The 288,358-nt window shown below is 37.8% G+C and overlaps 3 protein-coding genes across 4 annotated transcripts; 1 reads left to right on the top strand and 2 right to left on the bottom strand.

Moving 5' to 3' along the window:
* Positions 1-40,067: 40,067 nt before the first annotated feature.
* Positions 40,068-226,255, bottom strand: LOC139727316 (F-actin-capping protein subunit beta-like). 2 transcript variants are annotated; one of them, XM_071638272.1, is made up of 9 exons: positions 226,143-226,255; positions 213,578-213,667; positions 204,285-204,406; positions 200,070-200,183; positions 192,229-192,376; positions 54,299-54,361; positions 43,900-44,019; positions 42,792-42,868; positions 40,068-41,866 (listed from the first exon to the last, which is right to left on the bottom strand). In XM_071638272.1, the coding sequence occupies exons 1-9, from the start codon at positions 226,143-226,145 to the stop codon at positions 41,782-41,784; spliced, it is 822 nt and encodes a 273-aa protein (XP_071494373.1). In that variant the 5' UTR covers positions 226,146-226,255; the 3' UTR covers positions 40,068-41,781. The 2 variants fall into 2 exon arrangements, with proteins under 2 accessions (XP_071494373.1, XP_071494374.1); XM_071638273.1 differs by lacking the exons at positions 40,068-41,866; positions 42,792-42,868; positions 43,900-44,019; positions 54,299-54,361 and adding exons at positions 97,994-102,508; positions 103,434-103,510; positions 104,547-104,666; positions 105,105-105,167 and having other exon boundaries at positions 226,143-226,248.
* Positions 226,256-233,453: 7,198 nt separating this feature from the next.
* On the top strand, positions 233,454-254,634 carry LOC139727300 (uncharacterized). Its single transcript, XM_071638254.1, has 18 exons — positions 233,454-233,675; positions 235,703-235,873; positions 237,313-237,515; positions 238,357-238,504; positions 239,117-239,437; positions 240,125-240,388; positions 241,540-241,791; positions 242,212-242,380; positions 243,052-243,191; positions 244,038-244,325; positions 245,297-245,578; positions 246,458-246,646; positions 248,662-248,946; positions 249,560-249,745; positions 250,727-250,843; positions 251,330-251,521; positions 252,135-252,370; positions 252,988-254,634. The coding sequence occupies exons 1-18, from the start codon at positions 233,454-233,456 to the stop codon at positions 254,387-254,389; spliced, it is 5,067 nt and encodes a 1,688-aa protein (XP_071494355.1). The 3' UTR covers positions 254,390-254,634.
* A 480-nt stretch (positions 254,635-255,114) lies between these two features.
* Positions 255,115-276,814, bottom strand: LOC139727301 (cationic amino acid transporter 2-like). The gene is made up of 13 exons (XM_071638255.1): positions 276,571-276,814; positions 271,191-271,319; positions 269,314-269,469; positions 268,054-268,398; positions 266,610-266,832; positions 265,956-266,095; positions 264,316-264,418; positions 262,718-262,911; positions 261,852-262,018; positions 260,698-260,806; positions 259,580-259,822; positions 255,682-255,810; positions 255,115-255,119 (listed from the first exon to the last, which is right to left on the bottom strand). The coding sequence occupies exons 1-13, from the start codon at positions 276,812-276,814 to the stop codon at positions 255,115-255,117; spliced, it is 2,187 nt and encodes a 728-aa protein (XP_071494356.1).
* Between the last annotated feature and the right edge of the window lie 11,544 nt (positions 276,815-288,358).

Raw genomic sequence — 288,358 nt, forward strand, 5'->3', positions numbered from 1 at the left:
TTACTTGAATATGAGACTGCTCTGAAGCAAATAATTTTCACACAACAATAGGTATATAATGTACTCTTAAATTAATCCTACAAGGACTGGAACAATCATCCCCAGCATTCCCATGGATTCCCACTGATCACTTACTAGCCATCCCCTTTAAATAGTAACTGAAATATCAAGTAAACATACAGCACAAAGAACTGGCAATCAATTTCTAAATGAAAATGTGCTATTGTATTATATAAAATCCTGTGAATATGTCTACATTGTGAAAATATTTCTTATATACTTCTTTTACATTTGTGTATAAACATGTACAGTATACATTACAGTACTATATGTATAAATATTCTGAAATATTTTCATCATCTACCATCCCTCATTTGTGATGACAGATTTTGTCCTTTAATAGTAACTGAAATATCAAGTAAATGTAGGACAAAAAGAACTACCAATCATTTTCTAAATCAAAATATGTTACTGTATCCTATTGTCATCTATAAAATCCTGTGAATATTTATCATGTTGTGGAAGTCTTTCCGATTGTTATATACACAATTTCTTGTGACATTTGTGTATAACAAATTGTGTATGGTGTATACATTACAGAATTATAATTATTCTGAAATATTTTCATCACTTTCTTCTCTCATTTTGGATGGGGTTGAGTGACTTTGAACCTAGTTACTGAAATATCATATTACCATCTAGTACAAGCAGGACACAAAGAACTGCCAATCATTTTCCAAATGAATGGTGCTCCTGAATCATACTGTGTTGTATAATTGTATAGCATTCTGTGAATACATTCATTTGTGTTTGAAAGCATTGTAAATTGCATGTACACAAATTTTGTGGTATCTTTGTGTGTGTTAATATACAGTACTACAATCTTACTAGTGCTTTTGAAAATTCCTTTGATTTTCTTCTATCATTTAGTTGTGTACAATTTGCATCTTCTGTCTGAAATATGGTAGAATCATGGTGGTAGATCTGTTTATGCAATGGTGATCACCTTCATTTCACACACTTTGCTTTCACCTGCTTGTTTGATAAAATGTTTCTGAATTTACAAATGGACTTTAAAGTGTGATTGCCACATGACATTAGTAGTGAGACATTTTGAGTACTAGTAGCATGAAGCATCCCATAAAAATACCATGTTCATATTTAAAAGTCCTATGTGTACAAATTCAAAGGAGTTGACACAAAATTACCAGGTGTGTCTTTGTAAACCATTGGCACATGGGAACTCTGACAGGTGTATTGTACCACAACTTCACACATACAAAAAAGAGGTGGTTTTGCTTTTCAATACCATGATAGAAATTTATGCAACATTTAAGAACTTTTGACAGCATCAAATGAAGCACATAAATTTCACCACTCGTTTTACTCATTTCATGTGTATCTACGTATAATTGAGAATAAAGGCATTTATATGTGAGTCACTTTTGAAAAAAAAAAGTGGATGTCAGTCTTCATCAATGTATCTTGCTGTAACCTCATTTTACTAAGTTTTTACCAAATCTATGTTTGTGGATATTACGGGGGATTCATAGTTTGTTATGCAGCTAAATTCTTTCACAATCAATGCAAACTATGACCTTTTCTCAATTTTCATAGATTCAAATGTCATTTCTATGGCAAATCATCCCTGCCAAGCCCTGTATTGAATGTGAAACTTGTTACTTCTTGAGTGCCAAAGTACAAATAACTATTACCACTATCACCCACAACTTGCAAAATTCTGAAAATAAAATATCTTTAGATCTGCATTTTTTACAGTGTTGAACTTCAAAGTGACCTAGTTGAATGGCCTCTGGATCTGGGGAAGATCTTTGAAATCTGTAGTGTGGGGGTGAGGCCCAGCATCTGGGACTATATAGGGACTGCATTTTATCCTCTGGTCCTAAGAATGATTTCTGCTAAGTTTGATGAAAATATCATTATGAGTTGGAAAGAAGAAGAAGGGAAAAAATGACTGAATGAATGAAAGTTGAATGAATTTTGAATGAATGGATAAATGAATGAAGATATCCACACATGCATGTATCCATACATACACACACACAAGAGTACCTTGGTATGCACATTGGATATTTGGAACTCAGTATGGACATACATTGTACTACCACAAGCCACCAAAGAAAAATGTGAAAACTAACACTGTTTTAGAGGCTCGATTTTCTATTTTGGAGGCTAAGTTTCAATGCTATTCTCTCAGGTTTGTCTTCAATAAAACCCCAAAATAACTAACATCGTCAGCTAGAGAATAGTTTCTCTTTTAATTTGCTTTATAGATTTAATAATTTGATGACTTCTGAGGCGAGATATTGTGATTGTCCTGCAACACTTCCCCAGTGGTTTTGTGTACACAAGCTGGATGCTGTTTACTTTTAATATGCAAATGAGGCTTTGAGGTCATGTTTTTGTGGGGGGGTTAATTGCACCGATCGCCGTGCCTGATTGGAGAGTTCCCTACAAGCTGAGGGGTTTCCCCCAACTACACAAAGGACGCGGGAACCATCTGAACGCTGGGGAAACAAAGAAATGAGAGCATGTGGAGGTAAATCTTACAGAGGGGGAAAGCTACACTGTCACATAGCTCTGCTCAGTGGCATAATCAGAGTGACTCCTTCAGCCCATTGCATAATAAGTTCATGCACACTGTCAAGAGCATTTGAAAGTATTGTCACAAAAAAAAAGTATCGAAAGAGTTGGACTTTGGACTACAGCATACTGCTGGACTAAACTGGATGTCAAGAATGGGTATGTATAGTCTGTTTTTGTTTGCTTTTTTACATGTATTTGCTGCTAAATACTTGTCATGAACATGCTGAGGTTTGAACTCATCTTCATTAGTATATTTTTCTTCAGAAATAAAATACAATAACATTCAGGAGACCTAGGGGTCATGCACTCACATGAATATCGCAAGCTCATCTCTCACACATTCTAGCTGAACAAAATTGGGGGGGGGGAGGAACAGTTTTGAGGGCCTAAAGGGAGGCATGGTTATTAAGCCAATATGATATACACTCAGCAAAAGAAAAAGAAAAAGAAAGTAAACGCTTTTTCAAGTTTAGATTTCTCATATTATATTTGGCTGAAAGCTAAGGCATTATCAAATTGAAGGTAATTAGATTGGCTATCAACCTGCTTGGTCAACAGAAAGGGAAAAACTTCACACATGAGTGAACACCATTGTTTTTCTCTTCCAGGGCACGAAAGTAAAAATTGCAAAACTGAACAAGTTGTCATTCATGCGTATGTGCTCTTCCATGTAACAATAGGAACAAACAACAAATTTCAGTCAAAAAGAAACATGAATTAAGTTGCACAAATAAACCTTTGATCTCTACATCTTTAAAGCCCAAAAGACCAATGAAGGCTAAAAATAATGAAGGCTAAAAATAATGGAGGAAAATAAAGCATCTTACATACATGTATGTATGTCAAATCTAAATTCAAATGAAATAAGAGAAGTAATGATTAACAAAAATGGCAGAAATTTGACGGGTTTTTTTTTTCAAATTAGATTATTGTAAATAATGTTTGGTTCTTGAAACTGCCACATGGATTTTATATCACAAGATTAAAAGAAGTAAATAAAGAAATTCTACTCATTTAATCACCTCTATGATTATCATTCCCTACAGGTATGTTATTTGAAGTTTGACTTGACAGAAAATTTTTATTTTCCCCCTTTAGTTTCCCACTTTGTTTTTCGTAGAGGTTATAAAGAGATAAAGAGAACAAAAACTTTATTTTTCCTATTTCATTCATGTCTCTCATTGTGTTAAACTGGTCTTTTGTTGTCAATGTTATCGTAAAGGGCATTTGCAAATGAAAGAGGACATGTCAATTTTTGCAATTTTTAATTTTGTGCCTTGGAGGACAGAAACGAATGTGCTCACTCATGCGTAAAATGTTCTTTTTAATTAACCTATTAGCTTCATAGCCAATTAAATTACCTTTAATATGGTATATAATACATTGATTTTCATAAAAAAATCTTCTACGAAAAAATATAACCTCAAAAAAGTATTTACTTTCTTTTTTTGCTGAGTGTATAACCATGCATTTTTGAAAACAAGATCAAAATATAAGAACTGGCTCCTAATTCTAAAAAGGCGCCAGTCCTTTAATATGGGGCAACCCCTGGATATCACAGAAAGAACATAACATTTACTAAGATTGCATTGACTCAATATATTTCTGGTTTAGAGAATTGTTTGCAATTTTTTTTAGGTGATACGCTATCAGCGTATCACCTATTGTGATTGTCAAAATCTCTCTTTATTTTTAGGTGATACGCTATCAGCGTATCACCTATTGTGATTGTCAAAATCTCTCTTTATTAGGTGATACGCTTTTAGCGTATCACCTATTGTGTTTGTCAAAATCTTCCTTTCTTTCTTTTTATTCTTCTTTCTTTCTGGCACATTTTGTGTCGTGAATATCTCAACATTGACATGACGGAATAACATGACATTTTCAGTCAACATGTCTCATGACAATATCTAGCCACAATAAGGTTTTCATGACAGTAACATATCTATGACGTCATCTAGGCGCCATTTTGTGATTTTCGGACCATGTTACATGATCGATCATAACTTCATAACTAAAGGTCATTTCTGTATCATTTTCGTTGGACATAAAGTTCAGGTCACGCTCTATCATACTTTTTAATGCTAATTACCCAGGACATCATTACGCGCGCATTAGCGCGCGTCAAAGTTTTTAAATGCTTAAAACGACTTCCCAATGGGAAATCTCGAAGTTTCAGACAATTTTAAGCGTTCCGCGCGTTCGCGTCCGTCCGCGCATTTCCGCGCGCAGTGCGCGTAAGCAACATGAAAATGCACATTTTTTGACAGATTTGGATTCCTGATATATTAAGTAACAATATCCATTGATTTCCGATCAATTTCGACCTATAACAAAGGAATGCGCTGGCGTCAAAGTTGAAATTTCGTGTGCGCGTCTATGTGGAAATATAGCGAAAAACATGTCTTTGTTTATTTCGCCATAGCTCTTTAAAACGTCAGGTGACCCTATGTTTTTATTGCATATTACAAAAGCATATGAATTGAAAATAACGTTTCAAGTATCAATATTTCCCTAAATACATTATGACGTCATCATATCATCATCTGAAATCAAAAAAGTGGAATTAATTTTTTTAATTTACTGTTTCTGACATTCATTTGCTCGTATCTCTCTTGTTTAAGCTCAATATTATCCCAAATTCAGATATATTGTACTTTGAACATTTGCCTTTTAAGTCCAAGTCATGGTTTTGAAATTTGATGACGTCATCATACCTGAAATTGTGATTAAATGTAAAGATGCAAAATCGGACAAGTTTACGTGTTATGTCTATGGGAGGTGATTTTTTTTAAAACCATGCATTGACTTGACAACGTTTAAGCACCTTTATCTCAGCTGATTTTGCTTCATTTCCTCTGAAACTTAAGTATGTTGTAGCTGCGACAATAAGCTTCAGTAATCATGCATTTTATTTTTTGAAATCTCATCATCAGGTTGACAATTTTGCAGTTTAAAACTGAAAATGAGAATGGAATGTGGACAAAACGATTCCCGATTCAGCTTTCACATACATAAGTTTACGTTCCTCATATTTTCTCGCCGAGACGTATGGCCGAGTGGTTAAAGGCGACGTCTCAGAGACGTGAGGTTGCGGGTTCGAACCCCACAAGATCACGAAACAAAATACTTAGCTATTTTACTTTTTTTCTTCAATTTTGTATTACATATTCGTCCATGTAGAAATCACGTTCGTATATGAACGCACCTAAACACACACACAGACACACAGACACACACCATATCCCTCTTTTTTGTGTTGGAGACCACATTGCTTCGACTGCTGCAAAATTTTGCAGGCTCACTTTGTCAAACCGATCATAGTATGTAATGACGACGACGGAGGTGTTGTACTTTGAACAATTGTCTTTCAAGACCATGTCATTGTTTTGTACTTTGATGACGTCATCACACTGAAAATTGTGATTAAAGGCAAGGTATCAAAACCAGCGGATTATAGGCTTTATGTCTACGGCGCGTATTTTTCCCAAGTTGCCAGAAATGGCATAGCGACATCAGTCGTTACAAGGCCGCATTTCCGTCTAGCAATGCAATACATGTTCACGCGGCCACGATTGTTGAGTGGGCATTGACTTTTTCCCCCTGTAATATCCATACATTTCTTTTTTGCCTTACCATTTCCGGGGATGTCCCGTGGCCGATTGGTTAGAGAAACGGTTTTGCATGCACGCTCAATATAACTTCAAGGTGCCTATATCACATTCTTTTCTTTGTCGATCACAGATGACCGACACCTGATGACCCCAAGCGTATCACCTAACTCGTCAGCGTGACGAGTTTCATATCTCGTTCTTCTTTCTTTCTGGACAATTTTGTGTCATCAATATCTCAAGAATGACATTACGGAATAACATGACATTTTCAGGGAACATGTCTCATGACAAAATCTAGCCACAATAAGGTTTTCATGACAGTAACATATCTATGACGTCATCTAGGCGCCATTTTGTGATTTTCGGACCATGTTACATGATCGATCATAACTTCATATCTAAAGGTCATGTCTGTATCATTTTCGGCGGACATTAAGTTCAGGTCACGCTCTATCATACATTTTAATGCTAATTACCTAAGACATTATTACGCGCGCGTACGCGCGCGTCAAACTTTTAAAAGGCTCAAAACAACTTACCAATGGGAAATCTCGAAGTTTCAGACAATTTTAAGCGTTTCGCGCGTTCGCGTCCGTCCGCACATTTTCGCGCGTAGTGCGCGTAAGCAAACTGAAAATGCACATTTTTTGACAGATTTGGATTCCTGATACATTAAGTAACAATATCCATTGATTTCCGATCAATTTTGACCTATAACAAAGGAATGCGTTGGCGTCAAAGTTGAAATTTCGTGTGCGCGTCTTTGTGCAAATATAGCGAAAAACATGTCTTTGTTTATTTCGCCATAGCTCTTTAAAACGTCTGGTTACCCTATGTTTTTATTGCATATTACAAAAACATATGAATTGGAAATAACGTTTCAAGTATTAATATTTCCATAATTACATTATGACGTCATCATATCATCATCTGAAATCAAAAAAGTGGAATTAATTTTTTTGAGGTACTGTTTCTGACATTCATTTGCTCGTATCTCTGTTGTTTAAGCTCAATATTATCCCAAATTCAGATATGTTGTACTTTGAACATTTGCCTTTCAGGTCCATGTCATGGTTTTGAAATTTAATGACGTCATCATACTTTAAATTGTGATTAAAGGTAGAGATGCAAAATCGGACGAGTTTACGTGTTATGTCTATGGGAGGTGATCTTTTTTAAAACCATGCATTGACTTGACAACGTTTAAGCACCTTTATCTCAGCTGATTTTGCTTCATTTCCTCTGAAACTTTAGTATGTTGTAGCTGAGACAATAAGCTGCAGTAATCATGCATTTTATTTTTTGAAATCTCATCATCAGGTTGACAATTTTGCAGTTTAAAACTGAAAATGAGAATGGAATGTGGACAAAACGATTCCCAATTCAGCTTTCACATACATAAGTTTACGTTCCTCATATTTTCTCGCCGAGACGTATGGCCGAGTGGTTAAAGGCGACGTCTCAGAGACGTGAGGTTGCGGGTTCGAACCCCACAAGATCACGAAACAAAATACTTTGCTATTTTACTTTTTTTCTTCAATTTTGTATTACATATTCGTCCATGTAGAAATCACGTTCGTATATAAACGCACCTATACACACACACAGACACACAGACACACACCATATCCCTCTTTTTTGTGTTGGAGACCACATTGCTTCGACTGCTGCAAAATTTTGCAGGCTGACTTTGTCAAACCGATCATAGTATGTAATGACGACGACGGAGGTGTTGTACTTTGAACAATTGTCTTTCAAGACCATGTCATTGTTTTGTACTTTGATGACGTCATCACACTGAAAATTGTGATTAAAGGCAAGGTATCAAAACCAGCCGATTATTGGCTTTATGTCTACGGCGCGTATTTTTCCCAAGTTGCCAGAAATGGCATAGCGACATCAGTCGTTACAAGGCCGCATTTCCGTCTAGCAATGCAATACATGTTCACGCGGCCACGATTATTGAGTGGGCATTGACTTTTCCCCCCTGTAATATCTATACATTTCTTTTTTGCCTTACCATTTCCGGGGATGTCCCGTGGCCGAGTGGTTAGAGAAACGGTTTTGCATGGAAGCTCAATATAACTTCAAGGTGCCTATATCACATTCTTTTCTTTGTCGATAACAGATGACCGACACCTGATGACCCCAAGCGTATCACCTAACTCGTCAGCGTGACGAGTTTCATGTCTCGTTTCTTTTTATTCTTCTTTCTTTCTGGACAATTTTGTGTCATCAATATCTCAAGAATGACATTACGGAATAACATGACATTTTCAGGGAACATGTCTCATGACAAAATCTAGCCACAATAAGGTTTTCATGACAGTAACATATCTATGACGTCATCTAGGCGCCATTTTGTGATTTTCGGACCATGTTACATGATCGATCATAACTTCATATCTAAAGGTCATGTCTGTATCATTTTCGGCGGACATTAAGTTCAGGTCACGCTCTATCATACATTTTAATGCTAATTACCTAAGACATTATTACGCGCGCGTACGCGCGCGTCAAACTTTTAAAAGGCTCAAAACAACTTACCAATGGGAAATCTCGAAGTTTCAGACAATTTTAAGCGTTTCGCGCGTTCGCGTCCGTCCGCACATTTTCGCGCGTAGTGCGCGTAAGCAAACTGAAAATGCACATTTTTTGACAGATTTGGATTCCTGATACATTAAGTAACAATATCCATTGATTTCCGATCAATTTTGACCTATAACAAAGGAATGCGTTGGCGTCAAAGTTGAAATTTCGTGTGCGCGTCTTTGTGCAAATATAGCGAAAAACATGTCTTTGTTTATTTCGCCATAGCTCTTTAAAACGTCTGGTTACCCTATGTTTTTATTGCATATTACAAAAACATATGAATTGGAAATAACGTTTCAAGTATTAATATTTCCATAATTACATTATGACGTCATCATATCATCATCTGAAATCAAAAAAGTGGAATTAATTTTTTTGAGGTACTGTTTCTGACATTCATTTGCTCGTATCTCTGTTGTTTAAGCTCAATATTATCCCAAATTCAGATATGTTGTACTTTGAACAATTGCCTTTCAAGTCCAAGTCATGGTTTTGAAATTTGATGACGTCATCATACCTTAAATTGTGATTAAAGGTAAAGATGCAAAATCGGACAAGTTTACGTGTAATGTCTATGGGAGGTGATTTTTTTTAAACCATGCATTGACTTGACAACGTTTAAGCACATTTATCTCAGCTGATTTTGCTTCATTTCCTCTGAAACTTAAGTATGTTGTAGCTGAGACAATAAGCTTCAGTAATCATGCATTTTATTTTTTGAAATCTCATCATCAGGTTGACAATTTTGCAGTTTAAAACTGAAAATGAGAATGGAATGTGGACAAAACGATTCCCGATTCAGCTTTCACATACATAAGTTTACGTTCCTCATATTTTCTCGCCGAGACGTATGGCCGAGTGGTTAAAGGCGACGTCTCAGAGACGTGAAGTTGCGGGTTCGAACCCCACAAGATCACGAAACAAAATACTTAGCTATTTTACTTTTTTTTTCAATTTTGTATTACATATTCGTCCATGTAGAAATCACGTTCGTATATAAACGCACCTATACACACACACAGACACACAGACACACACCATATCCCTCTTTTTTGTGTTGGAGACCACATTGCTTCGACTGCTGCAAAATTTTGCAGGCTGACTTTGTCAAACCGATCATAGTATGTAATGACGACGACTGAGGTGTTGTACTTTGAACAATTGTCTTTCAAGACCATGTCATTGTTTTGTACTTTGATGACGTCATCACATTGAAAATTGTGATTAAAGGCAAGGTATCAAAACCAGCCGATTATAGGCTTTATGTCTACGGCGCGTATTTTTCCCAAGTTGCCAGAAATGGCATAGCGACATCAGTCGTTACAAGGCCGCATTTCCGTCTAGCAATGCAATACATGTTCACGCGGCCACGATTGTTGAGTGGGCATTGACTTTTCCCCCTGTAATATCTATACATTTCTTTTTTCCCTTACCATTTCCGGGGATGTCCCGTGGCCGAGTGGTTAGAGAAACGGTTTTGCATGCACGCTCAATATAACTTCAAGGTGCCTATATCACATTCTTTTCTTTGTCGATCACAGATGACCGACACCTGATGACCCCAAGCGTATCACCTAACTCGTCAGCGTGACGAGTTTCATATCTCGTTTTTTATTCTTCTTTCTTTCTGGACAATTTTGTGTCGTCAATATCTCAACAATGACATTACGGAATGACATGAAATTTTCAGTCAAGATGTCTCATAACAATATCTAGCCACAATAAGGTTTTCATGACAGTAACATATCTATGACGTCATCTAGGCGCCATTTTGTGATTTTCGGACCTTGTCACATGATCGATCATAACTTCATAACTAGATGTCATTTCTGCATCATTTTCGGTGGACATAAAGTTCAGGTCACGCTCTATCTTACTTTTTAACGCTAGTTACCCAGGTCTTCATTACGCGCGCCTACGCGCGCGTCAAAATTTTAAAAGGCTCAAAACGACTTCCCAATGGGAAATCTCGAAGTTTCAGACAATTTTAAGCGTTTCAAACATTTTCTCGCGTGCGTGTCCGTCCGCGCAATTTCACGCGCAGAGGGCGTAACCAACATGAAAATGCAATTTTTTTGACTGATTTGGATTCCTGATACTTTGAGTAACAATATCCACTGATTTCCGATCGATGTTGACCTATAACAAAGGAATGCACTGGCGTCAAAGTTGAAATTCCGCGCGCGCGTCTTTCTGCAAATATAGTGAAAAAACATGTCTTTGTTTATTTCGCCATAGCTCTTTAAATCGTCCGTTGACCCGATATTTCTATTGCATATTACAAAAGCATATGAATTGTAAATAACATTCCTAGTATCAATATTGCCAGGAAAACGCGATGAAGTGATCATATCGTCATTTTGAATAAAAAAAGTGGAATTGATTTTTTTGAGGTACTGTTTCTGACATTCATTTGCTCGTATCTCTGTTGTTTAAGCTCAATATTATCCCAAATTCACATATGTTGTCCTTTAAACATTTGCCTTTCAAGTCCATGTCATGGTTTTGAAATTTGATGACGTCATCATACTTTAAATTGTGATTAAAAGTAAAGATGCAAAATCGGACAAGTTTACGTGTTATGTCTATGGGAGGTGATTTTTTTTAAAAGCATGCATTGACTTAACAACGTTTAAGCACCTTTATCTCAGCTGATTTTGCTTCATTTCCTCTGAAACTTTAGTATGTTGTAGCTGAGACAATAAGCTGCAGTAATCATGCATTTTATTCTTTGAAATCTCCTCATCAGATTGACAATTTTGCAGTTTAAAACTGAAAATGAAAATGGAATGTGGACAAAACGATTCCTCATGTATCTTTCATATACATAAGTTTACGTTCCCCATATTTTCTCGTCGAGACGTATGGCCGAGTGGTTAAAGGCGCCGTCTCAGAGACGTGAGGTTGCGGGTTCGAACCCCACAAGATCACGAAACAATTTTTTTTTATTTTACTTTTTTTTCTTCAATTTGTATTATATATTCGTCCATGTAGAAATCACGTTCGTATATAAACGCACCTATACACACACACAGACACACACACACGCCATATCCCTCTTTTTTGTGTGTTGGAGACCACATTGCTTCGACTGCAGCAACATTTTGCAGGTTGACTTTGTCAAACCGATCATAGTATGTAATGACGACGACTGAGGTGTTGTACTTTGAACAATTGTCTTTCAAGACGATGTCATTGTTTTGTAATTTGATGACGTCATTACACTGAAAATTGTGATTAAAGGCAAGGTATCAAAACCAGCCGATTATAGGTTTTATGTCTGCGGGACGTATTTTTCCCAAGTTGCCAGAAATGGCATAGCGACCTCAGTCGTTACATGGCCGCTTTTCCGTCTAGCAATGCAATAGATGTTCACACGGCCACGTTAGTTGAGTGGGCATTGACTTTCCCCCTGTTATATCTATACATTGTTTTTTTTTTTTGTCTTACCATTTCCGTGGATGACCCGTGGCCGAGTGGTTACAGAAACGGTTTCGCATGCACGCTCAATATAACTTCAAGGTGCCTATATCACATTCTTTTCTTTGTCGATCACAGATGACTGTCATCTGATGACCACAAGCGTATCACCTAACTCGTCCTCAATGTGACGAGTTTTCATGTCTCGTTTCAATTTGATTTTCTTTAAGATGCTTGAAGTTGAATTTGGTCGATTCTGGGTTATGGTGTGTGTAGGGGGGCATGGTGCTTATTCATATCTATCTGTCACCTCATCATCCTGGTGATAATGCCTGCCAAACTTAACATGTATTTCCATGAAGGTAAAAATATGAAAATTTGGCCAAATTTGGTTCCCCCTCCCTCAACATTGTACACAGTAGGTAGGGGGAGACTACATCACTTGAAATTACAGTAACTATACTCATACCACCAACACATCTCTCCTTCTAGAGAGATTATTCTGTAAAGATTCCTTGATTTAGAGGACAGTGTCCATTTCTACGGAATGATGACACAAGCTGGTGATGATTCCTGCCAAGTTTTGTGAAAATCTAGCAATGTGTTTTCAAGAAGAAAATGAAAATTTGAAAATTGGGCCTAGATTTGTTCTCACCTCTCCTTTCAAGGCATATTCCCTGATCTGTCATTTTACACTAACTTGAAACTACAGCAACAAATTTACTTGCTCCTGACAGTAATTCAGCTTACACTAAATTTCAGGTTTGGGAGAATATTTGTAAGAATTCTTGATTTGAGGGTTTGTGTCCCCCCGGGGGGGAAATGAAGCCCCTGGGGGCTCCAAGCAAGACTAGTGTCCAATTGTACAAGTACGCATGTACTAGGTGTTTAAAAAAATCCCACTTTTGATGCTTAATAGCTCAAAAATTATATATCAGATAAAACTGTCATTAATATGAGTGATAGCTAAATGATGTACAATTTAGTTGGTGGTGATTTGAATATGAAAACAATACCATTTTCATGAAATCCACAATCAATTTCAAAGTTAGGTTCCAGATTTTGGTCAAATTTGAACCCTCTGCACAAAACCTGAACTTTACACAGGAACTAATGATGTGTACATGAGTGTGTACTTACAATGACACTGAACAATGGACCTAGATACCACCTGTTCAGAGCTCTGCTCCAAGGCACATGAAAGTTTTGTATTCATGTTGGCTTGCCCTGGGCACTGCTAGTCTGAATTCCTAGCAAAGGGTGAAATGCATGCACATGAAAAAAGTAAGTACATGTTTCCATGTGCTCGCATGCTACACCAGATTTCAGAATGAATAAAGACTAGCTGTGCCAGTGAAATTCCTCATGAATAAATAATGGGCATTCAAATCCTGGTCATTGTCCAGGACCATTGTCTGGGTGTCAACTTGAACTACACACTCCCATACACACCAATTGACTTCTGTGCAAAGTTAAAGTTTTGTACAGAGGGTTGAAAATATAGCAAAATCTCAAACCTCACTGAAAAATAAATATCTAATTTCATGAAATTGAATTATGCTGTCATTTTTAAATTGCCTCCAACAAAATTGTACACTATTCAGCTATTGCTCATATCAGTCAGTGTTATGTGATGTATAGTTTTTGAACTATTCAGGATCAAAAGTGGGAAATGTTTTTTGTAACACCTAGTATACATGTACATTATTCTATTAATCTTGCAAGGATAGCTGCCAAGTATGATGAAAAATAATTTGACAATGCATTTTCAAGAGGAAGATGGAAATGTAAAATCTGCGCCCCCATATGATATCCCCTGAGGACCCCAAGTCTGAAATTGTAGTCATCAATGTACTTTTAATATATTCATAGTACATCCTACACAGTGTAGCTCTATCACTTTCAGTTCTACTTCTATAGAAGACTTTTAAAAATTCTGAAAGATTCCTTAATCCCCCCCCCCCCCACTTAATTGACCGTACATGCCAAAATATTGAAATCCTTCATAAAATCCATACAAATTCCCAGCGCAGCACCAAAATGTAATAATCTGTTCCTTGTGTCATTCTTAACATTTACTGTAAGTTTCATCAAAATCGGTTCACAACTTTTTGAGTTATTAGCCGGGTTCACACGTACAAAATAGCGGGATGACGATCGCGATGCACATCCCGAGTTTTTTTGCGAGCGTCCACACGTACCAAATTAGCGGGATAGCGATCGCTAATTTGGCGAGCGTCCACACGTACCGAATTATCCCGCTAATTGCCGATAGAGATAACAGCAAAGCCTGCAAACTGGGTCACACAGCGCCCTTCTCTATCACTGCCTGCGCGCACTTTCCTTTGTCCATTGTCTTTTATGCGTCAGTGGTGTGGTTCGCGCGCTGTTGTTGTTGTGCTCCACAGAGGTGAAGGACCTCTTCGCAGAGGCCTCGCTGCTGTGATGTGCGCATTGCATGATGGGATATAAAAACTCGAGATTCTAATCCCGACTGTTCACACGTACCAGCGCGGGGCCAATTATCCCACTAATTGACAAACCAGCGCAAGATTTCTTGGGGTTAGCATCGCGATGCTTATCCCGCTAATTTTCGGGTTTTTTCTGTCCACACGTGCAAAAAACTCAGGATGACGATCGCGATGCAAATCTCGAGATTTGTATCACGCTAATTAGTGTACTTGTGAACCCGGCTTTTTTGCACACAGACTAAAAAACAAACCTTGTTGAAAACATAGCATCCTTCCTTGGCGTGAGTACAAATATGTAACTTGTCCAAATGCAAACATAAAAGTAGTTTCTTGTCCTCATGTGCATCTAATTTTGGCAATTTTTACTATTTTTTTACTTTTAAAAATGCTGATGAAAATATCAAAAATTTCTGTTTTTCAACTGTACATCCTCGTACACACCTTTTTTAAGTTGCCACATCGATTCTTGAGACTCTAGAGACTCAGATGCAAATATAGGTTGTGAAAGGTCTAGGGATAGTTTATGCATGATTACAAATCATGACTGGTATACAAGGTGATGCAAAACTACGCAGGAGCCTTGTGCTGTGCAGCAACTTCACAGCAAAGAGACAAAAATAGTAAAATATCAAATACTAAGGACCTCTCATATCACCTCTCTCCAAAAATCCAAACACATTTTGCTTTTTACTGGGTCTCATATATTCTACTACATCTAAGCTTTCAATAAAAATCAAGTGTATAAATAGGATTGGTAAAATTGCAAGCTAAAGTGAGAGTGACCTTTGATAAATAAGTTCTCATACATGTTGGCTTGACTATTCCTTTCTGTGAACGCACAAAGTGAAGCAGTAAGCTGCAGCAACAAGAGAATTACTCCTCATGAAGTACCTAGACATTAAAAGACACTGACAGGCTTCCCTGTATGTCTGTTGGACAAAATAATCATGAAAGTTTCTTTTTTTTTTCTTTCTTTCTTTCTTCTTCATTGGCAGCACTATTCCTTATTCTTTACATTAATCACAATATAAAACTGCAAAACATTCCCTTTAGAAGCACGTTGGCACAATTGAAAGCTTGCTGATTTTCAGGGCTCTACTTCCCTAAGAAATGTACCGGTACTAATCTGCACTTCTAGAGTTCTAGCAATATCAAACTATATTCCTTGTGAGCACACCAGTTGCCAAGCATTACATCATACTGCATAAACTTGCCTGAAAATTCTGTCTTCTGCAGGACAATTTTTGGTTCACAAAATGGATGACAGCAAAAAGCATTTTCTACTTCCAGCTGTGATAGTACTGATGATGTACCTCAGCATCAGTCAGGCTTTGGAAGTCTACCAGTTCTACGAAGGGAGAGATGTGTCGCTGGAGTTCAATCAACCTCTGTCCATTGGCTCCACCTTTGAATATGAGATTTACTCAATTGACGCCTCATGCTACTTCTGTAAGAATGGAGCCATGGTTCCCGGCTGCCTCACACCTCAGCAATTCAGACGTTTCTCCATTCACAGCGAAAGATCACCAACTTACTTGAGAGTGACTCTCAGCATAGACACTATAAATTCTGAGGACAGTCAATTCTACCTATTTGCTCTGAGGGAAGACAATAATGGTACAAGCACCCAAACCCCTCAAGATGTCCACCTTGAAGTTCTGCGTCCACCAAGTCCAGCAGCATGTACTGTGAAACTATCCGAGTATTCGCCTGCATGGAATGAGGTAAATTGCATGTCTACGCTTGCCAGTGACGGTGAAGGATCTCTCTACTGCTTTCAAGATTCAGAGAAGGCTCCCTACAAAGAATCACTTGTGCGACATAATGATTATGTGACTAGGGTGTTCTGGATGAATGTCAGTCTTCCCATCAATTGCTGTTCATACGAAGCATCATTTCCACTGACATCTGCATTTTGTTCTCAGTTTGTATATCCCATTCCAACACACTCCACTGTGTCAGAAAATTCTAAAAACCCTTCCAGCAGCCAAACAGCTCTAATTACTGCTGTGCCAAACACACATGCACAAATTACTTCATCAGAAAAACTCAGCACTAAAAGCAAAAGCACAGAGGTGACGACACAAACGACTTCAAAGTCTACGCATAGTGCAATTGCACTGGTGATATTACTCCCTCTATTTCTGGTAGCCTTGTTCTTGTGGTGGTATATATATAAAAAAAAAAAGAATTACAGTCAACCTCGTATAAGTCTACATAATCGGGACTGATCAAAACACTTCGACTTTGTACGCAAAAGTCAACTTAAGCGGAAGTCGACATTTTGTTGACTTATAAATGAAAAGTAATTTCCCCTGTACACAGGAAGATTTGAATGGTGATGCAGATTGCTATCCAAATCTCACTCCTTTTTGCCGTTGAAACATGCCTCCTACAACATTAGCAACGATAATGTTTCAGTTCATGTATAAATCTCACATGGAGGAGTACCGACAACGTACAATTGCCAAATCTCTCAGAAAAATTTTGAGAGAGTCTTTCAGCAACGAATTTCCGTTGATTTTCTAGGGATGCGTTTAAATGCAGTTTCTAGTTTGGTTTTAAAAAATGCACGTTTTTTTTTTCTGCAACGCTCTCGCATTTAAATACAGCGCCGTGTGTGATTTGATGGACCTGCATTTGATTTTTAGATTCGTACTTAAACAGAAATGAGTTTCAGTTTCATGCAATTTTCTACTTAAATCGTTATGATTACCAAATGAAAGTATTTTTTTTTCAGTAACACACTTGCCTTTAAATGCAAAATTGCGTGTGATTTGATACACCAGAGTTTGATTTTTTTTAGTTGCATTTCAACGCAAAATTTCTAGAAATGGGGCCAGGTTTCTAACCCACTTTGGAATAATATATGTTAGAATATTCAGATTAACGATAAGGCCTAGTTCATGTTCCGATAACGAATATCTACTATAGGACTTATAGCTGTTTAAAATTTGTGTGTTTTGAGAATAGGCATACCTAATCTTCAGAATAAAGATCGAACCTCATTGTGTTTCAGATGAACAAAATCATACGTAACAAACACATCCCTGCAAGCTGCGTGAACAAGATGAGTGTGCAGAGAGAAGGTTTGATTGAAGCATATCTGACAAAACTGTTATACATTGCTGACTGTCATCATACAAAATACGTTTTTGACTTTATCTCTTTATAAGGCAAGTGTACATCCCTCGGTAAAATGCATGCAATTTTAAACACTACACAAAGCGCGAAAAAAACTGTTCAAAACCAATTTCCCGCTGCACTCTCATTGGACCATGCTCACAGCTTTAGCTCCATGTTTGCACCCAAGTTGCATCACGCTGATATTCCTGCACCAAACAATACACAAAGACACGAGCACTCATACAGAGAGAGGAAGAAATGGGGAGAAAGTGAACTACCTTGGGTACTAGTACTCAAGTGTAAATGAGTGTATGCCTATTATATTCAGGCATACAAGACAATGGATCCATGGCGCGAACGATACCGCGCTGTACACTATTGAATTACCTAGTGGTAATGCTGCAAATCAGAGTGGGAAAACAATTCTGTTTCAGAGTATGGCGATAAGAATCTGAGTGAAAAATTATGTTGACTTTAATAGGTGAGGGAATTAACACGTATTCAAGCTCAGTTGGCACTGAAAATCATGTCGACTTGTAAATGCAAGTTGTCAACTCAGATGAAGAAATTTTAATGGAATAACAAAGGGAAAAATCAGGACTTCTCTACCATGTCAACTTCGGCAAGTAATCGACTTGTGCGATGTCGACTTAAGCAAGGTTTACTGTATTGATTCATGGTTTAATGGCGAAATCTATAACCTACCCAACACATGACAAATATCTCGTGAATACACTGACAGTGCCTTCATTAAAGACCATGTCTCAGAATGATAACTTTTTATTCATAGTGCCACTGGCTTGTACATTTGCATGACTAACATAGTTATGATTGAACTAATCTTTTTGTTTGTATCTTTATGTTTTGTCTCAGGACCTTCATGAAAAACAGCTCATGGTGATCAAGCCATTGTGAATAGATATGTTTCAATAAAGTAAAAATAAAATGAGAGGACATTTTGACTTTAACCTGTTGAGGATGGACTGATTTTGCTTTATTAACACGTATTTCCCATAGATACTTGCCCGAGTATACTCAGGACTCGTCCTCAACGGGTTAATACTGGAGGACATCAGTGGCTTTATATAATATTTGTGTTTATGTTTGCTGATTGCAGAATGACTTGGTAATACTAGTATTACATCTACTGGAGTACTCCATTTCCAATTAATTTGTTCTACAATCACTATGGAAAACTGCCTTAGCTTTCTAGTTGTGACCACTACATTTGAGTAAAATGATGATATTTTTCAATTGTGACCTCTGAACTCTGACCTCTCTAGAACTGAAGAATTACATTCCAATTCAATACTGTCCTTCTTGCCAAATTATACACCATTAGACATTACCATCTGAAGCTATGGTTGTAATACTATATTCCATTGATGTAAAGTTAAGTGATATTTGAACATTTGAACTGTCACACTATTGTTCAATCAATCAATCAATCAATCAATCATAGTTTATTTCCAATCAACGAAAATCAAAAACATAGTACAATGTATACATGTCATTAACTGATATTGTTCAAACGCTTGCAAAAGATTCATGTAAAATACGAGACAAATTATAGAACAACATATATGTACAATAATAAAGAGGAACACTGTACAAATACTACGTGGGCGAGCGGAAAATAAATTCGATCATGGAAAATAGTGATCCACTAAAAAGCAAAGCTTGTCGGACGTGGATCGCTAGATAAATAATGAGTGAATGATATACTATTCTATAACAATATACATGTAGTTATTTTGAGATACACAGGTCGGGAAAAAAATATAGAATACCAATGCTATAGTGCCCGGACACTGTTCATTGAACCACATGTACCGGGAAAATAAGACAAGGACAATACATTCGTACACACATTCAATTACCCACACGCATATACACTGTTGGACGCGAGACAGTACCGAGAGGAGAGGAGACGGTAACAATACAAGTCTACGAAGAACAATAGACAGGAAAGGAAAAGGAGAGAAGAAAGAAGAGAGGTCTGCACACAGAACACGCCAAGTGCTGCGACATCAGGACAGGTGAAAGCTCAAGCATAAATTATAGCAATTTAAATTATCTAAGATTATAAATAGAAAGTAAATGTTTTCTGAGTTTATATTTAAATGTGACAAATTTGGGGGAATCTTTTAAACTATTATCTAAATTATTCCAAAGTCTGGGTCCGGTATAAAGAAATGTATTTTGGGCATGTGCGGTTCTCATTAACGGAAGATGGAATTCGTCGGATCGTCGCGTGGGATAGTTATGAACATGACTGTTTCGATGAAATAAATCGTGGAATATTTTAGGTAAAAAGGTACTGTTGTAATTAAACATAAACTGACCAAGTTGAAACACATACAAATCATTTACTTTTAATATTTTATGGTCAGAAAACAAAGCATCTGTATGTTCTCGGGTATGTAAATTAAAAACAATTCTAAGAGCTTTCTTTTGCAATAAAAGAAGTTTATCAAGTAACATCTGATATGTATTACCCCAAGCAAGAATCCCGTAGTTTAAATAAGGGAGTATCAAACTAGAATAAAGAGTTAATAATGCAGATGAAGGAAGATAATATTTTAATCTATTCATTACGCCAATGTTACGTGAAATAATTTTACATATGTTATCAATATGATTCCTCCATGAAAGCTTGTTATCAACGCAAACACCAAGAAATTTAAAAGAAGAAACTTCTTCTAAGGGAGTAGTATCAAATGTTATATTGCCTGGGAGGCTATCTAAAGAATTACTAAAAAGCATAACTTTTGTTTTTTGAATATTTAATGACAATTTGTTTGCGTATATCCATTGTATGACCTTTATCAATTCTTCACTGACTGTTCTTATTAAGATATTTGGGTCAGGGTGGGAAAAAAAAAAGATTAGAGTCATCCGCGAATAATATGAATGATAGTTTCTCCGAGGATCTATGAAAATCATTAATATAAATAATGAATAACAATGGGCCTAATAAACTCCCTTGTGGAACACCACATGCAATTGTTTTACTTTGAGAGTCAAAGCCGTTGACATGTACAAATTGGGATCTTTCTGATAGGTAACTCGTGAACCACTCCAAGGCCTTTCCACGTATTCCATAATGAGACAGTTTGGCGAGAAGTATTCCGTGGTTAATCGTGTCAAAGGCCTTGGAGAAGTCCAAGAAGATACCTATTGTGTGTGAAAGTGTGTCGAGTGCGTGTGTGACTTTGTCGATTAGGGCAAGTAGTGCGTGTGTTGTGCTGTGATTTTCCCTGAATCCAAATTGAAAGTTTGAAAATATGTCGCAGGTTTTAAGAAAACGTACTGTCCTGGTGTAGACTATTCTTTCAAGAATCTTAGAAATAGAGGATAATAAAGATATGGGTCTATAGTTATTGACATCATCCTTCTCCCCTTTCTTATAAATAGGAATTACTTTCGCAATTTTCATGCTATTTGGCACATGGCCAGTTGCAAGCGATGAGTTGATAATATGTACTAAGGGATCCACTATTTGAGGAATTATGTTTTTTATCAAATAGTTGTCAATTCCGTCGTGGCCAGGACTTTTACCTTCTTTCAAATTGGCAACAATCTTTATTATTTCTTCTTTATATGTTGGGTCAAAAAATATAGTTTTAGAGTTAGGTGTATCTAAAAAATCACTAAAAGATTTACTAGAAATAGGAATATTTTGAGAAAGATTTTTTCCAATTGAAGAAAAGAAGTCATTAAAAATTTCAGCCATGCCAGCGGGAGTGTTGCTGGAGGCATTGCCCCACCGAACTTCAGAAATATTAGATGAATTGTTAGGTGTATTCATAGCATTCTTTAATGTTTTCCATGTGTTTTTAATGTCATTTTTATATTTGCTTATCTGATTAACATAAAAAAATTTCTTCTGCGTACGCAATAATTTGGTGAGTGTGTTTTTGTATGAAACATATTTTTTCTTATTTTTTTCAGTGGGATTACATCTATATTTATAAAACAAATTATTTTTCCTATTTATAGATCGTAATATAGAATGGGTTATCCACGGGAGTCTTGGAATTTGCTTATATCTATTTTTTATGTTACGCAGGGGAATATGGTTATCGATTTCGGAGGTAAGAGTAGATATGAAATAATCATAAGACAAATTGACATCGGTAGTGTTGTATACAGAAGACCAATCGAGTTCTTTTAAACTGTTTTGGAGACTTGTAAGATTATCTGCAGTAATCTTACGACGCTTATGATAATTATTTTGTTTATTCAGTTTAATTGGAACCTGAGCAAATATAGGAAAATGGTCAGTGATGTCTGAGAGGACGATACCAGACTCAGGAAGTGGAAGAACATTACAAAAAATGTTGTCTATGAGGGTAGCCGATTGGCTGGTGACACGGGTACACTGTAAAAACATCGGTGTCAGATTTAACACCACGGGTGTTAAATCTAACACCGATCAAACTTCAATAAAGGACCACACCCACAGGTGTTAAAAATGCACTGTTATGGTGTTGAAAAGTGTTCACCTGACACTTCGTGGTGTTAATTTGACACTGTACCTGGTGTTATTTTGACACTGTACTGGTGTTAATTCAAAAATGCCACCACATGGTGTTGATTTGATATTTGTTGGTGTTAATATCAATGGTTTAACACCCGTCCAGCTTCAATAAGAGACCACACCAGCTGGTGTTACTTTGGTGTAAATTTATTTTCACATTTTTTCAAAAATCTAGTATTTTAATGTAAAATTCTTGATCGTCTTGCTTAAATTAAAAATCAACAAGAAGTGCAGTTACTAAGAAACTCTTCAAAAAACAGTTTAAAATTTGGAAATGACACCCGGAGGTGTTAATTTAACACCATAAATGAGCACCGAAAATTTAACACCAGCTCGGTGTTCACTATTTAACACCGGACTTTTTGCAGTGTAGGCTTGGAAATTAATGGTAAAAACGAAGCAGACATTAATGTTTCTATAAATTCTTTTGAACTGTTTTGGGAGTTACATTTCATGAGATCGATATTAAAATCGCCCATCAGAAATGTATCTTTAATAGATATCATGGGATTTTGTACTAAATCCTGCAAAACTGTCAAAAAATCATTCAAATTCGACCGAGGGGGTCTGTAAATTACACCAATCATAATGTTTTTTCCATGTGGATTTATCAATTCAATAAAAAGGGATTCGAGTACATCGCTCATAACACTAATCTCCTCATGTATAATATATTTAAATTTTTTCGAGATGTACAAACCAACTCCTCCACCAACTCTCTCATTTCTATTTCTAAATACAAATTCGAATCCGGGTAAAGAAAATAAATGACTGATATTAGAGTTCAACCATGTTTCTGTTAGCCCTATGATGGAGCAAGATTTATGATCTGGGTTTTCTAAGAGTAAGCGCAACTTATCAAAATTTTTATTGATACTGCGTATGTTAAAGTGAGCTAACAAAAATGTTTCATCAACTGTATTCGTGATCCGATTTTTATACTGATTTTCAGTCAAATAAACACACGATGGACTCTGGACTGGATCATTTGAGTCAAAGTTATATTCAAATTCTTGTGCTGAGGTATTGTATTTATCGGATATGTAATCTTCATATAAACTGGAGATCATATTTGCATGATCAGATTCAGAGTGCCTTACTGTGTTATAGAATTCATCATTATTCAAGGAATTAAAAGCAAAATTTATTGTGTCAGCCATGGGTTAGAATATAAAACATTCGGGAATTAATAACTGGCCTCCCGCCTGGTCCTAACTCAGCAGCTACGTGGGGGTATGCAGACCTAAAAGAAGAAAGGAAACCGAAATGCGTACAGAGAAACATGAAACACAGACAAAACAAGGAAACGAACATGAACACAGATGACACAGAATCAACATCGTTGCGGATGGTACACAAGGCCATGGGCTCGTATACAATACCTAACATAAACTTATTTAACAAACAAAGACGTGTGCTACACGTACTAGGCAGCGTCCACGAGCATATTAAACTTCTCGACCACTTAATGACAAAATAAGGAACCAGTTATTGTTGTGGGTTTTTTTGGTAGTCGGATCGCCTATCCAAAATAACTAATTCTTATACCATTGGGATTTATAATCAGTACGAACAATTATATCAAAGTAATGCAAAAACACATACACACAAAAATGCAATTCCATTGTTATTGTTAAAATTTTCATCAAACTGATATGCAAATACAAACAAAATTGCCCAAAATACGAGTACACAATGTGTAAATACATAAAATAATAGATAGCCCAATCTGTCTCACTGAGTGAGTACCCTAGATAAAAGAGCGAGGGAGGGAGGGAGAGAGAGAGGGAGAGAGAGAAAGAAAAAAGTGAGTGAGAGGGGGAATGAAAAGAGAATCTAGACAACAAATCTTGACGAACTGAACAAAACGGCTATGCAATTAACTTATAACATTCGTGGGTATACATGTGTCTACAGGTGTGTGTGTGCATAAGAAGGGAAAAGCAAAGCCGAGAATAGATGAAAAAATAAAGGCGTGTTGTCACCTGGGAAAAATGTTTGCACAATTATTACGTCATTACACTCTTGCATAAAAATAACGTTCTGACAACAGAACGCCTCCCAATCTCCAGTTATTTTAAATATGTTATGGCTTTGAATTTTAAATAACTAATACATTAAGACAACCAACGGCAGTCAAGGGGCCAACATCACCTGATATGATACAATAAATTGCCATAACTATCCATGAGTATAAACAGCACCTATAAACAAGCCCAAGTAGTACAGCAACGAAGGTTGCTGGGCGACGGTGTCCCAAAACAGGTGATCCGTGTCCCTTCCCCCCCCCCCCCCCTCCAGCTACCGCAAAGTTCATAATAACAACATTCCAGAATCATAACAAATTTTGTCAAACATTACTTCTTTAGAGTTAAACGGATGAATATTTTCCGGCGGTGTACAAGACTAGTAACAAACACAACATAAGACAAATTACTGAGACAGCTTCGTGTAGCACAGCTTTAAATCAATCTTATCGTATTACATTATACTAACAAACATTTTATCTTTGTTAAGTATAATTATATACAAAAATGATTATATGAGTTAACTTTCCCCGGAACTTTAACCAAAACAAAACATAAAATGATAATTCTGATTACCGAGAAACTATTACAAATACAAACATGTATTTAATCCTGGTTGGTACTGGAAAAGGGGGGCTCGTACAACAAATACATATATATCTTAATTTGTGATCAACTTTATCCATTACACAAACAAACAAATGGGGTTTATGTAGATCGTTTTCCTATTCCCTTTCTTCCTTATCATCTGATTATTTTTTTGTCAATACTGGGTTTGATCTGAAGGTTATACATGAGAATCAGCATTCCACACAAAAAATAAAGAACTTGATGTCAACATGGACATACATTGTGGAATAGATATTATGAATAAATGCGTACTGTATGTATTACTTTGTCTTGACTAGAAAATGGAAATGAAAAGGGAAAAAGAAAAAAAACTTCATATTATGCGTATTATTATTGTTTAGAGTGTTTTGCCTACCTATTCTTGTCCCTCCTACTAATCCATTACTATGCATTCTCACATGACACTAAGACTGTAAAAGGACATATTTAGCTATCAAAAAGGACATATATGTATTTTACTAGCTTAAATTTCTCTAAACTTTGACCCATTTGCTCAGTCTCATTATTTCATCTATCTACTGCTTACTCTTATTATATTTTTATATCTTTCCCCTGCCATTGCAAATTCCTTGCCAAAGGTTATGTTGGAATATGCCATTTTTCATTAAAGTGCCTTGATATTTGACATTACCTTGAACCTTGACCATACAAATTTATGACAGTAATGTCAATCTTGTGGAAACACCACTGCAGTATTCTAACAGTTGAAGACATAAATGTCGTTTGTTTGTTTTGTATTCAGAAATTTAACAATTTATCTTCTGTGCCATAAACATGTATAGTACTTTTTGGGGGGTTTAAACTTAAAAAACTTTAAATATTGGGGGGAATAAAAGTTAGCATATCTGCTATGTCCCGGATTATAAATAACTATTTTTTATACTTCTTTCATTCCTATCAGGACTACAAAATGTATGTGGTGCACTGCCCATTAGACGTCTCAAATCTGTATGTTTTAAAACTTTATACGAGAATGCCAATAAATGTCTCGATGCATGAGAATAGGTTCCACTTCTATGTCTAAACAATATAGGAATGCAAGTAACACTGCTCATGATTGTCTTGCAGATATAAGACAATACTTTTCAGTTGGATTAAAATCTAAATAGGGTACCACAAATATATGTCTCTATCAGCTGCTAGCCCTTGTCTGTTCTAAAATGACTTTGAGGCAGCACCCAGGTTTCACTTTCCTATAACATGCGAGGTGCACCCCTCTCAAAAAAACAGTCTAGAAAGATGAGAATTATATTGCGAAAGTCTTTCACTGAGGCAATCATGACAGGAGAAGGAAAAATGTAATGGTATCTGGAAGTGATATATTGTTTTAATACAATCAAAATTCACTCTGGAAGTAGTAGAAATTTGACATGATCTCCAGAATTTATGTACATATGTGACTCAGTGAGAGGAATGACTTCAGACTTTTTGTACCGTATATTAGCCAGTCACAAAACAATAATTATAATAAAATAAAAGCATAGTAACCAAGGGTTGTCTTGCATTTCAATATGTAGGAAAATGTTTGAATAACTTTCTGATCCTTTAAATTGCATCTAGACATATGTGATCATTTTGCTAGTCTTTCAACTTAGGTTGGTTTCTAGGAATTTATCTTCCTGCTTGATATTGCTGCATTTGCCGTGTTTGTCATTTGTGTTCTTAGATAGTGTACATACTTGCAGCCAGTAGAACCATCATTTCTTTTATGTCTAGACTGTAGCTGCTCAATTTTGTTTTTTGATTTTGTTCTAATTGAAAAAATACAATAAACAAACAAGGATTGACTTGCCATAACCTCATGAGGTAAAATATTTACCTTCAATTTATGATGCTAAAATTTACATGTACATATATTTTATAATTTCAATAACTTATTTTTTGTATATGGAGGTAATCAATATCTATCATGAAGATGTGTTCATCAAATCATTTTGAAGATTTATATGTAGTTTGAGTAATATTAGAATTCCTGTTTTGTAACATTTGTCTAGTACTCGCATTCTTTCTTCTCTCTATACTCAGATGCTGCACAACTCTGTCTTTTGCTACACAAATTAATTTGTGATTGTAGTCTCTGCACAACTGTAGAGTTTAATTAGGCAATTATTGCAATAAACAATCATGATGCAGCCAAGCAAATAACATGATGATTGTTCTTATTGAAAAAGACAAAACAAATGAACAAGGACTGTCTTCCCTTTAACCACATGAAGTAAAGTGTTTACATTCAATTTATGATGGTAAAAATTGCATGTACATATTTATGTTTTATCATTCAAGTTACATAGTCAGTTTTTTACATGAAACTAATTGATACCTTTGATGACGATGCTTTTGTCAAGTTTTGTCTCAGATTCATAAGTAGTTTGAGTTACATTTGAATTCCTGTCTTGTAACATTAGTTTTGTACTCACATTCTTTCCATTAATATACTCAGATGCTGCTCTAGCTGTACTCTGTCTTTTGCTACAAAAATTAATTTGTGATTGTAGTCTGCACAACTGTAGAGTTAAGGCAATTATTGAAATAAACAACCATGATGCATAAAAACAAAAAATGACATGATGACAGTGATTGTTATATTGATGTTGTCAAAGATGAATAGTTACTACGTGGTACTGATGATACTGCTGGCAGTGAGGTAATGTTCAAGTAAAGCTTTGTGTTGTAGGAGAATAAAATTAACAAAAGAAAAACCAATACAAACAAACCAGTCTCATTCCCTCACAAATACACATATCTGCATCACAAGATTACATACACTGTACAATGTACCTTGTCATCAAGGTAGCAATCACTGTGATGTTGAAGGATTTTTCTTTAGTACGATTAATCATATAGCAAGTGAATTAGGAAGTGAAGGAGTTTGCATAATGATGACGGTATCCATCAAACCTATAATATGTGATGATGAAAGTCTTGTGAGAGAACTATAAAGAACACAATTTATTTTGCAGTGTCATGAATCTCACATACTGCAGCTGTTTGAGGTAAGAACAGACATATACTGTACATGTGTGTTGCTCCAGTATATAGTAGAGTGACAAAATCAACAGTTTCTCCTTTAATTTTCATCCCTTTTTAAATGCATGAGACCCAGTTTCCAAGGAGGATGTCATGATGACAGCAATGATGATAGTGATCAAGGTGATTAGGATTTATGATGATGACAGTTATGACAGATATGATGATGGTTGATGTGATTGTCTCGGAAAGTTTTGAAAATTTGGCATCTTGCTATAAAGTGGGACATCCATTCTAATTTGTCGCATATGCTGTTATCACTGCAACGCATAGTTCAACAATAACAAAAAATTAAGTTTGCACATCTACGCACCATAGCAGTCACATGTGCCAAATTTCAAGCTAAATGCTTGAAGGCAGAGGGGATAAGATGAATCCACAATATTTTTGTATACTTTTTAGTGCTCAATTTCAAGTAAATTTCAACGGAATCCACCTAGATTACACACAATGGCAAAACCATCTCACCCTCTATAGTTTTGCAATTCATAACTTTTAAAGTGTCCATTTTTTTTTCCGAATGTTTCACTCATCTACTTCTCTGATTTTTTTTTTTGGGGGGGGAGGGGGAGGTGGGGTTTCATAGACAGAAAAAGAATCAACACTGAAAAAATGTTCAAATAGAGGCATGCGCACGCACACGCAAAGAACTTTTAATCAGGAAAGGATGATTCATTCACCAAATTCAGTTCATTTACTACAAGTATGTCAAAAGCATACCTGGTCCTGGGGAGAAAGAGCTGGACTTTGTGGACCCTTTGAACTTGCCAACTCCATGCAAAGAGAATGTATGTAGTGCATGGTTTTGCTCATTTAGCACCATGTGAAGATATGACTTGCCTCAACTTGGGACATCAAATATGTCAAATACAACATTTTGCTCATAAACTGGCCTTGGACTAAACTTGGATATATCACAACTAAGTATGCACTCTGGTTTTATGATTTTTTGCTGGGTCTCTTTAATTAAAGTAGCCTATTGCCCATAAACAAAATGAGAAGTGAATTTGTCTTTTCTGTTTATTTTCAATCCTAACAAAAATACACTCACCAATTCAAAATGATATATTTAGGGAAGAACACTGTAAGATATCTACAGTACCACCAATTTTACTTTTCTACTTCAGTGTACATAAATCGGGTGTATTTTAAGGAGTGTTATTGCAAGGTACACTAGAAGTGATTTCTAATGATCAATTTTCCATACGGTACAAATTGTTTAAATCTAAAAGTGTGACTGTTTCTTCATTAGAATGCAGAGAGAGAGAGAGATGGTAGAAACAGTGAGTGCATAAAAGGCATTACTCCTCATGGGGTACGTGGACAAAGCAATGAAAGCCTTACTCCCCTATGCATGTTTTGGACACAATAATTAATAAAAAGAGGAAACTCCTTCTGACAAGTACTATTAAGTATCTATAAATAGTTGTATTGTATTAAACACAAGCTATAAAGTCATTACAAAGAACAATTTTCTTCCATTGTTACTACTCAGTCAATAATAATCACAAGATACAATGTAAAATGACAAAATAGTTACTTTTATTGATGTACATGTAATTTTAGGCTTGCTGAATTGCTATTTTCTGACTGTAAAGATTTTAAACAAAACATAGCTGAACATAGTAATGCAGCAACAAGCAGCTACAATGATCCTTCATATACTACTATTGAGTCAAGGAAATAATTAAACCTGATGCAAACAAACGCATGTGCACACACACACACACACACATTCAGTGTACATTACCAGGTAGATTACATCACTGTATGCACAAACAAACAAACAAAACATGCAGTACAGTTCAACACCGATATTGTTCATCAAGAAGGTGAGACGAAACATCCTGCCACCTCCCTGGCTCATCACATTGGGTGACAGAGATGTACTGTGGACTGCAGTTACAATGTAGGCTACTTTGCAATAATGTGCATGCTCCCTGACACGATGTGACTGCGAGTGTGAGCGTGGAATGTGTGGGAATCCTTTGCAGGCAAGCAAGAAAGGGGGCAGTAGAAGAAAGGGAAGATAGTTGGGAAAATAATTTTAACCCTAAAGAAATTGAAGATTCCGTAAAAAATGGCATATTTGTTCCTTAGAATGTACAGTAATATTATTCTAATTTTCACAGCTTTTTAAATTTTGCAAAATAGATTATATGTTTATTTTTGTTTATTCAAATTGTGTTAATTCAAAAGCCTATTAAAACTTTACCAAGAGACTTGTGTGTCACAGAGGTAATTCCGACATACTTTTGTTGACCTCTGACCTCTTTAAAATTACGTAATGATATATTCTATATTTAAGCAATCAAAATGATAAAGCACAAAAATATTTCTAAAAAATATATATTAAGCGGACGGACTTAATAAGACGGGCGATTTCGGGCGGTTTAGTTACTAATGGGTTAAAGCAAGAAGGGAGAGTCAGTTGGGAAGAAAAAGGAAATTCAATAAAAGGGGAAAGCTGGTTGAAACCAAACAGTGTAAAGGGTGGAGTTACACTAAGGGCGTTAAGGAAAGTAGATTTGGAGGGAAAAATCAGTTGGATCTAAACATCTGTCAGATGCAGACGTTTGTTCGTTATAGCAAAAGATCGCCAGCTTACTTGTATGACAGTAACTCTCAGTATAGACATTATCGGTTCCAAAGGCAATAAATTCTACTTATTCTCTGAGGGAAGAATATACTGTATATGGATTTCCTTTCTTAAATTAAAAAGTTGACACAAACTCTGCCCCCTATCATATCCACACGCACACACACACACACACACACACACACACAGACAGATATATATATATATATATATATATATATATATATACATATATACATATATATATATATATATATATATATGTGTGTGTGTGTGTGTGTATGTGTGTATATGTATGTATAGATAGATAGATATATGAAACGTATAGCTAATGCATATCTAAGTGTAAATTAAAGCAAAACATACACCTCCATAACCTTATAATTTCTCATGTGCATTCATGCTTGGATTATTTCATGCCACTGATATACAAAGTAAAAGAAAGCGATGATTATCAAAAACAACAACAGCAAAATCACCCCGAACTATCAATAGGCTAATCACTGTAGCTCGCTTTTTGATGCGACCTCTTATGATAAACATATAGGTATATGTACGTATGTATATATAACTTTGGGTAATACAGAATTCACCTTACACTCTTATTATTTCTATTGTTTACATTTTCAACACTAACAACTTTCAATTATCATATTCAGTTAGAATCATGCTTTACTGCTGACAACGCTCAATGCACATATTCCATACACTGGCTTCCTTGAGCTGGATCCAGCATTTTATCACTTTCATTATACGTATAAAAATTATAATGTATAATATATATATCATATATATATATATATATATATATATATATATATATATATATATAACGAGAGTAAGGAGGCGGTAGACGTTGCTTTATTGAATCCTCACAAGTGATTTTACTTCAAGCTTTAGGGCTTTCTGCCCTTTGTCAAGACTGAGGACAAATCGGACAAAATACAAAGCATGGATATCATATACAAAAAAAAATCAAAACAATAGTGAAAATAATAACGACAGTGAAAGAGGCAGAGACGGCAGAGGATAATTACACAGATGGGAGTGTATAAATATACATCAATCTTGCATAATATAACTTGCATACATACAATCACAAACAAGCATACATAATAAAAGCATTTACAAATACATATGACTAAACATCTGCGCACACACAATGGATACGGATGTGTACGCACAAACACACATGTGAAATTCCTCGCGTTAAAATCACTTGTGAAGATTCAATTAAGCAACGTCTACCGCCTCCTTACTCTCGTTATACACACTCCAAAAACATGCGACGACTCAGGGGTTCAGTAGCTGAAGACACACGACTCACACTTATATATTATATACATATACATATATATGTAATTTATACCGTCCTGCACTGACAAGCAACTGTACAATTTCTATATACAATACAGACGAAAATCAAGAAGAAGACAATACGCAGACGGTGAAAGGAAATGTTGAGATTCTCTTTAATTCAATAAAAATGGCAACTTTCTACTACAAGCCTAACCTGGATTTCCTTTAGGGCACAGACACAAACTTTTGATTCAATACTACTTTCTAATAAGTACCACACTTGTATGCGATTTAACGTATTGATATGTGGGGTAATATAGGGCCTATAATAATATAAGGTGTTCTACTATCCATCAATCCTCTCTTGAACCGTGGTGTTATAGACGGATCACACAGGCCCTGTGTTCTGTATGCCCAAAATCGAAGTAGTCAGCGTTAATTCTCTTGATTATATATGAGACTGTTTTGAGAAAACGTAAGCATTAAAGCAACAACTAAATATTGTACCTAGTTTCATGATGTATTAGACGTTCATCCACAACACATGACAAGATAGTGGTACGATATACATATTATACTTCTTTGCACCAGCAACGCTAACACGAAATTGGTCCACATGGAGGATAGACCAAAGAAGTATCATAATGACGTGTCTGATACCCCTTGGATAGACTGTGACAGATTACTTATTATACGCCATTTCTTCTGAGTGCACAGAAGTTAATAATTATGAAAGCGTAAGACTTCCTTGACAAAACCTTATGTAATAAACTTATTGTAAAATGCTGTTTGTTAGTGTGGAGAGTGAGATTTTGGTTTTGGATAGTTCGGGTTATATTATTGTATTGTGGCTTGAACCTGTTCGAGAATACAGAGGTAATCTGTTTTACCTAACAGAGACTGACAAATGTCCAGAAGAATGTTCAGACAGACACATGATACTTCAAAACAAAACCTGTTCATTTTACAGGTCTTAATATCTTTTTAAATCTCTCTGGGTTTTCATAATGAAATTATTGAAAATGAAAAAAAAATTAAAATGGCATATCTTCCTTATTTCTTGTCCTATTTTTGTCATTTCTGTGTCGTTCTGTAGGAAATAATTTTCTCTCTCTGCATGTTGAAGTTTGTTTATCTTTGGGGTGGATTTCCTCTTTTAAAATCCAGGGCTTTAGGGTTAGTGTTTATATTATGTGCATTGAGTCAACCTTCGTGTGTGCAATGGAACAAAAAGGAAATATAAATCATTGCTGTTCACCCATTAAATGGAAACATTCATCATATGCTTTTACATTGTAGATCAAATCAAGCTCTGCGTTATGTAGGTCTATAGGAAAAATATGGTCCCCTGCATTTCCAGTTTTATGCAAATATATTTTCTCTCTCAAAACTTCATTCGAGGTATTCTTTAAGGTATAGTGTGCGTTCAATTTTAACTTTGCTTGATGTTTTTACACATTATCAATTATGTTTTCCTGTATACGACTGCCCTATATAATGTGCATTAATGCGTAGGAACAACTCATACAATCTATAACATTTTGTTAAATTCTATAATTGTATTGAAAACGAAAAGCAGAAATAAATTTGACTTAGCTGAACCGAACTATGAAGGGGTTGTAAGATAAACCTAAAATGCGGTACACTCATTGATAGGATTTCATTCATGATTGCATCAAAATAGTAAAGCTGCTTCAGTCTTTCAAGAGTTTAATGAATATTCATGTAAGTCTACACTTCCACATTGCATATGGGTGAAAATGAAGAAACTTCCATCAGAACAAAGGAATTAATTTTGCAAAAACTTTCTTTGAATACTTATGTTTTATAAATTCAAGCTTAGATTTAGATTTTAAACTTAAAACTTTGTTACAAGAGAGGCAATTTGGTTTTGAAAATAAACTAAATATAATAGAATTTGAAATCGGCCAACCTTGCCTAATTTGCACCTTAAAGGCCTGCTCGAAAATTTCCCTTGCTGTGCTACTGTTTGGGGAACATATCAAGCACGGGTTATACAGCTGATTGCCAAGCTACAACGATGAAAATCGCCAAATATTGATCTTAGTTGCATCTTATCTTGTACATACACCAAAACTCTACATTTACCAGGAAAAACAGATTTTCATGGAAGTGGGCAGTTTTCTCTTTCGTTGAATTTGTACTTGAAACTTTCCTCCACAGTATCTCAGCATCACAACTACATGACCGTGAACGGAAAAAATCAATGTCCTCCGTCACAGGACGTTAATTAATTCAATAGACGGATCTCTCTGCAAGAGTCAATGCAAACTGAAATATGACAATGGCTATAAAACACTGAAAAGGAATGAATTTTGATGATTCGATTTTATACAGAAAAGGGAAATTCTACTGTTAACAGTTTTTGACTTGATTACCTAATGATGTTTGCATCCAGAAATTGTGCTATAATAGGCTATAAGGGAAGACGCCTTGAACCAACGTGATTGATTTTGTTAATACAGTTGTACTTAGACGACAGGAGATTCCTCAAAAAGCAAACACGTCAATTTTGACCTTCAGCTTTAAAGTTTATTTTTCATTGTGATGTGGAAAATTCTGGTTGAAAGGACAAGATTTGGCTTCGATTTTTTAATGTTTAGTTGGTGGATGACATCGGATGATATCCGATTTCATTTCACAGCCATCTCTTCACGTGACATGAAACATGTCAAAAAGCGAAATCAATTGAATGAGAGTTCACAAAATTCGAATATGAAATTAGATTAAAGGTGAAAAAATAAAAGAATCAATATATTCAGTAATTGATGCGTATGTCAATAAATATGAATCATAACATACATATCACTTTTTCTTGCCACAGAGAAAACAGCAAAGTTACAATTCCATTCAGTAGATTAAGAAAAAAAAGAAGAAATGATTATAAAGCAAGGAACTGTTCCTCAAACGCGAATAGCACGTAAAACCTCGGGGATTTGGCTCTGCTCTTCATACAGCTATGAGGAAAACACTTTTCATCAAACCTCGGCAAGGATGAGAGAAACATTTATCAAAGTGTGTGGGAAAGAAGGCAAAAAAAAAAAATTCTGGAAGTTATCACGATCTAGCTCGAACTGGCCGAAGCCATCATCTTCTTTTGGATGGCTATGATTTCCTCCTGTTCTTGCAACGTCCGGACACACCTGGAGAGATTGGAAGAAATATCAAAGAATCGTAAAGAAGGCATAGAAGGGTACCGAGAAGTACTGAATTCGAGAGTAGCCATACCTCATAAATGTGTACATCTGCATATGGGAATGGGGAATGGATTATATTCCCCATTAGGTTTAGATATGTTATATCTAAATAATTACTGTACTGTGATATGATTTTAGATTGTTTGGGTTGTCATCACGTGACGGTCATTATTTTTGCCTTAGATGAATTAATGTTGCACGGTGGTGCATTATAATCAGGAATTCTCCCGTGAGGAATCAGCGTTATGAAAGATCTTTATTTGCTATAACTTTTGGGCCGATGTGTTACGCAATACTCTAAACTACTACTCACAAAAAAGAGGGCTTTAGGCCCTATAATCAGCACTGAAACAGAGCAATGTTAATTCACGGAGCCATAGCCAGTGGAAGACACTATAATCTAAATATTTGCTGTGCGTATACATTTAACTTTATGCAATGTATTCTACCTCACAAATTGGTAGTACATTAAATAGTGAAATGTTTTTTCTAGGACGGCTTACAGTTTGAGTATAATGATCCTGTTACTTGTGTTTGTCAGTTTACGTGTTAGCTTTCTATATTGTTTATGTATCTGATTACTAGTATAATACACGATATATATATATATATATATATATAGGCCTATATATATATATATATATATATATATATATATATATATATAATGTATCGAAAAATGTATGTGATGAAGACAGGCTCGGAAATAGATTTTAAGTTACGTTTAGGTAGACCCAAGTAGCAACAGCTTTTATAGCAAGTTATCTTCGCTCAACGATTTTCTCAGTATAAATCTTAGTACATGTACCATCAATGCGGCAACATGCAACTTCACGTGAAGAATATTCTACTAATGAGCTTCAGTTGTCGACAATGTACATGCAAGAGGAACTGCTGAAATGTACACGTTTTTATTGTCCTAAAGAAAAATTATTACTGAATTTCGATGTTCATTTTGTGAAAAGTGGACCGGTCTGTCTGGCTGAAGCCCAGGCAAATGGTCTTCACATACATGTAATGGCGCCAAGAAACAAGAGCGCCCTCAGGGTGACATATCATACTGTATTAAAGTATGATACATGTACGTGTACCGACATTCGAAATTACCTGGTTATGCACCACACTGGAACACCGTGAACATATTGATTAGTGGCAAGATGGAGGTTGTGGGCTCCATTGCTCCAAACTCGAGTATTGTTGATGACGACACACACAGACACACACACACACAAACACACACTAACACACAAACACACACATATAAACACAAACAAGACATATAATAAAATTAAAACTGTTATGCTACTATACAAAGTACTTCCCAAATATGATACACTTGTAGGCGCGGTCAGACTGGCAAAAGATCGAGAAGTTTAAGATCGCGAAATTTGGGCCATTCGTACGCGCTAGTGATTGTGATGTAACAATGCACATCTGTACATGACAATGGCCTCGCGCTTCGGAGACACCGCCCGCAAACAGATCGAGAAGTTTCGCGGGAAGTTTGCGGTCACACTGGCAAAACTTCGAGATCTTAAAGATCGCGATCTTAAACTTCGCGATCTTTTGCCAGTCTGACCGCGCCTACAGTCATTCTCTTGCGCGACTTTCAAACAAGAATTAATTGTGAAACACACATTCGTTCCAAAAACACGAGCACTGTTATTACTTATTATCAGTTCATGCAATGCATTCCCTGTGGAAAACTCACTCACTCACACACATAAACATTCCAATACACAATGACAAATGATGAGATTAGATGAGATTTGAAACCACACAGTGCCATGCCAATAAAACGTGCCCGTCTGCATTCACGGCCTAATTTCAACTCATCTCACTCACTCAAACTTAAACTCACATCTATGACCTACAAATTATGTTTTTTATTGTAGGTTTTTTTAGTGATTTTTTTTCTTTTTTAGCATCAGACTTTCTTGCACTGGAAATTGGCTGTCAATTCAAATTTCACATTAAAATCTGATCTTGAGAGTAGCCCTACATAGCTAATCCACTGAATTGTTGCCATGTGATTTGAGGTGATACTTTCAGCAGCAAAAACCTACATAATGATTTGAAACTTTTGCCTTTAACCCTTGATCTACAGCAAGTAAAGAAAAAACTTCACCCATCAGTCTATAACGTTTCAAATCAAAACTTTGTAAATAAGATTATACAAAAGTAGAAAGTTACATGGATAGTTCTTGGCTTTTGACCCGTTGCAAATCCGACATTGGAAAATCATTAAGCACAGCTGATTAAAAATTCTGACATCGACATGCATAACTTAGGCATACTGCTGCAGAAGGTTACAAGTTTCAACACACAAAAGACCACACATAGTTAATCCATTCACACATGACCTGTGATTACTAACTGTAATACCTTTATTATCATTATCATAACTGTCATACTGAGAATGAAGGTGACAGATCAACTTTTGATCAGTTTTTAAAAAATAATTTCCGACAAAATTAACAAAGTAAAATGTAGAGCTGAGCATTTAAAGGATATTTGTATAAAAGAAGCTATGGAGATAATACACAATATATTTACAACCACTGTATATCAAGACAGAAAAAAGACTGCATTTGCTGGTGATTTTGTTATTTTGGAGGCGCAAACAATAAACAAAAATACTTCACTGAATGTTTCTCTCAAACAGACATTTTTTCAACAATTTAATTCTACTCCACTTAATACCTAGCATATTGACTTACTCATAATTTCAAGCATATCCCATCCCATTTGCATCTTTGAAAGTTTGCTGCTATAAATGGTATTGTATATGGCAAGCCGCTTGTGCACAGTATGTGGGAGGGAAAGGGAATAACTTGCAAGCAACAAATTAGCATTAGTGAAGGTTTATCAGGGATGTAGGAAATACAACCCTATATATACTCAATATTCCTGCACTGTGTTTGCAGTCTTTAAGTATGCTGTATACACATTCATGGCATTTCTTGTCAAACTGTCAAGCCTTATACTGAATGAATAATTCAAAAAATTGACATTTCTGACAGTTACATGCAGATGAAAAGAGCACACTATAACTTTTGATGCACTATTACGCATGATCTCTCCATTGAATGTATGTAAGTATAAGCTCAAGCAAGTGATTTCTTCATGTATTTCACAGTGCTGACTGAAAGTCACTAGAAAACTTTCTTAGACAGCAAGTTTGACACTCTTTCCCCTACAATGAACGTTCCTGGAATCTTTATTTTGTCAATTTGGAATGCGGAAATGGCAATCAGCCAGCACACGGATAATGACAATGACATTTAAATCTGTGCTAATCTTATAACAATTGATGGCTCTATCATTATCAATAGGTAGATGGTTAGGGCCTAAATCACTCAAAAATATGACATTTCATGCAAATTACCCAAATGGAATACACAAAATTATACCACTGACTCGATGCATGAACAGAATTAGTTATTCAAAGTAGCAGTGGTTAACAAGGACTCATGTGTGATACAATGACAATTACAATGGTTCAAACACCAGTTTAGCAACTGCATAATATAGTTATTGGTTCCTATTACAACCATCTTCTCTAGAATATCAACACAGGGGCATACAGTATGTGCTGAGTGGAGATTGGCAACATACAATCATTGAACATGTGTTGGTCACATATCATTTAAAATTTGCCTTGTGTGTGTATCTGTGTATACACACAAGTGCACTTATGTATGGGAGTGATTTTCTTCATAGCTCTCAGGCATGGCAACGACACGTTTACCGTATAGTTATGTGTCTAACATTTCTCACACTACCATGTGTTTTACACATCATGATCTTAAGAATATCTGTGATCCGGAAGTTGAGGAACATCACTCCATCACAAATCAGCCTCCTGACTCACAGTAGCACATGCCTTCAAGCATCTCTTTATACCGACATTGAAATTTCGTGCCATGCCAAGAGGACATGAATTCAATTTTAATAGTCAGATCAGCCAAAGAGCAACTGAGGGCCAAGAGTTGTCTGCATGGATAGTGACATCTGTTGAGTCCCGCTCAATTTCAATGAGGTAACTGCGAAATCTAGTGTTACTTTTCCCTTACACAGTGTGAGTTCTGCACATGACACATATCTATTATTCGGTAGCACATCAGTAGAGTGCTTTTGGGTAAGTGATAATTAGATGGGCACACAACATAATGTGTTAATCAATCTGATTTGATCCTTACAAATGCGTGCAAAGCATGCTACATGGATTGTTCATTACAATTCCCACAATCAGCTAACATACGATTCTCTTTCACTTACATGGATGAACACTTTGCAATGCACAGATCACATCAACATATTGATAACTCTTCTGCACAGGAATGTGTGCATGCAGCTCACCAAACCAGACTTGAAAAATCTGAACACTCAGTCAAACACATCTTAACGTTTTTTTCTAGTTAGATTTGACTTATGTATCATGGGGGGAATGTACATTTGCATGGTGACATACAGACATGCAAGTATCGAATGTTAGGAATGTTTCGACCACAAAACATATCACATTATGAGTGTAGTGAATTCCATTCCATAAATTGGAGACATTATACAGTAGACAGCAATCTTATTATAGTATGTCATTTCAAAAATCAAGTATATAAAGTGGAGAGAATATGTGTCTGAGTGTGCCCTCACAAAACACATGAGAAAATTAATCTAATGCTACATCATCTTTTATCAAAATAACTGTAAGCTTTAAATCTACAATGTACGCATTTTTGAGAACATTCAAAAAGTTCCCGGGACTTAAATGCTTCACTCTGGAATCCTCATAATTTGTACTACAATGTCAGTAAAGATTTACATCAATATTCTTACAAACCCATACACCTTTGGAATATGAAATTTAAATACTCTTAAGTTCAACCAGGATATCAGCGTATCACATTTGTAAATGCAGAAATCCTACTTACACATATATATACACAGTGCTTGTGTATATGCTGTATGCATGTGTGCAATCAATGAAATTTTCTGAGTTTCATAGACATACGACATTTATCAAAGTTCTTTTCTATCATATGTCCCATCTATGCATCGACATCACATGGGTATATTTGTGTTTTTGTTGTGACATCAAAAACAAACACTAAAAAAAAAACTTCCAGTCATATAACATAACACACATGTCCTAACGAGGCTATTTCTGTTCTCTGTTTCATAGTATAAGACAGAAAACTATAAATGGAGGTGACTGCCCTACGGTGTATCAATAGAATGAATTTATCAATAAAATGGAATTTAGTATACATATGTCAACACTACCTACAATAGTTAGAAATATCGTTTTCTCTTTCTTGGAATGAAATATTCACAAACCAATACAACCTCGCAAACGTACTTCTCTCTTTTCAATCATCTTTGCAATGCAAAGCAATAAGAAAATCTGTCTCCTTTTTTGTGTGTGTTTTAAAAAAAGCAATATGATCTCCAGCCACCATGGCCACATGGCAAAAAAAAAGGAATGAATTCGGTAAACCAAACAGAAATGTTACGTAAAGCAGAATATCTGCTCATGTACAGACACAAATCCAGATGACATAAAGAACACATAGGGCATTCCCACTCCAAGTCAGTAGATGTCGGTTAAAAACACCACCATTTCCATGTGAGTGACATGCACAATGCTACGTAATATCCACCAGTTAGGGCAATCGGCCCATGCATTTCTCTCAAACGTAACACGGGGAATGGAGAACAATGTCGGTGTACTGAGTTAACAATCTTGAATTAATCATGGAAGCACATTTAAAGTCATCGTTGATTTTATACAAGCATTAGGTAGTTCTCATCAAGAATGCAGGGACTAGATAAATTATATAAACCTTGATGGTTAAAAAGAAAGATCTACTGCTTTGAACCTCTGGTAGTGCAGCAGCAAAAACCAGTTCAGAAATGAACGTGTTACTGCTCTCTTCATTAGATGTTTGCTTACAAATCAAAAAGGCACCCATATCAAATAAATTTGGGTTGAACTACAATGTACTGAAAAAGCCAAAAGAGAAAGCGAATGATTCCTCCCATCCCAAACCAATGTTTTCCAGTCTTCCAGCTTGGCTCATCAATGCTGAGCTGACCTGGCGAGATAAACGCCTCAGGGCCTTAAAGAGCGCCATCTCTTGGCTGCCTCTCTGCTAACTACGTAACAGACACCTTCACGCGTGCAGTCGCACTTGTTAGTAGACACTGCAAAACATGCTTGGCGTCGGCCAGAATTACAGATGGGGGGCCACAGGCATCGCTCGGGTAGGCATCCAGACGACCCTCAAGTAACTCCGGACGACTTTGGATGACTGGAGATGACACCGGTAGGGCTCGGGGTGGGAGGAGCAGGGGGTAGGGATGGTGTGAAAAGGCAATGGAAGCCGATCTCTTTGTGTATGTATGTATATGTGTGCATCGGGGTGGTGTGGGAGGGTGCATGTTTGTAGAAGGGGAAGGGAGGGGATAGGGGCTGGATTGGAGTGAACTGGAGGATGGAGGCGGGCGGGGCGGGGGGAGGTGGATGGGAGATCTGTTGTCATGGTGAAGATCATGCTGATGGAGACGAGAGGACAAACAGACAAGAGGACAGACAGACACACGGACTAGTGTCCCTTATTTTTGAGGGCTTTGAATAGTTCAGCGTTTAGCTCTCTCTGCTTGCCGGCCATCTCTAATGACTGCACTGACCTGCACAGCATTCAAATGAACAGAGGTGGGAAAGAAACATAAGTTTATATATGTGATTAATGTATAACACTTTTCTCACTCTCAAAAGCTCACAAACTAATGAGATTATATGAATATATTTATTCATCATATAAACTCTCTAATACACACCCATATTACACACTGAAATACAAGGATAACTCCTGGGTTTCAATATGTACAGATTGCCAATTACTTTTTGGCCTATACAACTTATCAAAGATTTATGGCAGAATGACTTTAAAAGAAGTTGCCTGCCTCATGAAGTTGTATTCTTTGTCATAAATGAATTTTAATCACCTAACATTCTCAAATATATTCTTACAACGCAGGCTTACAATTCTCATTTTTTTGTAGTATGACACCATCACAGAATGAACTACACGAATGCTTGAATGTAGGAATTTTTATACGATATCCAACGAATCTGGTAATCAGAAAACTATGTATCTTTTTTCTTCAATAAATTCTCCTTTCTTTAAAACCTGATAAACAACGGATTCTCCTGTTTTTACAAATCCAGTGCATTCATCATCACTTTGCATGACAACTCCTATGAACAGAGGAACACTTTGCAAATGTAGAAATAACACATATCCCAGTGTGATACAGCCACAATTCCAATATGTTCCAATATATTGTTTACCAGATTTTGTTGAAATTAGATTTCTCCATTACTTGTATTAAATGTTTTAGTAGTCAATGATACTAAAACACATAGATTTAATCTCACATGATCGAGTATGAAAACTACCCACATGAAAAATTTGAAAATTTACCAGAGGTTCAAAAAGGTTAAGAACTCACATTGCACTTTTCTAATACTTCTTCCACCAGTGGGTCTATTGAGTACATTGTTTTCAACAAAGACATAATTGCAGCTGCAAGTCACCCCTTCTGTGCTTACCTTAAACTATTGACGATGTCCTTCGTCTTGCCAAAGTAGATCTGGTTCAAGGTATTCCTGATCTTGTTTTCCATGTCCTTTTGACACAAAATCAATGACAGAGTAGAAAATGGAATGAGAGGATACTTGTATAAAGCATGACATTCTTCACTAACTCTCTGTGTAAAGTGCCGATGGACACAGCAAACCCCATGGTATTGAATACACTGTCAAAAGTCCCTGGCACAAAGAGGATTAAAGTGAAAATGAAAATTAAAGGGATGGTACAGTATTGGTGGAGATGAGAATTGGGCCCTAACTTTTTGCGAGATACCAAGAAAACACTTATGAACTAGTACAGAGCATACCATTTTAAGAGGAATTCGAAGTTTATTTGATGAAAATCGGGTTTGGAATGACTGAAACATCAAAAAAAAATAAATAAAACAAAGCGACCGTAATAAAGCGTGGGTCCCACACTCATTAGAATCGCTCTGTTTTGGATTATCTCAGCCATTTCTAATCCAATTTTCATCAAAGAAACGTTGAATTCCTCATGGAATTACATGCTCTTTCCCATTTCATAAGAAGTTTCTCATTATCTCACCAAAAATGTTAGAAACCTGAAATTAGGTCTCAACCAAAACTATACAACTCATTTAATTGGTAGAATAGTACATTTTGGGAGAATGGTCACAGATCTACCAAAGAACAAAATACATACAATAGAATATTTTAGAAGTGAAAGGTATCTCTTGACCATATGATACAAAAAAATCAAACATTTCACCTTCAGCAGTAGCAAAAATATAAAAAAAGTTGAGACCATAGTCACATTCTTGTTATCAATATGGTTGTATTAGATGGCATCACATCTGCCAAGTGTTTTATCTTGGCAATGTGTTCCACAACAATATGATACACGGCAAAAAAAAAAAATGCTAAAAAAAGGGACAAAAATCTAGGTTTTATTCAGATTACCATGTGGGTACATGAAATGACCCTACCTCTACGTGATGTTGGTAATTTGTTCTCACATATTGTTTCTTCTTTGTTCTTTGTTCAATGAAAATACAGGAAAGGATATTTTTTTTGCTCCTGAAGTACAGGTGCATAGGATGGCCCTTACCTCTACCAAGGTACCAATGTTGGATATGTGTGTGTTGCCGCTGCCGATTGGCATGTCACTCTCCACTTGCCTCGTCAGGCTGCCTCCCAGGTTCACGGTCCCTGAGCCACTCCTGGTAGTCTGTTGGTGATAGGTAACATTAACATGCCAATCATGTATCAATGTCATGGTTAACCCTAACTTACCTGGGGGGGGGGGGGCATAATGGCCCCCCCCCTCGACGAATTCCGCGACCATTCCGCCGCGCAAAATTTTTTGACCGCGCCGCTCGCTGACTTTTTACTTTCAAGTCTCGCGCAACTTTTGAGACCAAATTTGTCGCACCCTGGCATACCGTTCCGAAGCCACGCCCCTTCAAAAAATTTTTGTCAACCCCAAATTGCTCAAAAACGTGATTTTGTGTACAAAGTCAATACAAATTGTGTTTTTTTCAATTAATTCATATAAATATTCATATTTTTAATTTTAATGTCTGAGAATAAATTTATTTTAGTATAATAAGGTTTCTAAAGATGTGCATGACAAAGTCTGCTAAAAAAACAACAAAAACAAAAGTTAGAAAAAACAAAGAAATACATAAAAGATGATAAAACAATAAAAAACATTAAAAAATGATAAAACAATAAAAAACATTAGAAATTAATTTTGATACTGAATTTTTTTGGCGCACAAATGTTCAGAATGTCACTAGGAATATTTACAACAAAAATCAGCATTTTATAAGCTTTTTTAAGCCAATTACAGACAAAAATGAGGTTTTTTGCATATATTTGCATAATTAATTAATTTAAAATAAAAAAATGCAAATTTTTTTAATATTCAACTTGACAGTCTTGTAGATTACATCCGGCTTTATGTTCATGCAAAATTTTGCGGCGATCATGCGATCAACGGCCGAGATCTGACGGGAGGGCCATAATGCCCCCCCCCCCCCCCAGGAATTCAAGCTTGCTAAATAGCCCAGGTAACTTTTATAGGACTACATTTATCAGATTAATGACATGCACATTTGATAGCTCTTTTGAGATTTATTTATAACACCATGGTGTTGTTATGTCTCTGCATGTGCTTTGCCTCTCTTTTTTTTTTTTTGGGGGGGGGGGGGGGGTTTGGAGTTGATTTGACCAAGCTTTTGACGACCAGCCAGAAAGATGATTGGAGTGTGATGCATTAAGGGCCGTTCACATTGGAGCGGTTTTGCGGCAGCGGCAGCGGCGGCGGCGTGCCGCAAAAATCCCTCGCGTGTTGTTCATGTACAACCGTTCACACTGGAGCGGTAGCGGTGACTTTTCAGAGCGGCAACCGCAAGCGGTTTTCTCGAATCGCTCCGCAGAGCGATTTTTCTAGTCTGCCGCTGCGGCGAGGTTGCTATTGACCAATCATAATAGAGTTCAGTTCGTGACGTTATTATGGGGGTGGGGTCATAAACTTTAGCTTGAAAAAGAGTCTCGCGAAGGTGCAACACGTCGGTCGAAGAGCGGAACGAAGACGTCCAGAAAAGACAACTTTTGTACAATAAACTCAATTATGTTCACAAAAACACTCCTAAGGAAAATATCGAATTGGAGACCATTGGTGATGAAATCGGGCTAAATGGTAAGTTGCTCATTTGGTTTTCTCAAGGTTTTGCCATTTGTTTCGACCCTTGACAGCGGTCACTCTCTTGCAGAGGCTACATTGCAGATTGTAACTTTCCACGTATTTTGCCATAGACGCAGACTCGCCAGCGAAAGAAAGCAGTCTATCAATATCACAGTCCCATATACGCGTATCTATGTCTAGAGTATTCTGCCAACGTGGTACTGAAGCCTTGAAGTCTAGAGTAGATCTAGAACTACTTGGTCCAGTAGGAGCACTCCTACTATCTGACTAGTCCCACACCTACTAATGACCAGTAATGTATGGGTCCATAGATGGGAAGGGCTTCTCATATGATAAATGGACCACAATATGGTCGATTGTATACCGGTAGGCAGGCGGTAGGGCCTGGCCCTATTACATCCTCATTAAAAAAAAAAAGTTACGTAGGCAGGTGTAATATATTCAACGTCACAATGCTTCTTATTACGCTAGTAGACTAGACACTCTACGTGAGATATATTTGATATCATAGAGTATTTTTGAATTATTTCTAACAACGGTTGATAGAATTAAAATAATGTAGGCCCTGCCTAACAATCTTGTTAGAGGGAAATTTTTTTTTAATTAGAAGGTAATTCATAAGTAAAAATTTGGCGTTGATTAGAGCTAATACGGGGAAAAAATGGTCAATAAACGGCAAATAAATTCAAATAAAAACAACAACAGAAACACCTAGCCTCTAGGCCTGATACTGTTATTGTTAACGTTAGACACAGTTCTAGACTCTAGTCTAAAGTTTCTAGACCTAATGTGCATTAGGCCCTTTAGGTATGTTCTGGGCATTGACTCTGCCTCTATACAGGCCTAGATCTAGGTCATGTACTACGTAGGTGTTTTTGTGCTGCCATACTGCAACCGCACTGGTATAAATGCATACACATAACCACAACTTTGTCCATCGGCATTGGCATGACAAAGACAATCTACGGTACTTGAATTTACTTGCGTTCAGTCTCGCATCATCAGACAGGCAGTGAAGTAGGACTGATTTGTCTTGTTAGAAAGTGAATCAAATCCTCTCATGAGTCTCAGGCTGAGTCTGACCAAGTTAAGGGTAATGTTTTAAAATCACTTTAACTGTAACTGTACTGTAGGTGGTAAGCATACGTTAGACAGAAAGATCCGTCTGTCCGGAGGACTCTTTTGTATTTTACCATTAACGCCGTCCTCCGTAGACAGACGGAAGGTTGTAGTACCCATTGCTGTGTGGATGTTCTTAACCACTGTCTCTATGGAAAATTGGGTGAGGTACCTCACCCTTCTCGATTGCGTCTAATTCACGGCCCTAGGTCGGCAAATTTAAGCTTGAATAGTTAAATCAACTATTCAAGAATAGACTACACTCACCAGATTAATGAATAATCCAATATTTCGGTCGAATTTTCAACGCAAAACACACATCAACCAGCCCGTCGCGTCGTCACGTTCAAACTGCAGAAACATACTGTATGAATCTATTAGCCAATCACATGCGAGGTAGTTTCTACGTGTTATTTTTACTTAATAAAGTACCTCGCATGTGATTGGTTTACAGATTCAAAATGGCGACCTACAGCTAGCGAACGGCGATGTTGCGATATGAATAACATTTCTGCATTATAACCGCGTTACTGTGAGTATTTCGATTGCAAAATGTGAGAAATTAACCCCAAATATTGCTGCATAATGTGTCATATCATGTCAAACTTGTTTGAATGTAAAAAAGCTGCCTGTAATTTGGTTTATCGTAACGTTTTATCTGTGCGCTACTGCCACACAGTAGCTGGCATCATTGACTTCGGTCTGTATACGGAGGGGATCCGTGAAGCCAGACGAAGTCTCCGCGGAACATTCCCCGACGGACAGATACAGACCGATCTTTCGGTCAAAGCATACGTGTGCATTATCTTGTCTTGCCTTTCCAAAGATGCCCACATTTCCCACAATCAATAGGCTTGGACGGTTTCTTCAATGTATGGTAAGGGTACCAGCTATCGGCAGGGTACATCGACACCCTGCGTATCATGGCTGTTTGCGTATAGAACAAAAATGTATGCGTGGGATTAAGTGCCATTTTATAGCTATGAAAACAGTAACAAAGAAATGAAAATCAAGCCAACAAAACAAACTAAACACGTTTCAATTACACATCCACACAGTAACAACACATGACCATGAAATTCACATGTATTACCTGTGGAGGGAAGGGGTGCAGATCGTGAGGTACCCTTTTTCAGCCACGCGAAGAAAATGCATCGCACATACTAAAATTGCATAATTTTACAACAGAGATTTGGATATCAACAGAACGGTCACAGGATTTGAAACTGCAGTATTTACAGCTTATTTGAGGAAAAACTTTGGTGAATTTGTTTTATACTTTTGGAATAAATGAGCTGCAAATTCATAGGGTGCCGATAGGTGGTACCCTCATTCATACAATTTAAATGCTAGTGATGCAGCGGTTGGTTAATTGCTGACCCTTGACATATTGTATCAAGGGTTGAAGCAGCCATTACTTCTTCTGGGAGGCTGTGCCAGTCCTTTGTGTTCCTTGGTAGGAAAGATGAACCTCTGTATTGTGTTCTGCAGGTAATTCAGTGCGTTAATTCATGTTGTTAGCAATACCAAATGTCTATTTTCATGAATAGTTTCATGAAGCACTTGGCATTTTAGTAGCACTTACACTGTACTGCAAAATGAGCAATTTAAGAGCAAAAAACAGATATCAAAAGTTCAGGCAATCAATTCCTGCATGTGGTGTTGGTTATGGGAGTGAAGGGCTAAGGTGCTTTTTAAAAGAGACCTGTTTATATTACATTTTCTTTGTGCTGAGTAAAAAGTTCCCCCATTCATGTAAGGAAATAACATTATAATGCATTGTACATGTATAACACATCATTTGTGTAACACCTCACTTGCATGAATATTATTTACCCTCAGGTAAACAGTGATTGAATCTGCTTCCCTCCTATTCAGCGAATGCAGAAAGACCATGCAAAGGTGGCTGCATCCCTGACCAGGCTTTGATGGAAACTCACTCATTGACTGGAAAGCTGTGAGTTTCAGCTTTCAGGATTTACTGAAAGTGCATTATTCAAAAGATTGACATTCTAGGTACATTTATACCATAACCATCATTCAGAACTTGACCTTACTCCTGTGGGAGGAAAAAACAACAACTTTATTTTGGAAGTGATGGTACATGTATTGTACCGTACCTGATAATTCTAATGACAACACAGGTACATTATTTTGTATGTCACCTAGAACTAAAGAGTGAACTTAAATTAAGAGTGAAATTTCTGTGAAGGCACATCTTTTAATCTTTACCCTGCCCCTTCATTCAAGGAAATGTACATGTATGTAGATTCTTCTCTTTCTTTATAATGTATATGGCAACATCCCATACATTTGACAGGTATGACAATATGCAGCATGCACCAATCAATCATTTTAATAGTGTATATTATAGTGTGCCATAGGTGCCTAGGTCTAGTAATTGGCCCATACCAATTTAATCAGTTTCGGAGGACATGAAAATGCATGTCAAATATAACTTTGAATGTAAAATTGTCTGTCACTTTTATTTTCATTTTTATTTTATTTTTTTTTTGGGGGGGGGGGGAGGGGGTTGGTCCAAAAAAAAAAATTGACTTAAGACAAAGTTACACTTCTTTGCAAAGACAGTTCTGGTTTGTAATTAAGCTAGACATGGGAAAAAACAAACAAACAAACAAACAAATAGCACCATGAAGGCCAGAATTGTGTGAATTGTTCTGTTGTGATCTGTAGCTTTCTTACAGGCCTGTACTACCTCCCCATTTCCTTCTGAAACAATTTTGTCCCCTGTTTTCAGATATCATGTTTGACTCACTCCTGCATGTGCATAGTAGATCTTCAGCTTTAAAGAATGACCTTCTGATCTTGGTCACTTTTGCTCCTAGTTCTTGCTCCTAGTTTGCTGGAGTTGCTAGTAAATATATGGTACAAAATTACTGGAAATATCATGTGTATAAAGGCATAAGAAAATAGTGCACATCAATATGTCTTAAATTTTTTTACACTGTTTCCATATATGCCTGCCTTTTTTGTTCTTCCAGGAAGGACTGTTTTAACTACTCATATGTGGTCGACACAGAACATCCGCAGTCACAGCCCTTCATCCTTCTTATTGGAGAAAGCAAATTATACACTCTTCAGGTACATGTATCTGCAGTTGTGGAGCACAGGGCATAGTCCTCAAGGCATTGTGGGTGCAGCTGATCTTGTCTTCAAGTTGATCTTTGTTCTAAATCGCAACTACTGGCCACATTGCATGGCGGTGAGACCATTTTAAAAGGGACTCCTGTACAAACAAGGAGGATTTGAAACTTTGGCATCCATCCCTTATTTTCTAAATTTGCCGAGTCAACCATAATGCAACCATTTATTTATCATCTCCACCCTTCCCGTATCAAGTCTGCATAATAAAACAGCATTTGCTTGAGAAGTACATACAATGTTATAGGGAAATAGGCACTGACCCTTTAATTGTGATCTCCTCATAACAGTGACCATGTTATTTCACAAGCCATTTGCCATTTGGATATTGTTGTATTTTGACTATACACCTGTACCATAAGGTACCTTTATATTGATATTATTAGTGCTTAATGTTTCTTAGAAACATGTACATGTATTCACTTTTCAAGGAGTTAGTTTAACTTATGATAATGTAGACAAGTATCGAATATGTGAAAAGCTGCTAATTCCATTATTACACACCACGCCCACACATAGTGTGTACAAGTTGACAAGGGATGTATAGAGCACCAAACTGTGACATTGCCATGGAGACTACCATAGACCTCACCTGGCCTAAATATCTGTCAACAGTATTGTTGCTAACCATGCATGCTTGCACCTGGTTCCAACCCAAGTTACAACAACTCTCTTGCTTTTTCAGGAGTTGACCTAGAACTTGGCATATGTGGCCACTATTACAGGTAAATGTGGTATGTAATTAATGTGTTGCCATGGTAATGTAAAAAATCTATAGAAAATCTAACCAAGATATTGTGGATCAAACTACTTTCAGTCTTTATAGTGTGAATGGTAATTTGAAAACACAAGATATAATTGTCTTCAACTGGCATCCTTCATGTATCACTTGAGTAGTGAAGATGTACCCCACGCAATTTCATCTATGTTCGTAAGAAGTGATCAAGTTCTTCATGATTATCATACAAGGCAGGCTAGTGTGTATCACTTCGCAGTTAGAAGTCGACTCAGGAGAAATGTGATAGCATAATACATGTACAGGTCCACAACACAAGAATTCTTTGCATAGCTCCCAGGTAGGCCAGTAGCCAACATACTATTAAAAAATGTGATGAAATTCCACCTTTTCACTATGTACCTACATAGTACCTGTCACTCATGTGTGTATTTGACTTTGGAGTATGGATGTAATATTGTATTATGCTGCATGGCAATGAGTAAAATGATTAGCAGTAGACCAAGCACTTTATAGTGTACCTAAAGCATGTTACTACAGATTTTTGAAAGCTTCAAGTTTATCTTGAAACCCAAATCTATTAATGTTGACATAGCATCGAATATTATTTTCATTACATGTATAATCTTGAATACTCAGTTCTACCTTCCTTGCATTAAATTAGTATTTGATGTCAGACAACTCATAGCAGGTCATTGCATTGGATATGCGTAATATGTTGCTATTCTGTTTGCTACTTGATTTTGTGATCTGACTAGCTAAATTGAACCATGTAAGCACCTAGGTGCCCATTTTTGTTGTATTCCTTTGCTTATCCTGATTTTCTTGTGTTTGTAACTTCAATACATGTCCATATCATTGTAAATCTCAAGCCTCATCCATCCCTATGTATCCGCTCTTTCTTGCTCACTTCATTTGATGAACTCTGTACTGCTCTTTTCTCTCAATCCTATTCTCTCCTATATTTTTCCTGTCCTACATGTATGTACATGCGCATCCGAGCAATTGCCCCAGAGGGCAATTACCCGTTGGCTAAATACTGGTTAGTGGTAAGGTTAGAGTAAAGATTAGGGTTAGGATTAGGTCAAGGGTTAGGAGTTTGGGTTAGGGTTAGGATTAGGTTCAGGATTAGGATTAGAACCACGGGAAGGGTCCGGGGTAATTGCCCAGTTGGTAATTGCCCTAGACCCATGTACATGTAATACAAGTACATATTTGTACTTTTTGTTTCTTATTATACTTAGAAAGATTGGTCCTTATGAGGTTTGAAAGTGAAATGTAAACAACTGATTTGTTTTATGTTGTTAAGTATGCATTTCTGCTAGGAATTTGCACTGTATTAATTCTTCTTCTTTTTTCAGATGTAGGAGATGAGAATAATATGCTTATAGAAAATTGGTCCAAGATACAAATTACATTGGTGTTAATTATCATACATGTACTTCAATCATTCATAAAATCCAGTACCATACTACCGTTACTGTATTGTTTTGACAACTCATGTCTGTCCATTCAGATTTACAAAGTTGCTCATACAGTGTCAGATCTTGTGAATTTTCATTTTACATGTGAATGTGTTATATTACTTCCCTTCGCAAATGTTAACAGTATATGTATACACTGTACTTTATTTCTGCAACAGACTGCCATATTAGATCACATCAAATGAGATTGTATGTTGGAACAATTGTCCTGAATTAGTGTCTCAAGTGCTAAATTTGACATGTGTGGTTTGTATTAGTGTATGTACATTGTTTGATGTGTATTTCGAGTGATGTTTGTCATTTACCGACATAAGTTGGTTAAAATTCCTGTTAACTAATGTTTTCATTCGGTGGTTAAATTTCGAAGAAAAGATTTAGTGTAATTCCTCAAAACTTGCTTAAGATAAAACCGACCTCAGTTGGCTTTTGGTAATCACTTTACCCAACAGTTGTGTGGTTCACTTGGAAATCGACTGTCTGTTAAAATGCTATCCAGATTTCTGAAAGCGTAGATTTGATGGTGTAATGCAGATGTATGAATATGACATCCAAACTGACATCGTGTGTGTGTGTGTGTGTGTGTGTGTGTGTGTGTAGTTTTTGTTTTTGTTTGTGTGCTTGTTTTTTCTAAGAGGATGCAAAACTGCCATTAATTTCTTCCCATGCATAATATAATAACACATGTTGTGGAGAGTGAAAATGCTACTCTTGTTTTTCCATAGCTGGGAGTACAGTATGTGGGTGAGTTTATTATGGGCCGTTTGTTGATTACATTATACTCTACATACGTAGATCTAGTAGGTGTGAGTAGGAGAGTGAATGGTAGGCATATTCTCTAAAACATCCCCTCACCTTTGTAACTACACTTCCAAAAAGAGCATGAACTGACATAAATCAAATCAAACGTTAACATTTCATCCATATAGAGTTCATCGGTAATAATGATAATAATAATACAGTATACATTTAATGTGCCAATTCCACATGACTAACGTGCTCAAGGCGCAGTAGGAAAAGTGAGTTATGAAGTACAAAAATCATTACACAAACATGCACATGAAAATGAATGACACAATCATGATGATCTAAATATATATATATATATATATATATATAGCAATAATAAAGTCACAACAGAGGAATGCAGGGAATGCATTAATAGCCAATCTTGATTTAATGAATAATCTGAATTTTCGAGGATTGGCTATTAATGCATTCCCTGCATTCCTCTGTTGTGACTTTATTATTGCTATTTCTAGTACTGCCAATACGCGGAACAACTACAATATATATGTATATATATATATATATATATATATATATATATATATATATATCATAATACCGGTATACTATTCTATGGTAAAAGATTGGAATGACAAGTAAAGAAGTATGTTGCTGGGTTTTTTTTAAGAGCTCATCTTTCATACAGTTGACTACTTTACCGACACCAGAAAAAAAGAAATACTAGTCATTTTCTCGTTAACATGAAACAAGATAAGATATCATTACTTTGGATGCTGACTAATTTTGTAGAAAGAAAAAACAAACAAACAATAAAACAAGAACAAGGAAAATGTGACATTCGCAGATCATAAGATTTGAGATATTGAGGTGTTGGATGTACACATTTTATGAACCGCCTTCTCAGTATATGTAGCAGTGGTCCGATGCAATAATTTCTACGTGCATACCAATATCAGTAACACAAGGAATATTTTGCAGTTTCATTGAACAGTCTGTGTTGAAAGTGTTCTTTTTTTTTAAGCAAAAAGTTGAAAAGCTGAGATTCCAGTACTGATTGTCCAATAGTCTTCTTGCATGTTACTCATCCTTGATTTCCTTTATTGTTTGTTTCGTTTTGGAAAAGTGATTTTGTAAATTCTCAGATCCATGGGGAATGTATTCACGGTATACATGTGCGTATGATAATTATGTAATTGATTACTAGGCCTAGTAAACTGCAGGTGCCCAAGGGCAACAATCTAATTTGCATATTACGCGCGGCAAACCGCTCCAGTGTGCACAGCGTGCCGCTGCGGCAGAGTTTAGCGGCAAACCGCCGCCGCTGCCGCTGCCGCAAAACCGCTCCAATGTGAACGGCCCTTTATGCCTTTTAGTGGCAGCATTATACCAGGTACACAAATACACTGCTTGAAGTTAAACAAGAATGATTTCATAACTCACAAATGATTGTCTTGTCTGTTGACAACAAAAAGGACACTAGTCCAGTCAACCCGTGGTATTATTAATGCCCATTTGGTTCTGAACCAAAGTTTTCATAATTCTTACTAACCTGTAGCCACAGCATGGCGGTTGATGTGAGCTTGTAGTGTGCATTCCTACCCTGGGACTTATCCTGTAGGAACATAAGAAAGAAGAGAGAGAGAAAAAAATCACTTTAATGAAGAAACTATAAGGCATACAAGATGTATAATGAAAACCAGCAACACCCCTCCCCTCTCCCCCACCCCACATACACATGCACATATGCATGCACACACACACACACACACACACACACACACATACACACATACATACATACACATACAAATTATGATCACTGATCACTGCAACAACCACCACCATCTCAGGGAGAGTAGGGTATAAAAAAAAATACCTCAAAAACTTATTGCACACTAAATCAGCCACAAACAAACTTGAAACTACAGTCTCCAATGTACTAAAGTAATAACAATTATTGAAGTATCAAGCTCTATCCCTTTTTGGTTCTACTAATTCTACAGTAGGACATTTGTAAAGATTCCTTAATCATATAAATGTTGGGGTGTAGTGCCCATTTGAACAAAAAAAAAAACCAGATCCTGGCAGACTAGTGATTTGGTTAAAATCTGTCAGAGGGTTTTCAGAGAATCTGAAAATGTAAAAAAGTTTATGCACGAAAAAAAAAACCACACACAATGGACTATTATTCATAATAGACAATGTAAAACTGATTACAAATCTTGAATTATCAGTGACATAAATAATGGGAAAATTTTGAACATAAATGTGCAGATACAATCCTCCCCATACCACTACTCAGTCAATAGAGTGGTGATATGGCTCAGTCAGTAGTGCACTGCCTACAGATCCAAGGCACCACGTTTGATTTCCAGGTCACACTGAGCAACGTTGTGTGTACTCATACCGTCCCATCTAGGGAGAGGCAAAGCACTCTGTCACTCAGCTGGGAGTCACACGTGTGAGAGAGTCACAACTAACACATGTAGCAGATCCCACTTCATTCATTCATCGCAAAGCGCTGGGTGCCAACCCACTGAAGTGGTCCCCCTACCCACCCACACAAGAAAACGGTGAATGATGTCTACTCCTTCTAGCAATACTCAGCAAATAATATCAACCAGGCACACTGTATCGTAGCTTGAATGAATGAAGTCAGTCGAATGCATTCTGTCCCCTTTTATACTGATATGAATATATCAATAATTGCCATTGATACAAATGTGCACACATACAATGCCCATTCAGTGTACATTATGTACACACAGAAATGTCATCCATCGAATCAACAGTGTAGGATAAGATAAGATGGACTTTGGACCGCACTTGTAATACAGATTTGCAATACTACTAGTAAGTAATGCGCATGCTCCTTCGTTGGCTCCACGCTGGTGGGCAATGCACTACCCGCTATTTTCAAATGAACTGCCATCTTGGGTACTGTTCTGCCACTGGGACTGCTTCGGATGTCAATGTGTGCTGTTATGTTTTATGAATTTCTGCCTCAGATTTCCACTACATGTCATCAGAGTCCATTCCTCAGTATTGGCAGGTATACAAATGGCCTTTTTGAAGGCCATACTGGATTTTTCTAAATTCATTTTCAAGGTTTCAACCCAATGAGTAATGTTGGAAAAAGTTGGTACTGGTATTTGTGCTAGCACACCTTACATCCCAACTGTAATATACTGTAGTATAAAGATGGAATATTTTTGCAATGATGAAATAAGACCACCAAATACTTGGGGAGGTATCAAGATTTGTTTGTGCAGAAATACTCCTACTTGTGTATCTTGAAAATTATAAACATGTATAAACATTCACTAAATTATGCCTCTAAGAGATTAAAAACAGGTATACAAAAATTGTCCACTTTTATGATGAAGTGAATTCATCTGAGTTTTGACATCACACCAAACATGAACATGGTAAACCAGTAACTTGGTACAATGTAATCCTTGCAATGCAGAGTAGCATACCCCATGTACATACAGTAGACCTCGCCTAAGTCGACATCGCATAAGTCGACAACTCGCTTAAGTCGACACAATAAAAAAGTCCCGATTTTTGCCTTTGTTATTCCTTGAAAATTTCCTCGTCTTAGTCGACATTTATAAGTCGACAACTCGCGTAAGTTGACCTGATTTTTCAGTGCCAACTGAGCTGAAATACGTGTTAATTCCCTCGTCTAAGTCGACATAATTTTTCGCTCAAAGTCTTATCGCCATCCTCTGAAAAAGAATTGTTTTCCCGCTCCGATTCGCCGCATTTCTACTCGGTAATTCGCTAGTGTACGGCGCGGCAGCGTTCGCGCCATGCGTCCATTGTCTTGTATGCCAGAATAGAAAGGGCATACACTCATTTACACTGGAGTATTTAGTACCCAAGGCAGTTCACTTTACCCCTTTTCTCCCTCTCGTTTTTCTCAAAACGCAAAAATTTTGTACACTTAACTATGTCCCAGTAGGTATTCATTATCCGAACATGAAATATTTTTGTAAATCCGAATATTCTGACGTTAATTATTCCGAAGCGGTATTAAAACCTGGGCCCTTTCTAGAAAATTAATAGTGCAACTAAAAAAAAAAAATCAAATGCAGGTGTATCAAATCACACGCAACTTTTGCATTTAAGCGCAAGTGCGCTGCTGAAAAGACTTGCGTCTGATAATCATATGAAACTAGAAAATAATACACGAACCTGAAACTCAATTGCGTTTAAACGCAACTCTAAAAATCAAATGCAAGTCAATCAAATCACACGCAACGATGTATTTAAACGCAAGAGCGTTGCAGAGAAGACTTGCGGTTTTGTACGAAACTAGAAACTGCGTTTAAAAACCTCTCTATACATCTACGGAAGTGCGTTATTGTTGAAAAGACTTGCATTACCTTTTTATTTCGTAAGCAAAATTAGATTTTAAACGCAACTCTCAAAATCCAATGCAAGTCCATCAAATCACACGGAAAGCTGAAAGACGTGCGTTTGATAATCAAACGAAACTAGAAAATTGTAGGAAACTTTTTTTTAACTCAATTGCGTTTAAACGCAACTCTAAAAAACAAATGCAAGTCCATCAAATCACACGTAACGCTGTATTTAAACGCAAGAGCAGTGCAGAGAAGACTTGCGGTTTTTGTACGGAACTATAAGAAACTGCGTTTAAACGCATCTCTAAACATCTAGCTGGTTACGGAGATGTATTATTGTCTAAAAGACTTGCATTTTTTTTTTATTTCGTAAGCAATATAAGAAATCAAACGCAAGTCCATCAAATCACACGGAAAGCTGAAAAGACTTGCGTTTGATGATCATACGAAACTAGAAAATTGTAGGAAAATTAAACTCAACTGCGTTTAAACGCAACTCTAAAAACCAAATGCAAGTCCATCAAATCACACGGAACGCTGAAAAGACTTGCGTTTGATAATCATACGAAACTAGAAAATTGCACGGAACTTTTTAAAACTCAATTGCGTTTAAACGCAACTCTAAAAATCAAATGCAAGTCCATCAAATCACACGTAACCCTGTATTCAAACGCAAGAGCGTTGCAGAAAAGACTTGCGGTTTTTGTACGAAACTATAAGAAACTGCATTTAAACGCATCTCTAAACATCTGCGGACGTGTGTTATTGTTTAAAAGACTTGCATTATTTTTCATTTCGTAAGCAAAATTAAAAATCAAACGCAATTCTGAAAATCAAATTCAAGTCCATCAAATCACAAGGAAAGCTGAAAAGACTTGCGTTTGATAATCATACAAAACTAGAAAATTGTATGAAATTTAAACTCAATTGCGTTTAAACGCAACTCTAAAAATCAAATGCAAGTCCGTCAAATCACAAGCAACGCTGTATTTAAAAAGCAAGAGCGTTGCAGAAAAGACTTGCAGGTTTTGTCCGAAACCAGAAACTGCGTTTAAGCGCATAAACATTTACGGAAGTGCGTTATCGTAGAAAAGGCTCGCATTATTTTTTATTTCGTAACGGAACTTTCGCCGAGACCGAACTTAGTCTGCACTTGCAGGGAAAAGACATCGCAACATTCACACGTTTCAAACTGCCGAAACGCACGCTGCTTCACAAAATGTCAATGAAAAAATGACAACGAATTATTGTTAAAGTTCGCTATGCCGAAGGTTTAAATCTCAGTCCAAAGTTAAATTAGTCCGACATAGGAAAGAGGTTTGTTTTTACGAAGGTTATAGTAGTCCGATAGATGTCGTTTTCAAACAAACTTTTCTTCTTTTTATTTCAGACGGGCCCGCGCCGTACAGAGCGGTAATGTTGCGAATCGGAGCACGAGAACAATTCATTTTCAGAGTATGGCAATACAAATTTAAACAGAACAAATATGGCGACACATATTTCAACTCAGTCGGCACTGAAAAATTATCTCGACAGAATCATGCGAAATCACACGCACATCTTCGGAGCAACGCACTTGAACTTAATTCGCAAAGTTTAATGCAATTTGGGGGAATTTGCGTTTGATATTTAAAATCAAGTTTAAAACGTAAAGTGTCTAGAAACGGGCTTAGGTTTCCGATCCCCTTCTCTCAAAATCTCTCTAGAGATTTGGGAATTGTGCGTTGTCGTTACTAACCCGCGCGAGATTTATGCGTGAACTAAAACATTATTGTTGCTGATGTCAGTAGGCATGTTATGGCGGCAAAAGGAGTAAGATTTGGGTAGCGATCCGCATCGTGATCAAAATCTTACTCTGTACAGGGGAAATTAGTTTTCATTTATAAGTCGACAAAATGTCGACTTACGCGTAAGTCGACATTCGCGTAAGTCGACGTGTTTTGCTCAGTCCCAATTATGTCGACTTACGCGAGGTTGACTGTACATATTTACGCATGTACACTGCTATATGATAAGCCAATTTCATGCTTGCTGATAAATTACCTTAGTTGTTCACATCAATTGGTAATTTTTTTAGACAATTTAACTTGATACATTTGGGCATATCTACAGTAAAAGGGTCGGTACACGTAACATGTGTTCACCACTAAGTCTAGAAATGATATGAAATACAGTGTTCAATGGAAATTTAAGGGCTGTTATCATCTTTTTCTAATCAATACCATGACTTTCAGTTGAAAAAGAAGAAATTTTAAATGAACATCTTACTTGATCTTCATATGTTAGTACACAGATGTCAGTCCAGCATTGGTGTCACACATCCGAAAAAAAAAAGGAAAAAATCTTTTTACATAAATTTTAATAGATTGCTTTTTTAGAAGCAAGTTGGGGCAAAGTTATAATTTATTAAATTGCTCTATAGGATCACTTTCTTAATACTACGGGTAATCAACATTAGAATAGAATATAACCATAAATCCCTTATTTTATGGACCTTACTTTTACTCAGGAAATACCCATTTCTCTTCATTAGTTGAAAACTACACTGTCAAACAGCACTAGCATCAATACATTGCACAAATATCACTTGAAGACGAAAAAAAAAACTGACGCATATGTATGTGTTATTAAGCATTTTAGGTGAGAAAGATAGAGTAAAGAAGTAAAGTTGGTGGACAAATTTCAGTTTAAATGTTTTATATTTTGAATTATCAAGTTCTTTGTAGTTTGTAAGTCATTTCACTGTTAAATTCCCACCAATGAATACAAAAAGAAAGGATTCAGTACATGATAAATAATACTCTTTTTTAATGATGTTCATGAATGTCTGATGGTAAGGCTCCTCTCTCCTGTTTCTCAACAGAATATCAAAGCATCTGGTTCACAAAATGGGGAGCATCAAAAGACCTTTTGTACTACCACTTGCGACAGCGCTGATGTGCCTTAACAGCTACAGTCTTGCTGTGGAAGTCTACAAGTTCTACGAAGGGAGAAATGTGTCGCTGGAGTTCAATCAACCTCTGTCCAGTGACTCTAGCTTTGAATATGAGATTCACTTGATTTACTCCTCCTGCTTCTTCTGCAGGAATGTAACCATGGTTCCTGGCTGCCTCACACCTCAGCAAAGCAGACGTTTCTCTGTTCATAGCAAAAGATCACAAACTTATTTAACAGTGACTCTCAGCATAAACGCTACCAATGCCGAAGACAGCCAATTTTACCTACTCTCTCTAAGGGAAGATAGACGTGGTGAAAGCCACTTTTTCACTCAAGATGCCTACATTGAAGTTTTGCGTCCACCAAGTCCAGCACATTGTATCATGAAACGCACTGAGTATTCAGCTGCATGGAACGAGATTAACTGCACATGTCTGCTTGGCAGTGACGGAGAAGGTTCTCTCTACTGCTTCCAAAATGCAAGGAAAATTCCATACAAGGGGGCACCAGCGCGGCTAAATGATCATGTAACATGGGTCTTCTGGATGGATGCACTTCTGCCCGTCAAGTGCTGTTCATACGAACCAACATTTCCAATAACATCAGAATCTTGCTCCCAGTTTGTGCATCATCCCTCAACACACATTGGCAATGCAGAAAATTCTATAACCCCTTCTAGCGGCCACATGACAACAATAACTGCTGATCCAGAAACAACTGATGAAATAAACTTTTCACAAAAATTCAGAGAAGAAAGCAACAGCGCAACCACCAAAGCATATGAAGCCTTCACCAAGAACACTTTGATTGCATTAATATTATTTTCACTGTCTTTGTGACTGCATTATACTTGCATTGTCCATAAAGCAAACTAAATGTATAGCATAGACTGCTGGTGTTCAACATAATGCATTTTTTAAACCCTTACAATGCTGTGCATACAATCATGACAAGTAAGAAAAACATTTATTCTGTGTATAAAATGTACAACTGATATGAAACAAAAAGACATTTCTAACTAAAGATGTCAGCACCTCTGGATATCCATTTAGTTTGCTTATTACAGATATTTTTTTGTGAGAATACAATATTTTCCTTCTATAAAATCAGGAAACATCATCCCGCTTTATATCTAAATAAAAGATGATAATTATAATGAGTGCTAATACACCTAGGACATCTATAGTGCGTTCAACCATATGAATGGGTGCCGTAAGATTATACATCATGTACGTTCATGACAGAGTTTTACTGTACATGTATCTCCCTTATCAGTCAATTTTACGTTTAATTACATACCTCCTCCCAAACCATCCAATTATTGGTCTTATCAATACAATGTACATGAGCATTGTTGTACTGAAATACACAAGACATCACATGGCTAAAGTAGAACATGACTGTAAATCACGGTCTGAATGATCGATGTGTCCCGCATCATATTCTTTTGTATGCCACTCAGTAAATATGTCCATATCTGTTCGACATCTTTAATATATCCTGTGACTAAGCAATAATTCCTTTCCTCCCTAATTTGGTATTAAAATAGATTTTGCATTTACCATCTGAAATATTACATTATCATCTGCCATCATTTTATAGTATAAGTAGAACAAAAAAAAACAACAACTGGCAATCATCTTCTAAGTGAAAATGTGCTAAGGTACTGTATCATGTTGTTGTTTTACACAATTACGTCAAATTGTACATATCTGTCTAAAACCTTTTAAGATTTTTAATAAAATTTTGTTTGATATTGTATTCTATAAAATCTTGTGAATATGTTTACATTGTGAAAGTGTTTCTGATACACTTTTTTTTACAGACTTTGTGTATTAACATGTACAGTGTACATTACAGTACTATAGATATTCTGAAATATTTTCATCATCTACCATCCCTCATTTGGGTTGATAGATTTTGTCCTTAATACATTGTAACTGAAACATCTAGTATCATCTACAACTGTAGTATACGTAGGACAAAAAGAACTGCAAGTCTTCATCTAAACGGAAACATGGTACTGTATCATATCGTCATTTATAAAATCCTGTGAATAAGTTTATGCTGTGAAAGATTTTTTTATTTTTCTGATTGTAATATGCAATGTCTTGTGACAATTGTGTATTACATGATAAATTGCGTACAGTGTACATTACAGGACTCTAATTAATCTGAAATATTTCAATCACTTTCTTCCCTCATTTGGGTTAAGGGATTTTGAACCTAGTTACTGAAATATCATATCGCCATCTTGTACAAGCAGGACACAAAGAACTGCCAATCATTTTCCAAATGAATGGTGCTCCTGAATCATACTGTGTTGTATAATTGTATAGCATTCCGTGAATACATTCATTTGTGTCTGAAAGCTCTGTAAATTGTAGGTACACAAATTTTGTGGTATCTTCATGTGTGTTAATATCATACAGCAATCCTAGTGCTTTTGAAAATTTCCTTTGATTTTCTTCTACCATTTGGTTGTGTGCATTCTGCATTCTACCGTCTGAAATATGGTAGAATCATGGTGGTAGAGTTGTTTATGCAATGGTGAAACATCAATATAATTATCATCACGCCTATTTCAACTGCTTGTTTGACAAAATGTTTCTGAATTTACAAATGGACGTTTAAGTGTGATTGCCTCATGAAATTAGTAGGGAGACATTTTTAATAGCATGAAGCATCCCATAAAAATATCATGTTCATATTTAAAAGTCCCATGTGTACAAGTTCAAAGGAGTTGACACAAAACCACCAGTAGGTGTGTCTTTGTAAACCATTGGCATATGGGAGCGTTGACAGAGTGTGTATTGTAGCCTACCACTACTTCACCAAGAAGGAGAGGTTTTGCTTTTCATTGCCATGATAGAAATTTATGCAATGTTCAAGAACTTTTGACAGCACCAAATGGAGCACATACATTTTGCCATACTCATTTCATGTGTATCTATATTATGATTGAGAATAAAAGCATCATATGTGAGTTACCTTTGAAAAAAAAATGGATGTCAGTCTTTATCAATGTATCTTGCTGTAACCTCATTTTACTAAATTTTTGCCAAATCTTCACCGTGGGTATTATGGGGATTCATAGTTTGTTATGCAACTAAATTCCATTCACAGTCAATGTAAAGTATTTTTTTTTTCTCAATTCTTATAGATTCAAATGTCACTTACATGGCAAACCACTGCTTCCAAGCCCTGTATTGAATGTGAAAATTGTTAACCCCTGAAGTGCCAAAGTTATGGCCATTGTCACCCACAATTTGCAAAATTCACTATCTTTAGATCTGTTTATATATGGACCGGAAGGGGGGTGTTATTTCGGGGGCATCCCACGAGACCGACACCCACGAGTCATACGGTCCACGAGACCGACACAAATAATAGGTCCATGAGTCATACAGCCCACGAGTTATACGGCTCAGGAGTCATACAGCCCATGAGTTCGACGCTAAGCACAAAAGGCTCATGAGACCGACACTTAAGCAAACATAGCCCACGAGACCGACACTAAGCAATAAAGGCTCATGAGACCGACACTAAGCAAAGAAAGTCCACGAGACCGACAGTAGGCAAAAAAGGCCCACGAGACCAACAGTAAGCTAAAAAGGCTCACGAGACCGACACTAAGCAAAGAAAGCCCACGAGACCGACAGTAGGCAAAGAAGGCCCACGAGACCGACAGGATAATCAGCGCCATCTACATGTCAATCACCTATACAGGGTGTTCCATGAACGGAGAAATAACATACTGGCGGGTGTAATTTCGTAACGCTATCAATTGAAAGATGGTGACCATCTACATAATTATGAACGTCATCAAATATGTATTTCTACATACTTCTGGGGAGGGGGAGGGAGGCAAGTGTGTCAGGGAGCGACATTGTTATCAAGTAGAAAAATTGAATTGTATTCTTCATGCCCCCGCCCCCCCCCCCCAAAAAAAAAAAATAGAAGAATTAGTATTCTTCATCCCCCCCAAAAAAGAGACAAAAACTCAAATGAATTTACCAGAGGACAATAACGATGTATGAATTAATTTTAGAGCATTGATAATGCCATCGTGCTATTTTTAATAGGCTCTCCCAGATTTTAGCTAGAAAATGGACAAGATATAAATTTTACCTCTTCTCTTTCCTGATTCACAAGTTACTTTATTCTATTTTAGATATTCTACCCTCCTGCTTTGACGTTTTGCAGTAAGATCTATTTGTAATTTTCTCTGTAACTATGATGTAATTCTACTGATTGAAACGTTTTATGTCGCGGGGATTCACCTCAGTTTTGTGGCTTGTGTTATTCTCCTCCGAACAGTACATTTCATCGTGAAATACAATAGTTACGTTCAGACGGGAGCCCTTAACCTCGAAGTTAGGAAACTTCGAGGTTAGAGCTTGTAGTTAGGGACCGTGAAGACGCACTCGTAGTTAGCAAACCTCGAGGTTTGCTCGATGTTTCGAGCCACGAGAAATCTTATGGTTAGCGCTCTAACCACGAGCCGCGGGGGGTCCCCACTCGTAGTTAAGCACCGTGTGGACACAAAAAACAACGAACTCGAAGTTAAGAGTGACCTCGCCGTAAACTCCAGCCCCCCCACAATTTCCCTCTGCTTCCGGGTCAACCTCCCAAACGTACACCACAAATACACTACACGTGAAAAACCTATGACGCACGACACAACAACATCATCTTTTCTTCCCATGCGCTTGATCTCTGAAACTGAACATGTCGAACTCGCTACTGTATTCTATATTCTTCTCCGACGCTAAAAAAGAAATGTTTTCGACAAATATCTTCATAAAGGCATACTTAGTCATCAGTGCAGTGCTATCTCTGCATATCATGACAGAGAAAAAGAGTACCTGTAAGCGAGTCCGACAGGGTTGGACTAAAGAATAAATAGACGCCTTGTTAGCAATGTGGGCTTAAACTTCCGGTTTTGTGGTTTTAACATCGAGTGGGACCCACTCGTAGTTACGGGGGGCAGAAGCTTAACCTCGAAGTTTCGTAACCTCGAGGTTACGATTCGTCGTGTGGACACACGTCGTAGTTAGGGGGCAAGAGCTAAACCTCGAGGTTTCCTAACCTCGAGGTTAGGGCCTACCGTCTGAACGTAACTACTAGCTGTTTTCATGGATGCATCTGTTTTTTTCCGAATCCCTAATGCTACCTTAACCCATCCACGTACGGGCCTCTGTGTAATCTGTAATATCGTGCCTGCCTAGTAAGTTGGCCATGAACTTGGGCGCCGTCTTCCCTACGGCGCGATCTACACGCGAAGAGCATTCATACGTCATCGAAAAAACTGCCTGTGTCATTCCCACTAGGCAGGAGGGATGATGCGTGTACACTCGTGCTAATATGCACTTAGTTGACTCAATACAGCACTAGTTTATGTGAATTTTATGAAAAGAAATAATAAATTGTGCAGGAATTATGAAAAAAATATTGTTTCTGTGTATTTCATCGATAAATCCTCTTCATTTCAAGCCATCTGTAATCACATCTTACCCACTTGCGAATCGACGTGTCCATAATGTCCTCGAGCCCCCCCGAGATAGCTCTGGAACATTCCATTCAATGACGGGGTTTTTATTTTGCAACGTTATCTAATAACTCTCATGTAAGCAAGTTCTTGCTATGGCTAATCTATTTTGTAATGTATCATAATCTATCTATGCTGAGATAGCCTAATTCAAATTTGCAGAGACATAGAAAAAGATTTGTTTTACAATCGTGATACGTTCAACTACTCATTTACCCTGTGCTGAAATCCGCATGTCTGCTCCGCACATGTTATCGCTATCGCTCAAACTTCGATCGCGATGGCTTGTGTGTGTACAGGTACAGGTACACAGTGCTAGTGTGACGTGTGTGGAGAAGCATGGGGCTGAAAAAATACGAACTCCACGTGGTGTAGTAGAAAACAAATCGGACGTTCGAAGTCGTACATTCAAGAGCTAAAACAGACAAATAGCGAATTCAAAGTCCACTGAAAAGGTCTTGACATTGTAATGTATGTTCCAAAATCATGTCTGGCTTAGTTTTGAGAGAATTTTCTACACGCACGAGATCAGGAATGAGATCGGTGAACTGGCTAACAACGTGTGTACTGTGAACATGTGACTGGCTTGTGCAAATGGCCTAGCTAGGTGATCGTGAGAGTGCGGCAAGAACGCTAGGAATGCACCCGAGATGCGGTGTGTTGCAAATTCTTGGGGTGAAATTAGACTTCCTTCTTCAGCCCGTCTAGTATCTATATTTTTTTCAATAATTCTAATTCTTCATAAAATCACGATAAAAAGACTTCATATATTCATTTTATATTTTAGAAGCGTAATATGAAATATTTTGGGGGTTTTTTTCAGTCCAAGAAAAAAAATAGTTTGAATAAAAAAATAACAATAAATAGTCGTTCTTGACTCAAGTCTAATTTCCTGCGCCTTCTTGCAGTTACCCCGCAGTTGCCCATGGATACGATGCATAAATAATCAGCTGTTTACTGAGTCGTACTAGTGTACCACCCTACTGTTCTTGTTCAAATTGAGAGGATTGTTATTTTATCGGCGGCACTTAGTTTTATAACCTCATCCAATAAAAAGACAAATTCAAACATCAAATGGTGTGACAGTTTTTGTCAGAATTCCCTATCAATTTCACCTTGTTGCCAGGATAGTTTTCAGATTTCACTTGCTTCATTATCGAAGCTGTTTGACATTTGAAAGAACTGCTCCATAAGAAATCACCTTTCATTTGTTATTTATTTTCACAAACAAGTATTTCGGTTACTTGAATATTTCTTATTATTATTTCAATGTCATGATATTTCATGATGGTTATGTATTCTGTCTTTACATGGCAAGATGGGATTTTTTTTTTCCATCCAGGGTCAAAGAAGAAAGTGACGGGAAGGAAAACAAAAGGATAGGGAGGAAATGAAAAGGATACAATGACACATCTGATCAGCAGGCTCTTTTTTATTACAATGGTGAATGCAGTACATCAGAATTTAAGTACAGTTCTAAATAATTTATCAGTTGAAAAATGAGCAAAGAAAATGGATTTCATCGAGTTCTAAATGAAAACTAAATTAGCATCGCCATTATGATTTAGATCTAGAACCTAGTGCTAGTACTACAGAATAGACCTGATGCAAACTTGTTTTCAAGCTTTTGGTTGAGTTTCTTCAGAGACACGAATTTTGGTAGCACAATACCCGAGTGAATAAGAAAAAGGAAAAAAAAAATAAATACACAACTGTAATGCAGGTCTCTAGACCACTCCCGTGCACGAGCGAGCATCAGCCCCCGTTTCGTCAGTGTCACTCTCGTCATTGGCCTAGGCTAGGCTACTCGTGTCGTAGTTTTACTCGCCATCATCAATGTCATACATGGTTACACAAAATAAATTACATCTTGCCATCACCTCAACCACAGCAAAACCCTGAATATCACTCCCATCATAGTCACTCTCAGCTCACAAAACATATCAGCAAACGATACAGACATCGCAGACCTAGCTAACTAGCTCTAAACATAGTTGTAACTACGCCACGTTAGACATTAGTTGTACACAAAAATGAAACGGAGGTGAAAAACTAGTAATGAATACACGAAGATCATCAACGATGGCATATTACCGTAGAAAAAAAATACACAGAACATCTTGCACCCAAAAAAAAATCGAGGTAAAAAACTACGATGAGAAAAACTAGGGTGAAAACACGATGCTTGGAAGACGAACGATGAAGACACTACGGCAAAAATGCTTACACGGAAAACAAACGAGTGAGTACCACACAAACTACGATGTTTTCGCACATACGTAGATAAGCTACATCGTGTTCAATCAAAAAACTCAACAAACACTAGGACAAAAACTCACCTCTAAATTGTTGCAAACGAGATAATCACTTAGAAAAACTGAACAAAACACTCTCAGAAGTACGATTGTACTCTGAGAATGAAAGATATACAAATATACGAAAGCAAAAGAGAGAAAAGAGAGAGAGAAATGGACGGGAAACCTAGAGAAGGTACCCACACTCACTAACGTAAATGAAATTCAACACACACACCCCCGTGCCCCAGCATTAGCAGTACACGTACACACACAAGGAGATATCGTCAAGCACTCTATGAGGAGATCGATATCACGATACCGCGCGTAAGAAATCACTGCAGTTGCTGGGGCAACAAAGATACATGCGCGCTGTAAACATGAATATTGATTAGTTTCTCAGCAGGCTCGAACCCCTGGCAGATGTTTTGGCCAATAAGAGACATTCTAAAATATGTTTCTTTGCATAAATTATTTTTCTGAGTCCCAGTAAGGATCTCTGTGATTGGCTAAAATTATTCTACAGCTCCTGGCCAAGCCTGAGGTCCTAGGACGCCCTCTTTTGGTCATAAATAATAAAAACCACGTTTTTTGTGGGAGGTGACGGGGATGGGGAATAGACAATTACGTTACTTTTTTTTTTATTGATACTAAATCAACACCCTCGCAGGTTTATTGCAGAAAGATCTGTTACACACTTTTACCGTACTTTGTTCATTTTTTTTTCACAAACACACACCCATGCAAACACAATTAAAGATCCTGATCATTTCGGGGGGAGGGGGGCAACTGATGGGGTAACACCCTGCCGGAGATGGCAACTCTTCTCTTCCATCTCTCATATCTTCCTATGCTATTATCAGGACACCCTATACAATTTATTGCTCTATAGGTGGCGCTGTTCATCCTGTCGGTCTCGTGGGCCTTCTTTGCTTAGTGTGGGTCTCGTGAACCTCTTTTGCGTAATGTCGGTCTCGTGGACCTTTTAAGTGTAGTGTCAGTCTCGTGGGCTTTGTTTGCTTACTGTCGGTCTCATGAGCCTTTTGTGCGTAGTGTCAGTCTCGTGAGCCGTATAACTCCTGGGCTTATTTTACTTGATGTCGAACTCATGGGCTTTATTTACTCAGTGTCGAACTCGTGGGCTGTATAACTGGTGGGCTGTATGACTTGTGAGCTGCATGACTCGTGGGCTGTATGACTTGTGAACTGTATAACTTGTGGGCTGTATGACTCGAGGGTGTCGGTCTCGTGACGTGCACCCGTTATTTCCACTTCCACATATATGAGGAAGCTACAATTTTGCACTTTATAGGCTTTAATTCAACAATCTGGCACACACTTTTAGGGAAATATTAAAAAAATAAATTCTGATCAAGTACATAAGAAATAAAATACTCCAAATAATACATACGAGTGGCTAAATGGTGTTTTTCTCCATATATGTGTCATTCATTGTACACTGAGGTAAAAAGGGCAGGGAGAGTGTGCACAAGGAGTTCTTTTCCCACACAAGGAAGCTTTTGCATGTCAAAATTGTAATTCTAGGATCTGGTGCACACTTTTATTGGAATTCTGAGAAAAATTCTCAATAAAAAAAAAGAAAAAAAATACTGAGGGAAAATTCGATAGGCTGTTGTGGAATCTGTCATGTCTTGTTCCATGTGTGTGTCTTTCCTGTAATCTACAGAGGTACTGTACATATAGTGCCCGCTCACTGGTTATAACAAAAGACACAGCAGTAACTAGAGTGATACATGTATATCACGATATGATAATGTCACGATGTGTCACACTAAGATAATGAGATGCAAGAAATGTAATTAACAAAAACAAGAATACAAGAAACATGTGCGACTTCACAATTACTGATCAAATCATAAATTTCTGTATCAATAGTTACGTTCAGACGGCAGGCCCTAACCTCGAGGTTAGGAAACCTCCAGGTTTAGCTCTTGCCCCCTAACTCGCCCCATGACGAATCTTAACCTCGTGGTTACGAAACCTTGAGGTTAAGCTTCTGCCCCCCCCCCCCCCCCCCTAACTACGAGTGGGTCCCACTCGATGTTGAAACAACAAAACCGGAAGTTTCAGCCCACACTGCTAACAAGGCGTCCATATTTCTTCTTTAGTCCAACCCTGTCGGACTCGCTTACCGCGCACGCGGTACTCTTTTTCCAACCAACGGCACCAGCTTCCTCTGTCATGGTATGCAGAGACAGCACTGCACTGATGACTTTATGCCTTTATTAAGATATTCGTCGAAAACAATTTTTTAGCGTCGGAGAAGAAAACAGAATACAGTAGCGAGTTCGACGTGTTCAGTTTCAAGCGAATGGGAGGAAAAGATGATGGTGTTGTGATGTGCGTCAAAGGTTTTTCACCTCGCGCGCAAGTGTAGTGTATTTGTGGTGTATTTACGTTTGGGAGGTTGACCCGGAAGCAGAGGAAAATTGTGGGGGCTGGAGTTCACGGCGAGGCCACTCTTAACTTCGAGTTCGTTGTTTTTTGTGTCCACACGGTGCTTAACTATGAGTGGGGACCCCCCGCGGCTCGTGGTTAGAGTGCTAACCATAAGATTTCTCGTGGCTCGAAACATCGAGCAAACCTCGAGGTTTGCTAACTACGAGTGGCTCGAAACATCGAGCAAACCTCGAGGTTTGCTAACTACGAGTGCGTCTTCACGGTCCCTAACTACAAGCTCTAACCTCGAGGTTTCCTAACCTCGAGGTTTCCTAACCTCGAGGTTAAGGTCTCCCGTCTGAACGTAACTATTCATCCAAGTAGAAAGAAACAGGTAAAGGTCCGATTTTCTCGGGGGGGGGGGGGGCAACTTCCTCCCCTGCCCTCCTGCTGTGTGTATGGCTATGACAGAGACTTACATTGTAGCTGAAATCTAAGGCAATCAATGTACAAAAATACAATTGTGAAAATTGAGGGAAGGCCTTTTATAGACAATGTCATCAGTACATTTTTACAGCAATACATTTAGAATTTGTGCAAACAGATTAAATTGAGAAATTAATGCAATGAGGATGTTTGTTCATTGTATGCATACTATTAAGAGAGACAACGAAATATCAAACTCTTCGAAGTCAACAATGAAGTTTGCAAAGTAAATGGGGCCAATAACATGCATACTAACCAATCATAAGTTTAAATGGCAGTACTGAACCAACTGGTGTGCAGTTCAACTGTCCTTGATGTTTCTTAAACTGAAAGACAGCAGGCCTAGTGCATATAGACTATTAATTAGCAAATGGCAGCTCACACAAGCAACAGACATGCTTGCCCCAGCAAACAATTGGCACAGAGTGAGGGGCAAGTAATAGGCCTACACTCAGCCACTTGCGATCAGAAATTGCTGGGAGACAGAAAAATCAACTACAGCGCTGCTTGAACAGGCTCAGTTTCAGAATGGTTAGAATTGGGTTGGAATTATGTCACACAAATGCAAAGGTTTTTGAATTCATTGCTAGTACTTAACATTTATTTCATCGCAGAAAGAATCTAAACTAGAACCGGAATTTGTCAACACTGACAAATTAGGTGATCCGATCTCTTCGAAAATCAATGATTTGAGTCCTGATCCCAATAGGCATGACCACACCGGTTTCATTTGTGTCGAGGAGACATTGGCCGTGTGATGTTTGGATTCTCATTTAGAAAAGGAAGTCAGACTTGCCATCTTTGGTACCGAATTCCGTATCCACTAACGAAGATACAGAATGAAGTATATTTGACCTTTGACCCCACTTTGCACACCCAAGATGGCATCTGAGCAAAAAGTGGTTATTTATTGAAGTGATTATTGTAACATGCCCTTTGCGTGTGCAAAATATGGGAAAGACAGGACATGTATTCACCAAGATACAGGATGAACAATTTGTGACCTTTGACCCTAATTTACCTACCCAAGATGGTGTCCGATCAAGTAGTTGTTATTCTATGAAATAATGTACGTGATATGAACTAAACATGTGCAAAATATGGGGGTGATAAAGGCTGTTTTTCTTGAGTTATTGCAAAGAAAGTTTCAGAAAAAAATATCATTAAAACATCGAAGATAAGCTTTAATTTCAACCAAGTTTTTTGAAATGATGGCGACGTTGTATGAAGAAACGAATTGCACATTACGATAGCCCAAAGTCTCAGCTACAACATATTAAAATCTGGGAGAAATTCACCAAAGGATAAGTGAGCTACTTCTCAATTAAGACAACCATGTCAATTTTCACATCTAGAAAAATTCCCTCCCATAGAGATAACACGTCATAACGAAGATAGAGAAAAGAAGTACATATGACCTTTGACCCCACTTTGCACAGACAAGATGGCATCTGAGCAAAAAGTGGTTATTTTGTGAAATGATCCTTGTAACATGGTCTTTACGTGTACAAAATATGGGAAAGATAAGACATGTATTCACCAAGATACAGGATGAAACATTTATGACCTTTGACCCTAATTTACATACCCAAGATGGCGTCTGATTAAGTAATTGTTATTTTATGAAATAATGTCCGTGACATGAACTAAACATGTGCAAAATATGGTGGTGATAGGGTATGTTTTTCTTGAGTTATTGCAAAGAAAGTTGCAGAAAGAAAGACATATTTCAATACATCGAAGATAAGCTTTAATTTCAACCAAGTTTTTGGACGTGATCCCGACATCGTATGAAAAAACGAACGGCACAATTACGATAGCCCAAAGTCTCAGCTACAACATATTAAAATATGGGAGAAATTCACCAAAGCATAAGTGAGCTAGTTCTCGATAAAGATAGTCATGTCAATTTTCATTTCCAGAAAAACTGCACTCCCATAGAGATAACACGTAAACTGGCCAAATTTGACAAGGTTACTTTCAATCCATTTTTTGGGTTAGGAGGTGATGCCGTCATCCAATCAAACTGTTGTTATTACAATAATGAAAGAACATTTAATAAGCTATAACATACTGAAATCTGGGTGAGAATTGGCAAAGGATAAGTGAGATACGCTCGAGTGAACTTGAAATTTGATGACGTCATTTTGAAAATTTACTCTTTTTATTTCATCAAGATATTTGATATCTTTTAGTCATTTTTCCAGCATTGCCGACCCATGAAATAGCATGTACAACTCATCAGCTTTCAGAATATGTAAAGAAAATGGGAGGTCACCGTCCATCCTGACGAGTAAAATCGGATTTAAAATTGGCATTTTTTTGGCACAGTTGCACTGTATATCGCCATTGACGCACGCGCGGAATTTCAACTTTGACGGGCCCGTATGACGTCATATTGAGTTGGATTGACTTGAAACTTGGTAGAAATATTCCTTGACATTTCAGGCATCCGATAAGTGTGAAAAAATAGGAAATTTCTATTGCATAAGAGCTGTGAGTGCGTATATGTGCGCGCGCGTACGCGTCCGTCCAATTTTTTCAATTTTTCAAAAAACGCTCCAAATGGTCTGAAACGTGTGCAAAAAAATTTTGAGCTCGATTTGAGCATACAAATATTTCAACGCGGGCATACGCGCACGTTTTATGGGTATAGATGAATTCTGAGAACATGAGTAGAACCAGCTTAACTTGAAATATATGTGACGTAAATTTCATTGAAAAATTCCATTCCATTAATGAGATATGAATGAGAATGTGTTTTCATATAATGAAGTCATAGTGACGTCATGGTCGACTAATCACTATGATTTTATTTCGATTGTCGTCTTTAGGACACGATACATATATGGTATAATTTTGACATTGATAGGAGGAGCACTTTCTGAGCTAATCGATACACAACTTTTGAGGAGAAATAAAGAAGAAGAAAAACAAAGAATCAGTACAGATACAGAAGGTGATCCGAGAGGATACTCGGATCACCTACAAATGAACCTTTTGATAATTTTTTTTTTTTTTTTTTTGGGGGGGGGGGTTGTTCCAATCCCCCCCCCCCTTGCATTTGCACCCATGAACCAATAAGAACACGATGAGTGAGCACATAGAACCCATGGGGCAAAAGCAGCAGTATGCTCACTCATGGTCTCTCTTCCTATCGTACCTCTTTGGAGGAGAGTCAGAGATAGTGGCTATCTGAAAGAAATATTGTGTAAACACATTTTATAGGCAGGTGCAAGGGCAGGCACACAAAGAAATCTCATATTAGGCGGGAACGCAAGCTCAGCTTGGACAAAAGTGTCTCTTTCAGCCCACTGCGTAATAATTCATGTACACTGTCAATACCAATTGAAAGTATTGTTACAAAGAAGTATCACAAGAGTTGGACTTTGGATTAAAGCACACTGCCGGACTAAATTGGAGATCAAGAGTGGGTATGTACATGATGTAGTCTGTTTTTGTGTGCCTTTTTATTTGCTGCTGAATACTTGTCATGAACATCCTTACAGGTACAAATTTATCTTCATTCTATTTTTCTTCAGAAATAAAATGCAATAACAAGCAAGAGACCTGGGGGTCTCGCACTCACAAGAGAATCGCAAGTCTTGATTTGATTGTTTTGAATTCTTTTAACCATAAGTGAGACAGAGAGATCACAGCTGTGGTATCATGCTTTATTAGTAAGTATGCTATAGGGCCTACAGTATATATGCATAACATAGGTTCAAATTGGCTATGGCAGATGAAGAGATGCCTAAATGGGGAGGGGGGTAGGAAGGAGGCTTAATTTTCACATTTTAATTCTGTTTTTCTTGAAAACTCAAAAAGCATCACTCGGGTAATAAAATCCCATTTCAGCTTTAAAAAAAAATAGCAATCCTACACAAAAGTGATGGAGCTAATAGAGTAATATAGTACAACTGTAAGTTAATTCGCATTATAAGGGCGGGGAGGCTGAATTTTCACATATTGAGCTTCTTCTTGAAACCCATATACAGTAGATATTCACCGAGCTAGGCACATAGCATATTTATCAGGTGATATGACCTCAATTTGTTTAAATGAGCACGGCCCAACCCCTAAGGTGGAAGGAGGTGGAGTTCTCCCTCCCCCCCCCCCCCCCAATCTCAGCTCCTTGCAAGGGGCCAAGAGGAAGGGGTGGGGACGTTCAGGTGGAATTCAGAATTTCAGGTATTTTTTTAAAACCCTACACACGACAACAAGGATACATATTTGAAGAAATTTTCTGTTTAACCAAGAGTAATAGAACACAACTTTGTCACAGTTCAAAATCATTGTCAAATTTCAGTCATTAATGTTTTCATCTATAGCACTAACTAAATAGCTCTATCTTTTTTTTTTTTTTGGTTCGACAGAAGAAGAAAATAAAATCCAGAGTTAAGGGTCTCTGAGGCTTCAAGCCCCCCCCCCCCCTTCGGCTGGGGGGGGGGCTCATTTTATCAACTTAAGATCATATCACCATTAAGATGCCATCTGCCAAATCTGGTGAAAATCCATTGTGGGGCATACAAGAAAATGCTAAAAATGGTTTTAAAAAAAAAAGACTGGTGGTCGCTATAAGACAGGTGGTAAAGATGGTAATGGTTCATGCGCAACTTTGATTGAGAGTTTCTCTTTCATCTATACATTACATAGGTGAAATTAACTGTTTGCATATTTCCAGCTTGCTTTTGCACATTTCCCTACAAAATTGAACATTTCCACATTTCCAGGCATCATGTTTGCATATCTGGCATCATGTTTGCACATTTCCTGGCTCCACAAGGGATTCCTGACATGCTGTACAAAAATCCTCATTTTTCTTTGACGACTAAAGCAAATCGAATGGGGTTTTCTATAAAATGTGGGTAATAAGTTAGTTTTACACCCTGAAAGCATATTTGAAATGATTCACTATTTTTAAAGTTATTGGTGCAAAAGAGTCCTGTGTAATTTTTTTCTTTTCTTTTCTTTTTTTTTTTTGGGGGGGGGGGGACATACAGTGTACGGTACAACTGCAAAACATTCCCTTTAGAAGCATGTTGGCACAATATTGAAGGCTCACTGATTTACAGAGCTCTATATTTCCCTAAAAAGAAATACACTAAACTGCACTTTTAGCAATATCAAATCCTTTTCCCTGTAATATACTAGCTGCCAAACATTTAAGATTATACTGCATAAACTTGTCTGAAAATTCTGTCTTCTACAGGACAATTTCTGGTCTACAAAATGGATGACAGCAAAAAGCATTTTCTACTAGCACTGGTGACAGTACTGATGATGTGCCTTAGCAGCAGTCAGGCTTTGGAAGTCTACACATTCTATGAAGGGAGAAATGTGTCACTGGAGTTCCATCAACCTCTGTCAGGTGACTCCACCTTTGAATATGAGATTTACTCAATCGACGCATCATGCTGCTTCTGTAAGAATGGAACCATGGTTCCTGGCTGCCTCACACCTCAGCAATACAGACGTTTCTCCGTTCATAGCAAAAGATCACCAACTTACTTGAGAGTGACTCTCAGCATAGACACTACAAATTCTGAGGACAGTCAATTCTACCTATTTGCTCTGAGGGAAGACAATAATGGTAAAAGCACCCAATTCACTCAAGACATCCATGTTGAAGTTCTGCGTCCACCAAGTCCAGCAGCATGTACTGTAAAACTATCAGATTATTCACCTGCATGGAATGAGGTAAGTTGCATGTCTGTGCTTGCAAGCGATGGTGAAGGATCTCTCTACTGCTTTCAAGATGCAGAGAAGGCTCCCTACAAAGAATCACTTGTGCGACATAATGATCATGTGACATGGGTGTTCTGGATGAATGTCAGTCTTCCAATCAATTGCTGTTCCTACGAAGCATCATTTCCACTGACATCTGCATTTTGTTCTCAGTTTGTGTATCCTATTCCAACACATACCACTGTGTCAGATAATTCTAAAAACCCTTCCAGCAGCCAAACAACTCCAGGAACCACTGTACCACAAACAAATGCACAAATTACTTCATCAGAAAAAATCAGCACTGAAAGCAAGAGCTCACAGGTCACGACACAAACGACTTCAAATTCTGTGCATGGTGCAATTGCACTGGTGATATTAATTCCTCTGTTTTTGGTAGGCTTGTTCTTGGGGTGGTATATTAAAAAAAGAATGAACTATTGATTCATGGTTACAACTGATTGACAAAAGTGTCTTCCATCGGCATAAATAAGTACTGCTTCTGTGACGCTTTTATTAGAAACAGGTGCACGAATTAATTAACCAGAAATGAATGTCCATGTGTAGAAGGTCCATGGTTCCACAATCACACTGGAAAACTGCCTTGTCGTTCCAGTTTTAACCACTACATTTGCATGAAAAAAAAAAGGCCTTCCATTTCATATCTTGATAATTTTCTATTGTGACCTGTGAACTCTGACCTCTCTTGAACTGAGGAATAACATTCCAATCCAATACTATCCTTCTTGCCAAATTATACACCCATTAGACATTCGCACCTGAAGCTACATTATGGCTGTTATATTTATTAATACATACAATTGTAACATTGGTGTAAAGTTACAAATGTAAGTGATGTTTCATCATATCCTTTAACTGTCACACTATTGTTTCATTGGAGTATTTTGCCTACTTACTTTCATCCTTCTTTATAAATTCATTACTGTACATTCCCAGATGAGGTAAAAGGACATATTTAGCTATCTAAAAGGATTTCGATAAAGTTTTTCTAAGCTTTTGACCTATTGGCTAATAGCATTCCATCTATCCACTGCCTACCCTATTGTCCTTTTTTTTTGTATCTTTCCACTGCTACTGCAAATTCCTTGTCAAAAGTTATTATAAGAAAATGCCATTCATCATTAAAGTGCCTTGACATTTGACATCACCTTGAAACTTGACCCTATGACAGTAATGCCAACATTGTGGAAACACCACTGCAGTATTATAACAGTTGAAGACATACATGTATGTTTCTTCAGAAAAAAAAAAAAAAAAACCTTGTGTGCCGTAGACATGTGCAGTAGTACAATGGGTTTGGGGTGGTACCTTTCAAAATAGTGAAAAAAGGTAAAGGTTAGCACATCTGCTATGTTCATAATAAATGAATAACTATTTTTTATACTTCATTCCTACCAGCAGTGAACTGCCCTTAAAATGTCTAAAGCCATGTGTTTTAAAACTTACTAGCATAAATGTCTCGATGCATCAGAATAGGTTCAAGTTCTATAATAAATTAGGAATGCAAATATAAAAATGTCGCTACAGCGACTGGTTATACCCCCGCCAAACAACATTTCATAAGCTTTGGTCAAAAAACTGAGGAAGTAGTTAAATCCGCAAGATCTTTCCTTGATCTTCTGCTATTAATATGCCGTTATCATGGCAACGTACTTTCGGGTACTGTCGAAAAATGCGTCTTGCACATCTACAACCAAAGGCACACATCTGTACCAAGTTTAATGGAAATTGGGCAAAAATTGAGGAAGTAGTTTGCAACACAAAATTTTCCATCATTTTGGCTCATAATATGTGAGCTGTTACCATGGCAACATACTTTTTGTCACTGTCAAGAAATGTGTCATGCTGACCTATATTCTAAGACAAACATTCAATATGAATTCCATGAGAATTGGAAGAACACTGATGAAGCAGTTTTGCCATGAAGCATTTTGCCCTATATTTTACCAATAACATGCCGTTACCATGGCAACGCACTTTTTGCCACTGCGGAAATATGTGTCTTGCACATTAACATATTCAGATGAACATCTGTACCTAATTTCATAAAAATTGATCAAAAACTGTGGGAGGAGTTCGCGACGCAAGATTTGTACCCATTTTTGCCCATAATATGCCGTTACCATGGCAACGTACTTTTGGGTACTGTCAAAAAATACGTCTTGCACATCTACAACCCAAGGCACACATCTGTGCCAAGTTTTATGGGAATCGGTTGAAAACTGAGGAAGTAGTTCGCGACGCAAGATTTGCAACGGACCGACCGCCCGACCGACCGCCCGACCGCCCGACCGCCCGACCGCCCGACCGACCGCCCGACCGTCCGCTGATTCCTATATACCCCCTTCAAACTTCGTTTGGCGGGGGTATAAAAACATAGAAATGCAAGTAAAACTACTCAGTACTACTGTTTTGCAGATATCAAACAGTACTGTAATTGAACACGATACATGTATATTCATGGCATGAAAATTTAGCGAATTGGAGCCAACGGTTCTTCTGGTGGCATGAAATTTTCACGAAGTGCCAGTAGCATAAAATGCATATAGTGCAGGAAAGAACTTTCACATGCATTTTAATTTCTCGAATATTGCCACTCACGAAATTAAAATGCATGCAAACATTCCTCGTTTTACAGTAATATTCAGTTCGAATAAATTGCAATAGGGGACCACAAATAAATGCCTGTATCAGCCTCTGGCCCCTGTCAGTGCTATAATGACTTTGAGGCAACACCCAGGTTTCACTTTCTCTACGCGAGGTGTACCCCTCTCGACAGAACAGTCTGGGAAGCTGAGAGTTACACTGTGAAAGTCTTCCACTGAGGCAGCCATTATGACAGGAGAACAAGTAGATTTCAGGAGAAGGAAAAATGTAATACCATCTGGAAGTGATATCTTGTTGAGTACAATCAAAATTCACACTGGAAGTAGTAGAAATTTGACATGATCTCCATTATGAATACAGACCTCCCAACCTTTCTGACTGAAAAGTAGGGATGATTTAGCTCAGAAGTAGAAAAGAAAGAGCAGTTCCCATAGGAGTGCAGTAAAATTATTTAAAAAAAAATAGGAGACTAATGTTAAAACAAGAGCTGGGAATGGTCAAAATTCAAATTTTTTTCCTCCAAATTCAGTATGGTTGGAGGTCTGTGTACGTGACTCAGTGGGAAGAATGACTTCAAAGACTTGTTGTATGTTAGCTAGTCAAAACACAATAATAATAAAGAAATAAAGTCATAGTAAACAAAAGCTGTCTTGCCTTTCCGTATATGTTGGGAAATGTTTGAATCAAATTCTGATCCTTTAACCCTATTTTAACTAGGGGGGGGGGGTCAGATAACCCCCCCCCCCAATTTCGCATGATGATTCCACAACACACAAAGATTTTGCAGCAACATTTCATCACTTTTTTCTTTAAAGTCTCTGCATATTGTGAGACCAAATCTGCGATTTCTGGGTACACCATTCTGAAGTTACGTAATGTTTTGCATACATATGCATGTCAGCCTGGAAACAGCTCAAATTGATATTTAAATTAGATTAAATATCAACTATTAATCATCAAAATTAATTGATTCTAATGTAATAAGCTTGAAAAAGTGTCTGCAAAAAAATGTTGACAAAAAAAACACAAAAGTTCGCACAAACAATTAAATACATAAGAAATTACAAAAACAACAAAAAACAGAAACTAATCTTGATTGTGTTATTTTTGCAAGAAAATTGTCTGATGCATCCATAAAGAATTCTGACACAAAAAATCAGCAATCCTTCAGCCTTACAGGCGAAAATATGATTTTATGCATAAATTTGCATAATTAATTAACCAAAGATAGAAAATCAATATTTTTCTATTGTAAGACCACATAATCTTGTAGTTGACATCCGACTCTATGTTTTGGCAAATATGCAGCAATTGCACCATCAGCGGCCAAGATCTGAAGGAGGGGGGGTCAAATTGACCCCCCTCAGTAAAAACTTCATCACAAATAGCCTACAGCTGTATTTAGAATAGGGTAGAATTGCATCACATAGGTGATCATTTTGCTAGTCTTTCATTTAGCTTCTAATTGACGTTGTGGATTTGCTGTGTTTGTCACTCGTGCTCTTAAATTTGTAAACTGCCACAATCATCATTCTTCTTTTAATTGTTGACTGTTGCTGCTTGATTATGACTGAATGGTTTTGTTCTAATTGGAAAAAACAAACAAACAAGGACTGTCTTGCCTTAACTACAATTTTTGTACATGAAGTAAAATGTTTACATTCAATTAATATAGTAAAAAGTACATGTATATATTTTATAAAATAATTGTCATTTTTTTATATGGAGTTAATTGATACTTTTCATGATGATGCATTTGTGTTGCACAAACACATGTAGCTTGAGATACATTTGAATTCCTGTTTTGTATTTCGTTTCATACTCGCATTCTTTCTTCTCTCTTTACCCAGATGCTGCTCTGTCTTGTGCTACAAAAATTAATTTGTGATTGTAGTCTCTGCACGACTGTAGAGTTAGGCAATTATTGAAATAAACAATCATAATGCATAAAAACCCCAAAATGACATGATGACTGTGACTGTTATATTGATGTTGTCAAAGATGAATAACTACTGATGATACTGCTGGTAGTGAGGTAATGTTCGAGTAAACGCTTTGTGTTGTAGGAGAATAAAATTAACAAAAGAAAACCAATACAAACGAATCAGTCTCATTCCCTCACACATACACACATCTACATCACATAAAATTACACACACTATACAATGTACCTAGTCATCAAGGTAGCAATTACTGTACTGTTGAAGGATTTTTCTTTAGTACGATTAATCATATAGCGGTAAGTGAATTAGGAAGTGAAGGAGTTTGCATAATGATGATGGTATCCATCAAACCTATAATGTGTAATGATGAAAGTCTTGTGAGAACTATAAGGAACACAATTTATTCTGTGTCATGAATCTCACACCCTGTAGCTGTTTGAGGTTTGAGGTAAGAACAGGCATAAATATTACCAGTTTCTCCTTTAATTTTCATCCCTTTTTAAATGCATGAGACCCAATTTCCAAGAAGAACGTCATAACAACAGCAATGATAATAGTAATCGAGGTAATTATGATTTATGATGACGGAAGAATCATGACTGATATGATGAAGATGGTTGATGTGATTGTCCTGGAAAGTCTTGAAAATTTGGCATCTTGCATAAAATGGGACATCCATTCTAATTTGTCAGATATTCTGTTACCATGGCAACCCATTGTTCAATAATGATGAAAGATTAAGATTGCACATCTATGTACCATAGTGGTCACATGTGCCAAATTTCAAGCCAAGTATTCACAGACTGAGGGAGTTACTGAATCCTTCTAGAATACACAGCATGGCAAAACCATCTCTCCCTCTAAACTTTTGCAATTCATAACTTTTGAAGTGTCCATTTTTTCTAAATGTTTCACTGGTCTACTTCTCTGACTTTTTTTTTTGGGGGGGGGGTTCATACACAAAAAAAAGACTCAACGCTGGAAAAAAAATGCAAACAAAGGAATGCGCACGCACACACAAAGAACAAAGGATGACTCATTCACAGAGTGCAGTTCTATGTACCATGCCAATAGCATAGCTGGTCCTGGGAAAGAAAAACTGGGCTTTGTGGACCTCTGCCCCTGCCAACTCCATGCAAAGAGAATGTATGTATCGTACATGTAGTGCATGGTTTGGCACCACATGATGGTATGACTTGCCTCTACTTGGGACATCAAATACATCATTGTGCTCATAAACTGACCTTGGACTAACCTGGATATATCACAAATAGGTATGCACTCTGGTTTTATATTTTGCTGGGTCTCTTTAATAAAAGTAGCCTATTGCCTATAAACAAACTGAGAAGTGAATTTGTCTTCTCTGTTCATTTCCAATCCTAACAAAAATACACTGACCAATTAAAAAGGGAAAATACTACCTTAAGAACATGAGATATCTACAGTACCAACGTTACCGCCAATTTCAATCTTTTACCTCAGTGTACATAATCAGGTGCATTTGAAGGAGTGTTATTGCAAGATACACTAGAAGTGATTTCTAATGATCAATTTCTCATACAGTACAAATTGTTTATCTAAAAGTTTAACTGCTTCTTCATTAGAATGCAGAGAGAGAGAGAGAGAGAGAGAGAGAGAGATGGGGGAAACAGTGAGTGCATAAAATGCACTACTCCTCATGGGGTGCATGTATGTGGACAAAGCAATGAAAGCCTTGCTCCCCTATGCATGTTTTGGACACAATAATTATTATAAAAAAGAAAATTCCCTTTGACACTACTATTATACTAAATTGTATCAAACACAAGCTAGAAAGTCACTAAAAAAAAAACAATTTCCTACGAATGTTCCTATTCAGTCATCAATAATCACAAGATACATTATAAAATTACAAGAGTCACTTCATAGAGCTTGTTGCGTATGTGTAATTTTTGGCTTGCTGAATTGCAGGTCTTATAAATGCATAAAACTAAAATCAAAATTAATCATATTTCATGTAAAGTAATACTACAATTGTAGTTATGATATACTGGATAAAAGAATTACCTAAAATACTGTCTTCTGCAGGATGATATCTGGTTATACCAAAGATGGACTATGCCAGCCGGCATTTTCTTCTTGCCCTGGTGGCATTACTGATGTTTCTCAGTTGCAGACTGGCTTTGGAAGTTTACAAGTTTTATGAAGGGCGAGATGCATCCATACACTTCACTCAACCCATGTCAAGTGACTCCACTTTTGAATACGAGCTTTACTTGATTGTCTCCAGTTGCTACTTCTGTAAGAATGGAACCCTAGTTCCTGGTTGCCTCACACCTCAGCAATTCGGACGTTTCTCAGTTCATAGCAAAAGATCACAAACTGACTTGACAGTGACTCTCAGCATAAACGCAGTCAGTTCCAAGGACAGCCAAATTTACCTATTTGCTATAAGAATAGACAGAAATGGGGAAAGCTTTTATCACAGTCAAGATGCTTACATTGATGTTCAACGTCCACCAAGCCCAGCGGAATGTACTGTAAAACCCTCTGAGTATTCACCTGTATGGAATGAGGTAAGTTGCACGTCTTCGCTTGCCAGCGACGGAGGAGGTTCTCTCTACTGCTTTCAAGATGGGGAGAAGTCTCCATACAAGGAGTCACCAGTGCAAATAAATGATCAGGTGATACAGATCTTCTGGATGAATGTCCGTCTTCAAATCAACTGCTGTTCATACGAAGCATCATTTCCACTGACAGCCGCATTTTGTTCCCAGTTTGTGTATCCCATTCCAACACACGCCACTGTATCAGAAAATTCTAAAACCCCTCTCAGCAGCCAAACAGCTCCAATTACAGCTGTGCCACAAACAAATGCACAAATTACTTCGGCAGAAAAACTAAGCACTGAAAGCAAAAGCACAGAGGTCACGTCACAAACGACTTCAAATTCTGTGCATGGTGCAATTGCACTGGTGATATTATTTCCTCTCTCGCTGGCTGCCGTATACTTATGTGGGTATAGAGATAGGGCACATGTACCTTGATTCAGAGTTGCAATGGCAGTACCTACACACTGTATCTACTCATAGGATGAAAAACATGCTAGTAAATACAATTGTACGCTAATAATGCTTTCAATGAAGACCATGTCCAAGAATGGCAGTTTCTTATAAATACCTCTGGCCTGTACACTTGCATGACTGACACTGAACAGACGAACTTACATTTATTAAGGACATCACTGGTTCAAAATATCGGTTAATGTTTGCTGATTCCAGAATGTTTCAATGATAACTGTACTTCATGTTAAAATAATTTGTTGTAAAATCACACTGGAAAACTGCCTTTGTGTTTTAGTCGTGATCATTATGTTGTGGTTACAATACAGGCCCTCCAATCTGATATCCTAATAATATTTTGTTTTCTACTGTGATCTCTGTACCATGACCTCTCTGGAACTGAAGAATTACATACAAATTCCATACTGTCCTTCTTGCCAAATCATACACAATTAGACATTCCCATCTGAAGCTATGGCTGTAATATAATATTCTGTCAATGTAAAGTTAAGTGATCTTTGATCATATCCTTCAACTGCCACACTATTGTTTAGAGTATTTTTCTACCCCTTTATGTCCTTCTTACTAAATCCATCACTGTACATTCCCAGATGACACTAAGACTGTAAAAGGACATATTTAGCTAAACGATATATACGTAGTGTATTTAGCTTTTAAAGTTTCTCTAAAATTTGACCTATTGGCTCAGTCTCATTACATCTATGCACTGTTTTTTATATCTTTCCACTGGCATTGCAAATTCCTTGCCAAAAGTCAACTTGAACCTTGACCTTATGACAGTAATGTCAGCCTTATGTGTACAATTTTGCAGTATTCTAACAGTTGAAAACATGTTTGTTTCTTTCTTTCTTTTTATTCAGAAAAACAGTGTTAGTTGATCTTTACCTTTTGTGCCAGAGGCATGTATAGCAGTACAATCTTCTTTTTTTTTCTTTTCTTTTTTGGAGGGGGGTGGTTGGAAACTTTATATTGAAAATAATGAAAAAAGTAAAAGTTAACATATCTGCTAGGTTCATATTAATAGATAGCCATTTTTTCGTATTTCTGTCATTCCTACCAAGACCATGCAGTGCAATGCCCATAAAACATCTAAAGCCATGAGTTTGAATAGAACTTGCTATCATAGTAAATGTCTCGATGTATAAGAATAGGTTCAAGTTCTATAATATATTGGGAATGCAAATATAAAGATATAGGAATGCAAGTATAACTGCTCAGTACTACTGTTTTGCAGATATCAGACAATAATATTCACTTGGATTAAAATATCAATAGGGGACCACATATGAATGTCTCTATCAGCCTCTGGCCCTTGTCAGTGCTATACTGACTTTGAGGCAACACCCAAATACAGGTTTCACTTTCTGTACACGAGGTGCACCTTGCGACAGAACAGTCTAGGAAGCTAAGAATTATGTTGTGAAAGTCTTTCACGGAGGCAGTCATAATGACAGGAAAATGAAAAGATTTCAGGAGAAGGAAAAATGTAACAGTTTCTAAAAGTGATGTCTTGTTCCAGTGCAATCAATGGCAATAGTAGAAATTTGGCATGAACTCCAGATCCAGAGTACATATACGTGACCTAGCCATGGGAGGAATGACTTCAAAGACTTTTTGTATATTAGCCAGTCACAAAACAATAATATAGGTTTTCCCGGTCAATTTCGTAATTTTGTCAATCCATTTGATAGAAGGTTCATTCAATTTAGCAAAACCCTTCGTTATCGCACAGTCTGTCGTTCAAAATTGTTATAACTTGTGCGTTCAATTTAGCATTTCGATAAATGAAATTTGCACATGTGGCTTTCGAATTCGTAAAAAGAGCATTCAAACTCGCTGGTACTCTACGTTCATTCATATTCGCCACCACTCGCCGAAAAAGGTATTTGAGTCATTCAATTTCGCGAATGGGCAGTCAAATTAACGTCATGTTATTTCTTTTTTGAAAAGGCGAGAACATTTAAACGTGTGCATTTCTATGTGACTTTTTGTTTCATCCACACACTGTTAAGCAGTAAAAGTATCCTTTTTTTACCCGATATGACTCGAGTTTGTTGTTCTGTGACGCCCCTTTTCTTTCATACATATAAGCCTACATGTACCCATCATACTACAGATTAACTTCATCTTCTTACAGTCATGCCGGCACAAGCTAAATACAGATGTATATCTCAACAAGGCAAAGAAAGAATTATGGAAATATTTGATGATCATAACCTTGACTTCTTGGAACTGGCCGACCCACTGGGAATAAAGCGCTCAACGGCAAGATAAGTTCTGGCCACATGCACTATCTTCGGACTGGGAGGCGCAATGGGTGCACGTCGCGAGACCGACACCCACGAGTCATACAGCCCACAAGTCATACAGCTCACAAGTCATACAGCCCACGAGTCATACAGCTCACAAGTCATACAGCCCACCAGTTATACAGCCCACGAGTTCGACACTGAGTCAATAAAGCCCACGAGTTCGACATCAAGTAAAATAAGCCCAGGAGTTATACGTCTCACGAGACCGACACTACGCACAAAAGGCTCATGAGACCGACAGTAAGCAAACAAAGCCCACGAGACCGACACTACACTTAAAAGGTCCACGAGACCGACGCTACGCATACTAGGCTCACGAGACCGACATGACGCAAAATAGGTTCACCAGACCGACACTAAGCAAAGAAGGCCCACGAGACCGACAAGATGAACAGCGGCACCTATACACCAATAAATTGTATAGGGTGTCCTGATAATAGCATAGGAAGATATAAGAAATGGAAAAGAAGGGTCGCCATCTCCGGCAGGGTATTACCCAATCAGTTCCCCCCCCCCCCCCCCCCCTGAAATGATCACGATCTTTAATTGTGTTTGCATGGGTGTGTTTTTATGAACAAAAATGAACAAAGTACAGTAAAAGTGTGTAACAGATCTTTCCACAATAAACCTGCGAGGGTGTTGATTAATTTTTAGTATTAATTAAGAATAAAAAATAACGTAATCGTCTATTTCGGTAGCGTTAGGGATTCGGAAAAAACCAGATGCATCCATGAAAACAGCAATTGTATTTCATGATAAAATGTACTGTTCGGAGGAGAATAACACAAGCTCAAAATTGAGATGAATCCCTGCGATATAAAACGTTTTAATCAGTAGAATTACATTATAGTTACAGAGAAAATTACAAATAGATCTTACTGCAAAACGTCAAAGCAGGAGGGTAGAATATCTAAAATAGAATAAGCAACTAGTGAATCGGGAAAGAGAAGAGGTAAAATTTATATCTTGTCCATCTTCTAACTAAAAACTGGGAAAGCCTATTAAAAATAGCACGATGGCCTTATCAAAGCTCTAAAATTAATACATACATCGTTATTGTCTCTTTTAAATTCATTTGTGGTGTTTTGTCTCTTTTTTTTTGGAGGATGAAGAATACTAATTCTTCTATTTTTTCTTTTTTTTGGGGGGGGAGGGGGGCGGGGGCATGAAGAATACAATTCAATTTTTCTACTTGATAACAATGTCGCTCCCTGACACACTCCCCCCCCCCCCCCCTTGCAGAAGAATGTAGAAATACATATTTGATGACGTTCATAATTATGTAGATGGTCACCATCTTTCAATTGATAGCGTTACGAAATGACACCCGCCAGTATGTTATTTTTCCGTTCATGGAACACCCTGTACAGGTGATTGACATGTAGATGGCGCTGTTTATCCTGTCGGTCTCGTGGGCCTTCTTTGCTTACTGTCGGTCTCGTGGAGTTTCTTTGCTTAGTGTCGGTCTCGTGAGCCTTTTTAGCTTAGTGTCGGTCTCGTGGGCCTTTTTTGCCTACTGTCGGTCTCGTGGGCTTTCTTTGCTTAGTGTCGGTCTCATGAGCCTTTATTGCTTAGTGTCGGTCTCGTGGGCTATGTTTGCTTAGTGTCGGTCTCATGAGTCTTTTGAGCGTAGTGTCGAACTCATGGGCTGTATGACTCCTGAGCCGTATAACTCGTGGGCTGTATGACTCATGGACCTAATATTGATGTCGGTCTCGTGGACCGTATGACTCGTGGGTGTCGGTCTCGTGGGATGCCCCCGGCGCAATAAGCACATTGAAAAAAAACCTCTAAAATGAATACGAAAATATGAAGTGTAATGATCCTTATAGAATAATAACTTTATGGGAAAAGATAAAGAAAGAACCAAAGCATAAACATGTGTGCTAAATTGATTGCAAAAGTTGTTAAATTGGATGCCCCAAAATGAATTCGAATGACCGAGCGCAGCATATAAGTGATCACATCACCACATCATTCTAAATTGAATGAACGAATAACGAAATAGTGCTTATTTTACGAATTTGAATTGAAAAAGTGTTATTTAGAATGATGTTAAAGGTAATTTGAATGTTTCAAAATGAATTTGAATGAAGAGATTATCAAACTGAAATACCGAACATGTCATCTACGCTGAAGTTTGCTAAACTGAATGCAGCAATAAGGAATTGGACTGACAAAAGCGCGAAATTGGCCGGGAAAACCCATAAAGAAATAAAGACATAGTAAACAAAGGTTGACTGGATTTTCCATAGAATGTTTGAATACATTTCTGATCCTTTAACTTTCTGCAGAAGTCGTTTTTTTCTTTGAAGTCTCCCACATATTCTGAGACCAAATTTGCGATGTCCGGGTTCACCGTTCTGAAGTTATGTAATGTTTTGCATGTGCATGTCAGCCCAAAAACAGCTCAAATTTGTGATTTTGTGTGCATATCTGTTAAATGCAGATCATGTTTTTGTTAAGTTTTTATAAATTAGATTATATTAACTTTTAATCATTAAAATTAATTAATTGATTCCAATGTAGATAAGCTTGAAAAAGTGTCTGCAACAAATTTTGGCAAAAAAAAAACAACCAACAACAATAGAACACAAAAGGTAAAACAAACAATTAAATACTTTCTAGAAATTAACAAAATAATAATGAAAAAAGAAATTGATTTTGATTGTGCTCTTTTTTTGGATTGTTCAATGCATCTTAAGGATTTCTGACACCTAAAATATTTTAGCAGTCCTTCTCCCTGTTTAACCTGTTGAGAACCAGTCCTGCATATACTCGGGCAAGTGTCTATGGGAAATGTGTGTTGCAGCAAAATCAGCCCATCTTCAACGGGTTAATAAAGTTACGAGCAAAATATTATTTTATGCATAAATTTGCATAATTAACAAACTAAGGATAAAAAATCAATATTTTCCTATTGTATAACCATATAATCTTGTAAATGACATCCGACTCTATGTTTGGGCAAAATTATGCAGCGATCGCACCATCGGTGGCCGAGATCTGAAGGGGGGGGGGGTCAACCCCCCCCCCCCCCGTAAAAACTTGGTCTCAAATAGTCCAGTTAGACATGTTAGAAGAGGGTTAAATTGCATAGACATAGGTGATCATTTTGCCAGTCTTTCATCCATAGGTTTACAATTTAGGTTCTTAATTGATGTTGATGCATTTGCTGTTTTGTCACTTGTGCTCTTAAATTTGTAAATAGTTTCAGCTACCAAAATCATCATTTTTCCCACGTCTAGATTGTTGCTGCTCGATTGTTCTAATTGAAAAAAAACAAGGATTGTCTTGCCTTAACCACATGACGTAAAATGTTTACATTGAATTCATGGTAAAAATTACATGTACATATTTTTTACAATTCTAATTACTTGTCATTTTTTTATATGGACTTAATTGATTACTTTCATGATGATGTGTTTATGTTGTATAGTATGTCGTTTGAGTTACATTTGAATTCCTGTTTTGGGCAATTCCATGAGATGGGTGTCATGAGGTGAAAAAAATAAATTGTTCATTTGAAACTTGTCACCTATTCTATTTTGTTCAATATACGTCTGTGCATGTGGAACAGCCATTTTTTTCCATTCAGATACCTCCAGAATAGCAGAAATAGGCCTACATGTATTCGTGTATTTGATAGCGTTTAAACACAATGTGTTTGTCACTAAAATTTAGAATGTACAGTCATATACACATGCATAATTATATAGTTGTAATCATACGTACATACGCATAAAATATATATATATATATATATATATATATATATATATATATATATTATATATAATATGCAAAAAGGAAGTGTACTAATATACAAACCTGTGTATACATAGTGTATGTGAGTGTAGAAAGAGAGGGAGAAAATGAATAGTTCAAATCCTCTGAGACTAACTAGTGTGAATGGAAAATTATGACGTTAATGGATCTCTGGTGTATGTGGATTATGGCGTGTGTGACTGGTTTTCAAGCGTATTTTACTCATGGTCTTGCAGATTAACAAGTTGACACAAAGTTCGAAGGTGTAAAGTTGTATCTGCACAAGCATGTTCGCAAATTCATACCCACACACACACACACACACACACAAACACACACACACACACACATACATACATACGTTACATACATGCAGACTTATGTGTTATTATATCAAATTATATAAATGTCCAGGAGTTTAGAATTTTTCAGCTCAATCAATGCCTGGTTAGTGGTCGAAAAGCCAAGATGGTACGAAAGTGAAGATGAGAAATTATCTAAATGAAGTGATCGGTGTAATTCCATATCATATGAACGACTATGAGCACTATTCCCCTATAGCACAATTCAAAGAACTTTTCGCTGTTGAACATACTCCAGACAACTAAATTTTGCTCGTTTCAAATCCCACACATTTGAGCGCTGATGTAATTTCATGTTGAGTTTGAGAACATACTAATGTACAAGAAAGTTTGAATACATCATGGTAATATAACAGTACATTTTTGTGTTTACATCAACATTAATACATAGCACACATAACTGACTAAATAATCTAAAAATATATCAAATATATAATATAATGGATGAATGATAAGATAATCTTAAACTATATATAAAAAAGAGCTTCATTAAAGATACACTTTATGGTTATAATGTACACAATGAGGTTGCTAAAAGAATCAAGAGGTATCACAGGTGCTAGTAGGTATATATATTTGTTTATTCATTTATTCATTTATATCTAAATTATACATGTCAGTGCATGTAGGGCCTATATATATACATTATATCTAAGTGTTTAGACTAATCTTCAGCTCCAAGTTCACTGCTACATTCTAATATGAAAACTATGATAATGTATATGTGTATATTATATAAGAATTATATATATGTATAGAGATATAGATGTGTATAGTACTGCGCGCACAAGAAATTGTAAAATTGTATTCACAATACAAAACAGAAACAAGAAAAGAGAAACACACAGACTATGAAATGAAATGTTACAGTCATCCTTACTTTAATAAAAAAAAGGAAAAATTCTTTTACAAATCTCGATTTGCTTTCGAGCATAGACACGATCATTAGATTCAACACTATTTTTCTATTATAGTATGATGTAGTCCAACGTATTGGGTAACACAGGCCTCTATACAGTAACTGTCGTGAATATAAAGTGTTCTGTTATAAAAGGATCTGTCGGACTGTGATGTGGTTGTTCACACGGCCCCTGTATTCTGTAGGCCGAAATCGAAGTTCTTGGCATATATTATTTCTAATCATTTACGGGTCTATACCTCCATTAAAAACAAATTTTAATAATGCCTACATAGGGTGGTGCCATTTTATATTTCCAACCACAGTTGATGACATAATAGTGGTAAGATACCTCTTTACAACGACAATATTAACATGAAATTGGTCCACATGAATTAAGCTTGACTTTCACAGATAAACAGCTCTGTTTCTCTCTCTCTCTCTCTCCCTCTCTATCTCTCTCTTTCTCTCTTCTGAGTGCATATAATTCAGTATGGAAATGTAGGGCCTACTTTGCAATAATTTTAAAGTTACCTATTTGGAGAAATCTTTGAAGGCTTCCGTGGTGGTAGAACGTTGGGTGGTAGAAGGCTTCACGGTGCACCACGTATATTCTTTCTGGAGTATGTGAGTGGCCCTGAAAAGGGCCTACCTTTTCAGGGCCACTCACATACTCCAGAAAGAATACGTGGTGCACCGTGAAGCCTTCTACCACCCAACCTATTTGGAGGTTAATAAATATTTTTTATTGCATAATTGGGAATTAAACAGAGACTGATAAGTCCAGAAAAAAGAAAATGTACATGTCTATATAGATTATTCAAAACAAAAACGGTGCATTTCATCAGGTGGAAACTTTTTTTTAGATCTCTCTAGGGTAGCAAAGTAAAGTCGTTGTATCTTTGAATGATATATCAAGTGGCAAACATTGACCAAAGTTCAAATCGACATGGTGCCTATAATATATCAGTACGCATGGCTGCATATACAAAATGTTTGTCAAGAATTACAGCGTCGAAAGTAACCAATGTTAATTTTTATGTCCCTGCATCACAAAATGATCAGAAAGATAAGATCGAGGTTAATTTCATGTAAAATTCAAGTTTGAAGAGAAGATTTTTAGCTTTAAAACGAGCTTTTAAACAGAATAAACCGTCATGTGCGGAACAGAAAAAAAAAAACGAAATCTAAATCACTATGAAGGGGTTGTAAAATAAACCAAAAAATTGATACATTCATCAACAGCATTTAATTTATGATTGTATCAAAATATCAAAGCCGCTTTAGACTTTTTTAAAGTTTAATAGATTTCTTGTATACACTCTCACAAAACCTATGGGTGAAAATGCAGAAACTTGCTTTGAAAATGAGGATTTTTCTAAGACAATGTACTTCTATTTCATATATCTAGGAAAATAAGTTTTGAATTTAGGTACAAATAAGGTCACTTAGTTTTTATAAAAGAATAGTGGAACAGACACCTATATGAATTTCGGAAAGATGTACAGCGACTTTCTATTTATATTAACTTTCCTCTAAAGTGTATCTGAACATGATCAAAACTATCATGACTGTAAACGGGAAATCTGCTCTGTCGATAGCGGGACGTGTGACAAGAAACGCTAATTGACTTACAAATTCACCTCTCCTTAAACGAGTCACTGCAAAACTTGAATATGACAGTGGTATATAAAACAAAGCAAGGGAATTAATTTTGCTCATTTGCTTTTATACAGAAGTCTTACTTTTAATCGCTTTTGAATTAATGACAAGATGATGTGTATGACTGTAACAACAACAAAAAATAAATAAATAATTATGTGCTAGCCTACGATGGAAGGCACTTTGAACCTATATGAAAGCGAATTCAAAAGATGGTTTATTTCGTTACTTCAACGACACAAAATAAACATACAATAATAGAGAAAGCAGAGATTGCATCTAAGAGTTGTTATCATGCATAGTAATTTCATTTGCTATAAAATTTTATGCTATAGATGGCAGTTATCAAGTGTGATCTTCAGCTATGAGGCAATATTCTCCTTATGTTGCGGATAATTCTTGGTACAGGATAATATTTAGCTAAGATTTTTTTTTTCGATGTTTGAAGCTTCTTTTCTGATTTCAGGATGTCGAAAATCCGGCACAAAGTACCAGGGAAAAATAAACAAGGGTAGAAAGACCTATTTTGTGGCTTTTTTGTTGTTGTTGTTGTTGTTGTTGTTGTTGTTGTTGTTGTTGTTATTATTCTTTGCTGGATGTTTGTTGGTTTTCAAACCTTTAAAAATCCTATGATATGGAATGAGAATCAGGCTTCTGCTCTTCTTTGAAATGATAAAGTAGCATTCCACGCTCACCTCCTAACGTGACATTATACACATCACAATGAACTGAATATACGAGGCTCATGTAATTGGGGGACTTCAAGCTACAGAAAAAGTTTTGTTTAATGAATAAATACAATAAGTTCATGAATGTGCTCATGAATCAATAGGGCCATTCTATGGTAGTAGATTTCCCTTTGATTTAATTGTCACCAACAAACACAGCAAGGTACGATTCCAATCGGTTGATTTAAACAAAAATGATAATAAAAGAAGAAACTGTTCCTAGTGGATAGCGCGAAAATTAAAAAAAAAGAAAAAAAAAAGAATCGGGCTGTCGGGGAAGATATGACTCCGCTGTTACAGCTACCGTGGAAACCATTTTCATCTATCCTAAGCGGGGGGGGGGGGGGGGGGGGAGGAGGAGGTGGGGGAGAGAGAATATCAAAATGTATGGGAAATGAGGCAATACAATTTCTGGAAGTCACGATCTAGCTCGAACTGGCCGAAGCCATCATCTTCTTTTGGATGGCTATGATCTCCTCCTGTTCTTGCAACGTCCGGACACACCTGGATGAATTGGAAGAAATGTCAAAGAATCGAAAAGAAGGCATAGAAGGATACCGAGAAGTACTGAATTCGAAAGTTACACTGTAGCCATGCTTCCTAAATGTGTACATCTGCATATGGGAATGGAGAATATAATATATTTCCCATTAGGTTTAGTTATATTAGAAATGTAAATAATTACTGCAGTGTTTTCATTAAATGATTTTAAATTGTTTGGAGTGTCATCACGTGACGGCCATTATTTTTGTCTTAGACAAATGTTTCACCGTGGGGCATTATAATCAAGACTTTTCCCATGAAAAATCTGTGTTATATATATATATATATATATATATATATATATATATATATATATATATATATATTAACTATATCAATTTGTGGTGAGAGATGTTAAACAACAATCTAAACTGTCGTTCGTAAAAATGCTTTATGCCTTAATCAGCACTGTAACAATGTTATTTCACGGAGCCCAAACCAGTGGCAGGCACTATATCTTTGCGGTGTCCTACATATAACTTCATGCGATGTATTCTACCTCTTGGTAGTAGTACTATTAGATGATAAAATGGTGACACGACATTTGCTCCTGCGACAATTGCTCCGGTCTTATTTTCTCTAAGGACTTAGGGTTAGGGTTAGGGTTGTGATAGGGTTTTAGGTTTAGTTTGATGTGAGAATTAGGATTAGGGTTAGGGTTACGTTTATGGGTTGAATTTACGTTTGGCTTAGCATGCAGATATATCATGGGAGTAATTGTCGCAGGAGCAAATGTCATGGAACCGATAAAATGTTTTCCTCGGACGGTTTAATGTTTCGTGATAAATAACCATTTATTATTGCATTGTTCATATTTAGTTTTTTTATGATGACATCAAAATTTCTGACGGACAGTCTAGTAACCTATTTCAGGATATTATACCTTCGGATATTGTAAAGTTCAAACTTATTGAAATTGATCACAATAAGTCAAACTACAGTTCAGAACAATGAAAGATTACTGGCAATGGAAAGAAAGTAGAAAGTTGGGGAACTGTACAGTGGCTCAGTGGATAAGACCCCGAGCTCTCAATTATAAGGTCTGCGGTTCGAGTCCCCTGGCTGCAGCGGTTTCACCTCTAGGCAAGGTACTTTACCCTCATCGCCTAATCCTTCAGAGGGGCGTTAAAGGGAAGGTCTACACTTTCGGTTAAAATGGGGCTTCACATTTCCAATGGTTTTTCACGATGATTTTATTCTTTAGATAATTGGAAACCTCTTATGAAATACGAAAGAGCATATTATAATTTTAAGAGGAATGCAAAGTTTATTTGATGAAATTGGATTTGAAATGGCTGCCATTGCTTGTTTGTAAACATTCCTTGCCTTCTTGCCGGCCATGAAAAACAAACCCATTCAATTCACCTAGAATTTCAATGTTCCCATGTTTTCACCCCCTGCTCCTCGGACCCCCCCCCCCCCCCCTCAAAAAAAAAACAATGCCACATTAACATTATTCAAATTACAATGTTTTCGTCCTAAAACGAATGAGACGCATTCCAAATTGTGCACTTTTTATTATTTCCAGTAGAAAGACTTGGAAAGTCATAAATTATCATTCATTTGTAGAATACTTTGTACGTCTTTAAGTAATACAGTGTATTCGGCGTCTGAGCTCTTAATTTATTGCTTCGTCCCAAGATTTCGTGCAAAAATATCATTTCCAACATAGCATAAAACGCCGCAATTGGGTGCGAATAATTGGATAGGTCGGTGACATAACGGCCGACGACAAAACAGCGGTACAACAGCGAGGTGACGAAATCTCGAGGTGGTCTAACAACTTGATTGTTCTTGTGTTTGTCGGTTAACGTGTTAGCTTACTATAGTATATTTGCTATATATTTGTTTATCAATATAATACACTATTGATACACACACACAGTGTATCGAAAAATTTGCGTGACGAAGACAGGCTCGGAAATAGATTTTGAGTTCCGTTTAAGTAGACCTTTAGGTAGCAACAACTTTGATAGCAAGTTATCTTCGCTCAACGATTTTCTCAGTATTAATTTTAGTACATGTACCATCAATACGGTAACATGCAACTACACGTGTAGAATATTTTACCAATGATCTTCAGTTGTTGACAATGTATGAAAGAGGAATTGCTGAAATGTACACTACGTTTATAAAGTCCTAAAGAAAAATTATTACTGAATTTCGATGTTCATTTTGTAAAGAGTGAGCCGGTCTGTCTGGCTGAGGCCCAGGCAAAAAAAAAAAAAAAAATGGTCTTCGCATTTTCAAAACGATGGGTGGCGCCAAGAAACAAGAGCGCCCTCAGGGGTACATATCATAAGTACAATATAATTATGTACCTGTACCAACATTCGAAATTACCTGGTATGCACCACACTGGAAAACCGTGAACATAATAATTGATTAGTGGCAAGATGGAGGTTGTGGGCTTCATTGCTCCAAACTCGAGTATTGTTGATGACGACACACACAGACACACAGACACAAACACACTAACACACAAACACATACATATAAAAACAAACAAGACATATCACAAAATTAAAAATGTTATGCTACTATACAAAGTACTTCCCAAATATGATACACTTGTAGGCGCGGTCAGACTGGCAAAAGATCGAGAAGTTAAGATCGCGAAATTTGGGCCATTCGTACGCGCTAGTGATTGTGATGTAACAATGCACATCTGTACATGACAATGGCCTCGCGCTTCGGAGACACCGCCCGCAAACAGATCGAGAAGTTTCGCGGGAAGTTTGCGGTCACACTGGCAAAACTTCGAGATCTTAAAGATCGCGATCTTAAACTTCGCAATCTTTCGCCAGTCTGACCGCGCCTACAGTCATTCTCTTGCGCGACTTTCAAACAAGAATTGATCGTGAAACACACATTCGTTCCAAAAACACGAGCACTGTTATTACTAATTATCAGTTCATGCAATGCACACTCCCTCTGGAAAACTCACTCACTCGTACACATAAACACAATGACAAATGATGAGATTAGATGAGATTTGAAACCACACAGTGCCATGCCAATAAAACATGCCCGTCTGCATTCATCTCACTAACTCAAACTTAAACTCACATCTATGACCTGCAAATTATGTTTTTTATTGTAAGTTTTTTTATGTTGGTTTTTTTTTCTTTTTTTAGCATCAGACTTTCTTGCACTGGAAATTGGCTGTCAATTCAAATTTCACATTAAAATCTGATCTTGAGAGTAGCCCTACATAGCTAATCCACTGAAATAATGCCATGTAATTTGAGGTGATACTTTCAGCAGCAAAAACCTATGTAATGATTTGAAACTTTTGCCTTTAATCCTTGACCTACAGCAAGTAAAGAAAAAACTTCAACCATCAGTCTATAACATTTCAAATCAAAACTTTGGAAAGTAAGATTACACACGAGTAGAAAGTGTCGTGGAAAGTTCCCAGGCTTTTCATCCGTTTCAAATACAACTTTGGAACATCATTTACTAAAGCTGATGAAAAAACTTCAACACGACTTTTATGCATATTGCTGCAGAAGGTTACAAGTTTCAACACACAAAAGACCACACATAGTTAATCCATTCACACGTGACCTGTGATTACTAACTGTAATACCTTTATTATCATTATCATAACTGTCATACTGAGAATGAAGGTGACAGATCAACTTTTGATCAGTTTTTAAAAAATAATTTCCGACAAAATTAACAAAGTAAAATGTAGAGCTGAGCATTTAAAGGATATTTGTATAAAAGAAGCTATGGAGATAATACACAATATATTTACAACCACTGTATATCAAGACAGAAAAAAAGACTGCATTTGCTGGTGATTTTGTTATTTTGGAGGCGCAAACAATAGACGAAAATACTTCACTGAATGTTTCTCTCAAACAGACATTTTTTCAACAATTTAATTCTACTCCACTTAATACCTAGCATATTGACTTACTCATAACTTCAAGCATATCCCATCCCATTTGCGTCTTTGAAAGTTTGCTGCTATAAATGGTATTGTATATGGCAAGCCGCTTGTGCACAGTATGTGGGAGGGACAGGGAATAACTTGCAAGCAACAGATTAGCATTTGTGAAGGTTTATCAGGATGTAGGAAATATAACCTTACAATGTATATTCATACCCAATATCCCTTCACTGTGTTTGTAGTCTTTTAAGTATGCTGTATACACATTCATGGCATTTCTTGTCAAACTGTCACGCCTTCTACTGAATGAATAATTCAAAAATTGAAATTTCTGACAGTTACATGCAGATGAAAAGAGCACACTATAACTTTTGATGCACAAGTACGCATGATCTCTCCACTGAATGTAAGTATGCGCTCAAGCCAATGATTTCTTCATGTATGTCACAGTGCTGACTAAAATTCACTACAAAATTTTAATTAACAGCAAGTTTGACACAATACTCTTTCTCCTACATAGAGCATTCCTGAAATTTTTATTTTGTCAATTTAGAATGAGAAGATGGCGAGGAGCTAGCACACTGATAATGACGATGACATTAAGTCTGTGCTAATTTTATGGCGATTGATGGCTTGGCTCTATCATTATCAATAGGTAGATGGTTAGGGCCTAAATCACTCAAAAATATGAAATTTCATGCAAATTACCCAAATGGAATCACAAAATTACTACTGACTTGATGCATGAAAAGAATTATTTAAAGCAACAATCGGTAAACAAGAACTCTTGTGTGATACAATGACAATTACATTGGTTCAAACACCAGTTTATGCAGCAACTGCATATGATTCTTGGTTCCTATTACTGTAAAAGTGGTTTCTTTCGTGTACAGAAACTTTCGCGGTTTCCATCGGTGCCGACTTTTTCGCGTGTGTATAAATTCGCGGTCGGTAATGACAGCGTTGTAACAAGCGACGAGTTCAAAACATTTTCGCGTGATGTTAAATTCGCGGTTAAACCTCAAAGCAAAACTTTTACAGTACAACCATCTTCCCTAGAATAGTAACATTGGGGGCATATGGTATGTGTTGAGTGGAGTTGGGCAACATACAATCATTAGACATGTGTCTGTCACAATATCATTGGAAATTAGCTATGTTTGTGCATCTGTGCATACATACACACAAAGATATGAGAGTGATTGTGAGTTCCGTCATAGCTCCAAGGCATGGCAACAAAGTGTCAGGACATGTTTACAGTAAGTTATATGTGTAAAGGGTAATTTCTCACATTAGCATGTGTTTTAAACGTCACAATCTTAAGAAAATCTGTCATGTAATTGTTGAGGAACATCACTCCATCGCAAATCTGCCTCCTGACACAAATCAGCACATGCCTTCAAGCATCTCTTTATACTGAAAATGGAATTCCATATCATGCTGAGAGGACATTAATTCAATTTAGTCAGACTGGCCAAAGAGCAATGGAGGGCCAAGAGTTGCTCGCATGGATAATGACGTCTGTTGAGTCCAGCTCAATTTCAATGAGGTAACTGAGAAATCTAGTGTTACTTTTCCCTTACAAAGTGTGAACTCTTCATGTGACACACATTTGATATTTAGTAGCATGTTTGTAAGACTACTTCAGGGTGGTTGACAATTAGATGGGCACACAACATACACATTGTAATGTGATAATCAATCTGATTTGATCCTTACAAATGCGTGCAAGCATGCTACATGGATTGTTCATTACAATTCCCACAATTTGATCACATACAATTCTCTTTCACCTACGTGGATGAACACTTCATGAAGCACAGATCACATCAACGTATTGATGACTCTTCTGCATAGAAATGTGTGCATGCAGCTCACCAAACCAGACTTGAAAAATTTGAACACTCAGTCAAACACATCTTAGCGTTTGTTTCTCCTTCGATTTGACTTCTGTTCTACGGGGGAATGTACATTTGCATGGTGACATACAGACATGCAAGCATCGAATGTTAGGAATGTTTCAACAACAAAACATATCACATTATGAGTGTAGTGAATTCCATTCCATTCAAAGTTAAATTGGAGACATTATACAGTAGAAAGCAATCTTTTCAAAGTATGTCATTTCAAAAATCAAGTATATAAAGTGGAGAGAATGTGGCTGTGTGTGCCCTCACAAAACACATGAGAAAATTAATCTAATGCTAAATTATCTTTTATCAAAATAACTGTAAGCTTTAAATCTACAATGTACCCATTTTAGAGAACATTCAAATGGATTCCAGGGACTTAAATGCTTCACCACTGGACTCCTCATTTTGTACTACAAAGTCAATAAAGATTTACATCAATATTCTTACAAACCCATACACCTTTGGAATATGAAATTTAAATACTCTAAAGTGTAACCAGGATATCAGCGTATCACATTTGTAAATGCAGAAATCCTACTTACACATATATACACAGTGCTTGTGTATATGCTGTATGCATGTGTGCAATCAATGAAATTTTCTGAGTTTCATAGACATACGACATTTATCAAAGTTCTTTTCTATCATATGTCCCATCTATGCATCGACATCACATGGGTATATTTGTGTTTTTGTTGTGACATCAAAAACAAACACTAAAAAAAAACTTCCAGTCATACAACATAACACACATGTCCTAACGAGGCTATTTCTGTTCTCTGTTTCATAGTATAAGACAGGAAACTATAATGGAGGTGACTGCCCTACGGTGTATGAATAAAATGAATTTATCAATAATATGGAATTTAGTATACATATGTCAACACTACCTACAATAGTTAGAAATATCGTCTTCTCTTTCTTGGAATGAAATATTCACAAACCAATACAACCTCGCAAATGTACTTCTCTCTTTACTTTTCAATCATCTTTGCAATGCAATAAGAAAATCTGTCTCCTTTTTTTGTATTAAAAAAAAACAATATGATCTCCAGCCATCATGGCAAAAAAAAAAAAAGGCATGAATTGGGTAAACAAAACAAAAATGTTACATACAGCAGGATATCTGCTTATGTACAGACACAAATTCAGATGACTATAAAGAACACATGGGGCATTCCCACTCCAGTGGATGCTGGCAACATTTCCATGTGAGCGACATGCACAATGCTAATATCCACCAGCTAGGGCAATCGGCCCATGCATTTCTCTCAAAACGTAACACAGGGAATGGAGCACAATGTCGGTGTACTGAGTTAACAATCTTGAATTAATCATGGAAGCACATTTAAAGTCATCGTTGATTTCATACAAGCATTAGGTATTTCTCATCAAGAAGGCAGGGACTAGATCAATTATATGAACTTTGATGGTTAAAAAAAGAAAGATCTACAGCTTTGAGCCTCTAGTAGTAAAGCAGCACAAACCAGTTCAGAAATGAACATGTTACTGCTCTCTTTATTAGATGTTTGCTTACAAATCAAAAAGGCACCCATTTCAAATAAATTTGGGTTGAACTACAATGTACTGAAAAAGCCAAAAGAAAAAGCGAATGATTCCTCCCATCCCAAACCAATGTTTTCCAGTCTTCCAGCTTGGCTCATCAATGCTGAGCTGGCCTGGCGAGATTAACGCCTCAGGACCTTAAAGAGCGCCATCTCTTGGCTGCCTCTCTGCTAACTACGTAACAGACACCTTCACGCGTGCAGTCGCACTTGTTAGTAGACACTGCAAAACATGCTGGGCGTTGGCCAGAATTACAGATGGGGGGCCACAGGCATCGCTCGGGTAGGCATCCAGACGACCCTCAAGTAACTCCGGACGACTTTGGATGACTGGAGATGACACCGGTAGGGCTCGGGGTGGGAGGAGCAGGGGGTAGGGATGGTGTGAAAAGGCAATGGAAGCCGATCTCTTTGTGTATGTATGTATATGTGTGCATCGGGGTGGTGTGGGAGGGTGCATGTTTGTAGAAGGGGAAGGGAGGGGATAGGGGCTGGATTGGAGTGAACTGGAGGATGGAGGCGGGCGGGGCGGGGGGAGGTGGATGGGAGATCTGTTGTCATGGTGAAGATCATGCTGATGGAGACGAGAGGACAAACAGACAAGAGGACAGACAGACACACGGACTAGTGTCCCTTATTTTTGAGGGCTTTGAATAGTTCAGCGTTTAGCTCTCTCTGCTTGCCGGCCATCTCTAATGACTGCACTGACCTGCACAGCATTCAAATGAACAGAGGTGGGAAAGAAACATAAGTTTATATATGTGATTAATGTATAACACTTTTCTCACTCTCAAAAGCTCACAAACTAATGAGATTATATAAATATATTTATTCATCATATAAACTCTATAATACACACCCATATTACACACTGAAATACAAGGATAACTCCTGGGTTTCAATATGTACAGATTGCCAATTACTTTTTGGCCTATACAACTTATAAAAGATTTATGGCAGAATGACTTTAAAAGAAGTTGCCTGCCTCATGAAGTTGTATTCTTTGTCATAAGTGAATTTTAATCACCTAACATTCTCAAATATATTCTTACAACGCAGGCTTACAATTCTCATTTTTTCGTAGTATGACACCATCACAGAATGAACTACACGAATGCTTGAATGTAGGAATTTTTATACGATATCCAACGAATCTGGTAATCAGAAAACTATGTATCTTTTTTCTTCAATAAATTCTCCTTTCTTTAAAACCTGATAAACAACGGATTCTCCTGTTTTTACAAATCCAGCGCATTCATCATCACTTTGCATGACAACTCCTATGAACAGAGGAACACTTTGCAAATGTAGAAATAACACATATCCCAGTGTGATACAGCCACAATTCCAATATGTTCCAATATATTGTTTACCAGATTTTGTTGAAATTAGATTTCTCCATTACTTGTATTAAATGTTTTAGTAGTTAATGATACTAAAACACATAGATTTAATCTCACATGATCGAGTATGAAAACTACCCACATGAAAAATTTGAAAATTTACCAGAGGTTCAAAAAGGTTAAGAACTCACATTGCACTTTTCTAATACTTCTTCCACCAGTGGGTCTATTGAGTACATTGTTTTCAACAAAGACATAATTGCAGCTGCAAGTCACCCCTTCTGTGCTTACCTTAAACTATTGACGATGTCCTTCGTCTTGCCAAAGTAGATCTGGTTCAAGGTATTCCTGATCTTGTTTTCCATGTCCTTTTGATACAAAATCAATGACAGAGTAGAAAATGGAATGAGAGGATACTTGTATAAGGCATGACATTCTTCACTGACTCTCTGTGTAAAGTGCTGATGGACACAGCAAACCCCATGGTATTGAATACACTGTCAAAAGTCCCTGGCACAAAGAAGATTAAAGTGAAAATGAAAATTAAAGGGATGGTACAGTATTGGTGGAGATGAGAATTGGGTCCTAACTTTTTGCGAGATACTGAGAAAACACTGGAATATGAACTAGTACAGAGCATACCATTTTAAGAGGAATTCGAAGTTTATTTGATGAAAATCGGGTTTGGAATGACTGAAACATCCACAAAAAAAAGTAAAACAAAGCGACCGTAATAAAGCGTGGGTCCCACACTCATTAGAATCGCTCTGTTTTGGATTATCTCAGCCATTTCTAATCCAATTTTCATCAAAGAAACGTTGAATTCCTCATGGAATTACATGCTCTTTCCCATTTCATAAGAAGTTTCTCATTATCTCACCAAAAATGTTAGAAACCTGAAATTAGGTCTCAACCAAAACTATACAACTCATTTAATTGGTAGAATAGTACATTTTGGGAGAATAGTCACAGATCTACCAAAGAACAAAATACATACAATAGAATATTTTAGAAGTGAAAGGTATCTCTTGACCATATGATACAAAGAAATCAAACATTTCACCTTCAGCAGTAGCAAAAATATAAAAAAAGTTGAGACCATAGTCACGTTCTTGTTATCAATATGGTTGTATTAGATGGCATCACATCTGCCAAGTGTTCTATCTTGGCAATGTGTTCCACAACAATATGATACACGGCAAAAAAAAAAAAAATGCTAAAAAAAGGGACAAAAATCTGGGTTTTATTCAGATTACCATGTGGGTACATGAAATGACCCTACCTCTACCTGATGTTGGTAATTTGTTCTCACATATTGTTTCTTCTTTGTTCTTTGTTCAATGAAAATACAGGACAGGATATGGTTTTTGCTCCTAAAGTACAGGTGCATAGGATGGCCCTTACCTCTACCAAGGTACCAATGTTGGATATGTGTGTGTTGCCGCTGCCGATTGGCATGTCACTCTCCACCTGCCTCGTCAGGCTGCCTCCCAGGTTCACGGTCCCTGAGCCACTCCTGGTAGTCTGTTGGTGATAGGTAACATTAACATGCCAATCATGTATCAATGTCATAGTTAAGGTACAACTTTTATAGGACTACATTTATCAGATTAATGACATGCACATTTGATAGCTCTTTTGAGAATTATTTGTAACACCATGGTGTTGTTTTGTCTCTGCATGTGCAGGGGGGGGGGGGGGGGGGGGGATTTTGGGGGTTGATTTGACCAAACTTTTGACGGCCAGCCAGAAAGATGATTGGAGTGTGATGCATTATGCCTTTTAGTGGCAGCATTATACCAGGTACACAAATACACTGCTTGAAGTTAAACAAGAATGATTTCATAACTCACAAATGATTGTCTTGTCTGTTGACAACAAAAAGGACACTAATCCGGTCAACCCGTGGTATTATTAATGCCCATTTGGTTCTGAACCAAAGTTTTCATAATTCTTACTAACCTGTAGCCACAGCATGGCGGTTGATGTGAGCTTGTAGTGTGCATTCCTACCCTGGGATTTATCCTGTAGGAACATAAGAAAGAAGAGAGAGAGAAAAAAATCACTTTAATGAAGAAACTATAAGGCATACAAGATGTATAATGTAAACCAGCAACACCCCTCCCCTCTCCCCCACCCCACATACACATGCACATATGCATGCACACACACACACACACACACACACACATACACACATACATACATACACATACAAATTATGATCACTGATCACTGCAACAACCACCACCATCTCAGGAAGAGTAGGGTATAAAAAAAAATACCTCAAAAACTTATTGCACACTAAATCAGCCACAAACAAACTTGAAACTACAGTCTCCAATGTACTAAAGTAATAACAATTATTGAAGTATCAAGCTCTATCCCTTTTTGGTTCTACTAATTCTACAGTAGGACATTTGTAAAGATTCCTTAATCATATAAATGTTGGGGTGTAGTGCCCATTTGAACAACAAAAAAAACAGATCCTGGCAGACTAGTGATTTGGTTAAAATCTGTCAGAGGGTTTTCAGAGAATCTGAAAATGTAAAAAAGTTTATGCACGAAAAAAAAAAAACACACAATGGACTATTATTCATAATAGACAATGTAAAACTGATTACAAATCTTGAATTATCAGTGACATAAATAATGGGAAAATTTTGAACATAAATGTGCAGATACAATCCTCCCCATACCACTACTCAGTCAATAGAGTGGTGATATGGCTCAATCAGTAGTGCATTGTCTACAGATCCAAGGCACCACGTTTGATTTCCAGGTCACACTGAGCAACGTTGTGTGTACTCATACCGTCCCCTCTAGGGAGAGGCAAAGCACTCTGTCACTCAGCTAGGACATGTAAATGGAAGTCCCATGTGTGAGAGAGATACAACTCACATGTAGAAGATTCCATTTCATTCATTCATCACAAAAAGCAGGGTGCTAACCCAGTCAAGTGGGGCACCCATCCACCCACACAAGAAAACGGTGAATGACGCCAACTGCTCATGGTTCACTTAACGTGAGTAGCAATAGTCAGCACGCCAACCAGGCATTTAGTGTCATACTCTTGAATGAATGAATGAAGTCAATGAAATCTGTCTCCGCCCCATCACTGATATGAATATGCATACAGTACATGTATCAATAAATTCCGACTGACAATAATGTGCATACACATTTTCAGCATACATTACGAACTGTATGTCCACACAGAAAAGCAGCTCATCAACAGCAATATGAATTACATCAGGTAAACAGAGATAAGGATGGACTTTGGACCATACATTGTTTGCAATAATGCGCATGCTCCCTTTATTGGCTCCCCCCTGCTGAGCACTACCCGCACTTTTCAAACTGCCATCTTGAAAAAACTGTGTACGCTGCTTACTGCCACTGGGATTGCTTTTGATGTTGACAAGTCTTGACAGGTATACAAATGGCCTTTTTGAAGGCCATCCTGGATTTTTCTAAATTCATATTTAAATTGTGTACTGCTAGAAACAGTTGGTAAAATTTGCACTTGGTAATTTTGAACGGCAAGTCTTGCATCCAAACTCTATACATTGCAATGTATAGCCAAGCTCAAATCTATTATAAGATTCAATTCCAAGCTGCACATGGTGACAGTAGTAAAACGTGGAAAGTTATTAAAGGGGCTTTGGGAAAACATGAAAAGAAATCCTGTGTTGATAAGATTATTGTTGATAATGAATTGATTTCAGATAAGAATATAATTCCTGATGTTTTTAATGAGTATTTTGTTAATGTTGGTTATGATTTGAAACGTAAGTTTGATGATGATAAGAAGTCACCTAATGTAAAATATATTATTAAAAATGAGAAATCTGCATTTTTTGAACCAATATCTCCTGATGAAATTGTTGATATTGTGAAGAATTTTAAGAATGATACTAGCCCAGGTGCAGATGGAATTGCAATTTGTGTTTTGAAAAGAGCTATTGATTATATATGTGAACCTCTGTGTGCAATATTCAATAAGTGTTTAGATGCTGGTGTCTTCCCAGATAAACTGAAAATAGCACGTGTAATACCTGTTTTTAAAAAAGGTTCTCAAGAGATTTTAAGTAACTACCGCCCTATATCTGTTTTATCTCTTTTTTTCAAAGATTTTTTAGAAGAGGATGCATTTATGTTCGTTTATTATCCTTTATCAAAGAGTGCAATATATTCACTTCTAACCAATATGGTTTTAGGGAGAGGCACTCCACTTCTCATGCTCTAATTAATTTTATTCAAAATGTGATGTGTGCAATAGAAAATGAGGAAATTTTAATCGGCATATTTTTGGATTTGAGCAAGGCTTTTGATAGTCTTGATCATGATATTTTACTTAGTAAGATGTATTTGTATGGTATAAGAGGAGTTGATTTAGATTTGTTCCACAGTTATTTATCCGACAGAGTGCAATATGTTGTTGTGGATGGTTTTCAATCTAAATCTAAAGAATTGAAGTGTGGAGTACCCCAAGGGTCAATCTTGGGACCTCTTTTGTTTCTTATATGAATGACTTATGTAATGCGTCTGAGGTTTTTAGATATATATTGTTTGCTGATGACACCAGTATTTTTATATCTCATAATGATCCCCAAACATCGCAAATGATAGTCAATAATGAGCTAAGTATAATTTCTGAATGGTTATATATGAATGAATTATCAGTAAATATAAGTAAAACACATTTTATGATATTCACTAATAGAAATGTTGATGTCAAGGATATTAGTATACACTTGAATAGCAGGATCTGAAATTAAGCATGAAGTGTCTTTGCAATTCTTAGGAATCATAATTGATAATAAATTGACTTGGAAAGATCACATAAATATTATATACAACAAAATTTCAAAAAATATTGGGATACTTTTTCAACTTAACTTTTTACCCACTGTTGTTCTTAAAACGATATATAATGCAATTATTGCGCCCTTTTTATGCCTCCGCCACGAAGTGGTGCCGGAGGCATTATGTTTTTGGGTTGTCCGTCCGTCCGTCCGTCCTTCCGTCCGTCCGTCCGTCCGTCCTTCCGTCCGTCCGTCCTTCCGTCCGTCCGTAATGAATTTTGTGGACAGGGTAACTACCAAAACCTTTTGAGGTATCCTAATGAAACTTGGCGTGTATGTGTATTAGGGGGTGAAGTTGTGCCTATCAACTTTTGGTTGCACATGCTCAAGGTCAAAGGTCAAAAGGTCAAGGTCAAATGCTTAAAATTTTACTATTTCCCCCATATCTATGCAATGCCTGAAGATATTTTCTTGAAACTTAGTGTACCGTATACATGTACTACCCAATTAAGATTCTCTGGTGAAAGTTTGGGGTCATGAGGTCAAAAGGTCAAAGGTCAAAAGGTCAAGTAAAATGTTAAAATTTCACTTTTTTCTCTGTATCTTGGAAATTGTTCAAGGTATCTTCATGGAACATAGTGTATATGCGTCTACTGACTGGCAGTGGTTATCTAGGGAATTTAGGGTTCATGGGGTCAAAGGTCAGGGGTCAAAGGTCAAGGGCAATACTTCAAAATCTTACTATTTTCCTTATATTTATGCAATGCCAGCAGGATATTTTTTTTTTTTTAACTTGATGTATGCATGTCTAACCCAATAGAGATTCTCTGGGATTTTTTTTTTTGCCAAGAAGGTCAAAGGTCAAAAGGTCAAAGATCAAGTGAAAGTGCTGAACTTACTTTTTTCTCCATATCTCGGAAGTGGCTCAAGTTATCTTGAAACTTAGTACATGCTGAATTTATGTATGTTCTGCCTGACAGTGCTTCTCTTATAAATCAAAGGCCAGATGAAAATGATAACAATTTACTGTTCAATACAGAAATTGCGCTTTTTCTCCATACCTTGAAAATTACTCAGTGCATAAACTTATGAAATGGTCAAAGTCAAGTTAAAGTTCTTAAATCCCCAAATACATGCTCTCCTATTCATCCAATTAAACATAGGTCAAGGAAGGTAAACATTCAATACATTTGTGACAAACATGTCATTTTAATATTTTGCCAATTTTGTGAAAATGTAATCACACATTGTCCACATGTACTATAGACCTATTAGGAGAATCATGCATTATGGTGGAGGCATACCAGTCGCCATAGCGACATTTCTAGTTTTAATATGGTCTTTGTGTTTGGGGTAGTGCTGCAAATATATACATAGACAGACTTTTTAAACTACAAAAACGTGCAATAAAAGTTATTAACCATTCAACTTATTTAGCTCACACTTCACCAATTTTTAATTTCCAAAAGATTTTAAAGTTGTATGACAGATACAAGTATATTTTAGGTAGTCTTATGTTTTTATGGCATAGAAAGCTTTTACCCGATTCTCTGATGCATTATTTCACCTTAAATTGCAATATTCATTCATATTATACCAGAAACGCTGAAAATTTTCACATGCCAAAAGTAAGAACATCGTTATTTCAGAAATCTGTGTTTTATCAAGGTCCGCTTACATGGAATTCAATACCAGATGATATTCGTAAAGTTAGCTCTTTTAATGTATTCAAACGTAAACTTAAGGAGAATTTTATACAAAATTATCATTCTTAAGTTTTTGACATGCTTGGCTGGCATTACATGTATTCTATCTATTGTAACTCACTTTGTTCATATTGTCTTCGTAATGTAAATGTAGTGCATTGTGTATCATGCTGTATTGCTTTATGTTTTGTTCTTGCAACGGTATATCTGTTCATCTCATTTTTTTTTATAAATATGAAAAATTTACCACCAATGCATTTTTATAAATTGATTTTCTGGGTCGGCCAGATTTTAAGGAAACTTAATTCCTCGTTGGCTGCTTCCCTTCAGCTTTACGTATTCCAAAGTTATATTCTTTTCTCTGTGTCTGTCATGATTGTTCATCAATGTTTTTCTCTGTCGCTTTTATGCTGAATAAATAAATTCAATTCAATTCAATTCAATGTAAAGACAGAATATCCTTTTGATAATAAAAAAGAAGAGCATCAAATATTTTGGGAGATGTCAATATTTGAATGTGTAGAAATACTCCTATCTGCAAAAATTTAAAACAAGCAAAATATGCCAAGGTTTCTTGAAAAGAGGTTCACAATAATTGTCCATTTTTAATTCATTTGAATTTTTAAATCATACCATACATTAATGTAGTACACTGGTAACCTGGTACGTGTAATTCTTAATAAGTGGCATACACCATGTATTTTAATACATGTAAACATACAGTGTACATAATGATAATTCATGTGTTGATGACTGTCGTTGAATGAGTTTGTTTACATTGGTAATGCATGGCATATTCTTTGATATACCGTGTAAGCCGTTATTTTCGCGAGGGTTTAATTTTCACGAATTTTGTGAATCACTGTTTGATCACGAGAAATATTTCAAATTGACAGGCATTAGTGCACTTATGATAGCCTCGGGGTCAAACTCGCAAAAACAACATTTTGCAAAATTGTCCATGACCTCCTCATTCGCGAAAATATCTGTACACGAAATTAACAGCTTATACAGTATACATCTCTCTTCAGAATTAGAAAACTATGCTGCTAAGCAGCATTAGTATCAATACACGCCACAAATGGCACTGGAAAACCTGATCTTATATCAGCAAAACAAAAAAAAATTTAAAAAGAATGTTGTCTAGATGTGCTTTAAACATTTTAGGTATGGAAAGATCAAGAGAATGAAATAGCAAAATTGGAGTATACATTTTAGATTTAAACTTTCTTATTTTAAGTCATTATTAAAAGTTCCCTGATGTCTGTGAGTCACTTAATTGTTGCATAAGTAGTCAAAAAAAGAGAGAGAGAAGAGATTCATTGTGGAGTAACATATGACAGTTACAGATGTCTGATGATAAGGCTCTTTTGTCTTCCAATCAGGTTATTGCAACATCTGGTTCACAACATGGGAAGCATCAGAAGACCTTTTGCACTACCACTGGCAACAGCACTAATGGTGTGCCTTAGTACCAGTCTCACTGTGGAAGTCTACAAGTTCTACGAAGGGAGAAATGTGTCGCTAGAGTTCCATCAACCTCTGTCAAGTGACTCTAGCTTTGAATATGAGATTCACTTGATCTACTCCTCCTGCTTCTTCTGCAGGAATGGAACCATGGTTCCTGGCTGCCTCACACCTCAGCAAAGCATGCGTTTCTCTGTTCATTTTCTAAGAACATCGACTAACTTGACAGTGACTCTCCATATACACAATATCAATGCTGAGGACAGCCAAATATATCTATTTGCAATGAGGGAAGACAGAAATGGAAAAAGACACTTTTCCAATCAAGACGCCTACATTGAAGTTTTGCGTCCACCAAGTCCAGCACAGTGCATCATAAAACACACCGAGTATTCACCTGCATTGAACGAGATTAACTGCACATCTTTACTTGGCAGTGATGGGGAAGGTTCTCTTTATTGCTTCCAAAATGCAAGGAAGATTCCATACAAAGGGACACCAGTGCGACTAAGTGATCATGTGACATGGATCTTCTGGATGGATGCCCTTCTGCCCATAAATTGCTGTTCATATGAAGCATCATTTGAAATAACACCACAGTCTTGCTCCCAGTTTGTGTATTATCCCCTAACACACATTGATGAGTCAGAAAATTCTAGAAACCCTACAAGCAGCCATACAACAACAATATTAACTTCTAGTCCAGAAACAACTGACAAAATGAACTTTTCACAAAAATTCAGAGAAGAAAGCAACAGTGCAACCACCAAAGCACATGAAGCCTTTACGAAGAGCACTTTGATTGTTTTATTGATATCATTTTCTTTATCTCTGTGACTGCCTAGTATTGTATACTAAATGTATATTACCTGTAGTATTGGTTGCTGGTGTTCAACTTTATGCACTTCTTAAATCCTCATAATCCTGTTCATACAACACATGACAGGTAAGAAAAGCATTCATTCTGTGTGCATACGATCGATGAAACAAATGAGCATTTCTAACTCATGATATCAGTGCCTCTGGATACCCATTTACTTTGCTTATTATAGATATTTGTTGTGAGAATCTAATATTTTCTTTCTATAAAATCTAGCAACATCATCCCGCTTTAAATTTAAATAAAAAAAATGATAATTATAATGAGCACTACTACACCTACAACACATACAACATAGTGTGTTCAAACATAATTATAAGTTGATGTGTGTTGTTAAGACACATTTATGACAGAATTGTCTTCTTTTTCAGTCAGTTTTACAATAATCATGTACCTCCTCCCAAACAATAAAATCATTGGTCTCATCAATACATGAGCAATGTTTTGCTATTCCCAATATAATGTGCTTTATAACATAAGAAATCACCTGGTAAAAGTAGAACAAGAATAACTCTGTATTCAAAAAAAATGTTTTGAGTGAAATTTGTCCTGTATTAACAATATGTATATTCTTCTTCATGCCACTCAGTAAATATGTCCATATCTGTTTGACATCTTTAAAACATCCTGTGACTAAGAAATAAATCCCATTCCTCCCTAATTTGGTGAAATAAATTTTGCATTTAACCATCTGAAATATTACAATGTACACTATCATCTGTCATCATGGAGTACAAGTGTAGCAAAAAAAGAACTGTCAATAATCTTCTAAATGAAAATGTGTTACTGCATCATGTTGTTTTACACAATCCCATCAAATTGTACGTATCTGTCTGAAACCTTTTTAGATTGTAAATAAGATTGTAAATATAATTTTGTTTGATATTGTATTCTATTAAATCCTGTGAATATGTTTACGTTGTGAAAGTGTTTCTGATACACTTTTTTTTACATTTGTGTATAAATGTGTACAGTGTACATTACAGTACTATAAATATTCTGAAATACTTTCATTATCTACAATCCCTCATTTGGGTTGACAGATTTTGTCCTGTAATAGTAACTGAAATATCAAGTATACAGCAAATAGAACTGCCAATCATTTTCTAAATGAAAATGTGCCAACTGTATATATATTATAAAATCCTGTGAATATGTTTTACATTGTGACAGTTTTTTCTGATACATTTTTTTTTACATTTGTGTATAATCACGTACTATAAGTATTCTGAAATATTTTTGTCATCTAACATCCCTCATTTGGATTGACAGATTTTGACCTTAAAGGGGATGGCTAATACCTGATCAGTGGAAATCAGGTGGAATGCTGGGGAATGATTGTTCCAATCCTTGTGGGATTCATTTAAGAGTTCTTTATATATCTATTGTTGTATTAAAATTATTTGCTTCAGAATGGTCTCATATTCAAGTAATGTGCAGTTTAACGTTTCCAGGTGAGCATACCTGTACAGTGACGGGGCTTTAAACTGCACATTACTTCAATATGAGACCGCTCTGAAGCAAATAATTTTCATACAACAATAGGTATATAATGTACCCTTAAATTAATCCTACAAGGACTGGAACAATCATCCCCAGCATTCCCATGGATTCCCACTGATCAGTTACTAGCCATCCCCCCCCCCCTTTTTTTTTAGTAACTGAAATATCAAGTAAACATACAGCACAAAGAACTGGCAATCAATTTCTAAATGAAAATGTGCTACTGTATTGTATAAAATCCTGTGAATATGTGTACATTGTGAAAATATTTCTTATATACTTTTTTTACATTTGTGTATAAACATGTACAGTGTACATTACAATGCTACATCTACCATCCCTCATGTATGTGATGACAGATTTTGTCCTTAATAGTAACTGAAATTTCAAGTAAATGTAGGACAAAAGATCTACCAATCATTTCTAAATCAAAAATATGTATCTATATCCTATTGTCACTCATTATGAAAGTGTTTCTGATTGTAATATATACAATTTCTTGTGACATTTGTGTATAATTGATTGTGTATGGTGTACATTACAGCACTATATTTTCATCACTTTCTTCTCTCACTCAGGATGGGGTTGAGGGATTTTGAACCTAGTAACTGAAATATCATATTGCCATCTAGAACAAGCAGGACACAACGAACTGCCAATCATTTTCCAAATGAATTGTGCTCCTGAATCCTGCTGTGTTGTATAATTGTCTAGCATTCTGTGAATACATTCATTTGTGTTTGAAAGCTTTGGAAATTGTATGCACACAAATTTTGTGGTATCTTTATATGTGTTAATAATTATACAGCACTACAATCTTATCAGTGCTTTTGAAAATTCCTTTGATTTTCTTCTATCATTTGGTTGTGTACATTTTGCATCACCTGTCTGAAATATTGTAGAATCATGGTGGTAGAGTTGTTTATGCAATGGTAAAACATCAATAACATTATCATCACAACTACGAACGCCTTCATTTCATACATTTTGCTTTCAGCTGCTTGTTTGACAAAATGTTTCTGAATTTACAGAAATTTACAGAATGAGAGCTGAATTAATTTTGACTGACTGAATGAATGAATGACTAACTGACTGAATGAATGAATGACTGACTGAATGACTGACTGACTGCCTGCCTGAATGAATGAATGAATATATGAATGAATGAAGATACACATAAATGCATGCATCCATACACACACGTATACATAAATGTACATACACTGACATTCATACACATCTATACAAATTAACAGGGCGCCGTTTTATCAATATTAAAGACAAAATCAATTTTAAATTATACCACACAGGCTGTCATAGACTTACAGTTGAAATCAACTATCATAATCAATTTCAACTCTTCATAAGACAGAGCTCAGATGACATATTAATATGACAATGGCTCTCTGGTCCTTAGCACGGGTAACTTTTGGGGGAAATATGTATAATGTGAAAAAGAAAAAGTTTTGATGAATCCAGAGTAACATGGATTCTCATTCATCACCTATCAAACTATTAAGTTACATCATGATTACAAATGTATACATGTCCATTGCAATGTACTCCCCCCCCCCCAAAAAAAAAAAAAAAAAAAAATAAATAAATAAATAAAAAAATAAAAATAAAAAAATAATAATAATAAATAAAAAAATAAATAAAAAAATAAATAAAAAAATTTTTAAAAAAATGTATAGTTGTAAAGTGTGTAACATCTACACATTCTCTCTGTACAGGATTTGCTATCAAGAACAAGCACCTACAAACTGAATGACACCAGTATTAAAAGTACCAGTACTTATTGCTGTTTGAGACACTCAGGAACCATTTGCTTTAGAGTAACCCAAGAAACAACTTATGTACTGTTCCCATTGATGAAGACAACATCCTGCTTAATAATAAATGTCAGAAGTTGAACACAACGCCTCCAGCACAAAACATGTACACATAGTTCACTAAAATGCGCACACATGTGTGGAGTATGTTTGAAAGTTCTCTGCAACAGACTGTGGCGTATCTTTGTCAATGAAGTACAATCTTTGAACACCTGAAACAGCAATGGGCTCAAAGAAATTCTCTGTATAATATGAACCTTTTTTTTCTACAGAATATCAGATTAATGAATAATATGTGATGGACAAAGATGTCATGTCCATACTGACAAAATGTTATATCTGTGGCACAATGTTTTGAAAAATGGTGAAGATTTGTGAGATATACTGGCCTCATTTTAATACTGTACTTCCATTTCTCAAAGTACAAGGTTGTTTCATCTTCTACAGAATGAGGTCGATAAAAATACCATGTCATTCGTGTCTAACTTCACAAGAATTTTAAAACATCCTTTGGTGTGTGACTCTCATTTGTTTAATTTCTTTTTTGATTTTTTTTTAATACATAGGTCTGTGGCATTCACAATTATTTTCTATATTTCTTTTTCACAATCTTATAAAACAGTGTTATGAATTTTATTCTGTTCACTGCTTGTGTACTACTAAGTATTGTGAGTGATGCTATGAAGATATTCTGTTCTAGGAATTATTTTGCTGTAGTGGTTGTCATGAGCTTCACAAAAAACAACATATTACATGAGCAGACCTATCAAATCTCACGCCTACAGCCCAAGTCTCAAGCCCCAGCATCCAGTCTCACACTCACCCGCCTAGAATCATTTTCTCACACCTCTCATGCAGAGGTTGGCTACCTATACGGCTGTTTCTTACAAATTACAGTATATTTTACATAACTGATCCACAGATCTCTATCTTAAAAAAAACAAACAAACAAACAAACAAAAAAGTGTCATCTACTAGGTTATATCAATTTATTATAAATAAATATCAAGACTCATTCACTCTTAAAGAATATTTGGGGTAAAATGCTCAAATTATGTATTTCATAACCATTAATTTTCCATGTCACAAACAGATGAGAATCAATACACGCCTACTAATGCAAAAATTACCCATAAACAGTCAAATCACTCGTGCACATAGAATTGTAACAACCCAGAATGAATATGGCAAGAAGCACATCTTTCCCCCTTTCAGAAGATCAGTTACCGGTAATCGTGGGTGTGGTATGGGGGTAAAAGACTTGGAGCTATGCCAGAAATCAGCAGCAGCATACAGGCACAGCTTGTGCGCAAATAACGAGTCACGAGACATACATTATGCAAATTCTACACCATGCAGGAAATGGCAAACGTCTCAGACACAGAATGGCTACAAACACTGTCATTCACTCCATCACATAGGAGTTGGACTTTAATAGGAACCTGCACATTGCAGACAACACGCACTGCTAGTGCATGTTCTGTTCTTTAGGCACCAACTTCGAAAGCTGGAATTTGCAGTATACATTGTAGTTGTGCACATGTATGGCTTGCCTCATTTTGGATACCACAGATAAATCATATGTACTCAAGTTATAAAAAATTGACCTCAGGACTGACTTGGATATTTCTACAATGTGAATGAAGTCTGGTTTCATGATTTTCTGCCAAGTCTCGTATGAAAACTGCACACATCTCACCCTTGTCCTTCTCCCAGTCTTGCAGGTATAAAATGGGCCTTTGTTAAGGCCAATCAAACTTTGTCAAATGTTCATGTTATAGGCTTTGCAGCTGCTGGGCACTGCGAGGAAAGATTCCAAACTGGTATCATTGTACACTTTTTGTGCTGTAGGCCTTTAGGGCTAAGGCTATAGGCTCATCCATCACATCCACTATATTTTATTAATCATCACACCAAAGTATTAAAACCAGAGCAGAAAAAAATTATGATGAGTCATGATCAAGAAACTAAGTTTCAACTGTTACAAATACACTTTCAAAAACTCAATGGTATCTAATTAGCTTTGGTGCCAGACTGAAAGTAATTTGTTCATAATAGCTCTATGCATATTGAAAAGGCCAGATTAAGTCAGTTCAATAATTCAGTTAACAAGCTTGAACCGAGGATTGATCTAAAAAGTAAAAAACAAATGTGAACAACAGTTTATTGATCACAAACATTGATAAACAAACATTAAAAAAGAAAAACAAAGGTACATTGTACATGTACAATGTATCACCCACTAGGTATAAGAATGTCATAAATCAGTAGGCAAAACATCTTGTACTAGATCAATGCCTCAACAAATCAGACATTTAGCTATTATTATTATTATTTTTTTGTCAATTCGGCATTTGCAAACCAGTACAAGTGATAACAGAGAAACAAATAAGACAAGAAAAGCTCTTGCTTTCAAAGAAAAATATGCTAAAGAATTCTTACATTTTCAATATGACTGCAGAAACTGTCAATTTTGCTCTACAATGGAGATATTCAATGCATTTAAAGGACAAGTTCACCTTTATACATGTGGATTGAGCACAGCAATATGGGTAGAACACATCAGTGAAAGTTTGATTAAAGATTTGTTTAAAGTTTCTGTGCAGTCACTGCTGGATAAAAGACTACTGCAGCTGATGTTGTCACAAGCGTAGAATGATATAAGGAAAACATAAAGAGAATTCCACTAATTTCATTTTTCGAAAAAAATACACATTCCCTCAACTTGTATAGCTGACATATACAGTATAAAGGGTAATATTACTCCCCCTGCCTTCTGAAAGGGGCAAGTCACTGCTCTTCTATTATGCAAGAAAAGTGAAAATATGTTGATTTTTCTTTATAGTTTCTTTTTATCATTGTATATATATATATATATATATATATATATATATATATATATATATATAACCTCGATTATCCGGCCTCCTTTTATCCAGAAATCTCTATTATCCGGACGCGTTCACGCAGTGAAGGACTTTTTTTTTCATCCAAAAAGTGAGAAAAAACAGTGACTTTATCATCTTTTCCTGGATCTATTTCACTAATTTCATAAAATGTGCATGATAGGTTTCTCAATATCTAATGAGGTAAAGTATGTATGATTTTCACATAAAGATATACTTTATTTCTGTGAAGAAGGGACTACAATTTTGCACAGGCTAGCATAGATTACACCACCGCTGCGGGGTATGCTACCTGCATAGCTGCCAGTGCACTGGGACGGCAGCTTGGATGGCAGCTATATACATTAACATTTTGTCTCCCATATCCGGCCAATTCGCTTATCCGGATGAGCGCCGGTCCCAACATGGCCGGATAATCAAGGTCATATCCAGCTAACGTGGAGCTGAAACTTCCAAAATTCATTATTTTTGAATGGATTATACAATTTTGCTCAAACTTTCACCTAGATGTGTTTTACCACGGAGGTACCACTTCCCTGGTTTTACTAATATTGCTGCATACTCTTAATCCACCTGTTTATGAAGGTGGACTTGTCCTTTAAGGATATGCATGAAATAATGCTGAAATAACATGATTTCAGTTGGACAAAGATGAAAATGCAAAATATTTCCTAAAAAGGTATGCCAGAAGTAATGTGATCTCAGAGCACACCCTATCATTGTTGCTATGTGAAGATTTATATTAGACTGCTGGTATAATATAGCGCTAACTATTGCAATATCCATCACGACACATAAAAGTGAATTGCAAGCAATTCAGTTATACTGCTAGAGCAGATTGCGATCAACACGAACATACATGTAGTAGCTTTCTACATATTTCACAGAGCTACAGTAAGTCTCACGCATTCTGCGTGAGACCCACACATTTAGGGTCCGTCTCACAATCTCACGCACAGCACCCATTTTTCCCACGCATGGCTCAAAGGATTAAAGCGATAGTTGCAATTGAAGGTATATTTCCTTTTGCCTTTCAAAATAAGTTAAAAGTAGTCACTTACGTATACACCAGATCACACCACGATCTAAAAATTGAAAAAGCTCCCTACCAGGAGAGAGGAGTTTCACCCTCCCCCTGCTTGGTAGCTTCGCTCCTTCGTTAGCATGCTTGCGCGCGCGTTGAGACGCCGAGTCATGAAAATCTCACTCATATATCTTTTTTAACTTGGCATCTCTGATGTTATACATCTGCTGAATTACAGGTCTTTCCCCACAGAAATGCACTAAATTACGAATTTAACACAAAATAAATCAATTTTCATTTAATGATGCTAGCTTTAGAAAATTAGATAATATGAAATTGCCTTAAAATTCTGTCTTCTGCAGGATACTTTCTGGTCTACAAAATGGATTACAGCAGAAGGTCTTTTCTACTTCCATTGCTGACCATAGTGATGATGCTCGTCAGTAACGGACTGGCTGTGGAATTCTACAAGTTCTATGAAGGAAGAGATGTGTTCATAAACTTCACTCAACCCATGTCAAATGACTCTACCTTTGAATACAAGCTTTACTCAGTTAAGTCCAAATGTGGCTTCTGCGAGAATGGAACCATGGTTCCTGGTTGCCTCCCACCTCACCAATTCAGCCGTTTCTCCGTTCATAGTGTGAGATCACCAACTGACTTGAAAGTGACTCTCAGCATAGACACAATTAATTCCGCAGACAGTCAAATATACCTGTTTGCTCTGACGGAAGACAGAAATGGTGAAAGCATGGTTTTCACTCAAGATGTCCACATTGAAGTTTTGCGTCCACCAAGTCCAGCAGAATGTACCGTAAAAACCTCAGAGTATTCGCCTGCATGGAATGAGGTAAGCTGCACATCTTTGCTTGGCAGCGACGGGGAAGGATCTCTCTACTGCTTTCAAGATGGGGAGAAGGCTCCATACAAGGAGTCACCAGTGCGAATAAATGACCATGTGACACAGATCTTCTGGATGAAAGTCCACCTCCCAATTAATTGCTGTTCATATGAGGAAACATTTCCACTAACATCTGCATCTTGTTCTCAGTTTGTGTATTCCATTCCAACACATACCACTGTATCAGATAATTCTAAAAACCCTCCCAGCAGCCTAACAAATCCAGGAACCACTGTGCAACAAACAAATGCACAAATTACTTCATCACAAAAAATTGGCACTGAAAGCAAAACCACGGAGGTCACGACACAAACGACTTCAAATTCTGTGCATGGTGCAATTGCAGTGGTGATATTAATTCCTCTATTTTTGGTAGCCTTGTTCTTGGGGTGGTACTGTATATTAAAAAGAAAAAAAATGAACGACCAACCCATGTTTTTTAATGGCAAAATCTATCTACCCAACACACAGCAAACATCTAGTGAATACAATGATAATGCTTTCACTGAAGACCATGTCCAAGAATAACAGGTTTTTATAAATCAATGCTATTGGCCTGTATGTTTGCATGACTGACAATGAAGATAAAAACTTACTTTAGAACATCAGTGGCTTTAAAATATGGTTTTACGTTTGCTGATTACAGAATGATGAAGTGGTACTACTTCTATTTCAAGTCCAAATAATTTGTTCTACAATCACACTGAAAAAAATGCCCAAGATTGTAGTTGTGGTTACAACATGTTTTACATATTCTTCATCTCTTTTCTTTTGGGAAACCAGTATCTTTACCTCCTATTACACATAGACATGTGTAATAATACAATTCAGAGGAATAAATAATATATATTGAAAAAGCATACATACAAGGTATAGTCGAAAGATAAAGTAAAAGTTGGCATATATGCTATGTTTATATTACAGAACAAATTAATATTTTTCATATACTTGTACTTCTATCCTACAAAAACTGTTCAGTGCATTGCCCTTCAAACTCAAACCTCAAAATACTTTGTGTGCTTATACTTAATAGAAAATCAAGATGTCTAGATGCATCAGCATTGTGTCTGTTGAGAATGAGAAGGGCTTTAAGTCTTCTCGAACACTATGGGTTTTGTGGTCACTTAACGCCTTTATCATTCTCAACTGACGTTAAAGGACAAGTTCACCTTCATAAACATAAGGATTGAGAGAATGTAGCAATATTAGTAGAACACATCACTGAAAGTTTGAGGAAAATCAGACAATCCGTTCAAAAGTTATGAATTTTGAAGTTTTTGTGCAGTAACCGCTGGATGAGAAGACTACTGCAGTGTATGAATAACTTAGATGTCACATGCGTACAACAATATAAGGAAAATATAAAGAGAATTTCACAAAATGCCATCTTTTGAAAAAAGTACACATTCCCCTGACTCGTTACCGACAAATGTTATGGGTAATATTATTCCCCCTGCCTTTAGAAAGAGGCAAGTCAAGAGCTCTTTTATTATGCGAAAAAAGTGAAAATAATATGTTGAATTTTCTTTTACATTTTCTTTATACTGTTGTACGCATATGACTCACAAGCTGTAGTAGTCTCCTCATCCAGCGGTTCCAACACAAAAATTTTAAAAATTCATAACTTTTGCATCGATTGTCCAATTTTCCTCAAACTTTCACTGATGTGTTCTACTAATATTGTTGCATTCTCTCAATCCTTATGTTTATGAAGGTGAACTTGTCCTTTAAGGTTCTAGTTCTATGTCTACACAAATATAGAAAAACAATTAAAACTGCTCACTATTAATCTATGTTCACCTGATTCTTTAAATCATACACAACTTCTGTGGTATTTTTGAGTGCGTTAACATACAGTACTACAATCCTGTGAGTGCTTTTGAAAATTCCCTTGATTTTCTTCTATCATTTAATTGTGTACATTCTGCATCTGCTGTCTGAAATATTGTAGAATCATGGTGGTAGAGTTTATGCAATGGTGAAACATCATATAATTATCATCCTGACTACGAACACCTTCATTTCAAATATTTTGCTTTCAGGCACATGTTTGACAAAATGTCTCTGAATTTACCAATGGATATTCAAATGTGATTGCCACATGAAATTGATAAGGAGACACTTTGAGCAGCATGAAGCCTCCTGTACGATACCATGTTCTAATTTAAGAGACACATGTATGGATGTTTACCCACTTAAAGAGTGACCCATGTGTGAGTTGACACAAAAACTACCAGTAGGTGTGTCTTTGATCGGTTACACACGAGAGAAAATTTGTAACTTGAATCATCATTGTACTGATGATTGCAATTCATCTTTAGAATTATCGGACCTTACACACGCTCACTTGAAAACTGTGATCAGAATTCGAATTCTCGAGCGAAGGCGTCACGTAATCCTTGGTGACTTGTCAATCAAAACAACGTACGATCGAGTGCATGCATGCGGCGCGCGTATTATCTACGGAAGTGCTTGAAAGGTCACGTAAGCTCCGCCCCTCAAAAGATGTTCTGGAGGTCAAGCATTACACACGCAAATTTCGCACCGTAATTTGAGTGAAACTTCACTGGAATTCACCTCCGGACTAGAATTTGAATTCGTGATTGTGATTTAATAGCATTCGAGATTCTAATTTGCCTCCACACGTGCTAAAGATTCATTATTAGAATTATTTTTCACTGGAATCATCATTCAAATAACGAATTTTTGACCATGTGTAACCGCTCTTTGTAACCCACTGGAACATGGGAGCTTTGACAGGTGCACCACTTCATTTATACCAAAGAGTCAAGTTTGTTGGAATCTGTTCACATGTATGTAAAAATACACGTAAAATAGTATACATGGGGGTAGTGGTGTGGGCATGTTGTAGATTATGCAGTATGTTTCTCTATAAATTTCTCACAATGTCTGCACTGCACATTCTCGTATAATACATGTATATTTCATAACAGAATCTGTCTCGGTCATCGGGTTGTTGACGGTGGGTTATAGGGTCCTCCCCGATCTCCTCTACGTGTATTACTCTATGTGATCGAGCTGCAGTCCAGTTGTTAGTACATCCATTGTGTACTTTATTTGTGCTGCATAATTTCAATTTTCTGTATCTTAATATGCTGTTTCTTTTATTTATTCATTTATCTATTTTTTTTGTTGCTTGTACTATGATTGTTATCTTTGAAAAAGAAGAAAAAAAGTTAAGTTTGCTTTTCAACACCATGATAAGATTTTATGCAATGTTCAATAACTTTTGACAGCATCAAATGAAGCACACAAATTTCACCACACTCATTTCATGTGTATACTGAGAATAAAAGCATCAAATGCAAATTACTTTTGACAAAGAAGAAAGGGATGTCAGTCTCTATCAATGCATCTTGCTGTAACCTCATTATACTAAGTTTTTACCTAATCTAGCCTAGTTTTTACGCAAGAAACAATTATACACATCCACATCATGAATAGGTTGTGTACGTAATCCACTCATCTTCCCAAAGTTGCTTCTGGGTATTAAAGGGGATTTTTAGTTTGTTATGCAACTTAAATTCTTTTCACAATCAATGCAAATTCTGACCTTTTTTTCAATTTTCATAGATTCAAATGTCATTCCTACGACAAATCATCACTGCCAAGACAGGTATAGGCCTATTGAATGTGAAACTTGTTAACTTCTTGAGTGCCAAAGTTGTTAACTATTACTACTATTACCCACAACTTGCAAAATTCTAAAATATCTTTCGATCTGCATTTTTTATAGTGTTGAACTTCAAAATGACCTAGTTGAATGGCCTCTTGATCTGGGGAAGATCTGTGAAATTTGTAGTGTGGGGTTTGGACCCAGTCCCTGGGTCTATGCAGGGACTGCCCCTACCATTCAAACTGCTTTGTTCAGGATGTATCTGCTGGTCCTAAAAATGATTCCTGCTATTATTAAAGTTTGGTGACAAATTATGAGTTTGAAAGAAGATGAAAGGGAGAGAAAATGACTGAATGAATGAGAGTTGAATGAATTTTGAATGAATGGATGAATGAATAAAGATATACACAAATGCATGCATCCATACACACACATACCTTGGAATGCACAACATACTTTTATAAAATGGGTTCAAGAATGTAGCCAATTGGAAGCGCTGAAATGAGTCACGTGTGCGTGCATTAATTTCTTAGTAAATGCACGGCCGGGGCCTGACGTACGTCACAATGTTTACACTAGCAGTGCGCACTCAATCAGTTGTCACAAGTGCGTCACGCGCTACTATACGCGCTGTCAATCCTGTACACAAATTCTAGTTCGGGCTGCCACAACAGCCGGCGGCCTTTCTTGTGCATAACACGTGGCGTACGTATACTCTTATACGTACGTACAGTACTTTATGTGCGGGATTTCCGAGTGCGACGTGCGTAAATGTTTGGGACGAACATCTTCGGACATCTTGACTTTTGAGCGAGTGCTACATGTAGCTGACTGGTATTGACCCACAAAGGTACGTGAATAATGCTGTTAGTTTTCGACCCATTTTTTCACTAACACACTCTATCCTGTGCATCATTTGTATAATATCGCATAGATACACAACTGTATATGAATCGATGGATATCAATATGATAATTGGACAAGGGGAAGGGGGTCATAATCTAAACATCTTGGACCTTTTTATAATACTCTGCATGCATTTTACGGCCCATTTACACTGGTGGTACAACTTTGCGTTGCCTCTAACTTTACAAAGTTGCTGTAAGGTTAAGAATATCTAACAATCTAAAAAAGTGACAGTTCTAAAACAATGCCAATGTCAAATATGGTATGCCACCCCATTTTCGTCATGTGTTTTTTCTCTTTGTAATAAGTCTACGAAAAATAAATGTTCAAGAATAATGGGAATGTCTAATATCATGGTATCTGCCACCTCTTTCTTTTTTTTTTCTTTCTTCATCTGCATCTTTAGCTGAAATCTAAGGCAATCAATGTACATGTATATAAATACAACTGTGAAAATTGAGGGAAGGCCTTTTATAGACAATGTCATCAGTACATTTTTACAGCAATATATTTAGAATATAAGCAAACAGATTACTGTATAAGTGGTTTCTTTCGCGTACAGAAACTTTCGCGGTTTCCATCGGTGCCGACTTTTTCGCGTGTGTTTAAATTCGCGGTCGGTAATGATAGCGTTGTAACAACCCACGAGTTCAAAACATTTTCGCGTGGTGTTAAATTCGCGGTTCAACCTCAAAGCGCGAAAAGCGCGAAAATAAAACCACCGCGAAAGAAACCACTTATACAGTAAATTGAGAAATTATTGCAATGAGGACATTTGTTCATTGTACGCAAACAAGTAAGTGAGACAACAAAATATCAAACTCTTTGAAGTCAACGATGAAGTTTGCAAACTAAAGGGGCCTATAATTGAGCTGAGAGGTATCCTATTGTAAGTTCAAACAGTAGTACTGAGCCAACTGGTGTGCAGTTCAACTGTCCTTGATGTTTGGGCCTGCAATGTTGCTCATTGGAAGACAGTAGGCCTAGCACATATCAGCAAAGGTGGCACATGCAAGCAACAGACATGCTTGCCCCAGGAAACAATTGGCACAGAGTGAGGCGCAAGTAATAGGCCTTCACTCGGCCACTTGCTATCAGAAATTGCTGGGAGACAGAAAAATCAACTACAGCACTGCTTAAACAGGCTCAGTTTCAGAATGGTTAGAATTGCGTTGGAATTACGTCGCACAATGTAAAGGTTTTTGAACTCATTGCAAGTACTTACCTTTACATTTATTTCATCGCAGAAAGAACCTAAAAAAATTAACTTTTTGATAATTTCGGGGGGGGGGGGGGTTCCCATCCCCCCACCCTTGCATTTGCACCCATGAACCTATAACTTAGAACAAGACGAGTGAGCACATAGAACCCATGGGGCAAACCAACAGTACTCACTCATGGTCTCTCTCCCTATATACCTCTTTGAAGGAGAGTCAGAGATAGTGGCAATCTGAAAGAAACATTGTGTAAACATACACCTGTTTTTAATAGCAGGTAGCTGCAAGGGCAAGCACACAAAGAAATCTCATATTAGGCAGGAATGCGAGCTCAGCTTGGCGTAATCAGTGTGTGTCTATCAGCCCATTGCATAATAAGTTCATGTACACTGTCAATAGCAATTGAAAGTTTTATTACAAAGAAGTAGAAAAAGAGTAGGACTTCGGATTAAAGCACACTGCCGGACTAAATTGGATATCAAGAATGGGTATGTAGTCTGTTTTTGTTTGCTTTTTTATTTGCTGCTGAATACTTGTCATGAACATCTTCATTCTATTTTTCTTCAGAAATAAAATGCAATAACAAACAAGAGTAATAGAACAGTCAACAAAATTTTGTCACATTTCAATATCATAAACAAATTTCAGTCATTAATGTTTTCATAGCACTAAGCTCTATCTTTTTTGGTTTGACAGAAGAAGAAAATAAAATCTAGAGTTTAGGGACTCTGAGGCTTCAACCCCCCTTCGGCTGGGGGGGGGGGGTCATTTTATCAAATCAAGATTATATCACCATTAAGATGCTATCATTTCATTTCATTTCATTTCATTTCATTTCATTTATTTCCACATTAAAAACAACAATCATTACATTTCAAGTCATAGTATAAACATATTCATTGCGCACTTTACGTATGTAATAGCAACATGATTTTGTATATTCTGCCAGTATTTTACTCTTTTCTTTTTTCCTTCTTCATCCTGCTTTGATTGTGCACCATTTGTGTTCTATATATATTTTGTACCTATATATTGTAAGTTGAGAAAGTCTTGTATTTACTTTGGGGCCTATTCCCAACAAGCCTGAAAGGCTTTAATTGGTCCCCCACAATTAATATGTTTATACTATGACTTGAAATGTAAAGATGCTATCTGCCATATCTGGTGAAAATCTGTTTTGGGGCTTACAAGAAAATGCTGAAAATGTTTTAAAAAATAAAATAAAGACAGGTGGTCGCTATAAGAGAGGTGGTAAAGAGGGTAATGGTTCATTCACATCTTTGATTGAGAGTTTCTCTTTCATCTATACATTATATAGGTGTTTGCATATTTCCAGCCTGCTTTTGCACATTTCCCAACGAAATTGAACATTTCCACATTTCCTGGCGTCACGTTTGCACATCTGGCATCACGTTTGCACATTTCCTGGCTCCACAAGGGATTCATGACATGCTGTACAAAAATCCTCGTTTTTCTTTTACCAATGAAGCAAATCAAATGGGGTTTTCTATAAAATGTGGGTAATAAGTTACTTTTACACCCTGGAATTATTTTTGAATTGATTTACTATTTTTAATGTTATTGGTGCAAAAGAGTCCTGTGTAATTTTGGGGGGAACATACAGTTTACAATACAACTGCAAAACATTCCCTTGGCACAATTACCGGCTTACTGATTTACAGAGCTCTAATGGAAACATGGTCCCAGGCTGCCTCACACCTCAGCAAAGCAGACGTTTCTCTGTTCATAGCAAAAGATCACAAACTTACTTCACAGTGACTCTCAGCATCGATACTGTCAACTCAGAGGATAGTCAATTTTACCTATTTGCTCTGAGGGAAGATAGAAATGGTGAAAGCCACTTTTTTACTCAAGACGCCTACATTGAAGTTCTGCGTCCACCAAGTCCTGCACGTTGTATCATGAAACGTACGGAGTATTCAGCTGCATGGAATGAGGTTAATTGCACATGTTTGCTTGGCAGTGATGGTGAAGGTTCTCTCTACTGCTTCCAAAATGCAAGGAAGATTCCATACAAGGGGGCCCCAGTGCGGCTAAATGATCATGTGACATGGATCTTCTGGATGGATGCCCTTCTGCCCATCAAGTGCTGTTCATACGAACCAACATTTCCAATAACATCAGAATCTTGCTCCCAGTTTGTGCATCATCCCTCAACACACATTGGGAATTCAGAAAATTCTATAACCCCTTCTAGTGGCCACATGACAACAATAACTGCTGATCCAGAAAGAACTAATGAAATAAACTTTTCACAGAAAGTCAAAGAAGAAAGCAACAGTGCAACCACCACAGCACATAAAGCCTTCACCACGAGCACTTCGATTGCACTAATGATATTATTTTCACTGTCTTTGTGACTGCCTTAAGGCACGGTCACACTGCCCAAAAGTTGCATAAACGCATGAATCATTTAAAGGACAAGTTCACCTTCATAAACATAAGGATTGAGAGAATGTAGCAATATTAGTAGAACACATCATTGAAAGTTTGAGGAAAATCAGACAATCCGTTCAAAAGTTATGAATTTTGAAGTTTTTGTGCAGTAACCGCTGGATGAGAAGACTACTGCAGTATATGAATAACTTAGATGTCACATGCGTACAACAATATAAGGAAAATATAAAGAGAATTTCACAAAATGCCATCTTTTGAAAAAAGTACACACTCCCCTGACTCGTTACCGACAAATGTTATGGGTAATATTATTCCCCTTGCCTTTAGAAAGAGGCAAGTCAATTGCTCTTTTATTATGCGAAAAAAGTGAAAATATGTTGAATTTTATTTTATATTTTCTTTATACTGTTGTACGCATATGACTCACAAGCTGTAGTAGTCTCCTCATCCAGCGGTTCCAACACAAAAATTGTACAAATTCATAACTTTTGCATCGATTGCCCAATTTTCCTCAAACTTTCACTGATGTGTTCTACTAATATTGTTGCATTTTCTCAATCCTTATGTTTATGAAGGTGAACGTGTCCTTTAAACTGAAAGACAGCAGGCTTAGCACATATAGACTATTAATTAGCAAATGGCAGCTCACACAAACAACAGACATGCTTGCCCCAGCAAACAATTGGCACAGAGTGAGGCGCAAGTAATAGGCCTACACTCAGCCACTTGCGATCAGAAATTGCTGGGAGACAGAAAAATCAACTACAGCGCTGCTTGAACAGGCTCAGTTTCAGAATGGTTAGAATTGGGTTGGAATTATGTCACACAAATGCAAAGGTTTTTGAATTCATTGCTAGTACTTAACATTTATTTCATCGCAGAAAGAATCTAAACTAGAACCGGAATTCGTCAACACTGACAAATTAGGTGATCCGATCTCTTCGAAAATCAATGATTTGAGTCCTGATCCCAATAGGCATGACCACACCGGTTTCATTTGTGTCGAGGAGACATTGGCCGTGTGATGTTTGGATTCTCATTTAGAAAAGGAAGTCAGACTTGCCATCTTTGGTACCGAATTCCGTATCCACTAACGAAGATACAGAATGAAGTATATTTGACCTTTGATCCCACTTTTCACACCCAAGATGGCATCTGAGCAAAAAGTGGTTATTTATTGAAGTGATTATTGTAACATACCCTTTGCGTGTGCAAAATATGGGAAAGACAGGACATGTATTCACCAAGATACAGGATGAACAATTTGTGACCTTTGACCCTAATTTACCTACCCAAGATGGTGTCCGATCAAGTAGTTGTTATTTTATGAAATAATGTACGTGATATGAACTAAACATGTGCAAAATATGGGGGTGATAAAGGCTGTTTTTCTTGAGTTATAGTCAAAGATGGCGTTGTACTAGTTCAGCACGTTATACGATCCTCTCCGTATCAGACAGGAAGTTTTAAGCAGCATACGCCTCTATCCTTGACGAGCTCCTAGACAACTTCTACATCTGAATCTGCAGCATACAACCTACGAGGAATATGAGCTGCAGACCCAAGAGGCAACTTGGTAAAAGGAGTAAAAAAGACAAGACTGACAGCGACATGGAAGACTCCAACTTGGGCCTACCCATTGGTGCCACCTCTGCACCCCCAGCTGCCGGGACGGAACCCACTGCCCCTGACGCCGTGCTCACCACGGCAACGCTTGCTGCGTACTTTAAGGAGGCATCACTCAAATTTGAACATATGATTCAAAAGGCAGTGGACTCGCTTCTCGAAAGCATCAAGAGGGTAGAGCGAGCCATTGAATTTGAAGGCCAGCGTGTGGACGAACTGGAAAAGAAAAACGTTGCTCTGGAAAAGAAATTAGGAAAAATGGAGTGTGACATGGAAAAAATGAGAGGAGAAATTGCACGCCACAACGCTGAAGCAAACAAGGCCGAGCGATTTTCACGTCGGAACAACTTTAGAATCGTCGGGATGGAGGAGGCTGCAAGAGATGAGCGCGAAGACTGCGTCGACATTGTCGAGAAAGTCATCAAGCAGCATTTCAAGATGGATATCAAGGTAGAGCGAGCTCATCGAGACGGAAAGAGAGGAGAGAAGCCAAGGCACATTTTGGTGAAAGTGTTGTCCTACAGAGAGAAGGTGGACATCATGAAAAATGCGCGAAAAAAGCTTGACAAGGAGAACTTCTACATCATGGACGACCTCACCAGGGCTGACCTAGATGAGAAAAGAAGGTGGTCGAAACAAGTCCAGCATCTCTACGCCCAGGGGACGAAACTCCGTTTCTTCACAGGAAAGTGGCGTAATTCTGGTGGTCTTCCGCATGTATTCTGATTTGTTTATTGCACCTTTAAGGACGCCATTTTGCTTCATTTGGCAGTGCAGTCTACAATGTCTACATTGACCACGTTCTTATTCTTTTGTTTGTGCATCCATGGAGGGAGCTGTCCGTTACATAACACGTTCTCTTAACAATGATAATGGAGAGTTGCAAGTGCACAGTATTCGTAAGTGACAGATTGACATACTCTGAATTGTGCCATTCTTCTCTCACATGTTCTTCCTTCTCCCCATCTCACTATTATTCTCTCCCCCCCCCCCCCTCTCTCTCTATCTGTCTCTCCCTGTAAATATGAACTAATGTAATGCTGATCGGAGAGGATCGGCTTATTGTACTCTCTGTTTATGTTCACTGTTTTTGTATTCGTAGTAATCGTAGTCCGTAAGTTTCCCCATGATGCTCGTCCCCTCTCTTTCCTCAGCTTCCATGCCATTTCTCTCGCCAATCATGCCAATCGCTCAGCCTTGTGTATCTCACACTGCATCATGTTTGGATATTGTACCAATAACTTTGAATGAATTTTGAAGAAGAAACTGATATATCATATGTAATAAACTGTAAATATTTTTTGCCCGAAGAATTAAACACCCGTATGTACACTGCTTCACAGTGCCAACATGCCCAATCTAACTCCGTTTTAAGTTTTCTACATATCAACGCTCGCAGCTTGCCCAAAAATTATGATAATGTAACCAATTTGTTGTCATCTCTCAACTTTGATTTCTCATTTATTGGTGTAAGTGAAACTTGGTTGAATGACAAATCTCCACCGATATTTGATATTGATGGTTACTCTTTGATTCGCTCTGATAGAGCAAACCGTCGTGGAGGCGGCGTAGCACTGTACGTTGCAAATAAATACTCATGTACTGTAAGGCATAATTTATCCTTTGTAAACTCTAATGCTGAGATTTTATCTGTTGAAATTGAAATACCAAATGGAAAGAATATAATTGTTGTAGTTATTTACCGACCGCCAGATGCAAGTGTTGACTTATTTCTTGATGATTTTGAAATTATATTATCTAAAATCAATACCAGTAATAAGAAAGCATGTGTAATGGGTGATTTTAATTTTGATTTATTATCTGAAAACAATAACTCACAAAGACTTTGCACAATACTTCAGTCTAATTTTTTTCATTGTGCTATCGATAAACCGACAAGGATTAGTGCGCAATCATTATCTTTAATTGATAATATATTCATAAATACAAATGTAGCGCAAAGTCAATCCGGTATTCTTTATAGTGAGATTTCGGATCATCTCCCCATTTTTTGTATCTTATTTGATGTACAAAGATATTCCAAGAAAACAAATAAGGGAAAATTACGTAGGTTTACAACCCAAAATATTAACCGCCTGAATGATGCTTTATCTTCAGAAAACTGGGATGACGTACTTGCTTGTGATGATGTGGATAAAGCATATGAATTATTTTGGAATAAATTTTATTATCATTTTGATAAGAATATCCCATTGCGAAATAAACAAACAGGAAGTAAAAAAATAAGAAATCCATGGATTACAAGAGGTATTTTGCAATCGATATCAAAGAGAAATGAATTATATAAGTTGCAATTAAATGATCACTCTGATGAAAATGTATATGAATATAAACGGTATAGAAACAAACTGACAACAATAATACGAACGTCGCGTAGATTGTATTATAAAAATCAATTTGTGAATGCACAAGGAAAAATGTCTACCACATGGAAAATTGTGAAAGAAATATTAGGGAATAATAAGCAGAAAATTATTCCCAAAATATTCAATCTTAATGATCATTGTGTTAAATCTCCACAAAATATAGTTAATGCTTTTAATGAGTTTTTTGTAAAAATTGGTCCCAATCAGGCCAAGAAAGTTGATAGCCATGGAACCAATTTTCATCAATATCTTCATAATGCGTGTAATCATTCACTTTTTTTAAAGCCTACTGATTATATAGAAATTATGCATATAACGTCATCTTTGAAATCAACACATTCTACTGGTTGTGATGAAATCAGCAGTGTTTTGCTGAAACAGATCATCGGATCGATTATTATCCCCCTCTCTCATATCTTCAATCTTTCTTTATTATCTGGAGTATTTCCTACTCCTTTCAAGATAGCCAAAGTTATTCCTGTGTATAAAAAAGATGATTCTTCGAATATTAGTAATTACCGACCCATTTCTTTATTACCTACCTTTTCTAAAATACTTGAAAGAATTATATATAATAGATTGGACAGTTTTCTAACCAAATACAATATTTTGAATCCTGATCAGTATGGGTTCAGAAAATCACATTCAACTGACCTGGCGCTTGCACAATTGTATGATCGAGTATCAAATGCCTTAGCTGACCGAAAGCATGTTATTGGTGTCTTTATGGACTTAAGCAAGGCATTTGATACTCTTGACCATTCTATTTTGCTATCAAAGCTACATTTTTATGGTATAAGAGGAACTGCTCTGAAACTGATCGCTAGTTATTTAAATGATCGAAAGCAATTCACATGTTTTGATTTCTGTAATTCGGATACATTGTTGATCAAATGCGGTGTACCACAAGGGTCCATTCTTGGGCCATTATTGTTTTTGTTATATGTTAATGATTTACCTAATGCATCAAGTTTATTACAGTACGTTATTTTTGCTGATGATACCAATGTATTTCTCTCAAATTCAGATTTTCAATGTCTTATTAGATCTTTAAATAATGAATTACCAAAATTGTCTCAGTGGTTCAAAAGTAATATCTTATCTTTGAATCTAAAGAAAACAAATTATATGCACTTCAAACATCCAAGGAAAGTGATTTGTAGTGACACTGAATGTATTCTAAAAATAGATGGCATTCCTCTTGAGAGGACAACATCCACTAAATTTCTTGGAATTGTAATTAATGAAACTCTTACTTGGAATGATCATGTGAAATATATTTCACCTCCTATTGCTCGTAATGTTGGAATATTATGTAAACTCAGACATTGTTTATCTTTTGATATCTTGATTATGCTTTATAATGCACTCATCCTACCATACATTTCTTATTGTAATATGATATGGGCAAACTCGGTGTCTGCTAACAATACTATATTAAAATTGCAAAAGAAAGTTATTCGTATATGTGCAAATGCTGGTTATAATGATCACACGGATCCCCTTTTCTTCTGCTTTAAGATCTTAAAGGTGAACGACATCCACACTTTACAAAATGCACTTTTGATGTTCCGCTTTAATACTGACTTATTACCCTCTTCATTTATTGATATGTTCCAGCTGAACTCAGAAATCCATTCTTATCCTACAAGGCAAGCAATGGATGTACACTTGAGTAACCCTAAAACACTCCTAGCACACAAATCAGTAAGACATACTGGCCCAGATATCTGGAATAGACTTCCACTTGAATTACGTAACATTAAGTCTATTCATTCATTTAAAAAAGCAGTAAAGAAAATGTTGATTTCACAGTACCGGTGATACCTTCTGTAGAAACACTTGATGACTCATTCTTTGTTCATTGTTGTATCTATTATGTTTCTTTCTCTCCGAGTCTCTGCACGTGCGGATGCACCTGCAGTATACTGTCCTCCTCTGATCCACTGGGATTCATTCCTTCTCTGTTGTTCATAATTCATGTTATGTCGGGCGAATCATGGTTCACTATAACGTCATGCCCTGAAAGGGCACGTAGAAATTTATGCTGTGTATGTAGATGATTGCTTTTTGTCTTCTTCTCTTTTTCTCTCTTTCTCATTCAATGTAACTTTTACAAGACAAAAGCAACACTTATTATGTGAATACATCACTGTAATTTATTAGTATAAATACAGTATGTGCATGTATGTATGTGTCTAGGTATAGAGGTATGTCGAGTTGATCTGGCGATAGACTAGTATCCGGAGGTTTTTATCATCTCCTCCCCTTCCTTTCTTCTTCTTCTCTCTCTCTCTCTCTCTCTCTCTCTCTCTCTCTCTCCCTCTCCCTAACCCGTATTCCACGAGCATCATGTTGGACCCTCTTGTTTTTCTCACTATAATGTTATTTGTTATCGGTTGCCAAACAGTCAAGCGTTGTGCTTATCATTGGCAATCGTTCTGTATGCAAATTATTAACATGTTACTCATGTAATTATACTACAGATGTATTGCATAATTGATGAAAATGATGAAAATTGTATAAAGTATACTACCGGTATTTTGTACTTTGTTAATGAAATTGCAGAAAATTGATGTATTTGAAAAAAAAAAATGGCATACAGAGAATAAATAAATCAAATCAAATCAAATCAAATCAAAGAAAGTTTCAGAAAAAAATATCATTAAAACATCGAAGATAAGCTTTAATTTCAACCAAGTTTTTTTAAATGATGGCGACGTTGTATGAAGAAACGAATTGCACATTACAATAGCCCAAAGTCTCAGCTACAACATATTAAAATCTGGGAGAAATTCACCAAAGGATAAGTGAGCTACTTCTCGATTAAGACAACCATGTCAATTTTCACATCTAGAAAAATTCCCTCCCATAGAGATAACACGTCATAACGAAGATAGAGAAAAGAAGTACATATGACCTTTGACCCCACTTTGCACAGACAAGATGGCATCTGAGCAAAAAGTGGTTATTTTGTGAAATGATCCTTGTAACATGGTCTTTACATGTACAAAATATGGGAAAGATAAGACATGTATTCACCAAGATACAGGATGAAACATTTATGACCTTTGACCCTAATTTACATACCCAAGATGGCGTCTGATTAAGTAATTGTTATTTTATGAAATAATGTCCGTGACATGAACTAAACATGTGCAAAATATGGTGGTGATAGGGTATGTTTTTCTTGAGTTATTGCAAAGAAAGTTGCAGAAAGAAAGACATATTTCAATACATCGAAGATAAGCTTTAATTTCAACCAAGTTTTTGGACGTGATCCCGACATCGTATGAAAAAACGAACGGCACAATTACGATAGCCCAAAGTCTCAGCTACAACATATTAAAATATGGGAGAAATTCACCGAAGCATAAGTGAGCTAGTTCTCGATAAAGATAGTCATGTCAATTTTCATTTCCAGAAAAACTGCACTCCCATAGAGATAACACGTAAACTGGCCAAATTTGACAAGGTTACTTTCAATCCATTTTTAGGAGGTGATGCCGTCATCCAATCAAACTGTTGTTATTACAATAATGAAAGAACATTTAATAAGCTATAATATACTGAAATCTGGGTGAGAATTGGCAAAGGATAAGTGAGATACGCTCGAGTGAACTTGAAATTTGATGACATCATTTTGAAAATTTACTCTTTTTATTTCATCAAGATATTTGATATCTTTTAGTCATTTTTCCAGCATTGCCGACCCATGAAATAGCATGTACAACTCATCAGCTTTCAGAATATGTAAAGAAAATGGGAAGTCACCGTCCATCCTGACGAGTAAAATCGGATTTAAAATTGGCATTTTTTTGGCACAGTTGCACTGTATATCGCCATTGACGCGCGCGCGGAATTTCAACTTTGACGGGCCCGTATGACGTCATATTGAGTTGGATTGACTTGAAACTTGGTAGAAATATTCCTTGACATTTCAGGCATCCGATAAGTGTGAAAAAATAGGAAATTTCTATTGCATAAGAGCTGTGAGTGCGTGTATGTGCGCGCTTACGCGTCCGTCCAATTTTTTCAATTTTTCAAAAAATGCTCCAAATGGTCTGAAACGTGTGCAAAAAAATTTTGAGCTCGATTTGAGCATACAAATATTTCAACGCGCGCATACGCGCACATTTTAAGGGTATAGATGAATTCTGAGAACATGAGTAGAACCAGCTTAACTTGAAATATATGTGACGTAAATTTCATTGAAAAATTCCATTCCATTAATGAGATATGAATGAGAATGTGTTTTCATATAATGACGTCATAGTGACGTCATGGTCGACTAATCACTATGATTTTATTTCGATTGTCGTCTTTAGGACACGATACATATATGGTATAATTTTGACATTGATAGGAGGAGCACTTTCTGAGCTAATCGATACACAACTTTTGAGGAGAAATAAAGAAGAAGAAAAACAAAGAATCAGTACAGATACAGAAGGTGATCCGAGAGGATACTCGGATCACCTACAAATGAACCTTTTGATAATTTTTTTTTTTTTTTTCTTGGGGGGGGGTTGTTCCAATCCCCCCCCCCCCCCATCCTTGCATTTGCACCCATGAACCAATAAGAACACGATGAGTGAGCACAAAGAACCCATGGGGTAAACCAACAATATGCTCACTCATGGTCTCTCTCCCTATCTACCTCTTTGGAGGAGAGACAAGATAGTGGCTATCTGAAAGAAACATTGTGTAAACACATTTTATAGGCAGGTGCAAGGGCAGGCACACAAAGAAATCTCATCTTAGGCGGGAACGCAAGCTCAGCTTGCACAAAAGTGTCTCTTTCAGCCCATTGCGTAATAATTCAAGTACCCTGTCAATAGCAATTGAAAGTATTGTTACAAAGAAGTATCAAAAGAGTTGGACGTTGGATTAAAGCACACTGCCGGACTAAATTGGAGATCAAGAGTGGGTATGTACATGATGTAGTCTGTTTTTGTGTGCCTTTTTATTTGCTGCTGAATACTTGTCATGAACATCCTTACAGGTACAAATTTATCTTCATTCTATTTTTCTTCAGAAATAAAATGCAATAACAAGCAAGAGACCTGGGGGTCTCGCACTCACAAGAGAATCGCAAGTCTTGATTTGATTGTTTTGAATTCTTTTAACCATAAGTGAGACAGAGAGATCACAGCTGTGGTATCATGCTTTATTAGTAAGTATGCTATAGGGCCTACAGTATATATGCATAACATAGGTTCAAATTGGCTATGGCAGATGAAGAGATGCCTAAATGGGGAGGGGGTAGGAAGGAGGCTTAATTTTCACGTTTTAATTTTGTTTTTCTTGAAAACTCAAAAAGCATCACTCGGGTAATAAAATCCCATTTTTCAGCTTTAAAAAAAATAACAATCCTACACAAAAGTGATGGAGCTAATGGAGTAATATAGTACAACTGTAAGTTAATTCATGAATGTATTATAAGTGCGGGGAGGCTAAATTTTCACATATTGAGCTTCTTCTTGAAACCCTTTAAATATACAGTAGATATTCACCAAGCTAGGCACACAGCATATTTATAAGGTGATATGACCTCAATTTGTTTAAATGAGCACGGCCCAACCCCTAAGGTGGAAGAAGGTGGAGTTCCCCCTCCCCTCCCCCCCCCCCCCCCCCCCCCCCCCCATCTCAGCTCCTTGCAAGGGGCCAAGAGGAAGGGGTGGGGACGTTCAGGTGGAATTCAGAATTTCAGGTATTTTTTGAAAACCCTACACATGACAAAAGGGATACATATTTGAATAAATTTTCTGTATAACCAAGAGTACAGTAATAGAACACAATGTTGTCACATTTCAATATCACTGTCAAATTTCAGTCATTAAAGTTTTCATAGCACGAATTCAGCTCTATCTTTTTTTGGTTCGACAGAAGAAGAAAATAAAATCCTGAGTTTAGAAACTCTGAGGCTTCAACCCCCCCCCCCCCCCCTTTCAGCTTGGGGGGGGGGGGGGGCTCATTTTATCAAATTAGGATCATATCACCATGATGCTATCTGCTAAATCTGGTGAAAATCTGTTGTAGGGCTTACAAGAAAATGCTAAAAATGGTTGTTTTTTTTTCAAAGACAGGTGGTCACTATAAGACAGGTGGTAAAGATGGTAATGGTTTATACTCATCTTTGATTGAGAGTTTCTCTTTCATCTATACATTATATAGGTGAAATTAACTGTTTGCATATTTCCAGCCTGCTTTTGCACATTTCCCCGACAAAATTGAACATATCCAAATTTCCTGGCGTCATGTTTGCACATCTGGCATCACGTTTGCACATTTCCTGGCTCCACAAGGGATTCCTGACATGCTGTACAAAAATTCTCCTTTTTTCTTTGACCACTGAAGCAAATCGAATGGGGTTTTCCATAAAATGTGGGTAGTAAGTTAATTTTACACCCTGAAAGTATGTTGGAATTGATTCACTATTTTTACAGTTATGGTGCAAAAGAGTCCTGTGTAATTTTTTTTTGGGGGGACATACAGTGTATGGTACACTGCAAAACATTCCCTTTTAGACGCATGTTGGCACAATATTGAAGACTTGCTGATTTACAGAGCTGTTTTCCTATAAAAGAAATGCACTAAACTGCACTTTTAGCAATATCAAATCATATTCCTTGTAATAATACGAGCTGTGAAACATTAAGATTAAGCACACAGCATGAATTTGCCTTGAAATTCTGTCTTCTACAGGACAATTTCTTGTTCACAAAATGGATGACAGCAGAAAGCATTTTCTACAAGCACTAGTGACAGTACTGATGATGTGCCTTAGCAACAGTCAGGCTTTGGAAGTCTACACGTTCTACGAAGGGAGAGACGTGTCACTGGAGTTCCATCAACCTCTGTCCTTTGACTCCACCTTTGAATATGAGATTTACTCAATTGATGCCTCGTGCTACTTCTGTAAGAATGGAACCATGGTTCCTGGCTGCCTTACACCTCAGCAATTCAGACGTTTCTCCGTTCATACAGAAAGATCACCAACTTACTTGAGAGTGACTCTCAGCATAGACAATATAAATTCTGAGGACAGTCAATTCTACCTATTCGCTCTGAGGGAAGACAATAATGGTGAAAGCACCCAAACCACTCAAGATGTCCATGTTGAAGTTCTGCAACCTCCAAGTCCAGCAACATGCACTGTGAAATTATCGGAGTATTCAAATGCATGGAATGAAGTAAATTGCATGTCTACGCTTGCTAGTGACGGTGAAGGGTCTCTCTACTGCTTTCAAGATGCGGAGAAGGCTCCCTACAAAGAATCACTTGTGCGACATAATGATCATGTGACATGGGTGTTCTGGATGAATGTCAGTCTCCCCATCAATTGCTGCTCATACGAAGCATCATTTCCACTGACATCAGCATTGTGTTCTCAGTTTGTGTACCCCATTCCAACTCATGCCACTGTGTCAGAGAATCCTAAAAGCCCTCCCAGCAGCCGAACAGCTCCAGGAACCACTGTGCAACAAACCAATGCGCAAATTACTTCATCAGAAAAACTCAGCACTGAAAGCAAAGGCACAGAGGTCACGACACAAACAACTTCAAATTCTGTGCATGGTGCAATTGCACTTGTTATAATAATTCCTGTATTTTTGGTAGGCTTGTTCTTGGGGTAGTATATCAACAAAAAAAGAACTAGACCCGGAATTTGTCAACACTGACAAATTAGGTGATCCGATCTGTTCGGAAATCAATGATTTGAGTCTCCTGATCCCAATAAGCATGACCATACCGGTTTCAGCTGTGTTTAGTGGACATTGGCCGTGTAATGTTTGGATTCTCATGTAGAATAGGAGTCAGACCTGCCATCTTATGGTACACAATTCCGTATACACTTAACGATACACAATGAAGTATATTTGACCTTTGACCCCACTTTGCACAGACAAGATGGCGTCTGAGCAAAAAGTGGTTATTTTGTGAAATGATTCTTGTAACATGGTCTTTACGTGGGCAAAATATGGAAAGATAGGACATGTATTCACCAAGATACAGGATGATACATTTATGACCTTTGACCCTAATTTACATACCCAAGATGGCGTTCCGATCAAGTAGTTGTTATTTTATGAAATAATGTACGTGACATGAACTAAACATGTGCAAAGTATTGGGCTGAGAGGGCTGGTCTTTCTTGAGTTATTGCAAAGAAAGTTGCAAAAAGAAACGAATATGAAAATACATCGAAGATAGGCTTTAATTTTAACCAAGTTTTTGGACGTGATCCTGACATCGTATGAAAAAACAAAGTGCACATCAACGATAGCCCATAGTCTCAGCTACAACATATTCAAATCTGGGAGAAATTCACCGAAGCATAAGTGAGCTAGTGCTAGATAAAGATAGTCATGTCAATTTTCATTTCCAGGAAAACTGCACTCCCATAGAGATAACACGTAAACTGGTAAAATTTGACAAGATTACTTTCAATCAATTTTTACGAGGTGATGCCGTCATCTAATCAAAATGTTGTTATTACATTAATGAAAGAACATTTAATAAGCTACAACATACTGAAATCTGGGTAAAAATTGGCAAAGGATTAGTGAGATACGCTCGAATAAACTTGAAATTTGATGACGTCATTTTGAAAATTTCCTTGTTTTACTTTATTAAGAAATTTGATATCTTTTAATCATTTTTTCAGTATCGCCAACCCATGAAATAACATGTACAACTCATCAGCTTTCAAAATATGTAAAGAAAATGGGGGGTCACCGTCCATCCTTACGAGTAAAATCGGATTTAAAATTGGCGGTTTTTTGGCATAGTTGCACTCTATATCACCATTGACGCGCGCGCGGAATTTCAACTTTGACGGGCCCGTATGACGTCATATTGAGTCGGATCGATTTGAAACTTGGTAGAAATATTCCTTGACATTTCAGACATCCGATTAAAGTGAAAAAACGGGAAATTTCTATTGCATATGAGCTGTGCGTACGTATATGCGCGCGCGCGTACGCGTCCGTCCAATTTTTTCAATTTTTCAAAAAAATGCTCCAAATGGTCTGAAACGTGTGCAAAAAATTTTTGAGCTCGATTGGAGCATACAAATATTTCAACGCGCGCGTACGCGCACGTTTTAAGGTATAGATGAATTTTGAGAATATGAGTAGAATGCGCTTGACTTGAAATATATGTGACGTAAATTTCATTGAAAAATTCCATTGCATTAATGAGATATGATTGAGAATGTGTTTTCATATAATGACGTCATAGTGACGTCACGGTTGACTGATCACTTTGATTGTATTTTGATTGTCGTCTTTGGGACACGATACATTTATGGTATAAGTTTGACATTCATAGGCAATGTACTTTCTGAGCTAACCTCTGCACAACTTTTGGGGAGAAATAAAGAAAAAGAAGAAGAAGAAGAAAGAATCCGTACAGAAACAGAAGGTGATCCGAGAGGATACTCGGATCACCCAATGAACTATTGATTCATGGTTGCAACTGATTGACAAAATGCCTTCCATCGACATAAATAAGTACTGTTTTTGTGACGCTTTTGATAGAAACAGGTGCACGAATTAATTAATGAGCAATGAATGTCCATGTGTAGTAGGTCCATGGTTCCAATCACACTGGAAAACTGCCTTGGCGTTCTAGTTGTAACCACTGCATTTGCATGAAAAGAAAGGCCTTCCATTTCATATCTTGATATTTTTCTATTGTGACCTGTGACCTGTGACCTCTCTTGAACTGAGGAATAACATTCCAATCCAAAACTATTCTTCTTGCCAAATTATACACCAGTAGACATTCAAACCTGAAGCTACATTATGACTTATATTACATTACATTGGTGTAAATGTTTGATCATATCCTTTAACTGTCACACTATTGTTTCATTTGAGTATTTTGCCTACTTATTTCTATCCTTCTTACTTTATAAATTCATTACTGTACATTCCCAGATGAGGTAAAAGGACCTATTAGCTATCTAAAAGGATATATGTATTTCGATAAAGTTTCTCTGAGCTTTTGACCTATCGGCTCTTAGCACTCCATCTATCCACTGCCTACCCTATTGTCCTTTTTTTATACAGGGTGGCCCAAAAAGAACGGAACATCTAAGATCTTTAATTTCAGCAATATTGTTGAAAACATAATATCATTATTTTGCAATACTGTTGGAAAGGCCATTCTTTGTCCAACAGAATGACACCAAGTTCTTTAATTTTGGTTAATGCGTTATGATTTTAGGCCCATCTTTGTCAACCCTTGCAATTTTCAAAATGTGATAATTTTGCACTCTCAGCGATACTGAAACCAGCGACAATTCGGCTTGTCATAGAACCAGTAGCGTTCGCAGTGTGTGGAATGTGAGGCAGACGTGTGATTGTCATTGTCCGCCCCACATTCCACACATTGTGAACGCTACTGGTTCTACGACAAGCCGAATTGTCGCTCATTTCGGTATCTCTGAAGGGCTTTTTACACTTGTAAAATTTTGCTTAGCCCCGGACCAATGGTGGGGCTAAGGGGGGGCCTTAGCCCCACCGTTGGTACGGGACTATCCTTAGCCCACTTTCTGTTTACACTCGTTTTTGCCAAAGTGGGCTAGCCCCACCGATAGTACGGTACTATCTGGCCCTGCAAAATAGCAGGGGTTAGCACCGCAATTGCGGTGCTAGCACCGCAATTGCGGTGCCAAGCAAGTGAGTGTAAACAGAACGAAAAAATAATCCTGGGCTAAGCGACGGAGACGAAGTCCGACCCTCACTGACCAATCAGAAACGAGGTAATCAAGTGCTGCCGGTGCGTACGTGTACGTGTACAGTACACAGCGTAATTATGAATATTCATGTGGTTTGGAAAGTCCGGGGCTAAGAAATACGAGTGTAAAAAGGTCAGTTTTCTCCTTAGCCCCGGACAAGAGATAGTACGGGACTAATTGGCGAGTGTAAAAAGCTGAAAAAATTGGTACGGGACTAACGATAGTCCTGGGTCAGAGAAAGTCCGGGGTTAAGAAACACAAGTGTAAAAAGCCCTTGAGAGTATAGGAATGCTAGTGAAACTGCTCAGTACTACTGTTTTGCAGATATCAGACAATGATTTTCAGTTGGAATAAATTTCCATAGGGGACCACAAATAAACGCCTCTATCAGCCTCTGGTCCCCATCAGTGCTATAATGACTTTGAGGCAACACCCAGGTTTCACTTTCTCTATGCCAGATGCACCCTGCAGCAGAACAGTCTAGGAAGCTGAGAATTATATTGTGAAAGTCTTTCACTGAGGCAGTTATTTTGACAGGAGATTGAAAAGATTTTAGAAGGCAAAATGTTACTGTATCGGGAAGTGATGTCTTGTTCCAGCACAATCAAAATTCACACTGGAAGTAGTAGAAATTTGATATGATCTCCATTATGAATGCAGACCTCCCAACCTTTCTGACTGAAAAGTAGGGATGATTTCGCTCAGAAGTAGGAAAGAAAGAGCAGTTCCCATAGGAGTGCAGTAAAATTATTTAGAAAAATAGGAGATTCCAGTTAAATTACAGGCTGAGAATGGTCAAAATATAGATTCTTTCCTCCAAATTCACTATGGTTGGGAGGTCTGTGTATATGACTCAGTGGGAGGAATGACCTCAAAGACTTGTTGTTTATTACCCAGTAAAAAACAATAATAATAAAGAAATACAGACATACTAAAGAAGGGTTGTCTTGCCTTTCCACAAGTACATTGTAGGAAAATGTTTGAATAAATCTCTGATCCAATAAGTGATCATTTTGCTAGTCTTTCATCCATAGGTTTAGAATTTAGCTTCATGATTGATGTTGATGCATTTGCTGTGTTAGTCATTTGTGCTCATAGAGTATAGTTTCAGCTACCAGAATCATGATTTCTTTTATGTCTGGACAATACATGCAGAGACTCCAACTCTCCCGTTCTCGATGGGAGATCTCCTGCCGAAAGCCCATTTTTGCAAAATCTCCCGTTCTCCCGCTTGAGATTTGATTTCTCCCGCCCTGGCTCTGTGTCTCCCGGTGGAAAGGATTTCTTACTTATTGCTGTCGTATGTCGAAAAAATAAGCCTTAGAAAGCACCAGAGAACATCTAGAACCCTAGGAACTTTGTGCTTCGCACACATCAACTTGGAGTCTCCCGTTTGCTAGGGGTTTTGGGCGGGAGAATCTCCAGATCAGATGGTGCTTGGGGTTGGAGTCTCTGTACATGTAGCTGCTCTATTTTGATTTCCTGATTTTGTTCTAATTGAAAATATAACAAACAAACAAGGATTGGCTTGCTTTAAAACTACATGAGGAAAAATGTTTGCAATCAATTTCTGATCAGTAAAATTACATGTAGGGGGCCTACACATATCTAACGATTAATAATAACTTGTCATTTTTTTGTATATATCCAATGGAACTTTTGGATACCTTTCATGATAATTTTGCAGTGTTTGTCAATTTGCATTGTAGATTTGTATGTAGTTTGAGTTACGTTTGGATTCCTGTTTTGTAACATTCGATAGTACTCATTTTCTTTCTTCTTTCTATACACACTATGTACTCAGATGCTGCACTACTCTGTCTTTTGCTACAAAAATCAATTAGTGATTGCAGTCTCTGCACAACTGTACAGTTAGGCAATTATCGCAATAAACAATCATGTTGCATCAAAGCAAATAACAACATGATGATTGTTCTTATTGAAAAAAACAACAAACTAATAAGGAGTGTCTTCCCTTATCAACCACATGAAGTAAAATGTTTACATTCAATTTATGATGGTAAAAATTGCATGTACATGTTTATGTTTTATCATTCTAATAACTTATCATTTTTCAATATGAAGCTAATTGATACCTTTGATGACTATGCTTTTGTCAAATTCTGTTTCAGATTCATAATTAGTTTGAGTTACATTTGAATTCTTGTTTTGTAACATTCCTTTTGTACTCACATTCTTTCCTTTATCTCTATACTCAGATGTTGCACTACTCTACTGTCTTTTGCTACAAAAATTAATTTATGATTTTAGTCTCTGCACAACTGTAGAGTTAGGCAATTATTGCAATAAACAATTATGATGCATCAAAGCAAATAACAACATGATGATTGTGACTGTTACATTGATGTTGTCAAAGATGAACACGTACTGACGATACTGCTGGTAGCAAGGCAATGTTCGAGTAAAGCTTTGTGTTGTGTTTTGTGGGGAATAAAATCAACAAGAGAAAACCGATAAAGACAAATCAGTCTCATTCCCTCACATATACACACATTGCCTCACATTTACATGCACTAATATGAAAGCAGCAATCACTGTGAAGTTTAGAGATGGCTAGTAACTGATCAGTGGGAATCAGTGGGAATGCTGGGGCGATCGTTAACGGCCCGTTAACAGGGTTAAATGAAAGATTTTAATGCCCTGTCTCTGTACAGGCATGCTAACCTGGAAACATTAAACTGCACATTACTTGAATATGAGACCATATTCTGAATCAAATAATTTTCACAAAACAATAGACATGCACTTGTATAATGTACTCTTAAATGAATCCCACAAGAATTGGAACAATCATCCCCCAGCATTCCCACTGAGTTACTAGCCATCCCCTTTAGGGATTTTTCTTTAATATTAACATGTAGAAACGAGTGAATTAGAAAGTGAAGGAAGAGAGTTTGCATAATGATGAGGGTTTCGATCAAACTTATAACATACTGTGATGATAAAAGTCTAGTGAGAGAACATGATGCATGTACCACAATTTATTCTGTAGTGTCATGCATCTCAGACACTAAGGGAGTTACAAATTGTAATTGAATTAACAGTATTTTTGCATGATTTTTCATTAAAAATAATGCTGTTATCAGGGCAATGCATTGTTCAACAAGGACAAAAGCTTAAAGGACAAGTTCACCTTCATAAACATAAGGATTGAGAGAACGTAGCAATATTAGTAGAACACATCATTGAAAGTTTGAGGAAAATCAGACAATCCGTTCAAAAGTTATGAATTTTTGAAGTTTTTGTGCAGTACCCGCTGGATGAGAAGACTACTGCAGTGTATGAATAACTTAGATGTCACATGCGTACAACAATATAAGGAAAATATAAAGAGAATTTCACAAAATTCCATCTTTTGAAAAAAGTACACATTACCCTGACTCGTTACCGATAAATGTTATGGGTAATATTATTCCCCCTGCCTTTAGAAAGAGGCAAGTCAATTGCTCTTTTATTATGCGAAAAAAGTGAAAATATGTTGAATTTTCTTTTATATTTTCTTTATACTGTTGTACGCATATGACTCACAAGCTGTAGTAGTCTCCTCATCCAGCGGTTCTAACACAAAAATTTAAATAATTCATAACTTTTGCATCGATTGTTCAATTTTTCTCAAACTTTCACTGATGTGTTCTACTAATATTGTTGCATTTTCTCAATCCTTATGTTTATGAAGGTGAACTTGTCCTTTAAATTTGCACATCTACGTAGCATAGCGGTCACACGTGCCAAATTTCACGCCAAATGCTCCAAGACTGAGGGGATAAGCTGAATCCACAATATTTTTGTATGCTTTTCAGTGAAAAAAATACTGTTACCATGACAATGCATCGATCAACAAAGACAAAAGCTTAAGTTTGCACTTCTTTTATACTATAGTGGTCACATGTGAAAATTTCAAGCTAAGTGCTCAAAGACTGAGGGAGTTACAGCAGCTGAATCCACCTAGATCACACAGCATGGCAAAAAAATCTCACCCTCCAAACTTTTGCAATTCATAACTTTTGAAGTGTTGTCCAATTTTTATGCCTCTAAGTGGTGCCAGAGGCCTTATGTTTTCGGATTGTCCTTCTTTCCCTCCGTCCATCCTACTGCTTCCGTCCTTCCCTCCATCCGTCCGTAATCAATTTTGTGGACAGCGTAACTAAAAAACCATTTCAGGTATAACTTGGCATGTATATGTATGAGGGAGCGAAGTTGTGCCTATCAACTTTTGGGTGCAGATGCTCAAGGTCAAAGGTCAAGGGTAAACACTCAAAATTTCACTATTACCCAATTATCCCAATATCTATGCAACGACTGAAGGTATTTTCTTGAAACATCATGCATACAGCATACATGTACTGCCCAATGAAGATTCTATGGTTAGAGGTTTTGGTCATGAGGTCAAAGGTCAAGAGGTGAAAGGTCAAGTGAAAATGTTAAATTTCACTTTTTTCTCCATATCTCGGAAATTGTTCAAGGTATCTACATGGAACATATGCATGTTAACTGGCAGTGATTTTCTGGAAATTTGGAGTCATTGGGTCAAAGGTCAGTGGTAAAAGATCAAGGTCAACTCTTCCAAATTTCACTTTTCCCTTATATTTATGAAATGCCGGCATTATTTTTTTTTTCTTGGTGTACACATGTATTACCGAATAGAGATTCTCTGGGAAATTTTTTGCCAAAAAAGTCAGATGTGAACAGGTCAAAGACCACTGTGCTGAATTTCACTTCTTCCTCCATATCTCGGAAGAAGCGTAAGGTATCAAGTACATATCTATGCATGTTCTGCCTGACAGTGATTCTTTTGGGAATTTTAAGGTCATAGGTCAAAGTTCAAGGGTCAAAGGTCAGGTTCAAATGCTAACAAATTACTTTTTTACATTTCTTCTCCATACCTTGACAATTATTCAAGGCATGAACTTATTAAAGGGTCAAAAGTCAAGTAAAAGTCCTCAAATCCCCCAAAACATGCTCTCTTAGAAAATACAGCCATTCATCAAATTGAACCTAGTTCACGGAAAGTGAACATTCAACACATTTGTGTCAAACATGTCATTTTAATATTTTGCCAATTATGTGAAACTGTCATCACACATTGTCAAGATGTACTATAGACCTATAAGAAGAATCATGCTTTATGGTGGAGGCATACCAGTCACCATTGGACATTTCTAGTCCTGAATGTTTCACTGGTCTACTTCTCTGGGGTTTTTTTTCTGTTTTTTTTTTTTTTTTTTTTTTGGGGGGGGAGGGGTTTCATACACTGAAAAAGAATTAACACTGAGGAAAAAAAATGTGCAAACAAAGGCATGCGCACGCACACACAAAGAACTTTTTATCAGCAAAGGATGACTCATTTACAGTAGTTCAGTTCATGTACTACAAGTATGTCAAAAGCATAGCTGGTCCAGGGGAGAAAGAGGTGGGCTTTGTGGACTGCTGCCCCAGCTGCCAACTCTATGCAGAGAGAATGAATGTAGTCTGTGTATATTTGTTCATGTGGCATCACATGAAGATATGACTTGCCTCAACTTGGGACATCAAATACAACATTGTGCTCATAAACTGACCTTGGACTAAACTTGGATATACCACAAATAGGTATGTAGTCCAGGACCCTGTTTCATAAAGCTGTTCGTAAAGTTACGAACAACTTACGAGCGACTGGTGATCAGTTCTGATGTGCTATACTTATCAGAATTTCCATAATTCAGCACAAGAACTGATCACCAGTCGCTCGTAAGTCGTTCGTAACTTTACGAACAGCTTTATGAAACACCCCCCAGGTTTATGACTCTTTGTAGCCTATTGCCCATAAACAAACTGAGAAGTGAATTTGTCTTCTCTGTTTATCTCAATACTGACAAAAATACACTGACCAATTAAAAAGGGAAAATAATAGGGAAGAACATTGTAAGATATCTACAGTACAACCAATTTTAATCTTATACATCAGTGTACATAATCAGGTGCATATGAAGGAGTGTTAAAGCAAGAACTGTACACTGATTTCTAATGATCAATTTCTCATACAGTATAGATTGTGTATTTAAAAGTTTTGACTGTTTCTTCATTAGAATGCAGAGAGAGAGAGAGAGAGAGAGAGATGAGGGAAACAGTGAGTGCATAAAAGGCACTACTCCTCATGGGGTACATGTACGTGGACAAAGCAATGAAAGCCTTACTCCCCTATATGCATGTTTTGGACACAATAGTTAAAGGGGAAGGCTAGTAACTGATCAGTGGGAATCAGTGGAAATGCTGGGAGATGATTGTTCCAATTCTTATGGGATTCATTCAAGAGTTCATTGTATATCTATTGTTGTGTGAAAATGATTTGCTTCAGAATGGTCTCATATTCAAGTAATGTGCTGTTTAATGCTTCCAGGTTAGCGTCCCTGGTCAGTGACGGAGCATTAATCTGCACATTACTTGAATATGAGACCGTTCTGAAGCAAATCATTTTCACACAACAATAGATATAAAATGAACTCTTGAATGAATCCCATAAGGATTGGAACAATCATCTCCCAGCATTTCCACTGATTCCCACTGATCAGTTACTAGCCTTCCCCTTTAATACAAAGATGAAATTCCTTCTGACACTACTATCAAGTATCAATAAATTGCACTAAACACAAGCTAAAAAGTCAGTTTAAAAAATAAACAATTTCCTACTACAGCTACTACTCAGTCATCAATAATCACAAGATATAGTGTAAAATTACAAGAGTCACATCATAGAGCTTGTTGCGTATGTGTAATTTTTGGCTTGCTGAAATGCAGGTCTTTCAAATGCATAAAACTAAAATCAAAATTAATCATATTTCATGTAAAGTAATACTACAATTGTAGTTATGATATACTGGATAAAAGAATGACCTAAAAATTCTGTCTTCTGCAGGATAATGTCTGGCGATAAACACAAAAGATGGACTATGCCAGCAGGCATTTTCTTCTTGCCCTGGTGACAGTACTGATGTTTCTCAGTAGCAGACTGGCTTTGGAAGTCTTCCAGTTCTATGAAGGGCGACATGCATCCATAGACTTCACTCAATCCATGTCAAATGACTCTACCTTCGAATATGAGTTTTATTTGACTAACTCCGGTTGTCGCTTCTGTACAAATGGAACCATAATTCCTGGCTGCCTTACACCTCAGCAACTCAGACGTTTCTTCATTCATAGCAAAAGATCACCAACTCACTTGACAGTGACTCTCAGCATAAACACAATCAGTTCCGAGGACAGTCAAATTTACTTATTTGCCATAAGAATAGACAAAAATGGGCAAAGCTTTTTTCACAGTCAAGATGTCTTTGTTGAAGTCATTCGTCCACCAAGCCCAGTAGAATGTACTGTGAAACCCTCACAGTATTCCCCTGCATGGAACAAGGTAAGCTGCACGTCTTTGCTTGCCAGTGATGGAGAAGGATCTCTCTACTGCTTTCAAGATGGGGAGAAGGCTCCATACAAGGAGTCACTAGTGCAAATAAATGATCAGGTGACACAGATCTTCTGGATGAGTGTCCATCTTCAAATCAACTGCTGTTCCTACGAAGCATCATTTCCAGTAACATCTGCATCTTGTTCTCAGTTTGTGTATTCCATTCCAACACATGCCACTGTGTCAGAAAATTCTGAAAACCCTCCCAACAGCCAAACAGCTCCAATTACTGCTGTGCCACAAGCAAATGCACAAATTACTTCATCAGAAAAACTCAGCACTGAAAGCAAAAGCACAGAAGTCACAACACAAAAGACTTCAAATTCAGTGCATGGTGCAATTGCACTGGTGGTATTATTCCCCCTCTCGCTGGCTGCCATATACTTGTATTGTTCAAGAAAAAACTGAAACATTGAATCAAAGGCTAAAACACATAAAAATTGATCATGTCAGCAGGCATTTTCTTCTCGCCCTACTGATGATGTTTGTCAGTAACATACTGGCTTTGGAAGTGTACCAGTTCTATGAAGGGCAAGATGTATCTATAGACTTCACCCAACCCATGTCCACCGGCTCTACCTTTGAATACGAGCTTTATTTGTACACAACTTACCGTGGTCGCTATTTCTGTAAGAATGGAACCATCGTTCATGGCTGCCTTACACCTCAGCAAAGCAGACGATTCTCTGTTCATAGCAAAAGATCACCTACTGACATGACAGTGACTCTCAGCATTGAAAAAATCAATTTCAAGGACATAAATTACTTATTTGCTCTGAGGGAAGACAATAGTGGTAAAAGGCATATTTCAACTCATGACATAAAAATTGAAGTTGTGCATCCACTAGGCCCTGCAAAATGTACCATGAAAAACTCAGAGAATTTAGCTCTATGGAATGAAGTACCGTAAGCTGCACGTCTTCGCTTGGCAGTGACGGTGAAGGATCTCTCTACTGTTTTCAAGATGGGGAGAAGGTTCCACACAAGGGGTCACCACTGCGAATAAATGATCATGTGACCCAAGTCTTCTGGATGAATGTCCGTCTTCCAATTAATTGCTGTTCATATAAGACATCATTTCCACTGACGTCCGCACTTTGTTCCCAGTTTATGTACTCCATTCCAACACATACCACCATGTCAGAAAATTCTAAAAACCCTCCCGGCAGCCAAACAACTCCAGGAACCACTGTACAACAAACCAATGCACAAATTACTTCATCAGAAAAACTTAGCACTGAAAGCAAAATCACAGAGGTCACAACTCCCAAAACTCCAAGTGCTGGGTACGGTGCAATTGCACTCCGTCTGGCAATATTATTCCCTCTGTTTTTGGTAGCCTTGTGCTTGTGGCGGTACAAAAAGTACAAATTAAACATTGATTCATGGTTGTAACAGCAGAATCTATCTACCCAACACATGACAAAAATCCAGCAAATACACTGATAATGCCTTCATTGAAGACCATGTCTAAGAATGACAGCTTTTTTATTTAGAATGCCACTGGCCTTTACATTTGCATGACCGACATGTTGGCTTGAACTGAACTTTTTGTTTGCAATTTAATGTTTTATCTCTGGACCTTGATGAAAAACAGTTCATGCTGATCAAGTCACCATGAACAGATGTTTCAATAAAATAAAACTAAAATGAAAACGAACATTTTTACTTAATACTGCAGGACATCACTGGCTTCAAATAATTGTGTTTCTCTTTGCTGATAACAGACTGACTCAGTGCTCTAAGTTCAATTCATTTGTTCTACAATCACACTGGAAAATTGCCCTGGGCCCCGTTTTATCAAAAGATAAAATCAATTGTAAATTTCCTTACCACACAGGCTGCCATAGACTTACAGTTGAAATCAACTTTATAATCAATTTCAACTCTTCATAAAACAGGGCCCTGGTGTTAATAGTTGTGATCACTATGTTTGGATGCAAAATACACCCTCCATTTTGATACAGTGTATCTTGATGACACTTTTTTTAGTGACCTCTCTCGATCAGAAGAATTACATTCCAATCCAAAACCATCCTTCTTGCCAATTACTGTATACACCATTATCTATTCCCACATGAAGTTAGATTATGACTGTTATACAGTTTAAATATATAGTGATATGTGATCATGTCCTTTAATTTTCACACTATTCTTTCATTTCAGTGTTCTGTCTAAATCTATCTTAGTCCCTCCTACTTAATCCTATTTAATACTACAGTATATTCTAAGATGATGCGAAGGCTGTAAAAGGACATATTATTTAGCCAAATTTCTGTAAACTTTAACCTTTGACCTCTTTGCTCTATCATTCCATGTATCTTCTGCCTACCAAATTCTTTACTAATAATGGTCTTCCTTATCCATGATAGTCTTTCCACCATTGCTACTGCTCTACTAAAGGGCCCTGCCATCATTATTATCCTAGCTTGCCATGGCAGGTACTCATACCCATTTATACACCTGGGTCAAGAGGAACATGGTGCGTACAGACATTTTGTTCAAGGATGTAAGCACTGAGTGGGAATCAAACTTGGGTTCTCCGACTAGGAGTCGGGAGTTGTATCCACTATGCCACAGCGCCCCCATCTTTTCCTTTTTATAACTTTCTAGTACCAATGCAAATTCCTTGCCAAAAGTTATTATAAGAAAATGTCATTCATCATCAAAGTGCCTTGATATTGACATCACTTTGCTCTAACAGTTGAAATGGTATGTATTTTTTTTTTACTTTTTAATATTAAAAAAGTAAAAATCCAAAAAAAAAAACCTTCACTTTTTGTAAGTTGGACATTTGTAGTAATACAAGTAAAAGTGTGCTATGATCTCACAAACAAGTGACTCTGTGACAAGTGACTTCTATAACTCCTACCAAAACTATGCAGGGCATTGTTCTTCAATCTCAAGTCACAAGAGCCTTGTGTTTTATACTTCAATCAATAAAGATGTTTAAAATGCAATTTAGTCAATTTAATTAATGGTCAATTAATGGTCAATTTAAACCCCCCCCCCAACATTTTGCAGGATTGATTCCACGACACACAAAGATTTTGCAGCAACATTTCATCACTTTTTTCTTTGAAGTCTCTGTATACTGTGAGACCAAATCTGTGATTTCCGAGTACATTATTCTGAAGTTACGTAATGTTTTGCATATAAGCATGCAAATTGTGCAAATTGTGTTTTTTGTTAAATGGACATAAATTTATAGATTACATCAACTTGTAATCATTAAAATTATTTATTCTGACATACATGTAGCTAACCTTGAAAAAGTGTCTGCAATAAATTTTGGAGAAAAAAAACAAACATGGAACACAAAAGGTCAACTTTTTGTATATTAGTCAAAAAATATAATAACAAAGAATTAAAGACATACACACGTGGTAAAGAAGGGTTGTCTTGCCTTTTCACATTAGTAGGAAAATGTTTGAATAAATCTCTGATCCAATCATTGATCATTTTGCTAGTCTTTCATCTATAGGTTTAGAATTTAACTTCCTGATTAATGTTGATGCATTTGCTGTGTTCGTCATTTGTGCTCTTAGAGTATTTGTAAATAGTTTCAGCTACCAGAATCATGATTTCTTTTATGTCTGGACAATAGCTGCTCTATTTTGATTTCCTGATTCTGTTTTAACTGAAAATATGACAAACATGCAAGGATTTTCTTGATTTTAAACCACATGATGTAAAATGTTTGCATTCAATTTCTAATCTTTAAAATTACATTTGGGGGGGCCTACACATATCTTACGATTTTGATGACTTGTCATTTTTTTATTTATGGAAGTTTTTGATACCTTCACAATGATTTTGCAGTGTTTGTCAATTTGTGTTGCAGATTTGTATGTAGTTTGATTTACATTTGAATTCCTGTTTTGTAACATTCGTTTTGTACTCACATTCTCTCCTTTATCTCTATACTCAGATGCGGCACTACTCTGTCTTTTGCTTAAAAAAAGAATGTGATTTTAGTCTCTGCATGACTGTAGAGTTAGGCAATTATTGCAATAAACAATCATGATGCATCAAAGCAAATAACAACATGATGATTGTACTTATTGAAAAAAAAACTAACAAGGGGTGTCTTCCCTTATTAACCACATGAAGTAAAATGTTAACATTCAATTTATGATGGTAAAATTTGCATGTACATGTTTATGTTTTATCATTCTAATAACTTATCATTTTTTTAATATGAAGCTAAGTGATACCTTTGATGACGATGCTTTTGTCAAATTCTGTTCCAGATTCATTAAGTAGTTGAGTTACATTTGAATTCCTGTTTTGTAACATTCGTTTTGTACTCACATTCTTTCCTTTATCTCTATACTCAGATGCTGCACTACTCTGTCTTTTGCTACAAAAATTAATTTGTGATTTTAGTCTCTGCACGACTGTATGGTTAGGCAATTATTGAAATAAACAATCATGATGCATCAAAGCAAATATTAACAACATGATGACTGTGATAGTTATGTTGATGTTGTCAAAGATGAATAAAACTGACGATACTGCTGGTAGCAAGACAATGTTCGAGTAAAGCTTTGTGTTGTGTTTTGTGGAGAATAAAATCAACAAAAGAAAACCAACAAAAACAAATCAGTCTCATTCCCTCACACATACACACATCTGCATCACATATTAAAGTTCACATGCACTGTTATCAAAGCAGCAATCACTGTGACATTTAAGGATTTTTCTTTGATATTAACACTATTTTTATACTGTAGAAATGAGTGAATTAGAAAGTGAAGGAAGAGCGTTTGCATAATGAGGGTTTCGATCAAACTTATAACATACTGTGATGATGAAAGTCTAGTGAGAGAACATGATACACGTACAACAATTTATTCTGTAGTGTCATGCATCTCAGACACTACTTAAGGGAGTTACATTGTAATTGAATCCACAGTATTTTTGTATGATTTTTCATTCAAAATAACGCTGTTATCAGGGCAATGCATTGTTCAACAAGGACAGAAGATTAAATTAGCACAAACATAGCATAGCAGTCACATGTGCCAAATTTTGAAGACTGAGGGGATAAGCTGAATCCAAAATATTTTTGTATGCTTTAGTGAAAAAAAAATACTGTTACCATGAGAACGCATCGATCAACAAAGACAAAAGTTTAAGTTTGCACTTCTTTTATACTATAGTGGTCACATGTGAAAACTTTCAAGCCAAGTGCTCAAAGACTGAGGGAGTTAGCTGAATCCACCTAGATCACACAGCATGGCAAAACCATCTCATCCTCTAAACTTTTGCAATTCATAACTTTTGAAGTGTCCAATTTTTATGCCTCGAAGTGGTGCCAGAGGCCTTTTTTGGGTTGTCCTTCCATCCTTCTGTCCTCCCATCCTTCCTTCCATCTGTCCGTAATCAATTTTGTGGACAGCGTAACTAAAAAACCGATTCAGGTATCCTAATAAAATTTGGCATGTGACGGGGCGAAGTTGTGCCTATCAACCTTGAGGTGCACATGCTCAAGGTCAATGGTTAAGGGCAAATACTCAAAATTTCACTATTACCCCCATATATCTATGCAATGACTTAGGTATTTTCTTGAAACTTCATGTATACATGTACTACCCAATAAAGATTCTCTGATTAGAGTTTTGGCTCATGAGGTCAAAGGTCAAAGGGTAAAAGGTCAAGGGGTCAAACGTCAAGTGATTTCACTCTTTTTCCATATTTCAGAAATCGTTCAAGGTATCTTCATGGAACATACGTGTACTACAGGGCATGTCATAACTGGCAGTGTATTGTACTGTCAGTATCCTAATAAAACTTGGCATGTGACGGGGCAAAGTTGTGCCTATCAATTCTCGCGATCGCCAATGACGTAAAAAGTACCCGGATTTTGATTTAAGCGTCATTTACGGTGCATTATGGGATAGTCTGGTAGCAAAGTCACTTCCGTTCGTACCCGCATGATACGTGACTAATGTTATTTACACACACAACCGACCGTATTCTAGGTGTACTTCCTGTTTTCTCGACTTGAATTACAGCTTTAATATGATTTGAAATTTCTCCATTCTTAAGAAATTGCTGTTGATACGACTATTGGTTGTTGCTGTGAAGCTGCCATGTGTTGTTCGCACGACAATAAATGAAAAAAATCTGCACTAATAGGACCCTTACTGGCATGCGAGACATGACGTGGCTGCGTGGGTGAAGTTTGCGGGTGACTCCACAGCGCAGTACGTGCACGCGCAACTTACTATAGTGGTATACGGTAGTAGGCCTAGTGCCTACGTACATTATGTACTTACAGTGTACTTGGAAGAAGTTGCTTCGGAGACAGGATAAGTTCGAGATCACGGTTCGTTCCTTATTGTGTTCGCGACATTTCGACAGAGAACAAATAAAAAAAGATGGGCATTCCATGACGATATCCAGGTGGGTGAATTTTCCAGCATATTTTCAGCGTATGCAGAGATGTGATGTGCACATCGATCGCATGATCAAGCAGTACGCTATACCGGTATGTGTTAGCTTATGCGCTGCGTGCAGTGGTGCATGCTAATGCAAGGCCGGCCGCCGGCGGGTCTACAGTGTACGAGTATGACAGGCCTGGCCCCTCGGTGGCTCGGGCGGTACAGCTGCCTACTGTACTATCCGTGGTCGGCGCGGCGCTATAGGTAAGGTACACGTACGCGCACGCTAGCGTTGTGCAAATTATGCCCCGCGCCGGAAGTGCCCTTCTTACCAAGTGCACTAAATCTTGACGAAAAAGCCACATCCGGGTACTTTTTACGTCATTGGCGATAGCGAGAATTTTAAGGTGCAGATGCTCAAGGTCAAAGGTCAAGGGCGAATACTCAAAATTTCACTATTACCCCCATATCTATGCAATGACTGCAAAGATATTTTCTTGAAACTTCATGTATACATGTACTACCCAATGAAGATTCTCTGATTAGAGTTTTGGGTCATGAGGTCAAAGGTTAAAAGGGTAAAAGGTCAAGGGGTCAAAGGTCAAGTGAACATGTTAAGACTTCACTTTTTTTCCATATCTCAGAAATCGTTCAAGGTATCTTCATGGAACATACTACATGCATGTCAACTGGCAGTGATTTTCTGGAATTTTGGGGTCATGGGTCAAAGGTCAGTGGTAAAGGTCACAGTCAACTCTTAAAAATTTCACCTTTTCTCTTAAATTTATGCAATGCCCGCAGGATTTTTTTTTTGAACTTGGTGTATACACAAGTGTTACCCAACAGATTCTCTGGGAAATTTTTTTGCCAAAAAGGTCAAAGGTCAACAGGTCAAAGATCAGTGAAAGTGCTGAATTTCACTTCTTCCTGGACCCATCTAAGTGGCTTAAGGTATGAAGTACATATTTATGCATGTTCTGGCCAATAGTGATTCTTTGGGGAATTTTAGGGTCATAGGTCAAAGGTCAAGGGTCAAATGTCAGGTTAAAATGCTAACAAATTACTTTTTAATACAGAAATTACACTTTTCTCCATACCTTGACAATTACTCCATGCATTTAAACTTATAAACAGGCCAAAAGTCAAGTAAAAGTCCTCAAATCCCCCAAATACACGCTCTCTTAGAACATATAGCCATTCATCCAATTAAACCTAGTTCAAGGAGAGTGAACATTCAACACATTTGTGGCAAACATGTCATTTTGATAATTTGCAAATTATGTGACACTGTCATCACACATTGTTAAGATTGTACTATAGACGTAAAGGAGAATCATGCTTTATGGTGGAGGCATACCAGTCACCATAGTGACATTTCTAGTTCTGAATGTTTCACTGGTCTACTTCTCTGATTTCTTTTTGGGGGGAGGGGGGTTCGTACCCATAAAAAGTCTCAATACTGAAAAAAAAAAATGTGCAAACAAAGACATGCGCACGCACACACAAAGAACTTTTTATCAGCAAATGACTCATTCAACGAGTTCAGTTCTATGTACCATTTCAATAGCATAAGTGATCTTGGGAAGAAAGAGCTGTACTTTGTGGACCTCTGCAGCTGCCATCTCCATGCACAGAGAATAGTGCACGGTTTAGCACCACATGATGGTATGACTTGCCTCAACTTAGGACATCAAATACAACATTGTGCTCATAAACTGACCTTGGACTAAACTTGGATATACCACAAATAGGTATGTAGTCCAGTTTTATGATTTTTTGCTGGGTCTCTTTAATAAATAGCCTTTTGCCCATAAACAAACTTAGAAGTGAATTTGTCTTCTTTGTTCATTTTCAATCCTGACAAAAATAAAACTGACCAATTAAAAACTGTTTATACTAAGGGAGAACAATGTAAGATATCTACAGTACAACAAATTCTAATTTTCTACTTCAGTGTACATAAATCAGGTGTATGCATTTGAAGGAGTGTTAACGCAAGATCTGTACACTAGATGTGATTTCTAATGATCAATTTCCCATACGGAACAAATTGTTAAATTTGAAAGTTTAACTGTTTCTTTGTTAGAATGCAGAGAGAGAGAGAGACAGAGAGTGATGGGGAAACAGTGAGTGCATAAAAAGGCATTACTCCTCATGGAGTACATGGAAAAAGCAAAGTAAGTCTTAATTCCCTGTGTATGTTTTGGACACAATAATACAAAGAGAAAATTTCCCTTTAACACTACTATTAAGTAAAGCTACCTTGTTTAAATTCTATCAAACAAACGCTAGAAAGTCATTAAAAAGAACAATTTTCTACTAATGTTACTACTCAGTCATCAATAATCACAAGATACAATGTAAAATGACAAAATAGTCACTTTTGTTGATGTACGTGTAATTTTAGGATTGCTGAATTACAGGTCTATTAAATGCATGAAATTATGCTCAAAATTACTTATATTTCACGATAACAAAAGCTTTGGAATATTTATAGATGTAAGATTGCCTCAAAATTTTGTCTTTTGCAGGATAATGTCTGGTTATACCAAAGATGGATTATGCCAGCAGGCATTTTCTTCTTGCCCTGGTGACAGTACTGATGTTTCTCACTAGCAGACTGGCTTTGAAAGTCTACAAGTTCTATGAAGGGCGAGATGCATCCATAGACTTCACTCAGCCCATGTCCAATGACTCTACCTTTGAGTACGAGCTTTACTTCACTGACTCTGGTTGCAACTTCTGCAGGAATGGAACCATAGTTCCTGGCTGCCTTACACCTCAGCAATTCGGACGTTTTTCTGTTCGTAGCAAAAGATCACCAACTCACTTGACAGTGACTATCAGCATAAACACAGTCAGTTCAGAGGACAGCCAAATTTACCTCTTTGCTATCAGAATAGACAGAAATGGGCAAAGCAATTATCACAGTCAAGATGTTTACATTGATGTTCAACGTCCACCAAGCCCAGCGGAATGTACTGTGAAACCTTCAGAGTATTCACCTGCATGGAATGAGGTAAGCTGCACGTCTTCGCTTACCAGCGACGGAGGAGGATCTCTCTACTGCTTTCAAGATGGGGAGAAGGCCCCATACAAGGAGTCACCAGTGCGAATAAATGATCAGGTGACACAGATCTTCTGGATGAGTGTCCATCTTCAAATCAACTGCTGTTCATACGAAGCATCATTTCCACTTACATCTGAATTTTGTTCTCAGTTTGTGTATCCCATTCCAGCACATACCACTGTGTCAGAAAATTCTGAAAACCCTCCCAGCAGCCAAACAGCTCCAATTACTGCTGTGCCACAAACAAATGCACAAAGTACTTCGTCAGAAAAACTCAGCACTGAAAGCAAAAGCACAGAAGTCACAACACAAAAGACTTCAAATTCAGTGCATGGTGCAATTGCACTGGTGGTATTATTCCCCCTCTCGCTGGCTGCCATATACAGTACTTGTGTCGTTCAAAAAAAACCTGAAACATTGAATCAAAGGCTAACACACATAAAAATCGATCATGTCAGCAGGCATTTTCTTCTCGCCCTACTGATGATGTTTGTCAGTAACATACAGGCTTTGGAAGTGTACCAGTTCTATGAAGGGCAAGATGTATCTATAGACTTCACCCAACCCATGTCGAGCGGCTCTACCTTTGAATACGAGCTTTATTTGTACACAACTTACCGTGGTTGCTATTTCAGTAAGAATGGAACCATCGTTCATGGCTGCCTTACACCTCAGCAAAGCAGACGATTCTCTGTTCATAGCAAAAGATCACCTACTGACATGACAGTGACTCTCAGCATTGAAAAAATCCATTTCAAGGACAGTCAAAATTACTTATTTGCTCTGAGGGAAGACAATAGTGGTAAAAGGCATATTTCAACTCATGACATACAAATTGAAGTTGTGCGTCCACTAGGCCCTGCAAAATGTACCGTCAAAAACTCAGAGAATTTAGCTCTATGGAATGAAGTAAGCTGCACGTCTTCGCTTGGCAGTGACGGTGAAGGATCTCTCTACTGTTTTCAAGATGGGGAGAAGGTTCCACACAAGGGGTCACCACTGCGAATAAATGATCATGTGACCCAAGTCTTCTGGATGAATGTCCGTCTTCCAATTAATTGCTGTTCATATAAGGCATCATTTCCACTGACGTCCGCACTTTGTTCCCAGTTTATGTACTCCATTCCAACACATACCACCATGTCAGAAAATTCTAAAAACCCTCCCGGCAGCCAAACAACTCCAGGAACCACTGTACAACAAACCAATGCACAAATTACTTCATCAGAAAAACTTAGCACTGAAAGCAAAATCACAGAGGTCACAACTCCCAAAACTCCAAGTGCTGGGTACGGTGCAATTGCACTCCGTCTGGCAATATTATTCCCTCTGTTTTTGGTAGCCTTGTGCTTGTGGCGGTACAAAAAGTACAAATTAAACATTGATTCATGGTTGTAACAGCAGAATCTATCTACCCAACACATGACAAAAATCCAGCAAATACACTGATAATGCCTTCATTGAAGACCATGTCTAAGAATGACAGCGTTTTTATTTAGAATGCCACTGGCCTTTACATTTGCATGACCGACATGTTGGCTTGAACTGAACTTTTTGTTTGCAATTTAATGTTTTATCTCTGGACCTTGATGAAAAACAGTTCATGCTGATCAAGTCACCATGAACAGATGTTTCAATAAAATGAAACTAAAATAAAAACGAACATTTTTACTTAATACTGCAGGACATCACTGGCTTCAAATAATTGTGTTTCTCTTTGCTGATAACAGACTGACTCAGTGCTCTAAGTTCAATTCATTTGTTCTACAATCACACTGGAAAATTGCCCTGGGCCCCGTTTATCAAAAGATAAAATCAATTGTAAATTTCCTTACCACACAGGCTGCCATAGACTTACAGTTGAAATCAACTTTATAATCAATTTCAACTCTTCATAAAACAGGGCCCTGGTGTTAATAGTTGTGATCACTATGTTTGGATGCAAAATACACCCTCCATTTTGATACAGTATATCTTGATGACATTTTTTTTTAGTGACCTCTCTCGATCAGAAGAATTACATTCCAATCCAAAACCATCCTTCTTGCCAATTACTGTATACACCATTATCTATTCCCACATGAAGTTAGATTATGGCTGTTATACAGTTTAAATATATAGTGATATGTGATCATGTCCTTTAATTTTCACACTATTCTTTCATTTCAGTGTTCTGTCTAACTCTATCTTAGTCCCTCCTACTTAATCCTATTTAATACTACAGTATATTCTAAGATGATGCGAAGGCTGTAAAAGGACATATTATTTAGCCAAATTTCTGTAAACTTTAACCTTTGACCTCTTTGCTCTATCATTCCATGTATCTTCTGTCTACCAAATTCTTTACTAATAATGGTCTTCCTTATCCATGATAGTCTTTCCACCATTGCTACTGCTCTACTAAAGGGCCCTGCCATCATTATTATCCTAGCTTGCCATGGCAGGTACTCATACCCATTTATACACCTGGGTCAAGAGGAACATGGTGCGTACAGACATTTTGTTCAAGGATGTAAGCACTGAGTGGGAATCAAACTTGGGTTCTCCGACTAGGAGTCGGGAGTTGTATCCACTATGCCACAGCGCCCCCATCTTTTCCTTTTTATAACTTTCTAGTACCAATGCAAATTCCTTGCCAAAAGTTATTATAAGAAAATGTCATTCATCATCAAAGTGCCTTGATATCGACATCACTTTGCTCTAACAGTTGAAATGGTATGTATTTTTTTTTTACTTTTTAATATTAAAAAAGTAAAAAATCAAAAAAAAAACCTACACTTTTTGTAAGTTGGACATTTGTAGTAATACAAGTAAAAGTGTGCTATGATCTCACAAACAAGTGACTCTGTGACAAGTGACTTCTATAACTCCTACCAAAACTATGCAGGGCATTGTTCTTCAACCTCAAGTCACAAGAGTCTTGTGTTTTATACTTCAATCAATAAAGATGTTTAAATGCAATTTAGTCAATTTAATTAATGGTCAATTAATGGTCAATTTAACCCCCCCCCCCCCCAACATTTTGCAGGATTGATTCCACGACACACAAAGATTTTGCAGCAACATTTCATCACTTTTTTCTTTGAAGTCTCTGTATACTGTGAGACCAAATCTGTGATTTCCGAGTACATTATTCTGAAGTTACGTAATGTTTTGCATATAAGCATGTCAGCCAAAAAACAGCTCAAATTTGTGATATTGTGTGCAAATTGTGTTTTTTGTTAAATGGACATAAATTTATAGATTACATCAACTTGTAATCATTAAAATTATTTATTCTGACATACATGTAGCTAACCTTGAAAAAGTGTCTGCAATAAATTTTGGAGAAAAAAAACAAACATGGAACACAAAAGGTCAACTTTTTGTATATTAGTCAAAAAATATAATAACAAAGAATTAAAGACATACACACGTGGTAAAGAAGGGTTGTCTTGCCTTTTCACATTAGTAGGAAAATGTTTGAATAAATCTCTGATCCAATCATTGATCATTTTGCTAGTCTTTCATCTATAGGTTTAGAATTTAGCTTCCTGATTAATGTTGATGCATTTGCTGTGTTCGTCATTTGTGCTCTTAGAGTATTTGTAAATAGTTTCAGCTACCAGAATCATGATTTCTTTTATGTCTGGACAATAGCTGCTCTATTTTGATTTCCTGATTTTGTTTTAACTGAAAATATGACAAACATGCAAGGATTTTCTTGATTTTAAACCACATGATGTAAAATGTTTGCATTCAATTTCTAATCTTTAAAATTACATTTGGGGGGGCCTACACATATCTTACAATTTTGATGACTTGTCATTTTTTTATTTATGGAAGTTTTTGATACCTTCACAATGATTTTGCAGTGTTTGTCAATTTGTGTTGCAGATTTGTATGTAGTTTGATTTACATTTGAATTCCTGTTTTGTAACATTCGTTTTGTACTCACATTCTTTCCTTTATCTCTATACTCAGATGCGGCACTACTCTGTCTTTTGCTTAAAAAAAGAATGTGATTTTAGTCTCTGCATGACTGTAGAGTTAGGCAATTATTGCAATAAACAATCATGATTCATCAAAGCAAATAACAACATGATGATTGTACTTATTGAAGAAAAAAAAAACTAACAAGGGGTGTGTTCCCTTATTAACCACATGAAGTAAAATGTTAACATTCAATTTATGATGGTAAAATTTGCATGTGTACATGTTTATGTTTTATCATTCTAATAACTTATCATTTTTTTAATATGAAGCTAAGTGATACCTTTGATGACGATGCTTTTGTCAAATTCTGTTCCAGATTCATTAAGTAGTTGAGTTACATTTGAATTCCTGTTTTGTAACATTCGTTTTGTACTCACATTCTTTCCTTTATCTCTTTACTCAGATGCTGCACTACTCTGTCTTTTGCTACAAAAATTAATTTGTGATTTTAGTCTCTGCACGACTGTATGGTTAGGCAATTATTGAAATAAACAATCATGATGCATCAAAGCAAATATTAACAACATGATGACTGTGATAGTTATGTTGATGTTGTCAAAGATGAATAAAACTGACGATACTGCTGGTAGCAAGACAATGTTCGAGTAAAGCTTTGTGTTGTGTTTTGTGGAGAATAAAATCAACAAAAGAAAACCAACAAAAACAAATCAGTCTCATTCCCTCACACATACACACATCTGCATCACATATTAAAGTTCACATGCACTGTTATCAAAGCAGCAATCACTGTGACATTTAAGGATTTTTCTTTGATATTAACACTATTTTTATACTGTAGAAATGAGTGAATTAGAAAGTGAAGGAAGAGCGTTTGCATAATGAGGGTTTCGATCAAACTTATAACATACTGTGATGATGAAAGTCTAGTGAGAGAACATGATACACGTACAACAATTTATTCTGTAGTGTCATGCATCTCAGACACTACTTAAGGGAGTTACATTGTAATTGAATCCACAGTATTTTTGTATGATTTTTCATTCAAAATAACGCTGTTATCAGGGCAATGCATTGTTCAACAAGGACAGAAGATTAAATTAGCACAAACATAGCATAGCGGTCACATGTGCCAAATTTTGAAGACTGAGGGGATAAGCTGAATCCAAAATATTTTTGTATGCTTTAGTGAAAAAAAATACTGTTACCATGAGAACGCATCGATCAACAAAGACAAAAGTTTAAGTTTGCACTTCTTTTATACTATAGTGGTCACATGTGAAAACTTTCAAGCCAAGTGCTCAAAGACTGAGGGAGTTAGCTGAATCCACCTAGATCACACAGCATGGCAAAACCATCTCATCCTCTAAACTTTTGCAATTCATAACTTTTGAAGTGTCCAATTTTTATGCCTCGAAGTGGTGCCAGAGGCCTTTTTTGGGTTGTCCTTCCATCCTTCTGTCCTCCCATCCTTCCTTCCATCTGTCCGTAATCAATTTTGTGGACAGCGTAACTAAAAAACCGATTCAGGTATCCTAATAAAATTTGGCATGTGACGGGGCGAAGTTGTGCCTATCAACCTCGAGGTGCACATGCTCAAGGTCAATGGTCAAGGGCAAATACTCAAAATTTCACTATTACTATTCACTATTACCCCCATATATCTATGCAATGACTTAGGTATTTTCTTGAAACTTCATGTATACATGTACTACCCAATAAAGATTCTCTGATTAGAGTTTTGGCTCATGAGGTCAAAGGTCAAAGGGTAAAAGGTCAAGGGGTCAAACGTCAAGTGATTTCACTCTTTTTCCATATTTCAGAAATCGTTCAAGGTATCTTCATGGAACATACATACGTGTACTACAAGGCATGTCATAACTGGCAGTGTATTGTACTGTCAGTATCCTAATAAAACTTGGCATGTGACGGGGCAAAGTTGTGCCTATCAATTCTCGCTATCGCCAATGACGTAAAAAGTACCCGGATTTTGATTTAAGCGTCATTTACGGTGCATTATGGGATAGTCCTGTAGCAAAGTCACTTCCGTTCGTACCCGCATGATACATGACTAATGTTATTTACACACACAACCGACCGTATTCTAGGTGTACTTCCTGTTTTCTCGACTTGAATTACAGCTTTAATATGATTTGAAATTTCTCCATTCTTAAGAAATTGCTGTTGATACGACTATTGGTTGTTGCTGTGAAGCTGCCATGTGTTGTTCGCACGACAATAAATGAAAAAAATCTGCACTAATAGGACCCTTACTGGCATGCGAGACATGACGTGGCCGCGTGGGTGAAGTTTGCGGGTGACTCCACAGCGCAGTACGTGCACGCGCAACTTACTATAGTGGTATACGGTAGTAGGCCTAGTGCCTACGTACATTATGTACTTACAGTGTACTTGGAAGAAGTTGCTTCGGAGACAGGATAAGTTCGAGATCACGGTTCGTTCCTTATTGTGTTCGCGACATTTCGACAGAGAACAAATAAAAAAAGATGGGCATTCCATGACGATATCCAGGTGGGTGAATTTTCCAGCATATTTTCAGCGTATGCAGAGATGTGATGTGCACATCGATCGCATGATCAAGCAGTACGCTATACCGATATGTGTTAGCTTATGCGCTGCGTGCAGTGGTGCATGTTAATGCAAGGCCGGCCGCTGGCGCGGACTACAGTGTACGAGTATGACAGGCCTGGCCACTCGGTGGCTCGGGCGGTACAGCTGCCTACTGTACTATCCGTGGTCGGCGCGGCGCTATAGGTAAGGTACACGTACGCGCACGCTAGCGTTGTGCAAATTATGCCCCGCGCCGGAAGTGCCCTTGCTACCAAGTGCACTAAATCTTGACGAAAAAGCCACATCCGGGTACTTTTTACGTCATTGGCGATAGCGAGAATTTTAAGGTGCAGATGCTCAAGGTCAAAGGTCAAGGGCGAATACTCAAAATTTCACTATTACCCCCATATCTATGCAATGACTGCAAAGATATTTTCTTGAAACTTCATGTATACATGTACTACCCAATGAAGATTCTCTGATTAGAGTTTTGGGTCATGAGGTCAAAGGTTAAAAGGGTAAAAGGTCAAGGGGTCAAAGGTCAAGTGAACATGTTAAGACTTCACTTTTTTTCCATATCTCAGAAATCGTTCAAGGTATCTTCATGGAACATACTACATGCATGTCAACTGGCAGTGATTTTCTGGAATTTTGGGGTCATGGGTCAAAGGTCAGTGGTAAAGGTCACAGTCAACTCTTAAAAATTTCACCTTTTCTCTCAAATTTATGCAATGCCCGCAGGATTTTTTTTTGAACTTGGTGTATACACAAGTGTTAGCCAACAGATTCTCTGGGAAATTTTTTTGCCAAAAAGTTCAAAGGTCAACAGGTCAAAGATCAGTGAAAGTGCTGAATTTCACTTCTTCCTGGACCCATCTAAGTGGCTTAAGGTATGAAGTACATATTTATGCATGTTCTGGCCAATAGTGATTCTTTGGGGAATTTTAGGGTCATAGGTCAAAGGTCAAGGGTCAAATGTCAGGTTAAAATGCTAACAAATTACTTTTTAATACAGAAATTACACTTTTCTCCATACCTTGACAATTACTCCATGCATTTAAACTTATAAACAGGCCAAAGGTCAAGTAAAAGTCCTCAAATCCCCCAAATACACGCTCTCTTAGAACATATAGCCATTCATCCAATTAAACCTAGTTCAAGGAGAGTGAACATTCAACACATTTGTGGCAAACATGTCACTTTGATAATTTGCAAATTATGTGACACTGTCATCACACATTGTTAAGATTGTACTATAGACGTAAAGGAGAATCATGCTTTATGGTGGAGGCATACCAGTCACCATAGTGACATTTCTAGTTCTGAATGTTTCACTGGTCTACTTCTCTGATTTCTTTTTTGGGGGAGGGGGGTTCGTACCCATAAAAAGTCTCAATACTGAAAAAAAAAAATGTGCAAACAAAGACATGCGCACGCACACACAAAGAACTTTTTATCAGCAAATGACTCATTCAACGAGTTCAGTTCTATGTACCATTTCAATAGCATAAGTGATCTTGGGAAGAAAGAGCTGTACTTTGTGGACCTCTGCAGCTGCCATCTCCATGCACAGAGAATAGTGCACGGTTTAGCACCACATGATGGTATGACTTGCCTCAACTTAGGACATCAAATACAACATTGTGCTCATAAACTGACCTTGGACTAAACTTGGATATACCACAAATAGGTATGTAGTCCAGTTTTATGATTTTTTGCTGGGTCTCTTTAATAAATAGCCTTTTGCCCATAAACAAACTTAGAAGTGAATTTGTCTTCTTTGTTCATTTTCAATCCTGACAAAAATAAAACTGACCAATTAAAAACTGTTCATACTAAGGGAGAACAATGTAAGATATCTACAGTACAACAAATTCTAATTTTCTACTTCAGTGTACATAAATCAGGTGTATGCATTTGAAGGAGTGTTAACGCAAGATCTGTACACTAGATGTGATTTCTAATGATCAATTTCCCATACGGAACAAATTGTTAAATTTGAAAGTTTAACTGTTTCTTTGTTAGAATGCAGAGAGAGAGAGAGACAGAGAGTGATGGGGAAACAGTGAGTGCATAAAAAGGCATTACTCCTCATGGAGTACATGGAAAAAGCAAAGTAAGTCTTACTTCCCTGTGTATGTTTTGGACACAATAATACAAAGAGAAAATTTCCCTTTAACACTACTATTAAGTAAAGCTACCTTGTTTAAATTCTATCAAACAAACGCTAGAAAGTCATTAAAAAGAACAATTTTCTACTAATGTTACTACTCAGTCATCAATAATCACAAGATACAATGTAAAATGACAAAATAGTCACTTTTGTTGATGTACGTGTAATTTTAGGATTGCTGAATTACAGGTCTATTAAATGCATGAAATTATGCTCAAAATTACTTATATTTCACGATAACAAAAGCTTTGGAATATTTATAGATGTAAGATTGCCTCAAAATTTTGTCTTTTGCAGGATAATGTCTGGTTATACCAAAGATGGATTATGCCAGCAGGCATTTTCTTCTTGCCCTGGTGACAGTACTGATGTTTCTCACTAGCAGACTGGCTTTGAAAGTCTACAAGTTCTATGAAGGGCGAGATGCATCCATAGACTTCACTCAGCCCATGTCCAATGACTCTACCTTTGAGTACGAGCTTTACTTCACTGACTCTGGTTGCAACTTCTGCAGGAATGGAACCATAGTTCCTGGCTGCCTTACACCTCAGCAATTCGGACGTTTTTCTGTTCGTAGCAAAAGATCACCAACTCACTTGACAGTGACTATCAGCATAAACACAGTCAGTTCAGAGGACAGCCAAATTTACCTCTTTGCTATCAGAATAGACAGAAATGGGCAAAGCAATTATCACAGTCAAGATGTTTACATTGATGTTCAACGTCCACCAAGCCCAGCGGAATGTACTGTGAAACCTTCAGAGTATTCACCTGCATGGAATGAGGTAAGCTGCACGTCTTCGCTTGCCAGCGACGGAGGAGGATCTCTCTACTGCTTTCAAGATGGGGAGAAGGCTCCATACAAGGAGTCACCAGTGCAAATAAATGATCAGGTGACACAGATCTTCTGGATGAGTGTCCATCTTCAAATCAACTGCTGTTCATACGAAGCATCATTTCCACTTACATCTGAATTTTGTTCTCAGTTTGTGTATCCCATTCCAGCACATACCACTGTGTCAGAAAATTCTGAAAACCCTCCCAGCAGCCAAACAGCTCCAATTACTGCTGTGCCACAAACAAATGCACAAAGTACTTCGTCAGAAAAACTCAGCACTGAAAGCAAAAGCACAGAAGTCACAACACAAAAGACTTCAAATTCAGTGCATGGTGCAATTGCATTGGTGGTATTATTCCCCCTCTCGCTGGCTGCCATATACTTGTATTGTTCAAGAAAAAACTGAAACATTGAATCAAAAGCTAAAACACAAAAAAAATTGATCATGTCAGCAGGCATTTTCTTCTCGCCCTACTGATGATGTTTGTCAGTAACATACTGGCTTTGGAAGTGTACCAGTTCTATGAAGGGCAAGATGTATCTATAGACTTCACCCAACCCATGTCGAGCGGCTCTACCTTTGAATACGAGCTTTATTTGTACACAACTTACCGTGGTTGCTATTTCAGTAAGAATGGAACCATCGTTCATGGCTGCCTTACACCTCAGCAAAGCAGACGATTCTCTGTTCATAGCAAAAGATCACCTACTGACATGACAGTGACTCTCAGCATTGAAAAAATCCATTTCAAGGACAGTCAAAATTACTTATTTGCTCTGAGGGAAGACAATAGTGGTAAAAGGCATATTTCAACTCATGACATACAAATTGAAGTTGTGCGTCCACTAGGCCCTGCAAAATGTACCGTCAAAAACTCAGAGAATTTAGCTCTATGGAATGAAGTAAGCTGCACGTCTTCGCTTGGCAGTGACGGTGAAGGATCTCTCTACTGTTTTCAAGATGGGGAGAAGGTTCCACACAAGGGGTCACCACTGCGAATAAATGATAATGTGACCCAGGTCTTCTGGATGAATGTCCGTCTTCCAATTAATTGCTGTTCATACAAAGCATCATTTCCACTGACGTCCGCACTTTGTTCCCAGTTTATGTACTCCATTCCAACACATACCACCATGTCAGAAAATTCTAAAAACCCTCCCGGCAGCCAAACAACTCCAGGAACCACTGTGCAACAAACCAATGCACAAATTACTTCATCAGAAAAACTTAGCACTGAAAGCAAAATCACAGAGGTCACAACTCCCAAAACTCCAAGTGCTGTGTACGGTGCAATTGTACTGGTGATATTATTCCCTCTGTTTTTGGCAGCCTTGCTCTTGTGGTGGTATAGAAAGTAGAAATGAAATATTGATTCATGGTTGTAACGGCAGAATCTATCTGCCCAACACATGAAAAATATCTAGTGAATACACTGATAATGCCTTCATTGAAGACCATGAATGACAGCTTTTTCATTTAGAATGCCACTGGCCTGTACATTTGCAAGACTGATATATTTGTGATTGAACTGAGCTTTCTGTTTCCATTTTTACGTTTAATCTCGGGACCTTGATAAGTTATCATGAATAGATATGTTTCAATAAAATGTAAATAAAATAAAATGAACATTTTGACTATAATACTGTGGGACATCAGTGGCTTCAAATAATTGTGTTTCTGTTTGTTGATTACAGAATGACTCAGTGCTCTCAGTCCAATTCATTTGTTCTACAATCACACTGGAAAACTGCCCTGGTGTTCTAGTTGTGATCACTATGTTTGGATTTAAATAGGCCCTCCATTTTGATATCTTGATGACATTTTTTTAAGTGACCTTTCTTGATCAGAAGAATTACATTCCAATCCAATACCATCCTTCTTGCCAATTATACACCATTATTTATTCCCACATGAAGTTAGATTATGACTGTTATACAGTTTAAATATATAGTGATATTTGATCATGTCCTTTAATTTTCACACTTTTCTTTCATTTCAGTGTTCTGTCTAGATCTATCTTAGTCCCTCCTACTTAATCCTATTTAATACTACAGTATATTTTAAGATGTTGTAAAAGGATTAGCCAAGTTTTTGTACACTTTGACATTTGTGCTACACGTATAATTTGCTCCATCATTCCATGTATCGTTTTTATTCAGGGCAGTCTCTTCAGTGTTGCCACTGCTCTACCAGAGAGCCCCGTTCTTATGTACCCTAGCGTTGTCAGATACCCATTTATACACCTGGGTCGAAAGGGACAAGGTGGGTAAAAACATCTTGTCCATGGACAAAGGCACTGAGCAGGAATCGAACTTGGGTCCTCTGATTAGGAGTTGGGAGTCTTACCCACTGTGCAACAGCGCCCCCATCTGTCCCTTTTTATAACTTTCTATTACCAATGCAAATTCCTTGCCAACAGTTATGATAAGAAAATGCCATTCATCATAAAACCACCTTTACATTGACATCAAGTTGAACTTTGACCCTATGACAGTAATATCAACCTTGTGTATACAGCAACAGAGTTTTCCAACATTTGAAACGGTACTATTTTGCTACTTGTTTATTTTTTTAAAAAAAGTTTAAAAAAAAATCTTTACTTTTTGTACGATAGACATGTGTAGTGATACAATTCAGAGAAAAACATTTTCTATAAAACCTGCAGTACTTTTTTTTTCAAAAATCCCCTGAAAAAAAAAGTAGACCCTTTTTACACAGTATTAATAGTCAAAGTGTGCTCTGTTATCATGTTCTCTGTTTTTTATACTTCTATCAATCCTACCAAAACTATGCATTGCACTGCCCTTCAAACTCAAGCCTCAAAAGTCTTTCATTTTATACTTACTAGAAAATCAATAAAGATGTCTAAATGCATCAGAATAAGTTTGACTTCAATGTCTTCACTGTGTATAGCAATTCAAGTAATGCTGCTCACAGTGTTCTGCAGATATCAGGGAATATATTCACTTGGATCATTTAGAGGATCACAAATGGCTGTCTCTATGGGTTTCTGGCCCCTGTCAGTGCTATAATGACTCTGAGGCAACACCCAGGTTTCACTTTCCCTATGAGTGGTGCACCCCTCTCGTCAGAACAGTCTGGGAAGCTGAGAATTATAAAATGAAAGTCTTCCACTGAGGTAGCCATTATATATGACAGGAGAATGAGAAGATTTCAGAAGAAGGAAAAAATGTAATAGTAATATACAAACAGCATCTGGAAGTAATCTCTTGTTCCAGTACAATCAAAATTCACTCTGGAAGTAGTAGAAATTTGACATGATCTCCAGTATGTAGGCAGACCTCCCAACCTTTCTGACTGAAAAACAGAGATGATTTAGCTCAAAAGTAGGAAAAAAAGAGCAGTTCCCAAAGGAGTGCAGTAAAATTATTTAGTAGGAGATTCCTAATAAAACAGGAGCTGGGAATGGTCAAAATTCAGATTCTTTCCTCCAAATTCAGAATGGTTGGGAGGTCTGTGTTTGTGACTCAGTTGGAAAGACCTTAAACACTTTTTGTATATAAGCAAATCAAAAAATAATGATAACTAGAAAAGCACTCTGAGAGCGCAGACCTCTGCCATGCAGCTACTTTCCACCGTGATCTTGCTCTTCCACTGAGATCAGTGATTTCCACCTACTGAAAAATCGCCCGATTTCCCAACATAGAAGCCTTTGTTACATCATAAACCTCAGATGCGCGGCGCGCCTCGCCCCAGCAGAAACTAGAGTAAACACTTAAGTGCGCACATGAAAACCTCAAAATGCGCAGCTTGAACTCCCAAGTTCATTGACCCTACCTGGCAAAATACCGAAAATCCTTCATAAAATCCATAAAATTTCTCGGATCACTATGAAAATTTAATCATCTATTACTTGTGTCATTCTCAAAGTTTCCTGCAAGTTTCATCCAAATCCGTGCACAACTTTTCGAGTTATTTTGCACACGGACAAACTAACTAACAAACAAACAAACGGTAACGAAAACATAACCTCCCCCCACCCCCCACCCCTTGGCGGAGGTAATAAAGAAATAAAGACATAGTAAAGAAGGGTTGTCTTGCCTTTCCATAAGTAGGAAAATGTTTGGATAAATCTCTGATCTAGTAAATTGCATATCTAGACATAGGTGATCATTTTGCTAGTCTTTCAACTATAGGTCCTACATTTAGAATTTAGCTTCCTGATTGATATTGATGCATTTGCCGTGTTTGTCATTTGTGTTCTTAGATGTGTACATATACATTGTACGTGCAGCCAGTAGAACAATCATTTCTTTTATGTCTAGAATGTAGCTGCTCAATTTTGATTCTTGATTTTGTTCTAATTTAAAAAAAAAAATACAATAAACAAACAAGGATCGCCTTGCCATAACCTCATGTACATATATTTTATAATTTTAATAACTTATTTTTTGTATATGGAGCTAATCAATATCTTTCATGATGATGTGTTTGTCAAGTCATTTTGCAGATTTACATGTAGTTTGAGTAACATTTGAATTCATGTTTTGTATTTTGTCTTGTACTTGCATTCTTTCTTCTCCCTATACTCAGATGCTGCATTACTTGCTAATTTGTGATTTTAGGGAAGGGATATTTATTCTCACTAGCGTTCTACCGCGGGATCCCGCAAATTTGCGGTAGGACGATTTGCCGAACGCGTAATACGCGCTGAACGTTTTTTTCCTCGCGCAGCGGCAGGGGAAAAAAATCGTGCGGAGGAACGCGGTAGGACGCTGATCGTCCTGCCGCGGTAGGACGGGCATGATTCATTCTTCGTGTGCACGCAACTACGGGCAGATACTGAAGTGGTGCACGCACATCTTTTCCCCGTCGATCGGATCTCTGTGGCACAACCTTTGTAACGTTAATGATGCATGCACGATACACTCGTACACTGGCGCTGAAAATCTAGTTACAAACCTTGTTGTACATGTATCATGTTGTAGTGTATTTGGGCGGCTCGAGTGTGTCACGCGGGGTTAGTAACGGTGCGTTTCAATTTTTGAGTTCTCACGATCGTATTAATAAACATAATACACTTTCTTTCGATCTCAACATCAGCAAAACTGCGTTTGACTTGTTTGCACTTTACGAATTCTTTGAGCTCTGTCACAGCACGATCATGACAAAGTTTTGTTCAATTCTTTGGAAATCATGCTCGGCAAAACTGCGTGTGATTTGTCTACAAATATACAATCTAGCAAATTCTTTGGGCTCTCTCCAGCACGATCATGACATTTTTAAATCTAATTTTATCTTTTTAAAGTTTTTGTTCGATCTCACTTTCAGGAAAATTGCGAGTAATTTTTTTTTCTTTGAGTTTGTACAGTACGATCATGACATGTGAAGTAAACTTCAATCTATCACACACTTTCTCATACTAGTAGTAAAGTTGGGCAAGCGTTTTGGAACAAGGAAAAAAATGCTTGACCGAATCGGGCAAAGCAAATTATTTTGAAGTCATCCTTTTCCCCCATATTTTCCCTGAGCTCCAATATCAATAAACCCATAAAAATCGAGCATACGGAAGCCCTAAACTATTAAACGACTGTCTAGCGCTGCTACGCAGTTTCAACAACTTTCGAACACTTACTTTTCGATGAAACACGAACACTCGAGAGATCGCTATGATCGGAAGTACGAGTAATTATACAATGTACTTGAATATTTATTCCATTGCAATTTGTGTGTGAATAATATTCCGTAGTGACAAAGCCCAATATTTTGGCAGTAAAAGTAGCCACAGCAGAGGAAACTGCCGTTTTCTGCTCGCCGTTTACAAGCTGTTTGCAGGTGAGTATAGGTGACCCCCTGGTAAACAGCCATACAGTACTGTAACTGTTTGTGCACCACGTGTCTGTAAAGCACGCAGCGAATTCGGAGAAACAAAACAGAACGCAGTCACGTAGACAAAGTTGTGAACACCAACTTGACCGAGAAGGAAAACATGAAAAATCCCACGATGGCAAGGTGCCAGACTTGGGGGAAGGGTGGGGCGGTAGAAAAGAGAGCATTCAACAAAGGAAACCGCGCGCACTGGTGCATTCCTGGAGGTTATAAACAGTCTGGGGCCTGGGGGACCCGGGATGGACAGGTAAGGAAAGCAAATCGAAGACCGAGGGCGAAGACCAAGGATGTCAAACATTTAATACGATTCGTTATCACAGGCTATTTTTTCTTTTTCCTCTCATTTCTTATCTGTCTGATCTTTCATTTATCGGTAAAAAGAAAAAAACATTAATTGATGTCAGGATTCAAATAACTTTGTTTTTTGTGTGCCTTATTTTCTTTTCTACTGAATTATATCTTACCTCAATTATCACCACTGATCGGGGAAAAAACAACAGTAACTGTTCGTTTCTCACAGTTCACAATCCGAAGTTTTTTGTTTTTGTTTTTGTTTTTGTTTTTGTTTTTGTTTTTTTCATAAAGAAAAAAAAAATGAAAGAGAGAAAAAAAAGTTTCGGTTTTCCGAAGGTTCGCTTAACAAAATATGGAAAAAGAAGAAGAAAAGTTAAGTAATTTTGAAGGTTTGTTGATTCGAAAGCGAAACACAATGTGTAATTCTGAAGTCATGAGTCATACAGGTCACGAGTCATAGAGCCCACGAGTTCGACGCTGGGCAAATGAAGTTCATGAGTTCGACACTCGGTGAAAACGGCTCACGAGTTCGACATAAATAAAAACAGTCCACGAGTTCGATGGATATACAACACGGGATTTAATGTGTCGGTCTCGTTAGGCCTTTTTTGCTCACGTTAAATGGGTTATTCAAATACCGGTTTTGATTGATTGACTAAACACAGTCACGTGATGCGGGAGGCACATTGGTTATGTTCGCCCATGGGCAGAGCATTTTTGTAATGCTCTCCCATGGGAAAACATTTTCACGTAAGAAATGACAAACGATACCAAACGATTGAACGATCATATTTTTCACGCAATCGATAGGATATAAATTTGCCTATTCCGTACAATGTGAAAATTAAAGCAGATGACCGATAATTGTAATGCGTATGAAAGTGTGATAATTTGACTAACCCATATAGGCCTAATCTAACAGATAATGACTTTCGTTGTCGGGAACATGTACCAAACATTCCACCATCAGGGTTTGAAACACTATTTCGGGAGGCTGTAAGTTCCTCGACTTCGTCTCGGGACTTATAACCTCCCTCAATAGCATTTCAAACCCTTCGGATGGAACATTCGGTATTTTCCCTCCCCGCCAGTGGACATCATCTATGTCGAACTCAGGGCTGTATGACTCGTGAGGTGTATGACTCCTGGACTGTATATTATGTAAATATGACTCGTGGGTGTCGGTATCGTGACGTACATGCACCCGAAATAACGAAACATCAGAATTTCCTTTCAACGGAATAATGCATACCGTGCCTGAAAGAAATCAACCATTCTAAACCAAAAGATACTATACTTATTTGTTACGATTATATCTCCACGTTTTCCATACCTCCTTGTAAGATATCACTCACTGCTATATGAATACTCCTCGATAAAAAGTAAACTATGTCGAACCACGTATGTTAACTTATCTTGCCTTAAAGATTTTGTCTTTTCTTGATTATCCCTAATAACCAGAAGGTTCGATAATAAAAAAGAAATAAATATATAAAAAAATGAGAGGAAGAAAGGATCGAAGGTTCGTTCATTTGATAACGAAAATTGATTCGGTATACTGCAAGTTCGTTTATCAGAAAAAGTTTCGTACGACGCGATTCATTCTCTGATCAACGAATCTTATTTCATTTCCAGAGAAACGAACCTTCGGAATAATGCCACAAGTGGGATAAACGAACCTTGTTGATTATTTTCGGATTGACAAACTTCTATATAGTCGGCAGAGGGAATCTGCGTGTATCGGATTTGCAATAACGAACCATCGGCATAACGAACCTCCTTCTTCTTCTTTTTTTTTTTTTTTTTGTCGGAAAATGAACACCACGCCTAGAAATCATCGATAGTGTCGAATAAGAATGAAACTGATTTCTTATACCTCAAAGATTATTCTTTTCTGAACTTTCTCCCAATGCCCGAATAAAAAGAGTGGTTTTAGAGCGTGTTGCTCTGAAAGTGCTTTATTCCAAAGGTTCGTGAATCCGAAAATGATGAATGATATGGCCTATTAAATTCTCCGAAGGTTTGCCAATCCGAAATGAAGGTTCGATTTTGTGATGGTTCGTTAGTTCATATATAATAGGGTACTGTTCGTTATTCCGAAGGTTCGTTAATCCGAACATTTTGTGGCGTTATTTCGAAGGTTCGGTAATCCAAAAATGAAATAGGGTTCGTTATTCCGAAGGTCCGTTGATCCGAAAATGAAATAGGGTCCGTAACGAACCTTCGGTATAACGAGCTTTTATTTCATTTTCGGATTAACGAACCTTCGGAATAACGAACCTTATTTCATTTTCGGATTAATGAACCTTCGGAAGAACGAACCTTTGGAATAACGAATCTTCGGAACAACGAATCTTCGGCCTAAAGAACCTTCGGAATAACGAATTGTAACCATATGTATATGTTGAAAAAATGGTGTTATGTTGAGGTGCATGTAAACACATAATTACAAACACAAGAACACACGATTCACGAACTGGAATACAATCGTAATCTCTATTATGATTGTGGAATTGATGAATTTTATATCTACTCCTGACATTATTGTGATGAAAGAAAAAATATCTGCTTTTTTGAATCTCTCTAAAAAAATCGAGTGAAAATATTCACCCTTAAAGGAGTGAATACAAAAAAGAGTGAATTTCGAGTGAATTTCGAGTGAATTTTGAGTGAAAATGTTCATTTTCACTCGTTTTAGAGTGACCTCAGGGATCACTCCAAATTCTTCGAGTGATCCCTGAGGTCACTCCAAAATGAGTGAAAATGAACTTTGCATTCAAAATTCACTCCAATTTCACACTAAATTCACTCTTTTTGTATTCACTCCTTTAAGAGTGAATATTTTCACTCGATTTTTTTAGAGAGTACGTGTGTGCGGAGATGGGTTAAGATGATAGGTGAGTGGTCGAGTCGCGACTTGATAATGTTTTCATCAGCGTATACTCCATTACAAAAAGTTTTAAAAATGGAGATATCAAGGAATGAAAATTAAATGAAAACACACACCTATACAGAATCACGCACATACCCGTTTAAAGCTGACAGAAGGTTCGTTAATCCGAAACACACAAATTCCCTATAATACCTAGAGAATCCGAAAATGAAAAAGGGTTCGTTATAATCCGAACATTTGTGGCGGTATTACGAAGGTTCGTTATTCCGAAGGTTCGTTAATCCGAAAATGAAATAGGGTTCGTTGTTCTGAATGTTCGTTTATCCGAAAATGAAATTGGGTCCGTAGCGAACATTCGGGATAACGAGATTTGTTTCATTTTCTGATTAACGAACCTTATTTCATTTTCGGATTAATGAACCTTCGGAATAACAAACCTTATCACTTTTTCGGATTATCGAACCTTCGGAATAACGAACCTTCGGACTAAAGAACCTTCGGAATAACGGACCTTCGGAATAACGAACTACAATCGGTAGGCGTAAATTCACACACGAATACACGATATACACCAAGAGACGAACTGGAATATAATCGTAATCTGAATATGTGGAATTGATTTTATCATTGTTATTTTCATTTTTTCCTCTTCCTCTCCCTTCTTACGAAACTGTGATGATGAAGAAAAAAAAATTCTGCTTCTTGTATACTATCCACACTTGTGTGCGAAGGTAAGGTGAGGGGTACCGAGTGGTCAGGTGTCGGGGTCATCCAACGAGACATTGGACATTGGAGTAGTGCATACAGATGAGGCTTATGAATATGTCTTACGGTATTTTTTGAAAAAGTGGACCTTCCAGACTTTTATTTTATATTTATTTATTTATTTACAGTATTTATTTTTTTGGGGTGGCGTATAATGTATACGCACCCTAACACCACCCCCGCTACGGGCCTGCTGATCCTGATCATCCTCTTTGAAATAATGGGCTGCGTGTTCCCCTTGTCATTTATCAGCCCCTTATTCTCATCATCATTTTATAACGATGACCCCCCCCCCCCCCCCCCCCCCCCGTCTTCGCCGCAGGTTATTCACTGCTGTATAAGTTTATCTTAATTCGATTAAAGGAGTGGTATAATATATTGGGTGATTTTTTTTTTTTCATAGCAAGATACTCACAATCAACCTTTATGAAATGTTGAAGAACATACAATTCTAAGAGGAATTGAACATTCATTTGAGCAAAATCTATTTTGAAATGGCTGATATAAAAACAGTGTAAAACAAACGATCGTCAAAGTGGGTCTAACTTTTCTTGAACTGCTTTATTCCACCTCCCTGATATCTCAGCCATTTAAAAACCAATTTTCATCACTAAACTTTGAATTCTTCATAGAATTATGTGTTCTCTATTATTTCATTAGAGATGTCTCATCTAAAGAAAAAAAAAAAACATCTAGTCCCATCTCAAACAAAACTGTACCATCCCTTTATCGAACCTTTCCCTGTGGAATAATGAACTGTCGGAAAACTCCACAAAGAGTCCGGATAGAATTCCGCAAAATACTACGTGGTGGCCATATTTTACTCTTTCTTTACACACCGATCTGCAATTCCAAACGGTAAAAACAAATGCCAGTCCCTTCCAGTCAAAATGGGATGATGTTCGTTGTTCCGAAGGTTCGTAATTCAAAACAAATTTTCATCAAATACAACTTTGAATTCCTCACAGAATTATGTGCTCGTAAGCAGAAATTAGTAGGGACATACTCAGCAGCTCCAAAATTCGTATTTTGCCCTAAGAATAAAGATTCCTATGTTCAGCGTTCATTGATTGCTTTATGTTATATCAAGGACGCAATATCTGATCTCCAAATGCTTCGGAAGGGGGGGGGGGGTGCGGAAACTCCAACTGCCTTTCAGGAGAGGGGGATACTTTGATCTTCTCAAGCGAGCTTTTGTGAGAGCGAATGCAAAACTTTGTTGGGTATTTTTAATTATCGTTTACTATAAAACATAGACATGCATTGTTTTCAAGCTTTAACTTTAAACATCACCATTTCCGAAGTATATTATTCCAGTTTCTTTTCCCCTAACTATAATCTGAAAGTCTGCCACATGCATGATCGCTAAACGCCACGCTTTGCGTGGATGTGCCGAAGTACGAAACGGTTACAGCTCGTTATTCCGAAGGTTCGTTATTCCGAAGGCTCTTTAGTCCGAAGATTCGTTATTCCGAAGGTTCGTTGCTCCGAATTTCATTTTTGGATTGACGAATCTTCGGAATAACGCCACAAATGTTCGGATTAACGAACCCTTTTTCATTTTCGGATTAACGAGCCTCTAAGTATAGGGAATTTGCGTGTTTCGGATTAACGAACCTTCGGAATAACGAACCTTCGGAATAACGAACAGCACCCGTACGAAACACGTGGTTTCACTCAATTCAAAGGAATGAGGTTATTGCAAGTTCGATGGATCGAATGCCCCTCATGACTTAGTTGAAGAAATCAAGAAGTCTTTTACGAGCAAAGAAATAAAAATGAGAGAAAAGAAAAACCCCGAACGAAAGTTGCTAGCCAAAATATCTAAGTAAAATTTAGTGGAAATTTACAGTATATATATAATATATATATATATATTTTTTTTTTTTTCACAGGTGAAGTTCCTTCGAACTTTGAATAGGGATACGCAGTTTTGAGGGGCATGAAATTGTCATGATTTTGCTGTCTAATCGGGTACATGTATAGCTCTCAATAAGCATGCGGCTGCATAACATTCTCGTAGTGAATTTGTCTCGGCATACGAGACCCTTCATACTAGTAATATTTCTGTAATTCCATTTTTGATTGAGTGATTAATCAATCCCTTTTATAGTTCAGTGAGCATTAAAATACTGGTATTCAAGCATATATAATCGACTGTTCGATGTTGTCTAGTATGGGCCAAAAGAAAAGACACAATCTTGACCGGAGGATCGGTCTGTATCTGTCCGTCGGGGAATGTTCCGCGGAGACTACGTCTGGCTTCACGGATCCCCTCCGTATACAGACCGAAGTCAATGATGCCAGCTCCTGTGTGGCAATAGCGCACAGATCAAACGTTACGATTAACCAAATTTCAGGCAGCTATTTTACATTCAAACAAGTTTGACATGACATGACACATTATGCAGCAATATTTGGGGTTAATTTCTCACATTGTGCAATCGAAATACTCACAGTTACTCGGTTATAACGCAGAAATTTTATCGATATCGCAACATCGCCGTTCGCAAGCAGTAAGTCGCCATTTTTAATCTGTAAGCCATTGAAAGCCAATCACATGCGAGGTACGTGTTTTAGTAAAACAAACACGTAGAAGCTACCTCGCATGTGATTGGCTGAGAGATTCATAGTGTGTGTTTCTGCAGTTTGAACGTGACGACGCGACAGGCTGTATTTTACGTTGAAAATTCCTATACACAATCATGATGTGTTGCTTAGAATCATGATCTTTGCCAATTACAAGCTGATCGTTGTTCGATCGATGTTTCCAGGCTATGTAATACGCTGTTTATTACCAGAAGTGCGCGCATTCTTTCGTCCAGCACCTGGAGTCTGGCAACTGTTTTTGTGGAAATGCCCACAAGTGTATGTTGTGTGTGTGTGTGTGTGTGTGGGGGGGGGGGGGTCAAGTTTCTTCTATCCGAAGAGACTGCATACGCACAATCAGCTCTTCGCTTTTATTTTACTGTCGTCAATGTTTTTTCCCCTTATTCTTTGCTGGTAATAGCATTCGTAATTTAACCGAAAATAAAAAAGGTCAAACGGTTGGTTATTCGGCAATTCCATCCAAGTTGTAAGTTAGTTTATCATAAAGAGCAATACATGTACATGTAATAGTATTTGACAATTACAACAGTGAAAGAAATGATCAAATTTGATCCTGAAATTGATCCTAATGGCGATGTAGAAGAGAGGGAAACGTGGCAGATGGAAGGATTTTTTTTTATCATTGAATTTTAAGAAAATTACAGATCACCAGTATATTTCATGTCGTCAAAACTATATCGTGTTTTTGTGTTTATGTCAGTGCGTGTATGTGGGCATACGTTTACTTGCGTGTTTTAATTCAACTCTCATCGTGTAATATCCCATAATTATAATTACAGCAATCTGCGCATCCCGAGAAAAAACTGAAAGATGTAGCATCTCCTTGCTCAAAGTCTTGTACTACGCCTCCCCCTCCACCACCCCACCCCTCGAAAACCAACCTAACATAACATAGTGTGTTTGAAAACACCGCTGTGCTTCTCAAAAAAAAAAAAAAAAAAAAATTAGAGAAGAAAACAACTGTACATTTCGCGTCGTAACGTGTTGATTGCACGTCGGTCTCCCACCACTCAAAGAACATCTTACATGACACCGTGGGAGCTGAACATGAAAGTTGCGTTCTTCCCAGGCACGCACATGTTGAATGACAGCACGTGGTTATTGCGCACCTCTTCTTCTGCAATAGACTGTTCACAGATTTTCTTGCAGACTGACTTGATTACAGTTGTTCTCAATCATTCAACTAGTGTGCGGTACGCGTTTCTCTTCATATTGTTATGGTGCTGTTAATAGCCTGCAGCTGCAGGCCGGGAAAACAACAGCGTGTTTGAAATGGAATTGTTGGGAATATATCACAGGTTACTACTGATTTGAGAAGAATTTGCTTTCCTGTCTTCCAAAGTGGTATGTACAGGCAATCTCCCCTAAAAGCCCAACCAATTTAACGTAAAATCCAGCGATTTTCTTGGGATTGCAACGGTATTTTAGCAGCAGCCTATACTCCTGTAATGATAGGGAGATCAGGAATGAAATTGCACATCGTTTAATACAACCTTGGGCGTCCTTACACACGGAATGAGTTGCCCGTCGAGGCGTGGTAAATATTCTGTAGGTGTAGTATGTACCAATAAGAACTAATTTCCGTAAAACAGTATCCCGACAGTGAAAAGAACTGCCGTGTCGGTAAAATAATGTCAATGTGACGATCAAGCTGTAATTACAATGTACAAAATACAATCTACAAACTACAAGAAAGACATGATATTACATTCGCTCATCAGAAGTGAAATTCATCCACCAAAATTTACGTCTAAAAAGGCGAGTCTAAGGAAGGTGTGTGACCGTGGCACATTCCGTATTCTATGTAAATAATCATAAGAGTTGTCAAAATGCAGCTTCACGATGTTCTTTTTGTGACTTGTGTGTTTTGTTTTGTCGGGTTTTTTTTTTTCTTAACAAAGGAGCTTCGATATTTGAAGCTCATTTTTCCCATTGGCATTTTAACATGTCAAACGTTGCACTCTCGCTATTCGATTGCCTGACAAAGAATATGAGTCACGTGTAGATATTTTTTTCAGTGATTTCGTTCATTTATATCAACACAAGACTCGCGAATTGTCATGTCACATTATATAGCTCATTTCACTGTCGTTAAATCAGGATTCAGGTACTAACTAGCCTAGACCTACTTAATCATAATCACTTCATCCTTGGATGTAAATTAGGGCCTACACTTTATTTTTTGAGTGATCCCGATAGAATAGTGTCTCAGCTTGAAGGTTGCGCGACGATATTTTTCCACCTCATTTGTGATTAAACTGGCATCCATACGGCCACAAACGATTTCAAGCCGTGTAATTCTAGTCTTTACGATATAAAAATGGCCATACGCATCGTAGTACACCCCCAGCTTCTGGCTCTCGTTGGTTGCGTTGCTGCTCGAATTCTCACTTCTGTTGATTGGGATCACACGGCGTACAACCAAACCGGGCTCCCACACACACACACACACAAAGCATGAGACGTGACCAAAATGTGGCGGTAGAACGCGGAGGGACGCCAGTCGTCCTACCGCGGTAGGACGATCTCTCTCTTACAGAAAAAAATCGCCAGCGCGCACATCATGTCAGATGCGCCTATATACGCGTAAAATCGTCCTCGAGCGTTCCATGCGTCCTCCTGCGGTAGAACGCTAGTGAGAATAAATATCCCTTCCCTTATGTGGAGAATAAAATCAACAAAAGAAAACCAATGAAAACAAACCAGTCTCATTCCCTCACACATACACACATCTGCATCACATATTAAAGTTCACATGCACTGTTATCAAAGCAGCAATTACTGCGACGTTAACTTAAGGATTTTTCTTTAAATATTTAACATGTAGAAACAAGTGAATTAGAAAGTGAAGGAAGAGTTTGCATAACGATGAGGGTATCCATCAAACTCATAACATACTATGATGATGAAAGTCTTGTGAGAGAATATAATACATGTACCATGATTTATTCTGTACAGTACGCGCAATAGAAAACGCCCGACGAAAGTGCGTCCAAATTTCGTCCCAACGCTTTTTTCGTTATTGATTTCGTCGGGGACGTTTTCAACGCTTTTTGCGTCCAGACTTCATGGACGGATTTTGGACGAATTCAACGAATTCAACGAAATCCCCGAACGCTTTTCCGAAGCTGTGGACGCATTCAACGCTTTCAGCGCTTTCAACGCTTTCAACCCTTTACACGCGATCACACACACAGGAAAGTTAGCTCTAATCGCGAATTGCTAGCTCTTCTTTCGTCGAAGTTCTCTAGGTTTCCCGTCCATTTCTCTCATTTTCTCTCTTTTGCTTTCGTATCATTGTATCCCTTTCTTTTCAGAGTACAATCATACTTTAGAGAGTATTTTTTCTCATTTTTATTAAGTGATTACCGTGTTTGCCACAATTTGGGGTGAGTTTTTGTTCGAGTGTTTGTTGAGTTTTTCGATTGAACGATGTGTCGATTATCTTCGTGTGTGCGAGAATATCGTACCCACTCGTTTGTTTCCGTGTAAGTATTTTTACGGTAAAGTGTCTTCATCGTTCGTCTTCACGCATCGGGTTTTCACCCTAGTTTTCCTCATCGTAGTTTTCCACATCCATTTTTTTTTCCGGTGCAAGATACTCTGTGTATTTTCTGCTACGGTAAAATGCCATCGTCGATATTTTTTGTGTATTCATCGTAGTTTTCCACCTCCATTTCATTTTTGTGTGCAAGATGTGTAGCTAGGTCTGCGATGTCTGAATCGTTTACAGATGTGTTTTGTGAGAGTATTATTAACCACGATGATTTTGAGGATTTTGAGGGTTTCGCGGTGGATGAGATCGACTGGAATGATAGTGATAATGATAATGAATCTACACTATCTAGTGGTGTTGATATAAGAGCTCTTATGATGATGCAATTTATTTCGTGTGACCGACCATCATGACGTTGGCGATGACGAGTACGAAACGAGTAGCCTATACATGTACAATGTAGGCCTGTAATGATCTAAGACGAGAGTGACACTGACGACATGGCCTGGCCCTGGGGGCTGTTTTAGTGTTGCCTGCTGAGTAGGTGTTCCATTCTATCCTTTCAGTTATCTTTCTATCACTTTCTTCTTTTGACCCTGGATGGAAAAAAAAAACCCTATCTTGCCATGTAAAGACAGAACACATACCATCATGAAATATCATGACATTACTAAAGTAATAAAGAAATAAGTAAGCGATGAAAATTCTTGTTTGTAAAATCATAAATCAAAGGTGATTTCAGCTCTTTGAAACGTATTTAATTTGCCTATTGATACTTGCTTTGCAAGTATACATTTTCTCTCCCATGGACTTTGTGTCCCCCCCCCTTTTTTATGTGCTTTAATGATTATTCTAATTTGTTTTGTCAATATCATCATTATTGCTGTATTAATATTACCATACTTTGATATGGTTAATTGCATTTGTTGATTGACTCTAACTTTCATTTTGTTGCCTCCTCTTGGTACTTGTACAGATCCTTTCTAGGGCTTGCTGTTTGCTCACCCCCCCCCCTTTGCTGTTGCTATTTCACTCTTTACCTTTCTTTGTCTCTCTGTTGTTCCTTATCTTGTTTGATGTTGCCTCCATATTCATCCTTTTCCTTCAATGGTTGCCCCCTGGCCCTCACGACCATTACTAACCTTCCCCTGCCTTTTGTCTGTCCATCCTCCTGCTCTAATCCCCCTCCCTTTACCTGTTGGGCTCCTTGCCCATGACATCCTACCTCTCCTTTTGTTTTCTTTGTTCCTTGTCCCTTGCCTGTTCCTGACTGTTCTTGTTGTGTGAAGTCGCTTTACATGTGTGTGGTTGCTTTTTCTGCCTATTTGCCATTTTGCTTCTGACGAAGATTCTGCTATGATCGAAAACTTAGGTCCCTTTTGACTCTATCCTAAAAACATTCATGTACACTCCCAAAACTTGCTGGGCTAGTAATGAAAACTTCCATTATCTAGCAGGGGAGAGGGAATGCTTTCATTTTCTCAAGAGAGCTTTTGTGTGAGAGAATGCAAAACTTGATTGAGTGTTGCCAAGTTGTTTTCAAACTTCTTCATTTTATTTGATCTTAAGCATAATCACTTTCGTAAGTACATGTACAGTATTACGATTTCTTCTCCCCTGACTGTAATCGGAAAGTTTGCCATAAGGACGATCGCTAATGTGTTTGGATGTGCTGATATGCGAAACACGTGGTTCAAAAGAATGCACCATGTGCTACTTACAGTTGTACTGCCTTAAAGGTTACTGCAAGTTGAATGGATCGAATGCGCCATAGGCTTAGTTACGGTAAACAGTTTACGTTCGATGCGAATAATTATTACGTCTTTCAGGATCGAGGAATAATACACACAAAACATGCAAACAAACAAATCCACGAACGAGTGTTGATAACCAAAATTCATATGAAAAGTAATAGGCAGTTTTGATGAGCGTGAAATTTTATTGTCATGATTTTGCCGTTTAATCGGGTGGTGGCTGCATCACATAGGACATCTCAGTGAATTTGTCTAGGCATATGAGACTTTTCATATAAATCTGTGATTGCATTTTTGAGTGATTAATCAATTCCTTTTTACAGTTCGGGAACCAGAACATCAGAACATCTTTGCAATGATTCCTTTAACTCAACTCACCCGCGAGTTCTTCGATCGATATACTACACCAAATGCGCGCATTCTTTCGTCTGGCACCTGGGGTCTGGCACGCACCTGGTTTTGTGGAAATTTCCACAAAGGGAGAGGGTGGGGTTTTTCCAATCCCAAGAGACCGCATTATACACAAGAAGACAATCTCGTCGCTTCTATCATTTTCCGTCACTCGTGTTTTCCCCTTATTCTTTGCTAATAATGAACATTTCGATTGAACTTAACGATGGTTGTTCACACGTGGTTCCTTTTGTTGTGAGGTGTAGGTATTTTCTTTTTTTATCATTCTTGGGAGGGGAAAGAAGAGTAAAAGAGGGAAAACTTATTTAAATAAACGAAGGGCACGTACGCTCAGCATCCACAGCAAGCCGTCTTTTACATCAGCATCGTTGATTATCATCACTTGCACTATCATCAGGCATCACTCGGATAATTTTGTCCTTTTTTTTATAAACATTTAGAAACACGATCACCATCACTCGAGATAAACACGTAACAGTGGCAGATCCAGAGGGGGCGCATGAGGCGCACGCCCCCTTTATTTATCGTGGAAAAAAAAATAGAAGTGAAACCCGGAAGTGGCACCAGAAATATTAGTTGCGCCCCTCCCCCCTCCTGTACAGAATTCCTGGATCCGCCCATGCCTGTACGAAAATAAATGTCAACAGACAAAGTATCAACAACCTCCCTGACAACCACATAAACATTACCACAGAGCACACCGAAGCGGCTGGCATCAAATACCCTTCGAAATACTGCAGCAAAGCGCGAAATCGCCGTTACGAAAATGCATGTATATATACACAGTGCGAGGCAATTGAAAGATTACCTTTAAATATTTCAGAATATGAAAGGAACAAATAAAGTGATATGAAACGAAAGAAATCGTACACCAAACGAAAGGTATAACGACCTCCAATAGGCCCTTGGCCGCAGCATATCAATAAACATGACGTATAAGCACACGGAATATGCGTGTTTCGGATTCCTCCCTTCTATATTTCTTTCCTGAACTATTCCCAATGCCCGAATAAAATAATGACTAGTTTGTTACACTGATTTCTTCTTCTGAGGTAAGGAAGTTCGTTCGTCCGAAAACAAAAGGATTGACACTCCGAAGGTTTGCTAATCGGGCAATGCCCCCCCCCCCCCAAAAAAAAAAAAAAAAAAAAAAACAGCCCACAAAATGCTCGTTAATCAAAACATTGGTTAATAATGTTAAAGACGATAATAATAATAATAATAAAAATAATGATAATAATAATAATAATAATAATAATAATAATAATAATAATGATAATAATAATATAACAATAGACAGAAATAAAACAATATATGGCCCCCTATAGCAGTTACCCGCAGCATGATTACATTTTCGAATCAACAAATATGGATAGGCACAAGGAATATGCGTGTTTCGGATTCGAAATAACGCCGTAACCATCGGAATAGCGCACCCGTTTTCTTTTTTTCGGAATAATGAACACCACGGAAATGAATAAATGATTTCAAACTAAGAATCCATCGTAATTCTTGCCTTAAAGATTTTCCTCCCTTCTATATTTTATTCCTGAACTATTCCCAATGCCCGAATAAAATAATGACTAGTTTGTTACTCTGAAACATGGTGTTGTGAGTTAAGGAAGTTCGTTTATCCGAAAACGAAAGGATTGACACTCCGAAGGTTTGCTATACCCATCGAACAATGGGGGAAACAAAATAATAGTCATACATTTTATTTTCACACTAGGTACGAACATCTACAAGGTGTAGGGAATTTGCGTGTTACGGAACATTTTATCACTTTCGCATCAGCGAACTTTACGTGCATTGGGTACTACAAAAATGCCTCCCCCCCCCCAAAAAAAAAAAAATGTATATATAATTACACCAACGCTTGAGCATAACAACAAACAAGCAATCAAACAAACAAATAAACAACTTAAGATTTAATCTCATAGCTGCTTTGAATATTTCACGTTCCGTCTGCATGACTGTATATATACTTCTTTTCAGAATTATCTCTCGCTTCCCGCTTCACAACTAGGAAATAAACGATGTCAAACTACAGGTATATAAGAATTAAACTTATTGTCTTACTCTGAATATAAAATTCATTATTTCAAAAGTTCGTTTATCCTTGAATACAACAGGCTCGATACTACAGTACTCCGAAGGTTTGCTAATCCGACAATAACGCACCTATCCAATCACAAACATTCGTGCATTTTCGAATTATGAATCATAATTTGACTATCACATTTACGAACATCTATTTTTCGTGTAGGGAAGTCGCGTGTATCTGAATGTTTCATTTTCGTCCTAATGAACCTTATGGGTGCATGGGTACAACGAACATGAACCTCAACCCCCCCCCCCAAAAAAAAAAAATAAAAATAAAATAAAAAAAGAAAGAAAGAAAGAGCCAAGTCAAACTAAGAATCAGTCTGAATTAGTCGCTTTGAAAATTCCACGTACCGTTTGAATTATCTCTCTGTCCAATAAAGAAATAAACGATATCAAACTAAGAATTAATTGTCTTGTTTTGAATATTATTATTTTTTTTTTTTTGCTTTTCTGGGGCCCGTTGCATAAAACTTACCATTGAATTTCAATAGTAACTACCGTCAGCATCAATGATTATAAAATTTACCGCTGATTTAAGACTTACCGCATAGAAAGGAGCGGTAAGTCCAGCGGTAAGGGTTTTATGCAACAGGGCCCTGATTCAATAAAAAAACGGGCAATGTAACGCGCAATTGCTGAAGAAAGAAAATATATTTAATGACCTAATAACGGCGAACAAATCCTTCTAATTTCTTTTTTCCTCTTTTTGGGGGTTAATTTTCTTTCTATACTCAAATGGATTTTACGTACACGCAATTTTAGTGAAACCATTTTCTTTTTGGTCGGCATTCTACGATAAGGTTCCTGTGGGTTCCTGTGGGTTCACCCTCGCCAAAATTGCGTGATTTCTCTTAAATACTATGAACCCGAATGATCTCTGATTGGTAATTTAGTCTATTTCATGATCAACAGTTGTTTATTTTCTGCTTGTAAAAAAAAAAAACAACACGTGAACAATTAGTAGGCCTTATACTGGGTCTTGTCATGTATCGTACATCTCTGTTTCGTTCAGCCGAGCGAGCCATGCCATGGCAATTGCGACGCACATACGGCGCACTCGCCTTTCCCACACGTGCACATTCCCTGGTTACATGCAGCCCGCATACCAACATGTGATGTATCAGGTGACTTACAAATGCAGTGAATAATCTGCTAACGGTGCTTGCCTGGTACCTCCTTGGCCGTACTTACAGCTAGGGTACGGGAAACTAAAACTTTTACAAATTGCTTCAATGAAAACGGCATCGATGTATGTATACATGTTACCATTCTTAATAGTATTATGTGAATCAGGTGAATTCCACGCCTGTCTACTGTTCTCATTCCCGACCGCTGTGCTTCTACTAGTACTTGTTGAGTCTAATCTTGCAGTGATTCTTGCCGGCTAGCGGCTGTGGATGTGGCCACTACCCACACACGTGTGTACTGTATTCCATGTGCGCCTTGGATCACGGACGCTTTTAACGAAATTTGGACGAAACTGCCGAGCTCCGAACACGCATTTTCCGAACGAGCAACGCATTTGCCGAACGAAATTGAGCGGGCGGTCGTGCGTGAAATGCATCCACAAAGCGTCAGAATCGTTGCTACTGGATCGATAACGAAATTTCGTCCAAATTTCGTCCAAATTTCGTTGCTACTCGATCGATAACGAACTTTCGTTGGAAAACGAAATTGACGGAGGCGTTTCTTATTGCGCGTACTGTAGTGTCACGCATCTCCAACACTATAGCTGTCTAGGGTAATAACAGACTTAACATGTGTCTTGCACAAGTAAACACTGTAGTGACAAAACAAACAGTTTTTCTCTTTTAGGTTTTCATCTCTTTTTTAATTATGTAAGTCCCAATTTCCAAGGAGATGTCATGATGACAGCAATGATGATAGTAATCAGGATAATTATGATTTATGATGATGGCGGATATGATGACTGACATGATAGTGATGACGCTTGATATGATAGTGATAATGATGATGATGGTGATGATAGTGATGATGATTGATGTAATGGGGATGATGAAAATGATTATGATGATGATGGTGATGATTGACGAAATTGTGATGATGATGATGATGATGGTGATGATGATAGTGATGATGATGATGATGATGAAGACAATGATTGATGTGATGGTGATGATGATGGTAATGATTGACATAATCAAAATGGTGATGGTGATGATGATAGTGATGATGATGATGATGATGATGATGATGATGATAATGATGATGATGATTGATGGAATAGTAATGATGATGATAGTGATGAATGATGTAATGGTGATGATGATGACAATGATTGATGCAATGGTGATGAGAACAGCTACGGAAATGATAGGAAATGGTAAAAAAAAATGATGCAATGAAAACGTTTGACCTCTTTCTCCATATCTGATCAAAACCTTGGACAGTCACTGTGATTCTAACAGATATGAAGCAACAACACAATTGGAGAAGATGACACTAATCACACTATTCACATAAATCCAGAAAACCATCAACTCTTACCTGAACCTCCACAACATGAATAGAATCCCAGCATCCTTTGATCATCCTGGACCCATCTCCAGCCTTCTTGATGAGGATGACACCAGCAAAGCCATGTCCATGTCCAAGGTCCCACAGGTATACAGATGACACACCACCCTCATAGTACCTGGGAAGGTAAGAGAAGTAGAATCCAGGAATGCCAGTTAGAATTATTTAAAAAAAAGGGGGGACCTAAAAATCATCTACAAGAAACTGGTCTTTACAAGAACGAGCCTGAAACGTTGATACCATCAAGGCCTGAATTCAGGTCTTTTCCTAAAAACTGGTATCCCTGGTAGACACTCGCAATAAAACAAACTCCACACTACTTATGAAAAGGGAACAAGAGTTTTCTGGAAAATTCTTTAAAGGCATTTTCTGTGATGTTGAACACTGCACAGTTTGTCTCTCAGCAATTTCAGTATCCTGCTTATTCCATTCCAGAAGCTTCATGAGCTTGACCAGACAGATATTAAAGTATTGTATTTTTATGGAAAAACATTTTTCCTCTTCATCCTCCTGCTGATTTTCATTATCATCTTCTTCATCTTAATCTTTACAATCTCTTTGTTTGTTTGTTTGTTTGTTTGTTTGTTTGATTGTTTTTTGTCTTTCTTTTCCTCTTCCATTTTTTTTTTTTTTTTTTTGGGGGGGGGGGGAGGTATTTTATCATTCAATGGGACCATGCAATGCAATCATACCATACCATACTTTCTCATAAAACAGACTGTATGAACCACAGCCATGTGTTGTATGCACTGCACCTTCATCTGGCCAGTGGAAAAAACAAAAAACAAAACAAAAAGAATACAAACCCCAGCACCAACAACTCTATAACTCTATAATTGTACAACCACAGCCTGAAGAGGGCAGCATACTCTGTACCATTACTGAGCTCATCATCAACACGAGTGGACCGTCCATTGAATGCACTTTGTTCACTGACAACTCTATCTGAAGGTCTCATTCTCCCATGATGAAATGTGATAATGTAGTTAACCAAGGCATGCTGGAGCAAGAAAGAAGGTAGTGTACATGTTTCCATTTCCTACACTTCGATTTTGACTTTGGCACGCACACAAACCAGGCCACACTTTCCCATCACAAATACTCCTGCTCACAAATACCAGTGGCAGCCATTGGCTTTGGTATTTTGATAACTGTAATACCATGGCCTGCAGAGGGCAGCATACCCTGTACCATGACTGAGCTCATCAGAGTATGAGCTTGGTCCATTGAATCCACTTTGTGCACCTGCAGGTAAGTAGCGTGTTCTCTAGAGTATTGCTAGTGCCACGAGGCAGTGTAATGTACAATCATTGTGTGATCACAATCCTGCTAGTGCAGAATGATATAATGGTACATTTGTATAATTGCACTTGCTTCTTCCTAACTACATTGGACTTACCCAAACAAAGATGACCTACACATGAACACAACTTGAGCAAAATTTAACTCTGTCTGATAGGCTGATGATACAGTATAGTAGCTTTATTACTTCAGACTTATTTCAGATGAAAACTTCTCTTTCTCTCTCCTGAACATCTTTACCCATCTTTACATTGATATGGCAACAAAAAAGAGGAACATCCTGCAAATTTCCCTGTACATCTCTTATGTACAAGTAATGAGAATTTAGGAGGAACAATTTACTTTTAAATAACACTGATGGGAAAAAAATAATAAAAATCTATGTTAATAAAATTGACAATGAACATAATTATATTTATAACACTTACGATATTTGAATTACAATAATAATGGTACTAATGCATGCTTGCCAACTCTTACCGCTTTTGACGGAAGACTACTGCTTTTGAGAGATTTCAAGCTACTTGTAGTGCTGCTCCCATAGGTAGCCTGGATTCTACCACTTTCTCAAATGAAAATGTAGGCAACTACATGTATGCTAATGGAGAATGCATTTATACAAATAATAATCATGGTCATGATAAAATTTGTTGGAGTGAGAATTCAAATCAGGCCAACTCCACTTTATAGATGCTCCCGGCACAATAAGGATTTAAAGTCAAGACAGAGTGTTGAAAAAGTATGAATCGACACAAAGAAAGATTAAATGCATGTTCGCAGTCAGGCAAATCTTGACAGATTCCAGAGATGAAATACCTCACATTTGTCAGGGAGCTTCATTGCATTTTATCAGTAATGTGTACAACAATTGCAAAAGGAATGTTTGACTCACCATGCTTATAAATCAGCAATGGGAAGCCTCTGTCATCCAAAAGCTACCACTCTGATTTGCACTTGAGGGTAACTTTAAATGAACTACCAATTTATCTCTTCTCTACAGTTCCTGGCACACTTTCAGGTGAAAGCACAATCCATGCTGTTTGTTCCTATCTTTGTTTTGTTTTGTTTTGTTTTGTTTTGTTTTGTTTTGTTTTGTTTTGTTTAGTATAGTACCTCTGCCAACGAAGGAGTTATGTTTTCATCAGTGGTGGTTTATTTGTTTGTTTGTCTGTTTGCAAAATAACTCAAAGAATTTGCTAACGGATCGGAATGAAACTTGCAGGAATAGTTGACAATGACACAAGGAACAGCTGATTAAAATTTGGTACTGATACTGGATTTTTTTTTTGGATTTTTGAAGGATTTTTTTCATCGTTTTGCAGATAGGGTCAATGAACATGAGAGTTTGATCTGTGCATATTTGAGGATTGCTATGTACTTGCTCTAAAGGGTTGGAAGTCGAGTTGGAAGTCAAAGACATTTATAAACAAAAGTCTTCTATATTGGAAAATTGGGCAACTTTCACCATGCATACTATGGGTGGAAATGAGCTGCTTGGCAGAGGTCTGTGCTCTCCGAGTGTTCTTCTATTTTCATTTTGTTTTGTTTTGTTTTGTTTTTCCTCCTTGGCAGGTTGCCAAAGGAACCAGCCTTCAGAGATGTGATAGCTATACGTCTTATTTCCTCCTCAGGCGATGAACCTAAACATTCATGTGTCAGTGATGAATAGAAGGCATCTTGACTTTCAAGCTTTGATTACTCATAAGCAATCATGAGATGTAGCCCTTCAGCATATGGTTCTGACACCTAATCCTTGCTGTATGTAGCAGACCTTTTGTATGATGACATGTATAGTTACATCAGATTGACACATGGATATCTGGGTATTGTAAAAAGCTGTTATTTTTGCGAATGTTTAAATTTTGTGAATTTCATGGATCACAGTTGGATTGCAAATTTAACAACACACAAAATGTTGCCATGCGCTAGGGAAACAATGCATTCATGATAGCATTGCTTCGCGAGAACAACATCTCGCAAAAAAGTCTATTACCTCCTAATTTGCAAAAATATCTGTACCCGAAAATAAAGGCTTATACAATATCAAAAGGGACCCGGCTTGTCGAATCTCTGCAAAAGAATATGAACTGTACCCTGCCACAGCTCTTTTGGCAGAAGTTCATGATATCTAATATAGGTGAAAGAATCACACCTGATGTAAAAAACTAAAGGGACACGTGTACATTTAATCTCTTTCATTCTCACTCCAACGAACATTTCAATATCAATGTAAAACTTTCAAGCACATACAGCTGTAGGCCTAATCTCACAATTACTAGCTATAAAGTCTACAATCATGTAAAATGTGTATGTGATATGTTCCCAATAAAATTCACGAGATTATAATTTATCTCATTCAGTGCTTCTTTTGTGGGAAACATGATTTTTTTTAATGTTCATTTTTCAACAATTTAGCCTTTTCAAAGTAACCTGCATCAACTAAAGTGTACATACAGAAAATCTGCAGTCATTACTGACATTTATGGTCTTTAAGCTTACCATATTTGAGTCTAGTCCAGGATATGCTAGAATTTGGGGATTATTAAACTATGCAGTGATTTTTCCTTGCAGAAACACTCATGTAAACACAGAGAAAATATTTCATGGCAGAATAATGACAGAAGCACTTCCTCCTCAGCCTGTCACAAAATCCACATTCCCCCAGAATCCACAGTTTCTCAGTTTTCCTCCTAGCGATAAATCTCATAAGCATAGCACGTACAAGTAATCGACCCTGTAATGGCTATGGACCAGTGCTCTCAATCTTCTCCAGTATCAAATCCCCTGCAATCCAGATCAGAATGACATTACATGTAGTACTTCTCCGCCGCAACAACCAAAACTACACTGCCTCATTAAAGCAAAGTGTACAGACACTTCCCCCTTTTATATCTACACTGTACATCCTTTGGGTACGCTGCATTCAACAATGGGCAAAGACAGAGAAGGGAGAGGGAAAGAGCTCAGGTCATTCTAAATGATACAATAATTACATCCGTATAAAATGTCAAGTACATCAAATACAATTGTGTCTGGAGATACTGTACATACTGTAATATCAACATTACCCAGGTCTGTCCATTGAGGAAGGGCTAATTTTGCTACAACACACATTTCCCATCTAGACACCTGCCGGAGTATACTCGTCTTCAACAGTTTTGAGAATCTTCATTTGTTCCCCTGTATAAAAAGGAATGCATAATCTTTAAAATGCTTTGGTTTATCACATCACTGAGGGAACAGCTCCTGATTGCAATATGTTTGTTTTGTCAATACCGATCCATACAAACTTACCGACCCATACAAACTCCTCAATCCTTAAATTCCGGTTTCTTTTATATTCTGCTTTCTAGGAAATCTTTGGGTGGAGATGCTTTCACTCAATCTTGACTAACACTACTATGGAATTTACTTCCATGTGAGCTGAAAGACTCAAAACTCCTCAACATTCTTGAGCTAAAATCCTACTTGTTTTAGTGGATGCATTCTGAAAATGGACATTCTTTATTTCTTTATAAATGGCACTTTCAGTCACCATGTTTTGGCGTAAGTCAGCTTGAACATTTAATCAAAATGGAAAATGTAACTACAGAAAATATTGCATAACGAATATCATAATAATAATGATAATAATAATATTATTAGTAGTAGTAGTAGTAGTAGTAGTACAATGTAGTAGTAGTAGTAGTAGTAGTGTCATTATTATTACTATTATTACTATTATTATCATTATAGTTATTATTATTATTATTATTATTACTATTACTATTACTATTACTATTACTATTACTATCATTATTTTTATTATCATTATTATCATCATCATTATTATTATCAGCAGCAGCAGCAGCAGCAGCATTATTAACTGTTCCTCATAACTGAATTTAAATCTATGATGTCAGAGTGGAGGTTGACTTTTACATGATAAATGCAGTCAAAAAAAAGAACAGCTTGCTCCTTCATCCTGGCATCCAGCTTGAATTTAGCACATTCGTTTTACCGATTTCTTCGCTGAACTGTATGTTATACAAATTCTATGTCCTAATGCCACAATCCCAGCTTTAAATCAAACGTTTTGTTGTTGTTGTTGTTTTTTCATAGCGTAGCACACTCATTTGAACATCTCTTTGCAGTTGCTGCAACGTGTACACGAGATGTTAGCAGTTTTCCTATATACAGCCGTTGCTTTCACTGGGAAAAACATGCTTCCGTTGATACTTCTGCACAGCATGCCTGAGTAACCCATATTTTTGCTCTTTTTGCTTTTCTCCCTTTTTAATGAAACTTGCATCACGTATCAACTTTTTCTTATTTCAATCACTTTTTGAATGGGTTGTGGAACTAATTTTTCACAAATTATATCTCATTCTAAAGGTTAGGGCATACTTTTTCAAACTACAATTGTCGGTATAAAAATGGAAATTAATCTTTGCCTACCTTTTGCGTGTTTTGAGGTGAGCGGTCATAATGTCCCCTTCAATCTCTTACTAATTCTAATATTCTACTATGGCACGAAGTGTCTATCAGAAAGGATAGAGAAACCAAAATAATGTTCACATACATTATATATGTGTACCCTGCTCTCTGAACACATTGTCGAACCTTGGACTTTCTGTTTACACTGTGTGTTCACATACGTGTGGTCAACTCTGAGAATAAACTGTGTATGCAGACACTCCAGGATTAAACATACATTAAAACAGTGTATTCACAGAGTCAACTACTCTATGAAAACACAGTGGCATTCTATGGCCCGAATTAACAAAGGTGGTACAATCTCTGTCCATGGTTTAAACCATAGACAAAGACTGTAGTTTTATATGGAGAGCCAAGTGTCGTATGGCCTATTTCGTTACGAAATCAGTCATTTCATTGATGAAATGTTAACATTTGGTAACAAAATTAACATTTTTCAATGACTGATTTCATAACAAAATAGGCCATTCGACACTTGGCGCTCCATACAAAATTACGGTCTTTGTCCATACATGTAGTTTAAACTATGGACAAAGATTTTACCACCTTCATGAATTCGGGCCCATGGGACAATGTGTTCACACTGATTCTGATTTAATACTATTTCACGCTGTATTTTTTTCAGTAGGTGTAGTTTGGGATGGGAGCAGTGGGTGGTGAATACCTATTAATACACACAGCCACATGATTAGTCAAAGGCCCTGGAAGACAAAAAAAAAACACCAAATGTTTGCTTTAACATTCAAGGGCAGTAAAAAAATATGTTCCTCTAGTCAGCTCAGATGGAAATTTCAGCAAAGGGGCCTAGTGTGAGAGGACCACAACCTATCATGTACACACATAAAAATCCTGCTTCATTCATTCATTCATCGCAGAGTACTGTGCATGGCCCAGTGAAGTGAAGACATGGCGTACACCAGTATATACGATTGGACCCCACGGAAGACCAGCTAGTGCAGCTGAATATGGGCCATCCCACCATCTTGTACAGATGGAAAATGAAAACAAACAAACAAACAAACATACTAAATATTTTAAAGTAAGTGCCTAATTCTTGCACTTGTCCAACAGTGGGTATTACTTGCCCTATGCAAAAAGACAAGTGAGTTTGTATAAAATATATCACCCTCCATCCCCTTTAACCCGTTGAGAAAGAACTGATTTTGCTATAATGCATGTTTACTCAGGACTAGTCTTTAAAGGGTTAATTCAACTGAATGCCTGAGGTAACTTCAAACTCTCTGGAATGTGTTTCATCCTGCTACTTTTAATTGCTTATTGTAGCATGTAATTATGATTTCCTCATTTTTGTTTTTTCAGTGTCTGCATTTGTTTTGCAGACATTCTCATATGTCATTTAAACAGACAATAGTATGACTTGTCATACCAAGGAATGAATTGAGAGGCAGGATATTGATTTGTGCAATTCTACACTCTATACTGTATCATGAAACTAGGTATCATATTTGGAAACATTATCCCACACAAGATATCATCTGACTAATGTCAGGGCACACAATCATAATCTTATTAAGAATACAAACAGCAGCACACAGGCAAATAAACACACAAAAAAAAAAAGAGAAAAGAACACAGAAATATCCTTGGTGAGAGTTGATACATTGGAAGTTAAAGGTATTGTTTACCATTGGGTGCAGGGATTTAAAACATGTTTGAGTTATCACATTTGATGAATATATGTGTAGGTCCACTGTATCAAAAAGACATCCAACAATATAAAAAAATTTGCAATAAAGCCTAAAATATAAGGAGATACAGTGTATGACAATTTTTCTCAATAAACCATACCTGTAGAAGGTTAAGTCTAGAAACAATTTTGTTATAAAACTATTGTTCATATTTTGTATATTTAACAATACATAACCATTATCATACTGATTAAAATTTTTAAATTGGTTGTTTCTATCCCTAACTCACATTTTATGACTATTTTGAAGCACTAAAGCTGGGCTTTTGTTTCATCTGCAAATGGTCTTAAATGCCTTTAAAGCCTGGGGAAAACTCTGACTTACACGTCCCGGTACAGGTCAAATATTTTGTTCGCTTCCTCTTCAAGTTTCTTGAGTTTTCCCTCTGGTACTGCTCCTTGTTCAAGAGGCGGGTCATACTTATTGCTCCACGGCGACCTGAATGTGACGAAGACAAAACACATCAAAAAATGACACAACATATATACAAGGCCCTACGTGTGACTGTGACAGCAGTAATACTGTAGGGGACATAGAAGAGCACAATACAGAGTGGTTTCCAATTTGACAATTATTTCCTTCTGCAGGGAACAATCCAAGTACAAAATTGTACATCTATAATACTAGCTCTAGGTGAATTAGCAAAGGCCACATCTGCACTATCTGTAGAGATCTGCACATTCCACCTGCACACTACTGGAAATTATTACTTTCTTCCAATTGTGGGTTTCAATTCAATTCAATTCAATTCAATTACTATCCTTAAATTTTGTTTATTGCTATTTATGGGAGAGGATGTAACCTACAAAAATAATGCAGTGGCTCTCAGTGTAGCACTGGCACGAATGCCACTGCAAAAACAACAACAACAAAAACAAAACAAAATAAACATTTCCACATTATACATTATTAGTTAGGTTCACACGCTGTTCCTAAACTTTTAAACCCTAAAAAGACTGGGGGGGGCCTAAAAGGCCCCCCCCCCCTCGACATTTCGCGCGATTACTCAGCAACACGCAATGCTCTCGCCGCGATGCTCTATGACTTTTTTCTTTCGAGTTTCCCGCACATTTTGACACCAAATTTGTGACGCCCGGGGGTACGGTTCTGAAGTTACATAACTTTTTGTACATGCCCGTGAGACCGAAAATGGCTCAAAAATGTGATTTTGTGTACAAAGTCAATACAAATTCAGTTTTATCACATGGTTCATATAAATATGCTTATTTTTACTCTCAATGGCTAAAATCAATTTGTTTTAGTAGTATTATGCTTCAAAAAGGGTCTGCCACAAATTTTGCTGAAAAAAAAACAACAAAAGGTCGAAAAAACAGAGAAATACATAAGAAATTCATAAAACAATAAAATAAATAAGAAATTAATTTTGATGCCGAATTTTTTTTCAAGTACATTTGCTAAGAATGCTACAAAGAATATCTAGACCAAAAATGAGCACTTTTGGAGCTTTATTTACTGATTTAGATAAAAAAAGTCTGATTTCTCGCATAAATTAGCATAATTAATCAAAATAAAATAAAAGAAGACTATTTTGGAAAATTTAAATATACGATCTTGTAGATTACATCGCACACTACCATTGTGCAAATTTCCGCGGCGATCGCGCGATCCACGGCCGAGATCTTAAGGGGGGGCCCTTTAGGCCCCCCCAGTCTTTCGAGCTACCAAAATAGCCCAGTCTTTTTAGGGTTAAGTTTAGGTCGAAAACTTGACTCTCAATGATTAGCTTGTAGTCTAGCACCATGTGGACACAACTGAAAGTTAGCAATTGATCTTAAAGTTTAATCGATGATTAGAACCATGAGACATCTTAGGGTTTGTGCTCTCTCCACGAGCCACAGGGGGTCTCCACGAGCCACAGGGGGTCTCCACGAGCCACAGGGGGTCCCCACTCGTAGTTTCGGTCCGTGTGGACACAATAATCAATGAGCTTGTGAGTTAGCGTGAACCTCGTGTCTTGTTCTCTTCGCTATTTTGTATGGGCATAAGGTCATCTAGCAAAGCCTCTGCACTTCCGGTGTAATCATCGAGTGGAATTCACTCGTAAGTTGTATCTTAAAGTTTACATGTAGGTGCACATGTGAACTCGCGTCATGAATTCGAGAGTGGAGCTAATCATTGACAGTTAAATTTTCCATCTAAACTTCAATTTTGCCAACTGTGTGTGTACATATTTTCCTATTTTAACAGGCCTTTAATACCCTGATGACAACATGCATAGAATGAAATTTACCGCCTCTGGCAATAAAACCGCATGAGAGAGTGAAGGGTACCATTTTTTAAACAGACAAATGCCAATAACCTTCCCTGGGTATGTTTCCATAACAACCTACCCATTCATGCGTGAAAAGGGTGTACATGTAGAATCCATACACCTACTTGGGAAGCAGTGTGCTGTTGTATTTGGACTGCTGCACATGCTTATATACAAGGAATGTTACTGCAAGAGCATTTTAACCGAAGGGTTGCCTGGGTAATGTTGGGGTAATGTTGATGTAATTAAAGGGATTGTATAGTTTTGGTCGAGACCTAACGTCAGGTTTATAACACCTTTTGGTGAGAAAAAAATGAGAAACCTCTTATGAAATATGAAAGAGCATGTACATGATGGATTCAACATTTATTTGATGAAAATTGGTCTTGAAATGGCTGAGATATTCAATAATTGATCCTAATGAAATTGACAGGCCACAACTTTTACGAGGATCTCTTTGTTTCACGTTGTTTTTAGATATCTCAGTCATTTCAAAACCGATTTTCATCAAATAAATTTTTGATTCCCCTTAGAATTGTATGCTCCTTTTTTTACATTTCGTAGAGTGGTTTCTAAATATCTCACGAAACGTTTCAAGCTGAATCCTCACCTCAACCAGTACCGTACAGTCCCTTTAACCTAGCTGGCTAGGGTAGAATTTGTCAAAAGTTACTGTGACAACATCCGAGCAACATTTTGAGGGGACCATTTCAACAGGGAGGGTGGAAAAAAAAAAAGATTGCCCAACGTTGTCCCAGTAACTCTGGTTTAAAAGGCTCTATTAAAATGGGGCTTAAATGACTTGATTAGTAGACTGACATGTGAACATACTTCCTGAAGTATATTTTGTACCTCGGTAAATGCTGCTTTTAGTCTGTTTGCTTGTTTTTATTGGCAGGATTGTTTCTTTTCTTGCTATTACACAAAAAAGAAACAAAATTTTAGAAAAGGGAGGCGAGTACCATTTCTATGTTCCCATTCTCTATCATTGGACATGTATTTTAGAGCCCTGCTAATAAATTGTCAGTTTTAGTTTCGATAGGGCTAACACTAATTCTTGGTGAATTGCCATGAGAAATAAAGCACACCATATGTAAAGCCTGGTTCCTCTCGTCTATTAAATGTTGCAGAGAGTGTTTCATGACTACTCCATGTGGACATAAAAAAGGGTGTCTTCCAATGACAGGCTAATTACAAGACCTGAACTTCCTCCTCAGCAACCTGTATTCCCATGCATTAGTAAACACTATAGCTGTCTTGGCTGCACTAGGGAATTCCCCAGTACATTAATGAACACTTCAAAGCTTCCTACATGTCCCCATCCCTCTCCCATAAAAAAAAAATCAATGAATGAAATGTGTTCTTACAGTGGACTACATTTTGTATGTATGTACACGTAGGCCCTAAAAATGTACCATTCTACCATTCTACATATAGGTATCAGAAAGTGTGCACAATTAAGAAAAAAATACTCAGATTTATCTGCAAAAAAAGGGGGGCACCACAAAACAAAACGACATAAAGAAAACAAAGAAAATTCAATGTATTTTCATTTTTCTCGAATAATGAAAGAATACTTGACTTGCCTCTTTCAGAAGGCAGGTGGAATAATATTACCTTTGACATATTGTTGTACGTCAGTGGCAAGTCGAAGAAATATGCACACTTTTTACAAAAAATAAAATTTTGTGAAATTCTCTTTATATTTCCCTTTTTAGGAACCTATATCGTTCTACACATGTGACATCATACACTGTAGTAGTCTTCTCATCCAGCAGTGACTGCAGAGATACTTTATAAATTCATAACTTTTGGACGGATTGTCCAATTTTCCCCTGCCTTTCCCTGATGTGTTCTACTAATATTGCTGCTTGGTGGACTTGTCCTTTACAAATCACATTTTGGCCTAAATTCACGAAGGTGGTACAAATGAAACCATAGTTTAAACCATGGACAAAAACCATGGAGCGCCAAGTGTCGCACGGAATATTTGGTTACGAAATTGGTCATTTCGTCGACAAAATGACCATTTCATCAACGAAATTATCATTTTGAGGACGAAACGTTCATTTGCACTTAGTTACAAAATGTTGCCATTTCGTTACAAAATAATAATTTCATCAACGAAATGACTGAATTTGTAACAAAATATTCCATGCGACACTTGGCACTCCATGGTTTTAGTCCATGGTTTAGACCATGGTTTCAATTGTACCACCTTCATGAATTCGGGCCATTATGTCTAGAATTCATAACCTTTTACGCACCTATAAGAGTCAGCATCTCTGTTGTATTCACAAAGTAGGTAGTCCTTTCCACATTCCCGGTCCCTGGCTATCTTTAGAGGCTGGTCGATGGATGACAGCAGTTCTTCGCACAGGTCTGGTACCTGAGGGAGGAGGGGGTGAGGGGTCAAAGGTCAGAACAAGCACGGTACAGATAGTGAGTTTATGAAAGGTTTTCAGTTGCATACAAGTGTTGTGTAGTCTCTCAGGAGAGGGAAAAAAATGTGTGTAGCATTACATATCTTTACTTGAAACTACATTGTATGACATTCATTTCAAACTTACTCCTCCTTTACAGTGCAATCCTACATGTACCAAGATGTACATGAACTATTGTCACGCCACATACACAGGGTCTTCATACTGAGGTTTGTGCAATAAAGAAGACCTCTAGATAATTCTCAGACTTTGGCATTTGAACAACTATTTATAAATTGAATACTGTAAACGTGGAAATTTTCGCGGTACATTAATTTTCGCGGATTTCGCGCTACGTTCGGCTAGCGCGAATTCAAAAACGCGCGAATATATCTTCACAATTTTCTATGCACATTTTGAACGGGATGAATTGTGTGCGCTTCATCGATGATACTGCTACGTAGTACAATGTACAGGCATGTTTACGCTACTAGTACTGTGCGAAGAGACGATAGATTGCTGTGTACTGTAGCATGCATGTGTGCACCGCACGCACCGATGCTACATTCCACCGTGACACCTACGGTACTACAGTCACAGCTGTACTACGTATTTGAGTGCTTGTACTCGCAGTCGAGCCGCTCGCTACAGCTGTACGTCGCTTGTCGTACGCTGGCATAGCAAGCTATGTAGCAGAGGCTTTGGATGAAAGCAGTGAATGTGTACTACAGTAAAGTAACCTGCTGCGGAGCGCGAATTTAAGAACCCGCGAATACGTTTTCGAGCCGCTCAGCGCGAAAAATTAATCGTGCGAAAATATTGACGTTTACAGTATACAGTGTACTGGGTACAGAGTTTCAGAATTTACAAACCATTGAATATCACAGTGAACAAGGATGATATACAATAGTGGCATCTCTACATAATAATGCATGATTGGTAGCTCTAGTCCTGTAGCAGAACAAAAGAACAAACATGCTTTTAAATTCTAAACAGGTGAACTTACACATTAACCCGTCGAGGACGGTTTAATTCAACTACAACACGCAATTTCCCATATAGACACCTGGCCGAGCATCTGTATACTCGGGACTCGTCCTCAATGGGTTTAATAAGCAGGTGGAATTGTGTGGGAATTGCATTGCTGCATTTTTAAAGTATGTGAGCCTCAATAGATGTACAAACTGTATGTCATCATCCTTGTTCAGTGTACAGGGTAATATGTTTTGGGTTTTTCAGAGTAATGGTGAAATCTCCTTGAGGACCGCAATAAATTCCATACATCTATTTTGATAAATACATGTGTACTGAACATGGCACAATCAATTTTACATGATCTGCTGAATCACCTGGACATTGCCCTTTAATGTATGTGGTGAAAGTTACAGTTGACATACTGTAGTAATCACCACAGAAGGGGCAGACACACAATGGATTTAAAGCTTTTATTTCCTCATCTCCATACTGTACCAATGCCTGCATACCCTGCCACTATGTAGTCACCATAAAAAAAACACACAACAATTGCATTACCGTATGTGGTACTTGTACACCCTGTACAATGTACAATTATAAATGAAGTACACTGTAGGCCCTACATTGTACATGTATGCACCGTGCATCAAGGGCACCACAGCAGATGCAGTGTTCATGTCATGTACCATGAATTTTATGTTCCGATGGGCAGCGTTGCTTCCAGCTGCTCCATTGGGAGCAACGGTTTAAAAATTGTTCGAGTTATCACCCTTGATGCATCTACGTTGTACACGTACAAAATTGTACACTTACAATGTATACCATGTGTAGTTGTAGGTCAGTTGTATTACAAAACATCCTACCATATAAAAGTTTCACAATAAAGACTTAAATATAAGGACATACCACAAGTTTTTGCAACAAACCATAACTGTAGACAGTTTCTTCTAGAAACAAGTTTATTATTTTGTTCACATTTTGTATACAATACAAACACTGACTAAAATACTGATTATGATTTTGACATCAATTGGTTGCTTCATTTTAAACTCACATTTTACAACTACACATTTTGAAGGACTAGAGTTGGGTTTTTGTTTCATCTCCAAATGGTAAATAATGCCTTTAAAAGGAGGAAATTTACGCATTCCTGTGAGGAAGATTTAATGGCTATTAAATTGATACACCTGTATAGTGTCACAATTAATTTTGTACGGACTTTAAATACAGCACTGACAACTTCTTGGTACTAACCACCAGTACACATATATTATGGTTGCAATATTTAATGATTATCATGAGATTTGCAGATTCAATTTAAAATAACATCACTGGTTTCCAATAATTGGGAATACCGCGCATGATGTCATGCAGATGGCAACCATTTCTTTCAAAGATATTGTTCCACGAATCATATGGTATAGTAGGAAATATTTCAATACCGCAGTATTTACATTTTTTTTACAGCAGTCACACATGGATAGTGATGCATTGACAGGTGTACAACTGCTGTCCTCCAAATTCCTGAAATCTCAGCTCTGTGCTTGGTGGAAATAACTAATTCATGCTTGAGTTCAACTCTTCATACATGTCACTATTCATTATTTTTTTTTTTTTTTTTTTTGGGGGGGGGGGCTTTGCACATCAAAAATGTCAAGCACTAAAAGGATAATGTATACAATAGTATAATAAATTCACCTATCTAGAAGCCATCATCTGAATACACTGTATCCTAAATGCAATTTGTAGGGCCAATTTCATATCATTCCAAATGGTATTTATAAAGCTACAATGTTGCTGTATGCAGGACTCTCCAACAGCACATTTGACGCATGGCAGGAAAGAGCATTCTACTGTGACGATGTAGGCCTACATCAGGGAATAATTTTCAAACTCAAATTTGATTAGCAATTTCAGCTGGTGAAAAATATCTTCAATGATATCCTGTACACTTCTATGTAAGAAAACTGCTACACAAAAGTTAGTTTGTGTAGCAGTGGTGTAAAAATGCATAGCAAATTGCGATGCGATACCAGGAAAATTATTCTCTGTACGTGCTTGCTTTACCCAGGCCAACTACTGAAAATTTGGATGAAAATGTGGATGAAAATGGATGAAAATGGAAAGATGTGGATGAAAATGGAAAGATATTAAATCAGCAACAGGAAATATTAGAGGAAGTAGCAAATTTTTATAGTTTATTACTCTTTCTAAGCAAAATGTTGAAGATATGGATTTACAAGAAATTTTAGAAGGTCGAGATATTCCAAGGTTAAACGAAACACTTAGATTGTCTTTAGAAGGCCCTTTGCAAATAGAAGAATTGGATCAAATGTTGAAAAATATGAAAAATAATACGTCACCTGGAATGGATGGATTTACTGTAGAATTTTTCAGAGTATTTTGGGAAGATTTTGAGGTTTTTAGTGTTGAGATCATTGAATTATGCATATAGATACAGAGGAAAATATGTCTTTTTCTCAAAAATTGGGTGTTTTAACTTTGATTCCTAAAGAAGATAAAGATAAGTATTATTTGAATAATTGGCGACCAATTCTTTGTTGAATGTAGTTTATAAATTAGCATCGGGATGTATTGCGAATCGAATTAAGAAGGTTTTGTCTTTTGTGATAAGTGAAAATCAGAAAGGGTTTTTATCAGGTAGATTTATTGGAGAGAATATTCGCCGTTTATATGATTTGATTTTATATACAGATGTCAAAGATATTCCAGCATTATTATTATTGATTGATTTTGAAAAAGCTTTTGATTCAATCTCTCATGAGTTTATAACAAAAGTGATGTCATTTTTCAATTTCGGTCCCTCAATAATTTCTTGGATAAATATTTTATATGCTGATGCTTTTTCGTCTGCTCAGATTAATGGTTTTTTTACTGAGAGATTTAAGATAGAAAGAGGTTGCAGGCAAGGCGACCCTCTTTCTCCATTATATTTTTGTTGTGCAGTGAAATATTAAATTTGATGATTTCTGGACCTAATTCATTTGAAGGGATAAAAATAGATAATATGTTTCATAGAATAGTTCAATATGCGGATGATACACTGTTGACATTAAATGGTACAGAGAAGGATTTATTTATAGCAATGAATATTGTAGATAGATTTGCAAATATATCTGGTTTAAAAATCAATGAATATAAAACAAAAGTAATATGGATAGGGAAATGTAAGAATAAAGAAGATAGAATGTTGCCTGAAAGGAATTTTCATTGGGTGTATGAAGGAGGTTTTAAGTATCTGGGTATACATTTTTTTGTTGATTTAGAGAGAACTGTTCAGTATAATTATTATGAAAAAATGGAAGTGATTAGGAAACAAATGAACTCTTGGCGTAAACGCTCTTTAACAGTGCTTGGTAGAATTGTAGTTATTATTAAAGTCACTGTTGTTATCAAAATTGAATTATTTGTTTTTGTCTTTGCCAAGTCCTACAGGTAATTTTTTGAGTGAGATAAATATGTTTTATAGTTTTATATGGGAAAGGAAGCCGGATAAAATAAACAGAATTCAAATGTCTCAGACATATGCACAAGGTGGAGTGACAATGATAAATATTTACACACAGGTTACAGCACTGAAAATATCATGGATTAGGCAATTGTTATTTACAACGGATAAATGGTCAGAAAAATTATTGAGTATATTTTTACCCCGGACCTATCAATTAGACATGAGTCTCGGAAATGATTTTTTTCTTTGAACAAGCCTCACATACGTGTAATCCCTTTTGGAAAGAAGTATTCACAGCTTACGGCGAATTACTTTCGGTTTATTGTAATAATTTTCAGTGTCAACCTTTGTGGAAAAATAATAAGATTACTATAGGAAATGCGTCCGTTTTTAAACGAAAGTGGTATCAAAAAGGAATTCATTTTGTTAATGATTTGTTAGATGAAGAAGGAAATGTATTATCATTTACTGCCTTTAAGAGGAAATATGATGTTGACGTTAATTTTTTAGATTATTTTGGAATATGTCATGCGGTTATTAAAAAAAGCAGGTTGTGATAGAAGTATGATTAATATGGAAAAGTTTTGTCAACCAATTATACCTGATATTTTACAATTGGTTATAAAACATTCTAAAGGATGTTCACATATTTATGCTGTTTTGTTAAAGAATAGAAATAATGTATATCAATGTAAAGGATTTTTAAAATGGCGACAATTGATACAACTTGAAGAAAAGAAATGGCAATCTTTTTCGTTGGCCCCGTTTAAGAGCACGGAAGATGTTAATTTACGATGGTTTCAGTTTAAAATAGTTAATAGAATTTTACATACAAATAAGATGTTGAATAGAATTGGATTGGTTGAAAGAAGTGAATGTTCATTCTGTAATGTGTATGTTGAGACTTTAATACATTTTTTTAGTGAGTGTCAATATGTTGATAGATTGTGGGTTGAAGTAAGAGAATGGATTAATATTAACACGGGGTTAGAAATAACATTTACGACGGAAAATAAATTATTTGGTTTTGGGGGTATTAACAATTCGGCATTGAATTGTAGCTGTATTACCATGCTTGTGAGATATGAAATTTATGTTTGTAAAATAAGAAAAATAATACCTCGTTTTGATTTATGTAAATATAGTACAGTACTCTCCGCATAATCGGGTAGGCTCAGGCAGAGCGTTTCTTACCCGATTAAGCGGAGTACCCGATTAGCAGAAGAACACGCGTCTCATTCACACACAATGTATATTTATATGCATTGTACACTCCACCAAACACCTACACTGTATGCTTAACATGCGTGCTTGCATTGCACATTATGCATACCTTACACTTGCTCAGTCACGAGGAATAATTTACACTCTTTTTATGGACAAATATGTCTTCAGAAAACTGTGTCGTTTGACTATAATAGACTCCTCGCTAACACGCAGGGGTTTCCCGAAACGAACACGTCTCTTTGCGTGCACTAGTAACGTAGAACGTCGGGTTACTTTTCGAGCATTGACTGGGGAAAGCAAAATTATGGAGCTGGTGCATGGCCTGATTTTCGTTGCAAAATTCTCGTATTGTGAATGTTGTTGCAGAGCAAGGGAAGGGAGGAGCGCAAGTGTGTTCAACTCCTGTCTGTCTATGTAATTGTGAGTGCCTGCTACATGTGTAATGTTCGTTTACGTGTGGCAAGTCGGTACGTGTATACGTGTTTTCATGTTTAAGCACTCCCCAAATGATCGGTTTTCTTTGTGAATTAAGCAGAGAATGCGATTAGCCATGGAAAATTTGACATGCATGATTTCTTAAAGTGTTGTATGCAATAAAATGTGGGTAGAAATTCGATTAGAAGAAAATCATTTACCCGTTTACGCGGAGAGGCAACCCGATTATCAGGTAATTTTGATGTGCATTGGAACTGACTCTGACATTTCTACCCAATTAAACGGAGTACTCGTTTAAGCGATACCCGCTTACGCGGAGAGTACTGTATAAGGGAATATTATGATAGAGAGAAATTTATCGCAAGAAATAATCATAAGTTGCAAGTGTTTCAGAAAAAATGGTGTCTTTTTAGACAACTTTTTTCTTGATGTATATTGTATTGAATTCGAAAAAAAGCATGATGTTATTTGAAATATGTTGTAATATGTGTATAGATGAAAGAGAATAATAAATATCCCAGTGAGGGGAAAAAAAAAAAAAAACTACTGAAAATGTCACCCTTGGACAATGCTTATTCAGGTAAATTGGTAAAAAAGTGATTTAGGCATTTGTTTGTTTGTTTGTTTGTTTGTTTTGTTCTTTTTGTGTGTGTGTGTGTTTACCCTGTATTTACGTACAATCCACTTTTAGGCCCACTCCCAAGACAAGCCTATTTTAAACCCATACAGACTACAGTGATACATTGTATGTCTGCCAATTGGCATGTAGAGTGAAGTGCTTTCTTCACCAAATGTCAGAACATCAATGTACCGGTATATGATATGTACATTGCACTAGAAACTATTTAAAATGCCGATGAACAGAGATTCTTGGATCCCTTTGAACTCCCTATTCTGACACCATGCTCCCAAGTTTATTTGATGTAAATCAATTTTGAAATGGCTGAGATATCTTTAAAAAAAAAAAGAAAGTAGCATTTATAAACAGAGAGATCCTATGGTACCGGTACCAAAAAGTTGTGGCCTGTCATTTCCAGACCAGTTTTCATCAAATTAACTGTGAATTCCTCTATAAAGAATTACTTGATCTTTCATATTTCATATTAGGTTTCTCATTATTTCACAAAAGGTTTCTCATTATTTCACAAACACACGCACACACACACACACACACACACAAAGTTGGAAACCTGCAGCCCCATCTAAACCCAAACTGTACCATCCCTTTAAAGCTGGGGGGGAAAAAAATCAATCACCAACACACAGGAAATATGATCAGATGTATGTAGTTAAATGTATGTAGTTAAAAAGATGATGCTAAGTTTTATTGCCTGAAAGCTAAACAGGGACTAATGGTGTCAAATATTAAGAATCAAAACATGACTGCTGAATAGGGGTGAATTTTGTAAAGCCCTCTGAGCTGCACTTTCAGTTTCATCAGAATGGGTGCAAAGATAAGAAACAATTCTCACTATTATCATAGTTAAAGGTAACTATGTAAGGGTGTCTTCTACCATTTTGTCTATACTGTGACAATCAGTACCTCATACTGAGAACCAAGGCACAAGCCAGTTCATTTGGCCCTTGAGATTTGGCTCTTCGCTTCCTGTTGATCCTATCACTGACACATGATTTCCTCCAGTATTTCTGATTGTCACAACCACTCATCCTTCTTCAGGTCAAAGATTGTACAACACATGTCACCTAATACATCCATATCAGCTATAATAAGATAAATCAGAAAATAAGCATGTAGGGGAAAAATACAGTAAGGACTACTTTCAGAAATAGTTTGGGAGTATCTAATGTCATTCTCCCACTAGAGTACAGTCCTCACCACTTAATCGGGAACCGCTTTAGCGGGAAGCACACCTATGTAGTGCAACAAAATCTGATGTTTAAATTTTTAATGTATCCAGTATTTCCACTGCTTAATTGGAACCATAAAACACTTTATCCAGACAAATTCTGGCTGAAACACTTCCATTTTCCTTCATTAATATCCAAAGTATTAAATCCCTAGAAATAATCCCAGGGATTTCATTTTCATACCAGAAGGATTAATTTCTAACCCATTCCAGATGGATAATGCTGATTGCACAGTCCAAATATTTGCGAGCCTTTTTTGAGCCTGCAAAACAATGCAGTATTGATATTATATAAGGCAAATTGAAAGAGAAACTACAAAAACAATGATAACAATGACCTTAGGTTTCAACAAAAGATATAATGTCACATGAAGTCTTCCTGATGTTTGCAAAACTTGCCAGATACACTGTACTTCCACTTTGGTCATGAAAAACTGTCGTATGACCTGAAGCTCTTACACATGATGTACAACATTCAGGAAATGAACCATAATTCTAGCTAAAATCAAAAGCAGCTACTTGTACAACTAAACTATATAACTATCAACACCAAATTGAACTGAAGACTGCAATGTATTATACAGTACTGTGAAAGACTTTATCAGATTTACAAAGATATTTACAAGCTGTACCTGTAGTTTATGAGTGTTTCAATCAATAAAGGCAAAATATTATACAGGGCTGCACACTAACCATTTTTTTTTTACTGGTCTGATCTATATGTCAAACCAGTACGTACCCAGCTTTTTGTTTTGTTTTTGTTTTTTGTTTAAATTGTTTGGGGGTTGTTTTTTTTTTCATTTTTAACAGGTCCATTCCTGAAAAAAGTGACTGGTCAGACAGTGAATTTTACTGGTCTGGACTGGCAGACCAATGCCAGCTTGCAGCCTTGATTTATAAACATCTCTCAATGCAGCTAGTTGTATGTGTACTTGTACAGCAAAGAATTATGGTCCCTGAACTGATAATGTCTATTTAAACCTTGTTTTATTAAAAACATATTCTCAAAGACAATTGACAGCAAGGGAAATATTTGCAATGTTTCATAAATTTATGTTCATTTATTTAAATCAAGATTGAGATGTAAACAATCCTCAACATACTGTACTGTACAACATAGCTGCCTTTGTGAAAGTTTTTGGCGATTTATTCTGACTTACCAGATCGATAAGGTTGCTGAGATTCTTCTCTATTTCCTGCGGTGGAAGCCGCCTCATGAGATCCAAGGCACAGTCAAGCTGACGCTCACTCTGCAGATTGCAACGTAATGACAAATCATTAATGCCTCATGCATTCTGCACTCACATTATCAATACAAATTGCCCAGTTTTCTTGACATAGAGTAGTGATAGAGCTTCAAAAGCACACAGCCACATTGTACAAAGCTGTACCAATCATCTACTGTAAAACACAATACAGCTGTATATTCGCGGCATGAACATTTCGCGAATTGGAGCCGGTGGCCTTTCTCGCAGCATGAAATTTTCGCGAATTTGCCACTGGCATCCCATGCATATTGTGTAGGCAAGAACTTTCGCGTGCATTTTCATTTCGCGAATGTTGGCGCTCGCAAAATTCGCGTAATTAAAGTGCACACGAACTCGTTTTACAGTATTCCTATCAAATATTATTATTCAAAGTTGGTTCATGTACTGTATTTGTAGCTTGAATAGTTTCTTCTTCAAGATGGTACAATTCATTGTTTACTTGCTACAAAGGAGCACGGACACAACACAACTGCAACACTGTGATTATTGAATGCATTTAAACTACACAGCTTACCGACAGAGGAATGCGTGAGATAAACACTGGGTAATTAATGCAGTACACACTGAAGACACCAGTGCACTGACTTTACTCTAAATTGTTGGATTCTTATCTGTACATGTACGGTTGCACATTTCATCTGTGGAAGAAACTGGCTCTCAATGTCACAGAGAGAGAGAAAGAGAGAGGGAGGTCAAGGTACATACATGTACAATGTACCTACAGGTATGCTGGAAGAGGAAGAACTGAGCAAAAATTCACAGAACCCCAACAGAACACCCTACCATTTGCACTTCACACACAATTTGTATTGACATGCAGCATACAGTTTGTATATAAAGTAGGCAGTACAGAAAACATATACACGTAGTGATTTCTCCTAAATAATCACGAATTTCAATATGTGTGCCACATGTAACTGGTGTCCAGTGGTGTGCCTTTCCAAATCAAAACTTCTTTGCAAGTCCACTGCACATCCCCATTCCGAAACTGCTACAATGTACATACAGTTGAACCTCTCGTATCCGGACAAGTCGGGACCGGGGCTCATCCGGATAAGGGATTCGGCCGGATATGGGAGACTCAATGCTTTACACATGTACTGGTGTAGCCCATTGTAGTACCACATGTAGTAATGTGTATACTGCAACCTTTTCATTGTTACACTCAGTAACAGACCCCAAAATAGAGGTTCGTCTTTGCAAGAATGAAATCATTTTCTTTTTTAAATTCTTCGGATGATTTACCTAAATAATTATTAAGAAATGTATCAAGTATATGTAATTCATGTGTGTTTGTGTAGGAGTTCTCAAGGAGTTGGGAATCCCCCTTTCCTACCGTAATTATTTTTTTTTTAAAACACAGCGAGATTGCGTCCGTATAATAGAGAGATCCGGATAAAGGGAGGCCGGATAAGGGAGGTTCAACTGTACTGTGTATATGCTTATTTGGAATGACAGTCTGACCGTCACTTCTGCCCTCGTCATGCAAGGATTTGGCAATTATTGTATTGGCATTCAGGGTAAAATCAATACCGGTTGGTACATTCTTTAGCAACCTAGCAGAGTTTACCAATTACTGGTAATAATTAGTAACTCAACAAGATACACACAGTAAATGTACAAGTGCCTCCATTTATGTAGTCAGTTTCTGTTTTTTAAACTTTCTTCCCTTAAAAGTAATCCTCCAGTGAAAGTGCTTCAAATTTTTATCTTACATACACTAGGGCCAAAAAAAAAAAATTGTTGCATTGGCGTAACATGAGATTTTCAAATAGGGTCGGTCGGGTGGATTTTTTTTTTTTTTTTTTTTTTTTTTTGCTACCTGCATTTTACGTGTAAAACTCGTGCTCAGCTCAGTAAACAGTTACAACTGCTGCACCGAATGTGCTGTGTTCATCTATTCTACAAATCATTTATGAGGCCGATATTACTGGAATTATACCCCTTCACAGAATTTAAAGATGTTGAAATCCCTATCCTGAATGTTTTCACTTCATATTTTACTATTTTGACTTAGATAAGATAGATGCAAATTGACCCATATGTACGATCTTTTCATCGCACACGGCGATCTCTATTACATTCCCACATATACAGATTCGTGTAAGTTCTCCACACAAGAAACCTATGGCAAAACTGTGCACAATACATCGCAGTCTGAATGCTACGTATACACTGAATAAATCTTGTTAGAGTACGTGTCCGTGTTGGAAACAGATGACGTACTGATCAAGGAAGGCTTATGCGAGGCGCTAGATCTCTCCCTCGTACATCCGATATCCCCAGAGCCGTTTCCACTTCCGGGTTTGTGCGATCGCGATCGCAATCAACAAGATATTTGATATCGATAGCAAAAAAAAAAAATAATAAAAAAACATGGGGTCGGCAGAATTTTTAGGGTCGGGCGGGTTATGCCAATGCAACAATTTTTTTTTTTTTTGGCCTAATGTGCATTCAGTTTTCAGAAGGACTGTGTTTACTGCGCATAAGTGTTTTAATGTTGCTGGGTTTAGCACTGCAATTTTGACCCTTCTGTGTGATGTCAATCATGTGACTGTACAAATTTTATTCAATGCGGTGAAGTTCAATGTATCAATGTCACTGGATATTGTGCTCTGAAGTAGGATGAAATGTCTGTGGTCTAAAAGACAATCTTTAATACTGTTCAAAAAAGCTGACTTTCTGCAGAGCCCAGTGTGTTCAGTGTACAGTAATCCAAAGCTGCAGACCAGACTGCACAAACAAAAGCATATTCTTCTTTGAGTATGAATCAACATCTTTCTGCTCTTCTACTTTTCATTCCTATCCCACATCATTTCACCTTCTTCTTCTTCTTCTTCTTCTTCTTCTTCTTCTTCTTTTCATGATACCTCCCTCCTCTTCCCTTTTCTCTCCTTTACCTCTTTTTTCTGTTTCTTCTAGTTCCACATCAATAATAATCAGTAGTATGGCACTAGCACACGGTTAGCTAGTCTATCACACTGCATGTACACACTCACCCAACTTATACCTGCTTTATAGGACAAGTCCACCTTCATATACACACTGTACTTAAGGATTGAGAGAATGCAGCAATATTAGTAGAACATATCAGTGGAAGTTTGAGGAAAATTGGACAATCCATTTAAAAGTTACGAATATTTTAAGTATCTGCGCAGTCACTGCTGGAAGAGAAGACTACTACAGTGTATGATGTCACATGCGTACAACTCAAGGAAAATAAAAAGAGAATTTCACAAAACTTTACTTCTTGAATAAAGTGCACATTTCTTTGACTTGCTACTGACGTATGTTAAGGGTAATATTATTCCCCCCGCCTTCTGAAAGAGAGAAGTTGAGTGTTCTTTTGTTATGCGAGAAAAATGGAAATATGTTGAATTTTCTTTATTCTTTCTTTATATCGTTGTACTCATGTGACATCACAAGCTATGGTAGTCTTTTCATCCAGCCGTGACTGAGCAGAAACTTCAAAAATTCATAACGTTTGAACGGATTGTCCGATTTTGCTCAAACTCTCACTGATGTGTACCACTAATATCGCTACATTCACTCAACCCACATGTCTATGAAGGTGAACCTGTCCTTTAATATGGTTTACATGTACACTGCACACATACAGGCTTGTACACTATGTAGCTATTAAAAGAAAGAAAAAAATTTTTTCAACAATCTTGCACTTTGCCTTAATTAAGCTACCGGTATGTAACTGGAATATAATATAATACCTTCTTCCCGTAAAGTTCAACAGAGCACGTCCAATATTTATGTAATTCTGTACATATTCATGCAATTCACAATAAAGGTCTGGAGTAGTGAGACTCAGTGAGAGCTGCAGTTCCAAAACTTACAATGTACACCATGATCATTGTATGTGTGTGATGGTGTCAAGATAGACTTGTATTATATTAGCATCATCTACATGTTTTTACATGTCATGGTACCCTCTTTCCTAAGCTAGAAAGCATCCTTCCAGAGGTCGTAATATCTAAATATTTACATGTCATTTATAACTTGCATACAGCATAATATATGCATATCATTGGTTTTGTTCAAAAGATAAAAGGCATGCTTGTTCAACAATACTATGGTCTGTCATAGAATTGTCAAACAAGCAGGGTGTGAAATATCAATTAGAAATAGAATAGAGATTTGTTTTTTCTATTGTCATTAAATTTAGCACTAGCTGATCATACAATTACATAGAAACTATAATTGTATTTCTCATTTTCACAAGCTACCAAAATGTCAGAAATCATCTACAAATGTATTCATGACTAAAAAAGTAAGTCATTCAAAAGTTGACCTTACCGCCGTCCAAAATTCAAGCACTGGCTAAGTAGCATTTTTTAACGCAATCAATTCTCGCTATCGCCAATGACGTAAAAAGTACCCGGATGTTGATTTACGCGTCATTTACGGTGCATTATGGGATAGTCCAGTAGCAAAGTCACTTCCGTTCGTACGCGCGTGATACGTGACTAATGCTATTTACACACACAACCGACTGTATTCTACGTGTACTTCCGGTTTTCTCGACTTGAATTACAGCTTTGATATGATTTGAAATTTCTCCATTCTTAAGAAATTGCTGTTAATACGACTATTGGTTGTTGCTGCGAAGCTGCCATGTGTTGTTCGCACGACAATAAATGAAAAAAATCTGCAGAAATAGGACCCTTACTGGCATGCGAGACGTGACGTGGCCGCGTGGGTGAAGTTTACGGGTGACTCCACAGCGCAGTACGTGCACGCGCGACTTACTAGTAGTGGTAGTGGCATAGCACTAGGTAGTAGGCCTAGTGCCTACGTACATTGTACGTACTTACTTGGAAGAAATTGCTTCGGAGACAGGATAAGTTCGAGATCACTGTTCGTTCCCGATTGTGTTCGCGACATTTCGACAGAGAACAAATAAAAAAAAGATGGGCATTCCATGACGATATACTATATATCCAGGTGGGTGAATATTTTCCAGCATATTTTCGGCGTATGCAGAGATGACTGATCTGTGATGTGCACATCGATCGCATGATCGGGAAAGCAGTACGCTGTACCGGTATGTGTTAGCTTATGCGCTGCGTGCAGTGGTGCATGATTGTTATAAATGCAAGGCAGGCCGCCGACGGCGGCGGGGACTACAGTGTACGAGTACTAGTATGACAGGCCTGGCCACTAGCTGGCTCGGGCGCGCGGTACAGCGGCCTACTGTACTAGTATCCGTGGTCGGCGCTGCGCTATAGGTAAGGTACACGTACGCGCACGCTAGCGTTGTGCAAATTATGCCCCGCGCCGGAAGTGCCCTTGCTACCAAGTGCACTAAATCTTGACGAAAAAGCCACATCCGGGTACTTTTAACGTCATTGGCGATAGCGAGAATTTTGGCATGGGAGGTCAAATTCAGGAATGGGTACCGTACAATTTTCATAGAGTCTAGTCTACAGCAGGTTCATGTCCATATTTTTTATGAATTACATGTAACTTAAAGTTTAGTGAGTCATAACAAATATGCTACACTTTACACAGGAACCTAATTGGTCAATTAGAGTAGACCTTGGCTACGTCTACTGTAAGGTTTCTACACTGTATTCTGAAGTACAAAAATGTTACAACACCCAAACCATAGCCATAGTCATAGGCCGTGCCTGAAGATTTCTGGATCAATCTACTGAGCTGAGTACTTAGTATCTGTAAAGTTTACTGATCTAAAAAGTAGACATAGGGTTAACGTTTACTTCTAACAAATACCCACACCAAGGTTTGACCTCCCATGCCAAAATTCGACCATGCACAAAAGGGTGCTACAGTACAGTGCAGTTTTGCATCAGGTGCCTCAATTCCAGTTTTATGGCACAAAAATCAATCTGTTACTCAGAGCAATAAGTCAAAACCTTTTCTTGTCTCTCTATGGGCTCGTTGTTACTTCAAATCTTCAAAATGACATATTTTCAAGACAAAGTGAATGGTACACGTTTTAAATCTCTTTGGTTTTTTCCTTTCCCTCAGCTTCTAAGTACAGTCAACCTCGCGTAAGTCGACATAATCGGGACTGAGCAAAACACGTCGACTTAAGCGAATGTCGACTTACGCGTAAGTCGACATTTTGTCGACTTATAAATGAAAACTAATTTCCCCTGTACAGATTAAGATTTGGATCACGATGCGGATCGTTACTCAAATCATACTCCTTTTGCCGCGAAAACATGCCTACTGACATCAGCAAACAATAATGTTTTAGTTCATGCATAAATCTCGCGCGGGTTAGTAACGACAACGCACAATTCCCAAATCTCTAGAGAGAGAGCGGGATCGGAAATCTAGTCCCGTTTCTAGACACTTCACGTTTTAAACTTGATATGAAATATCAAACGCAAATTCCCCAAAATTGCATTAAACTTTGCGATTTAAATTCAAGTGCGTTGCTGCGAAGATATGCGTGTGATTTCGCATGATTCTGTCGAGATAATTTTTCAGTGCCGACTGAGTTGAAATATGTGTGATTTTCCTTCCCTAAGTCGCCATATTTGTTCTGTTTAAATTTGTATTGCCATACTCTGAAAATGAATTGTTCTCGCGCTCCGATTCGCAACATTACCGCTCTGTACAACGCGGGCCCGTCTGAAATAAAAAGAAGAAGAAAAGTTTGTTTGAAAACGACATCTTTCGGACTACTATAACCTTCGTAAAAACAAACCTCTTTCCATTGTCGGACTAATTTAACTTTGGACTGAAATTTAAACCTTCGGCATAGCGAACTTTAACAATAATTCGTTGTCATTTTTTTCATTGACATTTTGTGAAGCAGCATGCGTTTCGGCAGTTTGAAACGTGTGAATGTTGCGATGTCTTTCCCCTGAAAGTGCAGACTAAGTTCGGTCACGACGAAAGTTCCGTTACGAAATAAAAAAATAATGCGAGCCTTTTCAACCATAACGCACTTCCGTAAATTTTTATGCGTTTAAACGCAGTTTCTAGTTTCGGACAAAAATCGCAAGTCTTTTCTGCAACGCTCTTGCTTTTTAAATACAGCGTTGCTTGTGATTTGACGGACTTGCATTTGATTTTTAGAGTTGCGTTTAAACGCAATTGAGTTTAAATTTCATACAATTAATTTCTAGTTTCGTATGATTATCAAACGCAAGTCTTTTCAGCGTTCCGTGTGATTTGATGGACTTGCATTTGATTTTCAGAATTGCGTTTAATTTTTAATTTTGCTCTCGAAATGAAAAATAATGCAAGTCTTTTAAACAATAACACACTTCCGCAGATGTGTAGAGATGCGTGTAAACGCAGTTTCTTATAGTTTCGTACAAAAACCGCAAGTCTTTTCTGCAACGCCCTTGCGTTTAAATACAGCGTTACGTGTGATTTGATGGACTTGCATTTGATTTTTAGAGTTGCGTTTAAACGCAATTGAGTTAAAAAAAAGTTCCCTACAATTTTCTAGTTTCGTATGATTATCAAACGCACGTCTTTCAGCTTTCCGTGAGATTTGATGGACTTGCATTGGATTTTCAGAGTTGCGTTTAATTTCTAATTTTGCTTACGAAATAAAAAAGTAATGCAAGTCTTTTCAACAATAACGCACTTCCGTAGATCTATAGAGATGTTTTTAAACGCAGTTTCTAGTTTCGTACAAAACTGCAAGTCTTCTCTGCAACGCTCTTGCGTTTAAATACATCGTTGCGTGTGATTTGATGGACTTGCATTTGATTTTTAGAGTTGCGTTTAAACGCAACTGAGTTTCAGGTTCGTACAATTATTTTCTAGTTTCATATGTAATCAGACGTAAGTCTTTTCAGCAACGCACTTGCGTTTAAATGCCAAAGTTGCGTGTGATTTGATACACCTGTATTTGATTTTTTTTTGAGTTGCATTATTAGTTGCATTGTAATAAATTTTCTAGAAAGGGCCCAGGTTTTAATACCGCTTCGGAATAATTAACGTCAGAATATTCGGATTTACAAAAACATTTCATGTTCGGATAATGAATACCTACTGGGACATAGTTATGTGTAAAAATGTTTGCGTTTTGAGAAAAACGAGAGGGAGAAAAAGGGTAAAGTGAACTGCCTTGGGTACTACATGTAATACTCCAGTGTAAATGAGTGTATGCCCTTTCTATTCTGGCATACAAGACAATGGACGCATGGCGCGAACGCTACCGCGCCGTAAACTATAGCGAATTACCGAGTAGAAATGCTGCGAATCGGAGCGGGAAAGCAATTCTTTTTCAGAGAATGGCGATAAGATTTTGAGCGAAAAATTATGTCGACTTAGACGAGGGAATTAACACGTATTTCAGCTCAGTTGGCACTGAAAATCAGGTCGACTTACGCGAGTTGTCGACTTATAAATGTCGACTAAGACGAGGAAATTTTCAAGGAATAACAAAGGCAAAAATCGGGACTTTTTTATTGTGTCGACTTAAGCGAGTTGTCGACTTATGCGATGTCGACTTAGGCGAGGTCTACTGTATTGAGTCTTGCAGTATTGGTTGTTTAATACGAAGTGGTTAATTGAGATTGTTGTTGTTCTGTGTTGTTTGTGTGTGTGTGCGTGTGTGTGTTTGATTGAAAGAAAATGAACTAGAAATGTCGCTATGGTGACTGGTATGCCTCCGCCATAATGCATGGTTCTCCTAACAGGTCTATAGTACATCCTGACAATGTGTAATGACAGTTTAACATAATTGGTAAAATATAAAAATGACAGGTTTGTCACAAATGTGTTGAATGTTCACTTTCCTTGAACTAGATTTAATTGGATGAATGGCTATTATATATTGTCTACAAGTGCAGGTATTTGGGGATTTGAAGACTTTTACTTGACTTTTGACCCTTTTATAAGTTTATGCATCTAGAGTAATTTTCAAGGTACACTTGTATGGAGAAAATAGTGTAATTTCAGTATTAAATAGTAAAATAATAGAATTTTAACCTGGCCTTTGACTCTTGACCTTCGACCCTATGGCCCTAGAATTCCCAGGAGAATCACTGTCAGGTAGAACATGCATTTCATGATGATACCTTGAGTCACTTTCGAGATATGGAGGAAGAAGTGAGATTTCGCACTTTCACTTGGCCTTTGACCTTTTGGCAAGAAACATCTGAGAATCTCTGTTGGGTAATACAGACCACGTATAAAAAGTTTCAACAAAAATGCTGCAGGCATTGCATTTAAATATCAGGGGAAATAGTGAAATTTTGAGGAGTTGACCTTGACCTCTGACCCCTGACCTTTAACCCATGACCCCTGAATTCCCTATATAATCACTGCCAGTCAGTGCATGCTTAAGTTCCATGAAGATACCTTCAGCCATTTGCGAGATGGAGAAAAAAGTGATATTTTAACATTTTCACTTGACCTTTGACCTTTGACCTTTAACCTCATGACCTGAGACTCTCTCTGGAAAACCTTCATTTGGTAGTTAATGTATACACTAAGTTTCAAGAAAATACCTTCAGGCATTGCATAGATACGTGTATGGGGGAAAGAGTGGAATTTTGAGCATTTGACCTTGACCTTTTGACCTTTCATGTGCACCCAAACGTTGATAGGCACAACTTCACCCACTCGTGCAATTGTACATGCCAAGTTTCATTTAATAGGATACCTCAAACGCTTTTTAATTACGTTGCCCACAAAATTGATTACGGAATGACTACGGACTGACAGGCGGACGGACAACCCGAAAACATAATGCCTCCGGCGACACTTAGTGGCCGAGACATAAAATTTGATTCTTGTCATTCTTGGAAAATAGTGAATTATGGCCTCCAGTAGATAAAGAGAAAGAGAGAGGGAGACAGAGGAGAGAGAAGAGAGACAAAGATGAGAAAATAGGAATAGGGGGAAACAGATAAGAGAAAGGACAGGAAAAGAGGGAAAAGAAACCACACGAATACAAAGAAACCATCTCAGTATAGCACTGAAAAGACCAAAAAAAAAATAGAAACAGGATAGAAAGTAGCCTTCAAATGAAATTGAAAATGAAAATGAAAAAAAAAACATAGGAAGGAAAGATAAGACACAAATTGAAGAGGAAAGGAAGAGAGAAAGAAAGGCATAGTAATGAAAAAGAAAGAAAAGATGTATAGAGAAAGGGAAAAAAAGCATTATAGCGTATGAAGAAGGAAAAAAGATACTTAAATTGATAGAAGGATGTGAGAAGGAATAAAAAGGCTTATATCGGAGGAAAGAAAATGTAGATGAGGGGAAAGATGGATGGAAGGAAATGCAAAAAGAAAGGTAAGAGCATGCACACACACCCACACAAACATCACATTAACCCGTTGAGGACGAGTCCCGAGAATACTCTGGCAAATAAAGCATCTATTGGAAATGCGTGTTGTACTCTAGCAAAATCAAAGCGTCCTCAACTGGTCAAACAACAAAAGTCAAGGATCAACTGCTCTGGAGGCCTATAATTGTGACTGATAATACAACCACTACAGGGTAGTACAGCAAGACTTGGTACAAGCAAGGTACGAGCTCACAGACAGAGGAAACAAGATCTTTTTAAGATGATAGAGAGAACTCGCTCTGATCGCTCTGAGATCACTATCAGATCCAAGGAGTGACTGTATGTGGGCTGCCATAAGAATGTGTATCGTTGATTTTGATGTGAAAATTCATCATTTTGACGATTGACGTGATGATGAGCCCAGAGAGATATATGTTGTACAGTGTAGATGGGAAAAGGCTTTCACATATTATTTCAAGCTGAAGATTGGACTTTATGCTTTAAACTGGAATTTAGGCACCCAGTTCGAACTGCACTACTGCACAGTAGCGCCTGCAAAAGCATCCAGACTGTAGGTTTCTACTATACCACATTGTCTGCTGTTAAATCTTGGACCACATTATGGTTGAATTATGGGCAGCTTGATTTAAATTCAGTCGTTGTGAAAATCTAATTCAAACTAAAGCAAGTGGTCCTTGATTCGCCAGGGTTCCATGAATCACCCACTCTTACAAATAAAAATTCACTGAAATTCATGAATAAAATATGGTGCATATCAAGTGCGAAATTCGAAATATGCAACTATCTTCACACGTGTTCCGAAGAGCACAACAGTGGGCTACGTCGCCGGACCCCCCGAAATCATTATCGAACCCTCCTGGGTCAACTCGCACAAGCAGTTCAACGGGTAAGTAACAGGTAAGTAAAGTCGCATAGCAACACATATCGACTCGTTTCATTCCAAGTTTTGAAGTTAATAGTCCGTTTATCTGCATTGAATCTATCCTGCAAGTACACTTACAGCCATGATTGCAGCCGTTTCTGAGATAACTTGAGCATTTACGCAATATTCATATTTTGCATGCCACCCGTGCCAGAATTTGCTGTATCACCAGTGTTCGATCGCAACGTGTTGTGAATGCGTTGAATCTCTCGCACAGCGTGCAATCGTGAGTACAGGGATAGTACCGCGCTTTCGTAGTGCGATGTACTACAGTATGTACACAGTTTCGCCCGTGCATAGCACGCGCGCTAATACATTCACATCGGCAGGGCAAGCGCAAGGCGCGGTTCGTCACGCATGTTGATGCACGGACATATGGGGCCGAACAATAAGTACAGGGGGCCGAACGATGGTCGCAGCGCAAGCGTTCGGATCATGCACGCTATTTTGCTTCCGCTGCTTATGATGACGAAAAATTATTTCTAAAAAAACAACAAAGGATCAAGTTTTGACCCTCTCCCCGCCCCATGAGCTGTGCAAAAATTCAACTGTAGCTGTGTACAAAAGCAGACTATGTTTCTACATGTAAATTTAGTCGGTGGTCAAATTTTGGACGCTATTAATTATGGTTGAATTTTGGGCAGCTTGCTTTAAATTTACTGATTTATTCTAGATCAATGTAGATTGGTTTTATAGTGTAAAAAAAATAACAAAACAAAACAAAACAGACTGGAGAGATCTACGTAACAAAGTAACGTGCAAGCATACATTAGCTAGACTCTAGTCAAAACACTTTTAACATTTAACATTGATTTTAGTTTTACACAAGGAATAAATTACGTTGCAAGTTATAATAAAGTTTACCACTTGCAAATTAAATTTAACGTTACATGTTCAAGTTAAGATAGAATCTAGTAGAAAACCTATTAATACCACATGTCACAAAGTATAACATTAATACAGAGCAGCAAAGTTTCAGTGATTTTGCACAAGCGCGTTGTCTTGAATGTAGAATATGATGAATATTGAGAATGTTCTACGCCTAGTTTCTAGACCTAGATTTTTCTAGAGCAAGATTTCTATTTATTTTACACGCACGCGAAGCCGGCGAGGATTACACACACGGCTTACACGGATTATCGCATGTGGGACCACAAACTGATCGCGTAGCACCAGACAGACTATATAACTCAGATTTGAAACGATCCACTCTGTTGGATCAAGGCTAACGTAAAACATCAAGTAAGGAGATCACACAAAAATAATCTCACCATGTTGATTTCGTGATATATATCCCTCTGCTGTGATAAGTTGAGCTTTGTTTTGATTCGACAATGGGGACGTCTTCCGTGATGTACCGAACCCTCCCAATATGGCAGAATGGGCTACATCCGGGGTTTTAATATGCAGGGACGCCCTCCCGATGGTGGTTTTCCTTATTTGGCAAAAATACCAAGACGACGGTGCTGAATATTCAGATACATAATATATGCATACATTGAAATTTTCCTTTTGATGAATTATGCTTAAATAACCCATTATTTTGTTTTATTTTGACACAAGTAATGTCACGTTTATTTTCCTTTTTTTCAGCGTAATGGTCAGTTAGGAATTGCAAGCAGCCAGGCCATGCCACGTAGAAGGTCAGTTTCTAGCAATCCCGGAAGTGGTAGAGAGAACTGTTAATCAATTTATATTATCATCGGCACGGCTCTAGGTATAGGTAGTGAACAGAGTGAGCAGTAAAAGCGCTGCAAAATAGCAACTTAGCAGTCTCTACTTTGCATGTCTTTAATCACAGCAGCAATTTATTGGATGAGTTTTTCTATCACGATGTCTGAAATTTGATGCTGCACACCCAGTGTCAAGTGATCTATTTAGCCTACAGCATCGTGACGAAGTTTCTTATTATACAGAGGCGAGCACCTTAAAAGTGAGATATAGGTAGGCTGATAGAGATAAGATATATGCGGAAGATATAAGCTACATGGCCGATTCAGGTTTATAAAATTGTGTGTGTGTGTGTGTGTGTGTGTGTGTGTGTGATAATGAGAAACCTCCTATGAAATATGAAAGAGCATGTAATTTCAAGAAGGATTCAAAGTTTATTCGATGAAACTTGGCCTTGAAATGGCTGAGATATACCACAGAGCGATCCTAATAAAATTGACAGGCCACGACTTTTATTAGGATCTCTTTGTTTTATCTTGTTTTTAGATATCTCAGGTCATTTCACTGCCGATTTTCATCGAATAAACTTTTGATTGCCCTTAGAATTGTATGCTCTCTAACATTAATTCATAGAGTGATTTCTAAATATCTCGCAAAACGTTACAGGCTGAATCCCCACCTCAACCAATACTGTACAGTCCCTTGAAATGTGATACTGTAACTAAAGGGCTAGTTCATTATGTTTTTATCATTTATCAAGACTTAAGAGGTATATTCTTAATTTGATATATTCAGGACTATCAGGCGACACCTCCCCCAACCCCCCCCCCCCACACACACACACACACAGACACCATTACATGATGCGAAAAAATACGAAATCTCATATTTCTGCCATTCCCTCTTGTCATTAGATCATGCTTTAATGTCACTTCTTTTCCTCCTGTTTCTGCTTTTGAATGCCACCACAGATTAAGAATAATTATCACCATGCATAATAATACAAGTTCGGTGTTGTTTGAAGGTTTGTGTGTTGTTTGAAGGTTTGCATGGTGAAGTAACTGAGGGAGAAAGGTTTGCGGTGACACCATGTGTATGTAGTCCTTAACCGGATCGTTGCTTGATGGCAGAAGAAGAGCCTAGAAAGAGGTTCTTCTTTGCTTCCTCCTTTCCCATAGTCTTATAATTACTGTTGTAATCATCGTCAAAATTGTCTTTTGCTGTTTTTGCTCCTCCTTCTCTTCCTCTTGTACTTCCTCTTCCACGGTTTGCTCATGCAAATACAGTGTAGTAAAATATAATAGGCCTGATGCTTACTAGGACAATGTCATGTCATAGTCTTCGTATAAGCCATAAATCATCGTCATCATCTTCTTCATCATCATCTTCTATAGCTTTTGTAGGTTCCACTTCATATAGTCTACTATGTGAATTTGAGTTAGTTTTATTTTTCATTTTCCACGACAAAAACAAGTACAATACGTATCCCTCGACAAAAAACAACAACAACATCAAAGTCATCAGATTACTGATTCAAAACATTTTAAAAAGCGTATATTGCTACTAACAAAACAAAATGAAATGATAACTATATCGGAGCAACACAAGACTATCTGTGAGTAAATGACGGAACCAAAGCTTATTATCTAGGTCTGTCCGTTACGAATAACAGTGTGAAATATGATAGAACCAACGATGATCCTGATTATAATGATGCCGATCGGAAAGCCGAGCGAATCTTGATATTCTCCAAACACAGAGTGCACGTAATCTTTGATCCCCGCCTAACCTAAAATACATAATTGCAAACTGTCCCTTGTAAGCAAGCTCAATAGACCTAAACTATAAAGACGTTTGGACCATAAAGTTGAACTACATGTAATTTTCTCAAATATCGAGCTCAGTAGTCCTGCTTCCAGACCATCTAGTCTGCCTATACAAATACTAGAAATTTTGCTTCCGGTGTATTGACGCCCTCTAACGATGAAAGAAGTGGCAGTTTCAGGTGCATGGTCCTGAGCTTTCGGCATGCAAGGGCGACTCAGTGGCAGGAGGCGACTTGGTCGCTGCTGGGCTGCTGATGACGAATTTTGTGGAATGGACTAAAGTAAAGGGTCTGGAAACCAGACTACAATCTCATCAAGGGGCGATATCTATTATGAAGTCAAATTTTGTGGTTACGAACAGATTTCATTATACAGTACCACAGCGTAATATAGAATTTCAGTAAAGAATTTCATGAAGAATGCACGATGAACCTAGAACGTGCACATACTAAGTGTTCCATCATTGAATGGGAATTTACTTTACGTGGATTCAGTGAAATGCAAATCTAATAGTAGCACATGCACATGAGTGAAGCTTGAAGAAATCGGACAATCCGTTCAATCATTTAAAAAAAAATGAAGATAGAGGGTATATCGAATTATCTTCGTATCTTTATTATTATCGTTCTCTCTAAAAAAATCGAGTGAAAATTTTCACTCTAAAAAGAGTGAATACAAAAAAGAGTGAATTTCGAGTGAAATTGGAGTGAATTTTGAGTGAAAATGCTCATTTTCACTCATTTTGGAGTGACGTGAGGGATCACTCCAAAATCTTCGAGTGATCCCTGACGTCACTCCAAAATGAGTGAAAATGAGCATTTTCACTCAAAATTCACTCCAATTTCACTCGAAATTCACTCTTTTTTTGTATTCACTCTTTTTAGAGTGAAAATTTTCACTCGATTTTTTTAGAGAGTTAATTGGTGTACTGTGACATCACAAAATATCAATTGTTGTAGTGTATGGGAGGTATACAAACTTCCATTTTACACACAAACACACACGTGCACAAGATGTAGATAATACGTTATAAATATGAACAGCAGATACTAGATTTCATTTCAGAATAAAAGTGAGGGATGCTATTTTCGTGACTCTTCAGGTTGGACGAGATTAATTCGATGAATTTCCCAATACTGTTTATCTCACCTGGAAGCTGCAACGTATATATTTCCTATAACGTTGGTGATTTGTAAGTCAATTCAACAAACAAAGCAAAGACCTTTTATACTCAGGGCCAGCGGAACGGGGGGGGGGGGGAGGGTGGTTGCCCCCTCCCCCATGCACCTTTTGTTTTTTGCACCCCTACACAGGAATACATACAACAACATACAGCATACATACATACAACAACAACAACAACAACAACAACAACAAAGCAAAGCAAATCCCTAAGAATAATATACTGAATTTAAATTCTTGTTGATTAGATTGAAATTTTTTCCTTTTTTTTTCTTTTTTTTCTTTTTTTTTTTTGTTTACCAGGTGTACATAGTCGCTGTAGATACAGTAGTTGGAGGTGAATTTTTTTCTCCCGAAATTTCATAAAGTTATAATCTCAACCGGCGGCACGAGGATGGAATATTTTTCTTTTCATGTATAATAATAATAATACAGGGTACATATAATGCGCAAGTTCCACATAGTTAACGTGCTCAAGGCGCAGTAGAAGAGTAAGTTATGAAATACAAAAATCCTTATACAAACATGCACATGAAAATGAATGACACAATAATGATAATGAAAAAATACACATTATAATATACAATTCTACTGGAAAATGGTCATGAACAAATGAATTATTTATAGTTTTAAAGTTCGGTAATTGTGAGTAAATTCATTATGTCATTTTGTATGGCATTCAACTGACAGCGCGAGCTTTCCAGCCCCTGAATTGCATAAACAAACAAATAAGCACACTTTGATAAATGCAAATTAAATGATTAGCGATTATTGCAGCTTGGACATTTTGCCACGACAACAAAACAAACCAAATCCCAACGAAGGGTATCATACTAAATTCTAATTCTTCTTAAATAGATTGAGGAATGTGAACCATCCGTGATTTCTTAGACTTTATTATATAAAATGGTGTTGCTACGGCAGTTACCATTGATTGCAGAGCTCCATAATTCTAACCGTAGAAGTTTTATCAACTGGGCCCATGCAGGTATGTAGTCCTTTAAGACTACTGAGCCCTCTCAAATGAATTATTATGCTTTCTTTGACCAAAACACAGTTTCATTCGATCAGTGTTCTTATTCTATAAAAACACAAAAATAAGATGATAAAACAGTCAATACGATAAGTGATCATAACCGCTCACGAAATGGAAAGTTAGGGATAGAATTAATGACCCTCAAGGCTGACGAATCGTGATGTTTTAAAAGTCGCATCAGGCGTTTGTCTTTTGGTATAAACAGTGGTTACTGTATATCCATACACCTTTTCTCGATTTTTCCCCCTGCATGGTAATCGAGGAATAATGGTTATCACTACTTCTGCATGAAGTAATTGACATGGCTTTGTGAGCCCACTGGTTGCCGTCATATTACCAATATTTCATGAAGTTTAAGTCAATCACTGTAAATAGCCTTACATTTACATCAGTGTATACAGAGAGATGGAAAATCCCCAATCCCTCCCCCCCCCCCCCCCCCCCCTCCCCACCACCACCACCACCTGCCCTGGAACAAGAATAGACGCAGTGGACCTAAAAATGAAAGTGACGTAGCACGAGTGGAGTCGAATGAGAGACGCACATAGTGACATACGACAGCAAACACGGACAGGGGTCGTCTGCCATTTCTGGGACATCGACAGCTTGATGTCGCTATGCAACCAGTCGAAAGGCGCCTTATCTCCTATCACCTTACATCTAATTGGTAAGAACGCGCAAGCTCCCACTTAATTCTAAAACTCCTATGTGCACATTTACTTCAAAGGATATTGGATTCATAGTGCATGTATGATCCCGAAAATCAGAAGCTATGCCGAAAATGTTTGCGAAACCACATTGTAAATGGTGGTGGGCATGGGCATGAGCTCTGCCACCGCACCGGCACACCAAGCCGGTGTGTAGCAGCACCTGTCGCTATACAGCGTTTTTGTAATAGCTCTGTTTATCATGCATATCGCGTATAGAACATAGGAGTGTATTAGAAAGTGATCATTACGACGTAGGATATGCACATCCTTCATAGTCATAGAAGTACAGACATCTACTGTTTGTAGCTGGTAATCGTGGTAATGAAGTATGTTTCAGGATTCATGTTGAATGCTACCAGTTGCCTTGTTCTGCTAGTTCCAGTCCATTTATATCAGAGACTCCAACCCCAGGCACCTTCTGATCTGGAGATTCTCCCACCTGAAGCCCCTTGCAAACGGGAGACTCCAACTTACATTGTGTATGTGCGAAGCGCAAGTGTGAAGTTCCTTACGGCCGGGGTCCAGGGACCGCTTAAGGGCCCTGGAAGCTCTATAGAGTTCTAGAGTAGATGCTCTCTCGTGCTATATCTTTAGTAAGGCTTATTTTTCAACATACGATGATAATGATTAAGAAATCATTTCAAGCGGGAGACACAGACAGAGCCAGGGCGGGAGAAATTGAATCTCAAGCGGGAGAACGGGAGATTTTGCAAAAATGGCCATTCGGCGGGAGATCTCCCGTCGAAAACGGGAGAGTTGGAGTCTCTGCATTATCTAGAACCTATAATGTATGGAGTTCAACTTCATGCAATCTGTCAAACCAAGTAACACTAGTGGGAGGCGAGCCTAACGTTAGATCTATTTCATAACATTCTCCCTTTAAGCACAAATAAGTGTTTTGTTTTGTTTGTTTTGTTTTTATTTTGTTTTTTTGTGGTGGGGATGGGGATAAATGGGAGCCCATAAAATGAATGGAATACTGTGAATGATGGTAATGCAACATGTACTGTGAACCTATAGCCACATATTATGTAGCTAAGCAACTTATATACCTGTGTGCAGTGGCCACCTCCTTTTACATGCAGCAATTAACTGCCAACCAAACAGTGGAGAAATTTTAGCCTATGTACCAAGTTAACCAAACGTCCAATCATGTGACCAGTAGTCTTGTGATAGTCTCTTCTAACTGTTTAAAATATAGGAATTCAAGTAGTGATAGTTCCTATAGGTTTAAGTGTGGCACTTTTGACATTTGTTTTCAGTTGAGATTCAGAAAGTTGACAATACTGATTTAGACATACTTGTCTAATCTCGTTTCCGAGACACCGGCAGACAGAAAGGCAAACAGAAACTGAAGAAACACTTTTTGGTTTCAAACTACAATGTATCATCAACCATGAACTGCCTGATGCATGTTGTTGGGCATCATATACACTGGGAATAATACCTGTGAAAATGCCAGTTTTGTGTAGCCTGTTGTATTAAGTCATTATATTAGTGTAAGGCATAAGCCACCTCTGCAATAGAATCTATTTGTCATTGCAATTTGTCATTGATGAAATTTGTCATCTAAATAACATATTAAAAATATATTCTTTTTAGGAATACACTGCCGTTATAAACTATCAATCACATCTACCGCACAGGTAAGTGTTTCAGCCATAGTCCACAGAATGTTGCAAGTGTTTTTGATAACACCCAGGTCATCATTTTATTCACCATGTCCACATTTGGTCAATGACCCCTTCCCCCTCCCCCCCCCCCAAAAAAAAGAGAGAAAATAATAATAATAATAATAATAATAATAATAATGATAATAATAATAATAGTAATAATAATAATAATAATAATAATGATAATAATAAGGATAATAATAATAAATTATTAAATAATATGTTGATTGTTTGATTTTTATATTTGTGTGCACTTGAAAAGGCTGACTGCTTCCTTGAAAATGCAATTCCCTATCAGTAGATATAATTAGACCTATAGTTTTATCATCCATCAAATGTGTGTTATCTGCTATCTTCACTTTTCTTGATAATTTTCATTTCCCTGAGAGAAATTATCTTACTGTGTATGTCATTCCTCTAACTACTATACTTGGTTTGTAATTCTTCCATTTTATTTCAGACATGGCAGTCAACAGGGACAATCATGGGGTCTGGTAGCTCTAAGACTAAAAGTGGCACCGCCCCAAAGGGCGGGCCCAAGAACAATGTTGTGGTCGCCGAAGTGGTGGTTCCCAACCAGGCGGAGCCAGTCAAGATAACTGGGCAGCTCAGCCAGACTCCGCCCCCTAAAGGCTCAGGCCAAGCGGTCGTCAAGGAGATTGGACCGAACAAATTTAGCCTCCAAATGGGAGATGAGAGCATTGGGGTATGAAGATTTGGATGACTTTGGATGATTTTTATGACTTTGTTTTTACTTTCTGCAGTCTGTCAATCCACTGAAATTCAAACAGGATAATTGAATTTGTAGCATTAGGATTTCAAAATCTACATTTCTTAGTACAGATTTTACATGCAGTTATCAAAGTATACATACATGTATGTGTTTTTTTCTGTTGTTTTACATTTGAAATAACATCAAAAGAGACTCCATGATAGTGCTTGTTTGAAGGATTAGAGGAGAAAAAAAAAATCTATAAATAAATAAAGTGAAGTTTCCTTGTATAGGGAAAGTTATGAAGTTTTTCAATACCAGTGGAATGTAAATGCTAATGTTGACATATATTCCTAGATCCATGTATTAGTGTTGATAATCTACATGCACTGTGTCTAGCAAATTCTTGTTCTTGTAAGTCTCTTGGTCAATTGGACCAAGAATGATGGGAAAATAATTGATGCAATCATATTTTCCCAAGATTCAATTAGTCTTCAAACTTGTGAAAAAAGAAGGAATTGAATGAAGCCAACTAAGGTTTTTATATTTGATATTGTCAGACAGACCAGCCACTGATCTTACACAAAGTTGTCTTGGATATCTAATGCTTTCAGTCTTGGGACATATAGTTCTTTCAAGGATCAACTAAAGACAATTTTGAAGCAATCATCATGTTATTTTACTCCAGTAAATTTCATTTACATCCTTCGTATCTTCAGTGTAAGGTTGTTCATAGGTGGTGTGAAATGTAACATTTATACTTTTAGGTGAAACACATATTGCTTGCATTCAGCAGTAGAAGGAACAAAATGGGCGGATCCAGAAATTCAATATGAGGGTGGGGGGAGCACATGCCCCCCCCCCATTTTTTTCTTTTTATTTCTGTTGTTTTAACAAAAATAAAGGGGACGTGTGCCCGGTGCGCCCCCCTCTGGATCTGCCACTGCAAAACATAGTAGGCACATACATTGTAAAGCAGTTTCTTTGTTATGTCATACAAGATTGAGACATAGTGACCTGTGAGATGGTAATCTGCCTAATAATAAACCGAAATTGCCTTAATTCTGTATTAGCACTTTACATGCACATCAAATGAGGATTTTAATATCCCTGTGATGTTCTGACAGCTACGTATATGTCAAATTTCACTGTCTCTGTTCTGTAGTTATTGGTGGATCTTATATTGCTGACATTGAGTACATGCTTCATATTGGACTTTGCTCATGGCAGTAATTTCCTGAATATGTGTGAACAATGGTCTCAGATTACCTGATTATGCTTGTCACAGTGTACAGCAAAGTCTGTGTTTACTTAGCAAGTGGCTTTTGTGATATCAATTCGCTTCAATACTGGCTGACCAAAATGAATGGATTCAGTTTTGTTGTACCAAACCTAATCCAAGCCATTTTTTTTCAAATAATGTTTAAAAAATTGCTCTTCTGCACAGAAAATTAATGTCAGACACCGTGACAAAATATGTTTATCATGAGTGGGACATTTTATTGTTTATATGGTATAAACCATAATGCACATAATAAGCTGGAGATCTTGAAAGATTCAATCACAATCGATCTTAAATTCATTAGCTGTGTCATGTGATGTGTGTTAAAGGTGCAATAAGAGCAGAGTGTTTCATTAAGCCCCTCCCACCACTGGTATCCATGGCTATTAATCAGTACTGTATACAATGCTTAACTTGATGGCCACGGTCTCACAGACACTTGCCTGATCAACGTTCAACGTTTCACACCATTCTTAGGAATAGATGATGTGCATTATGTCTCCTGTGGAGTCTAGTCGAGATTTCAGCAAGTTTTCGTATTATCGACCGAGAGATTGCATCATTGTAAAGGAATCAGTGTTCATTTTACGAACATTCACTGTACTATTTAAAGAATGTATTATTGACTTGACATGTGAGCATGTACTGTATGCTGTACGTGTAGCCTGTTTGTTCACCTCAGTGGAAGCTTGTAAAACATCAAAATTTCTTCCTTGTCTGTGGCTCGTCTGCTTCACAGACTTTTGAAGCTTCAGGTGATGGTGCTAGTGGAGATTTCTCATCCTACCTCGCCAACGCTGCATCGCTGACCGTCCAGAACATTGAAACTGTTGCTGAGGAGGAGGGAGGTGATTCCAAAATGGCTTCCAAATCCAGTGGCGAGCCACTTGTCATCCAGCTGAAAGATTCAGTATGTCAACTTGATATCCTTATAATGTTTTATTTTGCAGACTTATAGCTGTCAGTTGGTGCAATTGCCAAAGCACTCTTTCCCTAAGTTAAGCTTAATTGCTTGTGAGTTTGTTTTCTCTGTTTATCGATTTATCTACTAGATACCTGTGTGATATACAAATGTAATTATAGGAGCTTAGCTAAGTTGACTCATTCACAGTATAAACAACATCCAAAATATTGCCTCCCTTGTGTAGACACACTGTAAAATTTTCATTTTTCTGCCTAAAAGATATATACCAATTTCTCATTCCATTATTGTGGTCAACAATTGGAAATTCAGCCATTCATTAAATTGTCTTGCAAGTCCCCATAATTGCCAAATATTAAACATAATAATATGGCATATACAGCATCTCTCCTGTAATGGATTAGTATAAAGTCAAGATATGTTGATGCCAAGATGCTCAGTGTTGCAATATGCTATAAAAGTGGACATTTTCAGAGTCTGGAAATTTCCATGCCTTTTAGGCAACATAAAACTAGTGCTAAAATTATAAAAGCACACACAATTTTTGCTTGTTATATGTAGTAGTAGTTCATATTTTGATTCAGTGGAGTTAAAAGCATGCAGAATTCATCTCACCCATCTGGGTGGAGAAAAATTACTCATGTGAAAATGGCCACTTTTACAGTATCTAGTAACCAATAGTTGGAAGCATTTTAAGTGTTACAGTAGTGAGTGCAGTTTTTCAAAGAGCTCTGGAATGAGCTGAAGTATGACAGTGACCCAACCGGTGTATCTCAAAATAATGACATGTATAATAATTACATGTATATTGTTATAGAATAGTATATCATTTACTCATTATTTATCTAGCGATCCATGTCCGACAAGCTTTGCTTTTTAGTGGATCACTATTTTCCATAATCGAATTTATTTTCCGCTCGCCCACGAAGTGTTTATACAGTGTTTTTCCTAAATATTGTACATGTTATATGTTGTTCTATAATTTGTCTCGTATATATATTACATGAACCTTTTGCAAACGTTTGAACAATATTATTTCATCACATGTATACTTTGTACCATGTTTTTTGATTTTCGATGATTGGAAATAAACTATGATTGAATTGAATTGAATTGACCTTCTGGCATTTATGGAATGTGGCTTCAATGCCTTACACCAGATTTCAGCCAATTGATATTATATGCACCATGACCAATAATGCTTGGTGAACAGAAAAATAATCCTATTGTTCACAAACTTGAAAACTTCGTGTTGTTACAGAGTGCAAATGAGAGCCTAATTAATGATTAAATTGTATGTCAGATTACATGTAATCTATCAGTCATATTTTCGATCAGATGGTATCAGTCTGAAGTATTTTGTCCAAAAAAAGGAGAAAGATATATTGGTGACCTTTAACCTCTGACACCTCTGCTGCTGGTCACAGAATGACTGCAACGATGATGTGGAGTGGGAGGAGGTCATACAAGATATTGGAGACCAGCCCAAGAAGAAGAGCAGCCGAGGGATTGACCTGCCGGACAGTGACGCCACATCCGGGGACCGGAAGAGTCGACTGAAGGAGGCACTCCGTAGCAAACATGCCACACTATCCCCCCAGGAGTATGAGCAGATGATTGCTAACCATAGGTGAGATTGGTGATAATATCAGCTGAGAACCAGACGGGTGAAATCGTGTTCTAAGATATTGAGGGTAAATGAAAATGAACAGTAATTTTTCATAAAATAAAAAGTTTATTTTATCAAAAGTGAGTGGATTTATAAGAATTGTTTGAAATATAGGGTAAGATAGAACTCTTTGTGGTTTCGATTTTTAAAATTTTACTGAAAATGAAAATGATTTAAAATTTACACCATAATATAGAGGAGATTGAGCTCTACAGCATGATACCAAAAACTCAATATCCCCCCCCCCCCAAATTGTGATTAACCCTTTCTGGTTCTCAGCCCATGATATTAAAAGTTTTTTTTTTTTTTCAAAAATAGCTCATCTTACAATTCTGTTTCTAAAGCAGTGAGTTCTAAAGAGTCATACTGAAGGGGGTACTCTGTGCGCAGCAAACATAATATTATCGTCGGTCTTATGCCAAAAGGGCCTTAAACCACTTCCACTGTTATGCCAAAAGGTAGATAAACAGATAGATAGAAAGAGAGAGAGAGAGAGATAGATAGATAGATAGATAGATAGATAGATAGATAGATAGAGAGAGAGATAGGTAGATAGATAGATAGATAAATGGATAGATAGATAGATAGATAGATAGATAGATAGATAGATAGATTGATTAGAGCATATGACAAGCATTAAACATTTGGAAAGAGAAATGATTAAAAACCGAAATTCCTGCACACTTTGGCATAACTATTTTTTCCACCCAATGGAACTTTATAAAACATATATTGCCCTGTAATATATGAAATATAATCATCTTCAAATATTGATAGTCTGTCTTGTTTTTCCCCACTCCAGGCAAGAGGTAGACTTGATGAACTTGCTGAGAGAGAAAGAAAAAGAGCGACAGAAATTTTCCCTCGCCTCAAAGGTTGCTGAACGCAAGAAGAGGAGGAAAGCCAAACAGGCCTTTACTGAACAAGATGGCGATGGATTAGGGGGCAGTGTAAGTCTTCTTTGTTTTTTCCTTTAGATGTTAATGTGATAAACAGACTTGCATTCCAGGGGCGGATCCAGGAATTCCGTAAAGAGGGGGCGCGTTTACAAAACTAAAGGGGGTGCACGCACCCCTCCCCCAATTTTTTTCTTTTTATTTCTTTTGTTTCAACAAAAAATAAAGGGGGGGCGTGCGCTGGTTGCGGTCCTCCCTGGATCCGCCACTGCATTCAATCATATGTGTGTTATTGTTAGTGTGTAGATAGAAAATGCTTCTACTCATGTTGCCTTTGCAAGTTTAGTCGAGGTTTTGTAACTGGCCAGCCATGCAGGAATTATTTTTTAGCAAATCATTTATTTTCATCTGTTTTAGTCACAGCAAAATTCACAATTAGTCTAAGGGCAATGAAACTTCAGTGTATTCAGTGTATCTAAAGCAGTCTCTAGTAAAAGCACATTGCATTTAATAATGTAGACAAGCATCTCACAAATTGTCTTCTTTGTAATATTTCTGTAGGCTAGATATTCATGCATTACAAATCAACATTTCTTATAAGTGGATGCATATCTCTTATTGAATGGTTACAGAGATTACAGGATTTCTCAATTGCCACATTCACAGCTTGAGCTAGCAAACACAGCCCGCTACCAGGAGCTGCAGGAGCAGATAGCCCAGCAGCGAGCCAAGATGGAGGCCGCCCAGGAGAGTGTTGGGAGCCAGGGGGACGGGGGTGGTGGCTCCAACGAGTCCGAGAAGATCATGGAGGCTTACAAGAAGCAGATGGCAGTCCTGGAAGAGGAGCTGAGACGGGAGAAGGAACAGAGACAGCAGGACTTACAGAACAGGCTGAGAGCCAAGCAGCGTCATCGGAAGGCCAAGCAGGCTGCTGAGAAGAAACGACAAAGTGAGGTGCGAAACTTACCCTCTACAAGAATTGTCAGAGTACTGGTACTCACAAAATGGTTCAGCTAATGCCATTCATGATCAGCAAGTGCTTCTTCTCTTCATTGATTGTGGCGCCCTTCTCTTAGTTTGCTTTTCCAGTTTCCTTGACAATTTTGTATTTGAATGGCTTATGTCGTCTTCACTCAAAGTGCCAACTGCTGTTAATTTTTGTTTAATAGTGGGAAGATGGCAAAATGTTTCTCAAATTCATCTTTATTCACTTCGTTGTGAACCAAAGTGGAGGAATGATATGGAATTTGACATATTTTTAGAGATGGTACCTAGCAGTGGCGGATCCAGGTGGGGGTGCACCAGGCACGCGCCCCCCTTTATTTTTTGTGGACACAAAAGAAATTTTAAAAAACATTGGGGGTGGGGTGCATGCACCCCCCCTCCCTTTTAATTTTGTAAAGGTGCCCCCTCTTTACGGAATTCCTGGATCCGCCCCTGCCTAGGCACCACAATTGCATCATAATTGTCTTTGTTATTATTATCATAAATAAACATTAATGTGTCAGATAATAAGCAGAAGAGTGCCTAATCATAGAATGTGATCAATATCAGCCCCTGTCTCATACTTTGCTGTAATATAATTAGGCACAATCTTCCTGTCACATACTTGTACATAGATTTGATGCAATTGAATGCTTGAGGTCCAATGGCAATGTAACTTTATCACTGCAGGAAATGGACATTGCTGCCAACACACCCACAGCCGAGCAGGTACAGGCGGACATTGCAGCCAAGGAAGCTGCTTTCCAAAGGGAGGTCGAGAGCAAGAAGAATGAACTTCGGGCAGAGGAGTACCAACGTCTCCTGGCGCAGCACAAGCGTGAGATCGAGGAGCTCTCCGGCAGGCTGAATCTCCAGCACATGCGCCAGCAGCAGAACCTACAAGACAAACTGAATGCTCGACTGAGTCGCAGACAGGCAGAAAACACAGAAAAGGTTTTTAAATGAGATCAGTATTCTTGCATGTGCTCAATTACTGAAAAAAAAAGACAGTAAAGACACATAATCTTTTGGAGTAATATAATGAAAGGCCAGATACTTGTTTGAATAGATTTTACTCCATAACTATCAATTGTGTATTTACCTTAATGAGTAAGAGACTAGTATGAAGAAATGTGCAGTTAACATGTTTACTAGATGTATTTCACAGGACAAAGCAGAATAGGAATAAATATCACATGTCATCACAACATGGTATTTTGAATGTAAATGAGAATGACTGTATATGTGACCCGCTACAACAAAAGGATCCGAAAGTCGGGGGAGGACAATTTTCTGAAAATGGCATGATACTATTTCCGTACTCTTCTTCTTTAATTTCATATACATCACAACTCATAAAAGTACTCGGTTGCAGAGATATTGATGATTTTATCAGAGCATGTCATGTCAAGTGGTTGAGGAAATCAGAGTTTCGAGAAAAACGCCTTCTAAGTTGTCCTTCCGACGCTATCATGATCATGGGGAGGCGAGACAGTTTTCACCGCTTGGCAATAGAAGGCACGCGCCTATAGCGACCTCCACCATGTTCAGTCAATCTTAGCGCCAGCGGTCTACGCACGACCAATCGGTAATCAGGATGCCACGCACTGACCAATAAGATCACTCCCTCATTGCTAGGGGCGGAGTCTAGCTGCCGCGCTAAATCCAAATCTTCGGGTACGTTTCTCTTACATTGAAAGTCGGAAAATCATGGCCCAGAAAAACGCTAATTTCTTGCCTTTCCTTTGATCATTTAGCTTCAAAATTTCGGCAGATGATAGACAAAACATTAGACTACAAATTTATGCCGAAAACAGAAATCCGATTGTTTTGACCAATTTTGATGATGTGACTTCAAACTCGATTTTCTCTTCTCGGCCATCGGTGACTTTAGGATCCTTTTGTTGTAGCGGGTCACATATAGTGTATAAATGATTCAGTAGCAAAGAGGGGTATGAATATTTATAGCCGTCATAAACGCTTTCAGAATATGGCTATTTTGTGTAGCTTTTATGTATGATGTGAATAGCAATAGTTATTCTCTCTTGCCTTTCACAAATGTTGGAAAATAAAGATTTTGGGCCTTTCACCTTGATCTCTCTCAGGAAATGACTGCTGCCGAGCTTCAACGCCTGGAGGCAGAGCTGAGACAGAGACAGCAGCAGTTTGAAGCCGAGATGAAAGAGCGGCGGGGCTCGATGTCAGAGGAGGAATATCGCCGCCTCATCGCCGCACACAAGCAGGAGCTGGCTGAGCTCCAGCACAAGCTGGATGTACAGAGGGACCGGCAGCAGCAACGCCTGCTGGACAAACTGGCCGCCAGACGGGCCAAGAGGGCTGACAGAAAAGAACAGGAGGTCGGTTAATTGTCATTTTATGTTTGTGTGTATTCATTTTTTGTGGGTGTATGCTAAAACTAGTTCACAATACAATCAGGATTGTGTAATCCTCCAACTACAGGAGATTTTTTTGTAGGTAGAACTGTTGAAATGTTGTGTATTTTTGGGTGTTTTGTGTGTATTGAATCTTCTTATTCATCATTCATATCTTCTTTGAAAATCAAAATGGTAATTATTTGCAAGGTAGGCACAATCACAAAGTGGATTGCTTTTCAAGAGTGCCAAGTGAACCTATGAAGCTACATGGGTCAAATTTTGGAGAGGCTTAACCAACTTTGGTATGGCAAAGTTACAACTAAATGCATGGGTTCATAAAAAAGGATCTACCAATGCTGCAATGATATTTGAAATTTCTCATCCATTCCAACTTATTTACAGGCTCTGATAACCAAGATTGAGGCACAGATGCTTACTGTGTCGGACCCTGAGGAACTGGCAGCAGATCCAGCGGTTGCCATGGCGATGGATGCAGATGAGGTCAAAGAGCTCCAGCTGGCCATCAGCAAGAAGCAGATGACCTTTAGCAAGATGCTGCCAGAGATAAGATGTGAGTGGATCCTATCTCTTTGAATGTCATTTGTCTGTCTGTTTGTTTAATTTGTTTGTTTGTGTGCTGTTTTCTGATTTGTTTATGTCTGTTTTCATAATGTATATTTTGTGTGTCTGTTCATATTTGATGGCTCTTGCATGTTGCTTCGGTGCATGCAGTGGTGTTGGAAAGTTCTTATGCTCTAGGTGTGCAATGAATAAGAACTCAACTTTTACAGACAATTCTAGCTGTAGACATGTGGTCACATATTCCTTCTATATGTTCAGCTGTGTAGCAACTCATGACATACACTGTATAATCAGGGAATCATCAGTACATACTCAAATCTGCTTTAATATAGCAGTGTCATAATACATCCTTTGTACAGCTGCATGAATCGTTCCATCTGGAAGTTTTACACCTACTTAAAGTCTCTTCCCTCATGAATAGGCTTATTAAATGTGCACTTTTACATGGAATAAACAATCCAAAATTCAGCAACTTTCATCACTGTATTTGCACCTGTCCATGAAAGGAATAGGCATGCAGATTTAATTCTTGCAGTTTGTGATAATCCATATCATCTTTAACAAAATTTATTCGAAATGTTGACGATCTCTCGTGTGATTGAGCTTCTATGTACTTGGTATAGAAAGAAGAAAAATTCTGTATTTGGACACATTACACAGCCACAAAGTCGAAGGCAGAGGCTCAAAAGTTCATCGACCAGCACCGGCAGGAAATGGAGGAGATGCAGCTACAGCTGGACCTGGAGAAAGCCAGGATGAAGGCTGCCCTCATGGCCAAACTCCAGGCCAGACGGAAGAAGGTGATTCAAATACAACATGTGCAAGGCTTCAGACTCATTCAGTGCTGTACTTTTTAGATGCAATACCCACAAGTTCTTAGTAGACTAAAAGTGTACTGTAAGAGTGGAAATTTTCGAGGTATGGAAATTTTTGTGCATTTGACCCAACCAGAAGGTAACTTCCAAATAAAAGCATGCTAATATTTTTGCATGCCATATTTTCCAGTAATTAATGTCCTGATTCCACAGAATTAAATACATGTGAAATTCATCTTCGCCCGAGTGTGAAAAATTACTCATACAAAAATGTCCACTTTTACAGTGTTTGAATTCTTTGACAGCCGTAGGCAGCCCAGACCATCTTTCTTTTTTTTTTCTTTTTTTTTTTTTTGGGGGGGGGAGGGGGGGGAGGGGAGGGGTCAGGAAAATTCGTTTGAAGGCAGGCATTCAAACAAAAATAAGTCAAATCATGGCTAGCTCAATCGTCATGAACTTTACATAATCAGGATTTCTTTTATTGTTGTGCACACAGATCAACAACAAAAGTTTTGTATGAAGTCATGTAAAGAAAATGTATAGTGTTGAAAAAAAATAATGTTATTTCATGCCACACAGATCAACAACAAAAATTTTATATGAAGTCTTGTAAAGAAAATGTTGTGTTGAAAAAAAAAATAATGTTATTTCATGCCAAAAAGACAGATAAGGCGAGTAGCCTTTCTCAGTCACACAGCAAAGATGATTGTGTTAAGGTGCCTCCTGAACAATGTTTAGAACTGTTGAATCTGTAAATTCCTCTGATGGATACCATCGCCTTTTTACATGTATGTGTATAATTAGTATAATTCATGACCATTCATTGTCCAGCACGGAGACAGCCATATCGAGGAGGATGAACCAGCGATGTCTGCTGAGGAGATCAAGCAGCTGCAAATTATTACTGACGAGAAGGAGGCGGACTTCAAGCGGCAGCAGAAGTCGGCCAAGAAGGAGATGTCCCAGGCGGACTACCAGAAGTTCCTGGACGACCACAAGAGAAACATGCAGGGTCTAAACCGAAGACTAGAGCTGGAGCGGATGAGGATGGAGCAGGAGTTAAAGAACAAGATGGCCGCGAGGCGATTCAGGAGGCCTGACTCTGCTGCATCAGTCAAGGTAAGATTCCTCAGCATTCGCATTTAGTTATGTTCCCTGTGAAATAAAAGACCTTGGCCCTGTTGCATCAAAAGATGCAATCAAACATAAGCCAGAAAATCAAACATAACTCATCAGGTATCAACCAATCAGAATCCATTATTCAGAGACTTGTGTTTGATTTTCTGTTTTATATTTGATCTGGACTTTAATGCAACAGGGCCCGGGTAGCATGTGGATACTATGCAATGGGAAGGTCGGTTTAAGTCAGATATATTCAAGTTGGAATCTTTAAAGAATTGTGAACAGCTTTATCAATGATCATTATGTAAGTATACACACAGTCGAAGAGTCTCATCTGGATCCAGACTTTACCGATGAGTGTCCTCTTCAATGCACATATTCACTAAAGGGGAATTCTACAGACCTATGCTAGTCCTGGTTTTCAAATGTGCTCCAGTGGGCAGCAAATGCAGATCAATTAAATCTGGCCGACTTTCTAACCTCATACTACATGGCTACCAGTTTCTTGTTTCTGTCTAATTTTCAACATACAGTGGCACAACTGCTTGACTAAACTGAACTTTAGAAAAGTCAGATTGAATGAGGACAAGTTCACCAAAAACTACCCTCTGTTTTCTTCTTGATCTACACAAGTCTGTACTCTACAACTGAACTCCAAGTGCAATGAAAATCACTGTATCAAGTTCAAATCTCACTGCATATTCTCTCTGTTATTTTCTACCTTTGCTTATTCTGCCTTTACCCGTTGTATATTGTATATACTCAAATCCAAACATACTGGGATTGCATCATGAGTACTGAGACAGAATCTGTTGCTAAACGAACAATGATAATCTTCAAGGAAGTTGAGTCCAAACCAAATTTATCTTGTCAGCACATATAATCACACATTAGAATGAAGATATCTTAGCTCTTATTTTTTTCTCTTTTTTTTGTTTTTTGTTTTTTGTTTTTTGGACATTGTACAGAGTCAGCGTGCAGCAGATATGCAGCAGGTTGAGAATGACATAGAACAAAAGAGGGCAGTGTTTGCCGCCACCGTGGAAGCCCGGAAGTCGGAGATGTCCAAGGAGGAGTACGAGCGACTTCTCGCACAGCACCGCCAGGAGATGGAGGATCTCCAGAAGAGACTGGACAGGGCCAGGGCCAGACAGGATGCCCACTTTCAGGACAAGCTGGACGCCCGCAGGAGGCGGAGGAAGATGTGGGAGAGCGAGGAGGAGGAGAGGAGGAGGCTGATGGCGATGATGGTGAGTGCATCCATGAGAGCTGTGTGACTGCATGCCATGATTGCATGCTGTGAATGCACATCATGATTGCAGGCAGTGACTGCAGGCTATGATTGCTATCATCGCTGCTTGCTAGCTATGAGGACATTGTGTTCTGTGGTTGCATGCCATGAATTTGTGCCATGATTGAATGCTATGATTGCATCATAATATGTGATCATGCTATGATTGCATAATGATATGTGATCATGCTATGATAGCATAATAATATGTGATCATGCTATGATTGCCTATTGTGACTGCATGTTACGATTGCATACAATCATTGCAGGTTGTGATTTTCAGAAATAATTGGATGTTCTGACAGCATGATATCATTGAATGCCATGATGGTATGCTTTAATTGCCTCCTGAGATTGCATTTTACGATAACAGGTTTGACTGCCCATAATGCTGTAATTGTATGTTACAAATTATTGTTATGTTTGTATGCAGTGACTCATGTAAAATCATAGTTGAAGCATATTATCATTGCATGTTATGACTGCACGGTATCAAGAATATATCATTGAATATCTGATGAACTGATCACTTTATCTTTTGAGAGAACACATGTAAAATGAGAAGAATGAAAAAGAGAACACAAACAACAACTTCATGTATGGTGTCTGTATGTTTTTGTAAACATATTTATTTCATGAACAAAACATTAATGTTATTGATAGACAAATTAATGTAATGTTTGATGTTTGTCTTTACTTAATTTTTTATACCTGTAACTGATATGAGGATGCTCAAACTGTCTGCCAAGCCCTGTGCAAGCATAATTTGAAAGCAAGTCAATTTTTATCACAGTTGGCCATTATTTCCTTGCGATTTTGTTCGTTTTCTTGTTCTCAGAATGCTAAAGACCAGCCACTGTCTAGAGAAGAGTTCAACAACATCTTGGAGGATGTCCTGACTTTTGACGAGGAGGTTCTTACCGACATCCAGGATAAGAAGAAGAAAGTGTCTGCCAAGGAGTACCAGAAAATGCTGGACGACCACAAAAAGAACATGGATGCCCTGGAACAGAATCTGCTTGACAAGGTAATTTGTCTGTCAAAATTTCAACTAGCTGATACCGTACACACCATGTACTTAACAAGGGGTTTTATTTTTTAATGAATTTTTGGAGCCAGATGCAGAGACTACAACTCTCCCGTTTTCGACGGGAGATCTCCCGCCGAAAACCCATTTTTGCAAAATCTCCCATTCTCCCGCTTGAGATTTAATTTCTCCCGCCCTGGCTCTGTGTCTCCCGTTGGAAATGATTTCTTACTTATTGCTATCGTATGTTGAAAAAATAAGCCTTAGATAGCACCAGAGAGCATCTAGAACCCTAGGAACTTCGCGCTTCGCACACATGAACTTGGAGTCTCCCGTTTGCTAGGGGTTTCGGGCGGGAGAATCTCCAGATCAGAAGGTGCTTGGGGTTGGAGTCTCTGCAGATGCTATATAGGAATTTAACAGCACGAGAAATTATTTAGTCTGATCTTGACATGAATGCCACATTTATGAGTATGTACTGGTACGCAGTACATAGTATACAAATATCGACTGCTGCAGAGGGAGATGGTAAAACTATTTGCACCGAGGTGATGTCTCAACAGTGCTATGTCCCGAGACGAAGTAGAGGGACATGGCACTGTTGAGACATCACCGAGGTCAAATAGTTTTACCATGGCCCGAAAGAAAGCAGTCGATATTTGTTTTATATCCCTCTCGAGCATTTTACTAGAGTAATGACGGTTCCCTTTTGGAAAAGTGTGCAGGTTTCGTGAACGATAAATCTAACGTTAGGCTGTAGCAGTGCAGCAGCAGTGCGTGCAGCGCGTAGCGAACGACACCGCTGCGCTGTTGTTGATTCCTACACACGAGCTACACTACAGCGTGCAAAACTCCGAAAGATCGAGGTCCAGGACTACGTTAGAAGTAGGCCTAAAGCGGCTTCGTTACCCAGATCATCTTCAAAATCGGTTTTAGTTTATTCCTAATTCGTACCTGATATGGTGTCCTCCTGCGATCATTCTTCCCTTACTGGAAGCAGTCACTTTGTCAATTGAGCTGAATGCATTGATCACGTATCACACGTCCACACGTTACACACCGACCGGCCACGCCATCGCACCACACAGATTTCTGTAATGCTGTCGCACATCACACCGCGCGCTCTCTTAGCGCTAGCTAGCTACATGCCACAGGACTGTCGCTCAAAAGTATCGCTACTACGCGCACTGCGTACATTCTTAAGTGAGAAATGTAGATATCGATCACACGATCACGATGGGTGCAAATCGTGGATTCCCAAAAGTACTATATCACGCTGGCTAGTAACCAATTGCACCGCATCCAGCTGCTCGTAGCTAGCTAGTAAAACTACACCATGTTCGTGCTCTGTACAATCCTATGGCAAGAAGCTTTACATGAGGGATATAATACATAGTACATGAACAAGGTGTGTGATGATACAATTCAGTAGGCCAACTGTGTTAATGGAGAGGGACACTTCCCTGTCTATATCAACAGGTAAGTTTTCTTGCATTGCTTAGTTTTCATTTACATGAATTCATTCTTACTTTTAGGAAATTTATATTATCAAAATTGATCCCATCATTGCCAGAAATACTTCTGAAATGTCTGCTGTACTCCACAAGAGCTGCCAAGTCTTCCTGATTCTGCAAGAGTCTCCCTGAAAATGTCAAAATCTGTTCATGTCTGAATAAGAGAATGTTAAAATCTCCCCGATTTGGGAATTATTTTCACCCATTGAAATGCATGTAACATACAGATATCTCCCTGATTGCTGTGTGGAATCTCCGTGATTTGGATGTGGGAATGTTATGAGACCTGCTCCATGATTGGGAATTTAACTACCACGTACTGGTACTAGTGAAATGTCTGAAAATTCTGATTCACTAGATATTGGAATGACTAAGAATATGGTGTATACAGTACTTAATCCATAAATATATACGCCTTTTTTCATGTATGCATATATTTGTACATAAATTACATTCCTTTGTGTGTTGCTTATACCTTTGTGTATGGTCACACTTCTTCAGGGGAAGGGACGGAATGAAGAGATCACCGACCTTGAGGAGGAGATCAGGGTCCGGGAGGCTGCCTTCCAAGCCAATGTGGAGGCCAAGAAGTCGGGAATGTCCAAGGAGGAATACGAGCGCCTCCTGAAGCAGCACCAGCAGGAGATGGAGGACCTGAGGAAGCGGCTAGACAGGTCAAAGGTCAGGCAGGAGGCACACCTGCGAGACAAGCTGGAAGCCCGGAGGAGGCGGCGGAGGATGATGGAGAATGAGGAGGAGGAGAGGAGGAGACTGATGCAGAAGTTGGTAAGAGTTTTTCCTCCTTGAGTCTGCCACTTTATGCTATCAAAACTTGAATGTCCCTTGAATGCTGAATTGTGACTGGTCCAGAGCAAAGTTATCTTTTGTTCGACATCGACATTTTGCATGAAGTCACAAAATTAATGTTTGAAAAAGCAAAGACATCCATTACTCTCAACCAATTAAAATCCTGTATTTCATGTTTTATGTTGAAAGACGTCTTTAATAACTCTCAACCAACTTCAATCCATCATATTGTTTTTCATAGTTAACTACTGATGAAGAAGAAATTTCAGAAAATCTGTTCATATATTCTTATTAAGATTCATCTTTCCTTTCAACCTATCCAAATCTTTCACAGTTTTGACTTAATATGAATTTTGAGTTGTGAGGAGTCTTCATAGCCAGTCTTTCTCGTTTTATTTAGAGTAAAAACATTTTGAGATTATCGAGTGAAGCTTCACATCTGTCAGAGTTTCCATTTGAAAAAAAAAAACAAGAATAGTATGTTATTCATAGTTGTATGAAAAAAATATATAGACCTAACTTGATGAGTCAGAACTGCATGCAGCTGTTTTAAGCTTCAACAAGCAAATTGTTTTTGTGCCATCACATCCAGGACAAGGACACTGAGCTTAATGAGGAAGAATTTGACGACCTCGAGGATGACCTCAAGGCCTACGGTGTGGCAGTGGCGGCGAGCATTGATGGCCGTAGAGCTCAGCTGGGTGAGGCAGAGTATGAGAGGCTGATGACTGAACACAGGAAGAACATGGCAACCATGAATGAGCTTCTAGAGGACCAGGTACAAGTGATTCCACACTCACCATCACGATACTTACGTCCTTCAAGGATAAGGAAGCCACATAGCTTTCTCAGAACTTATTCTCAAAAAAGGTTACTCTGACAGAATAACTTAATGATGAGGGGGAAAAGAGATGTGACACATTTTCTCTTCCATATTTTTTCTATTTGTTTGTTTGTTTGTTTGTTTGTTTGTTTGTTTGTTTGTTTGTTTTATTGTTCTACTTCTTGTACATGGTTAGTTGGCTTGTCTTTCTTGTTATGTCTTAAGAGTAGCCCTAGACATCAAAGCCTGTCTGAAGTTATCATTTCAGTTATTCATTTTGTCACTCTAAAATTTGCATATGTTTTGGCATATTTGTCAGAAATTGGTATGCTTTGCAAGCTAACCTGTTCCATTTTGATGGAGTGTATCATAATGATCAGCCGGTATATTGAATAACTGTTTTACATTCTCTCTGGTACATATGACCCAGGTTATGATAGAAATACATGTAATAATTAAGTATGACTGCATCAGAAGAATTAACAATATCCCCACTTTCATTAAAGCAGCTAACTCTACCGATCGATTGAAAAAAACTCCCGAAACTATATCTCTTCCCCAAAATAGTTCTATATGTAGTTATCTTTGTGTATCCCCTTTATCCTATTTAATCATCATTGTTGTTTTTTTATCATTCTGTGTAAATGCTGTGCTATACTTTATATTATTTATATTTATCATTTGTTATTTATATTATTATTATTATTACTACTATTACTATTATCATTATTGTTATTGTTATTATCATTATTATTATTGTGGTTGTTGTTATTGTTATTGTTGTTATTATTATCGTCATCATTATTTAGAGTTTTCCTCTAAGTGAGCTGTAGGATGATGAAAAAAAGTCTTTTGGAGATGAAATAAAAATCACTTCTCACCAGATCAACCTGCAAAAGCCTTTTGTTTCTGACACGACTGTGCTTTTCTCTTCAGTTTGACAGAATGACAGCACGACGCACAAACCGGCGTGAAATGAGGGGTAATCCCACAACAAACATGGTCAAAGTCGTCGATGACAGTGATGAGGAAACAGGGAGTGAAGAGGAGGATGTGAGTACCATGGTAACAAGATGCCATGGTCCTGTGAAAGAGGACGTGGCACCCAATCAGGAGATTCAAGATTCAGACCATAGACTCATGCTAATACCACAATGTAGTCAGATATTACAATGTAATTATTAAATGCATTGATGGAACTTGTCTTGCAAAAGGAGGTCGTAGTCTTTGATGCCTTGCTGTGATCGAAGATGATTATGTTAATGGTTGAAAAGATAGAGAATGAGAGTACAATGTATGTCCATTAAATTTTGAAAGTAAAGAAATATTATTATGGCTCTTGATCTATTAATATATCTGCTACATAGGCTGCAAATGTGTCTGCAATAATGCTATTTTTTTTTAAAAGGACCAAAAAAAGTCTTGTATCTCCATATTTGTGTAAGTCAGTGCATAACTTCATACTACTGTGGTTTGCTCTGTTTTCTTTTTACATTATTTTTCCACTGTTTCTGTCATGTATTGATTGTCTGTTCACAGGTGTCAGATCTCCAAGGGTTGAACAGTGAGTACCAGTCCACCCAGTTTGCTTCCACCACCCTCTGGACCACACCCACCCAGTCCAACGATGTGGTCATTGTGCCCCTTCGGGAGGAGTACCCTGTCAAACGCAAGAGGGAGCTCTACACTGACCCAGCCATTTTCAGACAGATCGATGCTCATGCCATTCGGGTAAAGAGATTTTACAATTCGGAATATTGAGAAAATGCCTGTTCAGTTGGGGGGGGGGGGGGTGTGTGGAGTTTGCCCAAGGACATCTTCAAGAATTTGGTTGTCCTGCTTACTTTAATTCAAAACTTAATTAAAGTTGTATCAGTCACACAATTTTGCCAACTCAAACAAGATAAATATAATTTGGAATGTGGTTTATTTATTGTTACAGCTAACATGTGTTGCAAATCTGAATATAGTGCAAAAGACAGTATTCACTCATGTTTACTGCACTACCGTTCCAGTATACAATCTATTGATCTTTTTTTCTTCTTTTTTTGTGGATGGTCAGGATAGTTATATGTTAACATGAAGGTTTAGTGCACTCCCGTTATAATGAACACGGTTATAATGAAATTCCAGTTCGAACAAAGTGAAAAATTCAGACCGCAAACTTATCCGCTCTTTGTTCTTTATTGTTCACCAGTACTTGTTCAGTTATAATGGAATTTTGATATAACTATTAAAGAAAACTGTTGGTCCCGAGGACTTTGTTATAACAGGAGTCCTCTGTACATTGAAGAGATTCAAATCTTGAGTCCTTTTTTTAACCCTGTTTGTTTGACACCTTTAGCTCGCACAGACGGTCAGCCTGGTAACCCAGCCCACTTTCTCTGCTCTGGTCAATGAACTGACCGAGTTTGGCACCACCGAGCTGCAAAAGGTACGGCTGATATTCCGCTGGCTCACCGCGCAGAACTGCGACGAGATGGACCTGAATGATGTCATCGATGACACGCCCCTTGGAGTCCTGAAGGGACTGTATCACAAGAAGATCACCTTCTCGACTCTCTTCATGAGGATGTGCAGGTATGGTTGAGAAATGAAACGACGTCTTCCCAATAGAATTGACTCAAAAGCTAGCATAATTGTATCTTTTATGAAGGCGCTTAGACCATTCAACTTCAATTTATTATACAAACCTCCATCTACTGTAAAACAAGGAATGTTCACATGCATTTTAATTTGGCCCCAATTCTTGAAAATTACATGCCACGAAAATATTGTGTTTTACAGTAGTATTTGTAATGACTTTGTAATGTTATTATAGTTCAGCTCACTATCTGTGATGAAGAATAAAGAGACAAGTACTCCTCAGAGTTAGCTGGTATATTGAGGAAATAAAGCATGTTGCTTGGAGAGTAAGATTGTCAATTCAGGAAAGGCCAGAGCTTACATTATCATAGTTGTCTGAATTATAATTTGTGTGGTGTCAATAAAGTATCCAAAAATGTCACATTCTGTGAAAAAAAAATGATGCATGATGTGGTGGTAAAAACAGCAAAGAAAAAAATCAATATCCGCAAGAGCCTTCAGTTTTGTTCCACTTGTGTACAGACCAAACAAAGAGATGTGTAAGCAATTAAGGAACTGTCTTTGCATTTGTGGTGTAATGGGCAGGTGGGCTCTTTTTTCCCCTTGTACAGGTTCATTGGGATCCAGTGTGTTGAGATTGTTGGCATTGCAAAGGTCAAGGGGTACCGTGCTGGTCAGTCCATCACACCAAAGGAGATGGAATTCCACCACACCTGGAATGCCGTCCGCATTGATGGATTCTGGCACTTCGTTGACTGCAACTGGGGCGTGTCCCATATCGCTGGGTCAGTGACCTACGACCCTTTCCGTTTTGAGTACGATGAGCATTACTTCCTGGCTGACCCAGATGTCATCATCTACAGTCACTTCCCCAACGACCCAGCGTGGCAACTTCTGAAGGATGCGCTCACCTTGGAGCAGTTCAACAACCAGGTCCTTCTGAAACCAGACTTCTTCAAGTTTGGCTTTGGCCTCATGAACCAGAAGACTGCAGTAATTGATGTCCTCCATGGTAGTCTGAGTATCAATGTGCAGTGTCCGCAGGGATTCCTTCTGTCGTGCCGACTTTCCAGGATGGAAGATGACCGGGATGTCACCCGAAACGGCATACCCTTTGACCTCTACGAGTTCATCCATCAAATTAGCGACACTGCCATGGACTGTTTCATACGATTTCCGGAGACGGGCAACTTCAATCTGACGATCTATGCCAAGCGGCAGTACCTGGATGGTGAGCTAAACCTTGAAAGTCACACAGAGATATGTCGCTACCTCGTCCGTTGCCACGCCCCAAGCAATGACACCCAGCCCCTACCTTACTCTCCAGCGGACCACTGGGGTCCCATTGGCACCATGAACGCTGGACTGGTTCCAATCACGCATCGCTCCAGCGTGGCCATATCTGATGATGGGAGCGACTTCAATATCCGCTTCAAGCGACAGCAACAGCTGCGCTTCTCACACCACCTGACCTGTCATGGGATAGACGACAGACGGCTGCTTCCCTACGCCATCGGCCGCAATGTTGAGGATGAGCTGGTCTTCACCGTCACCCCGCCCCATCCAGGTCGCTATGCCCTCAATATCAATGTCCACTACCCAGGCTTGCCTAAACCGGCTCACCTCTGCAGCTACCTTTTGGTGGCCGCCAGGGTTCGACAGAATCTGCAGCCAATGCCCCTGCTGAACAACGAGGCATGGGGCCCCACCCAAGCCTTCAGCTCTCTGGGCCTGTCCACATTCACGCACCCCGATCCATTTTTCGTAACCAGCGACGTGGACACAGAGATCACAGTAGGCACGCGAGACCGCATCTTCATGCAGCACATGCTGTACCACAAGGGAGAGGATGCCACCCAGTTTGCCCGCCCCCAGTTTGGAGATGGCTTTGTGACCTTTGTCCTCCAGCTTCCATACCCTGGCTACTTCCACCTTAAGCTTGTTGGGAAGGACACTCAAGATCCGTCCATTCCAAGCACAGTTCTCTTCAATTATCTTATAAGAAGAGATTAGCTCAAGCTCAAGATTGTATCATTAGTTTACATGCTAATATGCAATATTTTCTTTTTTTCCTTTCTTTTTTGAGGCTCATTCTTATTCAAATGATAGGTGAAGACTCTGGAGAATTCCCAGTGCACCAATATTCAATAATGTTCAAAGATTAAATTGACATATAGCAACTTTACTATTACATAAAGATTGGCTGTTTCTTTATGAATACAATTATTTTCTTATGTCTTTCATCACTAAACTAACAGCTGATGTTTTCAAATCTTATGATCTATCAAGACTAAACTTTGTTATGAATGTTGGCAGAGCAAAATGTTCATGTATTGAAACTGAAATGAGTTATTCACCTTGATAATGCATGCATGGCATAACATATTTTCCTTTCCGTTTAGATATATTATTGCTACTTTTTGTTTTGACATTGTTTTGCATCAGTAAAAATATCTGATTTTTGTATTGTATGATATGTGTTTAACTGCCAAAGTTTATGAAAAGAAAAAAGAATTGAAGCATCTTTTATCCTTGATCTTTACAGTGATGTCCACCTTGATTGAATATGTCTTTCAAAATCAGAAACAACAAACCTTGACGAAATGAATTTGTTAAAATATTATGTTTCCAGTCAGTAGTTTTGCAAGTGAGACTTATCTAAAAATTGGCACATCATTGTAAATGTTTTTGTGATAAGTGACGGAATAATTGTCATTGTCAGTCCAGTGCATTATTGATTATGCTTTATAGGGAGGGGGCAGTAAAAAGGAAAATGTTGCATTTCTTTGATTTGAGTCCATTGCTGTGCTAGTGCAAGGTTAGTGCTACAGTGCAAATTGGTAGTGAAGTACCAAAAGCATTCAAGTTTCATGTGTTGTAGATGTACTTGCAACAATGTGAATACCTGAAGCAAATTCATCAGCATCATGTTGGAAATGCACAATAATTCATGGATTTTAAAAATAATGATCATGATGATCATGATGATGATGAAAATGATAATAACAATAATGATAATAATAATAGTTATTATTATTATCATTATCATCATTATTATTATTATCATTATTATTATTATTATTATTATTATTAGTAGTAGTAGTAGTAGTAGTAGTAGTAGTAGTATATTATTATATTATTATTATTATTATTATTATTATTATCATCATCATCATCATCATCATCATCATCATCATCATCATCATTGTTATTATTTCTTTCTCTCTTTTTTTTTTGTCTGTTGCTACAACTGTCATGGCCGGTTATGTCATAATCGTACAGTGGTTTGCAATTTCGAAACTTACAACCGTTGCTGTTACTTTGATGACAATTGTACTCTCGCATGATCACATGTTGATGACCTTCCTGGTCTGTGGTCATTGGCAGCAAGACTGTCTGTTGCATATTGCAGTAGAATAAAGAACTTTCTGAAACTGGAACCAGAAGCCAATTTTTTTTAAGAAGTCTCAAATCATGATAGATTGTAATAATCTCAGTTATTGCAGTAACTACAGCTGTATTATGATACTCCTAATTAGGTGCAAACCTATTACTGTAATTGTCTCCAGATTATTGAAAAAAAGAAACAGAACAATGGTCCTCAAGGCTCTGGACTGAAACATTAGATATATTTGATAAATGCTATAGATATGTCATTTGTGATGTGCATCGTAATAAGTTAAATAGCATGGTCAAAGGTCACCTGAAGTTAACTAAAAATTTAGTTTTTGGACCATAACTTCACAAAGGACAGCCCAATGATAAAGTTCATTGATACGAGGTGTAATCAAAAATTGCAAATGCATCATATTTCCCTTGTTCCTAGAAAACCAAAGGTAAATCTCTGAGTCAAATGGTCAGTGGAACTTCATGTACATTCATGTAAATGAGGCCATACATGCACCAGTATTCAGTGATTTCATGAGAAAATGGCAACTGGGTATCAAAATTTACTGTGCACAGCAGTTGGATTGCTCTATTATGTTCCAGTGTCACATAAAATTATTATTGTAAGCCCATTCTGTTTTGTGTGAAATAGATATAAACATTGGGGTGGAATTCCAATCAAAAGACATGTTCTGTGTCTGTTGTGTTTACTTTAGCCGACTTTACTGACAATAACCCAATAAAAAGATAGAGAGTATCTATGGAAGGAGAGTGCAGGAAAGACAAATCAAATTACAATGTAGTCATATATTTGTGATACACACTGTGGTATAACAATTCCAACATTTGACACGACTATGTGAAGACATTCACATCAGCAGAAGTCAGCAGGGAAGTGGGTTTTGGAAACCTTTGCTTTGGCAGCTTGAACATTTCACATGAAGTCGAGGTCATAATTTATGCCTTACTGTGGCCCCATATACATTAAGACATTATCTTTTTAGAAGAAACTTAAAGCAGTTAAAGAATATTTCGACAATAGCACAAGTGTATCATTCCCAAAATACTTTGATGTTTTAGGCTGTAATATATGTGTTATTAGTACATGGTAATGTTAACATATCCGCCACAACATGTCATTTCCTGCTGAAAACCAACTTTATCTTCCACAGGTGATGGCAACTACTACCATTCCATGTTAACATCAAAATCCATCGTATACATCTATTTAGGACACATGTTTCAATAGCATGCTCTGATGGATTACATAAACGATATAGAATTCTGTGTAGGTTCCCTGAAAAGTTGCTTTATTCCTCATGAATATCAGGTGTACATTCCACATTTTTGCTCATAACATCTCGTGATTTTGATCAGTCTGTTCGAATATTAACCGACATATTTTATGCTAACCACCTTATGAGACATTGCAATACATTTGTATCTCTGTACCGTGGCATGTGATGGACAAGACAGCTGTAGACTCGGGTGTTAGTTTTTATCAGAGATGAAAATTGATGCTTCAAATCCACACAATTGAAACACCAAGAAATAAAATTGTTCTTGTGACATGGAGAGCAGAGAAAATTTGCTACAATAGAAGTAAAGTCATAACTTCAGAAAAAGAGGAGAGCTCGATAAATGTTACATGACATAATCTCCTACACTAAACTTGAGCATATCGCACATCTTGTCAGTAGAGTTTAAATCCTCCTTTTCATTGTTTTCCTGTGTGGATGTCAAGTGTCTGTGCTTGGTAGTGCTTGTGCATATATTGTAAGATAATATCTTAGGTCATGATGATAGTTGACCTTAATAATTACAGGTCCTGTTTACCTTTGGGAACAGCAATTTAAAAATGTTCAAGATATCACATTTGATGCATATATGTGTAGGTCTGTTGTATCACAAAACATCCTACCACATGAGATTTTTGCAATAAAGCCTAAAATATAAGGAGATATCAGTATTTTTCTCATTAAACAATAACTGTAGACAGTTTAGTCCGGCGACATTTTTATTATAACCGTTGTTCACATTTTGTCTCTTTAATAATACTTAACATTAATTGTACGGATTCAAATTTTTACAGTGGTTGTTTCTATCCCAAACTCACATTTTAGAATTATCTTAAAGCACTAATGCTGGGATTTTGTTTCATCTGCAAATGACAAATTATGCCTTAATTTAGTGGCGGATCCAGAGGGGGTACAACCAGCGCACAACCCCCCCCCCTTATTTTTCGTTAAAAACAAATGAAATAAAAAGGGAAAAAATGAAATGAAACCCGGAAGTAGCACCAGAAATATTAGTCACGCCCCCCCCCCCCTTTTACAGAATTCCTGGATCCGCCCCTGTTAACTTAACCTCAAAACGGACGACACAATAGTGCTCTCAGCTGTCTCTTTTCACGAGGTACTTTTTGGTTTGCTTAAATGACGATGTCAAAACATGTCACATGAATTGGACTTGAGGGAGTATTTGACTAGACTGCCTTTTGTTTTTAATTCTGTAGTCATTCTTATCTAGATCAATAAACATGTTCTATTTCATGATTCAATTGCAGTATTCCACGATCTGATTGCAAAAGAAATGCATACAATTCTGTATTTTTTCAAATATTTTCCAATCAATCGTTGGTGATTCCAGCAAAGCTGATTTCAATACAATTTGATAAAATGTTACAAATCTTTTGTGATGACGAAGATTTTCCATTACCAATTAAATATCATTTTTCTTTTCCTTATTTTTTTTTCTTTTCTGACTGGTGGAAAAATAGCGGATTGATTGGTTTTCATTGGGTCTTTTATCGTATCTGTCTTTATCTGCGGATTTATATCACGACTCAGATTGCAAAAGTTGGATTAGACAACTACATCGAGAGATAATGTTTTGTTTCGTGTTTTGATTTAAAAACAGCTCCGAGTATCGAGTGTAGTGAATATGCTTTAGACTAGCGAATCTGCTGGCTTATGTTTCACTCAAGTTCATTTCTTTGTTTTTCCTTCACATTCGGGGAGTGCCATCCTCCCTTCAGGGCAGAGGTAACAGTCACATCGGTTCGCAACTGTTTAACTAGTAGATTTAATCCTTCACCACCTTTAAATATACATGTAGTGAATGTTACATACGAGATAAGAAAATTGCTTAATGGATGATTATCCAGAAGTCTTACCATACTGCAACAAGAGCTATATTAAAACCGTCAGTCTGTATGGAGATTATGTAGGGAGAAAAACAGACAATAGAACATGGTCTTACGTTAGCTATATAGGAGATCGGATCACAACATACATCCTTGCACAAAGTTATACTAGGCCAACGTGCAATTATGTTTCACCCTTACGCCGAAGGGGTAAAAGTGAAACAAACGCATGATGAAGGCCGGTGAGCCAGTTTATTTTTTTGGCGGTGGGGTCTTGAAAATCCCCGACAGAGGACGCATCTTAAAATGAGGTACTGTATTTCATAGAATTGATTTCCCGCACAGGGATTCATTGTCACAGAACCTCCCTATATATAGTCACAGTGCGCGTTAAAAATGCATAATTGGCAAACAATGTATGTCACATATTACCAAAGCGACCAATCACAAATCTTGCTACAAATACATTATTTACTATGAGGTCTATGGTCTTAAAACGTTCAGTGTGTGTGTGTTTTGTTTTTTTCTGCTAGCAGAAAAAGCGCTGGCCATTTCGGTATATGAAATAGTAAAATCTACTGTTCTAAATAGTGGTCTTTGGCGATCATGTGGAAATGAAACGATCTTTTTCGGCTCCGCTTCGTATATCATTCGACGTCATCACGGATCGCTGAGCTTGGTGACTTCGGGCGGTTCGTTGTCGTTGTCCTGGACGTTGCCCTGCTTGCTGATTTCGAGCAGGTTATGGGGGAGATCGTGCGTGCAGCCGGACTCGCTGCACAGCATCACGCTGCTCGTTCGCCGGCATCGCCCGCCTTGCTGCGCCTCGGACCGCGTGCTCGGATAACGGTATCTCTTCTTTGGGTAGCGTTCTTTGCTGTGCCACACACTGTACGCAAAGTAGATGAAAATACCTGCGTGGAAACACAAGATAAAAGGCAGTCTAGCGATATTTGTGGAAACTTAAAATCGTTTCATTTCAACAGGATTTTTCTCGTAGGGACATCTTACACCTTGAAGATTATGATAAACATGATGAAATCTTAGGTTAATGATGTTCATAGTGACTGCCACAACGAGATTAACATTTGCTGATAATGTTTGAAATGTGAAATTGATGTGAGAGTAGGCCTAAATCCTTGCAACATATTCATAGGGTAAGAATGACAGTGACAAGCTCCTGTCCACGCTTGAAGCATCTTCTTTAATTGCAAGTGACCAATTTATGGTCAGCTTTCTTCTCAAGATGGCCGGTGATGCATACAGGTTCAACCATTGTTACTTAATGTGCTAGCACTTATATACATGTATATATTTTGGTATATTGGTTGTGTAGGACCTATGCATGATGCATATAATAACACACACATACATACCTATTTGCATATAAGCTTACATAATATTGTATGCTACATTCAAACACATTTTTGTATTGTGTATACGTATAGTGTACATATATAAATAAACCTGTATATTTGTGTGTGTATGTGTGTGTTTATATGAGTAGGCCTACGTAGTCCACATGTCGGTGCAAAGATAGAACAGAACTGAAGTTCATGCTGATATAGCAGCAGTTTATTTTGACACATAAATTTTCGTGCCACTCGTCCGAAAATGTTCTTGAGAATCAAGAACACTAACTTATTTATAAAGGGCGAGTCGCACCAAAATTTATGTTTTGAAATAGACTGTTGGTATGACAGTATGAACTTGAGTACTGTTCTATTTTTGGTATAGATATAGATATATTATATATGGGCACATTAAGAGAGAAAGAAGGACCATTCACCTATCAGGGTGAGGACGACATATCGCACCCACGTCATGGCGTCCATCTTCATCAGAAGGTAGGAGTCGATGAATATACTGATAGTGGGTAGGAGTGGCACCAGAGGAACCTAAGAATGTAAGAAAACATAACATAATAATTAATATGTGGGATTAGGTGAATGTATCGTCGTCAGTAATGCATTGTCATTTTTTTAAAAAAGAGGAGGAAACATTATTTTATCGACAGCTGATCGAGGACATCGTAACAGGATAAAACTCAGCTCCTCCAAAAGGCAGAATGACTTGTTTTGGTTTGTTCACCATTTATTGGTAACAAGATCAACAGTATTATGTGCATTCTTGTCAATCAAAGCAAGGGACACTCTTTCAGTTGCTTGTGATATTGATATACCTTTTATTGATTTCCCTTTACTTACGTGACATCAAGAATTATTACAGATTTCCCAGCCAGAGACGACAGCACACGGAATTAAGTAAAACTCAATCGTAACTTCTTCTGCTTTTAGGGTGGACTTTCAGATTTCCGAGTATTTTAGTTAGAGGTGCGAGTTTTCTTCAATTTGTCACCCTCTACAAATGAAATTTATAAGATCGCAACTGCTGATCTATAATTCTGAACACAGGTATGTCGGAAAAAAGGAACCATAAGACTTGAACCTGTCATCTACTTCCAACTTTCAACATTCACCCCTCTGCTTAATGATGTCTTGTTCTCATTAATGCCTTGTCCGCCCTGGACTACTGTACTTTAATAACATAACAATGTCGGTATTTCGGAGCTTTGGTATTTGCTTCAAGTTCATAATGTCATTGCCGGCAACCAGGGATAGCCTGGTGGTAGTGTCGCTGACGGGACAGCTGTTAGATAACAGGTTCGAGTCCCGTTGTTCCTTTTTCTGACATGTTTGTTATATAAGATAACATATACAAACCATAGATCATCATTTGCGATCCTACAAATTCCATTTGTATAGAGGGAGACAAATTGAAGAAATCTCACACCGCAACCTTCACCCCTCTGCTTAATAATATCTTCCTTTCTATTGTCAGAGATTGTAGTTAGCTTTCTTCGTGCGCGTAATTCACAATGATAAAATACGATTAATATTCTGTCAGGGGAAAAATCGCATTCATATAACCGTGCTCCCTCACCTTAAAAGCAAGAGGTATGGTACTCTGCGGTTGCTTGATGATGATGAACATTAGAAGAAGGATGAAGGCCCCTATACCACTTGCGGCCCCTATGGCCCAGGGTCTTCTGTCAATAAGGTCTTCCCCGCCAAAGATGATCATAGCGTCCATGCCAAAACAAGAGCAAACTGTAAGATGAAAAACATGCACTGAATTTACTCTTTATGCATCATTTTCGGTACTTGTTTCTCTCTTTTTTTGGCTTCCGTTTTGTTTTTGTTTATTTTTTCTTGTTTGTGTTTTGTTTTGTTTTGTTTTGTTTGTCTCCTTTTTTTGGGGGGGTCGGATATCACAGACCTTTGATCTAATGATAATCAACATATCATTAATATTGATATCGTAATCGTAATTGCAGGGCAAATCCTTGTATTTATAACAAGCTTGCAATGGACAGTTACTGCCCTTGTTTGTATGCTCCGAACAACATTGACAAGAATATATGTAGTGTATTATATTGTTTCCCATAAGATAAGCTTGGACTTGTATCTCATCAAATTTGAAAACATTAGCTTTCAGGGGCGGATCCAGAAATTCAAAAGGGGCGCCTTTACAAAATGAAAGGGGAGGAGCACCCCCCCCCCATTATTTTATCTTCTTATTTCTTTTCTTTATACAAAATTAACCTAATGAGTCTCCCCCCCCCCCCCATCCCCCACTGACTTTGATGTTCTTAGACTTTCATTAGCAGTGCAGAATATTCTCTGCTCTGTTTTAGATATAGTAGGTGACGTTCTGGCCTTTTGTGATTGCATCGACAAAAGTGATTGCTCTCAACAAAACTCTCATTGTCTGTAGCGTTCTGTCCATACTCATCAAACAACCCTTACTCAACAGAATGACGCACACGATGACGACGCGAAACGAGAGCGGCGTTGGCTCGTCGTATATGGGCCAGAAGGCCTGGCTGAGGAACTTGGAGACCGCCGATCGACGGGCGTCGCCGAAGCCGGACCGATAACCGTCGATCTCGGGGAAGAGGAAGGTGTGGGAGGAGACAGGTGCCGACATATCGGGCTCGTATCTGTCCCAGAAAAACAACAGTGGCATTAGATTTCTTCAAGGGGTCATCCCACTAGACCGACACCCATGAGTCATACAGCCCACGAGTTCGACATTGAAAACAGGTCCATGAGTCATACAGCTCACGAATCATACAGCCCATGAGTTCGACACTAGACAAATAAAGCCCATGAATTCGACACTAGGTAAAAACAGCCCACGAGTTTGACAGATACAACACGGGGCTTAATGTGTCGGTCTCGTGGACCTTGTTAGCTTAGTGTCGAACTAATGGGCTGTATGACTCGTGAGCTGTATAACTCACGGGCTGTATGACTTGTGAGCTGTATGACTCATGGGTTGTATGACTCGTGGGTGTCGGTCTCGTGAAGTGCACCCTTTCTTCAACACTCCACGGCGTGACTTGGACGATTTTATACGATTTTATATGATTTTGTTGTTCCTGTGCGGCAATCCAACTTATGCACAACAGAAGAAGGAACATATTATATTGACACATGGATATAAGCCATATTTCGTGTGCGTACGTGAGTGTGCACATGTTTGTAAGTGTGAAATGTCATGGAGCCTTCATAGTATGAAAGTTACAAGATTACTCTTCCACTGTATGATCACATTCGATCTACACGTCTACACATGCATAGACACGTTACACTGTAAAAACATCGGTGTTAGATTTAACACCACGAGTGTTAAATCTAACACCGATCAAACTTCTATAGAGGACCACACCCACAGGTGTTAAAAATTCACTGTGATGGTGTTGAAAAGTGTTCACCTGACACTTTGTGGTGTTAATTTGACACTGTACCTGGTGTTATTTTCACAGTGTACTGGTGTTAATTCAAAAATGACACCACATGGTGTTGATTTGATATTTGTTGGTGTTAATATCAATGGTTTAACACCCGTCCAGCTTCAATAAGAGACCACACCAGCTGGTGTTACTTTGGTGTAAATTTATTTTCACATTTTTTCAAAAATCTAGTATTTTAATGTAAAATTCTTGATCGTCTTGTTTAAATTAAAAATCAACAAGAAGTGCAGTTACTAAGAAACTCTTCAAAAAACAGTTTAAAATTTGGAAATGACACCCGGAGGTGTTAATTTAACACCATAAATGAGCACCGAAAATCTAACACCAGCTCGGTGTTCACTATTTAACACCGGACTTTTTGCAGTGTATGTTGCTTGACAAAACAAAAGAAGAGAAGACCCGACAGTTGCATATAAGGCAGGCAGTATTATATATGATCAAATAGTTCTCGATTCTCAGTGACGCAATCAAATTTCTATTCTAATGAATCAAGGACCCATTCGTCAACACTTCTCAAGCATTAAGCATCGAGAATACAAAAGTGAAAAATCGTCGAAATACACAACACCGACTTGACAACTGATTCACCTGAGCATGATGACGCAGGCGGCAACGGTCAGAAATGGAACCATTGCACCCATGACCACGACGCTGACGAGGGACTGGAGGTCGATGACCAGGGTGATGATACCTGCGAAGAATTGAGAATCCACTCTTATATAGAAACCACAAAATCAATATCACACTACTTTGCTTTGTTATATTGTCATACGCTCTCGAATGATTTTGATGAACAGTACTTTGTGGAATTCAGTCAACAGTGCCAAAATAAAGGGCTCCCATACATGAGATTTATGTTTATGGTACTATTCCAGAAAACATCAAGGAAACAACGTAGTTAGAAAAAACACAGACAACTGCACTGAGTATAGTTTATTCAGGGGTCGATCTGAATCGTGATGAAGAGAGGACTCTAGAACCTTTAGATTTCCTCTTTCCTTTCCTCTCCATTCTCAGTTTAATTTTGGTAAAAATTGATGTTTCATATAGCACTGGGGAACATCTTGGTATCAACGATGATATGATTAGTGTTGTCGAATCTGTCTCAAGGTCACAGACATTGAAATATGATGAGCTTTTCAAACTGATATCCAGTTTGCCACATCGGTCGTGGTTGTTTGAGATTGACACATTAATTCATTCATTCATTTACTCAGTCAATCAATCATTATTCATTCATTCGTTCATATCAATCTCAATGCATAACAACGACATTTGCAAATGCCAAAACGCAGTTATGATATTACTTCTTAAATGGTGGAATCATAAGAAAAGAACACAAGAGATTAGTTGGAAACGATCCCTTGGTTCAATCAATCTTACATCTCAGCGAGGGTTACTATCAAACAAATTCACATGAAACTACAACAAAGGTGGGAGGAGATAAGATAAGGAAATAAGAAGAGGCAGAGGAAGATGTATTGGATAAATTACATTACTTTTGGTACATTTCATTAAAAAAAATGACCTGTAAAAGAACAGAGGAAGAGAATTTGTGTCGCTCTGGAGCTCATGTACGTGAAATCTATCATGACATATGAAAAGTTTCATCGCAAAAGGAGTTAAATCCATTCCTATCAATATGAGATATTTTCGATTAAACCTGTTAAAAAATTGATAAGAGTAAAATATGCATGGGACATATTTAATCATAACTTCAAGAATGTTTCTTGTAATACAACAAGTGATGTATCATTGCAACTGATTGACAAATTGCCCATAATTACGCAGTACCCGCTGCATGCTATAAGGATAAGAACCGACACTTGCTGTCGGGCGAAAGCTCGGTGGTCTAGTTGAGATAACGCCTGTCCGGTGATCAGGAGGTCGTAGGTTCGAATCCTGCTCGAGTATGTACGCCCATGATTTTTCATCATGACTATTACTAAAACACTGATCAACTCGGTGCTTATTTACGTCGATGTAGGGCAATTTGTCAATCAATACATTGCAATGAAAACACCTCGACGGAAGAATTTCATGAATTTGAATAAGTGATGTATCATTTGAAAGGTTTTACTTTGCTCTAATTGCTGGCGGACTTATATTAGAATGTTTGAAAATGAAGCTTAACCCGCCGGTATTGCAATTAAACTCCTCCTACCTTGATGCGATATGAGAGTCTTTGGGTATTTCGTCCATAAATTTACGTTACACAGTGGTCTTACCGGCAATGACGCCGGACACAAGGCAGGCGTTGAACGGCGTTCGAAAACGTGAATGAACAGTGCCCAGAAACCGGAAAATAATCCCGTCTTCGGCCATGGAATAGAGGAAGCGGGGAAGGGCGAACATACAGCCGTAGAGACTGGAAGTGAAAAAGCATGAAATACTACACACTACACGTTTCGTATAACCTACAACCATGCTAGTGTCAATGATTCTGCATTCATTGCACATGGAATTTCGTGCTAAACGAGGAACAGAGTAATTTTTGAAAGTGGACGGCAGTGTACAAAATTACTGTTCTTCGAATGAAGTAAAACAAAGAGGAAGCATTACTTCATTTTAAAATGTAATTGAAGCCCTTTTTCATCAATTTAGCGTTTTCTATATACCTATGTGTTTCGTAAAATGGTTGCACTACGTAAATTTCACATATATTACCAATTGTCTTTTGAAGCATATATGCTGGATTCAGTTTCTGCATCGTACACAAAAGAATAACTTTTTTTTTCTATGGGCCCACATTTAAACAGGGCGTTTGTTTGTTCTCTTTCCGATCCTTTGAAATACGTATGATAATGAATAATAGAGAATAATACTATTTGAATGCGGTTATAAAGGGGGTAGTGACAGACAGTAACTTCCTTGCAGTTTACCTTGTGATGAGGCCACAGATCCCTCCCACTCCTATGATGTAACGCGCTACCGTCCAACCAACAGCGTCAAATGCCACAGGAAGAGGCGCCTCTTCATCCAATAGAAAGTACGGACACATGAGAGTCATCACCGAAGACACGCCCACGTACGCCAGGAAAGTGAGGGACAGTGAAACGAGGATCCCTATTGGCAGAGTACGCTGTGGGTTTCTCACCTCCTCGCCTGATTGGTCACGAAATTATGAATATGGATGAATTTGTAGTGGTCACAAAATTCTAAATCTGAATGAATTTTGTAGCGATTATAATTCTTCAGACATTGCATTGCATTGAATTCCACATCATATTCAACACGACAGTATTGGTGCATTCGATTAACTAAACATAATGAAAGAGGTTTTACAAAAATCGGACAAAATTGTTATGATAGTTATGGAGTTTTAAGTTTGCCCGTTCTCAAGAAACGGTAATAGTTGCAACCATATGAGCACATTTCAGGAGTAGCGGTGATAAATGTCACCTTATCGCTGGTCTCCCGTGTATCTGTATATAAGGAAAACTTGATTGAATTTAACTCTTTGACATACATGTGTAAATCAAGTTCTTTTAAAGAATTTCTCAAGCATTGTTGCAGTCTTGACTTATAACCAAAAGCAACGAAGAATTTACACGGGTTGTAGTTAAAAGTGTGATTACGTCGTTTTCATAATAGTGTACAAAACATTGCATGATTGTCTGGTCTACTTTGCTTGAGTGTTTGACACCAATATCACTTTCCGTGGGGAAATGTGAAACTTCAAATCTATATTTTCATCGATAAAGCTAACTTTGATACGTAGTTGTTTTATGAATTGGTATCCCAGCTGGTGATACCATTTTCGCTGTATACAATATTGCGTCTTAATGTCAAAAAGGTGACATTGGAAAGTGATTTTAGTACTACGTGTACTTTGTAGTTCAATGTTCAACGTTCAATTCTATATGCAATTTAACAATTGTATTTTTTCTAACAAATGGTGACATTTTCAACTAATTTGAAATGTTTTCTTTTACTATTGTTTTTATTCCTGCCTTGTTACTGCATGGATTTAATTTCATCACAATTTGTGTGTTTTTGCCTTACTTATACAATGATCTGTCTGCTTTGCTTGATAATCATTGAATGAATGTACTCATTAAAAATGCTATTGTGACTTTTTGTTAAAACTTCGACTATCTTCTTTGCCTTCTCTACTCCCACTTTCAATAGGGTGGAATTACATTTAAATCAAAGCACTAAGACAAAAGGACGTCTACTACATGATATGCAACAATAAAAACATCAATTTATTTCAAAGTGTGGTCAATATTTTCAACAAGACACAAATCAATATGCTAATTTCGTCATTCCGCGATAGGGTTTGCAGGAATATCACGTGAACATGAAAATGGACGGATCAGGTACCTGCGGTTGCAACTACTTCAAATCCAATAAACGCGTAGAAGCATACTGCCGCCCCGCTGAACACGCCTCCCACGCCGTAGGGAAAGAATCCACCTGCTCCGAACTCGGAGCACATTCGAGGACCACCGGTAACCACTGACGACGACGACCCGTTGGCCCACATCGAGGCCCGATGGGGCACGTCGTCGCATGGTACATGAGGGAGATCGCTAACGGGTATGGACCAGTTTGACGGCACCACCTTGAAGAAGCCGCAGATGACGATGTAGAGGATGACAAAGAGGTTGAGTCCCGTGAACACGTTGTTGAAAACGGATGAGGTCTTGACGCCGATGCCCATCAAAACTGAAAAATCAAATGGGGGGGGGGGATTAGTTATAATCAATATCATTTTGAAAGAACTTTGTGGAGTTTCGTCACCTCCCGCTTATTTGACATGCATTCCGAAAACCGTACACGCCACAGTACTACGTACATTTTGAAACAAAACATCAGTTTCAGTATCTGTAGACGTACACAATATGTTTAAAAAAAAGAAAAAGGGTCAAGCTTTGCATGCTCTAATAATTTCGTATATCTGCCTCACATGATATAAATTATTTTGATCTATTCTTTTTAATCAAGTGCATTGCTGTGGATGTCAAGAGTCATTTATTTTTTTAAGAGATGATGACGTTATCAAACAATGGCCACATAATGTTAGTTTACATGGACTCATTTGAGATAGAAGTATGATACCTCTGTATTTACCATTGAACAATGGTAATGCATTAGTTTTTCATTCAATCACTATGGATCGCCAGATCCAGTAGGTATGTATTGCCCATAATCAGATCAAATTTTGTAGCGTTATGGAAATTGATGTATGAATGCATTGTATTTTGACCAAGCATCCAAAGCATACTTTGAAGAAACAAAGTATATAATAGTAAACTATCGGAACTGTCCTTCCTCGTAATTTGTATGGTTCCTTCAAAACTCCCTGGAGAGAGATGATGATCTGGATAATGACCAGGACTTTGTATTTCGTATCTTAACTTAGGAGTCTAAGTCTGAACTTCCATGAAAATTTCATCCAAATACCTTCACATCTTCTTTAAACAAACAGAAATGCAACGTCTTTGGCGTATATGTGAAACTCAGAAGCCAGTTCTATTCGAAGAAGAGCAGCAGCTTACGTCAGCAGTGACGTACGTGGGTGACAAGTGATGCTTTCAACAACACGTTCTATAAAGCTTACAATTTGGTCACGTGACATACCCGATGACACTATGCAGAACGCGAAGCCCAAGAAATCCGGGTAACTCGCCAGCCAAGACGTGTTCATCGCGAAATTCGAAGACAGAAAGGCATCCATTTGGTTACCAATCAGCGAGTCGATGTAAGCGGTGGTTGCCCTGGCAACAGATGCAGCACCTGTGTCACACGAAAATTGTTATGTTTATTCACTGAAAAAAATGACGGGCATATTTTGATGATGTTGCACAGAATGAACCCGAACAATAAACAAGTGAAGTTACCAGCCACTTCAATTATTTTTATGCGATTACATATCCCTTTCATAGTCCTCATCACTCAGAGTCTCTCATCTGAGATGCTAAATAGACCTACTCTGTGCTGCTGATGTTGTTGTGTTTAGATTTCTGGCGGTTTCACTGAAAGGTTGATGAAATTGTTTAGTTCTTCAATCTGGTGGAATCAAAATAAGTGTACCGTTATGGCATGACGTACGCAATTGAAACTACTGGAGAAACTGTGCGAAATGGGACGACGATTCCTTAACTTGATAACTCATAGGGTAAGCATTTTACATTCATTTGTTTAAATTCATTTGTTTCAAAGTAAACATTAAGTCTCTGCAGCATTTGAAATTAAAAACAAAAATCACTGAATATTGACACTTGGAAATGACCAATAACAGCTATCAGGGGCGGATACAGGAATTCCGTAAAGGGAGGGGAGCCTTTACAAAAGTAAAAGGGGGCGCCCCTCCCCTCCATTCTTTCTTTTAATTTCTTTTGTTTTAGCAAAAAAAAAAAGGGGGCACACCCGCTGCGCCCAAAACAAACATGACAAAGATGCAATCCTTTAATTTCAGCTGGAGATGGGTAGGTTTTTAGGGCACATTACTGGATTAAACATCTCTGGTGAGTAAAATCTCCCTCAAAGAGAAATCTTGAGTTCTTCGGCACACAGGGGGCTCAGTCGCGATATTGTGTTACACTCTGATGATAAATAAAGACCTTTGGGTCATGCAAGAAAGGAATGATAAGGATGACCTTTGCCGTTGAACTATAGATGTGTCAGTCAAAACTACTACAGGGATGCGTTTTCGCACAACTAAAAGAAATTACATTCTGTGATTAACAAGAACTTCACTTCATTGATGGCTCAGAAGAGTAACTGCAGTAACATGTATCAGCGCTGGATTTCCTGTTGTCCTTGTCTCTGCACTAAGTTCACGATGTTAAGATTTACAGAGGCTATATTGTCACACCAAAACCATGTTCAGATTCTTTAAGTAATGTAAAAAGCCGTCCTTGTGTTGACTGTTTAGACTGGTAGAAATTTCATAGGGTTTAGCCTCCTACCACCTGCTGCCAGTCACAACAGTATAAAACAGGCGATTCGTTCATTTGTTTGCATTTCTCTTCAGCTTTATTTGTGATAATTTGTATGTGTATTGTCTTTATAATTTGATAAAATGATTTGCAATGAATCACATTAACTGAATGCAATTCGTGTTCTTTTTCTTTTTTTAAGGCAATCCAGCGACAATTACACACGCTCAACTCTAGCACTGATGAAACAATTTACCTGCCCACCCTAGCAGTTTAGTACATAACCGTACAAAAGTATATGCACGATCAGGTGAGGTGCTCCTTTGTTTTTATATCTATGTGTATGCATGCATGTATGTGTGTATGTGTTTACGTGTGTTTCAGTGTATGTGCTTTCTGTTATATGAGTCAAATTGTATTTTGTCACATTATTCTCTTCATGATGTGATCCTCGGCGCATCGCGCCATTCAGTTTCGACATTAAGCCTGTCATCACCACTCTATACACTAGTTCATATACAATTCCAATGGTAATTTGAGATGGCTGTACTTTAAGAGTTAAACAGGAAAACTGACCCAAAATATTTTCGATAAGAACGTTCCATCCGACGAAGAAGCCGATAAACTCGCCCATTGTTACGTAGGTGTACACGTAAGCTGAGCCCGCCTTCGGCACTCGAGCCCCTAACTCGGCAAAACATGTACCTGTTGAAAAATAAAACAATGGCAGACACTCGCAAAATAAAAGAAACAAGAGACCCGCGGGTCACGCGCTCACCTGAGTATCGCAATTTCACCTTTCATGCATTCTTGCACACTCTTACCTGAGAACATTGGAAACTTTAGGTCTGCATATGGATCCCTCCCCCCCCCCCCCTCAACTCGGGGGGGGGGGGGGGGGGGCAGGCAGTCCTGGATCTGAATCTGCAATTAACAAACTTGGAACTAAAGTCATCAATGTACAAACTCATGGCATTAACTTTGCTTTATCATTTCTGGTTCTAGAGCAGAAGATTTTACATATTCCTTAATGTGGGGGGGGGGGGGGGGGTGGGCCCCCTAGTCCCCCCCCCCCCCCCAAGAAGGAATTGAGATTCTATCCCCCTAGGGATGCTACCTGCTAAGTTTGATCAAAATTCATCTTGAGGTTTTCAAGAAGAAGATGAACATGTACAATTCAGGCTCCATTACAACTGTATTGTAGGACTTCTCCCCAGCCCTCTCCTGGGTCCTAAGGGGGGGGGGGGGGGGGCACTCCTAATTCCGCCAACCCCATGAACAAACTTGAAACTACAGTCATCAATGTACTAACTCATAGTATCATCTAAGCCCTATCACTTCTGGTTCTAGAGAAGATTTTTAAAGGTTCCTTAATTTTAGGGGGTTTGGCCCCCTAGGGACCCCCCAGGTGGGCAATGGAGCCCATTTGAACAAATTGAGATCCTATCCCCCTAGGGATGCTACCTACCAAGTTTGGTGAAAATCAGACATGGCGATCTCAAAGTGAAGATGAAAATGTACAATTTAGGCCACATTAGGACCCCTCCCCACCCCCTCCCCTGGGTCCCAAGGGGGGCACCCCTGATTCCCCCATGAACAAACTTGAAACTACAGTCATCAATGTACTTACTCAGAGTATCATCTAAGCCCTATCACTTCTGGTTCTAGAGAAGATTTTTAAAGGTTCCTTAAGTTTAGGGGGTTTGGCCCCCTAGGGACCCCCCAGGTGGGCAATGGTGCCCATTTTAACAAATTGAGATCCTATCCCCCTAGGGATGCTACCTACCAAGTTTGGTGAAAATCAGACATGGCGATCTCAAAGTGAAGATGAAAATGTACAATTTAGGCCCCATTAGGACCCCTCCCCACCCCCTCCCTGGGTCCCAAGGGGGGCACCCCTGATTCCCCCATGAACAAACTTGAAACTACAGTCATCAATGTACTTACTCAACGTATCAATTAAGCCCTATCACTTCTGGTTCTAGAGAAGAAGATTTTTAAAGATTCCTTATTTTAGGGTGTTTGGGCCCCCCTGGGGCCCCCCCAGGTGGGCCATGGTGCCCATTTGAACAAATTGAGATCCTATCCCCCTAGGGATGCTACCTGCCAAGTTTGGTGAAAATCGGTCATGGGGTTCTCAAGAAGAAGATGAAAATGTAAAAAGTTTACGCACGACGGACGACGGACGACGGACGACGCACGACGCACGACGCACGACGCACGACGCACGACGCACGACGGACGAAGAGCGATCGCAATAGCTCACTTGAGCCTTCGGCTCAGGTGAGCTAATAAGCCTGAGGACAGAACATTTGAGCCTGATTTATAATGTTAGACATGCGTATACGATGTTTCCATAGAATTTGCATTGAAGTGCATTGGACGGATGTTTATTTTGTTTTCTTTTTACAGAAATAAACTTATTGCATGCATCATGGTATTTGTCGACACAAACTGTAACTAAGCTCATCTGGATTACTTCTTAAGTTCTGCATTACCGTGACAGTAATCAATCCACACACACACACACACACGCACACAAGATAATTTTGATAAACAGACCTTTCATAGTGAGATTGTGAACTATCTCCTTGAGGCAGTTTTCAGGTCATTATCAAAGAAAATCTAGCCCGAAGGACTTGCTGACTATGGCCCAAATTCCCATGACACTCTCAAAGGGCAAAGTTAATGCTATCTCATGCAGTGCATTGTATAATTTTATTTACCCATCTCATTCAAAAGTTGTTATACCACCTGTTGCTTTCACAGCCGTGACCGAGAATGTTGGCCCTTCACAATACACCCGATTAAATTTTTGGAATCAAGCCAAATACTTGTTGTTAATCGCATAAGCCGTTAAGATTACCTAATAACTCAACAAGATAATACTAAATTTCGCAGTTTACAGGGGCGGAATGCATTTGAATGTAGAAAGGCCCAAGAAATGCAGCTCAATTTGGCAGATGAGGAAACCGACAAATGCACAAGGTGGACAACAAAACTCACAAGGATAAGACGTCATGTTCTTAAGCGTAATGTGAGTGGTGAACATCCTAAAGGCAATTATGACAATGTATGATAACGACAATGATCACCATCAGAATGGTATTTAGATTGATACTTAAACAAAGCTATTGATGATGATGACGATGGTTACAGTAATGGCTAGAAAATAATTGAAAAAACTATCATGATGATAAAGTAGTGGAAAGGGGAATGTTTTCAATCAAATATTCATATTATCTGAAGGATCTAGACAGTCATGGAATTAATTGTTCCCATCATATGTAAAATTATGATTGAAACTACGAAGACGTAGTGGACGTTCTTGACGTGGCTGATGACGGTAATTGTAATTGGTTATCTCTGCCAAAGATCTCTGGCTGATTGGGTCTATATGCCACTATGCCACTTAACACTGTTTGTCTCAGGATGGTTATCCTATATTATCTTTTCATAATATTTCGACATAGATGATAAGTGAAAGAGTGGAATATATCATTACCTAAATTTAAAAAAAAATGAAATAATCAATTTAATAATAATGATAACAACGACAATCGATTTACAATTATTTGAACTTATTTTTTGGCAATGTTTGCACGCTTCTGTGCAAAAATAAAAAAAAAGAAGGCAACAACACTTTGTTGGTCATGTCAAGTTGATGCGAAGATCGCTATAGTCAGGAGATGGTGGTGATTGTGGTACTGGTGGTGGGGTGGCGATGGTTGAAGTTGTAGCGGTTGTGGTGATTCAAATGTAATGACGGTGGTCATGCCATTATGTTGATGTATAGATCACCAAGACTGTGAGTTGGTGGCGATTGTGGTGGTTAATGATGAGGTACTGCCATTATGGTGGTGGTCGTAGTAATGGTGGCAATTGCTGCCATGAGGTTGTAGTGGTTATGGCGATTCAATCGTAATAAGTCATGTCATGGTGTTGATGTAAAGATCGCCACGGCCATGAGTTAGTGGAGATCGTGGTTCTGATGCTAAGGTGATGTCATGATGGTCGTGTGGTGGTGGCAATGGTTGTAGTGGTTGTGGAGGTTCAGTAGTAATGACAGTAGTCATGTCATATAGTGTTGATGTAAGATCGCCACGGCCGCGAAGTGGTGGAGATTGTGGTGCTGATGGTGAGGTGATGTAATGATGGAGGTGGTGGTGGTGGCGATAGTTGCCATGAAGTCGTAGTGGTTGTGGTGATTCAGTCGTGATGTAGGTGGTCATATCATGGTGTTGATATCAAGGTCTCCATGGCCTTGAGTTGGAGCAGATTGTGGTGCTGTTGGTAGCCTTGGGTTTGTGCAGATTGGTGCTGATGGTGATGTGATGCCATGATGGTGATGGCGATGGTTGTCGTGGAATTTGTGATGTTGAGTTATGGCGGTGATCATGTCATCACGTTGACGTAAAGATCGGCTTAGTTATGAAGAGGTTGAAATTGTGGTGCTGGTGGTGGCGATAGTTGCAGAGATTGTGGTGGGAGTAACAATGACCATAGTCATGTCACGTATACAGAGACAACTGATATTATTGTGATGGTAATGATAACAATCATGGGTAATCATGGTAGTCAATGGTGTTCGTAATAGTGTTTAAAATGGTGATGCTAATAATTGTGACGATGGTGAACATAACGATGATTAACATTATTGTGACTTTAGGATCATGGTAGGGATAGTAATGATGGTTGTGATAATGGTAGAATCAATCATGATGATGGTTAAAATAATGGTGGTTATGGTAAGGTGACAGGTCGAGTCATTAGGTGGCGGTACCAGTGTTGGTGATCGTGATGTTCTTAATGGTATAGTCACAATGGTCATGATGGTGACGATGATAGTGGTAGCGCCTATTGTGGTGATAATAATAACGATGGCGTTCATGCAATGATAAAAGTGAGATAAAAGACTATGATAGTCATCAGGTGGTACGCGGTAGTGGTAATGAGGCCGATCTGTTGGTGATCGTGGTGTAAATCTTTAATGGTGATACCACTGCTGGTAATGATAAATGGTGGTATAGTGGTAGTGGTGGTGGTAGTGGTGTTTTCACGTCAGCATCGTGATGTACAGACCGTGCTAGTCATGACGTATAGTGGTGATAATGATGCTGATAATGGTGCCTAATGGTGCCGGTAATGGAGATAATGGGGATTATCATAATAACCGATGGTTGCAGGAATGCCAAAAGCGATGATGGTGATGATGGTAGCCATGGTAATGATCGGATGACTATAGTGTAGCGGAGCGAGTGTACTATGCATGGAGTTCTGATAATGGTCATTTCCATGTTGATCACTGTGTTGGTGGCAGCAATGGCAAGTAGAAAATTGTGTTGGTATTCATGTAACGACATTACATTGTAATCATGAATGGATTAAATCAAGAGGCCCAAACGACAGTAACATTATTCATCTAGTCAGCTGGTCCAAATGCTAACGTGCACACGTGCATAATCCATTAGCGGCTTCCACTGCATGTAGCTGTTGGCCTACGTGCAATGCATCGCATCCTATGAATACACTCAAGCGTATATTAGACATAAACACATTCACACATTACCTCACAGACATGCTAAAGTCGGCTTTCAGTAAAACTTATGACTTTACAGACAGACGAACATATTTTGAAACGATTAAATGGAGAAAAAAATCAGGAGCACACGTGTCTCTTATCGACCCCTTCCTAACCTCACCCTTGAAATATAGTGACACCCTTATTCCAACCCAAAACTTAGTCTTACAGGTGCTTATATAGGACGCACGGTTAATAACTTTTGATAACTTTTCCACCAATGATGATTAAAGACAATACATACATCAATCTTCCATGTTTTTTTTTCTCTTCGGTTGAATTGGAAGATACATAGGGAACCCATGCCCTTATCCTACTCCCCCCCCCCCCCCCCTCTCTCTCTCTCTCTCTCTCTCTCTCTACCCCTAAGCCTACCTGCTAAGATGGCAGCGATGGCGGCGATCGAGAACGATACGACGATGGCAGGTCCAGACTGCCATTTTGCCACCTGCCCGGTGACCACGTAGATTCCAGCTCCGAGGGTGTTCCCTATCCCCAGCAGGATCAGATCCCAGGCCGACAGACAGCGCCGAAGCTGAGACGCATTCGCCGAGGTCGGATCGGTGTTGATCTGCTTCTTCCGGAGAAGCACTCCGGCGAGGCGCCGAAAGGTCGTCATCGTGTGCTCAACAGGACCACAGACCGTCGAAATCGTCCTCGTAAATGAATCGCACGGATCTCTTCTAGATATTTTCTCTCAGATGGACACACACGAAAAGTTTTTGTCTGTCTGCTTTGAGTACTTTGTGTGTGTGCTTTTGTGTGTGTGTGTGTGTGTGTGTGTGTGTGTGTTTGTTGTTGTTGTTTTTTAAGAAATCTGTGATCATAAGAAACAAACACCGAATACCCAAAGAATCGGCATCTATGATCAAGTTAGGACTAGATTATTACTTTTTAAAAAGAGAGACGGTTGACGAAATGTTGTAAAAAGCCGGTCCGACATCGGCAGGCTGTGATCTGCTAGTGCAAGAAAGGAAAAGACTGCATAGTCCCCACTGGCTAGGTCACAAGACCCGTACTGTGTGCATGGCTCATGAATGAAAAAAGCACGTATGCCAGCGATGAGAAATGGCAAAGCTGTTGGCTGTGAACTTTCAACCGACTGTGACAAGACCTGCGTTTGAAAACAGCGTATAGCAATACAACATTCCTTTGCTCTTCGAATATGCCCTCAGCTGCAGTACAGAGTCTTACTTTCGAGTGTAGACAAAGCAGCTGAATGAATACGAAATACTTTTCGTCTTCAGAAGTATGCAACACCTTTCGAAAGACTATTTTGCAAATCTTACATGGTCAGCATTCTTCTGTAACAAGTGGTTGTTCCGGACTATAGAAAGCTGCTCTCGTGGCTTGCCCAGCTTGCCCTACAAGTCATACACGCACTCAAACAAAGTGAGTGTATACAGTGTCAAACAATTTGAATAGGTCCCTAATCTGTTCATTGGAGAAGATGACAATGTGTTGATTTCAAAGGTAAATGGGGTGACTGTCTTTGCTTTTGTTGTACCGATAAGCAACAAAATGGAGCTTTAGAATGACCATGGAATCTTTTGTTAGGAAGGTGTATGCATAGAATTTTAGTGACAACTAAAATGTTAAATGCAAGAGAGTATTAAGCAGAGGGGTGAAGGTTGAGGTTTAAATTTTCTTCAGTTTGTCTTCCTCTACAAACGAAATTTGTAAGATCGCCTTCACCTTCACCCTTTCATCCATTCACCCCTTCATTACCTTCACCCCTCTTCTTAATATTCTCTTGCATCTATAAATACCTTTCCGCCTTGGGCTACTTAATATATAACAATGCCGGTTTTTCGGAGCTTGGGTATTTGTTCAAAGTTCATCGTGTCACTGCCGGTGTCACAGGCGATCCGTTCCGGCCAGTCGATAAGTTCCGCCGGAACTTATCGGCGGACTGTGGCCGGTATATAAGATCCCCCAGATCCAATCGGCGGGATTTTTGCCTCACCGCCGATAAGATCCCCCACCGCCGATTCGTTCCGGGTCTCTACCGTACAATGTATACAAAGTGGTAATGGGGAAACACCCCTTCAGTAAAATGTACTCTTCCAGTCTCCCTCTACAGCCAATGAACTTCTCCAAATCTCTCTGACCAGCCAATCGAACAAAGTTGCCAATTTGAAACCCGGACTACAAAGCGATTCCTTTTTTCCCCTCCCTTATCTCTTTCGTCGTCATGGTGGCCATGGTACAGTCACAGAACTCTGCTCTGTAGAGTTCTGCACGATGTGACGTTGGACATGCCAACCTCTCTCTGATTTGAATCATTTTGAACAGAATAACCGAATGAGTAACTGTAATTGCGATGTTCGGCATGCTTTATGTTAACTACTGTAATACAAGGACCTTCATATTAAACATACTATGAGCTCAAATAGTCCACCTTCATTTTAATGTCTATGTTCAGGGCACAGAGTCTAATCATTTTAGTGCGATATAACGACCAATATGATCGTCAACGTCATACATGCATGTTCGTTTGGTTCATTATTTTTTCAGTTGTAACAACTAAAAATGACGCGATGAATTTTGTTTTTGTGTGTTAAGTTGTCTTTATTATATGTTGTGTCCGTGTGTATGTGCATATGAATGTGTGCGTGTGTGTTTTTCTCTCTCTCTATTGGGGAGGCGGTCTATCTATACACACAGATTACTTCAAACAGGAAAGGTATTCTAAAGAGATACAGTATAGTTTTGGTTGAGTGGGCGATTGAAAATTTAACGTTTTGCAAGACTTGTAATTAGAAAGCACATTTGAAATAGAGAGCGTACGATTCTAAGAGAAATTGAAAGTACATTATACAAAATCGGTTTGGACTGAAAAAAAGACATGTGTAGTGGGCAGATAAGGTGGGTCCATCCTTTAATTAGGGTCTCTTTGTTTATACAATGCGAATAAAAAAAAACGCAACAAGATTTGATTTCAAATTTGTGAAGATTGTGTTAACTTTACACCAAAGTGAGTAGCAACATCTTAAAACCATATATGATACTCCTCTTCAAAATGATAATTATTTATGCATACACGGTCATGGATGGCTAAGTAATCATTCTTTTTAGACAATGGGTAAATTGGACTTGGGACCAAGTTTAGACCCTGCAAGAATCAATGCACCTTATCAGAAATTAACTTAACAAATTAATGGAATAATGAAATTAATAACCACAACTTACCATTGTTTCTTTCGGATATCTCTTTTTAACATTACATCCCATGCCCCTCAACATGGCCACCATTCCTTCCCACACAGAGATTAGCTCTTTTCTACATCTCACGCACAATTCTGCGAATCATTGTGGCTTGATGGCGTAGAGCTTCAAATTCAGTGATTCTTTGTCTCAGAGTTGCAATATCAGGTTGAAGGGTAATGAACACTTTGCTCTTGAGATAACCCCAAAGGGGGAAAAATTGCAAGAAGTCAGATCCAGAGATTCTGGTGGCCAATGGCTGCACACCATGATACAGGGCAATCACCCGATTTCCAAATACCTCAGCCAATCTGTTTCTTACTGCAACTAGTCGATGGGCTGGTGCGCTATCCTGTGCCCACCATAGGCGTCTGAACACACCCCTTTGTTGCACAGGAAAATCTTCCATTAATTCAGGAATCACATGTTAATTTAAAATTTGTAAGCATCCATTTTCGTTGCGGTTGTTTTCAAAGAAGAAGGGCCCTAGGTATGTCTCACCAGTCTGAACATTAAAAAAAAAGTGAATTAAAAAGGATTTATGCTGGTCTCACTAACTGAAACTCAGCCATCCGTGACCGTGTAAGAATAGATAAGATGTCATTGGAAAGAGGAGATTATATGGCTTTATGATGTTGCTACTTACTTTGGAGTAAAGTAAACACCATCTTCACAAATTCGAAATTGAATCTTGTTGCTTTTTTTGTACGCACTGTAGCTACATATATCTCAGCAATTTGAAGCTAATTTGTGTAAAATGAACTCTGAATTCCTAAAAGAATTGAATGCTGTTTAGTATTGCAGGTTTCTCATTATTTGTTTGTTCTGAACACCACCTTATAGTCAATACTGTACCATCCGTTCAATCTTGAATGTCTTCCCTTTCCATGATAGGGACTGAGGCCCCCAAAAATATCTTCTGTTAAAAGGGGATGGCTTGTAACTGATCATCGGGAATCAGTGGGAATGCTGGGGGATGATTGTTCCAATCCTTGGGGGATTCATTTAAGAGTGCATTTTTTGTTCTGTGAAAATTATTTGCTTCAGAATGGTCTCATATTCAAGTAATGTGCAGTGTAATGTTTCCGGGTTAGCATGCCTGTACAGTCACGGGGAATTAAACAACACAGTTATACTTGAATATGAGACCGTTCTGAAGCAAATAATTTTCATACAACAATAGATATATTAATGTACTCTTTAATGAATCCTACTAGAATTGGAACAATCTTCCCCGAGCATTCCCACTGATACCCATTGATCAGTTACTAGCCCTCCCCTTGAAAGAAATTAGAGTGCATGCAAAATATGGGGTCATATATCACAAACTCACGTAAATTTTCTGACTTCTAGTGATACCCTATAACTTGAATATCCAAACAGTGCACCTATGTCCGAAATCTGGTGTTCCATAAAAAAAGTTACATTTTCTCTTCGTAAACATTAAGTTTCATTTATATATGTACATACATTTTTAATGGAAACACATATTATATGCACATGTAAAAGGTGTGAAGCCAATAGTGGCGATGGGATAGACAAAAATTGAAAGAGATAAGAAAATGAAAAACAGCTATCATAAACTACATGTAACATGAATCGACAGGAAACAGACAGAAATATGGCTTAATGTACCCCAAAATGGCATCTTTTAGACAAAAAGTAAAAAGGGTAAAAGCGGTAGGCTAACAAAGAGAGAAAAAAACAACACAGAATTAAAAATAAAGAATAAAGAAGAGATTTAGAGTGCGAAGGAGAAAAATAAGGAGAAAAGTAAACAAAGCAAAATTTTATTCATCTCGAGTTATAATAGCTCTACTTCAACAGCTTAAAATAAAGAAATTTTAATCCATGTATCCATAAATAAATAAATTCAATTCAATTCAATTCAATTCGTATACAGCTGTATATCAATAGTTTTTGTATACATGTAGTTGTAAATGTCGGGTTAATGTATTGTTATTATGGTGCATACGTTAATGTATGTTAATGTGGGTGAGTTTCATTTTGTACTCTGACATGTCTGATTGTGGTGTATACCTGTGATGTATTGAATGTAAATTTTGTTGCGATATCCAATGTATAAAGAATTTCCAGAGTGGACAATTTAAGTAATCAGTTGATAAATCTCCTCTTCCGTTTATCCTGTTCAGCGTGTAGGCATTCTCTCTCTCTCCTTCCTTTAATTTTGTTTTTGCTCTAATCCTTTCATTCGTATATTCCCCTCAGTTTAGTCATGTCACGTTGTTGTGTCTCTGTTGTTTCTTTCATTTTGTCTTATTTTTTGCATTATGCATAATTACGCACTTGTAATTATAATAAGTATTTTTGAAGATATTTTAGAGTGGTCTAAAATCTACAACCAACGCTTTTTAGTGGACCTCTTAGTTCTCATTTTTACCCTGCAAACATAACTTTGTAATACCAGTATGTGTGCATATCTTTATTAGTTTGTTAATTACCAATGAATGTCATACTTTGTAATGTATACTTGCTTATGTTTGCATTTTTGATTTACTTTATGTTATGTTTTTTTGAAAGAAAAATGAGAATAAAATAGATAAATGAAATGAAATCCAAATGCATAGCTCCATTTTAGTCCCCTGCATACACGGCATACACATTAACAATTTGTTTGCAGACTATTAGACCAACATTCTTTTTTTGTTTTGAAGTACAGCTGAACAATAATTTTCTTATCAGAACAAAGCTCACCGAAAAAAAAACCATGTTTATCCTTGCTGTACCCTACCAGCAAAACCTCCCTCTCTCTTCCTTCCCACTTCAAGCAGTCTCTTATAAATGTAGGACCTATAACTATAGTATTATCATGCTCTTTCGTTGAACTGTTCTTTGAAGTTTTGTCTATAAATAAAGGCTAATCGTACACTGTCTGCGCAACGGCTCCAGATGATCAACTCGTACGTATTTGTGCATGATATTTAGCTAATACATTGTAGGCCCTACAGTAATTCATTTCTTCGCGCTACTTGTACGAGGTTATAATATGATTCATTTAAAGGGAAATTATCAGAACGTAAAAATAGGTTTGTCCTTAATATCATTTTAAAAATGAAGAAATAGCTTTCTTAGATTTTTTTTGGTTTGGTATCAGCATCCACAATACACAGATATTATTTTGTTTTTAATGAGGCCTACTCGCACAACCCGGATAGGATCGGCGGTTGCGGAACGTTTCTGCGTACGGCCTATTGTGCGGTATATTCGTTCTGCGGAACTAATCGACTGGATTCGACCAGTATATCGGTTCCCCCGGAACCCGGAACGGATCGACTGTGACACCGGCAACCAGGGATAGCCTGGTGGCAGTGTCGAAATGCCCGGAAAGCAGTAGATGACAGGTTCGAGTCCAGTGGTTCCCTTTTTCCGAGATGTTTGTTAAATTACAGATCAGCAGTTGCGATCTTACAAATTTCGTTTGTTAGAGGGAGACAAATTAAAGAAAATTAAAACCTCAACAAAAATGTTATGTCACAGGTTTAGTGGTTTGTTGTTGCTGTTGTTGCTGGGTTTTTTTTTCATTGTGTGAGGGTTGGGGGCAGCTTCATCCCGATGGGGAATTACCTGTTGACGGAAGATCATACGTGGGGTCAGTCGATCTCTCATGCTGGTTGGACACTCTCTTTGCACTGCTGCAACTACTCTCAGCATAAAGAATCCAGAGACACTCTTTTCAAAAACCTTGCGAACGACTTCTCTCTATGGTTAGACGGCAAAACTGATCTGGAACTTTTTGAATTTAGAGTAATGGTATAATTCTGGTTGAGATGAGGATTCGGGTTTTAACTTTTGGTGAGATAATTAGAAACCACTTAGTAATATGTGAAATATCAAGGAGCATACAATGTTATATCAAGAGGAATTGAACGCTTATTTGAAGAAAATCGGTTTTGAAATGGCCGAGATATCTAAACACAAAGTAAAGTAAAGTGGTCCTAATAAGAGACTGGTCCCACCGACGCGAACAATGTGCATTGTTCGAGCAATTTAGTTATGGGGCAAATTATTTGTATAGGGCCCCATTTTTTTCTCTCTCTCTTCTTTCTTTCTTTAAATTAACAACAACAGCAATTCCATTTTGCTGGTTTGAATTATTTCGTTGCAATTATAACCGTAATGTTATAGCTTACTTATACCATACTGCTGCTACTGTCCTATTACTTTCACCGCCATGCATGCCAATGTATGTCACATTGCTGTTCTGGTGTACTGAATGTCACCATATGTTTTGTTGCTGTTTATTTTTCGTTTGGATTTCTTTTATTTTGCCTTGATTTGCCTTATTCTATTCAAGTGTTTGCACATTGGTTGTTTTTTAGTTAAGTCTCAGCTCTGACGAAGACCTGTGAAAGGATCGAAAGCTTGGCAGTAATAAAAGGCAATGAGTGAACTACTGCAACGTCTGCTAGCAGTCCTTCTTCCTCCGTCACAACTACTAGTATACTTACAATGCAGTACCCATTATGACGAAGCCGAGCCCACTTTACGTTATAGACATTATATAGGCCTATATATTATGTATATGCGTGTGTGTGTGCGTGTGTGTGTGTGTGCGTGTGTGTTTTTTTGTACATACATATACATATATATATATATATGTGAAGCTTCTTCTCTAGGTTTTTTTTTGTTCTGTTTGTTTCCAGTGACTCCGTCAAGTTTTTGTTCGAATTTGTTTATCTCCAAGTATCAAACTGAAATAAATTGACCAGAAACTATTATGAAAGCGTCTTAGAAACCGACAGAGTCTGTTTCAAAGGGAAACCTTGACACGTTGCTTGAAACTTTGATCAGGCTCTTGACAATTCTAAAAGATGTTCTCATATCGTTCCTATACTAACATGAGAAATCGATCGACGTGTTTTTCTTGTCCTCGGCTCCAAGATTTAGTCTCTTGTGGTAATTCCGTGGTGGTTTTTAAAAAGTGCGCCTGAATACAGCAGATTGATGAAAGGAATCGAAGCTATCAAACTGTTCCAGCTTGACTGGCACTCAGGCTCTGAATGACTTCCGCACTTTACATTTCGATCAAACAATATCGATAGCTTGGCATGAACACTCCTAAAATCAAAACAAGTTCTTCCGCTTCATTCTAGCCAATCGAAGATGGTGAGCTTTCACCATTGTCTGGTTGCCATTTCTCAGTTTGAAGTTTGAGGAAATGAAGAAAAGAAAGATCAATCTATCTATCTTTCTCTCTCTCTCTCTCTCTCTCTTCTTCTCCCTCGATCTCTTTCTCTCCTCCTTCCCTACATTTTTTTATGTAGTAATTTTACTGATAAGTAAATGGCAAAGGGAAATATTTCATCTTTAGCACAAAGGAATATGCACCTTTTACACTGCGTAATTCTCAATTGAACTGCTTTAATACTACATCAAATATGTGCGGTGAATGAACACTAGCTGAACTTTTAGGATACATTGTGAAATGTTCAACGGACATTGGCGTGAAAGCTTATGATCAATGGCATCTTGGGGAGGGGGTATGTCTAGAAACAGTCATGTGCGATCAAATCTCTTTCTAAATGTGAAGTAGATTGATTGATATACTGTAGATAAATAAACCGATGAACAACCAGCAGGCCTATATCCGTTTGTGAAATCAGTGTAACTTGAGTCTTGAGAGAAATTGACGGTAACATAAATAAATGTTAATTGCCGTAATAACCATAATGATGCTCATTTTTTTATGATATTTACATGGTCTTTTTTATCTGTAATAGCCCCAACAGTCCTGCCATTACTTTACCAGATGGGCCTGCCATTATTATTGCCCTAGCGTTGCTAGATAGGCCTACCCGTTTGTGCAGTGCATCTGGGCCGAGATGGACATTGATTGGCTTAAAAAAAGAAAAAAAAAACTTTTCAAAAAATAAATGAATGATAAGAAAACAGAATACTCATCAATTAAAACAGATGATAAAACCTTATCCCTAAGTGCTTGTATTACTATGCCTCCTTCTTCGAAATCAACTGAATTTTTCTTATACTGAGAATACAATCTAACGAGAGATCCGCCTACAAAGCACTTTGAATTGAAAAAAAAAAGTACCGTTGTATGTGTAATCACCTTTTCAGCGACTTGAACAGCAATATATAGCTCAACATCAAAATATAACTTGCAAATATCATTAGGATATCATATTCAAACGGCTCAAACGACTCTAACATCAAGCTGTTTATATAGTTTATAGTTTGGTGGGTTTTTTTTTTCTGGGAGAATTATGCCAACAAGTATCATTCCATGGAAATAGAAATTCAGATCTGTGGTAGTGATTTATAATGAATTATGTTTTTGGTATGTTAATACGTTTTGCTATAATCGGACAACTGTTCTTGTAATCTTATTCTTTTGGACTCCCCGCGTTTCAAAAGTATAAGTTCCTGTCACACCTTTCCGGGCAAGCATTGCGTGCAACTTGCGAAGAACAATTTTTGCTACCCGGAGGTCCCCGCAGATGACCCGCACATGACAACACCTATCACGTATTTCACCCGTAGTTACCCGGAGTTGCGCTCGCAAGTCCTCTTTACCCGCAGCCAAGTTTTGGCCCTGTCACACCTCTTTGGGCAAGATGCGGACTCAAGATGCGGGCTTGATGCGTGTGGGGATTTTCCAGCACGCAGGACAATTTTTGCAGGCGGACAAAGATTTGGACGAGTTTCACATGCGTCTTACCTGCTGGACCCTTGCTACTTACGTTCTACTTACGTCCATTCCGTTTGACCTGCGTGTAGGCGCATGTGTGGCGAGTGAGGGTTGACAACTCGGTGAAGAAATTCCTCTGAAGGAATTTGATATGGCAGATGTTCCACAGAATGTTATGCAGATGACATGCCCTTCCGGTGCAAAAGCATAGATCCATGGGCAACTTACGTGCTTCAAGCGGGTCAAATGACTGTGACTTGCGGGCCTCCTACTGGTGTTCTGCATGGACCTCTGCGGGCAATCCCCGCGACTCACCCGGAAAAGTTTTGGTCATACTCAAAACTTGGCTGCGGGTAAATCGGACTTGCGTGCGCACATCCGGGCAACTACGGGCAAGATGCGCGCTATGTACTGTCAGGTGCGGGGAAACTGCTGGGAGGTCCGGGTAGCAAAAAAAAAAAACAAAAAAACCCGCAAATCAACCCGCAGTGCTTTCCCAGACATGGTGTGACAAGGCCTTGAGCATGCTCAAAACTCGTTCTGGGTGAGTCGCGGGGGTTTGCCCGTAGAGGTACACGTAGAACACCAATAGGAGGCCCTTAGCGGCAGCACCTCGCAGGCAACTCATACGAGGGTACTTCGCAGCTGTAACGCAGGTACTTCACAGCCCCCGTATGTCGCTCGTAACTGAAAACGGAACAGGTCACACGGAATACACGCAAGTAGCAGGTAGTAGCACGCGTGTAGCAGGTAAGACGCAAGTATGGAACTCGCCAACATTCTTGTCCGCCCGCAGAAAATTTTCCTGCGTGCTGGAAAATCCCTACACGCAACAAGTCTGCGTAGCTTACCCGGAAAGGTGTGACAGGGCCTTACTGTATCTATATGGTCTGCTCACGAATTCTTTAGGCCCTATTCATTAATTTTTGTGTCTCTTTCTTGTTTGCTTATTCGTGGTATGATGTATGCTACCGAAAGAAGGAGAAAAATAATAAAAAATAACAATTGTTCAATTTGTCGTCTATCCTCTAGGAGGATTCGTATATCTACATGTATCTAGTAACGGCATATGGCACTTTACATTATACAGGTTGCGGTATAGTAATGGACGTGTATAAGATGTAGCCCCTATCCAAGTAAAGTACTGCTTATGGTGACAGCGGTCTCTAGCAGTGCATCCGCCTTCGTTTACCTATAGTACGGAAGGTGGCTACTAAAACTATATGGCATGTTATTAGGAAATGTTGCTACGGGATTCAGATTCTTTGTTATTGCTTTCTACATTTAACTTTCCTTACACACTTTGTATCTATTTGTCGCTATACCAGGATGAAAAGGACAGAAACGAACACAAAACAAAACCATTTATCGAAATAGTGCAAATAAATAAGATACATGTACAAGTTGCTACACGTCCTCTGTGAAATTAGTACGCGATTTGTCTTCAGATTTCATGCCAAAGAGTGCAGTGTTACGTGACGTCGAACCCAGGAATAATCCTCGAACGGCTTCGCGGAATACGGGATATCTTATGGTGTAAACAATTGGGTTCAAACAGGAATTGTAATACGCCAGAAGAACAAGACTCTGATTAACACCCTGTAGATATGAGGCTCTGTCTCGAATAAGGCCAAGACTAAACAGCAAGTAGCCAGTATTGGCCGGGCCCCAGCAGACGACAAAGATGAGCACGACAATGAACAACATCTTAAGGACACGGTTCTTGGCCACAAGGAGGTTGTAGGTGGGACCGGACTTGTTCCACCTGTATGAGCTGTCTCGAAAGACCAGAGACTGGCGGTGGAGTATATGCGCCGTGAAGCCTTGCGCGATCAGCATGATATTCGCTGGGACGAGGAAGTGAAAGAGAAAGAAAAGAATGGCCATAGAGTACTGCACACTTGGTGATACAGCTCGCACGGAGCACGTGTGCGTGGTGGCATCCACGAAATAAGTGAAGATGATGTATTGATCAAGGAGTAGGACAGCTAACCACACCCCAGCGACTGCGTAGGAAGTGTGGCGCCTGCTGGAGAAGCGACTGAAGAGGATGGGGTACATGACCGCCACCAGCCGCTCTATTGATATCAGGGAGAGAATGTACACAGATGCTCCGACAGAAAACCACATCAGGACTGCTCTGAATATTATACGACAATAGAATTCTCCCAGAATGGAGCTTGGTACTACCGTGGCCAACGGGTGTGGGATGATCGCGAGGGAGGTGCAAAAGTCCGCCACTGCCAGCGCTCCTATTAAGGTGTCGGTCGAACGGAGTGCAGATCTCCG

The sequence above is a fragment of the Diadema antillarum genome, unplaced genomic scaffold (assembly GCF_040938485.1).
Source record: "Diadema antillarum isolate AM-2024a unplaced genomic scaffold, OU_Dant_1.0 seq00000124_RagTag, whole genome shotgun sequence".
In the NCBI taxonomy this organism is placed as follows: domain Eukaryota; kingdom Metazoa; phylum Echinodermata; class Echinoidea; order Diadematoida; family Diadematidae; genus Diadema; species Diadema antillarum.

Excerpts from the sequence above, each read along its gene's own strand:
- LOC139727316 (XM_071638272.1), bottom strand. Across the intron at positions 204,407-213,577 it reads TCAGCAACCTTATCGATCTG|GTACCAGACCTGTGCGAAGA; the intron begins GTAAGTCAGAAT and ends CTCCTCCCTCAG. Across the intron at positions 54,362-192,228 it reads TTCATGTTGTGGAGGTTCAG|GATAAGTCCCAGGGTAGGAA; the intron begins GTAAGAGTTGAT and ends ATGTTCCTACAG.
- LOC139727300 (XM_071638254.1), top strand. The coding sequence starts at position 233,454 with ATGGGGTCTGGTAGCTCTAAGACTAAAAGTGGCACCGCCCCAAAGGGC. Across the intron at positions 246,647-248,661 it reads AACAGAATCTGCTTGACAAG|GGGAAGGGACGGAATGAAGA; the intron begins GTAATTTGTCTG and ends ACACTTCTTCAG. Across the intron at positions 248,947-249,559 it reads GGAGACTGATGCAGAAGTTG|GACAAGGACACTGAGCTTAA; the intron begins GTAAGAGTTTTT and ends CATCACATCCAG.
- LOC139727301 (XM_071638255.1), bottom strand. The coding sequence starts at position 276,814 with ATGACGACCTTTCGGCGCCTCGCCGGAGTGCTTCTCCGGAAGAAGCAG. Across the intron at positions 269,470-271,190 it reads TCTTATCGAAAATATTTTGG|GTGCTGCATCTGTTGCCAGG; the intron begins GTCAGTTTTCCT and ends CGTGTGACACAG. Across the intron at positions 259,823-260,697 it reads TGTCGTCCTCACCCTGATAG|GTATTTTCATCTACTTTGCG; the intron begins GTGAATGGTCCT and ends GTTTCCACGCAG.